Source organism: Heliconius melpomene, chromosome 20 (assembly GCF_056956725.1).
Source record: "Heliconius melpomene rosina isolate 202511_hmr_F chromosome 20, ASM5695672v1, whole genome shotgun sequence".
NCBI classification, from domain to species: Eukaryota; Metazoa; Arthropoda; class Insecta; order Lepidoptera; family Nymphalidae; genus Heliconius; species Heliconius melpomene.
Window position 1 is genome coordinate 11,637,771 of NC_140408.1, and position 278,370 is coordinate 11,916,140.

The 278,370-nt window shown below is 33.1% G+C and overlaps 11 protein-coding genes and 1 long non-coding RNA gene across 22 annotated transcripts; 6 read left to right on the forward strand and 6 right to left on the reverse strand.

Moving 5' to 3' along the window:
• The first annotated feature begins 13,474 nt into the window (after nucleotides 1-13,474).
• On the forward strand, nucleotides 13,475-104,189 carry LOC146528013 (fasciclin-3-like). Of its 6 annotated transcripts, XM_085204903.1 has the most exons (15): nucleotides 13,475-13,654; nucleotides 30,105-30,141; nucleotides 49,132-49,345; nucleotides 89,555-89,651; nucleotides 89,897-89,978; nucleotides 90,337-90,460; nucleotides 91,760-91,882; nucleotides 92,355-92,546; nucleotides 92,719-92,909; nucleotides 93,258-93,399; nucleotides 94,363-94,476; nucleotides 98,877-98,916; nucleotides 99,861-99,911; nucleotides 100,854-100,980; nucleotides 101,360-104,189. In XM_085204903.1, exons 3-15 carry the CDS (start codon nucleotides 49,294-49,296, stop codon nucleotides 101,498-101,500), a joined length of 1,476 nt encoding a protein of 491 aa, XP_085061029.1. In that variant the 5' UTR covers nucleotides 13,475-13,654; nucleotides 30,105-30,141; nucleotides 49,132-49,293; the 3' UTR covers nucleotides 101,501-104,189. The 6 variants fall into 6 exon arrangements, with proteins under 6 accessions (XP_085061029.1, XP_085061028.1, XP_085061030.1 ...); XM_085204902.1 differs by lacking the exon at nucleotides 30,105-30,141; XM_085204904.1 differs by lacking the exon at nucleotides 30,105-30,141 and having other exon boundaries at nucleotides 100,857-100,980.
• Nucleotides 104,190-104,624: 435 nt separating this feature from the next.
• On the reverse strand, nucleotides 104,625-119,405 carry LOC146528014 (uncharacterized). The gene is made up of 8 exons (XM_085204567.1): nucleotides 117,710-119,405; nucleotides 117,186-117,315; nucleotides 116,208-116,283; nucleotides 115,214-116,022; nucleotides 109,028-109,209; nucleotides 108,391-108,520; nucleotides 107,439-107,514; nucleotides 104,625-107,255 (listed from the first exon to the last, which is right to left on the reverse strand). The coding sequence occupies exons 1-8, from the start codon at nucleotides 117,877-117,879 to the stop codon at nucleotides 106,210-106,212; spliced, it is 2,619 nt and encodes an 872-aa protein (XP_085060693.1). The 5' UTR covers nucleotides 117,880-119,405; the 3' UTR covers nucleotides 104,625-106,209.
• On the forward strand, nucleotides 111,175-114,332 carry LOC146528015 (uncharacterized). Its single transcript, XM_085204740.1, has 4 exons — nucleotides 111,175-111,316; nucleotides 111,773-111,865; nucleotides 112,570-112,662; nucleotides 113,277-114,332. Exons 2-4 carry the CDS (start codon nucleotides 111,780-111,782, stop codon nucleotides 113,404-113,406), a joined length of 309 nt encoding a protein of 102 aa, XP_085060866.1. The 5' UTR covers nucleotides 111,175-111,316; nucleotides 111,773-111,779; the 3' UTR covers nucleotides 113,407-114,332.
• A 1,104-nt stretch (nucleotides 119,406-120,509) lies between the features above and the next one.
• On the reverse strand, nucleotides 120,510-135,847 carry dlt (codanin-1 like protein dlt). Of its 3 annotated transcripts, none has more exons than XM_085204760.1 (16): nucleotides 135,675-135,847; nucleotides 135,511-135,599; nucleotides 132,859-134,286; nucleotides 132,057-132,210; nucleotides 131,621-131,718; nucleotides 131,438-131,544; nucleotides 130,876-131,090; nucleotides 129,646-130,143; nucleotides 129,162-129,338; nucleotides 128,759-128,981; nucleotides 127,842-127,984; nucleotides 127,401-127,554; nucleotides 126,598-126,792; nucleotides 125,698-125,963; nucleotides 124,490-124,623; nucleotides 120,510-122,288 (listed from the first exon to the last, which is right to left on the reverse strand). In XM_085204760.1, the coding sequence occupies exons 1-16, from the start codon at nucleotides 135,759-135,761 to the stop codon at nucleotides 122,285-122,287; spliced, it is 3,972 nt and encodes a 1,323-aa protein (XP_085060886.1). In that variant the 5' UTR covers nucleotides 135,762-135,847; the 3' UTR covers nucleotides 120,510-122,284. The 3 variants fall into 3 exon arrangements, with proteins under 3 accessions (XP_085060886.1, XP_085060883.1, XP_085060884.1); XM_085204757.1 differs by having other exon boundaries at nucleotides 120,510-124,028; XM_085204758.1 differs by having other exon boundaries at nucleotides 120,510-124,623.
• A 709-nt stretch (nucleotides 135,848-136,556) lies between these two features.
• Nucleotides 136,557-143,320, forward strand: LOC146528017 (uncharacterized). Its single transcript, XM_085204007.1, has 6 exons — nucleotides 136,557-136,782; nucleotides 137,522-137,657; nucleotides 139,832-139,879; nucleotides 139,947-140,006; nucleotides 140,542-140,631; nucleotides 141,303-143,320. Exons 1-6 carry the CDS (start codon nucleotides 136,642-136,644, stop codon nucleotides 142,514-142,516), a joined length of 1,689 nt encoding a protein of 562 aa, XP_085060133.1. The 5' UTR covers nucleotides 136,557-136,641; the 3' UTR covers nucleotides 142,517-143,320.
• On the reverse strand, nucleotides 143,307-151,089 carry LOC146528018 (uncharacterized). Its single transcript, XM_085204006.1, has 6 exons — nucleotides 150,014-151,089; nucleotides 149,660-149,786; nucleotides 148,860-148,904; nucleotides 147,224-147,265; nucleotides 146,601-146,735; nucleotides 143,307-146,020 (listed from the first exon to the last, which is right to left on the reverse strand). The coding sequence occupies exons 1-6, from the start codon at nucleotides 150,152-150,154 to the stop codon at nucleotides 144,816-144,818; spliced, it is 1,695 nt and encodes a 564-aa protein (XP_085060132.1). The 5' UTR covers nucleotides 150,155-151,089; the 3' UTR covers nucleotides 143,307-144,815.
• Nucleotides 151,090-153,532: 2,443 nt separating this feature from the next.
• Nucleotides 153,533-160,042, reverse strand: LOC146528019 (uncharacterized). Its single transcript, XM_085204005.1, has 6 exons — nucleotides 159,779-160,042; nucleotides 159,425-159,551; nucleotides 158,625-158,669; nucleotides 156,994-157,035; nucleotides 156,371-156,505; nucleotides 153,533-155,790 (listed from the first exon to the last, which is right to left on the reverse strand). The coding sequence occupies exons 1-6, from the start codon at nucleotides 159,917-159,919 to the stop codon at nucleotides 154,577-154,579; spliced, it is 1,704 nt and encodes a 567-aa protein (XP_085060131.1). The 5' UTR covers nucleotides 159,920-160,042; the 3' UTR covers nucleotides 153,533-154,576.
• A 4,823-nt stretch (nucleotides 160,043-164,865) lies between these two features.
• On the forward strand, nucleotides 164,866-226,980 carry emp (epithelial membrane protein). Of its 2 annotated transcripts, XM_085204010.1 has the most exons (12): nucleotides 164,866-164,995; nucleotides 187,559-187,806; nucleotides 201,188-201,279; nucleotides 207,398-207,558; nucleotides 212,490-212,631; nucleotides 220,490-220,696; nucleotides 221,147-221,373; nucleotides 221,748-221,902; nucleotides 223,128-223,249; nucleotides 223,689-223,814; nucleotides 224,288-224,430; nucleotides 224,846-226,980. In XM_085204010.1, exons 2-12 carry the CDS (start codon nucleotides 187,749-187,751, stop codon nucleotides 224,955-224,957), a joined length of 1,545 nt encoding a protein of 514 aa, XP_085060136.1. In that variant the 5' UTR covers nucleotides 164,866-164,995; nucleotides 187,559-187,748; the 3' UTR covers nucleotides 224,958-226,980. The 2 variants fall into 2 exon arrangements, with proteins under 2 accessions (XP_085060136.1, XP_085060138.1); XM_085204012.1 differs by lacking the exons at nucleotides 164,866-164,995; nucleotides 187,559-187,806 and adding an exon at nucleotides 194,788-194,949.
• A 905-nt stretch (nucleotides 226,981-227,885) lies between these two features.
• Nucleotides 227,886-237,868, reverse strand: LOC146528021 (uncharacterized). Of its 2 annotated transcripts, XM_085204009.1 has the most exons (7): nucleotides 237,333-237,851; nucleotides 236,735-237,188; nucleotides 234,954-235,062; nucleotides 231,438-231,613; nucleotides 230,948-231,057; nucleotides 230,541-230,696; nucleotides 227,886-229,997 (listed from the first exon to the last, which is right to left on the reverse strand). In XM_085204009.1, exons 1-7 carry the CDS (start codon nucleotides 237,709-237,711, stop codon nucleotides 229,516-229,518), a joined length of 1,866 nt encoding a protein of 621 aa, XP_085060135.1. In that variant the 5' UTR covers nucleotides 237,712-237,851; the 3' UTR covers nucleotides 227,886-229,515. The 2 variants fall into 2 exon arrangements, with proteins under 2 accessions (XP_085060135.1, XP_085060134.1); XM_085204008.1 differs by having other exon boundaries at nucleotides 236,735-237,868.
• Nucleotides 237,869-239,364: 1,496 nt separating this feature from the next.
• LOC146528022 (uncharacterized) lies at nucleotides 239,365-243,740 on the forward strand. Its single transcript, XR_014879139.1, has 2 exons — nucleotides 239,365-239,681; nucleotides 243,510-243,740. It is a non-coding gene; the product is annotated as an uncharacterized LOC146528022 (long non-coding RNA).
• Nucleotides 243,741-246,637: 2,897 nt separating this feature from the next.
• Nucleotides 246,638-253,101, reverse strand: LOC146528023 (uncharacterized). The gene is made up of 4 exons (XM_085204015.1): nucleotides 252,745-253,101; nucleotides 250,770-250,891; nucleotides 250,357-250,435; nucleotides 246,638-249,443 (listed from the first exon to the last, which is right to left on the reverse strand). Exons 1-4 carry the CDS (start codon nucleotides 253,058-253,060, stop codon nucleotides 249,040-249,042), a joined length of 921 nt encoding a protein of 306 aa, XP_085060141.1. The 5' UTR covers nucleotides 253,061-253,101; the 3' UTR covers nucleotides 246,638-249,039.
• Nucleotides 253,102-253,397: 296 nt separating this feature from the next.
• Nucleotides 253,398-274,573, forward strand: LOC146528024 (uncharacterized). Of its 2 annotated transcripts, none has more exons than XM_085204014.1 (9): nucleotides 253,398-253,850; nucleotides 266,100-266,235; nucleotides 267,025-267,106; nucleotides 268,241-268,871; nucleotides 269,638-269,733; nucleotides 270,333-270,401; nucleotides 270,725-270,811; nucleotides 271,188-271,267; nucleotides 272,231-274,573. In XM_085204014.1, exons 1-9 carry the CDS (start codon nucleotides 253,652-253,654, stop codon nucleotides 272,252-272,254), a joined length of 1,404 nt encoding a protein of 467 aa, XP_085060140.1. In that variant the 5' UTR covers nucleotides 253,398-253,651; the 3' UTR covers nucleotides 272,255-274,573. The 2 variants fall into 2 exon arrangements, with proteins under 2 accessions (XP_085060140.1, XP_085060139.1); XM_085204013.1 differs by having other exon boundaries at nucleotides 253,412-253,862.
• Nucleotides 274,574-278,370: the final 3,797 nt, after the last annotated feature.

The window sequence follows — 278,370 nt, forward strand, 5'->3', positions numbered from 1 at the left end:
GGAACGGAGTGTTTTGACACCAGTTTGTCTATAACTCCTTAGACTCACTTAGGTAGAAAATAAGCTGTGTTTTACTTTCAGTTCTGTTTTACGTTCACTGCAATGCAGTGAACCATTACGTGATTTTAATTTCCAAAATGATTAACTACAGTTTAATTATCTTGTCATTTTAAATCTGGCAGGTAATTTTAACAATATAAAGTTCGTTTTTATCGACTTTTTTTGCTTCACGCTTCGTCCCTAGCGGAGGAACCAGAGAGAACAGAACGCTAAACGCTACGGTCTCTGCATACCTCTTTCGCCTCGTCCATTATCAACCTGCACATACATGCCTTCCAGGGGGTCCCCATGATTTACGTGATCTTCCCACAACATCATCACATTTTATAAAAACTGCTAGTGATACTACGACCGTTTTAGTTTTAATTGTGGTACAAAATAAAATAAATTATTATGAGTTCACACTTAACACTAGGTTACCCCTGCCTACCCTGCTGCGTGCGGGTTACAGCCTGAAGGTGATTTTTTATTATTTAAGACATCACGTTACTTCTGTCGATGTTACTTCATCCAGAGGATGTCCTGACTAATATCTGTCCGATATTTGTTTGTGGGCATACGGGTACGCGACCCCGGATCCTCGAGCCGCCACTCTTACATCCTCATCCAGTCCGTAAGAATGGTGTCCTAACTCCCCCCCTTCCCCTCCTCTTTTCCTTAGCTCCCTCCTTTTACCTATCCTACCCCTTCTATTTTCCTCTCCCCTCGGTTTTTCCCCACAAAGGGGTTTTGGAGGTCAGACGGCAGTCGCTCCATTTAAAAACCGCCAACCGCCACATAAATGGACCGAAAGAGAAAAGAAACACTGGGTACGGCTAGGGCGTCGCCGCGAAACGACGCGCAGGCACATCGCCCTACACCTGCGATAAGTGGGCAAGGGCTACCGTGTCAAGTACGGGCACGGTTAAAGACGCGAGTACCCAGACAGAAACTCCGCTTTGCAACGTGGAATATTGGCTCTCTAACCGGACGATGCAGGGAACTCGCAGATGTACTCATGAGACGTCGGGTCCAGTGTGCTTTCCTCCAGGAAACTCGCTGGAAGGGCAATAAGTCCCGTAACATCGGACAGGGTTACCGGCTTATATACACTGGGTCACCTTCGGGTAGAAACGGTGTAGCGGTAGTGCTTTCTGAAGAGCTTCAGAATGGGCTCCTTGAAGTTGACCGTCGCTCCGACCGCTTGATGCGAGTGAGGGTACTGATTGAGGGCGTCATCACAAACTTAATCAGTGCCTATGCTCCACAGGCGGGATGTAGCGCGGCCGAAAAGGAGACATTCTGGGAGCAGTATGAAGGGGTGCTACTTGCTGTGCCGTCTACCGAATTGGTCTTAGTTGGGGGGGACTTGAACGGGCACGTCGGTAGGGCCGCTGAGCCGTATGAACGTGTTCACGGGGGTTTTGGGCACGGTCTTCGCAATGCAGAGGGAGAAAACATTCTGAGAACCTGTATTGCGTCTGATCTGGCCGTCGTGAATACGTTCTTCCAAAAGAATTCTCAGCACCTTATCACGTATAAGTGCGGGTCCCACTCAACTCAAATAGACTACTTATTGACCAGACGGTGTCATATGGGCAGGGTAACTAACTGTAAGGTCATTCCAGGCGAAAGCCTAACGGCCCAACATCGTCTTCTTGTCATGGACTTTAACGTCACTCCGAAGAAGAAAGTAGCCGAGAAACGTAGGCCTCGGATCAAGTGGTGGTTGCTGAATGGACCGATGCAGACCGACTTCCTGGCAGAGGTGAAAAGTCATAATCTTTCGACTAACACCGAGACTGCTCAGGAGGCTTGGGATCGGGCTCAGTCGGCAATCATTGCGGCAGGCAGGCGAGTTCTTGGCGTTTCTAGGGGAGGACGTGTCATCGACAAGGAGACATGATGGTGGAATGACGAGGTCCAGGAGGTGACTCGTGAAAAGAAGGCTGCCTTTAAGAAGTGGCAGGGATCCAACTCTCCTGAAGACAGACTGGAGTACACAGTAGCTAAACGTGCCAGTAAAAGAGCTGTAGCCAGAGCCCGCAGTGAGAGTTTGTCACCATTGTATGATAAACTTGAAACTGTGGAGGGGCAGAAGCTCATTTACAAACTGGCACGTTCCCGGGATAAAGTGACGCAAGATATCGCAAAATGTCTTTGCGTCAGAGATTCCCAGGGCACGCTGCTCTGTAATCATGACTCTGTGAAGGAGAGGTGGAGAAGCTACTTCCAGGAGTTGCTGAATACTCAGCACCCATGCAGTCTTCATCACGACCCACCGCCTAACCTCGGACTTATTGCCCCAATAACCCTTGACGAAACACGTAATTGCCTTCGACGCATGAAGAACGGAAAAGCGGTGGGACCTGACGACATTCCGATCGAAGCGTGGAAATCGTTGGGCTCTCTTGGTGTGCTCATGCTTACTGACCTTTTTAACCATATCTTGAACACTGGTAAGATGCCGCATCAGTGGCGGCTTAGCTTTATTACCCCTATTTACAAGGGAAGGGGCAGTGTTCAAGATTGTGGCAGTTATAGGGGCATTAAGCTTATGAGTCATACCATGAAGCTCTTCGAGCGCATGATCGACCTCAGGCTCCGCCGAGAGTGTACTGTCTCTGAGTCTCAGTATGGATTTCAGCCAGGATCGGGCACCATGGACGCCATTTTCGCCCTCAGAACTTTGATGGAGGCATACAGGGAAAAAAGGAGAGCTCTGCATGTGGCCTTTTTAGATCTGCAGAAGGCCTTTGACTGTGTGCCTCGTCAGTGTATCTGGTGGGCATTGCGATCCAAAGGGATCCCTGAGGCCTATATTGAGATTATCAGGGGCATGTACCACGATTCCGCTTCTATGGTTAGGACTGCTGTTGGCGACACTAGACCCTTCCCGATTACAGTGGGAGTTCACCAGGACTCGGCTCTTAGTCCGTTCTTATTCAATGTGGTGCTCGATACTGTCTCGGCTCACATCCAGGACCAGCCTCCATGGCTGATGATGTATGCCGACGACATAGCACTCATTGCCGAGAACCGACTGACGCTGGAGCGTAAAGTGAACCTCTGGAAGGGTACGCTTGAGAACGGCGGTCTTAAACTAAATGTGTCGAAGACAGAGTACATGGCCTGCGGGAGCCGGGACTCGAGCACCATCCTTATAGGTCCTGAGCCAGCCGTTAAGTCGGAGAAGTTCAGGTACCTTGGATCCGTTATGCACGAGTCTGGAGGCATCGATCACGATGTCCATGGCCGGATAAGCGCTGCCTGGGCCAAATGGCGGGAGGTCACTGGTGTGGTCTGCGACCGCAGAATACCGCCCAAGCTCAAGGGGCTGATATACAAGAGCATCGTCCGACTGGTTCTTTTATACGGCAGCGAATGTTGGCCAGCACTATCTCGGCACACTCAGGAGCTTCACGTCACGGAAATGAAGATGCTGAGGTGGATGTGCGGCGTCACGCGGTCTGACCGCATACGCAACACATTCATTCGAGGTAGTCTTGGGGTCCGTGACGTAGCGGATAAGCTCCAAGAGCGTCGCTTGAGATGGTTTGGCCACGTTACGCGCCGGCCTAAGAACTATGTCGGACGCAAGTGCCTTGCTATACAAGTTCCTGGGGCGCGACCTCCCGGACGCCCAAGGAAGCGCTGGTTGGATGTCGTGATGCAGGACATGAGAGCCAATGGTCTAACCACCGAGGACGCAAAAGATCGTGCAAAGTGGAGTAGGTTAAGTAGGAAGGCAGACCCCGGTAATAGCCGGGATTAATGCCAGGAAGAAGAAGTTACTTCTGTCGATGGAACTAATGTAATGTGTAATAAAATGTGTCGAGCCGCAGATAAATGTAGGTAGAATGATTAGAATCAGTCAATTCGTTTACAGTCTCTGAAATCACCAATCACCAAGTTAGTGAGGGCGTTGGAATGGGGGTCCAGGTGGATACTCCATGCAAGTTAGCATTCGTAGGTAGTAGACTGACCTGTACAATGTGGTGTAGAGGTTGTATATAATTTTATTATGAATTCGACACACCAGTTGTTTCTCTGTTGCGATGTGTTCTGCATAAATATATACGTTTTGATATAATAATACTGTAAATGCATGTTTTACCTTCATACTGTATTCCGCATATAACAAGGTAGGCAAATAGAAGCATTATGTGAAATCTTTCCATTCCACATGAACGAATCGAACTAATAACCGAGACGCTACCAGCCACACTGTGTGCCGCTGAGCCACCACGACCTCTGATTTGTTTATTATTTTCTAAATACGTAGTAGGTACGTGTTAGTCGTGATTAGAAGCCATGAAATTCGTCTGGCCACGAAACTACAGTTTCGAGGCCTGTTGTGGCAGAGAGGCACAAACACACTGTATAAAAGACAGGTTGTGAGTTCGATTCCCACTCGAAGAAATGGAATATTTAATTTTTTCAGTTCCTCGCAAAGCACAGCAATGAGTTTTAGAATTCGGTGGAAAGTGGGGGAGTGTCTCGACACTAGGTTTCGGTTCCCTCTCTCTGCAGTCACAGTACAGTATGGATACTGTGAAGCCAAAAAAAATGGAAAGTTAATGTATGCTTCTTACGCTGCTATAGCGTAAGAAGTAAAGTACTCGACAAAGAATGCTTCGAAAATTGGGGGGTGAGGCAGACCGGAGTGTCTTATCATTACCGTCCTTCTACGTATCCTGTTATATGTGTAACACGGCGTCACCTATAAAGGTTGGTATAAAGAAATACATATATTACTTTCCTTATATAAATACAAAATTTTGCAACTATCATGTTCTTACTTGAAACCGGCAATGCAATCATAATAACTTTTATAAATATGTACATTCATGTATCGTATATTTTTAGTCAATTATTATTCACTTGTACCAGCTTGTGGTTTCGTTTATATTTTCATTTTAAGCACACAGTGGCGACTGTCTTAAATATAAAAATAACCTCGCGCTGTATCCCGCATATAGCAGGGTAGGCAAAGGGAACCTAATGTTAAGGCACCCATCATCTAAATTTCGAGAAATTTACTTACGTTTTGAGTGAGTTAGTTAGTAACACAACGCTGTAATTTGTCTAAGTAGAAGAGCGGGAATTAAAACCACATCTACAATACAATACAATACAATATCCTTTATTGCACAAAAACAACAAAATTTTACACAATTTATATACAAAAATGAACAAAAACATGTACAATAAGGCGGCCTTATCGCTTGAAGCGATCTCTTCCAGGCAACCTTGGTTGTTGGAATTGTATAAAAAAGAAGGTGGTGGGTGGTGCATTAAATTATAATATAAGGAATTTAATAACAATAATAATATAAATAAATAAATATATATAATTAATATACACTAAATAAATAACACATACATATACGATAAATATACATTACTATACAGTAAAATAAACATAATAAATAAATAATACATATAGTACACATAGTATTTAAAGATTTGTAAAAAAAAAAAAAAAAATGTTGATGCTAAAAATAAAGGCTAAAGTTATATATTTAAATAATATTTCTTTAATGAAGTTTTAAATTTTTGTAAGCTTTTGGCACGTCTGATTTCAATTGGTAAGGAATTCCATAGTTGGGCAGCTTTAATAGTATAGGAGTTAGACAGAAAAGAAGAAGAGTGAAGAGGAATTTCAAGTAATAGATTGTTTTGGGAGCGTAGTGAAAGTGAGTGGACGTCACGTAGAAACTTGAATTGTTTCTTCAGATAAGGAGGAGTAGAAGGGTTAAACAGCACAGAATAGAGAAGATGAAGTATATGAGTATTCCTGCGAAGACGGATAGGGAGCCACTTGAGCTTATCACGAAATTCAGAAATATGATCATATTTATGAATACCAAATATGAACCTAATGCAAAAGTTTTGAAGTCGCTCAAGTTTATTAAGTTGCTCCTCATTAATGTCTTCTTCTTCTTCCTCCTGGCATTAATCCCGGCTATTGCCAGGGTCTGCCTTCCTACACAACCTACTCCACTTTGCACGATCTTTTGCATCCTCGGTGGTTAGACCATTGGCTCTCATGTCCTGCATCACGACATCCAACCAGCGCTTCCTTGGGCGTCCGGGAGGTCGCACCCCAGGGACTGATATAGCAAGGCACTTGCGTCCGACATAGTTCTTAGGCCGGCGCGTAACGTGGCCAAACCATCTCAAGCGACTCTCTTGGAGCTTATCCGCTACGTCACGGACCCCAAGACTACCTCGAATGAATGTGTTGCGTATGCGGTCAGACCGCGTTACGCCGCACATCCACCTCAGCATCTTCATTTCCGTGACGTGAAGCTCCTGAGTGTGCCGAGATAGTGCTGGCCAACATTCGCTGCCGTATAAAAGAACCGGTCGGACGATGCTCTTGTATATCAGCCCCTTGAGCTTGGGCGGTATTCTGCGGTCGCAGACCACACCAGTGACCTCCCGCCATTTGGCCCAGGCAGCGCTTATCCGGCCATGGACATCGTGATCGATGCCTCCAGACTCGTGCATAACGGATCCAAGGTACCTGAACTTCTCCGACTTAACGGCTGGCTCAGGACCTATAAGGATGGTGCTCGAGTCCCGGCTCCCGCAGGCCATGTACTCTGTCTTCGACACATTTAGTTTAAGACCGCCGTTCTCAAGCGTACCCTTCCAGAGGTTCACTTTACGCTCCAGCGTCAGTCGGTTCTCGGCAATGAGTGCTATGTCGTCGGCATACATCATCAGCCATGGAGGCTGGTCCTGGATGTGAGCCGAGACAGTATCGAGCACTACATTGAATAAGAACGGACTAAGAGCCGAGCCCTGGTGAACCCCCACCGTAATCGGGAAGGGTCTAGTGTCGCCAACAGCAGTCCTAACCATAGAAGCGGAATCGTGGTACATGTCTCTGATAATCTCAATATAGGCCTCAGGGATCCCTTTGGATCGCAATGCCCACCAGATACACTGACGAGGTACACAGTCAAAGGCCTTCTGCAGATCTAAAAAGGCCACATGCAGAGCTCTCCTTTTTTCCCTGTATGCCTCCATCAAAGTTCTGAGGGCGAAAATGGCGTCCATGGTGCCCGATCCTGGCTGAAATCCATATTGAGACTCAGAGATAGTACACTCTCGGCGGAGCCTGAGGTCGATCATGCGCTCGAAGAGCTTCATGGTATGACTCATAAGCTTAATGCCCCTATAACTACCACAATCTTGAACACTGCCCCTTCCTTTGTAAATAGGGGTAATGAAGCTAAGCCGCCACTGATGCGGCATCTTACCAGTGTTCAAGATATGGTTAAAAAGGTCAGTAAGCATGAGCACACCAAGAGAGCCCAACGATTTCCACGCTTCGATCGGAATGTCGTCAGGTCCCACCGCTTTTCCGTTCTTCATGCGTCGAAGGCAATTACGTGTTTCGTCAAGGGTTATTGGGGCAATAAGTCCGAGGTTAGGCGGTGGGTCGTGATGAAGACTGCATGGGTGCTGAGTATTCAGCAACTCCTGGAAGTAGCTTCTCCACCTCTCCTTCACAGAGGCATGACTACAGAGCAGCGTGCCCTGGGAATCTTTGACGCAAAGACATTTTGCGATATCTTGCGTCACTTTATCCCGGGAACGTGCCAGTTTGTAAATGAGCTTCTGCCCCTCCACAGTTTCAAGTTTATCATACAATGGTGACAAACTTTCACTGCGGGCTCTGGCTACAGCTCTTTTACAGGCACGTTTAGCTACTGTGTACTCCAGTCTGTCTTCAGGAGAGTTGGATTCCTGCCACTTCTTAAAGGCAGCCTTCTTTTCACGAGTCACCTCCTGCACCTCGTCATTCCACCACCATGTCTCCTTGTCGATGACACGTCCTCCCCTAGAAAGGCCAAGAACTCGCCTGCCCGCCGCAATGATTGCCGACTGAGCCCGATCCCAAGCATCCTGAGCAGTCTCGGTGTTCGTCGAAATATCGTGACTTTTCACCTCTGCCAGGAAGTCGGTCTGCATCGGTCCATTCAGCAACCACCACTTGATCCGAGGCCTACGTTTCTCGGCTACTTTCTTCTTCGGAGTGACGTTAAAGTCCATGACAAGAAGACGATGTTGGGCCGTTAGGCTTTCGCCTGGAATGACCTTACAGTTAGTTACCCTGCCCATATGACACCGTCTGGTCAATAAGTAGTCTATTTGAGTTGAGTGGGACCCGCTCTTATACGTGATAAGGTGCTGAGAATTCTTTTGGAAGAACGTATTCACGACGGCCAGATCAGACGCAATACAGGTTCTCAGAATGTTTTCTCCCTCTGCATTGCGAAGACCGTGCCCAAAACCCCCGTGAACACGTTCATACGGCTCAGCAGCCTTACCGACGTGCCCGTTCAAGTCCCCCCCAACTAAGACCACTTCGGTAGACGGCACAGCAAGTAGCACCCCTTCATACTGCTCCCAGAATGTCTCCTTTTCGGCCGCGCTACATCCCGCCTGGGGAGCATAGGCACTGATTAAGTTTGTGATAACGCCCTCAATCAGTACCCTCACTCGCATCAAGCGGTCGGAGCGACGGTCAACTTCAAGGAGCCCATTCTGAAGCTCTTCAGAAAGCACTACCGCTACACCGTTTCTACCCGAAGGTGACCCAGTGTATATAAGCCGGTAACCCTGTCCGATGTTACGGGACTTATTGCCCTTCCAGCGAGTTTCCTGGAGGAAAGCACACTGGACCCGACGTCTCATGAGTACATCTGCGAGTTCCCTGCATCGTCCGGTTAGAGAGCCAATATTCCACGTTGCAAAGCGGAGTTTTCGTCTGGGTACTTGCGTCTTTAACCGTGCCCGTACTTGACACGGTAGCCCTTGCCCACTTGTCGCAGGTGTAGGGCGATGTGCCTGCGCGTCGTTTTGCGGCGACGCCCTAGCCGTACCCAGTCTTTTCTTATTCCGTTTCATGTACTGGCGGTTTGCGGTTTTCGTGGAGCGACTGCCGTCTGACCTCCAAACCCCTTTGTGGGGAAAACCGAAGGGAGAGGAAAATAGAAGGGTAGGATAGGAAAAGGAAGGGGGGAGCTAAGGAAGGAGGAGAGGGGGGGGGACACCATTCTTACGGACTGGATGAGGATATAAGAGTGGCGGCTCGAGGATCCGGGGTCGCGTACCCGTATGCCCACAAACCAATATCGGACAGATATTAGTCTGGACACCCTCTGGACGTAACTTGCTCCTCATTAATGTCAGGATAACAAATATCAGCATAATCTAGAATTGGTAATAGGAGTGAGTTTGCCAGCGCAATTTTGGTAGGTACTGGTAGGAAATTGCGCAGCCTACGCAAAGATGCAGAAGAAGCATAAATCTTTCTGCTTACTTCTCCTATTTGGGGTCCCCAGGACAAATGCTTATCCATAATTACACCCAAGTTAATAACTGAATCCCTAAATGGAATGGAAGTCCCATCAATAGCTATAGTGGACATTTGTGATAAATCAATTTTTGACAATAATCTAGGACTACCGATTACAATTGCTTGACTTTCCGCGTCTATAGAGAGAAGCTGTCCCATGATTGTTGGTCGATAGCGTTTAAGCTTTCTAATAGACATAAAGACAGTTAAATCTTTAGTTTTACTGTTAAAAATATATAAAACCATATCAAAATGTTACATCGTAAGCACGACGCGACGTGACAGTCGCCCTTATCCACGCATCTTTTATAAATATTTTTTCTTATTTGTATTTCTAATTCTATTTTTTTTTAAGTTATTGTTATCAAAGCTCCTTAGTAACTATAGAGAATATCATTTTTTTTACATGGGCGTATAAATAATTACAGAAATCAAAAAAATAAATAGAATAGATCTTTTATCCTTCTGAAATATATCTCTAGCTACCCTCATGCTTTTTCACAATTTAAGGCCGTGATGGTTGTGAGTTCTATTCCCACACGGACAACCATGACATGTACGGCAGGAAACGGAACGGCAGGAGACGTAGGCGAAATGACGATAATATAATTATAATACAGTTAAGTGCAAAGTAGAAATTTTCTTAAAATGGTGGCGTAGGCTTCCGCTATTCAACATGTAGGTAATACTTAATTCAAGAGTTTGGCGAAAAGTTCGAAATGAAAAGGTCTTTTGGGGATGGAGTGTCTTAACACTAGATTCTTTTGTTCCCTCTGCCAATCCAGCTATGTGCGAGAGATAGCGTGTGTACATAATATACACATAATAAATGTGCATCCACTATCCCTACGAATAGTTTTTTTACAAAAAAAAAACTATTTACAACTTTTGAAATTGTAATAAAAACTATCTGGGTTGTAGTATCAAGAAAGTTTCCGGGAAACTTTATTTCACGCGGACACTTTTTTAAACACGCCTTTAGTTTTAAAAAATATATAAATCCTTGTCCACATTGTAGTCCAAGTAGATAATGGCTTATTAGCGCGAAGATTATGAGTTCAAATCTAGTTTTGTAAATGGATATAGTTAAATTCATGCTAATATTATAAAGATGGAGAGGTTCTTTGGTAAAATTTTTCAATCATTATTTTCTTTACTCTTAATCATCAATTATATTTAATCATTCCCTGGGTGTGTATCAAATGCGCCCGGACGGTCTCAATAATAATCATTGAATTATTAAGAACCTAATATTAAAATTATAATTTTCCCGTTCCTTTACACCATTTCAATACGTGAAAGTGATGGGAGAATGCCGTAGTCCGTACCTATACAGTACTTGCACAGTATTGTGTACAATTAACGGACGATCTACTTTCATCGGTCAGTTCTATAGTAGGCCAGTGGTTCTCAACCACGCGGCAGTGCAGCTGCATTTTTAAAGTCTGCTGTTCGCTTTCGCTTCTTTAGCTATGCTGTATCCCAAACATAACAAAATAGGCAGAGGAAGCCCTGGAACATAGTAGTAAGACACTCCATTCTCATTAAAACACAGAGTTCCTTACTTTTCGCCGCATTTTGAAGGCATTGTACTCAACCTCCGCGTGGGAGCCTACAACTGTCGCCTTTACGCACGAACGTGCTCCTGTGCACTATCATCATTTTCCTTTTTTCTTCATTTTGCCGTGACAGCAAAGTTTCGGAAACACTGGCACAGCTACTTACACCATCGCCCATGATTCATGAAACGATATTGTATGGAGGTTTCGTTTTCTTAACAAAATATAGCTTTCTAATAACCGTAGTTGTAATTACTTGAGTTATTTACTAAATATTTTTTACCTATAAGTTTAGATGTTAGATTTTGCGACGATTTGATATAACTTTTAGGTACTTATTTAAATAAAAGAATTTAAATAAAATAAAATAATAATTTAAATGAAATAAAAGAAAAACCTATCGTTATGACACTTTATTCTTCGATAATAGCTGTAATTCGAGATATTGCTTGTTGAATGATGGACGCAGCATTTCTTGTCAGAATGGGGGGAAAAAATAATAATTTCCTAGTACGGGAATCGTACCCATATCGATTCCAATCTAATGGAGTTTTGTACTAAACGGACCATAAAATCGTGTTCGTTATAGTAGTTATTTTTTAAACTTGATATATACATGTTTCTCCGGCTCATATTGTTGAACAAAGTGCGGTGTTAAGTTACGCCATCCATGATTTGATAATTGTCTATTAGGTGGATATTAGAGATCGGAATTATTTTCTCTATACATAAAATATATTACATTTATCTCAAAACAACATAATAAAAAACTAGTAATTGCAAAATATTTTGTGTATGAATTTCGCAAGTTACGGGATTTGAACCCGTGCCCTTTTGGCTAACGCGTATAAGCTGTACGTTCACATTCCAATCCGTTCATCCTTTCTTATACATACCTAGAATTTGAATATATTATCATTTTATTCTTTTTATTGCAGCTTCACGGAAGTAGAGTAAGTTAAACGTAAAACTTCTTTAATATTTATTTTAGAGTTTTACCCACCACGTCTTGCACTCTCTTTTCCCCAACGTGTATGTGCACGTCGCGCGATTAACTTGTGTAAATAAAGTAGTACTTACCTACTATTTTAATTATGTAAAATCTGCTAAGTTTAAAATTTTAAAGTTTCAATTAAATTAAATACTGATTATAGCGACAAGCTTTAATAATCATATAAATTGTGTATAATGAGGTTATGAGTTAATAGTCAAAATTTAAAAGACAAATATTATTTTCTCCTTTTTAGAGCGTTTAAATAAAAGTTTTTTCTAAAAAAGATTTTTGGCTTTTAATTTATTTATTGTAAGAATCGCTAGTTTATGATAAATCGAACCCGTTATTAAGGTAATGTTCCACTTTATTTTACTTTTGGTTACCACAGAACTCTACAGAGCGTGTCGTTACGAATTACGATAAAGCACGACGCGTTACGACATTAACCGATGGATAGGAAAGTTGTGTTGCTAGTGTTGAACACTTTGAATTATTTTTAGGGGAAATATCTAAATAATTTAAAATTAAATGTTTCTCTTAGCTTCACGCTATATCCGGGCGTGGTAGGCTGAGGAAACCTGGTAACCTAGAATTAAGCCACTCCATTCCCAGTAAGACACTACCATTATTCACTTTCCGCCGAATTCTGGAGGCATTGCATGTTGAATGGCGGAAATCAACGTCGCGCTTTGCCTCATTATCAGAGCAAGAAAATAAATATATTCGATTGAGTTTTAATCGAACTCACAACCGAAGCGTTTACAGTCGCATGCTTGAACTGGCCTAAAGATATTTTTAATATAAATTTATTCAATTAATTCTTATACATAATAACAAAAGTTATTAGTAAATTAATATAAACTATATAGTTATTACCCTAAACTACTCAAATTTATATTATTAGTATTTTATTTGTATTTATATAAACATTAAGGTGGTTGGTCAGTCACATTTAAGCCGGTTAGGCCGTTAGGCTGAGATTAAAAAAAAGTTATAAAAATCATTGTCTTTAGCACTAACGGCGATCAGTTACATTACTATTATAAATATATAGATGTATTTTATTCAAATTAAAAATTAATAGAATTGGCACCATCATGAATTTGAATAATAGTTATACCGTCGGTTAAATACTTATGTTCAAGTTATATTCATTTTCAAATCTAAACCTTAAGACTAAATCTTAAAACCTACGATTCTCTTAGTCAACAAAACAACACCTCAGAAGTAGATAAAAAACCGGTCATGTGCGAGTCAGATTTGCCCTCATCAATTTCAGAATTGTAAGTCCACGGGAAGTACAACTTATAAAAATTTATAAACTTAAGTTTGCTGGTTTTTGCCATTATAAGTTTTAAGATTTTTTTTCATTAATATAAAAGACAAATTACTATCGTCAATATCAAATAATAAAATACTAGCTATAAAAAAATTACCCCACATCAAAAATTACCCCACGCATCCAGGGAAAATCATTCTCACACAACTGTCAACACTGCGCCTTTCTAACCGCGCCAGTCGTCTCTCAACCGTTGGTAGGTGTTGTTGCGTTCGATTCCAATCAAACTTTTACGTCACAAAACCGGTTTTAAAGTAAAAGGTGGTTAAAAAAACTAAAGTATAGATGATTTTTTTATATAAACTGTGCCCTTTTAAGTGCTAGTGGTTTAATTTTTTATCGAGGTATGTTATCTTTTTATTATCTTTTCATATCTATATGCGTTTATTAGTTGTATTTTTTGTTCTTATTTGTTAGTTCAATTTATTTGTCATTTAAATTCTTTTATAAAAATAATGAAAAAAATTATAAAACATTGTAGGTAGGTGTGGGTTCAATTTCACTTATAAATAATTTATATTTAAAAAATAGGCGTTTCCGTTTTTAAAGACGAAGCGTGGCGTCTTAAAGTTGACAGACAAGATACCTACGAAGTTACTTTCAAATACAATGACTCAAGTCTATAATTTCTTTATACATCAGACTTAAAATCAAAAAAGGATTCTTTATAATAAAGCGGCGTAGAGTTACGCCACTAAACGGGTATTTTGGAAATATAATTGGTGCCTTCGAAAATAAGTGTCCTAACGCTAGGTTCGCCCTGCCTAGTGCCTATCCAGCTATATGCGGGATACACCGTGTAGCTATACGAAAAAGTAGTTATTATACAATTTTATATACTCTTACGCATATAGCAAGATAGACAGAGGGAACCTGAATTTAAAACACTCGGTTATTCCTTATTTTGTATGGAAAAATCTAAATAAGATCACAATTTCTATACAATTTATATAAGTTTTCTTTGTTTTAGTACCGTACAGTACTATTATCCGGTTACCGCCGCTGTCAAGTCACTTTCGAACTAACGGGTATTTCTAACGAACTCGCTTATAATAAAGATTTATTATTCTCCTTTTAGCTTTAGAAGGAACCTAGTGTTAAGTCACTCCGCTTGAAGCCTATAGAGTTGCATATTCAACGGAAATTAACGCCGCGCCTTTCCTTATAATATATTTATTGTTCTTTAAGCATTTATTATATAACCTATAAAAAAACGTTTTATTATAACATCTTAACAAGCTTGACTAATGTTACCATATGGTTGATAGCAAATAATAAAACTTATTATGAAATATAATACAATAAGAATACTTCTTTTGGCCATCTTGACGCAATAGGAATGTAAACGCGGTAAATGTGAGTTCTATACCCATTCAAGGTAATTATTGTATATAAAAAATTTTCAATTCTTCATTTTGGTGGACGCGCAGCGCTGAGTTCCACAGCTTTACAAACAGTGTCTTAAAAATTGGTGGAAAGTGCGGAAGGGAGTGCCTCAGGACTAAGTTGCTGCCTGCCCTGGTATATGTGATATATAATAAAGTAGGGAACGGAGTGTTTTAACACTAGGATCCCTCTGCCTATCCTGCTGTGTGCGGGATACAGCGTGAATCTGATTTATTTTATTGTTTTAAGTTCTATTACATTGATAAATGTCAGTATTAATAGATTTTCTCATGTCTACCATGTATGGACATTGGACAACGATCAGTTATAATTTTCTTACGTGTATAATATAGATTTCGATATTAATCACTTATATACATTTATAAATTAAGAAATAAGGCCGTTTCTATGAATTTTTCATTAAAAAAAATCTAAATTAACAGATAAAATCATCGTCGTATCGCCGCCGCTTTTTATCTTTAATTAAATAAAAAAAAAACTAGTTCTTTCGTCTCTAATTATAATAAATCAATAATTTATGCATACTACAGTTTAATAACTTTATAATTTCTTTATATTAAAGTAAAGACTTAGTACGACAGCGTCTGTCTGTAAACGCGAGGGTGTGGTTTCGATTCCCACTAGAGGTTATGAAGTATGTTTAAACACTCGCTCTGCTAATAAGTAAAAATGCAGGGTTCCGCCACTCAACACTCAACAACGTATCGAGAATTAGGAGGTGCGTGGGGAACAGAGTGTCTTAACTCTACGTTCCCTCTGCCCACACTGCAGAAGGCTAGATATAACGTGAAGCTAAAAAATATCTTCATATTGTGTCAATGATACGATAGTAACCGGTTGTGGATGGTGACTCATTACATAGTTATGTCATTCTTAATAAGACACTGTAAGTACGCTTTTCGTCTTTCTTCCTGTCTTAGACTCCCGGTTATAAAGAATTTAGTGACACTACAGTACGTTTTCCTCTTTTTATTTTATTTGAATTTAGTTTTTTTCACTAGCTTTAATCTGCGGCTTCGGCCCGGTCTTAGGAAATAACTAAGAATTGTTTATGACACATTCTAAGTACTCGAAGGAACTATGACCGCAAGGTTACATGGAGCCTTCCTAGATTTATTTAGATTTCTACACATTTTCCAATTTCAACGAGTAGTTCAGGACAACATTATTAGTATAGATTTGATTTAGTGACACGAAATTACGTTCTACTTTTCTTCATTTACATTTTCTATCATTCCGGGCCAATGCGAAATGAGTCATTGCAATAAAGTGAACGGACTAGCTGATTCCTGCGGCTTCGCCCCCGTGGTCAATAACTGGGTGTGTTGACATTGAATAGATTTTGATAATCTTTTAAATATAAGGTTTTTTTTTATTTTCAAACCATTAGCCCCAACGATAAGCGCATTCTACATACATACATTTCATGTTTTTATTTCAATCAATTGTTTACATAATATTTATTACTTATATAAAAATATAAAAACATGTTAAGATAATAATTAAAAAATATAATAACTTATATTAAAAAAAAAACACATTAATCTCAACACAGCTCGACCCAGAAACGAAAAGTGAAACGTAACGGATCGTTAAAACGGCCGTCGCCGTTTTAATTGCAATATTTATGTAGCGGTCACTTTATATGTCGATTAATGATTAATTATTATTTATTTTCACGCTGTATCCCGCATACAGCAGGGTAGGTGGAGGGGAGCTAGTGTCAAGACACTCCTTGCCCATGCACTGCCTAATTTTAAAGTTAATCATGTCGTAGTGGCTATAAACACTGGGGTTATGGGTTCGATTCACCGTTGGGCAAAAATACAGTCTCAAAAATGGTTGGATAAGCGGGATAAAGAGAGCTTTTTCTAAAAAAAAACAACTATTTTCTTATTTGTTTCTTACTGTTTCCTTTTGTTCCGCTGTATTTGTCCCCACCATGTCGCAGGTGACGATCCGAGTTTAAAGTTTTAAACTCGCGGAATAACTCCGGAACTTCTGATGAAACTTTTAACAGGCAATTGTGTACTGAAATTGTATTATTTGGTAAATTTTCAAAAGATGTTTTCATCATATTGCTGTAAGAACTTGTTTTTCTTTATTTCTCCGAATTATTACTCCACATTGGCACAAGTGTTCGACTGTAAAACACGATGGTTGTGGGTTCAATTCCCATTCGGGGGAATGAAATATTCAATATTTTTATTTCTTTGCTCTGGTAACCTCAAAATGAATTCAAGTACTCAAAACACATTGCCTCAAGAATTCAAGAGAGTGGGGAGCGGACTGTCTAAACTAGGTTCCCTCTGCTTACCATGCTATGTGCGGTAGGAAGCGTAAAGCTTATATGTATATATAATTGTCTTTCTATATGTAATCAATTAATCGGCATAGACAAACGCGGCGTTAAGTTCCGCCACCTACTATTTCTACATACCCTCTCAATTATGACAATAAGAAAGAAAAAGCAAGCATATTCAAGTAAACTTAAACTGATTTAGCGTATAAACGTCTGTTACTGTTTTGATAAAAGTATTTATAGCTTTCCCTCACGCGAATTGTACGGTGCTATATTTAGGTATACTTCCATACTAATATTATAAAGCTGAAGAGTTTGTTTGTTATAACGCGCTAATCTCAGGAACTACTGTTTTTGTAGCTTCACGCTGTATCCCTCACATAACAGGGTAGCCAAACAGAAACCTAGTGTTAAAACTCTCCATTCCCATTAAGACAATTCCGTTCCCCACTTTCGTTACCGCGCCTTGCCTCGTTATTACAGCGAGGAAATGAAGATATTAAATATTTTATTACCTCTAGTGAGCATCGAACCCACAACCTGTCGCATTTACAATCGCACGTTTGTACTCCTTGCATCACAACTGACCTGAATTATTGGTTTGAATTGGAAAAATCCATTTATCGAGGAAAGTTTTAGTCCTATATCCTATAGGTATACCTTAACTCCATTTGATCACGAGGGCAAAGCCACAGGTCAAAACTTGTGTGTTATTTTTGTATGTGTGCTTACGTAGTTCACCCACGCATATCCCACGTGTAGCAGGGTTGGCAGGGGGAACCTATAGGAAGTGGGAACCTAGTGTTAGTTAGAAGGAAAGGTGGCGGAAATTTTAATTGTTACGGCCTCAATATGAGAATTAATATAACTTTAAATTAAAACGAGTTAAATTTTCACTGTTCAAGTAAATGGTGATCCTTGAAGTTTATTATACACTGAAATAAGATGCGAAGATATAAATAATTAAATGAAAAGACAATGTGCACGAAACTACTGCCGTACTGAGGTCGTCTAGAGGCGGAACAGGGTCTGAGTGTAATCACGACGGTTGTGAGTTCGATTCCCATTCGGAGCAATGACTTATTTTACTACCTCGCTCCAGTTCGTAGACAAAGCGCGGCGATGAATTCCGCCACACTACACGCAACGTCTCGAAAGTTTGGGAAGGAAAGTGCAAACAGGATTATCTTAACACTAGTTTCCTTTCTTGAGGTTTGTTATCCACTAAAAAACGATATATTTTTATATAGGACGCACCGTCCTATTTTCGATACATTACGTATTGAGTGGCGGAATTAAACGCTGCGCTGTCTTGTTACAAATAATTAATTCCCCCCATTGGGAATTGAACCCATAGCCGTCACGTTTAACGTCAGGCGCTGCGCCACAACGGCCTCAGGTAATATTATACTCGAAGATAAAAATAATAAGATAAGCTATACGAAACTACAGTCAGGACAATAAAATTCTTAAACTGAACACAGATTCAACCTTGACATTTAAAACCATGCGTATTTTGATATTTATTCGAGTTTTATAACCTTGTAGTGTAACGACTTCTATGGAAGAGGCTATAGGTTCGATCTTTTATTTCATTTAGTATAATTATTTATAGTTTGGATCACCATATATAAAACCTTTATTAGAGGGAGTGAAAAATCATTCCGTTTTTTTATGCCTGAGTGTACAAGCGATGATTACGAGTTCGATGCCATATATTTTAAAACCTTAATAATATTTTTGTGGAGGTTCCTCTCTCTGGAGCCCTAGTCATCAATGGCATGGACCCTTGTCCCGCCGTCGGAAGAGTGTTTTATTTTTAAATATTTTTAAATGTATTTTTTATAACAATTTATATTTAAAAATGTAAAATTCTCTTGTATAATAAAAGTATATGTATTCACGTTTTTTTCTGTAGGTTTTAGACAAAACACGTTGTTGAGTTCCACCTCTCATAATACTTCTAAAAATGAGTCGAATGTGGCAAAGAGAAAGATGGCTTGATTTAAAAATAAAGAAAAGTTAAAACTGACTATCAAATTGGACCTATGTCTTTTATAATAGAAAGCAGATCTGAACCATTTCAAATAAAATTACCAACACTTGTAACCTGTGCCTTACAGAACAGGTAGAAATAACATAAATCTGTCAAACACCTGTCAAATACCACCCCTTGTTTGGGTTTTACAGAAAAAAAACCGATCAAGTGCGAGGCGGACCACCACCGAGGGTTCCGTTCAAATTTCATGGGAACGAGTCTTATGTAAGTTGACAAACTTAAGTTTGCGACGTATGCACTCATTTTGCACGGATCCCTAAAAACGAATATTTATAAAAAAATACTGCAAAACGCTCTCCAGACATCGAAAACTACCTCTAAATATGACAGGTAGAAAACAGACGTGATGGAAAAAACTTTGACTTTGAAACATAAGGTTTCCTTCTTTTAGTTCGAGGTGACGATAGATTTTTTAAGAAAATAAACACAATCATCCCTTGATTTTAACAGATGGTTCAAAAATTTTAGCCGTATCCCTTATATAGCCGGGTAGGCAGGGGCACCTAGTGTTGATGGCAGAACTGCCTTCCGAACCGGTGGTAGCTTTTTGTTCATATGTTCATTCGACGATTCAAAAGTGCTTATAATAATTGCCTATTTGAATAAAGAATATTTTGAATTTGAATTTGAATTTGAATTTGAGACACTCCGTTCCCCACGAATCAGAGGAGGAGGGATAGGAAGCGTTGCAATTTCAGCGGCGCAACTCAACGCCGCGCTTTGCCTTACCAGAGCTGATAATAGTTGAAATATAACCATTATTATTCTTTGAGTCCGTGGCGTAGGTGCACATCCGTATTCCTATGGACGCGATGGTTGTAGGATCGATTTCCATTCGAGGGAATGGAGTATTTAATATTTTAAATTCTTCGCTCTAGTAACAAGGCAAAACGCGGCGTTAAGTTTCGTCATTCGTCACTCAATGCCTCATGAATTCAGCGGAAAGTAGGGAACGGGAGTGTCTTAATGGGAACGGAGTGTCTTACCTGCTACTTGTATGTTACAGGAAGCTGAAAAAAAATATTAAGATTAACTTATATGCAAAAAACTAGCTTTCTTTTTACATTTAAAAAAACTTAACAATGACTTAATCTCAATTATATAACCAAGCAATGATTAACAATGGTGCGGAAGATTTTCGTTATAAGGCTGGTGTGTTACAGCGTTTTATAATATAATGGTGATATTTATTATGTCTTTTTTTTTGCTTCACGCTCTATCCCGCATAGCAGGGTAGGCAAAGGGAACCTAGTAGTACGTTCCCAACCAAACCATTTTCTTTAGAGAGATTTTTGAGTGGCGGAACTTAAAGCCGCGCTTTCTCTTCTTACTAGAGCAGGAAAATGTTTTTTTTATTTTTCCCGCTATGTCTCGAATGTCTCTAAAATACGGCGGAAAGTGTTTGTGAACTGTGTTTCTTAACGATAGGTTTAATCTATCTACCCTGCTATTTGCGGGATACAGCATGAAGCTAAAAACAAGATATATACTAACAAAAAAACGATTCAACATAATTATATTTTAGTTTGTAAATCGCAATGTAATTAGCTCTCACGTAACGTAATTAATTAATTGGCATTAACTAGTTTGGCTGAATGCCAAATACGAATGTTCTAGGACCGTTACATACATTAGTGCTTAAATAAGGGACTAGCTTTTACCCACGGCTTCGGTTCCCTGGACAACAGAGTATAACAACTCCTGTATGACGCAGGTACCTACATCAAAACAAGTGAAGTCTTATAACATAGTTTATATTAAATATCAATTCTTGATAAATTTACTATCCAAAACTTTAAATAACTTTCGATTCGAACCGTGTTTTACTGAGAGATAGATTTTTAAGACATTTTGATTATTAGTTCCTGAGACTTGCACGTTCAAACAAACATACTCTTGAGCTTTATAATATTAAACATAGACACAAATACATACTAAACGCCATTATAGTGCAGTGGGACAGTGTCTGTACATAGTTGTGAGTTCTATACCAATTTGGAGTAATGTTACTTTAATAAGCTGCAGCTGCTTTAAAATAGGTTTTTTTTTTGTAGAATGAGACATTTTATGTGTGGAATAAAGAAATTAGCTAAGTATACGAAATGGCAATCTGTTCTTCATTTGTATTTGGTTGGAGGAGTCTAACGTCGAACATTTATTTCTAAATCCTTAGTGCAAATGAACACCTAGTTGTAATTTATTACAGCGAAAAAATCTAAAATAATGTAAACAGTGTCGTAATTCTGATAAAATGTGTCGGTTGTGAGTTTGTCAAACGAAACGTCTCAAAAGTTAGGCGGGAATTATGGAACGGAGTGTCTAACACTTCCCTTTACTTTGCTATGCAGCAAAAAAGGTAAAGCTGGATATATTATTTTGTTTATGCAGCTGGGTGTTTTTTGTTTTGTTTATAATATTAGTTTACAAATAAAATCCCCCAAGTGAAGATCGAACCCACAATCGAAACCGAACCGAAATTTGCCGTCTGCTACTCACTGCTCTTCAAATAATTTTACTAGCTTTTATATAGCTTTGTAGACAAACAATCCTAAGTTTAACACTTTCGAATGATTTTTACGTATGTGAGAAAAATCATTGTTCTTTGTTCTCGTTTTGTTCTAGCGTTAATTCTTCTATAGATAATACATACATAGGTACATGTCTAGTAAAGGGAAATTACTAAATTATAGATTTATTGTAGCTTGGATGTGATAATTAGATACAATGAGAGAGAAAATAAAAAAAAACCTTATTGTTATATGTCTGCGTGACAAAAAGGAGAGCTTCAAGCTGTATTCATTTTTAGCTTCATTCACCCTTCATCCCGTTCACAGCACGGTAGGCAGAGGGTAGCCGGGCATGTCTCATACATTTCTCTCAGTTATTTCGATTTTCGCTCATAGGTAAAGCCGCCAGCAAAAGCCAGTCAAACGTATAAAACTAGTGTCCTAGGAACATAAACTAAGTACTAGATAATTTTAGACTTTAAATAAGCCAAAAGTGGAAGACGAATGGAGTGTAGTTTAAAAGTAATTAGTGGACCCCCTACCATTTCCGTTAGGGTTGTCTTTCTTATAGAATAAAATAGTTTTTTGTTTTTTCTTGTTTTTATTGTTAGTTTTATGGGAATTTTGTCTATATACCTACTATTTGTTTTTCGGAATTTAAAATTTTGACGTGGTTTTTATGTTTAACTAATCATAAGAGCTTATTATTATAGCTACAAAAGGATTTCTAATGTCGGGTTTTAAAAACTGCATTTATAACCAAATTATGCACGTTATATCTAAACTTTTAATTTAATTGATAGTGGGGGTCTCGAGAAAAAATATTTTATTGAGTTATTAGACTTTAGCCCATTAATTACACAGTTAATAGTTCTTCTTGTGACAAATTTCAGAAAGACCGTGTTCTTTTATAATATGCTCTTTAATTCTCTTAATATTCCTTTAATTAATAAAATTTCACGTAGTATATTATAATAATATAAACACATTTTTCTATTACCTGGCATCCCTATCGCGCGCATCGGAGCGTCCATGATTAATGACTCTCAAAGACAGTATCGTTTTAAGCTCAGTAATGCGTGATGGTGTTTCTACACAAAAAAAAAAACAATTATTTTAAATGGAAACGTAAAGTTCTTATACAATTTTAATTCGATTTTTATTAAACCTATGAGATTAAATATTATAAATAAGTCCAAATGCTCTGTCCACTCAGCCATACATTTTTATCAAGCTACGTTGAAATTCGTATACGCTCGTTTACAACTGACTTATTTAAATTGCTAGCAAGTAAGAATTTCATAAGATTCCTAATAACGCTCTTAGACTATTTCCTAATGTCTTAAATTCTGCCACGGATATTTTTATGTTGTTAAAATTAATATAAACCATAACAACAGTACGGCGTTAGTTTCCGCCATTTAAAATGTGTTGTTTCTAAAAAAAACGATGAATACTAGTTTCTTTCTGTCTATCTCGCTGTATATGGGAGACGTCTATTATTATATTTAATTCTTTTAACTTACTTTCTCATAATAATACCCACATATAATGAACTTTTGTTGCAATTAAAACTAAATTACACAAAGAATATTTCATAACAAAACATATTTATATAATTACAGCATACTTGTCAGTAGAAAAGTAAACAGATTTGCATGACAGTATAAAGGCAAAGGGGTAGTAAGATCAATTTTTATTAAATAAAAACAATAGTGCGTTATTATTTTGACGTGGGCAGTATCCGACTGTAAACGTTGCTTCTGCTCTTTTCATAAAGTATTCATAAAGACTGTCACTTAATACATGTTGATTCATATATTTGTATATATCTTTTAAATCATTTTTGTACATCATGTAGTCCGCATATTGCAGGGTAGTCCAATTTACTAACGCAAGAAAATAAAAATAATTCATTTCCTTGAATTGAAATTGAACCCACAACCGTCGCAATTACAGTCAGATGCTATGCCGCTGCGAGGCACAGAACAAATATAGAAAGAAACTACACTTAGTACAGTTTACTAAAGAACTTTCATCACAGTAGGCCCTATTTAGTCGTTACAAATAACTATTAACTTTAACTCAAAAACATAATTTCTATAGAGAATTTTAAAAACCTTTTATATCATAAAGTACTTGGAGTGCTGTTGAGTAACATTTTTGTTTGTTTTTCTTCAATATAACTGTAGCATTGTTAAATAAAACAACTTTATGAAAGAATAATATGGGGTTGGTGCCAATGTTGGTATAATACTAGATCAGTTTTAGCCAACTTGGTATTAACGCGCATACTAAGGCATGTCTCTAAAATTGAGCGGTGAGTGGTAACGGAGTGTCTTAACACTTATTCGTTTAGGCAAGGCGCGGCGTTGAGTTCCGCCATTCAACAAGAATGTGAAATAGTGGAAGTCAAAACCGCACTTTACTATTATAAAGTAAGGCAATAAAAATTAATCATTGTCCCGAGCCGGGATCGATCCACAATATCTTATAATGCTTAGGCTGAATTTTGAGTGCGAAACTCACTCAACTTAACCCTTTGAGTGTTCTATAATACAACATTGTTAAGGTTGTACTGACAATGTCTCGAGTCTGTGTGTATGTCTCTTAACTAGAAAGTGGAGAACGGAGTGTCTTGACGCTTCTTTGCCTCCCTGCTATATAAGCCACAAAGAATGAAGCTAATAAATTATTGTCACTAAAGAAGAGTAGTTGAAACGTGTTTGACATAACACGAAGGATTATTGGTTCAAATCCATATAGTGATTAAAGTCACTTAAAAAGAGAACGCACTAATTCTTCACTACATTTTCACTTTTAACTTCTAAAATGTTGGTATTTCCCACCAACACTGAAGCCGAGGGGTCGGCATTTATATATAGGAGTAACCACACAAAGGTATTCGTGCTAATTAAATTAAGGGTTACCGTCAAAGGGACTGACATACCGATAGTGAATACATAGAATGTATGAAACAATGCTTATATTGTACATTGGAAATGGAGCTTACTTGGGCTTTATCTTCGTGCATTAAGGTTATAGCTTAGAAAGGTATTAAAGCATTCCGTTCTCCACATTTCTACCAATTTTGGGCAATTGAGTGTTTGCTTCTAGAACATCCTTTTTGGAGCAGAGTAGGAAAATGGAAATAATTTACGTATAATACTATTTATCATAAATTTAATTGGCATGCTGAATATATATGAGTAGGCACAGAGAAAAAAAAATCTAAAAATAAAGTATTACAGCATCAAATATCCTTTGTTCGCTAACATACTAAATCCATCATAAGGCAAAAAATATTCATTAAAATAGATTTCCATATTTTGGAAATCCATTAAAAAGCCAATTAATAACTTTATCAATAATTATTATTATTATAATGAAAATGTACTTGCGCAAATGATTTTAATATTTAATTATATGGGATGCGTTCAGCGCCAAAGAGGTCTAACCTACTTAAATATTTTTTGATATAATAAAATGATAACTTAAAGGGTCTTCAATGTTTTACTGTCACAATTTGAGAAAATCGAAAATTAACATATAGGAAAAAGTATTAAAACTTTTCCTATTAAAGTATAAATAGATATTGGTATATGTTAAAAGGGACAAGCAAAGTGAAGCAGAACAGCATCTGGCTGTATGTTCCATTCCCAATATGGGGAAAGAATTATTTTCGTTTTGTGGTCCTTGTAACAAGAGAAAATATGGCATTTATTCCAAAACAATACACTCAATGTCTTGAAAATTGGGCAACAAGTGGAGAATGGAGTGTCTTAACATTAGGTTTAATCTACCTATCCTACTGGAAAATTAAATTATGCATTATGAGTTATGCCACTTTAATCCCGTCCGCCACATACATATGACCAAAAACCATTACATTCGATCATATATTGGGGTTATTTGTTTTAATTAATATTGGCTTTATACGCTTTTATGTAGGTAATAGGTTTGATTTAACTTTCTGTGGTGTATGGAAAAGGCAAATACGTATATTTAACAATATTTTTTTAACAAAAACATTAGGAAACAACACAACAATGTAGTATCATCGACTTGGTCTGCTGATGGTGACGGGACCAGAATAGTGGAGCTTCATAGATTACTAGAAAATCACTCGTCTCCAGTTTAGCGCAGAGCGTACTCTACGCAGGGGAAACGTAATGTTAAGACACTGCGTTCCTCACGCACCACCAAATTTCCCATGTCTCGCATGGCGTGTTGAGTGGCGAAATTCAATGTCTCGATTCTACCAGAGCGAAATCAGTTCCCCCAATAGAAATTGAACTCGTAACCACCGTCAGATGAAGTCTGCGTCGCGACAGTGTTTTTTTCCCAAGGAAACTATTCTATTACAGCATCAACACATCTTAATTTGCTCTCGGGATAAAACTTGGATATACCTGTCGTGAACATTTTACGACGTGGGGTGAGAAACAATGAAATGGATCTTTTGGATTTTTTTTATTGTTTTTTTATCCTGTTTGATGACATTTGCGTTGCGTTCCCCTAAAAATGTTTATATTTATTTACTAAAGCAGAGGGAACCTTATATTAAGATACTTTAGTCTCTAGTTGCTGCCCAATTTTCGAGATATGGCTTGTTGAGTGGTGGTAGTCAAAGTGCGAGGCTGAGTTCTGCTATTCAACACGTAGCGTCTTCAATTGGACCGGAAACCAAGGAACGGAGTGTCTTGACACTTGGTTCCTTCTGCTTTCTCTGCATCTCCTCCTTAATCTATCGAACTCTATACTCTATGTAATTAGGTAGCCACTACTATACCATAGATAAAGAATGATACTTTACAAAACTTCATTGCGGCGAAGGAAAATAGTTCGGGGGAACCGAGCGTAAACTTATGTATTAAACTTTAAACAGAGCAGAAGTTTCTTGTGTTGTTGAACGATTTCTTATTGCACAAAATACTTAAAATCTTAATATAGTAATGCTTATTGCTTTTCTCTCTACTCGAAACTCAACGCCGCACTTTATTCATCAGAGCAGGGAAATAAGAATAATGCAAATATAACCGTTCTCCGACAAGGGATCGTATCTCCAAGCCTTCTCTCTTTCTTCTTTTCTTCTCCAATATAATTATGTTATTATATACATTTTACATTAAAATTAACTACATATTTTTTATTGTTACTTTAAAATAAAATGCGGCAACTTTCCGGGTTTTACTCTAGAGTACAGAACTAAGAATGTTGATTTCCGCTACACATATGTATGTCTTAGCGACTGCAAATAGCTATTTCCGGTACGAAAGTCCGGTACTTCCGGTGTATACCAACAGATATATAGATTAATTAGTAGGTATCTTGATGATATACGTGTGCCTAATTAGGAGCAGTGATAATGGGTTCGTATTCTGCTGTCATAAGTGAAATTCTAAATACATACACGTATAATACATATTATATAGATTACAAAGACTAATCATGACGTAGGGGGTACAAGCGAGCGACTTTAAACACGACAGGTTGTAGGTTCGATTCCCACTCGAGGAAATGAAAATATTGACATATTTACATGAAGTAGTGTCTTAACACTAGACTTCCAGTTTCCCCTCTAAACCTCCAATAGTTAATTAATAGCAACTACTTATGAAGGGTCACATATATATCCACATCTTTCCATTTCATTCTTTTCCATTCCTTAGAACCTAAACGCTATATTTTTTCACAGAATAAAAGAGAACTAAATAGAAATCAAATTTACAACTGTCTTTAATACTAGTATCTACGAGTACATGTATAAACTATTTATGGCATGTAATTTCTATTTATTTCCGTTTCCGGTTTAAAATTGTAATGTGTTTTTAATGTATGTAAAATGTAGGCAACGCCGCGGTATGACAGTTAGGTTATTATAATAACGGTTTTCTATAAATGCGGTCGAAATGACATACATACATGCCGATCTCATCATGTACTTTTTTCACTTTATCCCGCATAGCCAGTGAAAAAAATTACCAGAGAAAACCTAGTGTTAAGACACTTCGTGCCCTAGTTTTCCTTCTATTTTTCGATTTTCTGCCGAGCTTTTGTTATTACTAGAATAATAATGAAAAAAATATTCATTCCCCGAATGGGACGCTATCCTACTACGCCATGACGGCCTTGTCTTACCATGTGAATATGTATAAAAACTTAACATAAATATTTGTCCTTGATTAGAATTGAAGTCACGACCTTCGCCTTAGCAACCCAAATTGAATGATCAATGAAATACCAAATGCCTTCCCCATACGTTCCCATGCCTATTTATTTATATTAAAGAAAAAAGAAACAAAAGAAAAAAACCTCCTTTTAAACTTCAACGGAAGTCGGTTGAATCTAAAATTGTCTTTAAAAAGAAAGGAACTCCCGCGCAGATGACGTCACGCGACAGATGGTTTATAAACGGCGCCATTATACATTCTTACGCGTCGCTTAACGTCGCGAATTTAACTAAAGTAGCTTCACGTTGTGTACGCATATAACAGAGTAGACAGAAGGAACCTAGTGATAAGGCACTGCGTTCTTCACGCGCTGCACAAGTTTTAACATATTGCGGAGTAAACCACTGCGTTTCGTCTACTACAGCGGAGAAATCAAAATAATTATTTATGCTTTCATAAATTTAATGCTTTGAACGAGAGTCGAACCCATAACTATGGTATTTATAGTCAGACGCTGTGCCACTACCTCTACAGCCTCAACTGCCAAATTTAATTACATTTAAATAAAAAAATATATATAATATTAATTGTGTTTTTTTAATAGTAGAAAAAAATATGTAAAGTGACATTATTATTGTCTTTTAAACGGTTTTTATCTGTATGTAGAGTTTTGGATTCTCGCTATGTCTTAATTCACAAACCACCTAGCTCCAACTACGCGAACTTTATAAGAGACGCCGAAAATATTATTTCTCAAATATACAGCTAAAAATATTATCTACCAACGTATTTTTTTTTAAATAAGCGATCTGTGAAAAATATTACGTTTTTATTGTCTCATAAATTTCATTTATGCGAATTAAAATATCGATATAGCAGAGGCCGTCGTGGCACAGGTGCACAAGCTTGAGATTCTAAACGCGACATTTGTGGATTCGATTCCCATATGAAATTTAATATTTTATACTTGCTCGCTCTGATAAGTCCCGCCATTAACACCCAATGCCTCATGAGTTCGTCGGAAAGTAGAGAACAGAAGTGACCTTGTCCGTGAATTCGGTTAATGGGAAAAGAGTGTGTTAACACCAGGTTCCCTACTGTGTGCGTGAAGCTAAAAAAAACAAAGCGGGCGAAGCCGCAGTCTCTAGTGTATTGTATGTATAAAATGTTATTTTTACACAGCGGCATAACAACCAGAGCCGCCTCGAGCCTAACAAATTTCGTATTTACTTTCTTCCGATTCATAAAATATTCATGCCGTTAGAATAATCAAAATGGTTCTTTAAGAACAATTGGGATCTTTCGTTTAATTTTTCTGTTTTTGTTGAAACAATATTTGTAAGATTATTGTTTTCTTTGATTTACAATTTTAATTGAAATTAAATTGGTTAATGTTTAACGTTTTATTTTATTCTTTCAACTTCACTCTATCACTAGTGAAATACCCAAAAAGAACGTAGTGTTTTTTCTTCTCTCTTTTCCCATTCGAGCCATTTTTCCTAGTGAAAATTGAACCCACAACCATATTATATCCAAAATATCAAATGGGCATTAATATCCATCCATGATGCCATCAATTATAAGTAGCTTTACGATCTTATCCGTATAACAGTGTAAGTAATTATAGGAAACCTTGTGATAAGACAGTCCATACTCCACGCATCGCCAAATTCTTGAGGCCTGCTTAGTACGTAAGTAGGTACTAAGATGAACGCGGCGTTTATCTCCGCCATTCAAAACGTAATGGCTTAACAATCAGGCGGTGCGTGAAGAACGGAGTGTCTTAACACTCAGTTCCATCTACCTATCCTGCTATATGTCGCAATTTTACTTTGGCCTTCAGTCTATAAGTATTTCTAACGTCGACAGTTCCTTAACCCTAACGGTATTTTTGTTTCAACGATTCGACGTCATTCATTCGTATAAATACTATTACTATAAAACAGCGAAATGTCTCTGTAGTTTGCTTAAAGGTCGCTGGCGGAAAACTAGGAAATGAGGAAAAAAAGAGGCCGTGCTGGTGCAGGGGCACACGCGTGCACTATAAACGCGACGGTCGCGGAATCGATTCACACTCGGGGGAATGATATTTAATCTTTTTATATCCTCGCTCTGGTAACGACATAAAGCGCGGCGTTGAGTTCCGCCACCCCACACGCAAACTCTCAATAATTCGGCGGAATTGGGGAACGTACGAGGTAGTGTCTCAATACTAGGTTCCTAGGGTCCCTCTGCCTACCCTGCTATATACACTATATAGCAGGGTAGGCAGAGGGTACTCGTATAATACACTGTAAAGCTAAAAAAAAAAAAATGTAACTAATGATTTGTATTTTTTTGTTTCAGGTAAAAACCGGTTCTTTGAAATTAGAAATCTTACAAGGTATTGACATGTTTTTGAGAAAAAATAATTATTTGATATTTTCATATACTGGTAGCAATATAAAGCGCGGCGTTGATTTCCGCCATTCAACATGCAATGTCTCAAAAGTTCGGCAGAAAATGGGCAACCAAGTATGTTACATTAGGTTTGCTCTGCCTACCCTGCTATTTGCGGGATACAGAGTGAAACTAACCTTAGATAATCTCCCACATTATTATTAGAAGGCTTATATCTCTCTAACATGTACTCTAAATTTATAGCTCAATTAATATATAACGTAGGCTCTGGTTTATAGCTAACATCCATGTATCTTAATAAGATTAATACATATCAAAATTCATGCATTTCACTGGAAACAGAGGACGAGAAAGAAAAGAAAGCGTTTAAATCCGCCACTCAACACACAATGTTTGTATAGTATATAATTAGGAACAGCGTGGGGTACGGAGTGTTTTAACACTAAGTTTTCTCCACCTATCCTGCTATATACAGGATACAGCATGTTCACACAGTTCCTCACGTACCGCATAAGTTTCGATACATTGCTTGGTGAGGCGTCAGATTTCAATGCTGTGCTATGACTTATTTTCAGAAGATTTTTTTTTGTTTTCCCAATTCACGAGTGGAAATCGAACCCGATAATGCGACGGTTGACGCTGTAGTTAGCTCTATACAACTGCGCCATGAGGGTTTCACTTAATACTTGTGTTACATTATAGTTACAATTGTATATTTATTCAAATTGACTCTCATAGTAAATTATGTTAGAGCACGACTTGTATACTTTAGATTAGAAATAATATTTGCATGTGAAAATAATAAAAAAACTTGCTTAAAACAACTAAAATACAGCCAAATGTTAAATGGAATGCTATGAATGCATAGTTTTATCAATGACTATTTTTTACACGCGGCTTCGTTCGTGTGGTCAAATAACTAAAACTTTTATATGACACATGTGTCATGGCACATTCTAAGTGGCCGAGATAACTCTGACCACACAGGGGATTACATTGAGACAAAATTAATGTTATCTAATTTAACGTATAGCCATCCTCAATAAATAGAACATCAGCTTCATAATATTAGTATATAACAGAGCTGTCGTGGCATAGCGGCACAGGGTTTTACTGTAAACGCGACAGTAGTAGATTCGATTCCCAATTTGGGCATTTTTTTAATTTCCTCACTTTGGTAACAGCATAGCACGCCTTTGTGTGCAGCTTCCTAACACAAAAATGAGCAAAATTGTGCCTTAACACTAAGTTCCCTCTACTATCCCTGCTATATGCAGTAAGCAAAGTACAATAAAAAAGCGAACCCAAGTGAAAGAGTTATATCAGTTTGCTATTAAAATGCTAAATAATTAAAATAAACAACCTAACCTACTATGTATGTGACCTTCCTTAACTTTTGTTTTCTGTCGCGGTCTGGTGCCTCTATGCTCTAGTACAGTTAACTTGCACAATACAACTAAATGCTAATAGAAATTTCGACACGTTTAAAAATACAATTAAATAGATAATATTTGAGCATTGAGCGTTCAGCAGTAAACGCGACGGTTGTGGGTTCGATTCCCATTCTGAATGCTTATATTAGAAAAAAAGAAAATACTTATATTACAGCGTAAAAGTGAAAAAAGACTTGACATTAATTCTTACTGACTTTAAATTGTTTTTTTATATTTCAATTTCATTATTAGAATTAAAACAGCTGAATTCAATGCGTTAAGGAATGAATTTGCAGTTCAACAATTAAATATATATTATTTTATGGTAATTTTACGTCTACAAAAGTTAGTTTCTAGCTCAACTGCCGTGAAACTGGCTTCAAGTGGGTCGTATTACATCACAATCTAGTTACAGAGGTAGTTAGTCGAATATAACCACTTTTTAGGGTTTCGTATATCAAAGGGGAACCCTTATAGGACCACTTGGTTGTCCACCTGTCCATCTTTCAAGAGCATTTATCGTGGAGGTATCAACCTTAAATATTTAAGTAGGTATTGGTGTTTTGAGCACAGAAAAAATCAAACTTCAAGTCAACGCAATCAAAAGATACGAGCATTTTGCATCGTTTGTGCTGCATTTTGTATTAGGTTCGCCGTGTTATCTTACAGTTATGAAATTTGGCACGAGGTGAGAACTTACAATACAAATAATGGTAAAAAACCGTTAGTGATCATTTATATATTTATTAGATATTAGTGGACCCGAACGCGGCTTCGCCCGCTTGAACTATACGAATATTTATTAAATATATTTATGAAATTATTTTCAGTTTTCAATAGAGAGATGCGTTAAGCAAGCTCATTTTGGGTGACGTTTTCTAACAACAAACTTTGCAAGCCGTTGCTTAGCAACGCGTAGCGTCCATTGTTATTAACATGGCGGAATAAATTGCATGTGAAATTAATAAGTGTGTATATATTGAAAATATTACAAATATGAGAAAAAAAAGTATCCTATGTTCATCCCGGGTCCCTCAAGTATCTCTATATGACTATTGTATCACAATTAAATTAGCGGTTTGGCCCTGATTGCGTAAAAGACAGACAGACAGACAGATAGAGTTACTTTCGAATTTATAATATAGGTATGGATATAACTGTTACAAATTTATAATAGTGGTTAATTTCATACAAATACGGGCGTATGCATGTGCACAAATTTTAATTTGTCGACTTTTGAAAATTTACTTTCTATTGTCATGATGTTGGTACGGAACCCGCGGTGGGCGAAACCGACTTTCACACATACATTCACGCTGTCTCCCGCATATAGTAGGAGAAGGTAGGTAGATGGAACCTAGTGTTAAGACACGGTGGCACCACCACCACGCACCACCCAATTTTCAATACATTTCGTGTTGACTGATGGAACTCAACGGGTCGCTTTTTTTAGCAAAATAAGGTAATGAAAATAATTCATTCGCCGGAGTAGGAATCGAATCGTCGCGCTTACATTAAAGCTTTGCCTCTCTGTCACGACGGCGATTCTCTCTGGCTAAGCTACGCGAACCTATAAATAATATAATAGAAACTAGAATTGAAGTCATAACTTCATATAGAAACAAAAGTACAAATATAAAACCAAAAAGATATTTCAGTAAAGCACCTCCAAAATATAATCCACAGAAATTCTTCTTCAACTGAACTGAATTTATTTTGGTACTTTTACTTTGCAAAGTTTTAAAATTCCTTTTGATATCAAACGCTTAGGAGTTTTGGTAGCGAAAAATTTTTCAAGAAAAAGAAACGAAAAGATAAAAGATATGGACATTTCCTTTAATTAATGTGAAATGAAGACTGTATTTAAGGGTTTGGAAATAAATAATGGTATTAGATTCAAATGTATATTTATTGCTAGCCTTTACCAACGCTCTTACATTTATAAATCAGCTTCACGCAGAAAGGATAAAAGGAATGATCCCTAGGAGTGTTAAGATACTCCATTCACCAGAGAGCAAAGAAATGAAAAACAAATTAAATAAATATAATTTCCTCGAGTGGGGATCGAACCTACAACTAGTGGCACTTTGACATTTCTTCCAGTGAAATTTGAACCATGAACCATCGTGTGCACCACCTCCCAAATATGTCACAACAAATAAGAAACTAAACATCAGTTTATTCACTTCAATATTATTGTATGATGATAATACATAAAGATAGTACCGAATCTATTGATAAGATAACAAGATACAATAATTTTCAGGTGCCATACAAACAGTTTTCATCAAAACATTAATAATCATGTAAAAAGTTTTGACCCAATTACAAAAGAAAAACAAATTATTTGAGAGCCATTGATAATATAATATACAAAGGGAGAACCCATTGTTATGACACTCCGTTCTCCACTTTCGAGCATTAGACGGCGAAATTCAATATCACAAACTTATTTTCTAAATAAAAACGCGCTAATCTCAGGAACTGCTGGTTTGAATTGAGTTTTGTACTGTATGCTCAATGTATCCCCTATGCCTTTACATGATAAAGATGTACATGCACTTATAACCTTTTGTTTTAAAATTCTATAGAAAATATTTAAAAATATTATTTTATTGTTCTATTAAAAAATTAAAATATTTAAGTTGCACTATTGAAGCTCTGGCTCCATCATCAAACCAGCTGGATGACACCATATTATTGTATTGTCATCTAAGCTACATATAACTGTCACGTTTCATTATGATACAATTATAACAAGTGGGTCAAATGCAATTTATTATATTTTATAACATAGTTGTAGCTTTAAAATCCGACCTAAATAAAAGCGTGTGAAAAACTCTATAAATCATTTATTTCTCAGTATTTATTTTTTTAGAGAACTCACGACCACCGAATATAACACGCATATAATAGATTAATTTTTAACAAACATTTAAAGTTAACGCGGCATTAAACTCCGTCAATGCCAATGTTTCTAAGTTCCTCGCTTCCACGCTATACGGGATAAAGCAGGTTTTGTATATATAATGTAATAACATTATATAAATATAATATTATGAACTAGTAATTGATATCAAACTTACGTCTACCTCCTTACTGACCGCAGGTCGTTGACCTAACGTTTCATTGTAACCGGTCGTAGAGTATAGGAGGCTGTAGCTAATTTTGCTATTACTGACGTTTTATTTTTTCCGTCGCAGTGGACTAGAGTGTGGCTGTAAGCGGGGCGATTGTGGATTCGATTCCCCCTCGACGGAATGTATTATTTTTTTTGTTCGCTCTGGTGATAAAACCCTACAAATAATATTATAGTATCCAAAGTGGGGATACCCAACCTTTTATTAACTTTTCGTTGTATCCTGCACATATCAGAGAAGGGACCTGGGAGCCTATTGTTAAGACAGTCCACTTTCCTCTGAATTCTCAATACATTGCGTATTGAGTGGCTTAACTCAACGCCGCTTTATCTCATTACCAGAGCAACGAATTAAAAATATTAAATGCTTATTGCCCCGAGTGGAAATAGAACCCACCACTATTGTGCCCCTGCCTCTCGACCTCCTCATTATAATGAAATCTAATACCACAAACTTATTTTAATGATAAATATTTTTGGATATTAATCCCTTTTGAATCGCGTGTTCGTTCGATATGTATGTTGTGATATTGAATTTCAATTATTTATGTAATACCAAGCGAAAACATTATGTAATCTATAAAATGAATAATATTTATTTATATAAATTAACGAAAAGTATATCATAGTATTTTATATGCGGTGTTATGTTCTATTGACGTATTAACGTGGTTGAGATGATTTGTCTTTGAAGTAGTATTTATATGTATTATAATATAACATTTTCTTTGTTTGTTATGATAAGACGCAGTAATAAGTTTTTTCTTATTTTTGCGTTATAAGTAAAAAGTGAATTTCCAGGGGATTTCTCGTAAATTATAATACAGAGTAAATTATTAAAAGTAATTGAATTCACAACCCCCATAGTATTTTAAACATGACATCAATCAACTTACTTCAACGGTTTCCAATTATATTTATGTAAAAGTTATAAATGTTGTGAGCTTAATTATAACCGTACTTAATAGAGGACAAATATTTCTTATAAAACCACAGTGTGCTATTTATACCGAAGAGAAAGTACTGTTGAATTATAGCTATTAAAAATATGTTTCGCCTTACTATATATTTTAACGCCTTCTTTTTTTTACGTAGGTACAGGGAAAAAGTGACCTAGTGACATCTTATTTGTTTGTTCGTAAAAATCACTAATACAAACTGTTACGTGTTAGTGATTTTTATAATATTCTTTATTGCACTAAAAAAATTACATAAACAATATATAAAGACATTTCGTGTACAAAGGTGGACTTATCTCTATAAGAGATCTCTTCCAGTCAACCAGTGGAAGTGGATGAGTGAGTAGCGAGCACCACAACTTTTTATATAGTAATGAGTTTCTTTTTTTAACAAATCACTCGGCAAGAGCAGAAGTGGAATCGAATTTGAACTCACTATCATGACAGATTCATCTTCTCCAAAATTATTTCTCAATGTTCAGCAATTTCTGTGTGAATAGAATAGTCATATCTTCATAACTAACAAACAAATAAGATTGAACGATGATTCATTAAATTTATATCACGAGGTCGAATCCTATTGAGTAATATTGCATTTTATAATGACTAATTGTGGTTGCATATTTTTTATCTCGAACATTGTGAATCAAATATCGTTGCGTTTATTTAATACGTGAATATTATGCATATGAATGATGTTTCATAGATCTAGACGCCAACGAGGCGCAGCCGCAGTACGGACGTGACTAATTTCTCTTAGTGGTAGTTCGAAATCGTTTCTTAGTCGCTTCACAGCGTTGAGTTAAATTACGCATAATACTTACTACACTAAGTGAAAATATAAATACCTAAAACATTAAAATCATAACTAAAAGAAATAATATGTACGACAAATAAATCAAGCAAGTATTTTTGAAAAAAAAAAAAACAAACCACACATTCCTAGAGTCGAAATAAATAAAAAGAATTTAAAAAAAGAACAACTGTCCCCTTGCCTATTAAATTTGCTTGTAAAGACCATATCTCCGAGATCTGTTCTATGCGTCTGACATCTTTGGGCTTTGTTCGCTATAATTTTAGATTCTTTACTTTGAATAACGTCGTGGCCCAGTTAAGAAAAGGCTTTTTTATATATAAAAGAAATATATATTATGGTCTGTTAACGCAACAGTTGTGAGTTCGATTCTCACTCAAATTATTTATCTACGGCTTCGTCCGCATAGTCAGTGGAAATATCCACCAGTTGTTCTTGACTCTTACTACGTATTTGACTGTAGACGCGACGGTTGCGGGTTTGATTCCCATTCGAGGGAATAAACTATTTTGATTTCCTCAGTTTGTAATGTCTTGACAACTGGGCGGTAATTAAGAAAGGAAATGAGTTAATATAAAATTCCTGATCTTAAAAAAAAGTGTCTACATTTATTTATAATAGTATTAAACTTATCATACCATAGAAACCGGTATCGAAAGTAGCTCAATTAAGCTTGTTTAAGTATACCAAGCTATAATAGAAAGTTAAGCTTAATCTTTACACTACTATCGCATGCACTAGTGTTCCGTTCCACGCATTACTCGCTTCGACAATATTATAAACGAATATTATAAAGCTCTTTCTCAACTCATATACTAATGTAATAAAGCTCTAAGCTTAAAAACGAATAGTTCCAATAGAAAAAATATTTTGTGTCGGACAATCCATTTATTGAGGAATGCTTCATCACCTCAATAGTTTCGAAGTAACCTAGTGTACCTGTGGAAATTGTCATAATTCTTATAGTTTCATTTCCAACCTTTTCTTTTTTCCAACTCGTATCCTGCATATAGCAGGGTTTGACAGACGGAATCTGGAAACCTAGTTTTTAGACACTTCTTTCCCATTAAGAAACTTCCGTTCCCTCTTTGCGCGGTATTCTTGAGGCATTGCATGTATTGAGTATTTCAACGCCGCGCTTTACCGTTACCAGAGCGAGAAAATGACAATATTAAATATTTCCTTTCTCCCAGGGGGAACAGTCACAAAGATTCAATAAGCAAACCCAATTTCCATAAGTAATGTGTAAATGAAAGTACGATTTAAGAAAGTGACTTGTGACATTACTTTCAAACCTCTCTATAAGATAATATAAGTAAGCAACGGTACAATATAGCTTGATGGAAATATTAATAATTGTCATAGTTGTGAATGAGAAAATAAAAATAAATTACACCGAGTGAGAATTGAACCAAAACAGTATTAAATCGTATAATAATTATATAAATCTTAACAAAAAAATAGGAATTTTATATTTCTTTCCAACCGTCTTAAGTGTTCTAGTTGAGGAAAACACTTATAAAAATTAATGTAAATAATATATGAGGTCTTCAGTAAAAGTGGTTTAACCTTAATAAAATGAAGATATTAAAAAGAAAATTATATTAGCCTGGCGGAAAACAGGTTAGAGCAGTGGCGGACTAACCCCGTCGGAGGCCCGGGGCGGTGTCGTTGAATGAGGCCCCTCGACAGACGCCCCCCTCCCCCCCTCCACCGTGTGAAAAAATTTTTATATATCACATGTTTTTTCATGTACAAATTAGTGTGTATGCTTACTTAGTTTACATCTTGTAATTAATGTTTGAGTTAGAGTTGCATACACATAGAAAATTAGAATACTAAATATCAAAAGTACATGTAGTAGAATTTAGCAAAAAAAATCCTCGTGTCCTCGAGATAAAAAGACGAATTGGGATAACAAAAGAAGCTATCATCCGTGTAAATAACGTATGGAAGAAAAGAGAAATTTGTATCAAAATCGAAATAAGAATGTTACGAGCACTGATATTCTCTATTACTACCATTCGATAGATAGGTACAGGTGGAGGCAGATCATCTGCTCTAGATGTAAAACCTGATCACTCTCAAATTCATTGTAAATTTCTACAAGATTATCTAGTACTACAGCCAGAGCGTCATCTGAAGATCCCAGGACCCTAGTAGACCTACGTCATTTTGGTAAAGCTGAAATTTCGAAGATTACTAGTCTAATAAGTAGGTAAGAGTGTATGCGTACTTACTAACTTGAAAGTGAGGCCCTTTCAAAGATAGCACCAATTTAAGGTACACGCTCACCTACGTTAAAGTAAAAACGCTCGTATTTAAATATATTTTTGAGAAAAATGTAAAAAAAAATATCATAACCCTGGTATAACCCTTTACGTAGGCTTTACTCTGGCCAGACGTCCTAAAGATTGTTTAATATTGGGACAAAATACGTATAATTCTACTTCTTCTTGGCATTAATCCCGTGCTGAGGGTTCTTTTGGAAGAACGTATTCGCGACGGCCAGTTCAGACACAATATAGGTTCTCAGAATATTTTCTCCCTCTGTATTATGAAGTCAGTATCTAAAACCCCCGTGAACATGTTCATACGGCTCAGCACTGACTGACTGTTCAAATCTTCCCCAACAACAAACAACCATTTCGGTAGACGGTATAGCAAGTAGAACCTCTTCATTCTGCTTTCAGAATGACTCTTTTTTGGACACGCTACAGCCGGCCTGCGGCGCATATTATATTAGGCGCATAGGCACTAATTTAGTTTATAGTTACGCCTTCAATCAGCACCCTTATACGCATCAAGCTATTGCAGCGACCATCAGCTTCAAGAAGCCAGTTCTGAAGCTCTTCAGAAAGAACTACTGCCACACAGTTTTTACCTGAGGGTGACCCGGTGTATATAAGGCGGTAACCCTGTCCGTTATTGCGAGGCTTATTGCCCTTCCGGCAAGCTTCCTGGAGGAAAGCACACTGGACCCGAAGTCTTATAAGTACATCTGCGAGATTTCTGCGTCGTCCGGTTAGAGAGCCAATATTCCACGTTGCAAAGCGGAGTTTCTGTCTGGGTACTAGCGTTTTAAGCAGTGTTCGTACTTGACACGTTGTTGCGTTCCATATTAGCGGCGGATGGCGGTTTTTAAATGGAGCAACTGCCATTTGACTTCCAAAACCACTTTGAAGAATTACGCTATAATTTTACATATATTATTTATGGACAATTTAAGACCCCTTATAAGCACCTAAACCGATCTGATGGCTCAATCATCCTCCCAGATAGAGATGTAACTTTATTTTGCGCTACTTCTGGAAGGGCCCCACTTTCAGGTTAGTGAGTACGCAAACTTTTATAAAATGACGTCGGTCTGGAGGCCCTAGGAACTTGAAGTAAAAAACTACGAAACTGGAACCACATGCAACCTAAATGGACATTAGAAAGATAAAAGTAATTTTAATTAATATAATGTAAACTACCGGTACAGGCTGCACTAATCCCTGTACTTATTTGTTTATTGGAGGCCCCCTCCAACCTCAACCTTCCTGTTAAGTAGATACTATGCGTTTTTTCAAGGGCTTATTTAGGATTTGATCTAGGGAATTTGCACCATTTGGAGGCCCCCCTGGACCCGAGGCCCGGGGCGGACCGCCCCCGCCGCCCCCCCCTTAGTCCGCCACTGGGTTAGAGGTAGATAGAGGCCGTCGTGGCGCAGTGGCACAAGCGTGCGACTGTAAACACGAGGGCTGTTTGTGGGTTCGATTCCCACTCGGGAGAATGAAATATGTAATATTTTTATTTCTTTGCTGTGGTTCTGCCACTCAACACGCAACACCTCCAGAATGTGACGGAAAATGGGGAACGGAAGTGCCTTAATGGGAACAAAGTGTATTAACAATAAGTTCCCAGGTTCCCTCTGCCTATTCTGCTACAGCGAGAAGCTACTACTACTACAAAGTTTTCTACTCTCATAGATAGGGAAGTTGTCAAATTTTTAACCAAAAGCAACGGTTGCGGATTTTTCGTTGAACTCCCGGTGAAACCTGGGGGTGATGTAAGTTTGACGTGTCTGTATATGTGTCTCTCTTTATACAAACTCTTCATCTTATTAACGTTAGTATAGAGTATAGATTACTCTTTTTAAGAAATTCTAAGACGATAATTTTACTATCGAACCCATTAATAGAAGGCCTACCTAACGTAAGATGGCCTACTTTGTAAAAGTAGGTAATACACATAAAAAAGTCGTTATGAAAGCAATAAAATAACTTCGCAAGAAATGTTTCATTTTTAATTGTTTTTTTAGCTTCATGCTGCATGTAGAAGGGCAGAGTGATGAATGGCACACCTCAAAGCCGTGCTTATCATCGAGGCGAGGAAATGACAATTGTTCATTACCACGAATGGGAATCGAACTCACAGCCATCGTGTTCACAGTCAGACACTTGACACTGTGACGACGACTACTACCTAATGGTCATCAAATTCAAATATTTTCTAATTCCAACATCATCACATAAATACGAGCACATGTCAAACTGATAATTTCTTTTTTTGAAGTCGGTTAAAAACTTTTTCTTCACATATTAAAATGTATGAAAAATGATGTAATACAAACAATGCATTAATTTCACAATTATAATCATAAACAAAACAATGCTATCGTATTTGAAGCCGCGACTAATTTCAATTTTACGTCTACTGACCTAATGTGATAAACTTTTATTACCTTTTCTATTTTATAGGTACATTGTACATACTACTCGTATATTGCTTCCGTAAACACATACAATTTGTTTTATTTTTATATATTAGATTGTATTAAAACCGTAGGGTCACTTTGTATTCCTCATAGAGCAGAGGGAACCTAGTGTAATGACACTATTGTCCAGGCTCCGCTTATTTCCGAACATTCTACTATTTGGTGCCTCGATTTGTTTTGTTATTAAAAAAAGGAAAATATTGTTTCCCTGGGGAATTTAAAAAAAAATTGAATGGGAGTCGATCCCACAACCTCCTCGCGTTCTTTTTAAGTTCACGCTGTATCATGCCCATAGCAGGGGCGAGGGAACGCGGGAACCTAGTGTTAAGGCACTCTGTTCCCATTAAGACATTTTCGTTCCTGAGCCACGACTGCCCTTAATTCGCGGACAAATTTCGAAAAATTGTCTTATATTGCTGCCCTATGCTCCTCAATGCCAAGTTTCAGTATTTTCTACTAAAAATAAACAACATTCTATTCAATTATATACTATTCTATTCTATAATTGATTTACGAATCCCACAATCGATTTACATGATTTAATGTTAATTGCTATGGTTTTGTGGTGTGATGTATGGCGCTAATGGCCGGTACTGAGTTCACCATATTTGAAATTATGAAGGACAAGAAGTTAAAAACTAGTATATCTATTTAATTAGGAAAAAATATATAGGCATTACTGAATATGTAGCGTTGTTTTCTAGTATAGTAGCGTAGTAGTAGTAGTAGTAGTAGTAGTATATAAATTGAGTTAGCTTGGGTTTAATTCCAGTTCTAAATTTAGTGACAGTGTAGCCTGAAAACTTAACTTAACTATTTTACTTTTTCGAGGCTGTCATCTCCATGTGCGAGGAAGATGTATCCTGCATACACAACCAGTTACCAGTGGTGGGAATCGAATATATCAGTAAAATAAATGAAAATAGGATAATTATGCTTTCGATCAACTATACACTGAATAGTTGATCGACGGGAAATGCAATACACACGTATTTAAATTTATATGACATTAGTTTGTTAGTATAAAAAATGTATTACTAGTATAGTGTATTTTATTTGTTTTATTTAAAAACACTGAATTCATTCAATAAATTCTTTCTGTATCATCAAAGGATTAAATTAAAACTTTTCATTGCTACGCTATTGAAATGTTTTTATTGAATGTCTGAATAAAGTAACGAATATAAAATAATACATTTTAAATTAAAAACATACGAAAAACGTTAGAAGCCATCGTGGCGTAGTGGCATAGATTCAGATTAATACGATGGTTGTGCGTTCGATTCTCGTAGATTTTAATTTATATTAATTAATTTCATTGCACCGCTTTGAACAACTTAGCGCGGCGTTGAATTCCGCCACTCAACTCGCAATGTTAGGAAAATCAAACCGGAATGTGGAAACCAAGTGTCTCAACACTAGATTCCAATGCGGTCCCAGCTAAGCGGGAAAAAGAGTGAAACTTTATGTAGGTATATAGGGAAATCCCTAAAACATCCAAGAACCATGGTCGCACCAATTATTTGCAGAATAGTGGTCCTGTCGACGCACAATTCTGAATTATTTTGAAATCGTGCAAAATCCAACATTTGTTTTGTTCAATTTCACTTTATATTTCGTGTATGGAAAAATATCAAAATTACTATTTTTTGTTTAAAATAGATGAAACTCTAAACAAAAATGTATGTATTGGTTTATAGAGTATCTACTATATTTTGTTCCTAACTCTGCTGTTTTACACTTTGAATTTAAATTAGTAATTTTGGCTTTTCGGTATACACTCAAGGAAATACACAGTAAATAAATACTTACCTAACTTTGCACTACCTAAAGTAGATTCTAAAGTTAGAAACTATTTTTTTTAATAATAAAAAAAAACTACTGCCACTTTTTAACCCACTTCTATAAGAAAAGGAGGTTATCAATTCGACTGTATTTTTGTTTTTTTTTTTTTTTATGTTTGTTACCTCATAACTTTTAAGTGGGTGAACCGATATTGATATTTTTTTTTTATTTGAAAGGTATAGCTTCCCGAATGGTCCCATTTTTTTTTGGTCCATGTCTGACAATGGTATCCATGAGAAAATCACATAAGTCTTAAATTTGCATTAGGCATGTGCGTGTCTAATAGCCGAATAACTCAATGTTGGGCCAACCGATTTTGATGATTCTTTTTTTATTTGAAAGGATATACTTCAAGGATAATTTAGTGAAAGTTTGGTTAGGTTTCGATTTTGGAATCCGGAGAAAATTGAGAAAGTTTGTTTTTTTTTTGTAAAAAACTGATTATACTATAATAGTTACAAGCAAAAACTTTTTAAATTGATGTCAGAAGTGAGATCCCTGATGATTGCATTTCTTTTCAACCAACCTCAAAAAAGAGGATAATCTCATTTTCAACCAACTTCAAAGAAGGGAGATTCCCAATTCGCCCGAATACTTTTTATGTATGTTCTTGTTAATATACCAAAATGTAACTTTGCACAACTTTGCTCGTTTAAGAAGCATCATTTTTAGATCTACCCATCACTTAAAATCATAAAATAAATTAATTTTTAACAAAAAGAAAAACCGACTTGTAACAACGAACTAAAAAGTGAAAAATTATTATATAAAGATTTTATAATTTTGAAGTCGGTGCCAAGTAAAACAAACAGGCTTAGTAATTAGATATTGTAGTAAAGGTGTTGTAGCATTAGTTTGACACCGACTTCAAAATTATAAAATCTTTATATAATTATTTTTCACTTTTTAGTTCGTTGTTACAAGTCGGTTTTTCGTTTTGTTAAAAATTAATTATATAATACCAGTACAAGCAATTATAATCTCATTTCGTTATTATATCAGTATTCTGTGAAATTCGACTTTCCCCTAGCTGGCTAGTACAAAATGTTTGTTGGTCTACCCCGTTGCTCAGTAACGATTGATCGGGTCGTTCAACTTGGACGGAAAACACCTTCGATTATTACATTACTTCGATAATACCTGCTGTATTATGAAATACTTATGTTATATAATAAGACTTGAATGTAAGCGCGACGATTGTGGGTTTGATTCTCATTCTTCGATACACAGATGTGAAGAATGTCTTGTAAAATAGGCGGAAAGTGGAGAACAGAGGGTTATGATACTATAATATAGATAGATACCCCGCTATAAATGGTACCTAAATTTGAACATAATAACCTTTTTTTTTAAAGTAGGTAATCGAAGTCTAGAAAAATTTTTCTCTACCATATTTTACTTTTCTTCGCTAAAAGCAATATATTTTCGACACAACACGAAAATCGACTCAAATTGGATCTGTATCGGTATTTTACTGAAATTGTATAATAAGATAAATCGTTTTATCAATAAAAGGTAATTTTAACACGTATTACTTTGATATATAATATATAAAATAAGAAATTCTTTTATATATTTTTATAAAACAGTGCTATTAGAACGTGTCATTTATTTGCCTTCACGCTGTATCCTGTAATCCCGTATGCTAGGTAGAGGGAACCGAGTGTTATGACAGTCCATTCCCCACACGTCCCCAATATTTGAGACATTGGGTATTAAATAGTGAAACTCAACGCCGTCTTTTGTCTTGTTGTAATTAAAAACTTTAGAATATTTTCATTTCTTATTTATAATCAGAGAATTCATAAAAAGAGCAATGGCTATGAAATTTCTTCATAAATATTTATTTGGACAGCGAGTGTTGTTCATCAATGTATTCTCCTCATCTCCTTTGTTTGAGGCCGTAGTGACACAGGGGCCCAGCATCTGACTGTAAGCGCGACGTTTTGTGGGTTGGATTCTATCTCGCGAGAATTAATTTATTTCATTTGATCCCTCCGATAAGAAGATAAAGAACGGTGGTGAGTCCTCCAGTCAAAGCTGAACAAGGTTCCCTCTGCCTACTCCGCTATATGCGGGATACAGGTACAGCTAAAGATGTATAAAATTGTCATTTTCTTTTTAGTTACATCTAAAGTTACTTTAAAACGGATACCTTCGAAACTTGCGACAAACACTTAAGTACACGCTTTATTTTGAGGATAGAGTTATTTTTAACTAACGGATGCGCTCGCGCATCGATTGTAGTGTTGGCATAAAAATATAAAATATAATTTTTATATATTTTTTTTATCGAAATATACATATATATATTTTTAAAATCATAGGATTTTTCGTAGGATTTGAACATATGGCCACTATTAACAATAAGTCTGGAAAACATTGATTAATTAACTTTAACGCATAATTAATCGGGGTTCAAATCCTGCTATATATACACATTTTTAAATAATGGCAAGTCATTACTTAAAGAGAAAGTAAGTAATTAGTTAATGACAACTTTCCTCTTAACACGTCATAACTAGGTGTAACTAAAACAAATTGTGATGGTATTCAATTAATTAAAATACCATAACGCATGGTGTTCCCGCATGGTGTACATTTAATATAATTTATTCATGTAGGTTTGGTGTTGAAGTATTGTGTTAAAATATTAATATTTTATTTATCCACCAACGTTTATGTAATTTCACTTAAATGCGTGCGGTAAACATTTTAAGAGAAACCACTTATATAAATACAAAAATCATATTTTTAGCTTCCGCTGTCACGCATAGCAGGAAAACAAAAGAAAATCTAGAGATTATGTTTTCGCTACTTGCTCGTGTTTGAGACACTGCGTGTTAAGTGGTGGATCTCAAAGCCACCCTGTCTTGGCAGAGTAGAGATGTAGAAACAATTCCTTCTTTATCAGGAAACATTAATGTAATGTAAAATTTAATTAAAAGACTGCGCTGTTCTCTTATTCTTGAAAAAAATATGAAAGTAACTAGTACCCTATTCTCCTTTTTCCGTTCGTATAATGACTTGAGTCAGGTATTAAGTATTTAAAATTTTGCATTTCTTATCACATATTATAAAATACAATTAACATGAACGTAATGAATAGAATTCTTACTAAGATTTGAACCGACGATGTTTCCAAAATGCTTTCTAATAATAAATAATAAAAAAACGTAATATAATATTTTCATGCTAACCCTCCTCGAGTGCGCCGTACAAATAAACATATGGAGTTTTGTTTTAATTAAGAATTGTATCAATCTTAGTAGCAATTGTTATCTTTTGCTTGCGTACGTTACATATATAGGGACTTGAGCGTTTATGTAATTAACTAGCGACACGCCCACGGCTGCGCCCGCTTAATCGTATAGCTCTATTATAATATTACATATATATAAATATTTCCGTAAAATGTACCCTATGAATTATTCTTATGTATAACCTATATTATTGTAAAGTTTAATCTCAATCCGTTAAGTAGTTTATACATGGAATTGGAAGTAACATCTATTCTCATAAACTTTTACATTTTTCTAGAACTAAGATACTGGAGATATAATTATTTTGATTGCTCTGCTGGTAAGACGAAGTGCGGTGTTGAGTTCCACCAATCGACTAGTAATATCTCATTTCTGATTAAGATGACTATAATATCGTTACTAGTAATTTATCTTTTGCTTGCGTATATTTAATGATTGTGTGTTCAATACACATTGAAAGAATTGTATATTTTTCAACTAGCTTTTACTTTTTTTTGTCAAGTGGAAATTGCAAAAAATTCCACGCCCGATAAAACACGGCGTTAAGTTCCGCCATTCAAACCGTCTATATAACAAGCCGAAGTGGATGCGAAATATTGTATCATCCATACTTTTGTAGAAAACTAACAAAAGTTAGATAGGTATGTGGCTAACTTAACAATACGAAATGAAAACAAAAACCACTTTACCGACAGACTATGAAATACTTCAATTTAATAAAGTTATGCCTATTTGCTTTACGCTGTAGTTAGTGAGTTTTTTTATTAGAAAATGCTTTTTTTCGAGGTAACTTTTATATGAAATAGTTGAATGTCTAACGTTGATTCATAAAAAATAAAGTTTTAGTTTCACGAAAAAAATGGAAAATTTATAATGGATACATATATCCCGTATATAGTACAGTAGACAGAGGGAACCTAATGTTAAGACACTTCATTTCACTTCACTCGCGCTTTGTCTTAACGAAAGCCGCCATAACGAAATTAATCCAATTAATACCCCCAAACGGAAATCGAACCCACATTGAACACGTTTACAGCCGGGACCCTGTGCTATCAACAAAATTACTTATTAAATACAATCAAAAGTTTTTAAAGGGCTGTTCAATTATAAAACAGAAACAATATCCTCAAAATTCTTGACGCAAATAATAATTTTGTTTAAAACAATTTTGCTTTGGATTTTGGAACTCTTAGTTATTTCCAAATTCTTTATTGATAACTTTATAATTTGTATCTATTATTTGTATTCCATTATACTCGTACTTCTATATTATATAGGGCTGTAGGATTAAATAAACACTCTGTACTCGTGTACTCGTTCCTGATAGGATTCCGGGGCTCCAACCGGATTCAGGGTAGTGCGTGTGGAACGGAGTTTCTTAACACCAGGTTCCCCCTGCCTGGTCTGTATAACTACTTATATACTTATAAATAAATGTGAACCGACCAGACCAGTAAAAATTGCTTATATCTTTTCGTCAACTAGAAAAGAGCTGATAATCTTCAAACGGCTTAACGTATGTTCTTAAATCATTGCTAAAAACATCTTTCAATAAAAAACTAATTAAATTAAAATAGGTTTATCCGTCTGGAAGAATATAAGAAATAAAATGTATATATATATCTTTGTATAAAATTCAAATACCTGCATAACAATATACGGTACGTTTAAAGCTTTAGGAAATTCCTTAGCAAATGCCAAGAGAAGTGTTGAAGGAAGCAACTTTAATTAAATGGCGTCTTCGCACTGGAAATGCATGGTATTCTATTCTTGACTAGATTTTAATATAATACCTGTACGTTAGTGTAGATTCAATATTGTGGTGAGGCAAATAAATTAAATATTAAATATAAAAGCAGTTCAGTGACTGAAAGAAAGATGCTTCACGCTTTTTCTCCGCATAACAAGATAGGCAGAGGGAACCCAGTGTTGAGACACTGTATTCCCCATGGACTGCACAATTTTCAAAAAATTACATGTAAAGTGACGGAATTGAACGCCACGTTTTGTTTCGAATTTACAGAATAGTACATAGGCTTTATTTTTTTTTTATAATTTGAGTATAATATAACGACAAGTTTAAGTTTGGGTTGCTATTATTACATAAAAACTAAGCTTACAAAAAGCGTTTATTCAACATCATAATAAATTCAATATTTCAAGGCAGAACGTTTTAAATATTAAAAACTTGGTATACAGCCGGCTTACCCTTACGTCGCTATAAAAAATATTCATTTTAACCGTCCGTGACCAGCGTAAAATGAGATAACCTTGATTTACTAATAGATAGATAGCTTCGTGCTGCATCCCACATATAATAGGGTAGGCTGAGGGAACCTAGTTGAGACATTCCGTTTCCGATTAAAATATTACACTTCCCAAATCCGCCGAATTCTTGAGGTTGAGTATTGTGTGTTGAGTGCGTCTGGTAAGAAGATATAACGCAGCGTTGAATTCCGCTATTCGATCCACAACCAACCGATTTTACAGTCACACCTTGTACCTCTTACTTGCCTCTCAGTCCTTGCACCACGACTGGCCTCAAAAGTTCAAAATAGAATTTTTTTATTTAAAATTTTAACTTTAAATTAAAAAAATCTATTTTGAACTTTCCTATAAAAAAACTATGAAACAGGTAGTTGTTTAATTCTTAGGGTTCAACCTAAATTGGTTAAACCGTATTACATAATTCGAAAACACCTTGTCTGAAAAAAAAGAAAAAAAAAACCTGACCCTACAATATTATTTTTTGTTACAGAGTGAAAAGGACAGACCTACATCCACTATTACTGAGAGAGACAGAGACAGAAGAGTCCAGTGTAAACCAGTTAAGGTTAAAAAAAAAAAAAAGTGACCGTTTTCGAGTAATGCCAGTGTGTGTGTGATATACATATTTGTGTATTTGTGTGTGTGTAACAAGATGGCCCTCCTTCCCGCGCTTTTTGGACTTCTCTTGGCGGTTATTGTTACAGGTAAGAAATGTTTTTTTTTTGTTATCTGTTATTTTGTTTTTTATTTTGCTCCATGACTGTGATAGATTATATGGAATTTCATTTTTTTAAATAATTTCTTTAAAAATTTTTGTTAATATAAACGCATTTCCCGTATTTGACTTATTTTAGAAAGATTAATTAACAATTAATTTACTAGTTAAGTTACTATTTTAATGCCTCGCTCTCGCAACAAAACAAAGCGCACAAAACGTAATGTTACGTGGGGAACGGAGTGCCTTAACTATAAGTTCCCTCCGCCTAACGTGCTGTATACGAGAGAGTCACGTCACTAAAACAGAGGGTTGTTATTCTAAGCTATGCGGAGTGAACCTGTTTTCTATGAAACAACTTTTATTTTCCTATATTAAAAAATTGATCGTAATACATTTTACTAAAAAAAACATCATAAAAAAGCCTCGTTGTTAGAAAGTTTAGCTTTAGAGAGCTTTCTATGTAAAAAAATGTCACGAACCACAGTCGACTACATGTCAAAGCATTTTTAAACTTTGAGCAGGATTAAATGTATTAAACTGTTTGAAAAAGAGTTATTTTTTTAACTTCACGCTGCATGTATAGGCGAATGGAACCTAGTGCTACAACACGCCGTTGTACACTTTGCCCGCCAATTTTCGAGATATTGCCTATTGATTGGCGGAATTGAACGCCGCTGTTACTTCGATACTAGAGCGAGGAAATTAAAATATTCGTAAATTAATATAGGAAATTAAAATATTTCGTTGCCCCGAGTGGGAATTGAATCCACAATTACACTTGCAGTCACACGCTTGTGTCTCTACGCCACGACTCAACAAATTAACTTAAAAATTAGATTCTGGAGGAAGGTCATGTAAAAAGTATAAGGATCCCCCGAAAACGAAACAGCAATACTGTGTTGTCCACGCGGGCGAAGTCGCGGTGAACACTTGTACATATTCTATACTATACAAGCAATTAATAAATAACTTAACGCCGCCAAAGTATCTATCGGCACCGTGTGAGATCATTTTACGTGTAAACAACGTCTTCCTGTATACTTCCTGTTACAGGTTTAGGGATCCATATAGAAGTAATTTAATTTAAATGAGGTCGGGATACAGGGGCACAAGCGTGTGTAAACGCGACAAGATGTGGGTCCCACTCGAAGAAATTAATATATTTTCGTTTCTTCACTCTAGAGTTGCGGCGAAGCGCGGCGTTTAGTTCCGCCATATTCTGCACAATGTCTCGAAACTTGAGCAGTGCATGGAGAATAGTGTGTCTTAACGTGATACAGCGTGTAAAAAAAATTGCACGGAATGATACGTCACTAAAACAACTGGATTGTTCTCTTATTTCGGAACTAATTATAATAAGTACGGAACCACCAAAATTTTGAAGTTTAATACAATATTTGTGTTCGACACATCTCTTTCTGTATATTTATACAAACTCAAAAAAAAGTCTAAACAATTTGGAGCATACGCACACCATTTTTTTTATATTTGTATATATACACGTAGACTAAAAAGATTATGTTATAGTTTTTTGAGACCAACGTAATTATAAACGTGACGATCGTAGGTTTTACTCCCACAATGGGGAACGGATTATTTTCATTTACTTGTTCTGGTAACAAGACGAAGTGCGGCGTTCAGTTCTGCAAATCAACACGCAATGTTTCGAAAATTCTGCGGTTAAATGGGGAACAGAGTGTCTTATCACTACATTTCCTCTGCCTATTCTGGTAATATAATATTCGTACCGACAATCACCGCGCTATACACCACTACGAAGCATTAGTAGGCCTATCTCTACCTAACTTGTTATCGTTATCGTCGTAAAACTAGCACATGTCCATTGAGGTAGGTTAGTTAAAAATAAACTTGAACTTTGTTTAAACTGTAGTTAAGGTTAACTGCTTGATAAACGCTTCTGGTTTTTGTTAATGACGTCATAGTGGCGCAATGGAACTAAATCCGACTGTCAACGCGATGGTTGTGGGTTCGATACCCATTCAGTCTAATGTAATAACGATATTAGTATGAAAATAATTTATTTTGTTTTCACAAAAGTGTATAAAACACTAATTACGGCGTTGAGTTCCGCCACCCATTACACAGTGTCTCGAATTCAGGAGAAAAATGGAGAACGGAGTGCTTATTGTCCATTTGAAGAACTATTAGCTTAGTAATAAAATACTATATAAGATTAATATACATACTTATCATACATATATTTCCATAAAAAAATGCATTTGTATCAGAAATGCATCCTACACCTGCTTTATAAATCAATTGACCTTATTTTATATAGCCTACTGAGTCACAAGTAGTTCTTAAAGCAAAAGTGTATAAGAAAAAGATTTTATATTTTTCAAGTTTTTATTGTAATTGTAAAGCTTATTTCGCTTTTTTTAGCTTTACACTTTTAGATCCCTAGCGGAGTACCCAGAGAGAATGGAGCACTAAACGCTACGGTCTTTGCATACCTTTTTCGCTTCGTCCACTGTTACCAAATTTTTTATGTATGGGTCCCGCCCGATGGGTCCTCATGTTTTTCACGTGACCTTCCTCTAGTATCATAGATACTATGTTCTGGGCAGTCGACCAAAATATGTTATCCACTTACTTTTGATTTAATTTTTTTTTGCCATACTTTTGTCCCTATCGACATGCTCAAACCAACAGTCTTCTTCATACTCACTCACTCATAAAGTGGCCACAATGAGTAACAACCCATTGTGGCCACTTTATGCTCTATTTATGTAGTTTTTAATCTAACAGTAAATTAGTTTGTAATGATATGTTTATATTTCATTGCATGCAGAGAAAAAAATTGTGATTAGTCACTTTGTTATTAATTTTTAGATAATTAAAGAAAAACATAAAGCAGCTTCACGCTTTATGAAGAATATAACAGGATAGGCAAAGGGAACCTAGTGTTGAGACACTCCGTTCCCCGTTCACCGATCAGTTTTCGCATTGAGATGCAGAAACATTGCGGGAGATTCGGAACTAGACGATTGATATAGGTATATTATATATATAATATGCTTACGATTAATTATCCTCATAATGAACCCACTATATCCGTCTAACTAAGCAAAGCTACATATGGCCTAAACAATATTCCCACAGTGTATTATTACACATAGATATGAGTCAACATGTTATTTGTTAAGTCGTAAGTAAAACGACACGTGTATGGGAACTTTCATTGCTCAAGCATTTTAATAAAGCTGTATGTGAAATGTACGACGTTTTTGTTTTCTTAAGATGATAATTGGGTATCATCGGCAGGGTGAGACAGGTCTCAGGCCAAAAGACCGATTGGCCTTTATAGGGACCAGGTTCGGCCTCATATGAAATACTGTTATCATCTCTGGGCTGGTGCTCCCCACTATCAGGTTCAACCATTTGATCGCATACAACGTAGATCCGTTCGAATCTTTGGGAATCCAAAAATCTGAAAGCAATAAATAAGTAACTAATATTATGAATGTTAAAGTTTCTTAGGATGGATGTTAGTCTCATTTTCACGCAAAAACTATAAAACTGATTTAGATGAACTTTATAGTAGTATAGCTTGTACATCAGAATAACACAAGGGCCACAATTTATGCATATATTTTGTATGATTTGGTTGTAATATAGCAATAAGTTTAAGCTGGCGAAGCCGTTCTAGGGACAGATAATATAAACTTTCACAAAATGAAACACAGTACAGCCATATAACAAAGTCGGTGAAAGCACTAAAATTATACACTAGCCGGTAGAACAATAGTCGTTCCGGTAGTGCCCACCCTGTATAGTCACGGCGTTGTGACTTCTAAATGGGTCACGGGTTCATTTCGGTTTAAAGTTTTAACTTGTTTGTAGGAATTTTTTTAAGCATAATGCGTATAATAACATCGTGGATGGCAATGGGTGAGTGGATGATTGAACGCGGTGGTTGTGAATTCAATTTCCGCTTCTGACAATTTTTTGTTTACTTCATTCTGTTTGCCTCAATATTAGGGAAAAACTGGTTTCCCAGATTTAATGTCATGATAATAGAGATGAAACCGTCGTGGCGCAGCGGAAGCGTTGACTGTATGAAGAACGTCGGTTCGATTACTCATGTTGGATTTGATCGGAAAGTGGGAAAAGGAATATCTTCACACTACACGTAGGTTCCCTTTGCATACCTTGCTTGTATACGAGGTGAAGCGCGAAGTTAAAAAAACGCCGTTTCTAATGAACAATATCACAATGTATAATCGATTCGATGCTCGCGCCATGCATTCTTATATTAACGGAACAATACATTATTTATATTTTGTTCCACATTAAAATAAACGTATAAGGCTAGGCAAGGCTAAGGCAAGGTAAACAATGGTTGTGGGTTCAATCTTCACTCTGGGGAAATATTATATGTAATATTTTTTCAATTTCCCTCTCTGGTAGAGAAAGTGCGGCGTTGAACGCGTTAATCTCAAAAACTACTGTTTCTCTCCTTTTTTTGGTCATGCGGGCAAAACTGAGAGTAAAAGCTAGTCATAATATAAATTCATACAAAATCAAACCTACTACGACCATTCTCATACAATTCTTGGTGCTAGGTACCTACACTATGAAATCTATATATATAAAAGGACTTGTCCTCACTGACTGAGGTAAGACGCGCGCACAGCCGTAACCGCTGATGCTGGAAACGGGAAATTTGGACAGATGTTTACTTTCGTAATCTGGACATCCACTAAGAAGGGATTTTGAAAAATTTTAACCCTAAAGGGGTGAAATAGGGGTTGAGAGTTAGTATGGAAAAAAAATTAAATCGGCACCGATTCTTATAAAATTTGAAATTCAGACTCTTAAAAATATTTAATTGAACACGTGTTTCATGGTTTTCTAGAATTCTTTCCATAAGGGTGCAAATAAGGGGTTGAAAGTTTGTATGGAAAAATTCTTAAATCGCCACCGATTTTTATAAAATTTGAAATTTAGACTCTTAAAAATATTTAATTGAACATGTGTTTCATGGTTTTCTAGAATTCACCCCCCTAAGGGTGCAAATAAGGGGTTAAAAGTTTTTTTACAAAAATCTTTAAAACGCCACCGATTTTTATAAAATTTGAAACTTAGACTCTTAAAAATATTTCATTGAACATATGTTTCGTGGTTTATTTTAATTATGGGTGCAAATAAGCGAGCGAAGCTGCGCGCGTCCGCTAGTCTCTAATATAACACCAAGTTACTTTCAACATTCAGTACATTCTTGTTGGCTCAAAGCTTCAAATAGTTGCTTATGAATAGGTATTTCAAATAGCTATTTTGTTTTAGTATAATTTAATATATTTTAATAATATCAAGAGGAGAAGTTTGCTTGGTTGAATGCGCTAACCTCAGGAACTGGTAGTTCGAATTGACTTGTTCTATGTTGTATAGTCAATTAATTAAGGAAGAGAGACTACCTCATGGTAATTGTGGGTAGTGGAGGGACGGGGCTACAAATTTTAGTTATTTCTATTTATTGGTGGAGGCAAAGCCGCATGTAAAACCTATCATATCCTACTAATATTATAAATGTGAAAGTTTTAAGGATGGGAGTTTGTTCTACTTTCACGCAAAAATTACTGAACGGATTTAGATGAAATATTACAGAAATATAGCTTATACATCAGAATAACACATAGGCATTTATTTAAATTTTTTGTACAATTCGGCAATAATATAACGAAAAAATTAAACGGGCGAAACCGCGAATTTTGCACTAGTTTCTATTTAACTTACAGCTACAAGACAAGCAACTACTACAACTTAAATAATCATGACTTCGTCTAAATCCTGGGGTGAGTATCCTTTAGTTCTAAAGTCAGTGCCCTAAGTTCAAGACAGCTGATCGCGTCTGGATGAAATGTAAAATTAAATAAACATTTTAGTTTAAAACAACAACAATAAATGGAACTACAACCATTTTGTGAGATAACGTCTGACTTTAAATGCAATGGTCGTAGGTTCAATCTCTGCATTTCCAAATTACTTAACGCTAGGTTCCCTCCGCCTCCGCCTTCCCTGCCATATGCGGGATACAGCGTGAACCTGTGTTGAATCATTAAACAACTTGACACACCATCGTGACATAGTTCAGTTTCTCCTGGTCTCGTGATGTAAATTTGGTTTTGGTTTTGTTTTCACTTCTCTGACACAGATTTGTGTTAGTCTTATCCGCAAATTCCAGGAACATACGTAAAGATAAAAAAAACTATAAAAATCTATAACTATATAGATGAAAAATCTAATAAAAACACGCTTTCCTAACCCAAGCGCTCGAGGATTCCATATATTATTATAACATTTTTAAAATATTATTGTATTGTCACCTCAGCTTAATTTATCAACTGCATTAGATGCATGATGATACAATTATCAAAAGTGGGTTCAAAATTCAGTTACTTACATTTTACTAGATACTTACCAGTAGTTAAAAAAATACATATATTACATATTTACAAGACGACCTAATAAGAGCGTGCTAAAATAATTTATTTATCAATAGGTAAGTATATAAATCATTATTTGAAAATTTAGTAGCGGTACTCAACGCCGCACATTATCTTATCAGAGCTCGAAAATTAAAATACAAAACAATTTATACCCCCGAATGAGAATCGAACCAGCAATCATCACGTTGAGAGTAAAAAAGCTTATTATTTAGAAAAATCGAACCTATTATCTCTTGTATATTAAGTTCTGACGTAACGTCTGGAAGGCCACTGACTTTAGAACTTTAGAACATTCACCTTTGATTTCACTTTAAACCTAGACAAATGCAATTTGCTTGAATTTTTAAAACTACGAAGCCTTCGTATCTCAGTACGCAACGTCTGACGGTAAACACGACAGTGATAGGTTTGATTTCTAGTCGTGACAATGATTATGTTTAATTTGTGTTCTTATTTACAGACTGGTAAAAGAATCACAGCGTTAAGTTACGTCTTGCACTACACAACACGCAATGGCTGTAAATTACCACAGAGAGTAAGGAAGGGGGTATTATAGGTTCCCTCTGCCTATTGAGTTTTTAAACAAATACTTGTGGCATAAATTGTTTTTTTAGTGTAGGCAGTAAGAACTCTCTCCTCTCTGGAAATGAAAATTGTTACGGCGTTTAACTTTGAGTTGTAATTGTGATTTGAAACTTGAAACATGGCTCAGAGTTATTTATTTAAATCGAGTTCAATCTAAGTTCGAGTTCGAGTTCAGCAATATATTCAATGAATACAATATATATGCAATTATTTCAATTTAAAAAGCAAACATTTTTTATAGCACAGGACTAGTTTCCTTTTTCACGCTGTATCCCGCACATAACAGGGAGAATAACTAACTCCAAAAAGAACTAAAATTCCAGCAAGAAGAAACATAAATAACTAAATTAGCATTTAAAATGTGAACCTGCTAAACTAATATACTAACAATTACTGCGTCACAAGGCAGTTTTTACTCAGTAATTTATTATCACTTTGCTTATAGCCATCGACGTTTTTACTAAACCGTTTTCCCATCGGCCGTGATTGAGCCGCCATTTTAAGTGCACTACTTTCACTCAACCGGTTTAAACTTTCTGTGTGCCATTTTTTAAGCTTCTCGCCGTATCCCGCATATAATAGGGTGGGGAAAGAGAACCCAGTGTTAAGACCACCTAATTTTCGAGACATTGTATGATTAGTAACGAAACTTAACATCGCGCTTTGTCTTGTTACCAGAGCAAAGAAATGAAAATAATTCGAACTCAAAATCGACGCGACGACAGCATCGATATTATTCTGTATAAAATGGATAAATAATAGGAGAGATATTGAGGGAACTTCTCCTTTTTTCTCCGGAAATTAAAGAAAGTTGTTGCGGTGTTTAACTACGAGTTTCGTATAGCTTACGAGTAATTTATTCAAATTCAGTTACAAAATATTTACATTATTTGTAATTACGCGCTTCGCCTTGTTCCTTCTTTCCTCCGAGTGGTAATCGAACCCACATCCATGCACTACAATGACAGTTAAACACTTTGCCACTGTGCCACTATGATTAAATAAAGAGCTTATTACTATAAGTGGCGGTTGTAGCTTTTATATAGAAACCGGTCTTTCCAGACAACAAAGTGTGCTAAAATAGTCTCAAGTCAACTTTTCTTGAGTTATTTTTATAAAGAATCTTGGGTTAGGTACGTGTTATATAAATAAAATCTTTTCTTCTATATTAATATTATTATATTAATATAGAAGAAAATATTTTTAAAATTAGCTTTATAAAGCTAGAGTTGTTTATCTAGTTGAACGCGCTAATATCGGGAACTATTGGTTCGATACGATTGAAATAATCTTTTTGTGTAAAATAGTTCATTTATCGAGTAAAAATAATAAAAAAATATTTTTGTTTGCCTGTCTCGTCGCTCTAATTTGGGAACCGACTGAAGTAATTTTTGCCAGTAAATTTAAGATTCGGAGTCGTCATGATGCAGCGGCACTACAGTGAAGGCGACGGCCGTGAGTTCAGTTCCTACTGGAGGAATGAATTAATTTTTTTTCCTCGTCCCGGTAACAAGATAAACGCGACGGTTGTGGATTCAATTCCCACTCGAGGAAATGAAATATTTATTTAAATTTGTATTTCCATTTCTTCGCTTTGGTGTCGAGGCCAAGCGCGGAGTTGAGTTCCGCCACTCAACACGCAAAGCCTCCAAAATTCGGCGGAAAGTGGGAAACAGAGTGTCTTAACACTAGGTTCCCTCAGCCTATCCTGTTGTGTGCGGGATACAGCGTGAAGCTGATTTATATTTGATTTCTGCCAGTTAACATATAATGTCTCGAAAAATAGGACGGTGTATGGGGAATGGAGTGTCTTAACACTAGGTTCCCTCTGCCTACCGTGCTATATGCAAAGGTAGGTTATACAGGAGCCCAAAAGAAATCTACTTCCATACAATAAGTCATACAAACCATTTCATTTGAACACGTTTGTTTGTCATATTAAAAATGAATCGATTCCGCTCTGAACTGAATAGTAAATTTAAATTGATTTTTCATATGTTTTTGTCATAAAAAATATTTTTCTTTTTAGAAGTCGGTTATTGTATTTCGTAAATAGTCGGTTCAAAAGTTCATTTAAATTTTCTGTATTCGTATCTGTATGCTAACAATATAAAGGTGAAGAGTTTGTTTGGTTGAACGAGTTAATCTCCGGGAACTACTGGTTCGAATAAAACAGTTCTTTAGTCTTTTTGTGTTGGATAGTTCACTTAGCGAGGAAGGCTATATTGTTCCGATGTAGCCCACTGTACCTGTGGTCAAAGTTACCTCCTACACATAAAATGTGTCATGTCTTATGTCAGACACAAAGACTACTTATTTCCATTTGACCACGCAGGCGAAGTCGATGGTAAAAGCTAGTATATAATATAGATATAACCCAGTTGGAATTCGTCACCGAAAACCTAATAACGTAACGTTATTATTAATAATTGAATAGCATGTATAATATGTACGCTCGACGCCATATCGGCGTACTTGGAATATATTATATACAGGATTATACCTAGGCCGCCGTCACTCAGCGTCTGACTGTTAACGAGGTGGGTGTAAGTTTGATTCCTACGCGAAGACATTAATTAATTTATATAAAGTGCGAAACGGAGAGTTTTAACTCTATTTTCCTAGCTTCCCTTTGCCTATCTTTATCTTTTATTGAGTGTACAATAAAGAGCTATTATTATATTATCTATATATATAAAATCAAAAGGTCACTCACTCATCACGAAATCTCAGAAACTACATGTGCTAGAAATCTCAAATTTTGCATAGGAGTTACTTATAGGACGTAGGTGCTCGCTAAGACGGGAATTTGCAATATTCGCCTTCTAAGGGGTTGTTTTTGGGGTCGAAAGTTTGTATGAAACTTCGTTACTACAAATGCTAAAAGTCTCAAATTTTGCATAGACGTCACTAGGACGTAGTCATGGAGACAGAAATTAATATTAACATAGCTCACGCGGGTGAAACCGCGAGCGGGCCGCTAGTTATTAATATAACAGAATGACTTGTCAATCGATTCTCTGCCTGCCTCTGATTATATGCATTTAAATATAAAAAAAATATTTAATTTAAAAAGCGTATTCTTTTAAAAGCCATCATGAATTCACATTTACACTACCTCCAGCAAAAAGAGTATAACAAGTAACGACCGTCGCGTACATTTTGATCATTTTAGTGATAATGAAGCTATGTTGTGTTACTTTTATATCGTACGATAGGTATGCGATACGATATCGGTTTGACTTTTTTTTAATAGTTCTATTTAGTGTTTTTTTGCAAACAAATGGATAGAGAGAACGTAAAGTCAAACGTTGACGTTTCATTCTTTCACATCATTTTTAAGAAATTGCGTGATAGAATCAAGTGATCGTTTTCTCCACTTTTTGTTTATTTGGACATATTTTATATTAAATATTGGTATAGAAACGACCCCGCTCTTGAGTACCACTGTGCAGACGCGTACCATTATATAAGTAGACTTTTGTTACCACATATTGTCCTACATAACTATTACGACGTAAAATAGCTAAATTTACTTACAGTACACAACGCAACCATTAAGTATAGAAAGATTTTCCCATTTGCGTCGTATTATTTTTTCTTGAGGCCGTCATGACATAGGGGCACAAGCGTGTAAACGCACAAAGGTTGTAGGTTTGATTCCATTCATTCATTCATATTTCATTCCCAAAGCTCTGAGAATATTTTAACAGTAAGTTCTAGGTGCTCTCTGCTTATCTTGCTATATGTGGGATACAGCGAAATACTAAAAAAAATCTTTCTGTTATTAAATTTAATTTATTCTTTCAAAAACAAAAAAAGGTCTTTTTCCCACATAACAGAGTAGGCGGGGGAACTTAGGGTTAAAACCCTCCGTTCTCTATTAAGTTATTTCTTTTTAAAAATCATATCGTACATTGTAAGTGGCTGTATAACAATTAAAAAGGCTTTTACCGGTGACTCTGAGTAGCCATTAACTACTTACCCCGCCGCATACTGTAGTTACGTGTACTTTACTTATTTTTTTTATTATTTTCTATTAAAAAGTGAAGTTCTGCCACTCAACATATAATGCCTCAAGAATTAGGGGAAATGTCTACCATGCTTTATACGAGATAAAGTGTGAAGCTGAAAAAAAAACCCGGCCAAGTTCGAGTTGGACTCGTGCACGAAGGGTTCCGTATTCCTTACTTCGTTATTAAGAGTCTGACAGACTACGTACAGACGATTCTACTTGACTTAGAAAATAGAAATATTGAAATTTAAAAAACTATATGCAGTTAGGTTGAGAATGTGGGGGGCGCACTAAGACAGGAAATGTGAAAATTCGTGTGTGATGTGTTTGTAATTGATATTGCCCTTTTTGTGTGTGGAAGTGGTGGAATACTCCTTTCGAGAGGACTATTACTTATGTCTTACCAGAACGAGGGATCGAACCCACAATTACCTCTTAACTTAAATCATTATTCCTTTACTATTTTAAGCACGCTGCTATTGTTATATTCGAACTCATTACTATTATAATTGAAAGTCAACGCACTTCCCAATGCGGTACAATGGTGTCTTTGTAGTTTTTTGTACTGAATTTCAATTCTAACGGTATTTACAGTTTATATTTTCCTTGTTTCTAAATGAAATAACTTTTTAACTATAAAACCATGTCTGATTGTAAACGTAATGGTTGGAGATACGATATCCTCTCGAAGAAATAATTATTGCATTATTTGGACTTTAGTCTTTTGAGATAAAACGCGATGTTATACTCTGCCATTTTGACATATCGAAAGACACAAGTTCTTACCTTGTTACGTTCAATTCAGCAAAATTTCAAAATATTGGCTCTAAGTTAATAGACTTGATGAAAAAAAAGAAATATCTTTTGTTACATCCATTACTTATACAGTCGATTGGACGTGTCTTGTATTTCAATAGAATGTGTGACAAATTGTGTTTGATAAGGCACCTTCTAATTTAAATTTTTCCTTGAACTTTTGCATTGTTATTCTTAACGATGTTTTTTTTTTATTTTCTGCATTATAAGAGATAGATACAGAGAGAATATAAAATATTAATGAAATATTTATAAAGTTATATTGCGTGTTGGAAGGCGGAACTCAACTCCTTACTTCGTCAAAAAGCAAAAATAAATTAAATAATCTCAAAACATGGAAATTTGCAGAGAGTGGAGAACAAAGTGTGGAACCTATTACTCTAATTAAAAAAAATGCATTAGATATTACCTTTATTGAAAAAGCTACCTATGTATAGCCTGTATTTTCATGATGACGAACAGTGAAGTAACAATGAAAAATATTGCAATAACTGTAGAAAATGATTTACAGAGTGTATCCCGCACAACTCTCATTTATAATCACTCTAACACGCGAGTGAAATTGCAGATAAAAACTACTTTTTATTTAGAGTAAAACGGGTAAATTGACCTATAGTAACTTTCGAAATAAAAAATTTTTTTTTTGTATATCCATAATATATTTGTAATATCATCAGACATAGATATAACTTGAGAAGATTTCCCCAAAGAAATCATTGGATTCGAATTCCATATCTATAGAAAGAAAGATTTATTCTTTTAACAACACGAAACGTGGCAAAGAATTTTACGACTTGATGTATGAGGAAATAAAAATGTACATATATAAATTTATTGATATTGAAAATAGTAGGGCCTTACAAAGCGCTAACATAAAAAAAGACTACACTCTTTATGTATTTTTCTCCATCCTCCATTGAAATATAGACGTCGTATATTGGTTCAATTTCCATTAGGGGGAATTATAATAATTTTCTTGGAATAAAATTATAATGGAGAACAAAGTGGAACCAGTTGGTTATTTGTGTTCATCTATGTAAACGTATAGAAGAGAGAACAGGAACACTAATTTATTATATATCTCCCTCTTTTTTTAATACGTTGCATATACATATATATATATATATACGAACCACAAAGAAACCTACATTTGGTCTAGACCTCGTTAGAACTAACCGCCAATTGTAATTCCAATAATAGTGAACGTTTTTAGAAACCTGCTTATGCAAAGTTACGTGACTTGAAAATATATACGAGTCAAAGCCAATCCTTTACAACTCAAATATTAGGCATTTGTGCAATATATTCGCTTTATATGATGGAGGTCACACGTTCGATAATAATTTAATATTTTTAATTACTAGTCGTTAAATGTTTTGATGATGTCTTACTATACTTTATATATTTATGAAAAAAGATTTCCTTTACATGCTTAGAAAAGTGCAGAGTTTGATATTCTATTGATGAGATGATATTCTAGATTTCTAAATGAAATAAAATCCCTCACCTGACCTGTAACACGTTTTTTAAATGAATATAAACATTTATACAAGAATTGAAGTCAAAGCTACAGTCAACATGAATGTATGTGCATGTAAACAAATCTCAACAACGGTATCCACAGCGGTATCGGCTAAAAAATTACTTTATTTACTGTTACGAGTACTGTGAGCCAGTCATGGCTCAGGGCCATAAGCGTGCTATTGTAAAGGTGACAGGTTGTGGATTCAATTCCCACTCGAGGAAATGAAATATTGAATGTTTTGGTTTTCTCGCTCTGGTAACGAGGCAAATCGCGACGTTGAGTTTTAACACGCAATGTTATATCTCCAGAATGCGGTTTTAACACGCAATGTGGGGAACGGAATTGTCTTAATAGGAAGTGTCTTAACACTAGGTTCCGGGGTTCCCTGGCCATACCCTGCTAAGTGTGAGATACAGCGTGAAGCAAAAACAATGAAAAATATGGAATTAGTGACAGAGACTTTCCAATTGCGCCAAAATGTTTTTTTTTTGTATTTTTTTAGCTAAATTATCGTATTTTCGACCTTCGCGTGTAGACTGCTGTGCCATGTAACAGACGTACCAGTGCACCGGTAGTGATGTGTGCAATATCGATTGCAGTAAAGCTTATGATTCATAGTTTTAAGTCGCTAACGTGAAAAGTTAAAATCGTAAATTTATATTTATGTATGACGTATTTTTTTATATTTCTCCTTTTTTATACTTCATCAAAATAATGGTGAAGGTGTGTGGTTTTTTATAAAAAAATCATACAGACTATATAGGATACATACAAATTATGTTTTTAAAATCCAACTAAGTTTATTGTTAAAAAATGTTTTAAAAATCAATAATCACAGCAATTACTATTATATTACACATTAATTTTAGCTGCGATGTATCTCGTATATAGCGGGCTCTTACTCTCTGTTCCCCATGCATTGTTCAAATGGACTTGCCCCAAATAGACGTCGAACCAACAAATTTACTCAAAATACTTAGTAATTTTTGGTACAAAACTCTATTTATTTCAGAATAAGGAAACAAAATTAAATGCATAAAGCTCCAGAGGGATTTGAACCAACAACCATTATATAACTAGAAAAGCCCAACAATTGTATGGAAAAAAGAGATTTACGTGCTAAATAAGAATTTGTATCGCGCGTATCTTTTCACTTTTAGAATTTTTACATGAATACATATTTTTTGCTTAGTAAAAAACTGTTATACTCTACGGCTTGGAGAGTTAAAACCACATCTCTTCTTTGTTTTAAGAGTAAAAATAATGTTTTTGTACGTTTTTTTTATTTATTTTTTATATGATAAACTAGTTTTTAAAGCGGTTATAAGGAATAATTTTTATTATAAAAAAAGCAATAACTAAAAAAATGCTAATGATCTGTTAGTCCTCATTGTCCCCTAATTTTAACAACAGTCTTCCTGTACAGGTGTTATAATTATAATGACATAAACATATTCTTTTATTGATTCATATCTTTTAAACAGGAAATGCACGCACTTTGTATAGGGGTAGCGATTGAGGCGTGTGTTATATTACATAGGTAGTAGTTTCAGAGAGTAGATCACCAAATAATTAAGAAAGATATAGATAAACATATACTTTCGTTCTTATTTTTGTTTTTAAAAACACACTATTATAACAATTCTAATCAACAATTTTCGAATTGGTCGCATTAAAAAAAAATAACCGGAAGCCATCTAACGGTCACTTCCTGTCACGGTCCGTCGCACCACTGAACTATTGGGCACATCTGAATAACTGCTTTTTATAATTTGTTTTTTACCTTAAACCTTAAAAAAATCATTTCTCGAAGTATTTTTTTATACAGTTGAGATTGCCGTTGCGGCAAAGTTGTAGGTTCGTTTTCCATTCGGGGGAATTAATTATTTTTCGATCTGGTAACAAGGACAAGCGCGGCGTTGAGTTTCATCACTCAACATGTAATGTCTCCGAAATTTTGCACTGCGTGGGTAATGAAAGTGCCCTCTGTCTACCATACTATGCAGGAAAAGACCGAAACCTTTAAATATCATATTTTGTATGCCGAACCTATATAGACAAGTTAATTAATAGATTCCAATTATACTTAGAAAAGGAATGTGGTGTTTTTATTATCATATTATTTAATATTATTATAAAATGAACTTATTACCATCGTGAGCATATTATAATTGAGCCAAACAGAGATTTCCTCTCAATTTTAACTGTCTATTTAAAATGCATTCGTAATAGTAATACTTCCTCACTTTCACTTCCAAGAATCTCAAATAAAATTTAATTGGTGTATTATTTAATACTACAGATAAAATCTTTTGTTATGGAGATATATGAGGTGTTTAAATGTTTTATCACTAACGAGTGAGAAAATAGTTTTTTCCTTAAATGGAAATCGAACCCGCAGCTATCGTGTTTAGAGTAAGATATGGTCCACGATGGTCTCTAACATATATAATACCGGTGTATAAGGATATGACGTTAGACGTTGATAATATTCATATAAAGTACCAGTTTAACGTCGTTTTATATTTAAATTACACGATTTCAAACGAGTTTCGCCGGTTTTTACCTTAAAAAGATAGTAAGTTTATTCCAATGTGTAGAAAAGACTAGTAGAAATTGTTATTTTTAAATAGTATGAAACAAAGTGCTTCCTTTAAAATGCTCAACAGAATTTAATGCGGTTTTCACTAATAGACATGAGGGATTAGAGAGGAAGGTTTATTTGTATAATACATGCATACTAGTTATCACCTGCAATTTTATTTGCGTTTACTTTAAGACGCTAAATAGAAAATATTTTGAAATTTCGGGAAATTACACAAAATTTGAAATTTCAACTTTTTAAATCCAATCCAGCGTGTGTTCATCTGACATTAACTTAACTTCACCCTTTCAGAGAGAACGGAGCGCCAAACTCTACTACATACCTCTTTCGCCTCGTCTTCCTCGCTTATCAATAAAAAAAGGAATTAAATAGCCGTGTAGCGTGGTGGTTTTGTCCTTGTCTTAATTTAATATAATGAAATGTACTTGATATTTATGTAAAAATATATCGATAAAATATCTTCTGTACAGGAAGTCGTTTTATATAAGTTTCATTGAACAATTTGAATTAATTTCTATTCAAATTTCTTCATTATCTTAATAATATTTATTAGTATTTTACCTGCAATAAAAAGAGGCTTTGCCCGTGTAGATTATACAGAAAAATAAAAGAAACATAAAGAAATAACGAACGTACTTATATTATAAAGTTACTTTTGTAGATTACTTTTATTAAAGAGTACAATAAGATAACTAAAGTAACTAATTATTATTTAAATTTATTTAACTATTCTTCAAATATCTATCCAAATTATAATTTTAGTTGTGTTAGTACAAAGTTGCTTTACCTGTATGTAATTTCCCATATTATTATTCTGTGGGGCGAAGAGAACGGAGGGTCTAAACACTAGATTCCCTCTTCCTACCTTGTAATATGAGGGATACAGCGTTTATTATATTATATGGAATATGTTCGACCTAATTTCCAAACATTTGAGGTAAAAAAAACGTATATAAAAAGTACACAATGGCGCTAATGAACTGTCACGCAGAGTTGACAGATGTCACTCGTCGATAACTCCCTAAGGGCTGCCATACGCGATCAGATAGGAAATGGGATTGGAAAGTAATTTACGTTTCTATAGCAATGTTTTTAAACTATACATAATATAGGAGCTCTTACTGATGATTTTTCTGCAAATATAATATAATTACTCGTTGTATGGCATTCCTTAGAGTTAAACTTACCTCAGAAAGTTATGTCTGAGGAAACTATGGCCGCAGGTATAGTAGGATACATCCAAACGATTAACGTTATGTAATACAGCCTTTACTATTCCTTGTTAAACGGTCTATTACTAAAAAACGTAGCTTCAAATACCAGTAAATTATGTAATTGCCTATATTTCAAAAACTTAAGAACCGGTTTTGTTGGGAATGAAAATTGATTAGAATTATAAAGTACAATTTATAATTTTCCTCATTTAAACTTATACGATTTTTGGTTTCTGAGAAATTAATGGACAAAGATACAAACATACAGACTTAAGTATATTGATCAAATATGACATGTGTGCTTGATAGCTTTAATATAATAGATCATCATATCCAAATATTATCCAATTTCAAAAGCATCATATGCATACATACATGTCAGACTGATAACTTCCTTTTCTTTAAAGTTGGTTAAAAATAAATCTACAAGAGAACAGAGATCTAGCCAACCATAGTGAATGGAATTACATACAATTAACTCAACTATTATTTTTTTAGCTAATATTAGCAAAGGTATAAAGAAATTCTCTCATAAATAGAGAATTTTTAACCGTTTCATTAAAATTTTACCATTCAATCATTCTCATAACAGTTTGTAGTATAAGAGGCGGTTGTAAATATGCTTTTGTATAATGCTTCTAAAACATGACCGTTTGTAAACAGGAAATTAAATACTTAAGCATATTATGCTATATTTTGTATGAATAAGTTTACTGTTTATTGACTGAATATAGTATAAAAGTATATTTTAGAAAGCTTCAAAATTTTAAGGTAACCCGAGACTCGAATGTGCGCTTTTTAAAACGGCCGTAGTAATTTTTTTTTTAATGAATATTTTTTTTCGCGTCTTGGAATCCGTCTAATCTAAAGCTATATCGAAATTTTATACGTCAGATTCTTTTTTATTTATTTTGATACCAACGTTTTATAAAAAAATCTCTTAGTTTGCAATAACATTTCACAAAATGTTCAAAAAAGTGAAAATTTAAATTAATTTTCGGTTCATAGTAACACACAAAAATCTGTATAGCACAATCGTATCTGTCGATCTTTTATAAAAATGATTTTTCTTTTTAAAAAAGTAGATTGATACGAAATTTGTATAAAAGCTTGTAGCTTCACGCTGTATTTCTCATATAGCAGTGAGTAAGACACTCCGATACTCACTTCACATGCATGTTCATTTTAATGCGAGATCAGGTATTTTTAACGTTTGTAAAGTATTATTTCATCAGGCATTTTGTTTTTATATATCTAAACGGAATAATAAAACAATCTAGAATTAAAGATTAACACACCACCTCTCGGCCTATAACGCCACTCCGCATATTACATTCATTCTTAATTAGACGCGCCTTCTCTAGAAGTACGTTAAACTTACATTTGAATACATACTATAGTAGAGGCGACGCGTTACATCTTTAATATTTATGTCACATTATATAGTCGTTCTCCGGGTTCTACCTAATTCTAAGACATTACGTATTTAATGGCGGAACCTAACGCCGCTCTGTGTTTTACCATAGCAAAAGATTTTTTAGCTTTACGCTGTATCCCGGTCATAGAAAACCTTGACTTAACGACGCTTTGTCTTGTTATTGAAATGGACATAATAAATTTCCCACAAGTGGGAATCGAACGAAGAACCGTCACCCTTACAGTTAAAAACTGTAGCGCTGCACTTTAAGATTATTAAAATAATTCAAATACATAAAATCATTCCTCTAAATGGGAATCGAACTCAATCCCATAGTATACGATCGAACACTTTCTAAACGCACCACGTTGATCATATGGGTTTTGTACTTTAGAAAGTAGTATCAGTAATTATACGGTGATGGATATTTCATGGGAAAATATATTTCAAAACCTGTCTTCAGTGTAGCTTTTTAATCGCTAATGTGCTTGTAGCTGTAAATTTAGTGGTCTTTAACACGCAATGTTTCTGCCTTCCCGGCCTTATAGGTAAAATGAGTCTAGACAAAAAACCTTATTTAGCTACCGCATATAGTTGGGAATTGGCATGGCATTATCCCGCATATAGCAGGATAGACAGAGGGAACCTTGTGTTTTTAATTTCTCGAGCAACGCACGTGAGTTGCAGAACTAAAAGCGCTGTTTTATGTTACCAGAACGGACGAAAGATAGATCGTCAAAATCTAAATAATAAAAATGGACGTTGCCTTTACCCATTTTGATTATGTACCTACAATTTATATTTTAATAAAAATAATGTGTACCTACTATTTATATTTTAATTACTATTTATCTTATTTTATTGGGACACAGTCACACCACGGTCGCGGGTTCGATTCCATTCGGGTAATCTATTAATTAATATTTTATTAACACTAGGTTCCCCGCGTGAAGCTAAAAAAATATATATATTAATATACTATAGATTCAAATATAATAAACCGTACTAATATCGAATCCACAACCATCGCGTGTACAGCCAGAAACTGTACCACTGCGATAATAGTTAACTTACAGTTATTACAAAGTTAAAACTAACTGGTTTTCCAATTTAAACTAAACTAGGTCGAATGTTGCGTGATCTTTTACTATTTACGTTAATTTCTTTGAAGTTTATAAAAATATAGATATTATTTATACACAGTGTCACATTGTTAGGTCCTAAAAGTGAAAAAACTTATGGTAGTAGGTCCATAGTATCAAAGTTTCTTGAAATATTAGAAATAACTAAATGCTACGGTTGTGGATTCGATTCCCGCATTGGCGAATGAACTATATTTATTAATTCAAATTGGGAATTAGATATAGCGCGGCGGTTAGTTCCGCCACTCAACAAGCAATATTTCGACAAATGAACAGTGCGTGGGGAACGGAGTATCTTTAACTCCTAACACAAGGTACCTTCCTACTCTGCGACATATATAGGGAATACAACGTAAAGCTATGCAAAAATCTTACATCAAATGGCTATCGAACCTACGACCGTCGCGTCTATAGTGAATCAATGTCCCACTAAATTAAACCAATTTAATCTTCATGTTATATTAGAGCTACCTTATACAAAATGATTACATTGATTGTAGCTTATGTGTTATTCTAATGTATAAGCTATATTACTGTAGAGTTTCATCTAAAATAGTTTAGTATTTTTTGCGTGAAAGTAGCAAATAGTAGGATACATTAGACATATAGCGTGTCCTAAGGGTTGGGCAAGGGTGTGTCACATCACACCCGTAACTTGTATACCGATGGTGTACACAGAAGCTATAAATATATTACTCGACATAATATAAAGCTAAAGTTTGTTTGGTTGAACGCGCTTTACTCAGGAAATACTGGTTCGAATTGCAAAAAATATTTTTGTGTTGAATAGTTATTTATTGAAGAACGCTATAGGCTATATTAAATCTCTATATCCAACTTTTAGTTATTTGTATTTGACCACGTCTTAAATGTTAATCAGGAACCGTCCTTCACTGAGTGACTTAAAACAAAACACAGACGAAACTACTAGAAACGATGACATTTATTATGTAGGTAGATTAGGGAAGCACGAAGAGAGCTCGAAATTACGATTAATATAATACATATTTACAATATTTTTATGCTCATACAAAAAATATAATTTTCGCTTCATACAATTATTTAAAGCTTAGCTTCTATTACAGCTTTGCCCTAAACGGTAACAATATGAAATGAAACAACCTGTCGCGTTAATAGCAGGAAAGTAAATTAAATTGCTAACTTTTATTTTTATAACTACTAAGGAAAATCCATTAGTGTAATTTTTTTTTCTATACTTTCACGCTCTATCCCGCATAAAACTAGATAGTCAGAGGGTAGGTAGGTAAAATATTACATTATTAGTAAAAACTTTAAAAGTCCTAAGTTCTGTTAGCCTAGGCCATTGTTGAGCAGTGTTTGACTGTAAATGTGATGGTTTTGGGTTCAATATGCTTAGGGAGATTATCATATTTAAATTATTTATATTTCCCAGCTTTGATAAGTCGTCGTAAAGTGCGGCGTTAAATTCCGCAACGCTTCTAAAATAGCAAAGTGCAATGTGCGGAAGTTGCGTGAAGACGTTACCTTTTTAGTTTTTATTGATTCCACACCCATTAGTGGTATTAGAAGCAGTTAACCTTGTTATTTATATACAAGGTAGTTTTATATGCTTTCTTTCCTTTAATGTGTAGTGAGGTTAGATTTATATTCTTTTACAGCTATTTGAAGTTTAATTTAAATACAAGCTATTTGTATATTCAACTCATATCATTAAATTCTTAATAATACACTTAAATGTAAACGGCCAGTTGCCGGTTCGATTCCCACTCGAGGAGATGAAATATTCAATATTTTCATTTCCTCGCTTTGGTAACGAGGCAAAGCGCGGCGTTGAATTACGCCAATCAACACGCATTGCCTGTATAATAATATATAATCGTGCAGGATACAGCCTTATAATAAAAAGTTCCTATTATAGATAAATATTTTCTTAGCGTAATTTGAAACCACAACCATCATAATCAAGTTCATATAAGCCATTTTATACAAATTTTCGACTTTTCAGAACATTAATTCGAACTGTATAACGTTCAAAAGCATAATACAGGGTGCGCCTAAATGACCTCATTTCATAGTGAAATATGACGCTCTAATCTAATTAACTCGTGAACTCATTACTTCATTTTAACCCCAAATTTTAAATACATGACACGTTCTATGTTAGTCACCTGTTAAGGGAAAAAATGGTAATTTACTTGCAAAGATGGCTTTTGTATGTAAATTTTCTTAATATATATATTTTTATTATTTATTTATATAGCAAGGTAGGCAGAGGGAACCTAGTTTTAAGAATCTTCGTCCCCTAAACAACCCCTATTTTCGCTTTATCTTATTACTAGACTCTAGAGCGAGGAATTATAATAATTCCTTTTCCAGAGTATAAATTGAACTCACGAACATGGCGTTTACGATTAGACACTGAGCCATTATAGTTTTCCATTTAATTCTAATTTAAAGCGATTCGTCTGTATAGAACTAGAAGTAAATTACTCTTCGAAACTTTGTTAGAAGTAATTTCGGGCTATTTCGTACAAGCGTGATATTCATGAATGGTTTTCTATTAGTAGTCCTGGAAGTTTGGTAATTGTGGTAGTTTTCGGTGGTAGTGCATTCAAATTTGAATATACATTTATATTGGAAGATGATATGAAGATATTAGGCAGCCGTGGGTTCGATTTCTATTCGGGAGGATAAAATTCTGTGGGAATAGAGAACGTCTCCCTCCCAACTTCCCCACCTACCCTCCTACATATACGAGTAAAGCGTGACACTAAAATCTAAACAAAAATAAGACAAAAGCACATCAGCAACTACATTAACGTATTTCACGTACTTTAAAATCTTCGTCCGTATTTGAAGCCACTTCCTTTCATTTTGTATTTAAAAAGGATAAAATGGAATCGCTAAAAGCCTTCACTTGTTAATGGCGAAATAAAATTAAATCCACAAAAGTTTTATGAAGAAAATGTCTCCGTTGCATTCCTCTAGTATTAGTATAGAAGTAAATGTAGATATACATAAAATGTATACAGTATCTGTCTGTAGACGCGATGGCTTTGGGTTCGAACCCATCGTTACACCCTCATTTGGTTTTTGAAATTTTGATTTATTTTCTATTTTTATTTCCATATTCAGGTAAAACGAAGCGTGGCTTTGAGTTTCACGCGTGGATGGCGAAGTGCTTTAACACTAGGTTTTGTTCTCAGCATATTAATATGTTAAATTCTAATAAATATATTTTTTAGCTTCACCTATATAACGCAAATAGTAGGATAGGCAAAGAATGGCGCGACTCAACGTCGTGGTTTATTATCAGATGGTTGTTATCAGGGCGAAGAAATGAAAATAATTAATTCCCCAAGGGGGAACGGAACCCACAGTCGTCGCGTTTACAAAGAAACACTGCGCTACGATGAAACGGCTTTATGTTCATATTTTTAATTTATATTTTTTTCATAAAGTATCGAATAAAGTCAACCATTTTGAATCTAATATTAGATATTAATTATTATTTATTATCTGTTTCAGGTAAATTCAATGATGACATCATTTTTCTAACTGTTAAAGTAACAAGCGAATCATCTACAAAGGTATTTGCTGACCTAGTGGTCTGCCGGACTTATATTGATAAAATGAAATTTATTCAATAAAAAATAAATTGTACCGCTATCTAATTATATTACTAAAATTAAATCTTTTTCAAGAAAAAATAATTTGTACCACTATTTTATTATATTATTATCTAGCTCGAGGCCGTTCTGGCTCAGCGGCACAGCGTGTACTGTAAACGCAGCGGTTGGAGATTCGTTTCTCATTTGGGGAAATTAATTATTTAAAATGTTCATTTCCTCACGTTGATAATAGGCGAAGCGCGGCGTTGAGTTCCGCAACTCAAGACAGAATGCTTCGATATTTCGGCGTGTGGGAACCGGAACGTCTTAACACTAGATTCCCTTTATCTACCTAGCTATATACGGGATACAGCGTGAATGAATTATACTAATTTGAATCGGTTACCCCATCCAAAACTATTCAACAATTCCACAACAAAACTCAGTAAAGAATCGTGAGAAGTCCGAATTGAGGGCACATCGCTATCAATTATGGCAATTAAAATAAATTGTTGTCACAAAATAGTGGGTGTAGACGCGAGACCAATCTAGGAGATTAGACGATCTACTCCTAATGCTCATCTGTACTGCATTTTACATCTTTAGAATAGTCTTGCTTTGACTTTAAGACTTAATATAGAAAATCTCGTTTTTTTCAAGTGTAAATCAAGGATGTAACTATAAAGCGACAGTTGGGGGTTCGATCCCCACTTGAGGGAAATTATTATTTATTAATATTTTCATTTCTTTGCTCTGGCAAATACAAATCCGCCATTTAACATGCGACGCCTCGAAAAATTCAGCGAGTCAAGTGGGGTACGTGAGCGACTTAACTCTTAACACTAGGTTCCCTCTACCTTTCCTGCTGTATGCGGGACTCAGCGTGAAGTTGTATCCGTGTTCCGTGTTCCGTGAAGAAATCCTCTCTCAGTGCTTCCCTACATTCCCTTACCTATTTACATGAAAAAATAATCTAAATCCAGTAATTTCGTCTGTCAGTCACTCAGCAACGGAAATAAGTACCTCACTAAGTCCAACCTTGAAACGCTGTCCACTTTTTTTTACCATCATCATCATCATCAGCCTGCTCTCGTCCACTACTGGACATAGGCCTCTCCAATGGCACGCCACTGAGCTCGATCTTCGGCTCATCTTCTTCTTTACCATACTCAGGAGTAAAAAGAGAGAGAGAGAATTTAAATCTACAACTATCACGCAGTAAAACACGTCCCAAAATTCGCCAAGAAATCATTCAAAACAAATATGTACATACATATATAATAAGAGATAGCGTGAAACACGCTTCTGCATTTAATTTCCTGTCTTTAAGCGATGTCGCTCTAAAGCATCGCACTTGAATACTTATTATACTTATACTAGCGGCACAGTGTGTGACTGTAAACGCGGTAACTGGTTTGATTCCCATTCGGGGGAATTAGTTATTTTCATATTCATACTCTAATAATAAGACGAACTGGAAACTTATTGTTAAAGCACTTCGTTCTCCACGCACCACTTAAACTTCGGGTCGTTGTATGTTAAATGGCGGAACTCAACGCCGCGTTTTATCGTTACCAGAGTGTACAGATGAAAAAATGTCAATCCCCAAATGACAATATAACCTACAACCCTCGCGTTTACAATCATACTACATACTTATAGTAGCTATTAGTTGTGTCATCGCCCGGGTGGCCTAATAGAAATAACTACTCGGTGTGTCATGACACATTCTAAGGCCGAGAGGTAAATCTGACCGCAGGTGCAGTGGTTTTCATGAAAACGATAAGACTTCTCGATAAATGGATTATGCAATATTTAAAGATTTTAATTGGAACCAGTAGTAGTTCCTGAGATTAACGTTTTCAACCAAACTAAGTATTACGTAATAATAAGTGAGATAATTTTAGTATTATACAAAATTGCGGATACGTAGGCTGTCGTGCCGTCGTTGCTGTTAGTGTGCCGTTATTGTTTTACCCTGCTATGTGCGGAATCGTGAAGCCGAAGAATCTTCTTCATTACTTAAAACTGTAATTTTCAATTAAAATAAAAAAAAAAAACACTTATTAAGTAAAAAAAAATCAAACCCGTTATCACTGTCGTACAAAAAGTTAATCATAGAGTAAAAATAACAGCATCACAGCGGTTTTTTCATACAAAAAGAAGCAATCTCATTAGGTGAAAGTCAAAGAAAACAAAATCTTTATAATGTAACCAGTCGTCGCCCGCAATTTTTTTTTTGTTGCGTGGACTTTAAATTGTAAGATGGAATGGAATGGATAGCCTTTTGGCGTTACCATGGCAATTTGAAACTCTCCTTTCTCTCTTAGTGATCCCCTACAATCCCTAACACTCCCTAACATGACCAATGTCAACGTTTCTAAGTATAGTAGTTTCGTCTGTGCGTTATCTCTCTCTCTCTCTCTCTTCACGCTATATCCCGCACAAAGTAGGGTAAGCAGAGGGAACCTGCGCACCTAGTGTTAAGATACTTAGTTCTCATTAAGATATTTATGTCCCCACTTTCGCTGATTATTTTATTTCCTCGCTCCTCTGCTCCTATTTCCTGGAGTTGGAACCGAACCCACAACCTGTGGTGCTTTTAGTTCAACCAACAAAGACAAAGATTGGCCTCAAGAGTTTTATGATATAGGTTTTTTGCTATTCAAAGTTTTTGTACGGTAATACAGTATTATACCTTTTTTTGCACAAAATACTGTGAAAAGGCGACACCATTTTATTCTTTTTGTTTCGACTTTCGTTTAAAGTTAATTTATTCGTTTATTAGATTTATTTCTTTTATTTACTGTTATTTAGTTATATCTCCTATAATACCTAGTTAAATGTAGTAATTTATTTGTTATTTATATAACGTATTGCTTTTATTTTATTTACTTGAATTTACTGTATGAATGTAGCCGTCGTAGTGCAGCAGTACAGTGTATTCTGCCATTGCCATACCTTAATAGCCATTGTTATTGGTTCTATAAGAGACGTTGTGTGTTGAATGGCGGAACCCAACGCCGCATTTTGCCGTGTTGCCAGAGCGGAAAATGAAAATCCTAAATACACCATTCTTCACCTTGAGTGGCAATGGTATCTAAAATAGACGCTGTACACCTGCGAGACCATGGCTTCGTCAACTGTCTAGAATTAAATTAAGAAACAGTATTCGATAATATTTGAATCCACGACCGTTAAGTTATAAGAATTATATTTCATAATACAAATAAGTATACTTAATTTCTACGAATGTATGTACTTACCTCGTATGTCTGTCCGTGTATACATATACGTGTAACAAATCATTTGACACGGTTATTTTACCGTTGACTGAGCTCGGGCCCACCGTACTGGCGCGTCAAGTTAAATCTTTAACCGTGACTTACAATCTAACTGACTGACTTGACTGACTGAGTTTTTATTGTAATTAACTAAATAAAATTTATTTTACATATCAATAACACGAATAAAATTTATGTATTTGTAATTTATGTTATTTCTACATAATAATTAAAATATTTATTATTTTCTAATGAGAAGAAACGCAGCGTTGAGTTCCACCATTCCATACGGAATAAGTCGAAAATTATTCGGAGCATGGAGGAGTGCCTTAACACTAGGTTCCCTCTGCCTCACACGCTATATTGGGGATACAGCGTGAACCTAAAAAAGAAAGAATAATTAAACAGTGTTATGGAAATATAACGGATAAAATGCAACACTTGTTTGTTTGTAACGTACTGTGTCCAAGTTCTTAGAATTGTGGTGTATATACTGATAAAGTTTATTTTTTATTTAACCATTGTGGCCCAGTGGAACGGTGACTGTAGAAGTGATAGTTGTAGGTTCAATCATCCATTTCCTTCCATCCTACCCCATATGGTGTAAGGATGGATGTTTGTTCAACCTTAACGCAAAAACTTCGAAACGGTTTTATATGAAATTTTACAGTGACTACCCTGAAGTTAGGTTTTATGAAATTATAAGCATTGTTCACACGGAGAACAATATTCAAAAGTAAGAAAATCCTAAAATCATATCTGCGCAGTCGTCTACTACTAACTTCAGGGCGGCTACGACTTAGATCAAAATAGTACATAGGCTACATTTTATGTAAACACTAGCGGCCCGCTCGCGGCTTCGCCTGCGTGACGTACGTTATTATTAATTTCTGTCTCTATGAGTACCTACGTCCTATAAGTGACGGCCATGCAGAATTTGAGATCCTAGCATTTCTAGTAACGAAGTTTCATACAAACTGTCAACCCCAAAAACAACCCCTTAGAAATCGAATATTGCAAATTCCCGTCTTAGCGAGCACCTACGTCCTATAAATAACTCCTACGCAAAATCTCAGATTCCTAGCACTTGTAGTTTCTGAGATTTCGTGATGAGTGAGAGACCTTTCGATTTTATATATATAGATTTAGTATAATTTGGCTATAATATAACAATAAATTTAAGTGGGCGAAGCCGGGTGTGGGTCGCTAGTCCTGTATAAAGGAAGCTATTAGTACTCATAGTTCAGTAGTTATTTACGATACGATGCATTCGTTCGTTTCCGGTTCATATCTTGAGGGGAGTGCTCTATTGACTCTACAGTCTATGGTTATTTATGAGGACATTTATGTTTTTTTATTATCCTCTATAAGAGGGCATAGATTTATTTTGATAGGGTATGCGGGTTCGAATCAAGATTGTAGGGTCTAGAAGATGATGATGTAAATAATGGAGATAAGGTTAAGGGGGTAGTATTAATAGATAGTAAAGTGATTTCGATAAATTTAGTATTAAAATACTCTGTTTCCATTAAGACATCTGTTCCTTATTTTCCACCGAATTCTGGTGGCATTGCATCTTTTCACGCGAAATACACCCAGTATTTCGCGTGAAAAGATATAATAAAAAAATTCCAGTTGTACTAATTGTATATCATCACGAAACCTGGCTGTTATACGTCAGATAGGTGACAATACAATAATAAGGTATTGTCGAGCTGGTGTGATGGTGGTTTTGGATAGTGGAACTCTTCAGAGGCGACTAGTAAGCTACTCGGACTTAGGTTCATATAATTCATAGTTCCTAGTACATTCTGTAGCACTTGTAATACTGTGCAAGTTTCATCAAAATCCGTCCAGTAGTTTTGGCCTGAAAGCGAATAGAACGGGATTAATTTAAAATTACTATAATTCTACGCTTTTTCAATATAAACCCACAACTGTCAATGTAAGTTGTATTTAGTATTTATTTACTGCACTTTTCAACCCTTTCTATAGATAATCTTGTTACCTAAATCTCCCCTCACGTACTTAGTATAATCCATTTTTTATTGGCTACTGTATGGGGGTCCTTGAATAAAAAGAATATTTTTTTTTTAACTTCACGCTGTATCCCGCACATAGGAGGTTAGGCAGAGGGAACCCAGTGTTAAGACACTGTTCTCAACTTTTAGCTTCATTATTTGAGACATTGAGTGTTGAGTGATGGGACTCAACGCTAAGTTTTGTCTAGTTACCAAAGCGAGGAAATGAAAATATTTAATTCCCCAAATGGGAATATCGAATCTGCACCCACGCGATTACGGTCAAATGCTGTCCCATGATGATGTTAATAGACAACCGGAAATGAGAACTCATGAAATAGAATTTGAACATATAGCTTCTATTTACATTAGAATAATGTTCAAAATAATAAATTTTCAATGTTCACGCTTCAAAGTCAAGGGTGTTTACTTCCGTTAAGAATCGAGTCATTGATGCAAATATCTGTTTATTTACCATATTCATATTAAAAATAAGATTTTTATCGCTATGGCGCAGCGGCACAAGGTGTGGCTTTAAACATGACATTTATGGGTTTGATTATCTCTCTAGCAATGTCATAAGAGTTTCGCCATTTAAGGTGTTTTGTCTCGTTTGGGCGGCTCATGTTGAACTGAGTGTCTCAGCCCTACATTCTCTTCACCTGCTCTACCCTACGCCTTATATAAGAGGGATACAAAGTGAAACTAAAAAATATTTTTTTAAAGCGGCCTCAGTTTTCTCCTTCAAACGTGATTGGCTTTTATCTGAGAGGAAAGTGGAGAACAGAGAGAAATATATAAGTATATGTGGAAAACAGCGTGAAGTTCAAATAAAAAAAAAACAAAATTTATTTCTATCGTTTCTATCGAACCCCAACTTGTTAGAACTGTCACAATAAGTACTTATGACCAGATGCGGTTAAGTATTGGATTACTATTTTTTTTGGAGATTAAAATCTTTTTGTTCAGGAGTTACACTGTGGGGAACAGATATACTCGTATACGCATGTATTAAAACAACCAATACTTTAAATATACATAGGTATATAAAATGTCAATAAGCACACAAGGTGGTCGTTACTTCGAATCCAAATTGAGAGGGTTTTTATATTTATTTATATGCGGGAAAAGGTTCTATCCCGCATAGTGTTTAGGCACTTTTCTTCACGCAGCGCTAAACTTTCGAAATATTTGTGTGTTGAGTGGTGGAACTCAACGCCACTGTTTGTCTACCAGAGCGCGGAACTAATAATAATATATTCCCTCGAGTGGGAATCGAAATGGCAACTGTCGCGTTTACTTTATACCGACTGCGCCACGACGGTGTCTATTTTTTCTTTATCTAAGAGTAATGTATATACACTAACTAACTTTGACTCGATAACATAGGCATGATTAATATTCGATGTCAGGTAATATAGCCTATAGCCTGTAGTGCATATAGCCTATAGCCTTCTACCTTTCTCGAATGGTATATTTCAACTATTTAATGAAAGAAAAGAATATTTCAACCAAACGAACTATTCTGCTTTATAATATTAGTTAAAATTCTATTAAGTTCACGCTGGTAGGCAGAGTGAACCTGGGACGTCCCGTAACGTAGTGTTGAGACACTTCCGTTTTCCATGCCATTGCCGTCGCATTATCGAGGCATTTGAATTTGCTTCTATCCTTTATTAACAACGACTGGACTACTATAATTTTATCTTGTCCCCACAGAATAAAATAAATAAGTATTATATATGATTATTTGTAAATTTTATCTTTGGGGCGGCTCGTGTCCAATTACTCTTTTGTACTACCCCACTGTCATTTGTTTAGGGGTAGCTTTTTGCGGTTTCCCTTTTATTGAGTGAGAATGATATATACTTTATAGAATAGAATAGAAAAGAATATAGAAGAAGAACTAGTTTTGAATGTTGTATTTGTATTCTAAGTAGGCAGCTTATAAATAGTTTAACATTTTTTTAATGCCACACTGTATCTCGAAAATAGCAGCTAAGGTAAAGGGAATCTACTCATGTGATGAAACGGTTTGTATTAAGTACAGGCACCTTGCGTGTTAAGTTTGGATCTCGATGTCGCGTTGTTTGTTTTTGTTTATAATAATTCATTCCCCCGAGTGGCAATCGAACCCACAACCATAGCGTTTACAGTCAGACGCTGTTCCACTTCCTGGTCTCTTTCTAAAGACATTGCTTTTCATTTACCGCCTGCTCTCGAAACACTATCACAGAAGAAAAAATAATACAATGATTTTTCCGATTCTTCCGAGTGTTTGTTATGGTCAGATATTATCCCATTGCTTCAACGTAGTTAATTTTTTTAGGTTCATGTACCCCGCTCATAGCAGGGTACTTATCTAGGTTACATTAGTCAACGCCGCGGTTTTTGATTACCAGAGCGTGGAAATGAAAATAATTAATTTCCCTACATTGGAATCGAACCTACAACTACAAGTAGCAACAGTCGCGTTAACAAACAGCCAGCCACTACGACACGGCGGTTTCAAATTAGTCAAAGACATATAAATTAATATTAATCATATGCAAATCCGGACATCAATAGCACTTCATTAATAACGGGATCAAAACCGACTTGTCAAATAGTTATCCCCCTGTATAATATAGAGGGTGAATATATTAAACAATATGTAATAATTTATTTATTTGTAGAATATATAAGATTTTTTTAGTATTTGACCAGGTGGTTGATTTTATATATACTCGTATATATATTAGTCTTGTTTGACTGTTCGTCCGTAGCCCAATGTAAAAGGGAACATCTCGTTTTTTTCGATGTCTGTCTCTTAATCTCTCTTGCCAGTGCTATCTATCAGTTTCCTAGTAACGAAAGAGTTTAATATCAATAGATTTTGGATCAATATACGTATATATATATATCTTTAATCTATGCTATGGAAGAAACTCATGGGCGAGTCTGACTTGCACTTAGCCACAGAAGCTAGTGTTAAAACATTTCGTCCCTTGCTCACCACCAGATGTCCAGATCATCGCCCAAAAATCTCAATTATCTCATGGCCGTGCTCCGTCTTGTAAAAATAATAATAAAGGAAAATAATAATTTCCCCCGATTGGAAATCGAACTCACGACCCCTATTATTTATATACCAGATACGTTCCCAAGCCAAAATCGGTTTTCACGAAATCGTATGTAAAAGATATTATTGTCTTTTAAGCCACAAAATAAATAATAGACAGAATGTTTACTTCACATCAAACAGAAGTGACATTGCGTGTGAAATGAATAGACAGACGGACAAAATAATTATTATGTACGTACCTTTAGTTAAGAGGGGAGAAAGGGCGATTATCAAAAAATATTATTAAGTATATTTTAGATCGTTGAAGAGGACAGTATCTGATCATACATGCGATGTTTGTAGGTTCGATTTACGGTTGGTAAATAATGTATTCAAATTATTTTAATTTATTTAGCTTCACAAGGTATCCTGCACAAAACAGGGTAAGCACAGGGAACCTGAAAATCTATTGTTAAGACACTTCGTTAGACATTTACGCTGAATCCTGGAGGCATTGCGTGGTAAGCGGAGCTCAACGCCGCGCTTTGCCTTCTTACCACGCGCTTCGCCTTGTTTGCCTTGTTAAGTAAGGTAACTCTTGAGTACAGGACGGTCAAGCACAAAACTAATTTTTCAATTCGAACCAGTAGTTTCAGGGATTCAAAGAAACTCTTCGGCTTTCTAATATTACCATAGACAACAGCTGAAGTCGCGTGGGAGGCACTAGCTATCCATATAAAAGCCTGCTTAGAGGTTCTATTGAAACAATAGTAGGTACTAAAGACCGAGCACGGTCTGAGTAAACAGATAAGTTTCGGGCGGACGTGACACGAGATAATAACGGCATCCGCGTTTCCAAGGATATACCAGTATAAAGCTGAAGAGTTTGTTTGGTTGAACGCGCTAATCTAGGGAACTATTGTTTTAAATTAAAATTTTCTGTCATTGATTAGAATGTGTTATACTTATGTCATACAAAACTTTCATTTATTTCCGTGAGGTGAATGTATATAAAGTATTCTATTCCTAATTTCTAAGTAATTTTGAAGATATTAATAATAATAATAATAATATAATTTATTCATAAACAAAATTACAAAAAAAAAAACAATTTATAACGATAATAACCGCATTAGTTGTAAACTGTGTGGCAGTTATTAACGCCCGCCTCACAAGCATCCATTCATAAATTAGTATGATCAAAATGAGTTCAATTACAAAAAAAAAAAAAAGAAAAAACTTTAAAATATAACAAATGATAAAACTAATAATTAAAAAAGCATGCAATAATAGTATTAAAAATTAATTAATTAAAAGAAAAAATAAAATAAAAAGGTATACAATAAACAAAACATTATTAGAGTGATCGATGTGCATGATGTTTATATGTGGTGTGTGAGTTTGCGTGTGTGGATGTGTGTATGTGTGTGTGGACGTGTGTGTGCGTACGTATGATGGCTTCATCGGTATCGAGCTATACGATCAAATATTGTGTGTTAAGTGACGGAACTTAACACCGCGCTTTATCTACCAGAGCGTGGAAATTAAACTTTTATTTATATAATAATTTCCCGATTAGGGAACCCACTACCCTCGCGTTTACAATTCATCGATACGCCACTGCGCCACAACTCCATCTTAAAAGTATGATAAATAAAAGCTTTCGACATTCTCTCAGAATCATTTACATTTATTTTAACAAGCGGTGCGTTCATTCGCGTCTAATGTGAATCTTAAATGACCGAAAAGGAAAATGAAGTCGTGTTCAATTTCATAAAAAATACAAAGTCTAAGTATTATTGGTGTATCCAAAAATGTATTAATATAAAACGCGGCGTTGAGTTCTAGCCCTCAACGCCGTGTACTGTCTGGAATTCAGGGGAAGCATTTTATAGGCGTATTAATAGTGTAGCCATTGGTTCAGTTACGAACTAACTAACTATAAAGAATTATTGTGAGTTCAAATCCTTAGAAAAATACTAATTACTTGGCAATTTCGTTAGGAACCTAGTCTTTAGACACTATTTTTCCCAGAGCGCGGAAATGAAAATATTAAATAATCCATTTCCGGAATGGGAATTGCACCTCTTACCGTTCGTTTACACTTTACAGACACCCTGCCTTCCTTATGTATAAAATTTAAATAAAATCGACTAGCTTGTTACATCATAAAAGGCTTAGCCACGCTCCCTACAGTACTCAAGGACAAAGATAATTAAAGTAAAATTGGCGCCGAAGATGGGTAAGCAATGAAATTTATAACGAATGCATAATACATAAGTGTTCATTTGAAATATCTGAGCGTAAAGCAGTTCATCACATATTCATCCCTTGTGGTTCACCCCTAATTGTAAATATCATCACTTAATAAAATCGAGATGTCCACTGTACAGGGTGTTCCCTTTTATTAGAAAGTATCTGCCAAAACAGGAGGATCCATTTACACTCGGGGGGAATTAATTATTTCTTTATTCCGTCATTTAACACGCAATGCCTGTAAAATTAAGCGTAAAGTAGAGAATAGAGGCCCTCTACCGACTCTGCTATATGGTGGATACTAATGGACTTAAAAAGTTGAACTTTTGATTGAACATGCATGCAGGTTCCTATAGGAAGTGCAGTGGAGAAGATATCAAAATTCGTACAAGAACTAGACAAAAAGAGATCTTTATTATTTTGAGCCTTTGAGTTTATGAATAAAAAAAGGAGTTGCCTATCGACGATTAGTACGGTATAAAGTGTAAACTAAAAAAAATACATATGTATTACGATTCTTTTAATATTATATAATGACTTTTACCCGACTGCAAAGAATGGGTTATATATTAAATTTTATCCCAAAATATATAACGTTATATGGACAAACTATCTGGTTAGCAAAATTTCATCTAATTTCGAACCAGTTAGCAACTTTAGCTCAAAAACTTTTGTATCAGAAGCTTTTAGCTTAGTAGTAGTTCGTACCTTCAATGAATAGATAATAGACGTGAAGTGCTCTGTAATTTCGCTTTAATTTAATTAACTAACTTCAAATTTTGTTTGGTTAGAACTTCGAATATATCTCAAAGGATCTTTCACAACTTATACTGTAGACAAAACGTGGACTATAATGTCTCTACTGAGGCCTACTATCTACCAAGTTAATAATAACAAGTTTCGACTTTCTAAGTCCAGTAGTTTTCTCTGTGCGTTGATTGTCTGTCACTCAGTACATTTTTTTAAATATAATTTAAATTATTTTACTTCAATTTCAATTGCATATACTTAGAAGAAAATGAAATAATCTTGTCATTTTTTAAATAACACCATTTTAGAACACCATGTAGGGTAAACCCCGGATAGTTGCCACACTTTTTGAAAAAGCTCTTTTGTTAGAAATGTATATCACTACATTACCTATTCAATGTGTGTTCTTAAACATAGTATATTAATCTTCTAACTTAGCCACTTTTTTCAAATATAAATATTATTAATTTTGAGTACTGCCTGTTTTACGTAGCCTCTAAGAAAGGGGATAGTTGCCTACTATGGCGGATACTAGCCTAACGTTAAAAATGATTCGGGGGATACTTGCCTGTCTATTTTTTTTTCAAATAAAAACGAACTTATATTAATTTAAGTAATCACTTTTTGTTATTGAACACAATCTTTCATTAAGTATTAATCAAAGTCAATATAATTATAAAATTACAACAAAATAGACTCCAAAATGGTAATTAAGTATCCAAAATAATAATTAAATATTACTATTTATTTTAAAGGTAGAACAACAACAAAAATAAGAATTAACTTTGGCTTAGCATCTATTAAATAAGTATTCAGTTCTAATTACTTACTGAGATCCTTTATAATTATTACCTAAACAACACTTAAAATTACTAAGGTTTTAAAATTTTAAATTTGAACATGTAATTTTTTAATTTAAAAAAATAATTAAATATTAGTATTTATCTTAAATATTAAAAATAATTATGGGAATAACTTTGGCATTAGTATTGATTACCAGATTACCAGATTACCAGATTACTATTACCAGAAGCCAAGGTTTTCAACTTGCCACATGCAATGGTTTTTGAATGTTGTACAAGTTTCATGCAACCACATTCGACACATCTCACATTGTATCCAATCTGATTTTGATTTAGTTAAATTATAATTTTCAAAACATTCTACACAATAATTATCAACTTTAACTTCTTTGTTGGTATTTCATTTTTTTGAATTTGCTAATTGATATTGCTATTTTGAATTTCTTAAGGTTCGAGAGGATATGCCATAAATCCGGGATATTTCGTTGATACTTTCTTGTTTTCTATTTAGATCTTCGAACGCAAGTGCTAAGCTATCTTCTGTCCAGCTGATGTGGCGCGGCACCACGCCTGGCTTTCGTTTATACTTGCGAGGCATTTTGCTGTTGAGATTTTATTTAAGATAAACTATAGTAAAGCCCAATAAAAATATCACCAAGAAAAAAAGGTAAAACCAAATGAAAAAAATAACTAAGAAAAAAATCTGTTTGCTCGTTAAAATGTGTAGTTACGGATAGTTGCCCCAGGGCAACAATCCGCAAAAGACAGTAAGGCAACTATCCTTTTTGATACGGATACTTGCCCTTTTTATTTACAAAATAAATAAAACATATTTAACAACAAAACGTTTATTACAGTGCAATTTAAACTCTAATGCAATCAAAGAAATAATTATTTTACTAAAACCGCAATTAGTTATAATTATATTTAACGGAGATTACTTGCCAATATAATTCTGACGCTCGTCAAAGTATCATCGCGGAAGATTTTTACTCACACGGACAAAACTCGTGCACCTACTTCGACAGCTGATGCGGCACCGAGTCCTACGCGGGGGACGCTTCTTATTATGATCAAAAAGAAACACTGTAAACACGTCTAACATAGAGCATTTGAAACTGAGGCAAGTATCCGTCCGAGGCAACTATCCGGGTTTTACCCTATACAAATTGAATCACAATCGACACTTTGTAATAAGCATTCTACCCTCTTTTACAAGGTTCACCCCGCGGCTATGTCCAAATAACACGTGTAGAATATATTGCTACGCATTCGCTACTATATTAAAACCGTTTGTTTGTTCGTCGCACAATAATATTGAAACTTGTCGTTGAGGGGGCAGTCGCACGTTGCGGTTGCGGGTTCGGTTTCTATTTAAGACAATGTTCAAATCTGAAATTTACTTTCTAAGGTGTATTCACCGTTCACATTCTGTTGAGTGTCTCACTAGTATCATTAAAAATGTAGAAGAAAGCAGTAGCGTTGAGACTCTCCGTTATCCAATTTTCGTGACATTGAATGGCGTAACTCAACGCTGGGGCTTCAAATCCTACAAGAGATTGCCATATATCAAGAATTCAATTCAATTCAATCCTACAAGAGCCTTTTTTACATAGAATCATTGCCTCGTGTGTGCACCCTTGCACAATGACGATCACACGAAAAAAGTAGCAACACTACCAATAAATTATTAATATTTTATTGCTATAATCAATATAATATATCCCCGTTTACTCCATTACTATATTAGAAAGCCAAACCTAGTAATTGCAAAATTCCCTGAGGTATCTACATCAAAATGTGTTCAGCAATTGTTATACAAGAGACCAGTCATTTGTTCATATTATAACCCCTCGTTAGGGGACACCTTGTTATTAATCGATTGTAGGAAAGAGGGTAATGTATTCAATATTGTATTGCATATGGATATACTTTTTTTTAATTATTGTAGTACTTTACAAATAACATAGTGGAGAAAAGAGTATCTTAACACTAGGTTTACCATGTTCCTCTGCCTACTCTACTATATGAAGAATACAGGGGGAAGCTTAAAAAAAGATAGTTAAGGTTGTCGTGGCGTAATGGTCAGCGTCTGACTGAAAATGTTACTATGTTAATGGTTTTGAGTTCGATGTGGGCTCCAAATGGAGACTCAGGGAAATCACACTTAATTTACTTTCTATTCTCCGATCAGTTAGACGAAGTGCGGTGTTGAGTTCTGCTACTGAACATGTAATGTCTCGAAAATTCGACAGAAACAAAGAAATTGAGAGTGTCTCAGCACTACGTTTTTCTGTCTACCCTAGAATGCAGTAAAAGCGTGTAGTTAGCGTGTGCGTTGTTTATTCTATTTTAATCGAATAGATACAAAAAAACTAAGTCTAAGTAAGATTCGAATCCACAACTGCCGCCAAGTACGCCGAGTATATGTACATATAATAAGTAAAGTAAACAAAGTAACATTATAACGTGACCTCATTAGATTTGATCATCTCGTCGCCATTCATCCTAATAGCGAGCTATTTTGATGAGATAGGGAAATTAAACGCAGAGATATCTTTAGAGACTTATATGTATAAAATGTAATAAACTATGATTTTTATCGATATTAATATTTTAGTATCCCGCACATAGTAGGGTAAGCAGAGGGAACCTGGTAACTTAGTGTTAAATAAAGAAATAATATGTTTAATAATTCTTTTTATTTTCCCCAGTGGGAATCGAACCTGTTGCGTATGCAGTTGCACGTTTGTGCCCCTGAACTACGACGGGCCTTCTTAGTCGTATCATTTATTTATTTATATTTATACATGTACATGAGTTCAGATTTTGTTTGTAAGCTCGTGGGTTATGGACTCATTTCAACTACTACCTACTAACCGGATACTAGTTACGAACATTAGATTTCCTTTGCCTACCCTGTCTAAAAGATGGCTGATTTATGACTAAACATAGGAATTCCTAAATACACAAAAAAAATACAAATTAATATTCTCTATGCCTTCCTCTGTTCTAAGTCTAGTAGATTGTATGTAATATGAGTGGTGTTTTTTCATCAAATGTCGCGACACTTATTAGAATTCTTCTAGACGTTTATTATGAAGACATATAGATAAAATCTTATATTTATAATAAAATAAAGTTATATTATAGTCGTTTAACTGTAAGGACGGAGGGCTGTGGGTTCGATGCCTACTTAGGGGAAGCAAAATTCTCTGGCAAGGCTATGAATGATTTACACGTACTATTTTGAAATATTTCGGGCGAAAAGCATAGAACGGAGTTGCAACACTTAGTTCACTATGTCGATCTTGCTTTATGCGAGATATAGCGTGAAAGTAGAAAAAAAAGACTACTTAGAGGATACTAATAACCCACGTCTATACTGTTTATGTTTAACCAGACATATCAATTCCCAACTATGAAATTTGAGAATTCCATAAGTCTAGACAGACGAAAGAATCTAGAATATTATTTTTTTCATAAAAAGTCGTATTATATTTAGTAATACTTATTATACTATACGACTGTTATATATTATAACAGTCGTATCCCGAAGTGACTGTGAGCGAGTTATGGGTTCGATTACTACCACATTTTTTTGAATTTTAAGGCTTTACTCACTACATTTTACTATCTAATAGTAAAAGCTAAAACTGAGTCCAATTCAGTTCAAATTCCTAATGGACTAAGAAATTTAAACCACATTCAGATGTAATCGGTTAATACCGAACGAATCCAGTTCGGAGCGGTTTAAACTGGTAAGCTCTTATAACTAGGGTTGGCACTAGTATAGAATAAATAATTTAAAAAATATATTATTTAGTAATATATAAAATCGAAGCCGTTGTGGCGCAGTGGGACGAAGTTTAACTGTAAACGCGACGGTTATGGATTCAGTTGCCACCCGTGGAATAAATTATTTTTCATTTTCTCACTTCAGTAACAAGACAGAACGCGGTGTTCCTTTACATCAATTTACACGCAATGTCTCGAAAATTCCAAAGGTTCCATAAAAATAATTCATTCGTCCCATTAGAGAACCGTATTCTCAACGTTACATATAAAACGAGATGCCTCATCGCTAAGTCACGACGGTTTTATAATATAAAACTAATATCGATTCAATAAAATGCGATAAGCAAGTGCCAATCCTAAATGACGGTCTAAGTGCGGATGAGACGAGTCATACTGATACAGACATGTTTTTAGAGTATTTTCAGTTCAAAAGATACACATATGGGGGAAATATCACGGGAACTACAGTTTGTTTTAGAACAAGAATAAAAAAAAATATATGTTTTTTTAAATTTTTTTAGAGGTATCCAGCAAAATTGCATTCTTTCTCGGTTGTAGTTTAATGTAGGACTGACAATACTAACGTTTGGTAAATCATGTTAATTAACGATTCGAAAGTTTAAACTTGTTTAATAAATGTTTTGAATTTGCCTTTATTCTTTTTAGAATCTAGTGTTAAGACACTCTGTTATAATATGTTCGTATAATATGTATATCCTACCACTATACCTTTACGTCCCTTTTTAAAATGGCGGAACCCAACGCCGCGTTTTCTTTTACCCAAACTATGAAAATAATTTTGAATATATAACACTCCTTCCATATTTTAAACTTATTCGTATTTGTATTCTTTTACAGGTCAAAACGTAGAAATAACTCCTTTGGAGGCTGTGCGGCGAGAGGGAGATGACCTCACCGTGGTCTGCAAAGTGCCGTACCCTATTGACGCGTGTCGGTATGTATTTTTCTTTTTCCGCTATGGGTGGCACTTATCAGTGAGGCGTTAGTTTCCGCAACTCAACACGCAACGTCTTAAATTAGCAAGTGGCAAGTAGTGTCTTGCCTACCCTGCAATAAGCTAGACAAAACGTAAAAGAGAATAAAGAAATCTCTAAATAGCTAGAATAATTTTCTAACTCCAGCAACTAACATAAACTTTAAGAAAATAATGTTTTAAGAATTGTGTTTATTATTTTCCAGTATGACAGTAGGATCTACATCGTATCGGTTGATCCCTGGCAAGCAAGATGAAGAGATTGTTTATGCTGGACAAGGGCTACAGGTTCGATTTCCTTTTATATATTATTTTCGCTGTTATGTTTTTATAATCCCTTCTGCTCTTATTTTTAACTTCGGATTCGTTAGACATAGTACGTACGTTAAGTTCCATTTAAAAGATAAACGCAATGTAAAAAAGGACTATACGACAACAAAAGTAGGTTGGAATTGGAATCAGTAGTTCAAGAAATCAGTGCGTTCAACCAAGCAATTGTTTATGCTCTATAATATAATATTATTATAAAATATAGATTTTTCATACTATTAAGTAAAAATTATTCTATATTATGAAAAAGTTAGTCTTCTGTATTACGTTAATTTCTATCAAGGAAATAACCCTAATTTCCTTTCAAAATTTTCAGGTTGGAGAATGCGGTGCCCATATAAATAGAGTAAGAGAGGAACTGAACGGGAACATCTCCTGCTGGCTCCCCCCTCAGTCTGGAGCTAAAGAAGTATCGGGCACTATGAGATTACTTGTTGCGAGTGAGTATTAAGATTTCAATTAAAAATGTCAGTCCATTGTGACAAAATCTCTAACTGTCAAGATGTTTAGGTTCAATAGGCAAATTATAGGAAAATAAGTAATAAGAAGAGTAGAGGAAAAATATGAAGGATGAAAGTACGAGAGACAGAGATACGCTAGTAAGAATGGGTAGGTAAAAAAGTACTTTATATTTTTAGACAACAGATGTTGCCAGTACAAAATAAAAAAAAGATGAGTTACTCATTTTACCATCTTATTGCAAGAAAAACGTGAAACTAAAATAAAAATTGACAATTTTCCTTAGACATTTTCAGAAAGTACATAATATAAGAAAAACATTAAGCCTCAAAAAATACTAGAAGGAAAATAAGCATTAAAACGTACATTACATTTTGAACGGCACTTGGAGATCGTCCAAGAGAAGCAGGTTGAAATCCCGGCAAATACGGCAAAATTTTTACACCTTTTCTAAAAAAAATGGTTTAACTGTTAAAAAAATGTTTTAAAACAAATTATGAGCTAACTGCAGTAATCCATTAAGTTACATTAGAAGTAATATTAGTTATAATAGTTCTTGTTATCACATAAATCTGTAGAGGTCGTCATGGCGCAGTCGTTTTACTGTAAATGCAATGGTTGTCGGTTCAATCCCCATTCCGGTAGCCAGAACGAGGTTGAGATCTACCAATCAACACGTAATATGTAACTTAGTAACCTGCACAAGCAGTGTCGTAATACTAAGTTCCCGCTGCTCTGCGGGTTACAGCGTGAACTATTCATAAATTTGGAGTACACATTAATAAATTATCACGCTCTGTGCACTTTCGTTTATTATAGCCAATATTTAAACAATCCCATGAGAATGAAACCGCCAAACGCGAGGCCAATTTGTATGGAAATTACAAAAAACCTGGCGACCCGGGTGGGACAGTTACAAAACTGGTAAAATAAACATTGTTAAAATTTGTCTGTTATATATGAAACGTATGTTCAATCATGTATATGTATACATATAATAAAAATGTAACTGATCGCTGCCCGTATATGGAATGGAATATATATGAGAAAATCAATTATTGGCGAAAATTAGAGATTATCAAGAGGCTGTCATGGCCCAGTGTGACTAACGCGACGGTCGTGGGGTTCGATCCCAACTCAAGGGAATGGATAATAAATAATATTTATTAATATTTTCATTTCTTCGCTCTGACACCAAAGCAAAAAAGCCCGTCGTTAAGTTCCGCTACTCAACAGGCAATGCCTCGATAAATGCTATATTTTCCATATTTAACTTTCAGGGGCACCTGAGGATCCCATATTGAATTCTCCGCCTCAAGCGACATTTAAAGAAGGTGACATGTTCATGGCGCAATGTGTAGTGCCCAATGGAAGACCAGCTGCCAAGATTACTTGGTTTTTAGGTAAGTTATCCTTTTTTAATATCAATATTAATTTTATTTTCGTGCTGTATTGGGACAGACAAACATAGACAAAGCGCAGCGTTGAGTTTCGTTACCCTACACGCAATGTCTCTAAAATTATGTGGTGCGTGGTGAACGGAGTCTGATGTCACTAAGTTCCGTATATCTCATGCTATGCGGAAAAGAACGTGAAAATGTAAAACTTTTATTTTCTTATAATACTTTAAAGTTACCAAAACCTTTGAATTTTAACTTCCATTTAATGTTTTTTTTTTAAATTAGGCGATGGTAGTAAGTGTGATTATGTTATTGGCTATTCAATGTTTTTTTTATTTCCGTCAGTAGACAATTTCCCCATGTAAATATATCTCCACCTACAGGCATATATACTTATGTTAAAAACGATTAATAAACAACAATAACCCTTCCAAATTAAAACTACATTTTTTTAATACAAATCTTTTTCCCATAGACGAGGTCCAACTCCTCGCCGGAGTGCACCAGCCCATCATCACATCGGAGCCCGGCAGTGACTTGCAAACCATCAGTCAGAACGTCTCCAGGAGCCTGGCGCCCGAGGACAACGGCAGAAAGCTGGCTTGTCGATCTGAACACGAAGCTCTGAACGGACCTAAGGAGGCTGCGAGGCAGATAACTGTGCATTGTAAGTTATTTTGGAATAAATATATATTTTTAATATATGTGTTGTAACTTGTTATATGCGGTACACAACGTAAAGCTAAAAAAATATATATTATAGCGCTTTGCTATTATTCTATACTTAAGTCTTGTTACTAAACCAACTATAAAACTCAAACCTAAATTTCTTTTCGCAGATCCACCAAAACGTCTGGAATCAGGTCAAATCACCATATTTGGACTGAAGATCGGTTCTGAAGGTCGTTTGAATGTCACTGTGAGGGCAAACCCCGCTCCTACTAGCGAGTGGACGATTGGAGACCTTGTGCTGGTACCGCCCAGGAATAACGAGGATGGATCTATTATGGCCTTGGAGCCTGTGCATTTGGTAAGCAGGAAATTTTATATTTTACTTGGATAAAAAAATCATTAACATTTTTAATTTACAGTTTCACACGTTTTCCCGCAACAGCACGACTCAGTATGTGTATTAAGTTGGCAGAGGAAATTTAGTGTTATCACACTCTTTTCTCTTTTACTTTCTGCTCAATTTTAAACACATTTCGCGTGATGAATAGCGGACCTAAACGAGAAATGATCTAGTGGCGGAACTCGCCATTAAATATTTGATTCCCCGAGTGGGAATCGAACTCACAGCCGTTACGTTCACACCCGACACGACGGCATCAATTCATGTTTATGTATTAAAATTAAAATTTAATAATTAAATTACCAGGGCGGTGGCTACTACAACGTGACGCTGGTCCTAATGAGAGTGGCTAAAGAAGACGTCGATAGAACCTACTACCTTCGTGTTTCAAACGATTTGGGCAGAGAGGAGTTTGCTTTACGACTGAGCACTATGGATGAACCAGCTGGTAAGTTTTACCAAAACAAAATCTATTATTACAGCTTTTTCCCAATTTTTACGAGATAGAATGTAGTGTTGAGACACTATGTTTCTCTTTTATTAAAAGATATCATTATTATTAAAGAGTTTTGATGATGATAAAAAACGTTTTAATATAAATATAGAAAAAGATCAAGTAAAGTTTTATGTACAGTGAGAACTCGATTATCCGGCCCTCAGTTATACGGATTTGCAAATTATAAAATTTTACTACTTAGTCATCCATCACAAATTACAAAGACAGACCCAATTCTAATTGACGACTGTCATCCATCTTCAAACCCAAGCCTTATCATCTACCTCCACAACTTTTAAGTATTGCCAACAAAATAAACAAAAAATATATTTTTTTCTGACATCTATGACATTTCTTTTTCATTTCATCTTAAATATAACATGTTTAATGCACTTTTACCATAAAAATTAAACTAAATAAAATATACTCAACAGCACGCAAAGCAAAATCCTCGTTTCTCACGATCGATGTATATGGTAAGAACTTCAAGACCTAGAAATGAAATTTTTTTTCGGCATTTTGTTAATATAGCTTGAAATATTTATTTTTATATTACTGAGCATGAAGATATTGTCAAGATATTTTATGCTTATTTAAAATTGCTTAAAGAATTTGGTTTTCAATAAAGAAATCGCTAGGTCCATTGATGTTTGGTAGTAATTCTATTGAGAGTAAAGGAACGTTTATAATGTTTTTGTAGATTAGTCGTTTTGTTCATACATATGAAGTAGTAAAAAATATAGTTTTATTTTAGTTATAAACATATCTGATTATTATCGACAGCATGTAAAAACAATAATCAATTTTAATAGAACATTAGTAGATCACTAATGTTTTCTCTCTTTCTCTTTCCTACAGGTAATACACTCCTTTATCACCTTTTCAACTATTTAATAAACTATTTTCACTAAACAGGTGTAGAACTAGAAGCTGGTGCCATCGTGGGCATAGTAATAGCAATCTTGATACTTCTGATCGCTGTATTCCTCATTGTGTTCGCGAAAGCAACTGACAGGTGGTGTTTCGCTGGTAAGAAATGATTTTTTTTTTCAAATATATTATTTACAGTGCGATCGACGAGTCGTGAACGCTCTAAAGTTTTCTAAACATTTGCGAATGTTTTTTATTCTGTAGATAGTAGTGTCTGATAGTAATTAAAAGTAAGAAAAAATGCTAAAATCAATTGCTCTGCAGCAATCTACAGCTAACTTCAGGGTGCCCACGAGCCTTCGAACGTTATGTATTATATTTTTGAAATATTTGTGAATCGTTTGGATGTTTCTATATTTTTTATTGAATGATTAACTTTATAGTTGTTATTTAGTGTTATTTAAAATTTACGGGAAAATGCTCTAAAAATGAGAATCTTTTGTTTTAAAAAACAGTACTTTTATATTTTATAGTGATGACGTGATGATAGAAAAAGCGAAATAAATTAATTTAAATAATGTGGATTTATACGGTGGTATTATAACAGAAGCAGGTTCAAATCCTGCTACGTTAAACATTTTTCTAAATAGATACAAGCATACATATATGAAATTAAAAGTTTTAAAAATATTTTTTATCCAAACGGTTCTAAAACAATGTAGACAATAGTCGTGGATGAGGTACTTTTTTGCGTGACCCTCTCATTCACACTAACTTGATGTTTAAGTAATTTGACAATAATCAATATTTTTACTAAGGATTTTCATTTATGTATTTTATTTTTTAATATTTATATTAATAAATTATTGTAGAAAATATAATTGTGTAAATTAGAATTTTATATAGATTATAAGCTTCTTTGCTAGATGGTTCTCTTCTTTTTGATTAAACAAAATAAAATAAAAATATTTTTAACTTTATTCAAAACTTATAGACTATTGTCATATTGCTTGTCCTTGTTTTTTTTTATTAAAAATATTGACAAATACAAATAATATGCATGTTCATTTCAATTCCATCCATATTATCGCATGTAATTTTTATGTAACTTGTGACGTCATGTGTATTTTTTGGTAATTCCCCTGGAACGTAATTTTTGCGAGCTACCCGCGTTTTCGTGGATTTTCATAACGCTTTCTTCATACGCTTTAAAAAAATATAGGCATGTTTAAAAAGTAATTAAAGTCTTAAATCTTCTACAGTCTCACCGGCGAGTCGATAGGTAAAATTATTTTTTTATATAAAAAAATTTGCTTTTTTTTACAAATTTTTCAAACGTTTTTTACACACGAAATTTTTATTTAAAAAAAGTGTATTTTGCAGTGCTTTTTTGGTCTTGCAAATTGTTATTGTTTTTTTATTGGAAATTTGTCATGTCATGTAGCAATATTGAGTGATCAAGAATTTCGAAAGTTTTAAAGAAATAATTCGCATGTAATTTTTGGCTGTTAACTAATAAATGTGTTATCGAAGCATGTATATGTTTATTCTTCTTAAAAATTTTAATTTAATTCTTTTAAAAGCATGAATTTACTTGCAATTTGTATGCATGATAAAAAAATCTTATTAATTTAAGTTTCTTGCATTATGGTTCATTTAATTTTTATAGATACAGTGCAGTGAAAACTTTTAGTTCTTAATATTTTGAAAATATCTTTGAAATAATAATTATTATTTGTTATTTATTTTTCCTTGGTGTTGGGTTCATGCACTTCAAATAGTGAAATTAGTTGCTATTTAAAGTTGATTCACATTTTTTTGGTGATGGTTGTTTTGATGATAATAACTAAACACGAATACATTTTAAATTATCACTATCACAAAATAATTAACACGTATTTATCATGTCGTATAAAAACATCAATATTGCAATTCACAATAAAGATTTGTATTACTAAAGTATAACAAAGCGATGACTTACTTTTATAAATTAAAACATAATTTTCCAATATAGTTTTTCATGAAAATTAAAAAAATATGTCCAACTTCAACTCGACACAACCTAGAACTAACAAACAACCAAACAAAAGCTTCTCTAACACACAAGTCTTACTAAAACCAAAAAAAAATAACTTACATCAAATTTGAATCGATTACCTTCAAGACAACAGTCCAATTCTTGATCGCTTATTCTTGCTATGTGGCAGGACGGTCGCATCGGACTGATATACCTGATGGCGCGGATTCAGAAGCCCCATTGCCTTCCCATGAAGATATAAAGGGCTCCGAAAACCCATCACACGACCATGGCGAATATATCAGCAATGGTGATACGAAACACCCCGAGAAAAAACCCGATACTGCTGTCTAAATTGTAAGTTATGACTGTCACTCATTTTTAAAGAATAAACAATTTTTCATTTATTATATGATGCACTCTTAGAACAATAATGAGTTAAGTCAGAAAAGAACAATATATATTATGAAATTGAGTGGAATAGACTGGTAGAATAGGGGTTTATGATCAGTTTTTAGTAAAAAACAAAAGTTATAGGAGTAGGAGTTTTGAATTAGGTCATTTTTATTTTAAGGGCGTTGACGCGAGTCCTGTTAAATTATTATGATTTAGGTAAAACTATAATGAAACAATTTGAATTTTTGTATAACATCACATGTATATTTATATCTCTAACCTAAAGTTAATTTGTTATAAGAAATACATTTTATAATTGTAATCAATTCATTATTATTTGAAATAATGAAAATATTGTCAAAAATACTAATTTCATATTTTTAAATGAGTGACAGTGTTACTACTTAAAAAAAATACATATATCTTCGTATAGTGCCAGAAGATGTTAAAAAATTGTTAGAAATTAATAATTTTAATCAACGAAAAAGAACGGGAATTTATTTAATTTTACACTTTAATATTTTAAATAAATCCTATAAAATAGATTCTCTTTACCCTATAATAAAGAAAAATTTAACATTGGCGATGCTTTAGTCGTAATTTTCATATGAAATAATATAAACGTACCCTAAATTTTGGGTAAAAAATATACTTTATGATAAGTTAACATGGTCTCATATATATTTTCTATAACATTATACATACATTGCAAATAACTGTAGGTAGCCTGTTCAATTTAAAAAAATTGTACACAAAAACTGCAATGTATTTTATATATAAATAATAATATCTACTTATTGTTAGATAACTGTTTAAATAAATTTTTTCTCGATTGATGTTTTAGGAATTAAAAATTTTAATATTCATAGTTAATAAGAATCTCGTGTTTCTAAACGGATCCCATCGTAATGTATAGATTAGGCAATTTTTCGAATGTATTTTGCAATAGATATTAATATTGAAAAAATATGTTTTTGCTTTAAAAAAACTGTAAATTAAGACACAAATATTCTTTTACTGCTTTTTGACTTTAAAATTACATAATTTTTATACATTTTATTGTAAAAACTGGCCATTTTGTGTTAAACTTAATTAATTTTAAGTTTCTTTTATGTGTTCGAACCACCATTTATGTTATTATTGTATATAATAGCGTTATTACTTAAAAAATAGTGTTTAAGTTAAGATTTTTACTAAAATGCATCACGATTTTTTACTTTTTATTACTAAAATGCAGATTAAGGAAGATTTTAGTGAAACTTAAAAAAAAACCATTTTGGAAATTAAAAAGACAAAAAATCGTGAATTCTTTCTCTTTTAATGTAAAAACGTAGAAATGACATTTAATTTAAGACTTTTGTGATTTTTTCATAGTATTTTTTTTAATATCAAACACAATTTTTTATATTGTTAGTTTTTATTTTTGTACCGATATATTATTTTAAGGTATATTTTGCATATGTGTCAATTAAAACACTGCCATTTTGCACAAGAATTAAGATGAAATAAAAAAAATAAAATGTCATTTTTTGCAACATTACCGCCATTTTTGTAATTTTTTCTAAAATGTCTCGATGTTATTTAGAAATAGTGAAGAAACTGGAATTAAATGGATACCACGAATTATGAATATAAAGTATTTATTAATAAGATATTAGTTTGTTTTATTTCAGACTTTTAAACCCCTCTAATAACAAAAAATACACATGATTGTTTTACTAATAATTATTAATGTATTGCCAATAAATTGATGGTAACTCGATATAAGAAGATTATTTTTTATATCTCTAAATGTTTTTAAAAGATTTTCACGTACACTGTTTATTTGGTAAGTATAATAGTGCATTATTTTTTATTTTATTAACGACATTGCAACAATTTTCAAAAACGAAAATTTAAACTTAGAAAATATTCATAATTGAAGCAAAAACCAAAAAAATATTATTAAATTTAAAACATTCCACTGTATTTTTCATAAAAATATATATATTTCAAAATGTTATCTGAAATTATTTTTTCATAATTAAAAACATTATGCCATATTCATTAATAACAATATATCTACTTAGAGAAAGGTGGGAAGCTATTTCAGTATTATGGATAAAATATAAATACTAAATATTTTGTATCACACATACTGTTTCAGGTGATAGGAGTCGAGACCACACCAAGAGTTCTGGAGAATCGTAAGTAAAAAACTATTACATATGATTTTATGAAACATATTACTTACTGCTAACAATCTTTTTTTATGTGAATATTATAAATATGTATATAAAGGCTAATTACTGAGAATATTAATTAGATATATGTACATTAAATTAATATGCTAAAATTATTACTCTGTAAAAGAATATTTATAAAAATACCTACCTACTATATTAAGAAATTGTTAGGTGTATAATAATCATTTAAATCATGAAATTTATTGTATTTAGTGGTAAATAACATGGACTTGGGTTTTTTACTAAGCATTAAGATTTTATCTATATATATAAAATCGAAAGGTCACTCACTCATCACGAAATCTCAGATACTACAAGTGCTAGGAATCTCAAATTTTGCATAGGAGTTATTTATAGGACGTAGGTGCTCGCTAGGACGGGAATTTGCAATATTCAACTTCTAAGGGTTTGTTTTTGGGGTTAAAAATTTGTATGAAACTTCGTTACTAATGACATTTGTCTTTGTCATTCGTTACTAAATGCTAGGAGTCTCAAATTTTGCATAGACGTCACTAGGACGTAGTCATGGAGACAGAAATTAATTATAACATAGTTCACGCGGGTGAAACCGCGAGCGGGGCGCTAGTATGTAATATAATTACCGAAGCATTTGAATTTGAACTTTCACTTTTTTGATATGAAGGATATCAATGTTTCGGGTTCAATCATGCTCTCTTCAAATTTTATACTGAATCAGAATAGCAATTTAATTTTCATTATCTAAAAATTTTTGTCAGTGAAAAAAAAATTATCATGCCTATTATTCTTTTAAATATTATTTGTTTTCTATCTTTTTGTAAAATATATGTAAATAAATAATACTAACAATTGTAAATTTTACGCTTCATTTTAAAACATAGACAGCTTTGTAAATTTTTGCAAATTTTTATTGTTTATAATTAAAGGACTCCAGCGGAAAACGTGCTTTTAGAGGGAGGGCTCGTATCTTCTAGAACGTATGTTTATATTTAACAGTCCGCTTCGCTTTGCATATAAACTAACATAATAATAATAAGATTGCTTTTTAATTAAAAATTATAATATTATAACTTTAAAGTTTACTAAGGTATATTTTAAGTATTATGTTTTTTAACACATTGTTTCATCACATGATAAGGTCATGCTTTAAATGAAACTATTTTCAGTGGAAAATTGTATATATTTTGATATGAATGTATTTTATACCCATAATGTTAGAATGTGTGGCTACCTACTACCTTTACACAAAAAGATTAGCTAAGGTCAAGAAAATTTGGCAATATGGCTACTAAATCGCATTTTTTTATTATGAATTTGAGAACCAAATAACTCATTAAAATTTTACCATATTTATCCATATAAAATCTAATTCACTTGAAATGCCAAGAAAATGTAAATTCAGTATAAAAAGTGCATCTAAAAAAACACATTCTACCCGCGACCAATGCAAAGTGGCCGATACGTTGTGTTTCCAAAAATGTGTAATACTAAATTTACGTGATTAATCCGGTAAATGGTTTCATTTAAATAATATTATATTTCCATATCACCTCACGCTCTTATCCATAAATTATCTAACTTTTATAATTACAGAAACACCCTCGAATAACATAACTCTTTTCTTTACTCACTTTACATATATATATGTATGTGATAGTAGTGATGCAGACGGTGCCAAATTTTATAACAAATTTATATAGGTGTTTCTATTATTAAGTCATCTAACACTTCTCTATAACCTCCGAAATCATATTAATTTAGTTTACCAAAATTCACCTTATAATGTCCCGTTAATCTATAATAGAACAACTTATAACTAGTCTGCTTTAACCTGCCATTATTTCGCCGTTAAACCCAGGGGTTGCATTCCTACGTAGCCTACATCACTTCTCTATTCCTAACTTGTTTATATGTGTTAGTAGCGACACAGAGAGTGCGGCGGGACAGAGGTCGCGTCTCAGTCAACTGAGCGCCCGCGTGAGGGCCGTCCTGCCGAGAGGACGGGACAGAGTGCAGGCGACTGAGGCACAGGAGGTAGAAGATAAGGTATGGAAAATTATAGTTTTGGAGAGGTGGTGATTAGATATTTACTTAAAGTATTTAACTATTTTAATTAATCTTAACAAATTATGTTTATGGGGATATTTACAGTTTAAGATAGGACGATTACAATTTTGCAAGACGCGTCGTTGAGGTTCGCTAGGTTTTGAGTGGCGGAACCCAACGCCGCGCTTTTTTTCGACACTTATTGTTATATTAATAATACAAAATCTTCTCATAAATTATATAGCCTATGTGTTATTTGGATATACAAACTCTACAACTGTAAAGTTTCATCGGAATTCGTTCTGTAGTTTCATATTTATCCTCACAAACTTTCACAATTTTATAATACGAGTATTAATTAGATTTTTTTACATTACAGAATATAGCCGAAGAAAAGAAAGGTGTAGTATACGCTGAGCTAGCTCTAGGAGAACAAAACGCGGAGAAACCTCCGCCGCCTTCCACCGAGTACGCGGAGATTGTATACACTGAACAAACCCCTAAGGAGACTAAGGAATAATTTAGTTATACATGACAAAATATATGTATAAAATAATATATTTTAAATGTTTAACTATGTTTCAGTTGTTTTTTAATAAAAGAATCACATTTTACTTAAATAATAAAGATATTGGACTATAGTCAAAAATACTTGGCTGTAGTCAAAAATATTACTTATATTTTTAATTTACAACATCTGCACTACAGATTACGGATTAAACTTTCCATCCACTTTTGTTTTTGTTTTCTTTTTTTTTAATAATCTTTAGAAATACAAAAAATATATAAATTAAAAAAGTAATGCCTAAAAAATATCACACAATTTATACTATTGGATCCACCGATATTTTATCAAATTTTATATTCCAAATGTATATTTAGAAATAGCTACTATGACTCTAGTTTCACTACTTTCTGGCAAGTGACGTGTATTTTACAAACAAAAAATTAAGAAAAAAATGAAATTTTAAAAATTCTTTATAAAGATCAGTCCGTAGATCAGCCGCCGTTTTGTTATATTTCAAGGATTCTAATAATTTAACAAAAACTTATCAGATAGTAGTGAAAGAAATTTTATTTTAATTGAATTACTGTAATGTAATATTTCTTTTTTTCATTAATATCGATCACGGAATTTATTCCCGATTAAGTTAAATATTATATACTTTAAATAATTATGTATACAGTTTTTTAAATATAGTAAGTTTTGTATGTAATAGAGTTAAGATATTTAAATAAAACTCTTAATAATCTCATGTACTCACTATTAAAACTATGATTTATATATACAGATTAGTCATAGATCAAAGTCGAATTAAAAAACAAAACAACACTAATACACAAAAACATACCCAGTGTTTCGAATATAGACGGATAGAGTAGAACGGAGTGTCTTGACATTACGTTTCCTTTATATGCGAGATAAAATATAAAGCTAGACAATTACCATTTTTTTAGTTTTACCATTTAATGTGCAATGTCTCATTTATATAAAATCAGTTTCTATCATATAAAAAAAATAAACACATTTTGATGCGACTTTGTTCTAAGATTAAAAAAAACGTGTGCTTTATATTGATATTCGTAAATTATAGATATGATTATCTTATAAGCCTTTATTTAAGTACTTTTTAAGACTTTATTATTATTATAAGTATAAAACTATCCGTCCGTTAAATTCGGACTAACAATTTATATTATTATTTAGTTAATTTTGAGTTTATATTATAAATATTAATGAAAAGCTCGACTACGACTAATAAAATTGACTGACATTTAAACAGTTAAAAATTGCAAAAAAATACTTTAAACATTAAATAAACAGTTTACTTAAATTAATAGAAGCTAACTTTATATTTTAGATTTAAATTAAAAAAAAAATAGTTGAAATTTCAAGAAATAGTTTCGTCTCATCAAGTCGTTAACGTAGTCGAGTAAAACAGGGTTTTTCTGGAGGCTTTATTATGTAGAAGTCCCTCTATATTCACTTATTCTTGTTTTATATTCTTTAAGGTACAAAATATATTAATGCTAGCTGTATATTGATATTATATGAATAAAAATAATATATAATATTTGTTTGACAAGTGCCTGTTAAGTTATTGGTCTGATAAGTATGAAATCTTAATAAAATCGTAAATATGTATCTGATAAAAGCTTTTTGTATAATATCAATATACAGTAATACTAAAACATTTTTATTAAGCTTCTTTAATTTGAATCCGTCCTTTAGTTGTAATTTTTATTTAAAAACAGATACATGTATCTATATATTATTATTAATTGAGTGACAAAATATACTAAATCGCAAAATTGTACTATAGAATTCTTTTCACAATATTAGTTTTAAATAAAGCCGTAATATTTCATCTTACTTAACTTAAAGATGAAAAAAGACTTTTAAATTATTTATTGTCTAATTTTAAATTTATAAGGGATATTGTTAACAAGTTACTATAATATCATTTAGTATTGTAAAAAATATCATAATTAAATACTTATCCGATTTAAGTTCAAATTGACAAATCAATACAAAAATAAATTAATATGATTATCATGTTTTTTCAAATTTTGTGCGTTAGTACATTTTGCAATTATGCTAAGCAAGACAATCTAATAGTAATGTTACCATATACATATGTATATATAACACTATGATTTGTCTCTTTTATATTATTGATATTATTTTAAACGGGTGCTTTAATCACGCACATAATTTAAAAAATTATATATTTAGATTTAAATTACATATATCCAATAGAATGGTGGCAAATATAATTATTTCTGAGTCATTAGAGTCGTTTGTAAAATCTTGCAACTCTTGTAAGCTTTTGCAAATTAAAAATTTTTGTTCCATGTTATAATAATATTTAACTGTGTTCTTGTAAATTTTATTTATGTATGAATTTATTTTATAAGTTCTTTTTAACTTGCCACCATATATAATATATACAAGCTTTAAAATAAACTGAAACATCATAAAAAACAGAACAATTTATTATATACTATTAATATTTAAAAAAATATATATTTAATATATAAATAAATACGTGTAAAAGGTTTTATCAAGAAACCAATATTAAACTACCCCAGTTTATTTTTTAGCTTGAATCTTTCATTATACAGACCTTTAAATTAAGAAATTACTATATCCGCTTTGTACTTAATGTTTGTGTATTATTTAAGATAATAAATGTTTTGTGTCATAATTTAGTTTTTTATTGTTGTCCAACCAATGTATTTTGAGATTTAAAAGTATTTGAACTTACGCTTTTTTATAGACATGTTTCGTGTTAGGCGAAGCGAGTCAGAGTATATGAATTGTTAGAACCCTACTTCATAGAATAAGAAAAATCTATTTATGAATATCTCATATGCAGTAATGCTTCGGAGTCGTACAGAAGTTATGTTTTCTGAAATTTTGCACATTGTTAACGCGCGCTGAGAAAGAATCAAAAGTAAGAAATAATCCGGTAATCAAATCTAGATTCATTTATCAGTGCGGTCACAACGGCGCACTGGCGGGCCACAAGTGATACAGACAGGCGGCTTCACAATTACATATAATATAATAACAGTTTTACTACAAAATTTATACAATAAAACTTATACCACTACTTCTAACGCATTTTCAAGTACTCTAAAAAAATAAAACAATTATTTTTTACATATCTCCTTTATTTCTAATATAATAATAACTATAATATAATAACAACTCAATTAATTAAAAACAGTGCTCATATAAAATATATAGATATAATTATTTTTTCTTAAAGAAATTGATCTTTTTAAATATATACAAAAGCTTAACTGACGTTTAAAGCAACGTTAAATAACAAAAAATAAATTGAATTATAAAATATAGCTTTTTTAGCTTCACGCTGAGACAGGAGGAACCTAGTGTTAAGACACTCTGTTCTTGACTTTCAAGACAGCATGTTTAGTGGCGGAACTAAACCCCGCACATTGTCTTACCACCTATTTCACTAATACAAACAAAACAAAATATTCATTTCTATACAATATACAAATATTGAATAAAAACAATAATTTCAAAGTTATTAAGTAATATAAAGTTATCAAGAGTTAATTCTATACATTAAATTTCACTAGAAGCTTTCAACATTTACAAATTAAAAACAAAAAAATAAAAGTTATAAAAATTTTATTCATTTTTTTTTCAAATAAAATTGCTAATAATACTATAGAATTGAATATATTATGCTAATAATTTGAAAAATTTCCAATAAATATTAAGGATCAAATACTGTCTGTTTTAGAAATATTGTATTTAGTTGATCAAATGACGCCAATTTAGACAAAGTTCAAATTTATCTTAAATTAGCGTCATGTCTAATTAGAAAAATTGTAATTTTTATCCCCGAGTTGGAATCAAATCCATAACTTTTATATAGTTGCCAGTATTTTATACACTTTTACAATCATTTTATTTATATATGCCATTGCCCATGCCCTTAAAATGATAAAGATTATTTAAGATAATGAGAATTTCTAAAAATAATTATTTGTTAACAACAATAATAATCATTTTTTGGATTTCATCAAACTGTCACTATTTTCTAAATTTAAACGACATTTTAAAAACATCAATTTGATAAAAACTTACGCTACAATTAAGAGGTTTTAAAAACCCTCTATAATTGATTGATTTTTGTTACAAAAATATCTAACAAAAATCAATCAATTATAAAAACAAGATTAAAAAGAAAGTTTGATGCTCATTATTTATCAGCAAATCTGCCTTAATACTCTAAAGAGAAATTATAGTCATTTACGGAGAAGTTAAACCAGTATTATCCGAAATTTCAAGATGATAAAGTCGATATTAATGAAGAAAAATCGATTTTACCTCGCCTTCTCCTTGATAAAGTCAAAGTAATGATAGAATCATGTTAATGATAGAGTAAAGATTATGATAAAGAAAAGTTTGAGTTGAGAGTAGAAATGATAAAGTGAAGAATAATCAAAAAATGGAAATTAGGTGCTCCTTTATTAATTTTCGTCAAATTATCATCGTCTTTAGTGACGAACTTAGATTATAACTAATATTCTGCCTATAGGAAAAGACTTAAGGGTAAATTCAGTAAATTAATAATAAATAGAAGACAATACGATCAGGAAAAATGTATGTTACCTTCAGTAATTGTTATGACTATCAGCACATATGCTTAAAATCTTTAATATCAACCAATTATGGCCAAAAAGTGATCATTTTTGTATTTTCGCCAAGTTTTCATCGTCACTATGATCAGAAATTTCAATTTTAACTTCACAGAAGTCAACTTTTATTTCCAAATCTTGATTTTTTACTCTTTCCCATACATCTTTAGCCACACTTGCGTCTGTATCTTTGCAGTCATAGGTTTCATTTGGATGTTTTCTGTTATAATGTCGAATAATATTCTGTCTATGGGAAAAAGTCTTTGGGCAAACCTCACAAATAAACGGCTTCGCTTTAGTATGAGTCCTCATATGATATTTTAACCGACTTTCTTTAGGGAAGGTTTTGTTACACACATCACAAACTAGATGTTTTTTTTTCGCATGGCATAATGTATGTCGTTGCATATTATGTTTGTGAGCGAATAGTTTATTACAGACTGGGCATTTATAAGGTTTTTCACCAGTGTGCCGCCTCATATGAGGCTTAATGAGGCCGGCATGAGTAAAAGTCTTTCGGCATATCTTACAAGAATACGGCTTTATCCCGTTATGGAGTTGAACATGCCGAATTAGGGTAGACTTATATTTGAAGGCCATTTGACATTTATCACAGATGAACGGCCTTTCCGTTGTGTGTTTCCGCAAATGACTTTTCAACAAAAACTCTTTTTTAAACGTTTTATCACAAATAGTGCATACAATCGGTTCTTCGTTCGGTTTTTTACAATTTCCTCTGCTTTGATGTTTCAGTAAATTAGCTTTTAGATCGAATTTACGTTCACACTGTTCACATTCGAACGGTTTAACGACCCAATGGGTTCTTTTGTGTTGTTTCAAATTGGAGGCGGTTCGAAACAATTTGCCACAATCCTCGCATTTATACCGTTTTTCCGTTGAATGGGTTAACAAATGTCTTTCATAATGGTGGGGATTAACGAATTGACGGAAACACGTTTTGCATTCGTATTTTTCTCGCGTATGTAATAGAATGTGCCGTTGTACGTTAGATTTGCTCGCAAATCTTTTATAACACATTGGACACATGAATTTACCGTCTTTAGTCGAGTTTAGATTTAGTACTTCTTCTGATACTGAAATGAAAGATAAGTTTAAGTTTTGGTTGTTTTAAGATTCGTATAAATTGTGATCGTATTAATTTTAAATTAAAAAAAACTCCAAAAAGACAATCTTTATAAAAAAAATTGCGAGTTTGTCTTTTTTTGGTCAGTAACAAATAAAAAGTTTTATTCTTACAAAATATTTTTACAACTCACCATCACTAATATAAATGTTAGAAGATTTTGATTTAACAGATTGTATTATAGGTTTAACAATTTCTAATTTCTCCTCCTAAAATATAAAAAAAATATATATTTTGAATGCATATATACTGATATCACTATTTAATTTTTTTTTAATATTTTATTATATCCAATATTAATAACGACGTGGCGCACGGGCACAGTATGACTGTAAACGCAATTGGTTGTGGGTTCAATGCCCACTTGAGGAAATTAAATATTTATTTAAATTTATATTTCCATTTCTTCATTCTGGTGTAGAGGCAAAGCAGCGAGTTACGCCACTCAGCACGCAATGCCTCAAAAATTCGGCGGAATTTGCGAACAGCGTGTCTTAACACGATATTCCCTGTGCCTACCCTGCTGTGTGCAGGATACAGCATTAAAAATCAGATTTAATCTGATTTTTAATTCAATTCTTTATATCACATAGTATAGTAAAAGTAAAATGTAGTAGAAAATATTAAGTGCTAAAATATTTTTTTTACAGTAGCAGAAACACACAGCATGCTTTGTCTAGCCAGAATGGAAAAATGGAAACAATTAAAATGATAATCAAAGAAATTGTCCCCCTGAGTATGTATCAAACTCACAACTATGAATGTTTACAATCAGATGCTGCAACACTGCACCTCAAAAACTTTTGAGTAACTTTAAAATAATAGTAAATATTAGTTGACGAGTTAATATTTGTTACATTTGTCATTTGTTATAATAGGCATACATTTCTCAGTGGCTTTTAAATGTGATGTCCAAATATTTTTATACAATTATTATAAGGTTGAAGACTATGTATGGTTTAACATATTAATCTCAAGAAAAATTGGATTGAATTGAAAAAATATTTTTGTGTTGTGTAGTCTACTTATTGAGGAAAGTTATATTGTTTCATTGTAACTTAAAACCTAATCAATAATAAACATACCTCAGCTTCAAAGTCCAAAGGCTCTTGTTTAATTTTAACTTCAACATTCATAGATTGTAATCCTGGTTCAGTTTTTATATTAATATTTGGTTTGATGTCATTATATATATTTGTTTCAGGGGTTTCTGAACTAAAAATTATTATAAATATATATTAGGAATGATCTTATACATTTATAGTTTTCATACATCATTGCTGTCAGTGCAGGTACCTGAGACAGTAAAACTCACTTAAAGCAAAATTAATAATTTAAAAAGGTACTAAATAATACTGTTTTATTAACCCAGTGTATTTAAAAGATAATTTATCATTGCAAAACTAGATAGAGGGACATTTTAAGCAACCATTTTTCAGAAAAAGCAATGTTTACAAAATTTAAATTCTTCACTAACCGAAACTAACTGAAAGCTATACGCAGGAGTAGTTACATCAATAGAAAGTATTGAGTAACTGTACATTAATTTTTATAAATCCAATGAACTTTACATTCAAATTAATTCATATTTATTCTAAGTAACCACTACTATAACGGTAATAAAATAAATTCATATTAAACATCAAGTACCTATGTATTAAAATATTAATATTATTTATATTCATTCAAGCATTTTAAATAAGAATAAAAACTAATACTCACTCGAAATCCGATAAATACGGTTCCTGTTTAACATTTACAAATTCAGGTAACTTTATATTATTACTATTTTCTATTATATTATAGTCTTCATTTTCATATTTTTTTTCGCTTTTAATAATAATATCATTCGATGATGAAGGGACTTCACTTTTAACGCATTCGAAAGACATGTTAAAATTATATTTAATTTATAGAAAATATTCGAAAATAAATAAATTATTATTATTTATTACATTTTTATGCAATTTATTTATTATTGGAAACCGCTATGTGTCTCTTCTTAGAATTTCACTTCTTTTGACATGACATTAGATAATGTTGCTATATTAAAAAATATTTTGTTGATATTAGTACTTAATGTGATATTTTTTTATAACTTTTGTAGTTCATTTGTTTGCATTAAAAAAATATTTGTCACATCACTTATATATAAAAATTTTATTGGCATAATGTAGCAAAAGCAAGATATAGTAACAAAAGGGTAAAGAAAGGAGTGATTTAACACTAGGTTCACTCTATCTACTTTGCATAAAAAAAAGAGATGTTTCAAATAGAGAAAATTTTCTTAAAGTAGTGAATTAATGAAACATCTAGAAATTTTAAATGATCGTACAATGAAATAAAATAAGTCATGTTAGATCTGTGTTCTAATAATGTCTACTATTTAATATTACTTAAAGACCATTTCAAAGTATCCGTATTTAATATCATATATTTTTTATTTTACCAATTAAAAAATCTTTAATTTGAACCCGAAGCCGAAACCATCATCATTAAATAATACATTACAATTTAAGACAAAGCGGGGAGTTAAGTTCCGCTACTCAATATGCGATATTTTAAATTCGAGTGGAAAATTAAGAAAAGAACGTCTTCACAATATGTTTGTATTGTATTGTATTGTATTTCTCTCTGCCGAATATAAGATGTCTATAAAGTATTAAATAAAGTATTAAGTGAAAATATTATTATATTTACAATTAAGAAAGTCAATTTAATTAGCAGTCAATCAACCGTTAAATTAAAATAATACATAATTTGAGCGTTGAGTTGTGTTCATTGAAATGGATAAAAATATATATTTTTTATTAGGTTAGTTGTTTGTTTAGTTTTAGTGTTTTATAACTGTACATTTAAATTTTGTGTTACTCTCGCATATGACAGGGTAGACAGGGAAAAACGAGTGATAAGCCACTACGCTTTCCGCATCAATCTAAAATTTTTATTATAGCTTCACGTTCTGTTCCTCATATAGCACAATAGATAGACATAAACTAGTAGTAAGTAATAGACTCTGATTCCACGCACCATGCATTTTTTAAGACATTGCTTGTTGAATGGAGGAGGTTCACACCTTGTCTTGTTATCAGAACTAGGAAAATAATTCATTTTCTCGAATAGGACTCGAAACTTAACCGTCATGTCTATAGTCATCATCCATACCTATATTATAAATTCTGTCTGCCTTTTACGCAATCAGGGCCAAACCGCTAATTTAATTGTGATAAAATACTCATATAGAAATACTTGAGGGTCTCGGGATGAACACAGGATACTTTTTTTTCTCATATTTGTAATATTTTCGATATATATCAATATATTAAAATATTTATTAGTTTGACATGCAATTTATTCCGCCATGTTAATAACAACCGTCGCTATGCGACCGTTGCTAAGCAACGATTTGCAAAGTTTGTTGTTAGAAAACGTTACCCAAAGTGAGATTGAAAACTGAAAATAATTTCATAAATATATTTAATAAATATTCGTATAGTTCAAGCGGGCGTAGCCGCGTTCGGGTCCACTATCAGTTATATATAAGTATTACATTGTTTTTGACACACATTTGTGTTTTACTTGTTTACAGTATTTTTATCATTCGCTTTAAAATCAATGCAACAGTCTTCAAGACCCGACATGTCAGCCGAGCTGGCTGAGTTTGGAAAGGGAATGAGAGGGTGAATATTTGAACATGTGCATTATCATTTGACGTTAGTTTAGGTACGTTTAGTAATTTGACGTTTTAGTTACCTACTTATGTTATTTTTTGAATTTTAAGCAAATATAAATAAATATGTTGAAATGTTTGTATCTATTAAATAGATATGTAGCATTGTCTCATCTAGTGTACACCAGTAGAGGGGGGGAGTGTTGTCGCGGAGGCGGTGCAGGTCGGACGTGCTCCTGCGCTGCTGCTGGTCTGGTGTAGTAGTGAGCCAGTGATAGTGATCTCAGTGTTCTTTAAGTGTGTGTAGTGTCTGTGGGCCATACACTACACATGTGATTCAAGTATATTCTTCATTTTATTTCTAATCATCAATAACGAAACATAATTATCATTTTTTAAACGCTAACTAAGTAATTACAATATGTTGCGTATTTGACGAAAATTTTCGCTTCACTCGAGCCTATACAGTATTCCAAATAGTGTGCGTTTGATTTCTTTTCGTAGTCTACAATATAAACATCATATTAAACCTATAAATGTTATAAGTAATGTTTCAATGAAACAAATTAATTAATGATTTTTTTAGCTTCAAAGCGCATATCTATAGCAGGGTAGGCAGAGCGAGATTTGATTTACGTGGCAAAGAGTAGGTATTTACCTACCTACATTTAACACACATTGTCTAGAAAACGGAAACTAAAACGGAACTTTTAATTCAGAAAATAAAAAAATTCATATTATTAAAAAAATATATATTAATGATAAGACCATAAAAATATTATTTTTCATTATTACAGATATTTGATGACGCCTCCGAGAGCTAATACAAAGAAGAAAGCAGATAAGTTTTACGAACCGTATTGGAAGAAAGGAGATTGGGTCTTCTATAGGTAAGGATCTCTAAATGGTTAACAACATAATGTCTTAATTAAGGTAAGGTATGGGTTTAGATTACTAGACTTCAAATCAATCATCAACATAAATCCATTCTGTTAATAAAATAATAATTATCAATCCTTCAAATACCTAAGCCAAATTTGTTAACACAATTTCCGATGTTTTATTAAATAATAAATAATGTATTTGTTTGAGGAAAGTCGGAAATAATCATAAAAACCAATTGATGTTTACTTAACCCTTAAATTTCATTAACAAGTTTTAAAACGTATATTAGTATTAACTTCACGATCTATGTCTATAGCTGGGTAAGCAGAGTTCTTAATTCTTAGTACTGTCTCTCTGTTACCTCTGTGTATACTGAATGAAACCAGAGCGAGGAAATTTAATATACTTTATGAAAAACGTATAAAAGTTTTAACGTAGCGCGACGTGAATCTGCGCCCTTTGGTAACCGCCCAGGCGCTCTGACCGCTAAGCCATACGTTCTCATCAAGCTACGTTGAAATTCTTATACGCTCTAGCATCTCGAAATATTTCTGCCACCCAAAGATAATTAATAAGAATTATCATTTGGCAAGAGAGAATGCTATTTAAAAAATATTTTAAAGTGTTGTTCCACACTTGGGAAAGAAAAATACTTTTTAGAAAACGTATAAAAATTTTAACGTAGTTAAATTTTACGTACATTTTTTAGACAATCATCGACAGCTCACCCTAATGCCTTCTATTTAAACAAGGACGTTAGTAACACAGCGTGCGACCAAGTGTGCACATCAATATTTACGGAGTAAGAACTCTTTTTTTTTATTATAATGATAACTAAAATAATAGTCAAAAGAGAAAAACTCTCTTTTTACTATTATTTTAGTTTCCTATGTAGAGACAGTCTCTACCTAGTGTTATTAGATATAGAAATAAATATTAAAATAGAAATTGACCTCGGTTGACCTTCGTGAGCAGTGTCGATCATACTGGAGGAAAATCACGTAAGGCTGGAGGATCTCGACTTGAATGATTGGTGACAGTGGATAAACGAAGTAATTGTGACAAATTCATCAAATATTATTAAACACTAGCGATCCACACGCGGCTTCGCCCGCTTTAGCCTGTTGTTATATTGTAAATTATACAAAATGTGTACATAAATTCTAGCCTGTATTATTCTGATGTATAAGCTTTATTACTATAAAGTTCCATCTATATACGTTCAGTAGTTTTTGCGTTGCAATAAACGAACAATCATTCATTTTAAGTATGACCATCAAGGGACAGTGTGGTCCGATTGCCACAGCGTTGGTAGTGGGTTCAATCCCTACTCGGAGAACGAAACGGAAACACCACACTATTATGAGAAGAAGTAATGTTTATAAAAACTTTTAGCATCCTGTCTTTCTAATTTAGTTACGGATTAGTTTGTGGCATGAGATTGAGATACAACGATTGGAAGTACGAGTTCAAGCCGTTTGACAATCTCTGTTATTTAGAATTAGAAAATTGTCAATCTAAAACTAAAAGTAAGTATAAATTTTAGTTTATTTTCAGTATCGGACGTCATACTTTGATAGCAAAGAAATTAAGTTAAACGTTAAAGTTAAAAGTTCTACTCCCACTCGGGGAAACGAAATATTTAATATTTACATTTCATCGTTTTGGTAACGACGCAAAGCGCGGCGTTGAGTTCCGCCACTCAACATACAATGGGAACGAAGTGTCTTAGCACTAGGTTCGCAGATTCCATCAGCTTATCCTGCTATATAAGAGTTACAATGTGAAGCTCAAAAAATATGGCAGGAGAAAGAAGGCCCTAGTCCAAAGTGTTGTAACCACAGGGCGGGCGTTTGTCAGTTGGAGATTTTTCGTTCTACGAAATAAACAATTTTAATTTCGCATTGTAACTGAATATCTTCAAACTAGCCTTCTATCCATATTGTTATTCCTATCTATTATTATTTATATTTAGTGTTTAAAAAAAAGTAAGAAAACCAATATTTTTTTTTCAGGATATGGTAAGAATGTATTTTTTTTATATTAAGTATTTTAAATAAAATAATCATGTCGTAGTGAGACAAGAATTGACTTTTAAAACGATGGTGGTGGGTTCGATATACACTTTGGGATTAAATGAAACTCTTTACCGGACGAATGGCGACCTCGGGCCACTGCAGTGTTCGAAAGGTCGGGTTCCCAAAAATATATAAAACTAAATAAAAGCGATTAATCCGGTTAAAGCCTAAAGAGTTTCATTTAACATGTGTAATAATCGGGAAAACCACAGATTTTATTAAGAAAAACATAATATATTACTTCCACCATTGGTATTTGACCCCAAAATCGCCTAATATATGAACATTGATTAATACTTTTTTTTTCAAGCGTGGTTCCCAGTGAAGAAAGAAAATTGCACTGACACGATAACTAGTCACGGGACCGACCCCAATGAAATTGTTAGCAGAGTGATGATATGGGAGAAAAATTTCCCATGAAAATAAATAAATAAATATATATATATATATATATATATATATAAAAATTAAATATTAAAAATTAAATAAAAAAATTATATATACTTATCACCTGCATATAGCTGTGTAGGTAGAGAAGAAACAGTGTTAAGACCCTCCGTTCTCTGTTTTCCTTTCGAAATCAAAACATATTATGAATAATGTGTTAAGTGAAGTAATTTAACATCGTATCTTGTATTTTCTAAGCGGAAAAATGAATATAAGTGTTGTTATTGAACCCACAACCACCTCGTTTACAGTCAGACTGTTCAATTATACAAAGACATAATAAATTAATTGTATGTTCTTTTTTTAGCTTCATCCCATCTGCTGTGTACCGCACATAGCAGGGAAGGTAGAGGGAACCTTCGAATCTAGTATTAAAACACTCCGTTCCCATTAAGACACTTACGAATCAACACTTTCCGCCAAATTCTTGAGGCTTTGCGTGATGAGTGGCGGAACTTAATGCCACGCTTTGCCCCGGTATTAGAGCGAGGAAATGAAAACAATCATTCTACGCGGGGAAATTGAAGCCAGACCTGTCGCGATACAGTCGGATTCTCTCTGTATTTACATCCCTAACGTTATCTATAACGGTGTCAAAAAAACATAATTTTGACAAGTATTTTTTATTATAGACAGATTTTATTACAGATCCAAATCAATATATTAAATAGTACTTATAAAATATAGTAATAGTAATTAAAGGAAAACATGTAATATGTTAGTTGTTTTTAGTTGTAAAATTTAAATAAAAATGGAAGCCTTTTAATTACTAAATATAAATAAAAGAAAAATATTAAATAAACCCAGAAAAGTTATCTATAATTCTTAATGTTTCGCTTTAGTATGAGTTCTCATATGATATTTTAACCGACTTTCTATAGGGAACGTTTTGTTGCACACATCACAAACTAGGTTTTTTTTTTTCGCATGGCTTAATGTATGTCGTTGCATATTATGTTTGTGAGCGAATAGTTTATTACAGACTGGGCATTTATAAGGTTTTTCACCAGTGTGCCGCCTCATATGAGGCTTAATGCGGCCGGCATGAGTAAAAGTCTTTCGGCATATCTTACAAGAATACGGCTTAATCCCGTTATGGAGTTGAACATGCCGAATTAGGGTAGACTTATATTTGAAGGCCATTTGACATTTATCACAGATGAACTGCTTTTCTGTTGTGTGCTTCCGTAAATGACTTTTCAACAAAAACTCTTTTTTAAACGTTTTATCACAAATAGTGCATACGATCGGTTCTTTGTTCGGTTTTTTACAATTTCCTCTGCTTTGATGTCTTAGTAAATTAGCCTTTAGATCGAATTTACGTTCACACTGTTCACATTCGAACGGTTTAACAACCGGATGGGTTCTTTTGTGTTGTTTCAAATTGGAGGCGGTTCGAAACAATTTGCCACAATCCTCGCATTTATACCGTTTTTCCGTTGAATGGGTTAACAAATGTCTTTCATAATGGTGGGGATTAACGAATTGACGGAAACACGTTTTGCATTCGTATTTTTCTCGCGTATGTAATAGAATGTGCCGTTGTACGTTAGATTTGCTCGCAAATCTTTTATAACACATTGGACACATGAATTTACCGTCTTTAGTAGAGTTTAGATTTAGTACTTCTTCTGATACTGAAATGAAAGATAAGTTTAAGTTTTGGTTGTTTTAAGATTCGTATAAAATGTGAACGTATTAATTTTAAATTTAAAAAAAACTCCAGAAAAGAAAATCTTTATAAAAAAAATTGACAGTTTGTCTTTTTTTAGTCGGTAACAAATAAAAAGTTTTATTGTTACAAAATATTTTTACAACTCACCATCACTAATATAAATGTCAGAAGATTCTGATTTAACAGATTGTATTATAGGTTTAAAAACTTCTAATTTCTCCTCCTAAAATATAAAAAAAATATTATTTACTTTTAATTGATAGATAAGATGCATACATACTGATATCACTATTTATTTATTTTTAATATTTCATTATATCCTATATAAATAACGTCGTGGCGCACGGGCAGTATGACTGTAAACACAATTGGTTGTGGGTTCAATGCCCACTTGAGGAGATTAAATATGTATTTAAATGTTTTTTCATTTCCATTTCTTCATTCTGGTGTCGAGGCAAAGTAGTGCGTTGAGTTCCGCCACTCAGCACGCAATGCCTCCAAAATTCGGTGGAATGTGCGAACAGTGTCTCAACACTAGGTTCTCTGTGCCTACCCTGCTGTGTGCGGTATACAGCATGAAGCAAATTTAATCTGATTTTTAATTCAATTTTTTATACCACATATAGTAAAAGTAAAAAGTAGTAAAGTAGAAAATATAAAGTGCTAAAATATATTTTTTTACAGTATTAGAAACACACAGCATGCTTTGTCTAGCCAGAATGGAAATTTGGAAACAATTTAAATTATAATCAAAGAAATTGTCCCCCTGAGTATGTGTCAAACTCACAACTATGAATGTTTACAGTCAGATGCTGCAACACTGCACCTCAAAAACTTTTGAGTAACTTTATAATAATTGTAAATATTAGTTGAAGAGTTAACATTTAATAATACTTTACTTTTATCTTGTTATAATAGGCATATATTTCTCAGTGGCTTTTAAATGTGATGTCTAAATATTTTTATACTATTATTATAAGGCTGAAGACTATGTATGGTTTAACATGTTAATCTCAAAAAAAATTGGATTGAATTGAAAAAATATTTTTGTGTTGTGTAGTCTATTTATCGAGGAAAGTTATATTGTTTCATTGTAACTTAAAACCTAGTCAATAATAAACATACCTCAGCTTCAAAGTCCAAAGGGTCTTGTTTAATTTTAACTTCGACATTCATAGATTGTAATCCTGGTTCAGTTTTTATATTAATATTTGGTTTGATGTCATTATATATATTTGTTTCAGGGGTTTCTGAACTAAAAATTATTATAAATATATATTAGGAATGATCTTATACATTTATAGTTTTCATACATCATTGCTGTCAGTGCAGGTACCTGAGACAGTAAAACTCACTTAAAGCAATATTAATAATTTAAAAAGGTACTAAATAATACTGTTTTATTAACCCAGTGTATTAAAAAGATAATTTATCATTGCAAAACTAGATAGAGGGACATTTTGAGCAACTATTTTTCAGAAAAAGCAATGTTTACAAAATTGCAATTCTTCACTAAGTGAAAGCTAGTAACCACTACTATAACGGTAATAAAATAAATTTATATTAAACATGTGTATGTGTACCTGTGTATTAAAATATTAATATTATACATTCAAGCATTTTAAATAAGAATAAAAACTAATACTCACTCGAAATCCGGTAAATACGGTTCCTGTTTAACATTTACAAATTCAGGTAAATTTATATTATTACTATTTTCTTTTATATTATAGTCTTCATTTTCATATTTTTTTTCGCTTTTAATAATAATATCATTCGATGATGAAGGGACTTCACTTTTAACGCATTCGAAAGACATGTTTAAATTATATTTAATATGTTTAGATATTCGAAAATAAATAAATAATTATTACTTATTTATTACATTTTTATGTAATTTATTATTATTGGAAACCGCTATGTGTCTCTTAGAATTTCACTTCTTTTGACTTGACATTAGATAATGTTGCTATATTAAAAATATTTTGTTATTGTTAGGACTTTAATGTGGTATTTTTTAAAAATATATATATTAGTAATTTATAATTTGCTATATAAGGAAATAAGGTAAGGTGAGGTGAGAACTTCATGTTTCTAGGAATTTAAATTTTTTTCGTTAGGGAAATGCTGTTGATAGTTGAAACATTTTTAAAACTTTTGTAGTTCATTTGCATTTAAAAATATTTACCACATCACTTATGTATAAATATTTTGTTGGCATAATGTATATATAAAAATTGTAATAAAAGGGTAAAGAAAGAAGTGATTTAACACAAGGTTCTCTCTATCTACTTTGCATAAAACCAAGAGATGTTTCAAATAGAGAAAATTTTCTTAAAGTAGTGAATTAATGAAACATTTAGAAATTTTAAATGATCGTACAACGAAATAAAATAAGTCATGTTAGATCTGTGTTTTAATAATGTCTTTACTATTTAATATTACTTAAACACTACTTCAAAGTATCCGTATTTAATATCATATATATATTTTTTACCAATTATAAAATCTTTAATTTGAACCCGAAGCCGAAACCATCATCATTAAATAATACATTACAATTTAAGACAAAGCGGAGAGTTGAGTTCCGCTACTCAATATGCGATATTTTAAATTCGGGTGGAAAATTGAGAAAATAATGTCTTCACAATATGTTCTCTCTGCCGAATATAAGATGTGTCTATAAAGTATTAAGTGAAAATATTATTACATTTACAATTAAGAAAGTCAATTTAATTAGCAGTCAATCAAACGTTAAATTAAAATAATACATAATTTCAGCGTTGAGTTGTGTTCATTGAAATGAATAGAAATATATTTTTTTTATTAGGTTATTTTTAATTTCGCTTTAATGTTTTATAACTGCGGTGTTCATTTAAATTTTGTGTTATTCTCGCATATGACAGGGTAGACAGGGAAAACCAAGTGATAAGCCACTACTCTTTCCGCATCAATCTAAAATTTTTATTATAACTTCACGTTCTATTACTCATATAGCACAATAGATAGACATAAACTAGTAGTAAGTAATACACTCTGTTTCCACGCACCATGCATTTTTTAAGACATTGCTTGTTGAATGGAGGAGCTCCACACCGCGTCGCTTGTCTTGTTATCAGAACTAGGAAAATAATTCAATTCCTCGAATAGGACTCGAAACTTAACCGTCATGTCTATAGTCATCATCCATACCTATATTATAAATTCGAAAGTAACTCTGTCATAACACATTGCGTTGTAACTGAATATCTTCAAACTAGCCTTCTATCCATATTGTTATTCCTATCTATTATTATTTATATTTAGTGTTTAAAAAAAGTAATAAAACCAATATATTTTTTTCAGGATATGGTAAGAATGTTGATTTTTTTATAGTAGGTATTTTAAATCAAATAATCATGTCGTAGTGAGACAAGAATTGACTTTTAAGACGATGGTGGTGGGTTCGATATACACTTGGGGATTAAATGAAACTCTTTACCGGACGAATGGCGACCTCGGCCCACTGTACTTAGTGTTCGAAACGTCGGGTTCCCAAAAATATATAAAACCAAATAAAAGCGATTAATCCGGTTAAAGCCTAAAGAGTTTCATTTAACATGTGTAATAATCGGGAAAACCACAGATTTTATTAAGAAAAACATAATAAATTACTTTCACCATTGGTATTTGCCACCAAAATCGCCTAATGTATGAACATTGATGAATACTTTTTTATTCAAGCATGGTTCCCAGTGAAGAAAGAAAATTGCACTGACACGATAACTAGTCACGGGACTGACCCCAATGAAATTGTTAGCAGAGCGATCATATGGGAGAGGAATTTCCCGTGAAATATATATATATATATATATATATATATATATATATATATATAGATAAGTATAATTATTCTTTTATTTTAATATAGCTGCGTAGGTAGAGAAGAAACAGTGTTAATACCCTCCGTTCTCTGTTTTCCTTTCGAAATCAAAACATATTATGAATAATGTGTTAAGTGAAGTAATTTAACATCGTATCTTGTATTTTCTAAGCGGAAAAATGAAAATAAGTGTTGTTATTGAACCGAACCACAACCACCGCGTTTACAATCAGACTGTTCAATTATACAAAGACATAATAAATTAATTGTATATTCTTTTTTTAGCTTCATCCCATCTGCTGTGTACCGCACATAGCAGGGAAGGCAGAGGGAACCTTCGAATCTAGTATTAAAACACTCCGTTCCCATTAAGACACTTACGAATCAACACTTTCCGCCAAATTCTTGAGGCTTTGCGTGATGAGTGGCGGAACTTAATGCCACGCTTTGCCCCGGTATTAGAGCGAGGAAATGAAAACAATCATTCTACGCGGGGAAATTGAAGCCAGACCTGTCGCGATACAGTCGGATTCTCTCTGTATTTACATCCCTAACGTTATGTATAACGGTGTCAAAAAAACAAATAATTTTGACAAGTATTTTTTATTATATACAGATTTTATTACAGATCCAAATCAATATACTAAATAGTAGTTATAAAATATAGTAATTAAAGGAAAACATATTACCTTTTTAGTTGTAAAATTTGAATAAAAATGGAAGCCTTTTAATTACTAAATATAAATAAAAGAAAAATATTAAATAAGCCCAGAAAAGTTATCTATAATTCTAAGTAAAAACACTTTGAAACATAATACAATTAATATTCATATTATAAATAAAATTTTAACAGTTCCACTCAAAAACATCAATTAGCGTTTTAATTATAATTAAATTGATGAACATATTTATATAAATTCTATCAATTTAATGATAATTAAAATTAAATTGGCGGCTCTCATTGCAGCGTCAACTTTTAATAAAAATACTTAAATGTTAATGAGCAAACATTCAATCTAATACATATATATATATTATTTGTCTATTACTAAATATAGATAGATATATTTAAATTACAATTTTATATACATTTTTATATAAACGGAATTGAACCTGTGTCCTCTTTAATATTTTAATATCTAATAAGTATAGTATAATGGCTTTTAAGCTAAATCATTTATCTATAGATATTTTTTTTCTAATATAGCCTCACACTGTGTCCCGCATATAGGAGGGACGGCAGAGGGGAACCCAAAACACTTTGTTCTCATTTCTGCCCGAATAGTGGACATTATTTGTTGAGTGGCGGAACTCATCGCCGTGCTTTGGCCTGTTACCAAAGCGAGGAAATAAAAATAATTAATTTAGTCATACGCTTTCTATACAGATTATAGCAATAAAAATTGTAGATATCAAATCAATTACATAATTATTGCGATATTGCGATAACAGCGTATGGCTCAGTAGTGAAGAGCAGGGACGTGGACGAGACACAGCTTCAAATACGTTTAAGGTATCAATATAACTTTGATAAATTACAACATAATTTTAGAAATTCCAGAAAGTTATTATTCTATAAATATCAATTAATGAAATTATTCAATTTTGTTTTTAATGACTTTGAACCCGCGCCAAGTAACCTTCCAAAGGCTTTGACTACAAAGCCATACGATTGTTTTAATAGGTAGTAAACGCGCCTATTAAGACGTATCTTGATGAGATCGTATGTATTAGTAATTATTGCACTTGGACGGTAAACCACAAGCGCGGGTTCATATCCCGCTATATATAAAATTTTTATACGTATTATTTCCATAAAACATATACCTAAGTATACTCAAAATTGTATTTTATAAACCAAATTATACACGATTATACATAATAATATTGTGTATGTATAAATATTTTACTTCAATCAAAACAAAATACCTCCTTATCACTAGTGATAAAGAATTTGAGCGATCCAACAGGACGGCAGGTTTAAGACACTACGCTTTTCATTACAAATCGAATCTACTACCTAGTAATAATAAAATACAAAAACAAATTAAAATTGAACTGTCCAATTGGCACTCATTCATATTCACCGTATGGTGTGGTCCTATATTAAATAAAATATTAAGTTTAATAGCTTAACGCTGTTTACCGCCTATATTAAACTAGGTAGAAGGAACCAAGTCAGAATGCAATTTTTGAGACATTGCGTGTTGAGTGGCAGAACTCAACGCTGTACTTTGTTTTGTTACCTATACAGATTTGTTACAGAGGGGGTAAATGAAAATAAATAATATCCCGGGTGAGACTCGAACCCACAACCTTCACGTTTACACGCTCTGTGTCACTATGCCACGGGCGCCTCTAATTAACTGAAATATGAAGAAAGCAATACAATTTTTAACTAAATCATATAAATACACACATTATAAAAAGAACATATCGTTCTAATTCTAATATTAAATGAATATTGTCATTTTAGTTTTTAGTTTAGAAGGCCCCTAACCATGAGGTCTACGTTTCTATATAGGGTAAAGTGATATTAGTTGGTAATAAAGTATTATTTAATTTAATACAAATTTATTACTATTTGTAGGTTCCCATCTGTAAGAATATTTTCAGTTATAATTTACATATAGATGTTTGCATGTCTTAGTTACATAAAGCGTAGAATTCCGCCAAGAAAATTCTATGGGCAAAGAGTGAAAATCTTTTTTTATCTGTGGAATTTAAAAACGATAAAAATAAAAAATTAACTTTACAATTTTAATCGTCTACATAAAATGGCAGTATTTATACGTAAGCATGTTGTTTATACGCGACTAATCCGGTTTGAATTTCATTTATATTGTGTAAAATCGTGAAAACCGAAGATCTTATTATAAAAAAAAACAATTCTAAAAGAAAATTCGATATTTTATCTTATTATTATTGTATTACACACTAAAACCTACTTCTAAAATTTAATCATAAGTACCGCATCTACACATATACCTATAAAGGTAAAGATTTTAGTATATTTGATCGATACTACATATTATTTGTGGTACAACTGTACAACTCAACGCCGTGCTTTGCCTCGACACCAGAGCGAAGAAATGGAAATATAAACGTAAATAAATGTTTTACTTCCTCGAATAGGGATCGAACCCACAACCATCCTATTTTATTAATTAATTAAACACTGTTCTACTGCGAAATAACAACCCATATATATTTTTTATATGATATTTCACAATGTTAATAATCTTAAGTATGCGAATACAATGTTTTATAATATTATAAAATAATATACACATGTATATGTTAACTAATTATTAATAAATTGTCTACAAATTTAATTATTTTGTATATATATTATTAATATATGTATATAGATTTTTTTCATATTAAAACATACAATTTGGTGTTTATATTTAGATTATTTGTCAAAATATTATTGTAATATGTAATTAAATATATATATTTTTGTTTACATTAAAGACGATTTCTAAATGCTATAAAATATGTAAAATTTTGTATAGAAGTTTTTTTAAACAAACAGAACAAAATAAAATAGAATAAATAACAGGATTTTAATTTTGTTCATATTTAAAGTATTTTTAAGTCTTAAACAAGAGTTATATTCATTTTATTCCATAAATAGTTTTAAATGATCACGTTAGCATATTACTGTTATAATTAAATAGTGTACGGATATAAATACACCACCTACAGTAAAATTCAATGAAAAACTAAACATAAGAAAAATAAAACAAATAAAAAAGATATATGTACATAATTTATTATCATAAAAATATAATAATACGATAATTGTTTTATACACATATATATATTATATAAAAAAACGAATAATCGTCAGATTTAATTAATTTAGTTTTTTAAAAACTTCTTTATAAGATCATAAAAACATTTGAATTTAAAATTTCAGTTCTTTTCATGTTGTTTCCCGCATGTAGCAGGCAGAGGGAACCTAGTATTATGACACTACGTCTTCCCACACACAGCGCCAATTCAAAAAATTGCATGTTAAGTAGCGAAGCTCAAGTCCCGCTTATCAGTGAAACGAAAATAGCTTTAAATATAACCATTCGCCCGAGTATGTATCGAACCTACAACAATCATCATTCGTCATATTGTGCAGTGAAAGACTTCCGACGTTACAAAGATTTTTTTAAAATTACAAAAGACTAAAACAAATAAATGTAATATTATAATATAAATATATACATTAAATACAATATAACAAAACAAATAATTATCAAATAATTGATTAACTTTATTTTTTTTAATTAAATACAAATTTACAGTTATGTCAGATTAATCAAAAAAAAAATCTATACAAATATAACATAGCTGTATTATCAAGAATTTAAAATTATTTCAAAACAATTAGTTCATTCTAAAATTTCGATTCAAAATTTCCATTGGCAATTATAAGCACCTATGTATAGTCTAAAATGTTGTTCAATAATATCAAATATAGTCCAAAATTTGTTCAAAATTTGTTATTTCTGAAATTAGATTGTTATTTTCGAAATTACAGTTATATATAGTCCAAACAATAACTTACTCAACTAAATCATAGTCCATATCATTGCAATAGTCCGCAAGAAAGTCTAAAAATAAATTAAACTTGCCCGTGGATGAGTTCAGCCATTTTGATGAAACCGATTTCATACAAGTTGATAGGTTTTCTAAAATATTCTGGAATGAAAGAGGTTTTCTTAAATTTATTCAAATTCAAATTCAAAATATTCTTTATTCAAATAGGCAATTATAACAAGCACTTTTGAATCGTCGAATGAACATATGAACAAAAAGCTACCACCGGTTCGGAAGGCAGTTCTGCTCAGAAGAGCCGGCAAGAAACTCAACAGTTGCTCTTTTCAAAATCAATGGTACAATCTATTACATTTGCTGGCAGCTATCCTGCATTACATTCAATAGACATTAATTCGATTCGAATTGAACAGTGTAATAAGCTTTACTTGTTAGAATTTTTTTTACAGATATTTTAAATTTTGGAAGTGGCAAATCTAGAATACACTGCGGAATTTTATTATATACACGTATACTCAGACCCATAAAAGACTTATTAACTTTTTGGAGGCGAAAACTTGTTGTAACAAGCTTGTCTTTATTTCTCGTTCCTATCGTATGACTGTCACTATTTTTGCTATGACAATGTATATTTTGTCGGACAAAGAGAATATTATAATATACAAATTGGGAAGCAACTGTAATAATACCTGCATCTTTGAAAACATCTCGCAGAGAATCTCGAGCTCTTAGATTATAAATATATCTCACGGCTCTTTTTTGGAGAATAAATATTGAATTGATATCTGCAGCACTGCCCCATAGCAGCATTCCATAGGATAAAATACTATGAAAATAGCTATTGTAAACTAGTCGGGCAGTTTCAACGTCCGTAATTTGTCTTACTTTTTTAATTGCAAACGCGGCAGAGCTGAGTTTATCCGCAAGTGCTTCCAGATGAGCATTCCACTGTAGTTTGGAATCTATAGTTATTTATGTTTCATAAATAGTTTTTTTTATATATTTACTATATTCTTACACAAGTGTGATTTTTTTTTATCTTCTCATTGTATAACAAGGTAGTTATACTGGGGCCTCTTAGAATTGAATTGAAATTGGAGTTGTTTAAATGGCAACGGAGTGTCTTAACACTAGTTTCCCTCTGTTCCCTGCTACATGTGGCATAGAGCGTGAAACTAACAAAATATTATAAATTACCATACTTAAAAAAAAACAAACCTGTGACCAGTCCTGTCTGTAAACAGCCAAGCACTGTTCCGTCAGAGAGTCTTCATTCAAATAATGATTTTTTAGTAGAAAAACTATAAAGATAGCCAAAGCTTCCCAAACTTCGACTGGTTTTTCCTTAGATTCGTTTAGAAGTAATATATTTCTTGGACATAATATCCTATCAAAGTATTCTAGCAGTCCGTTTGAATCAGATTTTTCAGGTTTCTCTGGTTTCTCTGGCTTTGGTTCTGGTTTTTGATATTCTATTGTTATTACTGTGGAAGAAATATAGTTTATTAGTTATAACTTAAGTCTTATTTATAACAACACATGAAGGTTATACATTTACATATACTTTAGGTTTTTACTTTTAGGTTTATATTTTTGATAGATTGATCGATAACAAAGTACATGGTTGAACTCGGTCAATTAATAAAATGTTTAAATGTTTTGAGATAGTGAAAAAAGGAATAACTATTCCCAATTTATAGTTGTTAAATGAAAAATCAATATTTTTAAAACACGGCAGGCGAAGAAAACCTAGTATTAAAACTATAACACTTCGTGTCCTACGCACCGCAAAATTTTCGAGACGTTGCGTGTGGCGAAACTCAACGCCTCGCTTTGTCTTGTCACCAGAGTGAGGAAATGAAAATACTTCATTCTTCATTTCCCCGATTGGGAATTGAACCGTGACGACGCGTGGGTTTGATTGCTATTACGGGGAATGAAATATTTAATACTTTCATTCTGGTAACAAAATAAAGCGAGACTTTTAGTTTAGTCAACTCAACACGCAATGTTTCGAAAATTTGGCGATTAACCGAAGTGTCTTAACATAAGGTTCCCATTACGATCGTACTATGCGGGATACAGCCTGAAGCTAAGAAAAAAAATTACAAAACAAACCTTTGCCATCCTCGTCGGAGTCAGGAGTTGGCGCTCTACCGTCATGATCATCATCATGAGGCTGTTCTTGTCTGGTCTCCTCTACTTCTATCTCCAAATCCTGGACTGCTGGCGGATGTCGGTCTGGACAACAGCTGTTCCATATTGTATGGAGGTGGAGTAGCATGTTCGATATTTTTGTCGTTTTTTTGCTTACTGTGGTAAAAAAAAAACGAATGAAATTCTTTTTTTAGCTTCACGCCGTATCCAACATATAACAGCGTAGGCAGATGGAAACTAATGTTTCTATCTGTGTTTTTGTATTCAATTTTCGAGATTAAGCGTGTCGAGTTGCGTAACACAACGCCGCGATATTACGCTAAGCTAAGGTAACTTAAGTATTTATAATTCTTTTACTCATTTTTTTATACCCGACAAAATATCATCTTGTTTAAATATAATCATTCTATTAAGCTGGATTTGAATTCAAAACTATTGTAGCATTAAAAAATATATATTTTAATAATATATGTGAGGCAGTACAGATATACAATGATTGTTGAGGTGTAACTTAACTCCGCACATTCCTTAGATCGAAGTTTCATCGCGGTACAGTCGGAGATTTCCTCGGAGGTCGTTAACCGTCTGACTGTAAACGTGACGGTTTTGGATTCAATTTCCCCTGTCCAAATGGGTTCAATTTCCACTGTCGAGATGGTTATATTTAAATTGCTTTCATTCCGCTCTATCAATCCTGCTATATGCGAGAAAGATGTTTTTTTTTTACAAATTTTAATATAAGCAAAAATATCGCCAAAACTCACTAAAAACTATAGCAAAATCAACGGACAGCTGTAAAACGGCTCTTAACGCCGGCGGCCGCGTGAATACGTTGTTTGGTGAACATATATTGGCACAACTTTTTAATGTTTCTATGGGAGATATATCCTGATCTTCTAGAAGAAGGCATATTTGTTCCTGTGGAGGGAAAAAATATTCAATAAAAAAATGTATGTAAATATTTGGTTTAATAAAGACTATTCAATGCTAGCAACGCACTCGCGGCTTCGTCTGCTTGATCTACACTATAATTAATAATTATGAAATAACATTTTAAGACGTTTAAATTAACCATATTTAATGTTTTAATTCATATAATCTCACATGCTTTTATACTAATTTAGACTTGAAACAATCATGTATAAAAAAAAATTATTCTATAAAAACAGTAAAATTTAGACAAAATAAATCATATTAGTACTAACCTTAAGTGCTATAATCGTATGCGCGGGACTCTCTATGTGATCAAACTCGCTATCAAGGGGCAGTGGCGGCACTTGCGGGGGCGACGCGTCGCCCACTGCTAGTAGCGTGTTCATTTCCTCCTCAATATTTTTACATAGGATTGCTAGTAAGAAGAAAAGATAGTAGTAGTGACTCATGCGCGGCTTCGCCCGCTTAAATTTATTAGTTATGGTTATAGCCGAATTATACCAAATGTTTACAAAAATGGTCGACTATGTGTTACTCTGATGTGTAAGCTATGCTACTTTAGATTTATCTAAATCAGTTAAGTAGTTTTTGAATATGAATGGAACCAAAAACCGTTCTCATAAACTGTTATATTTATATCATCAGCAGGCTTTGTTTCTTTTAATTTATTATCGTAGTACAAATTACATTAAATATTGACATAAATTGTTTTATAGTTATATGTAAGCTATTTTACTGTTATGTTTCATCTAAACTCGTTTAACACTTTTTGTGTGGAAGTTAGTTTATTTAACTTCCACATAAAAAGTAAGTTAGATTTTTGTATAAAATTTGTATTCGCGCCTTTTGATAACATCAAGTTTTATACAATAAGTAAATGTCATTGTCACAGTAACTGAAACAATTATTAAAACCTTTCAATACATGCTACAAGAAAGGTAACTGTAGGTAACAAATAGACAAAATTTTCCGTTCGTATAAAGCAGGGCAGAGGGAACTTAGTGTTGAAACACTCCGCTGTCCATGCACCGCCATATTTTCAGAGAAATAATGTGTTTTGTTATTTCCGAGAAAAGCGCTTTGTCTTATCTTCAGTAATTCATTCCTCCTCAACGGCTTCAACAAATGAAACATAATTAAAAAGAAAACTATAGACAACAAAATAAAAAAGCAATCCAAACCGACTCACCAGTCCCACTCGCGCACCAATGGTCACCCAGCCACTTGTCGAGGCGGCGCGCGACGGCCCGCTCGGCAACCGCGCGCAGCGGGCCCGGCGCGCCCGGCAGCAGCGCGGGCAGCGCCGCCGCCACGCGCGCCCGCCCCCTCGCCGCACCCGTGCGCGCCGCCTCCGCTGCCAAAGCGCTCGCATGCGCCGCGTACAGCGCGTGCAGGGCGGGCAGTAGCCGCGACTGTGGACCATCATATATAAAACCCCCCTGTCCGGTTGACGGCCGCAACCTTCAGTTTCTCTGCACACTCAACATCTCAAAATTTGGGAATGGAGTGTCTTAACATTAAGTTCCCTCTGCCTATCTCACTATATGCGGGATATGCTGTGAAGCTAACACTCAGTAACCAATCTCTCCTACCTTATCCCTATCACCAGCGACCAATTCAGCGGCACAGACCCTCACCCTCCTCCTCGCCGCTGATAAAGTCAGTGCAAATTCTTTAACAATACTAGAGGACACTCTCTCTGTCACCAGCTCTAGAACTTTTCGTGTGGAAGATGGCTGACTTTTGATGAATTCTTCTTCAAGACGTAACTAGAATTTTAATTTGTATAATATAGGTTCAAATACATGAAGATAATATCTAAGCTTAATATAAAGAAATATTGACTTAGGGTAGGCAGGCAGGGTAGGCAGAGGGGACCAAATGTTAAGACACTCAGTTTCTACCTGACCCCCCCTTCTATCTAATTTTTGTTGGTAAAAAAACAAAGTGAGGAGTTAAGTTCTGCAACTCAACACGCAATGTCTCGAAAATTAGGTAGAAAGGGGTGTTAGGTAGAAACTGAGTGTTATAACATCATCACGCATCGCTGCGTGAATAAATACAGACAAAAAATACCTGCAACTCTTTCTCCTTATTTCGTATCCGATCTTCATTATTCAAACTCAGACTAACCGGAGTTATATGTCTAAAACTTAAACTTTCCTTCTCATTAACCCTCGATGTGGTCAATAAAACACTAAAATCCCTCAAAAACGGACACAATTCGAATAAAATCGATTCATCCATCACGAAATCGATTGAACCAATCGATATCACAGCATCGATATTACACTTCTCATAGAATAGCTCTTGTGGAAAGTGGGGCAAATCGAATAACCATCCTATAATCGATTTTAAATATATAATCGTTGTTTTTTTATTATCTGTGTTGTTTATTTTTAATTTTTCATTTATTCGAAATATTATTTTGAGTATATTTTGATAATATGTCAGTCTCAGCGTTGTGTAATCGAGCATAGATAAATAATGTATTATCCATGGTAGCGTTATTAATATTCTGTTATTATCTATGGAAGCTTTTAATAGTCCTTTTATGTCTATGATTGGTTGACTCTGAAAATATATAACGTGAAAATAAAAATATATTTGGACGGTACTCAGTTTTATTAGCTTCAAGCTATATCCCCAATATATGTATAAATAGCACGGTATACAGTCAAAACCTAGTGTTAAAACACTCCGTTCTTCCCAAATTTACCACAATGTATTTTAACCACTGTTTTACATAGCAGAGAAATTATAAGAAATTATAACTATAAATTAGCTTCACGCTGTATCCCGCACACAGCAGGGTAGGCAGAGGGAATCCAGTGTTAAGACACTCTGTTGCCCACTTACTGCTGAATTCTGGAGGCATTGCGTGTTGAGTAGTAGAACTCAACGCCGCAAAGTTTAAATTATAACTATAATCTAAATATAATTGTTACTCCGAGTGGGGATCAAGCACAATCACAATCATCGCGTTTCTTCGGAACGTGGTCCCATTGCACCACAACGACGTAATTTTACAAAGAAAACAATTTTTTTCTAAATAAGCAAATTATAACAATTTCAATATAAAAAACTATATAACGAACCATCCAGACACACCAATGCTAACTTAAATACAGTGGCGTAGCTAGGGTATTTGCTGCCCGGTGCGGCTTAGGGGACTTGATGCCCTTTAAAATGGTCTAAGGTCTAAAAACAAAGTAATCGTCGACTTTGATGCCCCTTTTCCTTTTGATGCCCGGTGCGACCGCACCGCTCGCACCCCCCTAGCTACGCCACTGCTTAAATACTTACATAATCTCTTGTTACTAAATTATTCTCCAGAACTTTCTCTTTAGGCGTTTTAAACAATTCTTCGTGGTTTTTTATATTAGTTATGTTAGATTTAAGTAAAATATCTATTGAGATTTGAGCATAGGGTAAAGAAGTGAGATAACCCAAAAATTTTGATAATATGGCCAACTTTTTTGAAAGTTGTAAAAACTCCTTGTTCATGTCTGTTCCGTTAGCTGTAAAAAAATATAACAAAAAAATTAAAAATGTTATTAGAATTATTTAATTTAAAAAATCTTATATCTTGGTAAAAAATATATTTTACAAAGATATTATTTTTTTAAATAGCGTTGTGTTGATGTTGAGCGTAACCACACAAAAATGGGGGTAAGTACAAAAAAAGAGGAAAGCACATTAAAATCAGAGGCACTAACATTTATGTTAGTTTAATGAGGAAAAGTCACACATAAATGGTGAATTAATACTTAAAATGGAGGTCAATCACATAAAAATAATGGTAAATATACAAATTATGGGTTCAAATACATAAAATAGGTGTATACATAAAATGTATAAAACTTACATGATTCATTCTGAATGGGTGTAGAGTCCAACACTATAATTTCTGAAGCTAGTGCATCTTTTAGATGCACTCTGAAACTTTCATTTTCTGCGTACATTATGAATTCTCTGTAAAAAAAATATAAAATATTATATAGCGATATCTTTTATAGCATCTTTTAATATCTTAAGTTATTGTACATACTTGTAAAACATCTCCTTATCACTAAAATGTGGTAACCTATGAGACTCAGTGGCGGAAGGGCATGTTAACCTCCTTTGTAGTTTACTTAGTTTCGATTCCTAAAAAGGTACAAATTAAAAATATTAAAATTGTCCTATTTCCGAGACATTGCATTTTGAGTGGGCAAAACCTAACGCCACGTTTTGTCTTGTTACTAGAGCGAGGAAATCGAAATAATTCATATTATTCAAGAGGGCATCGAACCCGCAACCGTCGCGTTTACCTTTTCCGTATTGCCCTTGTCTGTATTTAAAACACTGTAAAAAATATATTCCCATATATAGCAAAGAGAACGGAATGTTAAGACACTCCATCCTCCATTTTCAAATAAAAATTTCACTAATAATATTTTCCCCAACCAGTTACAGCAACAAATCTGAATAGTTGAACCCACTACCTGCTCATTATAAGGCAGCGTCTCCATCAACATATGTGTAAAAAGGGTAGAGAGATGAGCAAAATTAGAAGCGCTTGAACCACTCGATAATAATGATTTAATTCTGACCCTTAGAGTCGACCTGGATAATGTCGTGTGAGTGTCTTGATACCATCTGTAATAAAAAAATATTTAGAAACATATCAGGATTTGAACCCGCTCTTCTTGACCACCACACCTAGAAGTTCTCATCAAGCTCCGCCTAAATTCTTATAACCGCGGTAATTATTTATTTCTTCAGTTTCTAAATATAAAACATGTATTTCTTTATTTATAAGTTTTTTTTGGTTTTGGTTTTCGTCGCGAGCTTTGTTATTCCTCAAATTACAATTACATCATAAAATCAAGTAATTCCTGAGTGTGGGAATCGAACCTACGACCGTCGCGATTATAGTCAGAATTTGATCAGACCAGGCTCTGATCACCAATCTATATGTTCTTATGGAACAACGTCGAATTTCGTATATGCACACTTACAATTTAGTTTTAAAATTTCTAAATAGAAACTACTTTTGCCAATTTTCAAGACTTCGTGTGTTGAGTGACGGAACTCATCGCCTCACATTATCATATAAAAATTGTTCATTTTCTGGAGTGGGAATCGAATTAACAACCATTGCAGTTTACAATGTTCCATTGTGACACGATGGCCACCGAAAACTCATCTTTATTATAAATATTAAACATTAACTGGAATGTTATGGAACCTACAACTATTACACACATGTTATTTTTTTGCTCTTATTTATTATAAAAGACATACCTCAATATCTCATAAAACATATCCCGTTGCTTTTTAAAATTCTGAAAGCTCAGTATGGACGGAAAGTTCTCAGCATTATCTGTTTCATGATTGAAGCATACTATTCCATTGGATAGCCTATCAATATGCTTCCGTTCCCCATGAGTTTCAGCTTCACACTTCAAACCATAGGAATTTAGCAAAAACTTAGCTAAATCTGGATAATAACTTCTAATTTTCTTGTTTTCCCCTAATATTTTTAGCGAATTTTTATCCAATATAACTTCTAGAACTGTCCTCTGGTTCCATAATGACTTTACAGCAAAATATGTTGAATTATGTATAATTTTCAATATATTCCCCATTAAATCAGATTTGAACTGGCTCTCCAAGTTAATATAATCATCTTCCCACTGTTTTGATAGCAAAATAGTTATTAAATAATAAATTTCCGTATTTGAACTCAAAATTAGATTATTTTTTAGCAAAATTTCGTAAATGTTGACTAAAACATCGATTTTATCGGTAAAAACAACTTTATTCACGTCTGCTTCTATATAATTTTGTATTTTTTCTTCTCTTTGCAATATTTTAATCTGTGGCGTTGGTTTAGGAGTTATAGCTGTGTTTAAAGTGCTAAATTTCTCCGCAAGCTTCAGCTTATCCTGTTTCAGTATATTTCTTTCTATTTCTATGCTATTTGACGTTTCTGATTGAGGTTTTGGCTTAAAAGCCAAATTTTCTTCCAAAGCTAATGATGGCTGTTGAAATACTTCTGGTGTAAAACTATTAAGTGAATAACTTTTTTTACTTCTATCGATATTAGTAGGTTTTATCCTACGGCATTCAGATTTTAATGAACTGGATTTTCTCGCACTTATTTCTGGAAAACTTTCAGAATTACTCAAATCTAAATCAATTTTTGTTTCGCTATCATTCGATGTGTTCTTAGATCGTTTCTTCCTTGAACTTTTCGGTTGGACATTTACTAAGTAATCTGCTAAGCTCACACTTTTATCTGAAGATCTTGAATGACGATTCAATCTTGGTGTATCACATCTTTCAAATTCTTTAAATGACCTATTTTGAGGAGTAACTGGGCTTGCTGGTAAATTTGGATAATCTTTGAAGCCATTCTTCACAGGTGTACTAGATATAACAATTCGGTCTATACCTAGACTAAGCCTAGACTCATCAGATGAAAGAGATACATTTTCCTTCTTTTCTTCTGGAAAAAGTTTAGTCTTCACTCTCTTTCCTTGTTTCCTTTTATCTCTGTTTGGTGATTCATGAGTTTTTCTTTCAGATTTGACTATAAGACTGTCGTTTGATTTGTCATTGTCACAAGTTGGGTCACTGATTGAACGGTGATGCTTTCTACCAAACTTTTTTTCTGGTGTACTTTGGTGTTGAAGGATAGGTAGGGCACTGCTGTTTGTTTGTAAAATGCTGGAAAGAAATATTTGGAATAGTGTTTAAATATTATTAAAAAACAGATTCACATGTTTTTCTGTATTGCAGGGTACGGAGATGGCCAATTTTTGAGATGTTGTGTGTTGAACACAATGTTGACAATTTAAATATAATCATTCCCCCTTGGGTCTAACTCACATCCATCAGTCATCTATCCCATAGTAAAAAGCATCCCATAGAAAGTAACATTTAAATATTATTTAATTCTCAATATTAATTATTTTAGCACAAATGAGAAATATTTAATAGTACATACAATGGCTATTAAATATTTTCCATTAAATAATGGCTACATTATTAAATTTGTATATTTCAAGTATATTATGTATCAGAGGCGAAAAAATATATCAGGAATTATGGAGTGCCTTGGGCACACCAGGACATATGGCCCAATGGAAAAAATATAAGAAATAAAATATTTCATGTTACTGTTGTTTGCACATAATAAAAAGTATCTACAAATGGGCAGAAAGTGGATAACAAAATGACTTCTCCTAAAATGGTTCACTTAGACAGCTAAATTCATACATAGCATGAAGGTATAATATTATATAGCAATATTTTTCTTCAATTAATATATATTTTTCTTAAATACTCAGAGTAAAAAGTGTTCTTCTTGTTGTTGCTCTTTCTTGTTTTATGGTTTTTAGGCATGCCAGTGGAGCACAGAGTGAAGAGTGCAATCTAAGAATATGGCATTATTTACTTCCCTATTTACTATTTAATTAACCACTATTTTAAGATCCATAAAAAAAAATGCATTTACTTAATCAAACAAATTTAAAACATTAGGTTTTATTTGATTACTTTGATATATGTAGGACATAAAATTAAAGTCTTATTTATCACTTATTGAATATGATCTGTAAATTAGTTTCAATAGTTTCTATATCTAGTTTGTATATTATAAAGAAAAATAGGGATCGTAAGACACCTCTACATTTGATTGATTCCTTAAATACCACAGTAAATAAGCCAGAAATTCTGATCTAATCAAATATTCAATCAGGGAATTTAATATAGCCAATAGAAGCAACTCTCTCAAACAGTAAGTGTAGAAAATTTTTATATACTTAATAGTATCTAATTCGAAAGGCTTAAATTTCTCTCTACCTTGATATATGCAGTAGATTCAGTTTATTCATTTACTTAGTTCATTGTACTTATATTATAAACAATATTAAGAATAATTTATCGTACCTGTCTGTTTGATTCCTTAAATACGATAGAAAATAAGCCACAAATTCCGATCTATCAGTACAAAGCAGTATACAGTCTTCATTTGCGCCCTGAAACAATTTCAAAAATAAAATAATAAACTTTGAAATATTTTAAACTTTATTTTGATTTTCTAGGTTATGCACCTCTATTGACTCGTTGTTTAACCATTTAGATATAAGATCCCATTCTAATTTTCCGGATAAAGCACTTTCTATTATTGTTTCACTCATTTTAACTACATAAAAATAGAAAAATATGCGATCGATTCATAGAGATGCGCGCTAAATCCACTTTTACCGCCATGACAGTGACACGACTGATTATTTTTATAATCTGTATCTCTGTAATGTCAACAAATATTGATTGCTTTTTTTATCTTCTGATGATTCAAACAATATTGTCTACTCCTCTATTAAATAACATAATGCTATACTAGATATATAAGAAAAAATGTTATTGGCCGTTTATATATTTAATAACATAACAGAACCAAAAACAATGTTTTTTATAACCACAATCACAAAAAGCCCTAAGCCTATCTAAGGGTATGACTATAAAACGACGACTGTGGGTTCGATCCCCACTCGAGAGAATGAACATTCATGTTTACAGGCACACCTTGTATCCCTGTGCCACGACTGACATCCTGGCTAGTATTAATATTATCTAAAAATTGGATTATAAAACAAAGAATATATTTTATTAAATTAAACCATTATTTTTGAGAGCCACATCAAATAGATTGACAAAACGTTTCAATTACAATTTATTAAGTGTTATAACAATATAGAAGTTATATAAATATTAAATAAAAAGGAGCGGGGAATCAGCGTGGGCCAACTAGTTATCAAACCGATAAAATTGCGTTAACAATAAGAACATTATAATATTTCTTTATTTAATATGTAATCATCGAATAAACATGCCAAGTGTACTTTTTATTCGTAATTGATTGAAAGACAACTAACTTTCAAAAATCAATATGAAAAATTATACAATCGATTTAATCACACTTATACAAAACGGACATCCCTATTTCTAAACAAGCTGAGCTATTGTCATTTGTCATTTTCGTTATATACGTAAATATTATTGTAAAAATATGAAACAATGTCTGAAATATTCAATTTAAACAATATATGCCGTTGCTGCCATTCCCAGGGGAACTTTAAACATTTAAATGAATCTTATTTATACAATGGTCAGGAGGAAATGTATTCAAATTTATTACAACAAACGTTCAATATAGAAGTAAGATATTTTTGTATTATAGATGATAAATATTTGTCATAAATAACTTTTTTAATTTAAGAACATATTACTTGTTAATCAGAAAGCTTATATCTATGAAATTTTGTGTGTCTTTATATGATTTATGTCATGATTTAACAAATTGTACCTTAATTAATTGTATATTATTATTTATTATTTCTTATATCAGCTTCACGCTGTATCCCGCAAACAGCAGGGCAGGCAGAGGGAACCTAGTGTTAAAGACACTCCGTTCCTCGCTTTCTGCTGAATTCTGGAGGCATTGTATGTTGAGTGGCAGAACTCAATGCCGCACTTTGCCTCGACAGCAGAGCAAAGAAATGGAAATATAAACATAAATAAATATTTCACTTCCTTCCTTCCTTCCTTATTAGTGGGGATTGAACCCACAACGGTCGCATTGCAGTCACACCTTCGTACTGCTGCACCACAACAGCCTCAATTTCTTCTAAATTTCTTATATGATAGCTATATTTGACAAGAAACGGAACCATAATTATAAAACATTGCTTTGCTTGTTACCACAGAAAGCAAATGAAAATAATAAATATTTTACTTCCTTGATTGGGAATCAAACACAGAACCTGTCACATTTACAGTCTCATCTACTTGCCTCTGTGCCACGTGTGGTCTCCTCTCTTGGCCTCTTGTATATTGGAGCTACATAGCTTCATAAAACTTTTATACTTACTTTAACTTTTAATTTGTATATTTTTAGATTAAACCAGCTCCTGACTTATCTTATTCAATATGTGAATCATGTATACAAAGATTACGTGATGCATTTAAGTTCAGTCGACAAGTTTTATCTTGTGAAAGATTGTTTTATGAATATTATAATACACAATTAAAAGGTAAATGAACAACTTATAGAATATTTTAAAGTATTTTTTTATTGTAATTAATATAATTTTATTTTGTCCAAAATATTCCTTTGATAGCTAATAATTTCATGAAGAAATATAATCATCATATGAAAGAAAAATTGGGCAAACTGTATGAAGAAAATGAAACCATTTCCATTATGTAGTTTACCTCATTTTTAAGTAACCTGTATGACGTCTGGCGCAAATAATGGTCTGCGGAAAGAGTCTTGCAATAATAAATTTTATTTTTTACAATATTGTAAAATGTATATTTAAATATGGGCCTTTCTACTCTAATGTGGCATCCTGATTTCATCCGATCTGGGGGCTCTGGCATCTTTATCTAAATTGCATAAAGCCCCGCTGCAATAAATATTTATACAGCTTCACGCTTTTTTCCGCACACAACAGGGTAGGCAGAAGGAACCTTTGTGTTAAGACACTTTGTTCTCCACCTTTTGCAGAATTCTGGAGGTACTGCATGTTCAGTGGCGCAACTCAATGCCGCGACTTTTGCCTCGACTCTAGCGATCGAACACACAACCAGTCGCGTTTACAGTCTCACTTTGTGTCGGCCTTCGTAAAAAAATTTTTACGAAATACTACTTATAATTTTTAATGCATAATATAACAAATTATGATTTATATATATTATTTCACTCAATTTAGTATAAATTCGATAAATAAATGTTCGAATCTTTTATGTTTCGTGATAATTATTTATTTTTATTTATTTTATTTATTTTCATATATATCAAGTAACATGACTCATTTTGTTAGTAACAATGAAATCTTAATATCTAAGTTAGTATTTAAGTTGCTTCTCCATTCCACTCGATATCCATTAGTTTACTTGTTTGTTGCTCGTCACCTCAACCGCAACCGGTGTTTCAGTAGGTTTCTTCGGCTTAAAATGCACAAATTTTCTAAAAATAATTCCATGAGGCCATAGATTTTCATCTAGGTATAATGGCAGCATACTTTGAGATACAAGAAGTTTATATGCATCGTATTGACAATGTCGTTTGATTAAGATTTTTTCTAAGCTGACATCTTCCTTTGTTTTACTTTTTATATAGGTAATTATATCATTTTCCGACGTGTCTTTATGAACGTTTGTTATAAATAATGGTATTTTACGTTCGGCAGCTCTAAACTTCTCTTCCGATTCTACCAATACGCTTCCTATTTTACCTATAAAACGGTTTCTCGATTTCTGAGATTTTTTACGTACAACAGTCCAACTCCCATTAGCATTACCGCTCTTAACCTGTGACGCATAAGTTTGCTTTTCTATTATCTTCGATTGCTGACCGCTCGTCTTGTTTGTCAACGAGGATGAATCATTCTTATCGACAGTTTTTTGTTTCAACCTACGGCCGGTGCTAGCATCGGCTCGTCCGGGCGATTGTTGCAATACGTTGTGGCGTGTCTCTGTCTGACTACCGTCTATTTTTTCTTTATTTAAATCACTATAATTTAAACAATAATTCGTTGGCGATGATATCCCACAATATAACTGATCAATATTCGCTATATTTTCATCTAAATAAGACAACCCAATTGGGCCACTGTCGCTGTAACCACCCCGTTTCATATTAATTTTAGCCGTTGAGAACGGGGATGAAATCCTCTTTCTGTCAAGATATTCTCTCTTTATATCCTCAAGCTGCTCAAGAGTAGCATATGAGGATTTAATCGCTTTTATTTCCGCTTGTATTAGCATTAGATCTTTTAATAGTTTTGAAACATCCAAATGATCAAAAGTAATAGGGGGTAGTTTCTCCAAATCCCGTGCCACAAAAATTGGCAATACATCCGGGTCAGTTATCTTAAATATATTGATAATATCGTATAGCAAACGATTTTCTTTACCTTTTCCCTTACGTACTGTTTTACGCACATCCGTCGGTAACGACTCCAGGAGTAAGTTGTTAGCCGTCTCAATTTGTTCGCATGAGAAGGCAGACGAACAGATTTGCACTAAAGTCATTTCATCCACGATCGAGATCTTGTTCTGAATATAAGCTAAAAGCTCATCAATCACGATATGACAAACATTACACTTGAGCGTCTTCGACATTTTACTTTTTACTTTTCACATTTTACGACCGACTCGGACCAATGCGCGCACGTCACTGCATTATGCATTTTTGTTTTAGATATTGATTTTAATTGCAAAGAAATCAAAGATGAAATCGAAGATTACGGTAAGAAATATTAGAAATTATCAATTATTATTTTGTGTTTGACAAATAACAACGAATTATTTTGCAGACTTCAAAAAAGAAATTATCAATCAAAATCAAGACAACTTTGACCAAAAATATGATGATGGTAAGTTTAAAAAAAAAAATACAGTCGAATTGATAACCTCCTTTTCTTACAGAAGTCGGTTAAAAAGAAACATTTTTACCCGACTGCGGCTAAACCCAAAAGAAGGGGTTATGTTTTTTTCACTTGTATGTGTTTCAGTGTTTATACTAGCCCGTTCCTTTTTTCTCTTATAACTGTTAAACCAGTGAATCGATTTTGATAAATGATACGTCGTTGGATTTGTCTTAACATTAATTTAGCTAACGCGGGTTTTGTTTTCTTTAGAACTTTCTTGTTAAATTTAGTTTTTAATGGTATTTAATAGGTTCGGGCTTCGTCTGTGTGGGTTCAATCACCGGTTTTCAAATCAAGATTTAAAATAATTTTAATTTCCTCGCTCTGGTAGTCAGAGCTCTGCGGTGAGTAACGCCGGTCAACATTCATTTTGGGATTGCAAAACGTAGAGTCATAAGACTAGATTCTCCTTGCCTACCCTACTATATGCGGGGATACAGCATGTTATACACAAAAAAAAATGTTTTTTCTTAAATTACAGGTACATTTAGCGACATAGGAGATGATGACCAGCCATTGTCTACGTTAAAAAGTAATTGCGTTCAAAATGAATGGATTACACCAAGTATAGGTAAAATTAGATTATATTTTATCCGTTTGTAAACACGAATCCTACTCGAAGGTATCAATTGTTTTCATCTCGTAGTCTTGGTAACAGAACGCGGCGTTAAGTTAAGCCACTCAACAAACAATGTCCCTAATATTGTGTGGTGCATGGGATCGGAGTGTTTAACCGTTAAGTTTTTCTTATTATTTAAAAAATGTTAATCAGTAATGTAGAATTAAATTTATCCAAAATCAACATTTTAATTAAGGCTGAATATTTAGAATACAGTAGAAACTCGATTATCCGGCCCTCAGTTATACGGATAAGTGATTATCCGGACTCCCAACCGCATAATTTTTTTTATACAACCTACAACAATGAAACCTAAGAAAATTTATATGTACTTAAATGCGTACGTAATTTACATGAGTATACGTATGTTGGAAAATGTTAATAATTTCTTGTCAAACATTGATTTTCGTTGATATACTTATTACTTGTTGCTATTAATAGATTTATTACAATTTTGTGCTAGATATGCACAAAGCCAGCGTTATAGATCCGATTATCCGGATTTTCGATTATCTGAAGGTCTAACGACAAACGACAATTAGCCCAGTTAATCGAGTTTCTCACTGTACTACAAAATTTGTATAAAATAATAATAATATTTTAAAAATATATTTCTATTTCAGGAAAAGAACCGAAAAAAAGAACAGACACAAAGATAAAAAAATACACATGCGGAATATGCGAAAAAAAATTCTCGTACAACGGCTCCTTAGAAATGCATATGCGTTTACACACGGGCGAAAAACCCCACCCATGCTACATATGCAACACTAAATACAGTCTAAATAAAGAACTTATAAAACACATTACTATAAAACACAGCATAAATAACTCATTTCCTTGTATAAAATGTCCAAAAAATTTTGAAAAAGCACGTTTTTTGAAAAATCATTTAATTACCCATTTTGGGGTTGAAAAGTTTAAGTGTGTTCATTGTGAAAAGGAATTTCAAAGGAAGAAAGGGTTGAAAGAACATTTAAAAGTTCACACTGGAGAACGTAATTTCACTTGTGATATATGCAATAAGTCGTTTGGGCATAACCAGACCCTAAAAAGTCATATTCGTACCCACACTGGTGAACGACCGTATGTATGCGATATATGCGGCCGTAGATTCCCACAAAGGACACATTTGAAGCGCCATATCTTTATTATACATACCGGCGTTAAACCCCACGCATGCAAAGTGTGTAACAAACAATTTTCAAGCAAAAGTTACTTATCCATCCATGAGAGGCAACACACGGGTGAGAAACCCTACAATTGTAGCATATGCAAGAAAGACTTCACTGCATACACTACTCTTAAAGTGCATATGCGTGTACATACAGGCTTAAAACCGTATATATGCTCATTTTGCAACCGTCAATTTGCTCAAATGGCCAGTTTTAAGCTACACGAGCGTACTCACACTGGGGAACGCCCCTTTTCTTGTAAAGTATGCAAAAAAGCGTTTTCTGACAATGGTTACTTGAAAATACACATGCGCGTTCACACGGGGGAGAAACCGTTCACTTGCGACATATGCAAACGTTCGTTCAGGGAAACAGGACAGTTGAAGCGTCACATGCGTGTACATACGGGTGTGAAACCCTACACATGCAAGATATGCAACAAACAGATAGGGAATCTGTCCAAGCATATGCGTGTCCACTCTCAGGACAGGCAGTTTAGTTGTGGCATATGCAATAAGCAGTTTTCCATTAATGGCAATTTGAAGTTGCATATGCGTGTGCACACGGGGGAGAAACCGTTTGCATGTGATGTATGCGACAGCCATTTTAGTCAGAGCAGTGGTTTGAAAAGACATAGATGTACTCATGGGAAAATTGAATAGCATTTACAATATATTTTATTGAGGAAAAGCGCGGCGTTGTTTCATCACACAACACGCAATGTCTCCTGAATTCGGCGGAAAATGGGGAACGGAGTGTCTTAACACTAGGTTCCCTTTGCCTACCCTGCTGTGTGCGAGATTAAGCGTGAAGCTGATAAAATAATATATATTTTATAATCTTTTTTATAATATATCACGGGCATAGCAGCGTAAGCAGAGAAAATTTGAGAACCTACTATTTAGACATTCCTACTACGTAGACAGAGGAAATCTGGGAACCTTATCTAAAGACACTCTGTTCCTCCCTTTCTTTCTCAGGGCGAAGAAATGAAAATATAAAATATTTAATTCCCTCTAGTAGTAGTCAAACCGACAACTGGTCTGTTTAGTGCCGTCGAAGAAACTTTTCGTCATACATCACATAACAAGTGCTGTAATTCCTTTTAAGTATGTCATTCTTGTGAAAAGGACAGAAAATAGGGTAAGAACAATATTTAAGTGTAAATATAGATTTATGACCTGCTTTCGATTCCCACTTGGGGGGATAAAATATTTTCATTTTGTCGTAAGACAACTGAAGCTATGGACTATATACCTTTAAAGAGCGGCGTTAATTTTCGCGCATTCTTTCCAAAAATCAGCATTTAATTATAAATATGACAAATATTTTCTGTTTTATACATGATAAATATATTATTGTAAAAAGGTTTTTAATAAGCAATTCCCTGTACTTAATTGTACATATTTGTTATTTATTAAACTTTATTATTAATAAGAAGAAAACAATAAAGTTAATATATTAATTTTTATTTGTTTTATTAACACTTTTTAAAATAACGTATTAATAAAAATAAAAGTATAATATTAATAATATTGGAAGGAGCAGATTCAATTCCAGCCGTAAGAATAATCTATACTTCGATACTAATAACATAAAACTGAAGAGTTTGTTTGATTGTACACTCACATCTCAGGAACTACTGGTTCGATCTGAAAATTTAATTTGTTTTGGACTGTCCATTTAATAGGAAAGGCTATAGGCTATATTAGATCTTTTTTATCGCTTCATTGTACAACAAGTAGTTACCTCCATTTGACCATGACCAGAGCCGCAAGTATTAGTAAATACTTATAAATAATAAATAAATTTGAAACTATTTAAAGCGTTCGTTTTATACGACGGTTTAAGGCTATTTATTAGAAGTAATTTATTTATTTAAATACTTTCTTTAAGTTTTGATTAAAATGTGCGGACAATGGTAAAAAAAACACGTGAATAGTTACTACATTCTTTTTTCTTAGTTACAGTATGAATAGAGCACTTAAATATCTTACTAATATTATAAAGGTGTTGGAAGATTAATGTTTGTTCCACTTTCACGCAAAACCTACAGAACTGATTTAGATAAAATTTTACAATTGTATAGCTTATACATCAGAATAACACATCAATAGTTTTGTATAATTTGGGTTTAATATAACAATATGTTTAAGCAGGCAAAGCCGCGTGTGGATCATTAGTATATTATCATATCATGATCGTTATTTATAATGTTCGAATATATTTATTGGCTTGCATATTAAAATGAAAGTGATCAACCTCAAAACTTCTAAAAAAGATAATAAATAGCCTGTTCCTACTAACAATTTAGAAATATACGTTTTTTATTTGGACAGTCGTACACATGTTATAAACATTTGTACATAATGTTTTCTTTCTGAAGAAACAAATTTTGGGTTGGGTCTCTTTCATTTCATTACATAATAAAAAAAATGTTCAGGCACTTTGGTCACTTTCCACTTATCTACGTTTGTAACGTTTAAACTACGCAGTCTTTGATTTCAATATGTTTTTCATTAACAGTGATTCAAAGGAAGATTTGATTTCAGTCCAATCTCAAATTCTTGTATGAGAAATATTGTTATACGCGTGATTGGACCGAAACGATAGTACGAATGATATCATTGTTTCTCATATAAGAATATTTTATAACATTGTGACATTGGACCGAGAACGAGTTCCGATAACAAAATTACATCTATAGTTCTATGCATTTTCATAAACATGTTTGGGGAACTACCCTCTAAAATGGAGAAAAACGAGCTTATTTTATAAAACTCGAGTCAATGTCGACAGTCGGTGTCGGTGTCGGTGTCGACTGTACTGTGTTTATTAGTAACATTTAACAGTGTCGACTCTCTGCTATTGCTATATGCTATTTGAGATTATTCTTTCGTCATCCATCCATCATCTTAGAGCGTGGAGTTGATTTTAATTCATGAGCATTATTATCAGAATTTAACTGAATTTAACAGCATGAGCTCTTTTCATATGATTTCTCAAACTACCTTTCTGTACGTAGAATTTTTCACACAATTTACAAGCATATATAATACCAGTATGATTATGTTTTATATGACTATGCAATGTATTCCTCTCAGAATATGATCTAGAACAAAATGAGCATTGAAAACGTTTATCCATATGACTTTTTTTATGTTTCTCTATATTTGTGAACGCCATTTTGCATATTTCGCACGTTATTTTCTTTTTGACTGGTCTGTTAGGATCGTGTATTTTTTCTAAATGACGATTCAATAAACTCTTAGTTGACAGTGATTTATTGCATAGTTTACACAAAAATCTCTTTATACCGTTGTGCGAGTCAATATGGCGGTTCAGCGTGTATTGTGTACAAAATCCGTTCCCGCAAATATCACAAATGAACGGCTTTAAAACACCGTGATTTTTAATGTGCGTCAAATAAACACCTTTGTGATCGAACGAGACCCAGCAAACTTTGCATTTATACGGTTTAGGATCGCTCTCGGTCGGCTCTCCTGGAGCGTGTGTTTTTTTATGTTTATTTAAAACTGTTATCGTTATATAAGCTTTTGGGCATAAGTCGCATTTAAACGGCCTGTCATCGGTGTGTCCTCTTATATGATAAACTAAATTTTTGGATAAGGCAAAGGTTTTTGGACATAAATTACATTTAAACGGCCTAATTTTGTCGTGAACAGCGGATTTATGCTTGTTCAAATTAGTGATATCATTAGAAGCGTGGCCACACAAGTCACACATTATCTTTTTACTCATACCCATGTGCCTCAAAATATGTTTTTTTAACGAAAGCTTGTATAAAAACACTTTACCGCAAATATCACAAAAGAACTGCTTTGTTTTTAAGTGTGTGTTTGTATGGTAATTGAGAGCTGTCGAATTATTATAGGTCTTATCACAGTATTCGCATTTATATAATTTCTTTTCTTTATGTTTTTGATAATGACCGACGTATTTTTTATGTTCATTGAATGTTTTGAAACAAGTTTTACAATTAAACTCGTTTTTGTGATTTCTGTTGATATGCCGGAGCAAATATTTATACATGTCGAAGTTTGCTGAACATTTTTTACAGCTATATTTGAACCCGTTGTCAGTTTTTATTCTGTTACACCATTTGAGATTAACGACGCTCTTTAACGGCTTCTTTTCTGGGGTGCCTGTAATAACAAAAGATATATATTTTTAAATATTATTTATATATTAAGAATTACAAAAGTATACGAGACCATTACGTACAACTGTACGCTGTGTCCTGCGCCACGATTGGTCAACAACTGTAAGGGCGCCAGATTGTGGGTTCGATTGTTCGATGGTAATATAATCTATTTATAAAAAAAGAACATGTTCCGACAGAGTGAGGTAAGACGCACGCACAGCCGCAACCGTTGATGGTAGAAACGTAAAATTTGGACAGATGTTTATTTTCGTAATCTGGTCACTCACTAAGAAGGGATTTTGAAAAATTTAAAGCCTAAAGTGATTAAATAGGGGTTCAAAATTTGTATGATTTTTTTAAAAACTGCACCGATTTTTATAAAATTTGAAATTCAGTTTTGTAAAAATATTTCGTTGAACACGTGTTTTGCTTCAGGGTACAGAACTTATTACATTTCCTATTCTTATTAAAAGAAAATAAGCAGTAGGTACTTATTACTTATGAACTAAACTGACCTAATCAAAAAAAAAATACATTTCCTGTTTTTATAAGAAAATAATTAAACAGTACTTATTACTTACTTTTATTAGATGTTCTTGACTTTTCTTTCTCCATAAAGGTTTTTTCACTCTTTTCTTCTGATTCACAAGAAATTTCTATTGTTTCCGGTTCCTGGTCAACATTATCATTGTCATAGGCGTCGATACTATTATTATCTAAAAAACAAAATATAGGTTAATATTCCTATAGGCAATTGCACCACGACGACTTTATTTTAGCTCCACGCTGCACATATAGCAGGGTAAGCAGAGGAAACCTAGTATTAAGACCACTCCGTTAACCACTTTCCACCGAATTCTGGACGCAGTGCGTGTTGAATGTCAGAACTGAACGCCGCGTTTTGTCTCGTTACCAGAGCTAGGAAAATGTTAAATATATACTCTATACGTACATATGTTAAGTAACGAAAATATAAAATAAAAAGAAAATAAAAAATGCCTCCAGAATTCGGCAGAAAGTGGGCAACGGAGTGTCTTAACACTAGGTTTCCTCTGCCTAGTCTGCTGTGTACGGGATACAGCGTGAAGCTGGTTTGTGCCCTGCGTTACGGCCTCAATGACCCTGGCCCTGAGTTTGATGATATAACAAATGTATTATGTTTTTTAAACATGTATTAATAATTTATAATAATTAATTAAATTACCTTCATTATTAACAATTTCCGGTTTCACAAAAACTTCTTTGTCTGAAAGAGAGAGAACATATAAACATAATTAGCAATTCAATCGTCTGCAAAGTCGGTTTACGGACGGTTAGTTTACGAGATAAAATTATAAGAAAATATCGAGGAAAATAATTATCATTGAATTATCATTACTTTGTGTAATACAAAAAAGGAGTTAATTATATTTTTTTTATGGAAAATGAAAAGGCAAATGAGCGTACGGGTTACCTGATGGTAACGTACCGCCCACGACCCCGTGTAGCACCAGGGGAGCTACAGGTGCGTTGCCTGCCTTTAAGGGGGATTGGGTCCCGGAGCCCAGCATTACTAAATGCGAAACGCATGGACATAAAGCCACTACTTAACGCCGGTTTTAAATGCCGGGGGTGGTAACGATCCGGTCGAGTCTGCCCATGCGTGTTGGCATTGCTGGCGACGATCCTCCCACACGTAGTTTAGTCGCCTCTTGCGACACCACCAGTACCAGGGTGATCCTATTCTAAGCCGGGAACACGCGGCATTTTCTTTTTACCATTAATTAATATTTATTTGCATTAGTTATTTTTTTTTCCTACTTAAATTATACAGATTAATCAGTAAAAATGTGAACGCTTAGTACGATAGTCCCTCTCTATCGCCTCTTCCGCTCTCGTTTGCACACTCAACATAAACAGAACGTGACAATGAGTTTGACTTTTTTGTGCGTGCAGCCGTGTTGTCACGTCAAATAAATTGAATGTTTAACTTTATAAATTAACTAGCGGACGCGCGCAGCTTCGCGTGCTTATTTGCACCCTTAGGGATGAATTTTAATAAAACATGAAACACGTGTTCAATTAAATATTTTTAAGAGTCTGAACTTAGAATTTTATAAAAATCAATGTCGATTTAAAAACATTTGTATACAAACTTTCAACCCCTTATTTGCACCCTTAAGGGGTGAATTCTAAAGAACCATGAAACACGTGTTCAATGAAATATTTTTAAAAGCCTGAATTTAAAATTTGATAAAAATCGGTGCCGATTTAAAAAAAATCCATACAAACTTGCAATCCCTATTTCATCCCTTTAGAGTTAAAATTTTTGTCCAGATTACGAAAGTAAATACCTGTCCAAATTTCACGTTTCTACCATCAGTCTTACCTCAGTCAGTGAGAACAAGTCCTTTTATATATATAGATAAGTAAAAAATAAAGAGAGCAAGCAAATAAACAATGTTTTTATCAGTTTCACGCTATTTTAGAGTAGATTTTTTTTAGGTAAGCAGAGGGAACTTAGTGTCAAGACGAGAGAGATTTTCAATACATTTTGTATTGAAAATCTCTCTGTGTTGTGTTGAATGGTGGAACACGACGGAGCGCTTCCACTTGTCAGAGCAGCTAAATAAAAATAATTAATTCCCCCTAAATACGCGTCAAAACCACGACCACGACATATAGAATCGAATACTGTTCAGTTTTGTGCAAGTTGCTAAAAATTTTTATCATTTCTGCTTTTCTTTCTAAGAGGGATTCGAACCCACAATTGTCGCATTGACAGTCGCACGCTTGTACTCCTGCACCATGATGATCTCAATTTAAAATAATTATGAAATAATTTAAATACACAATAATACCTTCAGCTTTTTCTATTTTAATCTCCACTTGTTGTAATAATTCATCTGTAATCACAAAAGTATATTATTAATTGCAGCTAAAATTGAATAGGTTAGTCCTGCCGCTAGAACATGAGGTTTTCAAAAATATTTTAAAGTACTAACAGTTAATTGTGAGTCGGCCATGTGCACTAAGGCTTCCATACCAATTTCAGCATAGTAGGTCAACTGGGAAAAGGTACTCATTTTGTATACAATGAACTATTGATTTTTTTCTAAGAAATACCAGCAAAATTTTTCTTCTAGCATTTTTTCCTTTATTTGTGCTATAAGACTTTGCTTCTTACCAAATTTCAAGACTTTGAGTTCACGGGAACTACCCTGTAGGTTTTGATTCCCTTGAGTTTAGATAATTTGTGGCATAAACAGCTGTATCTTTTGATTGCATTGGCTTAGAAGTATGATTTTTTCACAACTCAAAGGGACAGTAGACCTGACTATTTAATATAAATTTTAGCTTGATACCTCTGCACGTTCCTAAGAAAATGATCCTAGATGGGTTGCGTTTTTTCCTTTTGAGGTACATATTCCTTAAATCTTTAGGATTCTATACCAATTTTTCCTTATTTATAATATTTTATAGTAATAAAGCTGAAGAGTTTATTTGATTGAATGCACTAAGCTCAGGAACAACTGGGTTACAAAACACACAACTATCACATTTATAGTTATGCCAGTAATCCACTATGTCATTATATTATCAAAATAAAATATAATACATTAACATAATTATAATATGCATCAAGATAATAGACACTTACTATTGCAATATTCTTGAAATTTCCTCTCACATTGTAGCACTTGTTTTTTAAATTTGTAAGCTTCTTTAAGCTTTCCAATACATGTATTACATATTGTGTAACTCACTTCAAATCCTGGCGATTGCAGCTGAAATATAACAAAAAGTATATAAAAGCAGGAGACAGTTTTGGGTTCGATTCCAACATTTAAAATAATGTAAGAAATTGATATAAAATTTATGTATTAACCAAAATATTAGTTGCAGAATTCCAAGCTACCAAAATAAAAACCGAGTTATATATCAGTAAACCCTGGTTGCCTTCCATTCATAAAATAAAAAATATATAAGAAAAATTAAACAATACTCAACTTACGTACAAACCTAAAGTATTTTTTAACATTTCTATATAAATTTCCTCATTATCATCCACTTTATGAGGAGAGTCTAAGGATTTAAATAGTCCGTCTGCATGACAGCATCTGCATAAAGTAGTCAAATTCCAAATACCCGACATACTTTATTATGTAGCACAGAAAACTATACAATAAACAGCTTATATTGCAATATATAAATTACTGAAAAAATATAATAATTATTTCTGTTCTGTTCTGTTCTTTCTATTATGGCGTTCTGAGCGTGCCAGTTGAGCACAAAATCACTTCGCCAGTGTCACGTTGAATGGAGAACTCACGAAAGAGGTTGTAATTGTAATAATAATTGATTGATTTCTCGATATATGGCGTTTCGAGCGTGCCAGTTGAGCACAATTCATTTCGCCAATGTCACGTTGTATGGAAAACACACGAAGGAAATTGACCGGTAATAAAAAAGATATATATACACAATTATAGAATACATATAAATAATAATAATTTCCATTTTCTTTTAATTGTCAACTGTCATTGTCATATACTTATGTTCCTTGGTCATATATAAAATTGTCAAACGTCAATAGTTTATTTTTCAATATTCGTATATTTGCCACAGATTCTTGTTGTTACCAATAAAAACATCTCGGATTTGGATACGGATACAGATTGTTTTGGTTTCAGTTACAGATATTAAATTATTTCGGATATTCATTAGTTTCGGTTAGGGAAAAGGAGTTCCATAACATCCCTGCTTATGATGGCATCGTTGTGCACATGGGTGTAGGAATAGCGAGGACTGAGTGAACCATGCCCACCCCGGAATACTTTTGTGACCATCCCAAAAATTATACCAATAAAAATTTGCCCTAAATAATTAGAAAAACCTTTACATATGTATAAATGTATACAGCTTTAACTAACATATATAATATGTACATATGTACATATAGGGTAAATGTACGGGGATTCGGCAGTTTAACGCTCTTATAACTTTAAACTATTGTAAATACATTATTAAAGGTTATATGAATTTGCAAATTTTAGTAGGACATACATCAAATTACTGCCAAAAGACCCACTTTGAAGTGGGTCTTTTGGCAGTAATTTGATGTATGAATTATGCGGTTTAACTTAACCTTAATTTTTATATTAATTTATTTGTGGACCTCTTGTTTGAACCCTACTTCGTGATAAAATTTAGCTCTGTTTCTAACTTCGTGAGTTTGTGTCCCCTATTTCGGGTCACAAGTTTTTACCCCGCGAGTAAGGTTTTATAATAAAAAAAATTAAACACATTTATAGGTTTTGATTGTAAAGAATTTGTAAATAAAAAAAAATAGGTTAGATCAGTTTAAAAACATTAAAACTTTGATAAAAAAAATCAAATTATATCATCTTCACGCTGTATCCCGCTGACAGCAGGGTAGGTAAAGGGAACCTAGTATTTTTAAGACACTCCGTTCCCCACTTTCTGCGGAATTCCGGAGGCATTGCATGTTAAGTGGCAGAACTCAACGCCGCGCTTGGCTTGAAAGATAAATTTAAATAAACATTTTCTATTTTCTATACTATTTCTATTTTCATCTCCTCGAGTGGGGATCGAACCCACAACCAGTCGGTTTTAGAGTAACACTTTGTACCCCTGCGCCACAACTGGCTTCAACTTTTATAATTTAGAAATATATAAAAGCACAGTTTTAAAAAAAAAATACATTTTTGAACTTTTATATACTTTTTTTATAAAAAAAATATAAAAAAGCTCAAAATTCAAGTTTAATTTTTTGAAGCTAGCTATGTCAGTTTATAGACCTATATATTTGGCTCATGGCTTTTATTTTCGCAACCAGTTTAGTATATTCTTGAAAAAATATAAAGATCTTTATTTAGACTTATAGCAAGACTAAGATAAACAATATTAACAAAGACAGAGAAGTCAATGTGTTGATTTTACGTAGATTTATTTGTCACGAAGTTAGAGAAAATAATGAAATGTGGGGGAGCTTATTTCGTGTTACTGATTTTGGTATCTTCCGCAATTCTGTTTATTCAGTATTTTTTACATTATGTAAAGTAATCATTAACTACCATGTATATTCGAAAACATACACAAAAATAAATTATAAAGGTTGATTAAAAAACAAAGTTACATTATATATAACACATACACATTATATATAAACGGGGCCTGGGTCTGTCAGACCCGACGTCCATGTTTCCCATACATGAATGATTTCAAAACGCCATATATTTTTATAATATTACAAAATATACTTTAATATTTTAATTGTATTATTTGTATTCAAATGTTTTTATTGTTTTATATCATATATTATTTGGCATTGTTTGTTATATATTTTAGTAATATAAATATTATTTACCTAAAAAAGATTCAATTTTTTTTGTTTTTATGATAAAATGGAAAAAAATGATCGACCTAGCACGTCAGGGACAAAATATCGGTACTTTATAATCAACATCAAACAAAAGAATTGGACGACGACATTTTATAAAAAAAATAGCACTTTATCAAATAAAAAGACGCGTTTCGTATACTAAACTACTCTAAGAATTGAGAATGACTTTGACTCGCGTTTCGCGATCTGATCTATCATTTATTGAACATGAAGCTAAAAAAAATAGTTTTGGGTTCTTGAAAAACATGTACACTTTGCCCCCAAAAGATATATAGAAACACAACACATACTTTTGTTGACTGCAATCGTCCTGTTTGCCGACAATGTTGAAAGCCATTGTGTATCGATGTTCAATAATACCTTATCTTGAGGTGTTGTCAAAATTTTTATTTTATAACATAAGATGTAATTTCTTTATTTTTTTTATTTGTAGGCTTTATATTTTGTTAAAAAAATATTTATTTTATTATCTGTCTTTTTTTTATAGTATTATTTTCTTAAGAGTCATCCCATGTGGCCAAAGACTGAAATTGTGACTTTAAGTTACTTAAATCGTTGTGATGCGTAAACTTTAATAAAAAGCGATTTTATTTATATTGATTTTGCTTGATTTGAGGCTATTCATGTAAACTAAAACAAAAAATTGTCTTCTTCCTTTAAAAAACAGCCGGAATATGACCAATAAATACACTGGTCTGACAGACCCGACGTCCATATGTATGTTATAAAAAAATCACGTCCATAGTTAAAGGTTAACACTTTTTAAAATGACGTATTAATAAAAATAAAAGTATAATATTAATAATATTGGAAGGAGCGGATACAATTCCAGCCGTAAGAATAATCTATACTTCGATACTAATAATTTGTTTTGGACTGTCCATTTAATAGGAATTTCATTGTACAACTAGTAGTTACCTCCATTTGACCAATACCAGAGCCGCAAGTATTAGTAAATACTTATAAATAATAAATAAATTTGAAACTATTTAAAACGTTCGTTTTATACGACGGTTTAAGGCTATTTATTAGAAGTAATTTATTTATTTAAATCATTTCTTTAAGTTTTGATTAAAATGTGCGGACAATGGTAAAAAAACACGTGAATAGTTACTACATTCTTTTTTTTTAGTTACAGAATGGGACACTTAAATATCTTACTAATATTATAAAGGTGTTGGAAGATTAATGTTTGTTCCACTTTCACGCAAAACCTACAGAACTGATTTAGATAAAATTTTACAATTGTATAGCTTATACATCAGAATAACACATCAATAGTTTTGTATAATTTGGGTTTAATATAACAATATGTTTAAGCAGGCGAAGCCGCGCGTGGATCATTAGTATATTATAATATCATGATCGTTATTTATAATGTTCGAATATATTTATTGGCTTGCATATTAAAATGAAAGTGATCAACCTCAAAACTTCATGATTTTTAATTTTCTAAAAAAGATAATAAATAGCCTGCTCCTACTAACAATTTCGAAATATTCGTTTTATTTGGACAGTCGTACATATGTTATAAATATTTGTACATAATGTTTTCTTTCTAAAGAAATAATTTTTTTCTAAGTCAATTTAATTAAAAAATGGTAAATATTGAGTTGGGTCTCTTTCATTTCATTACATAGTAAAAAAAATGTTCAGGCACTTTGGTCACTTTCCACTTATCTACGTTTATAACGTTTAAACTACGCAATCTTTGATTTCAATATGTTTTTCATTAACAGTGATTCAAAGGAAGGTTTGATTTCAGTCCAATCTCAAATTCTTGTATGAGAAATATTGTTATACGCGTGATTGGACCGAAACGATAGTACGAATGATATCATTGTTTTTCATATAAGAATATTTTATAACATTGTGACATTGGACCGAGAACGAGTTCCGATAACAAAATTACATCTATAGTTCCATGCATTTTCATAAACATGTTTGGGGAACTACCCTCTAAAATGGGGAAATACGAGCTTATTTTACAAAGCTCGAGTCATTGTCGACAGTCGGTGTCGGTGTCGACTGTACTGTGTTTATTAGTAAACATTTAACAGTGTCGACTCTCTGCTATTGCTATATGCTATTTTAGATTATTCTTTCGATAAGGCCATCATCTTAGAGCGTGGAGTTGATTTTAATTCTAGATTATTCTTCTTTCAATTTAACAGCATGAGCTCTTTTCATATGATTTCTCAAACTACCCTTCTGTACGTAGAATTTTTCACACAAATTACAAGCATATGTAATACCAGTATGATTATGTTTTATATGACTATGCAATGTATTCCTCTCAGAATATGATCTAGAACAAAATGAGCATTGAAAACGTTTATCCGTATGACTTTTTTTATGTTTCTCTATATTTGTGACCGCTATTTTGCATATTTCGCACGTTATTTTCTTTTTGACTGGTCTGTTAGGATCGTGTATTTTTTCTAAATGACGATTCAATTTACTCTTACATGACAGTGACTTATTGCATAGTTTACACAAAAATCTCTTTATACCGTTGTGCGAGTCAATATGGCGGTTCAGCGTGTATTGTGTACAAAATCCTTTCCCGCAAATATCACAAATGAACGGCTTTAAAACATCGTGATTTTTAATGTGCGTCAAATAAACACCTTTGTGATCGAACGAGACCCAGCAAACTTTACATTTATACGGTTTAGGATCGCTCTCGAACGGCTCTCCTGGAGCGTGTGTTTTTTTATGTTTATTTAAAACTGTTATCGTTATAAAAGCTTTTTGGCATAAGTCGCATTTAAACGGCCTGTCATCGGTGTGTCTTCTTATATGATAAACTAAATTTTTGGATAAGGCAAAGGTTTTTGGACATAAATTACATTTAAACGGCCTAATTTTGTCGTGAACAGCGGATTTATGCTTGTTCAAATTAGTGATATCATTAGAAGCGTGGCCACACAAGTCACACATTATCTTTTTACTCATACCCATGTGCCTCAAAATATGTTTTTTTAACGAAAGCTTGTATAAAAACACTTTACCGCAAATATCACAAAAGAACTGCTTTGTTTTTAAGTGTGTGTTTGTATGGTAATTGAGAGATGTCGAATTATTATAGGTCTTATCACAGTATTCGCATTTATATAATTTCTTTTCTTTATGATATTTTTGATAATGACCGATGTATTTTTTATGTTCATTGAATGTTTTGAAACAAGTTTTACAATTAAACTCGTTTTTGTGTTTTCTGGTGATATGCCGGAGCAAATATTTATACATGTCGAAGTTTGCTGAACATTTTTTACAGCTATATTTGAACCCGTTGTCAGTTTTTATTCTGTTACACCATTTGAGATTAACGACGCTCTTTAACGGCTTCTTTTCTGGGGTGCCTGTAATAACAAAAGATATATATTTTTAAATATTATTTATATATTAAGAATTACAAAAGTATACGAGACCATTACGTACAACTGTACGCTGTGTCCTGCGCCACGATTGGTCAACAACTGTAAGGGCGCCAGATTGTGGGTTCGATTGTTCGATGGTAATATAATCTATTTATAAAAAAAGAACATGTTCCCACAGAGTGAGGTAAGACGCACGCACAGCCGCAACCGTTGATGGTAGAAACGTAAAATTTGGACAGATGTTTATTTTCGTAATCTGGTCACTCACTAAGAAGGGATTTTGAAAAATTTAAAGCCTAAAGTGATTAAATAGGGGTTCAAAATTTGTATGATTTTTTTAAAAACTGCACCGATTTTTATAAAATTTGAAATTCAGTTTTGTAAAAATATTTCGTTGAACACGTGTTTTGCTTCAGGGTACAGAACTTATTACATTTCCTATTCTTATTAAAAGAAAATAAGCAGTAGGTACTTATTACTTATGAACTAAACTGACCTAATCAAAAAAAAAATACATTTCCTGTTTTTATAAGAAAATAATTAAACAGTACTTATTACTTACTTTTATTAGATGTTCTTGACTTTTCTTTCTCCATAAAGGTTTTTTCACTCTTTTCTTCTGATTCACAAGAAATTTCTATTGTTTCCGGTTCCTGGTCAACATTATCATTGTCATAGGCGTCGATACTATTATTATCTAAAAAACAAAATATAGGTTAATATTCCTATAGGCAATTGCACCACGACGACTTTATTTTAGCTCCACGCTGCACATATAGCAGGGTAAGCAGAGGAAACCTAGTATTAAGACCACTCCGTTAACCACTTTCCACCGAATTCTGGACGCAGTGCGTGTTGAATGTCAGAACTGAACGCCGCGTTTTGTCTCGTTACCAGAGCTAGGAAAATGTTAAATATATACTCTATACGTACATATGTTAAGTAACGAAAATATAAAATAAAAAGAAAATAAAAAATGCCTCCAGAATTCGGCAGAAAGTGGGCAACGGAGTGTCTTAACACTAGGTTTCCTCTGCCTAGTCTGCTGTGTACGGGATACAGCGTGAAGCTGGTTTGTGCCCTGCGTTACGGCCTCAATGACCCTGGCCCTGAGTTTGATGATATAACAAATGTATTATGTTTTTTAAACATGTATTAATAATTTATAATAATTAATTAAATTACCTTCATTATTAACAATTTCCGGTTTCACAAAAACTTCTTTGTCTGAAAGAGAGAGAACATATAAACATAATAAGCAAATCAATTGTCTGCAAAGTCGGTTTACGGACGGTTAGTTTACGAGATAAAATTATAAGAAAATATCGAGGAAAATAATTATTATCATTGAATTATCATTACTTTGTGTAATACAAAAAAGGAGTTAATTATATTTTTTTTATGGAAAATGAAAAGGCAAATGAGCGTACGGGTTACCTGATGGTAACGTACCGCCCACGACCCCGTGTAGCACCAGGGGAGCTACAGGTGCGTTGCCTGCCTTTAAGGGGGATTGGGTCCCGGAGCCCAGCATTACTAAATGCGAAACGCATGGACATAAAGCCACTACTTAACGCCGGTTTTAAATGCCGGGGGTGGTAACGATCCGGTCGAGTCTGCCCATGCGTGTTGCCATTGCTGGCGACGTGATCCTCCCACACGTACTTTAGTTGCTTCTTGCGACACCACCAGTACCAGGGTGATCCTATTCTAAGCCGGGAACACGCGGCATTTTCTTTTTACCATTAATTAATATTTATTTGCATTAGTTATTTTTTTTTCCTACTTAAATTATACAGATTAATCAGTAAAAATGTGAACGCTTAGTACGATCGTCCCTCTCTATCGCCTCTTCCGCTCTCGTTTGCACACTCAACATAAACAGAACGTGACAATGAGTTTGACTTTTTTGTGCGTGCAGCCGTGTTGTCACGTCAAATAAATTGAATGTTTAACTTTATAAATTAACTAGCGGACGCGCGCAGCTTCGCGTGCTTATTTGCACCCTTAGGGATGAATTTTAATAAAACATGAAACACGTGTTCAATTAAATATTTTTAAGAGTCTGAACTTAGAATTTTATAAAAATCAATGTCGATTTAAAAACATTTCTATACAAACTTTCAACCCCTTATTTGCACCCTTAGGGGGTGAATTCTAAAGAACCATGAAACACATGTTCAATGAAATATTTTTAAGAGCCTGAATTTAAAATTTGATAAAAATCGGTGCCGATTTAAAAAAAACCCATACAAACTTGCAATCCCTATTTCATCCCTTTAGAGTTAAAATTTTTGTCCAGATTCCATCTACCATCAGCGGTTACGGCTGTGCGTGCGTCTTACCTCAGTCAGTGAGAACAAGTCCTTTTATATATATAGATAAGTAAAAAATAAAGAGAGCAAGCAAATAAACAATGTTTTTATCAGTTTCACGCTATTTTAGAGTAGATTTTTTTAGGTAAGTAGAGGGAACTTAGTGTCAAGACGAGAGAGATTTTCAATACATTGTGTATTGAAAATCTCTCTGTGTTGTGTTGAATGGTGGAACACGACGGAGCGCTTCGACTTGTCAGAGCAGCTAAATAAAAATAATTAATTCCCCCTAAATACGCGTCAAAACCACGACCACGACATATAGAATCGAATACTGTTCAATTTTGTGCAAGTTGCTAAAAATTTTTATCATTTCTGCTTTTCTTTCTAAGAGGGATTCGAACCCACAATTGTCGCATTGACAGTCGCACGCTTGTACTCCTGCACCATGATGATCTCAATTTAAAATAATTATGAAATAATTTAAATACACAAAAATACCTTCAGCTTTTTCTATTTTAATCTCCACTTGTTGTAATAATTCATCTGTAATCACAAAAGTATATTATTAATTGCAGCTAAAATTGAATAGGTTAGTCCTGCCGCTAGAACATGAGGTTTTCAAAAATATTTTAAAGTACTAACAGTTAATTGTGAGTCGGCCATGTGCACTAAGGCTTCCATACCAATTTCAGCATAGTAGGTCAACTGGGAAAAGGTACTCATTTTGTATACAATGAACTATTGATTTTTTTCTAAGAAATACCAGCAAAATTTTTCTTCTAGCATTTTTTCCTTTATTTGTGCTATAAGACTTTGCTTCTTACCAAATTTCAAGACTTTGAGTTCACGGGAACTACCCTGTAGGTTTTGATTCCCTTGAGTTTAGATAATTTGTGGCATAAACAGCTGTATCTTTTGATTGCATTGGCTTAGAAGTATGATTTTTTCACAACTCAAAGGGACAGTAGACCTGACTATTTAATATAAATTTTAGCTTGATACCTCTGCACGTTCCTAAGAAAATGATCCTAGATGGGTTGCGTTTTTTCCTTTTGAGGTACATATTCCTTAAATCTTTAGGATTCTATACCAATTTTTCCTTATTTATAATATTTTATAGTAATAAAGCTGAAGAGTTTATTTGATTGAATGCACTAAGCTCAGGAACAACTGGGTTACAAAACACACAACTATCACATTTATAGTTATGCCAGTAATCCACTATGTCATTATATTATCAAAATAAAATATAATACATTAACATAATTATAATATGCATCAAGATAATAGACACTTACTATTGCAATATTCTTGAAATTTCCTCTCACATTGTAGCACTTGTTTTTTAAATTTGTAAGCTTCTTTAAGCTTTCCAATACATGTATTACATATTGTGTAACTCACTTCAAATCCTGGCGATTGCAGCTGAAATATAACAAAAAGTATATAAAAGCAGGAGACAGTTTTGGGTTCGATTCCAACATTTAAAATAATGTAAGAAATTGATATAAAATTTATGTATTAACCAAAATATTAGTTGCAGAATTCCAAGCTACCAAAATAAAAACCGAGTTATATATCAGTAAACCCTGGTTGCCTTCCATTCATAAAATAAAAAATATATAAGAAAAATTAAACAATACTCAACTTACGTACAAACCTAAAGTATTTTTTAACATTTCTATATAAATTTCCTCATTATCATCCACTTTATGAGGAGAGTCTAAGGATTTAAATAGTCCGTCTGCATGACAGCATCTGCATAAAGTAGTCAAATTCCAAATACCCGACATACTTTATTATGTAGCACAGAAAACTATACAATAAACAGCTTATATTGCAATATATAAATTACTGAAAAATTATAATAATAATTTCCATTTTCTTTTAACTGTCAACTGTCATTGTCATATACTTATGTTCCTTGGTCATATATAAAATTGTCAAACGTCAATAGTTTATTTTTCAATATTCGTATATTTGCCACAGATTCTTGTTGTTACCAATAAAAACATCTAGGTTTTGAACTCTAATAATAAAATTAAAGCTACATGGGATGCTATCACTACTGTAACTGGGAGATTTAGAGCTGTCAGTGAACCTATTAAATTAAAAGTTAATAATATAATCTTAAATTCAGATTTAGAAGTGGCAAATACTTTTCTAAATTTTTTTTCTGATATATCTACTGAAGTAACACGTTCACTGCCATCATCTCCTTCGGAAGCAGAATTAATACTAAAAACCCATGTAAATAGTTGTAGACAAAATTTTGTGTTTAAGAATGTGTCACCAGATGAAATTGTCAAAACTTTAAAAAGCCTTAATTTAAAGAAAACTGGTGACTTATGGGGCATGTCTGTTAAAGTTTTTAATTCAATTATACCTAATATTGCTCCTTACCTTGCTTTAATTTTTAACAATTGTGTAGAATCCGGTACTTTTCCTGATTTAATGAAATATAGCAAAATAGTGCCGCTTTACAAAAGTGGAGATAGATCTGAGCCTGGAAATTACAGACCGATTTCTGTTTTGCCATCCTTAAGTAAAATATTTGAAAAAATAATGTTCAACCAGCTCACAATTTTCTTAAATATTAACAATTGTTTCCATAGTGAGCAATATGGTTTCACCAAAGGTAGGTCCACTACGGATGCGGGTGCCGCACTCCTAAAGCACATTTATGACGCATGGGAGAGGTCACAAAATGCAATTGGAGTGTTTTGTGACTTATCCAAAGCCTTTGATTGCGTAGACCATGTAACTCTGTTGTTAAAACTAAAACATTATGGTATACAGGATACTGCCCTTGACCTTATTGCCTCATATCTAAACCAAAGAATCCAGACGGTTAGTATAAATAATGTAAAATCATCTGGATCTCCTCTAAAGATGGGCGTTCCACAAGGATCTATACTTGGTCCTCTTTTATTTCTTCTTTATATTAACGACCTGCCTTTTTATGTGAAGAACCTATGTGATATTGTACTTTTCGCGGATGATACCTCTTTAATATTTAAGGTTGACAGAAATATAATAAACTATGACGAAGTGAATAGTGCATTATCGCATATTCTTCGTTGGTTTGATGTTAATAATCTAATGTTAAATGCTAAAAAAACGAAATGCATCGAGTTTGCCTTACCAAATGTTAAAAAACACAATTTTAATGTAATAATTAAAGGAGAACCTCTTAATGTGTCGGAATCAGCTATTTTCTTAGGTGTTACTATAGATTCCAAACTCCAGTGGAACGCTCATCTGGAAGCACTTGCAGATAAACTCAGCTCTGCCGCGTTCGCAATTAAGAAAGTAAGACAAATGACGGACGTTGAAACTGCCCGACTAGTCTACTTTAGCTATTTCCATAGTATTTTATCTTATGGAATGCTGTTATGGGGCAGTGCTTCAGATATCAATTCAATATTTATTCTCCAAAAAAGAGCCGTAAGATATATTTATAATCTAAGAGCTCGAGATTCTCTGCGAGATGTTTTCAAAGATGCAGGTATTATTACAGTTGCTTCCCAATTTCTATACTATAATATTCTCTTTGTCCGACAAAATATACATTATTATAGAAAAAATAGCGACAGTCATACGATAGAAACGAGAAATAAAGATAAGCTTGTTACACCCAGTTTTCGCCTCCAAAAAGTTAATAAATCCTTTATGGGTCTGAGTATACGTGTATATAATAAAATTCCGCAGTGTATTCTTAATTTGCCACTTCCAAAATTTAAAATATCTGTAAAAAAAATTCTAACAAGTAAAGCTTATTACACTGTTCAAGAATATTTAGAGGATAAGCATGTATGGAATTAATGTCTATTGAATGTCAGGCAGGACAGCTGCCAGCTAATGTAATAGTAAAATACGAGTATACCATTGACTTTAAAAAGAGCAACTGTTGAGTTTCTTGCCGGCTCTTCTCAGCAGAACTGCCTTCCGAACCGGTGGTAGCTTTTTGTTGACATGTACATTCGACGATTCAAAAGTGCTTATAAAGTTTATTTGAATAAAGAATATTTTGAATTTGAATTTGAATTTAGGATTTGGATACGGATACAGATTGTTTTGGTTTCAGTTACAGATATTAAATTATTTTGGATATTCATTAGTATCGGTTAGGGAAAAGGAGTAACATAACATCCCTGCTTATGATGGCATCGTTGTGCACATGGGTGTAGGAATAGCGAGGACTGAGTGAACCATGCCCACCCCGGAATACTCTTGTGACCATCTCAAAAATTATACCAATAAAAATTTGCCCTAAATAATTAGAAAAACTTTTACATATATATAAATGTATACAGCTTTAGCTAACATATATGTCCAATATGTACATATATGTAAGCTAAATTTTAATCCCTCTCCAGACAGTGTCTCTAGATATGCCCAGGGTGGTTGAGAAGCGCTGATTGTAAATGCTGTTTTAGGGACAGTTTTTATTAGCCCACGACATTTGACTGAAAATATATTTTTTTACTTATCTAGTTAGACAACCTAACAATTTAAAATGGTAATAAAGTGTAGTAAGCAGTGATTATAATTTTTTTTAGCAGGGGCACAAGGATACGACTGTAACGCGACGATTGTGGGTTCGATCTCTACTTGGGGGGAATTAATTATTATTTATTAATATCTTCAATTCTTCGTTCTTGCACCAAGGCAAAAGCCCAGCGTTGAGTTTCGCTTCTTAATACGCAATGCCTCGACACCAGAGCGAAGAAAAGAAAATTTTAAATTTCAATAAATATTTCATTTCCGAGTGGGGAACGAACTCACATCTAGACGCGTTTACGTTTTTGCCCCGCGTCAAAACTGGCCATGTATTCTTTCAATCTTATCTGAGACTGACATGTTTTCCCATCAATTAATATAATGACCCGCATGCGTCTTTCGCCTCGTCGACTGTGATCAATCTTTTCATACGTGCCCTTTGGTCTTCAAGCGTTAATGTGACCTTCAAATATAAAAACAGAGGTGAACGAAATCCTTTTTCTCTTATGAGCCCGCCATTCGCGTTCTTGCCATTTTTATGATTCCCTACCTCAAATGGAAATCTCTAGAATCGTGATATTAATCGTGTATTAAACTGAAATTAATATCAAATATTCAGGTCTATGGCATCACAGAAGAAATCAGGGTTCTAAGTCAACGCGATCAAAAGATTAATTCACCGCGCAACCAAAACCTATAGTGTAAATACTTACCGTACCGCTTATGAAAACTACCGGTTATGAAATTTGGCACGAAATGAGAACTTACAATAAAAAATAAAGAAACAATTTCGAAAAGTGAAAATTTACAACTATTTCTTTCAATAAAAAAAAATACAAACTTAAGTACTGTTATTTTTTTTTAAATACTTTGTTTCTTTAGTATAGATGGGAAAAGTGTGGTGTTGTTACCCAATAGGCAATGTTTTGTGGCAAATAGTGGTTCACTAAGTTTATCTCTGTCATCTATATATATAAAAGGACTTGTCCTCACTGACTGAGGTAAGACGCACGCACAGCCGCTGATGGTGGATACGTGAAATTTGGACAGATGTTTACTTTCGTAATCTGGACATCCACTAAGAAGGGATTTTAAAAAATTTTTATCCTAAAGGGGTAAAATAGGAGTTGAAAGTTTGTATGGAAAAAAATTAAATCGGCACCGATTTTTATAAAATTGTAAATTCAGACTCTTATAAATATTTAATTGAACACGTGTTTCACGGTTTTTTAGAATTTACCCTCTAAAGGTGCCAATAAGGGGTTGAAAGTTTGTTTGGAAAAATCTTTAAATCGCCACCGATTTTCATAAAATTCGAAACTTAGACTCTTAAAAATATTTCATTGGACACATGTTTCGTGGTTTATTTTAATTCATCCCCCAGGCGTGCAAATAAGGGGTTGAAAGTTCGTATGGAAAAGTCTCTAAATCGCCACTGATTTTTATAAGATTTGAAATTGAGACTCTTAAAAATATTTTATTGAACACGTGTTTCATGGTTTATTAGAATTTACCTCTAAGGGTATTATTACCCTATTACCCGCAGGCGAAGCTGCGCGCGTCCGCTAGTAATAGATATATACATTTTTTAGATTCATGCTTTATCCCTACCTAGAGTAAGAGTAGCCAGAGAAAACCCCTCATTGCATGCCTCTTATTGCCTCGTTCACTGTCATCCACCTCTTCACACATGCCCTCCGATGTGTCCTCGTGGTTTTTACGTGACTTTCCTGAAGTATCTTCGATCTTTCCTGCATCTTACATGGTTAGTCGAGGTCTCCCTCTCTTACCACTCATTCTTGCTTCATACATTTTTTATCATTCTTTCGTCACATATCAAAAAGTATGTAATTGAATTATTAAAATTCATCTCGTTCTCGAAAAATATTTATTATTTTTTGAGAACTTTATTAAACAAACTAATAAATAAATATTTATAATATTCCTTTCAATTTACTTATCCGTAATTAAGAAACCTTTTTTATTAAATTATGTATTTTTTAAATGTTTTTTTTTTTAATAAATCAAACATCTAACTTTATAAGGACCTACACAAAAAAGAAGCTTAAACTGTAGTTATTTCGAAACGTTCTCAATTTATATATATGATGCTAATATCATTAGCGAGTATACAAGATGACTTCATGGGATTTTGGACTTTACAACTATAGTTTTAGATCATTTAAAGAGTTTTCACATTTAATTGCAGGCGAAGATTCGAAAGCGTACAGCGAACAGTCTGTGGGGCGTCTTACACTCGAGCGCTTGTCGAACAAATTTGACAAATGTCAAAATTATAAATAACAGTTTTCGTGTCAAAATTTGGTTTTGTGTGCAAAAAAATTGTGAAATTATTTATTTTAAAGGTAAGTTGAGCAAATAATTATTTAAATTTTTATTGAAAAATTTTAAAGCTTTTAAGATAACGTTTTTAATTATATATAATAAAATTTATGTTGTTTGACCTCTGCTCTTAAATATATGATGTTGTAAGAAGAAAACTAGATTGGACAAAATTCAAACGTAACGTCTCATATCATATAAGATATGACGAAGGCTAAAAACGAAAGTTCTTTAATCCCATACTCTGTACAAGAATGCGTGTCATCGTATAGTACTTACATGTAAATCTTGTAACAAATTTAAATGTACTTAAGTGAGTAACATCTTGGCGGCGTTAAGTTCCGCAACAGAATTTTATATATGCCATAAAAGAGAAGGAATTTAAAAACTTATTCACAAATTTTCTCTGTCTTCTCCACAAACTGAAAATGTTTTAAAAAAAAGGATAGTGTATTCCATATATTATGTAGGTATATTATTTTAGTTAAGTCTTACCACAAAAACGTTAAGTAATAAATATTATGTTAATATCTTTGAAAACAATATTAAACAAGAAAACATTTAAAAGTATGATTATAATATTTCTTAACTAAAACCTGATTATTCTGTTGCCATACCACTTCCTAGTTTTTTTCTTGGTTAGTAGTTAGTTGGTATGTACTTCAATTATGATTACGGGTTCGATTCTTCATCAGAACATATTTCCACGTTAAGTATTAATTTATAATGAATTTGTTGTCTATTCATATCTCTTTTTGTCTCTACCTTAGCTCATAACATAATATGCAGGATATGTAACCGTATTTTTTACGCATTTCCTCGTAAGCAGGGGAGCCCTGGAAGGTAGTGTTAAAACACTTCACACCCATTTAGACACTTCCGTTCCCTACTTTCCGCCCAATTTTGAAGGCACGAGATTTTGAGACACGTGCGGCGGAACGACGCATCGCTTATGACTCATCACTAGACCGAAAAATTAAAATATTAAATATTTCATTTCCTCTAGTGGGAATCGAATCCTCGAAGTTGCGTTAACAGTCACACGCTCGTGCCCCTGCGCCATGACTGGCATCTGTACCTTAACATTGTAATATTTCCATAGAATCTTCTAAGATTCACGTTGAAATATTGTTAATCATCATCATTTGAAGTCGTCCTGACGCAGCAGACAACGTTTGTGGATTCCGCCCTCATTAGGGGGAATGTTTATTTAATCTACATTATTTTAATTCCCCCGATTTGGCGACTTTAATTTCCGAAACTGGTTGTTGCGTGGGGAACGGAACCCTGCTACTTGCGGGATACAGCGTACATAAATACATATCTACATATAATTACTATACGAGATGCTTGTTAATTGTTATGAGTTCAGATATTCATGCGTAAGTAGTAGTTAAATATTATATAAACTAATTGACGTTATTAAATAGATACAAGTGGGACGTTTCACAACGCGATGGTTGTTGCTTCGATTCCGTTGACAGTTTATGTTATTAGTAAATGAACGTGGACTTTGAGATGGAAATAGGAAAATCTTGTTTTTACCGTTTCTGTAGTAACTGCAATTTCTCCTCTCTCAGCTCACCCTTTCACTCCCTAAACTACATTCATGCAAAGTTTTAACTTTTTAAGTCCAGCAGTTTCATCGTTGCTTGTTTGACAATCCATTCAGTAACGAAAAAGTTTCAGGTAGGTAGGTTATATTTATTTTGCCAGTCAGGAAAATTAAGTAAAAATATTATTTGTTGAAAATGGGGGTCCACTGGCTGACAGAGTGACTAAACACTAAAATCTATGTGCCTACTTTGCCCTATAGTCGTAAGTGGCATGAAAAAAAAATAAGTAGTTAAGTTTTCCGCACATGCGAGAAAAGACATGTAGACATAATAATAAAAAAATCTTATATAATTACTATATTCATCAAAATCTATTAAGCATTTCTTGATTTATTATTAATATTATAATCTTATTACCAAATAGTAGGTAGACCATTAAAATCTTTAGAACATCCAAAGCATTGGATTTGAAACCGCATCTCTTGAGTAACGTGTTCTCTGTACAAGTACTTCACTTGTACGTTTATTGCAAAATTTTAATGTGGTCATAATCATATGACCATAATGACCAGAAGGAAAGGAAAATAACATGAAAATGAATCATTCCCCCGAATGGTACTCGAACCCATAACTGTCGAGTTAACGGCCTCTTACTCTCGATTTTCATGATCTATTTTAAAATAATATTTACTTGCCATTTATCTCGTTTTATTTACGATTAAAATATTTTTTTGCGAAAAGAATACGATATAAAGTTTAAGTAAACAACGCTTATAGTTTTTTCTGCTTCTTTTTCACTTTTTACTAAAAATCAATTATTTACGGTTGTTAAAGGCCGTCGTTGCGCATTGGGAGTGAGACAGCGGGAGTCACACTGTAAACACGAAGGTTATGGGTTCGATACACACTCAGGGCAGTGATTATATTTAATTTAACACACTCATCCCAAATATCGGTGTATGCCTGGGGAACGGAGTGTTTTAACTTAACTAGGTTCCCCCTGCCGTGTAATTTAGATTCTTAGATTTTGATGCATAGTTTGTAACAGTTCGACCTAATAAAAGCATGTTGATACTTTACTTCTAAAAGAAGAATATAAATACTAAGAATCACATTTTAGAATATTTCTGAGATTCTTCATTTCCCATAATCTTGTATTATTTTTAAAGTTATATTTGATAACTTGACTACAACTTAATTCTATTCAGCCAACAAAATTAAAATTAAATATTTTTGTAAAATATAATAAATAGTTATTTTAAAATTAAAATATTATAAATTAATGAATCTGTATAATTTGCACATTTTCTGTACAATGAGGTTTAAATAATCTTCTTCATAAATATATGGCGTAATAATAAAATATTAACTATTCGTTAGCTGTGAAGCTGTACAGTTTTTTTGTTTGGAAAAACCTTTTTATGTTGTCCATTTATTAAGGAAGGCTATTGGCTATGTTAGATTACCTCGGACACTTAGGCCGTCGTGGCGCAGGGGCAAGAAAGTGCTACTTTAAACGCGACGGTTGTGGGTTTGATTCCCATTCGAGGCTATTGAATATTTAACATCTTCATTTCGTGGCTGACGCTTATAATACTCGTTGGCATAGCAACGTGTATGTCACTTTATAAATACACAAGTGTATCTTTAGTAGTGTGTTTAATGTTTTATTTTTTGATTTAATATACTTTATAAGCATTATTTTTGAAAAATATGTTCTGCACTTCCCCTACATATAAATTATAAGTGTGCCAAATTTCATGGCTCTTCGTCCGCGCTATTTTCGTAAAAAGGAGTTCAAAGTGTTTTCTCGTATTAATATATAAATAAATATATATAGTATTAATTTTAATAATGACGTTGGTTGTGATCTATGAAATATTCAGACTTGAATATCAACCTTGAATTCTTATAAATATTAAATAAAAATTAAAAGAAACACGCTAAAGTAATAATACTCCATCACGTGTTCTCAGAATGCATACGTTGAAATATTTTTTAAATCTTACGTTTTAGTCGTTTTAGGTCTTGGCACAACTTTGTACAGCCTTGTTAATAAGTTTTTTAAAAAAGTTTATTTATATTTTTTTGAATATTATCAATGTTTCGTACTTTAGAATGGGTTTCTTGGAATTTTTATTTATGAAATTTGTGTCTTGGTTTCTTTTCTTTTCTACGAAATGTTAAAGTAAATTATGTTTAAATTTATAGTTTCGTACCCTATCTCACATCTAGCAGGGTAGACATATCTCAGAAGGAACCTAATGTTAAGACATTCTTCATTCTTCATTCTTTCTTCATTCTTCATTCTTTCCCACTTTACGCTCATTTTTTGAGATATTGTTGGTGGCGAAACTCAACGCTGTGCTTTATCTAGCAGAGCGTGGGAGTCGAACAGGTTCCGCTTATAGTTAATAATTTGCCGCTACGCCACGGAGGTCCTAAAGTATTTTTTTAATATGTTTTATTTATCTGTTCTGTTCCGATCCTTTAAATTGATGGACGGAATGCAATTAGCCATCGATTATTTAGTTTTGAAGGATCGTAAAAAAAACTACAAGTTTTTTAATTACATATTATAAAGTAAGCAAAAAATCGTTAGTTATAAATACTTTATTTTTATTTTGACAGGTTTTTTAGAAAAAATGTGGTTGTGTTATATAAAATATTTCTAAGCAACTAATTGGATAAAGAATATTTTATTTTAATTGAGTTCTTAGCAAAAAATCATTAAATTTAAAGAAATATAAGTGACGATGATGAAATAATGTTGTATATTGTATATATGTATATATGAATAATGTAGTTTGTTTGGTTGAACGCGATGCCTAAATCTGCTAAATTCGGGATACAGCGGGAAACTAAAAAAAAAATAGGTAGGAGACTCTTAGGTTTACGTGAAATAAGGTACGTAAAAATCGTATTTTTTTTTTATTATAAATCAGCATCACGCTTAACCTTGGCCTAAAAATTTTAAGTGTTTTTTTTTCTAATACAGATAAAAAATAATAATTTTGATCTTTCAATTGTTTTTTTTTCAACACCTTTACAATTTCTATTGGTTGTTATATTTTTTTTATATAATCTTTAAACGTTCGAGAAATTTCACAATGTCTTGTTTCTTTCATTATCCAAAGCAATTTGTAATTATTGATACGCTTTCTATAAACGCGCGTACAATTAAGTAGGTACTATAGTAAAAAATATTCTGATGTTGTTTTAAAAAATAAACGTAACTCTTCTCTAATTAAGTTTTTAACAATGTACAGTAGTTGTAAATTCAATTCCCACGTGGGGCTCCTTTTATTTTTTTTCAGCTTCACTGAATCCCGTATAACAGGGGTAAGCAGAGGGTACCTAATGTGGAGACACTCCGTTCCCAATTTTCCGCCGAATTTTCCAGGCAGTGCGTGTTGAGTAAAGGCGGAACTTAACGCCGCGCTCTTGCCTTGATACCAAAGCGTATACATGAGAATATTAATAATTAATAATTCATTTCAACGAGCGGGAATCGAAACCACAACCGTCGCCTTACAGTCACACGCTCGTGCCCTTGTGCCAGGACGTCCTCTTGTAATGTCTTTTAACAGAAGTAGCTACCTACATATTTAGATACATATATATCAGATTCTAATTGAGTTAATAGATATCTTTCATATATTATATTTTTTTAATAAATTAATGTTACATCTTCATGAAGTGATTCATCACTCTTTAATAAAGCAGTAACTTAGTGTTATGATAGTACGCTCTACGCGCAGCGCCTAATTTTCAAAACATAGAGCCCATTGGTGCTCTTTGTCTACCAGGGCCGGGAAATTAAAACAAGTGAAATATAATCATTCCCCTGATTGGAGAAAGGAACCCACAATCATTGCAAAAAACATCCACATTTCCATTAATTTGGTTTTAGATAGCTATGATCCTTGAAAGAATTAAATTGTAGCTTCAAGATACATTTTAAGCCAAAAAGTTAAATCTGTTACAAACGGTTTCTCGTTAGTGACATAATAATGGACACGTAACGCCGCGTTGCCGTAATCGCAAACACTAAATATACGAGGCTTTTGGAATGCTGGTCAAGTACGAGTATATTTATTATAATAACACCGTCGTGTCTGTCTGTACTGTGTATATGTAATGGTTGCGGGTTCGATACACGGTCAGGGTACGTGTAGGTACCTAGTGTCAAGACACTCCGTTCCCTACGCGCCACTAAATATTCAAATTATAGCGTCTTCAGGGGCTGAGCTTAGCATTGCGCTTTGTATTACCACAGATGGGAAATGAAAAGATTGAATGGGAATCGAACCCCCAACTATCTCACTCCGACACTATGGCCTCTATATGTACTGTACATATATGTAGGTGTTAAAGTATGTTTTAACCAAAACAGGTCATTGTTTTATCGTGGGATATTCAAGACAATAGATTACATATCGTAAATAATACCGAAACCGCATATGGTGAGTATTGCACTTGTATTTTGATATTAAAACCGAGTTTAGAAATATTTTCAAACATAATATATGTACGCCTGACTGTATATGCGATCGTTGTGGATTCGATTCTCACTCGGGGATATTTCATATTTTTATATTCTCGCTCTGGTGACGGAGCAAAGCGCGGCGTATTGTTCCGCCACTCAACACGCAATGCCTTGAGAATTAGGCAGAGGAGGACGGAGTGTCTTAACACTAGATATCCTCTGCCTACCCTGATATGTATGGGTAAGAGTTTAAAAACTTTTTGTTTACTTCCTCTGCACACATCATGGTAGGCAGGAAGAACCTAGTAACACTCTGTTTTCTATTACTGTATCATTGTATACTGTATATAGAAAATAAGGAAAATGTCTGATGTCTCTATATACTATGCTCTAGGTATTACATATATTTAGTATGTACTGGGAACGGAGTCTCTTCATACTTCGTTCGTTCGTTCCCAGGTTTCCTTTGCTACTGCTAATATTGCCCACGGAACCCAAATGGCACACAACACGAAGTAGCGGTGACTTTTTTATTTATAAGAAAATAAATCGTACAGAACCTTCTCCTTCTGATTTGAGCTGGCCCTTGTCTATTTTATTTCATTTAAATATTAAGTTGTTTGTTTTTTTATGTCTCTGTAATAAAAGGTAATGAAATTGGTATTTTTGGGCGATGAACTTAGTTTTATTTCTTTTATTCGCTGAAGTATTTAGTTATTTTTGTTTTTAAGTAAATGAACCTACCTACCTATAGGTAAGTATATCGTTAAAAACGATTCTGTATTCTGTTTTCTTTTATTATCTTCATACTGTATATGTAGGATGCTTTAAATTATCACTCAAAATAAACAATTTGTTATAATTGCCATGAAAGCAATAAAAAGTGAATCACTCCGCTAATTAACCTTGGCTTATAATTTAAGAGAGATTAGGTACTACTTATTTCAATAGTGTTGTACGAGTGTGCTTGTTATGTTTTGTCTATACGATAGCTATATAATGGTAGTAGGTTCAATTCTCATTGTATTAAATGTTTATTTAAAGCAAGTTGGTGCTCGGTCTATTTTAATTAAAAAGACTAGTGATGCGCCAAATGTCCATTTTGGCCATTTTCCGTCGGATTCTACAGATATTGTGTGTCTAGTGGTGGAACTAAACGTCAAAAATCTATGTTTCATAGTCCACCTTATCGAGAAGGACTATATGTAGGCTATATTACACGTTAATCGTTTCCACGTTACAATTCTTAATTATTTTCATATCACCAAGGGGTTGAAGCTGCAGCTGGGGGGGGGGAGCTGTATATTAGCATACAAATTATCTTACATCCTTTACCCTCTAACGGCCATCAAACCCCACACCACCGTGGTACCAAGGAAAACCAATCGCCTAATGAACCAATCATGCAAATCACGACTACCTAAGGCCGTATTACGACAGACACAACGAGCTCGGATATTGCGTGCCTTGTAAGTGTACCTATGCTACGTTTAAAACAGACCTTGCGTTGTGTTGAAATATCCTTGTGTGTATGTCGGTTTATGTGTGGATAGTGTTTGGTCACTACGTTTTGTATAGAATATAATATAAGCTATAGGAGGCCGCTGTAAATCGCCGCTTCTCCCATTTAGGGGAAAGATTTATTGGCAGCGCGGTATTTACTTTCGCCTGTCAACACCCAATGTCTTGAATAAAATCCCGCAAATACTAGTATAGATTATTGATATTAACGGGATAAATTCAGAATGCGGGAAAAAGAAATTATATTTTTTTAGTATATCAACAACGACGACGATGGTTGTGGGTTCAATTCTTACCGCGGGAAATGCAATATTTAATCTTTTTCATTTCCTCACTTTGGTAGCGATAAAAAACGCGGCGTTTAGTTCCGCCGGCTCCGCCTCCGGCTCGTCGTGTGTTTAGTTAAGTTGAGCTCCTCACGCTATGCCTCAAAATTTCCGTGGAAAGTGGGGAATGAAAGCGTCCTAATGGACTACGGAATATCTTAATACTAGGTTCCCAGGTTCCCTCTATTTGCCTGCTTTGTACAGGGTTCAGAGTGAATGTATTTTTTAATATAATATAACAAACTCTGACCTATTTGTGTCACAGCCTTAACCCAATGTATTGTGCAATAACATCGCTTATATAGCTGAAGGTCGTTCAATGGAGGATGTCCTAACTTTAAACTAAATGCTTCACGTTTAGATACAATATTTACTTTTGTCCATATGTCTATATGTATACCTATATGTTTTTCGTTATATTATAATATAGTAAAGGATAGAACTGCGATGATTTTACATATGTTCAATTCGTATTTTGTTTTAAGTTATAGAAATATTACTAAAATAACGTTTTTGTAGCTTCACGCTTTATCCCGCACATAGAAATGTAGGCGGAGATAATTTAATGACTTTAATGACTTGTTAGAACGGATAAATGGAAATAAGTAAGTCCTCCGAGTGCGTATCTGTCACTCGTATCGTACACTGCCAGCTCTTATATGCAGACGTTATACCACTGGGCTATGTGCATATAATAATTTGATTATAATACAAACTTTAGTTGTTAAACACTATAAAATATTATCATTTCTATATAAAAAAGTATTCCCTAAACAGTCTGTTAAAGCGAAGCACGTCGTCGGGTTTCGTCATCGAGCCTGCGCACGCGCAGCCGCCGTAACGTATCGATCAAAAGTATTCTACCATTACTTGTGAGTCGCGGTGAGAGTTGTCCCACTATAATTATATTGTCTTGCTCTACGCACATGGTTCCGTAGAGTGGCTTTGCGTTTATAATAAGTAGGTAGATGAAGCCGGAAGTTGTGGGTTCGATTTTCACTTTTTGTGTTCAGCTTTCAGCTTCACGCTGTATCCCGCACACAACAAGGGAACCCGCACACAACAGAGGGAACCTAGTGTTAAGACACTCTGTTCCCCACTTTCCGCCGAATTCTGGAGGCATTGCGTTTTGAGTGGCGTAACTCAACTTTTTTGTTTTTTTATTCATAAATTTAAAAGTATAAGAAACATAAAAATTGCATCTATTGATCCATCCAATCCACAATCATAATGTCTACATCAGAACAATGTCTTTGTTATGTGACCGTTTTAGCAGTAATTCTATTTTATATTGTTTTTTCTTTATATTGTCTTCTTCTATGTGTTTTTTATTTCAATTACTTAAGTTATTAGCTTTGTAAACTTGTATATATATTGGTATAAACGTTGACACCACCAAATAATAAGTCAATAAATGTTTTATGCAAAATATTTGTAGGGTTAAGCTCCTAATGATAATTTCTATTTTTTTTCAAACGTCTTTTTTATCCTTTAGCTATCTATATATTGAGTCTAATTACATGCCAACCTTTGTTGTTATTTTTTTTAGTTATCTATCTTAATTGAAGCATCTATGTGCTTTTAGCATCCATATAAACAAAATAAGATTATAAACCATATATGGACACGCTTCGAGCTTGGTTTCCATCATCAGCGGAGCGGGCCCATTAAGATCTACGTTGAACACGCAAGAGTAAACTACATACTTGTATTTACACCGATATTGTATAGTCGGGCGGACCTTTCCAAAATATAAAACTCTTTGCAGGTGGAAATGTAAACATATTTTATTTAAAAGAAGCATGTTCCGCCTAAATATTACCTACCTGCTCCGGTGGAAACCGGCTTTATCTTGATCTTCAAATCAAATAAACAGTACACATTTTTAGTTAATTTAATAATATGAGTAGTTTTTGTTGTAAAACTGAGAAAAATAACTTTGGACATCGCTTACTACTAGCCTATAGCTTCACACTGTTCTCTACAAATCCCATGACCAAAATTTTATATTAAATTAGTTTCACGCTGTACCCCTCATATAGCGGGATCAGTGCAGAGTCCCTCCGCATCTTCAACTTTCTAGACATCGCATGTCTGGGGACCTAGTTAACCTATCCTAGGATAGGATAGGTTAACTAGGTCCCCAGACACCTCCTATCCTATCCTATATCTTATAAAACAAAGTCGCTTTTCGTGTCTGTCTGAACTTTCTAACTCTTCTTCTTCTAAACCACCCAACGGATTTTTATGCGGTTTTCACCATTAGGTCGAGTATTTCTTAGGGAAGGTTTATATATAGTTTATTATTTGTTATGATTTATTATGTTTATATAGTTTATTATGTAAATTAACATAAATACGATAAATGTGTATAAAGTCCTACCCGTTGAGACCTTTCGCGCATGCGCTGCTTTAATGTACTTAAGTGTACTGGAATATTGTTCCTCTTAATAAGATCTACAAAAAAGTCCGCGACGGCATATTCGTATCTTTTAAGAATAACGTGTAGTGATCATTTTCTGTCTAAAAATTTCAATATATTTTTTATTGTGAGGGATACTTTTCTATAATGGTATTAATCCTTATCCTTTAAAATACTTTATTAATTTTCTACGTTAAACGAAGATAAAATTTGCTTTTTACACTATTTTGAAATTGCGAATAGTTTTAGAGAAAAACGCATTTAATTGTTGACACATCACGCCGTTTACACATCAGCTGTATCGAGTTATGTTTCACTTATCAATTACTCTCAGCATATAAATAAGTATATTAGTTACGTTGGCCATTTAATGTAGATCAAAACTGTCTTTTACTGTTTTTCATTTTAGAAGTTGTTACAATACCAAAAAATCCTTGCTGCGAAACGGCTTGCCACTCGCCATGCGTCCCTCGGTCTCCCGCGACCTTTTGCTTATACAAGCGCGTTCGCCGCGCCCGCCTACCTTACACCCATCGGTGGTTCAGTGGTAGAATACTCGCCTGCCACGCGGGCGGCCCGGGTTCGATTCCCGGCCGATGCATTCTATTTAATTTTCCTCACAGGCAGCCACGTAGTGCTTGCTTTTCATCAGGGACAGAATACCCTCTTCAGAATTAACCACAAGCTCGAAAAAAAAGTCCCCTGCCTCTATAGCAACGAAGATTTAGATGCCTTTCCACGTATTGGATAATCGGAGTTGAATGTATTATTTCAGCGCTATATATTTGGTTTCATATTTTTTGTAGTAGTTATTAGTAGGTAGGCTTTTGTTTATAATTTCATCCGTTTAAAAATAGTCATTTAACTATCTAAAAATAGTCATTTAAATATATTTTAATAAGTACTTGAAAAGATTAGTAGCTCAGATTTAAAATTACGGTACCTACTAAAAACCCTTGCTGTGTAAAACAATTGGAAAATCCTTATTGAAACTACGAAAATGCGGGTTGTATTAGGGTTTAATTAATTTTCACATTATCTTAAGTATACACACACAGATACATTATATGAATAATCCAGTAGTTAAAGCGGGCGAAGCCGCAAGAAGGTCGCTAGTTATATAATAATTATATATGTTATGGTTAATTCTACATTTTTACAATTACTAAGTTATCGTTCAGTAGCGTTTAAGGTACACTGTGTGTGTCACTACTGAGTCATCATAATGAGTAATTAACAAAGACAATGGCGAATATAAACAAGCGAGATGATTTCAAATATAATGTTTAAATATAATTTCATTACTTATTTTTTTTACAGCGCTTTTCTTGCTTTTTGCAGTAAAAAGATAGTGGTTATCTTGTTTTGAAGATGAGGCCGTCGTACTCGCACAATTTAAAACTATACATATGTTTTATTGTATATTTTCTATTTCATATAATTATAAAGAATACTGTATTATTAAAAAGTAAAGAAGTAAACTTGTAAAGATTTCGTCACAAGCCTTAATTCACAATTGGTGTTTTCTCAAAATTATACATCACTTTACATCTCAACTATCGTTTGGTACTGGTGGAGTGGGGTTAATTATGATATAGTAGAAAAAAAGCGTATAAAAAGCTCTCTCGAAGAAGTTGGTAAGCTTTAGATTTTTTTAAATAGCCAAAAATATTGACTTCAATGATTACCGTAATGAAGCAAGGTCGTATAAAGGTTGAGAACTTAAATTACAGATACATATAAATATATATTTATATATATAAAAAGTCCGACCTCGGCACTTCCGTGATTTTTTAATAATTATATATCGAAAGTGTTTCCGCTGTCGTCGAAATATATGAGATTGCATTGGAATGCCTTTTTAGTGCAGCGGTCAGGTTACTCTTAAGGTCGATAAGGTTTAGGGTTCAAATTCCAAGGAAAAATCTTGAACTACAAGCTTGCAACTGGTATTTAAAAAGACTATTCAGCTTTATAATATTAGAAAATAATCAAGACAACTAGAAACTATTTGATTATTTTTACTATGTATATATTACTACGATTCAAATTTGAGGATAATATTAAATGAATATTTATTTAATTTAAAATTAATATTTATGTTTTTACTTGATATATACAAAACTAGAGTTCCAATATAAAAAATATAATGTCTTAAAATAATCGGAATTTAAAACGTTTTTGATTATGATTATTATTAAGTTTTAAAATATAATTAAAACTTATTAATAATAAGTCGGTCCATTAAGACATGGCGTTATGTTTCGCTACTTTGCACTACGACTACTAAGCGCACGGTTGTGACAAAAGAAGTGTTTTAACACTAGGTTCCCAGTTTCCACTGTCTACTCTGCTATGTGCAGCATATATAGCGAAACAATATAATAATAATAATTTAAACTATTAAAAAGGCTTCATAAGATTTTTCTATACATTTTAGGCAATCAGTTTTCTCAGAACTCTACCGGACGTCAGTAACGAGATGTTGTCACGATACTTCCTGTGCAATAACAATAAGCTTGTACTTGTACATACATATAAATAATCTTGCGAACATAATATATAGAAAGAATTGTTAATTTCCTCTTAAGGAATTCATAGGGTCTGTACGATTTTTAATAAAGTTTCCTTTTGCATTGGTTTCACGCTCTATACCGCATAGAGTAAGTGAAGAAAATTTATTCTGCTATATACGGGATAAAGCGTGAACACAGCAAGTTAATCCAAAATGTGCAAATTCTATTTTTTTTATGGGGTAAAAATAATTGGATCTTACTTCCTCTATCATGGGTATCAGTTTGCTTATCGACCTGCCAGTCATAGTGTATAATGAAATTCCTCTGAGTGGTAATCGAACCTACAACCGTCGCGTTTACTTTTCCACTGCGACACCATAACCTCAAAACATAATAAAATAAAATGTAAATCTGATTTGAACTGGTAACCTTTTTGCCGTTGACTTTCGTCTGCACTACTATGGCATAGTTCGTGTTTTCCGGTTAAATATAAACTTAACTATGTAGTTTGGTCTTGAAAGGACAACCCTGTAAAACTCAAACTTCCTGTATTTTCATAATTGCCATACATTTTGACCTTAAATTATTATTTAACTTTTAAATAAAGTGTTTTTTAGTATTCCTTACCTACCGCAAGTCTCTATACACTCATATATGAAACTACTGTCTCTGGCTGAATCCTAAACGTAGATCGCTAAACACATGTAGATTAGGGTAATGGATTAGATGAGGATTTCTCGAAATTCGGATTTTTGCATTTTTTTTTACAATTTTCAATCGTCAAGTTCACACAGGAAAAGTTGTGGACGACGACTAGTTCTATACAATAATATCTATATATATAAAAGGACTTGTCCTCACTGACTGAGGTAAGACGCACGCACAGCCGTAACCGCTCATGGTAGAAACGAGAAATTTGGACAGATGTTTACTTTCGTAATCTGGACATCCACTAAGAAGGGATTTTGAAAAATTTTAACCCTAAAGGGGTGATATAGGGGTTGAAAGTTTGTATGGAAAAAAATTTAAATCGGCACCGATTCTTATAAAATTTGAAATTTAGATTTTTAAAAGTATTTAATTGAATACGTGTTTCATCGTTTTCAAGAATATTCCCTCTAAGGGTGCAAATCGGGATTTGAAAGTTTGTATGGAAAAAAAATTAATTCGGCACCGATTCTTATAAAATTTGAAATTCAGACTCTTAAAAGTATTTAATTGAACACATGTTTCATGGTTTTCTAGAATTCTTCCCCTAAGGGTGCAAATAAGGAGTTGAATGTAAGTATAGATTTTTTTTTTAAATCGGGACCAATTTTTATAAAATTTGAAATTCAGACTATTAAAAGTATTTAATTGAACACATGTTTCATGGTATATCAGAATTCACCCCTAAATACGCAAGCGAAGCTGCGCGCGCCCGCTAGTATAATTATATAATTATAAAAAACAAAGGTCGACGTATTGTATGTAAATTGTTTATTGATAATAACCACAAGTGCTGGTTAAGGGCATGGGTTCAATGAAGATAAAATTCTTTATAGATTTCATTTTAGATATCTTTTGTTAAAGACATTTCTTGAGGCCGTCGCGACGTAGCGTAGCGGTATAGTCTGACTGTTAACGACGGTTGTGGGTTCGATTTTGTATCGGGAATTATTTATTTTCATATCCGGTAAATTACGGCGTGAAGCAAAAAATAAATAAAGGCCCGAGCAGAGAGTGGAAGAAATTTCGACTATCTTCTTTGTATACCATATTTAAAATTCAAAATTTTCTATCCCTGATATCCCAGAGACGTTAAAATTTTTAAAGAAAATATTGTACGTAACGCATATGTATGAAATAAAACAAATAATGAAAGATTAATATTCTTATCACTGCAGTGAATGAATAATAAACATTAGGTCACAGAACAAAAGACATACAAGATCTGATAAGTCACTTTCATTAGATGAAGGTCTTTTTTGTATACAGTATGTTTTATTTTATATAATAGTTCAATATATAGAGAGTAAAAACTGACATGATTTACGGGGATATGATCGGGGATAATTGTTTTTCATTTTCACGTGATTTCCGCCATTCTCACAAAATTCGGTGAAACGGAACGGAGTATCTTAAAAACTAGGTTCCCTCTACCCACCCTGCTCATTAGCGGGATACTGCGTGAAGCTTTAGTTGGGCAAAGTGCAGCGTTGAATTCCGCTTCTCTCAACGCAATATCTCGAAGCTTGGGAATGGAGAGTTTCAGTCTGGAGCCAGCATTCTCTTTGCCTAACTTACTATCATTTGCCATTTTCTCTCATTTCATCTATAATTGAACACTTTATATCAGCAAAGTTGTTATGTGGGAATCACTAAGAACGCAAAAACAATGCGTTACCCAACTAACGTGGGATTAGACTTGCAACATTTACGTTTTATATTAGTGTTATCTAGATCTTTATATTTATACTGGTTTTTGCCAGCGACTAGGCCTGCGTGGTCGAATGGAAATAACTAAGAGTTGTGTATGACACATGACACATTCTAAGTGTCATAAGTAACTCTAAAAATAGGTACAGGTACAACGGGTTCCCGCCGCCGCGCCGCCAGGGTTATTCAATTAGCACCAGTAGTGTTTATGAATGACTCCTTCAACTAAATAAACTGTATATTATATTAGAACAAAAGTAGAGAGAGATATAAAGGTTTGACGATTTTATACTAAATATAATAAAAGCTTCTTCAGGTTAATAATAGAAACAACCATTCGGTTTCCAACAATTTATTGATTGATACCACTGTGCCGTAAAGTAAGTGTATTTGTCGAGGCTCAGGAAAGGAATGAATCCCGACTACTAATTCCATGCCTTTTATATTATTAGTCAAATCAACAACTAACTTGACAAATACAATTATAACAAAATTGTGTCATTTGACTTCACAAAATATTATTTAAAAATTTAAGCCAAAGAAAATAACAACTTTATTAGAATTATTGTACCTTAATTCTAATAAAGTTTAACAAAAAAATACTAATAAAAATAACTTTACATTATAATAAATTCACAACGCTAACAATAATAAACTGCAAAACGGTTCAATTATACGTTCATTAAATAAAAAATATTTTTTCAATTTTAGCTTTAACTCCTGAGATAAGCGGGCTCCACCAAACAAACTCTTCTATTAGTATGGAAAATTTCTAAAGCATACCTTGGTTAAACTAGTAGTTTTAATTTATTTATAAACTCTTAAACTTTTTATAAAACATACCAATATATCATTTACTTTAAGTAAAGATATTAGATATCTATTTATTAGCCTTTTATTTAGTTTTTTATTGTATAGAAAGAGAAGATGCGCACGCGCCGACACGCTCGAGTCGATCCCAATGCAATGATCTATTCTCAACTTTTGTTTAGATTTTTGTTTCTTACAGTATATTGTGTAGCATTTATTCTTTATAAAATATTTTTTGTCTTTGCACCCTGCTATAATATATTTATGTCTAATACTAGAAATACTATCGGTCTTTTATAGAGACATTGAGAATTGTGTTGCGAAACCCAACGCCGGACACTGTTTAATTACACCAGGGAAACAAATCGCGTGTACAAACATTTCCTTGTTACACTACAATGAAGTTTACTTAAGATTATAATTATATAGCTATAAACATTATATAGATATGTATGCTAGTATTTAAATATGAGATCACATTTGTTGGACTATTAGCGACGTTAAGCACTTTATTCTCTCTTATCCCTCTGAAGAGAAAATGAAAAACGAAAGCCAAGTGCGAGTCGTACTTGGCCTCCTCGGGTTCCGTACCTATTTCATATTTACAAATGCGACAAAAACTAAGCATGAACGCTCGTATCATTTCAGCATCGTAATTTTTGAAGTTTACTTTTTTTTTCTGGAAAGGAATGTAGACCTGAATGTTTGATATAGTTTGATATCAATTACAACTTAATATCGCGTAATCGTGAGGAAAACTAACAACTAACGAACTACAGTTAGCTAACAACTACATACAGACAGATGGTCAAACATTCAAACAAGCAGACAGACGGACAACATAATGATCCTTTAAGAGTTCCAATCTTTTGAGATACGGAACCCTAAAATTAGCATACAATAACACCAGGATTCCTCTGCCTACTCTACATATCCGGGATACAGGGTAAAACAAAAACAATTGCGTATAAACAAGATATATACAATTTTTTTCACCCATGAAGTCAGATAATACTGCTAGTTACAATTATAATTGAAAAATTCTTTAACAACATAAAGATGCGCACGCGCCGTCGCGCTCTACCGCGCGCTCGCCCCAAATACAAGTGTACTGTACCACTTACATCGAGTTATGTATCGTGGTCATATTGTTATTTTTTTTCTGTTAGCTTCACGTTGTATCCCGCATATAGCAGGTTAAGCCCGAGGGAACCTGGTGGGAACCTGTTTAACACCAGACACAGATCAGATACTTCGTCCTACAGGCGTAGCTCAATTTTCAAGACAATGCGTGTTGAGTGGTGGGATTCAATTTCGCGTCTTCTGTTTTTTCCTCAGCGCGGAATAAAAATAATTCGTTCCCCCTAGAGGAAATCGAACTCACACTCGTTGCGTTTAAAGTATGCTTAATATGAATAATATTAATTTTAATTTATATAATGCTTATAATTTAATGAATATATAGTATATAATTTTTCGCTCTGGCGCTCGTCCCAAATACTACTGTACCACTTACATGTTGTTACGTAATGTTTTGTGGTGGTCTTCTATATTAATGTCATAAAGGTGATGAGTTTGTTTGGTTGGACGCGCTAATCTCAGGAACTACTGGTTGGAATTGAAAAAAACTTTTTTGTATTGGATAGTTCATGATTAACGTGATTTAACTGTATCCGCACGGATGGGTCAGCTTTCTACCCAAGCTAGGAAACGAAAATAATTTTATTCCCCCAAGTGGGAATCGTACCCATAACACGCATCGGTCGTATTTAAAGTTGGATCCTGCACTACTGCTCCACGACGGTATCAGGCCTCATAAATAAATAAAGTATACATATTGTTATTCAAGCGGCAAGTTTTGGTTGCATTAACCGACTTATTAAAAGGATGTATAATATAATAGTTTACAGTGTATTTAAGTCAAATATTAGTGTAGCTAAAGCAGGTGTATGTGATGATGGTAGCTGGTTCATTTTTAGTGAAATTTTTGGTTTTAAAGTGTTGAGAGGTTTTTCAAAGTAGTCTAGTATTTTTTGATATTGCGGCATCAGAAATACATCATCTGTGAATGACAAATGTCTAATCATAGTTTATGAGATACAGTCTGGTAACAGACGGACAGATAGATAGACGGACGGAGAGCGAGGCCTTAGTAATAGGGTAAAACGGGAAACGTTTTTATATATAATAGAACGGAACCCTTCATGCGTGAGTCCTACTCGCACTTGCCCGGCGTTTTGCCGTTCCCGTTGGAGCTCTCCTCTCTTAATGCTCCTCTACACTCCCTACTCTTCCTACATACGAGATTTAAACTTTCGAAGTCCTGTACTCTCAATCGATTTTATATCGAAATAAAATACATACTACAGGAACCGCATTTGATTGGCAATAGAGGACATTGCAAAGTGCAGCAACGTGCATCCGATGCATTTAGTTTGTATTTCGCAATGTTTAATAACAATCGATATTTTTTGTGTAATACAAGTGGTTTCCCCTGGTTTCTGATAAGTAAAAATGGTGGTTAAAGCAATGTCTTAAGATCAGGTTATCTCTGTCTATCAAATAATTAACAGAATAAAACGTAAACCTAAATTTATTTAAATTCAAATTATTATTTATTCTTTTACCATTTTTTTTAAATCTTTAAAAGAATATAAATCTACCACCGGTAGAGCTGGCTACAAACTCAATAGTTGGTTTTTTTTTCTACATTTAGTTTACAATTCTATTGTTTAATACAATGGTAGCTATCCTCCACGAAATTCAAATGCTCTTAATTAATAACATTTTTATCCTTCTAATATTCTTGGACAGCATAATAAACTTTTCTAATTAACGTTGTTTTTTCAGTTTTTTTTTATTTTTGCAATGGCAAATTGAAAATACATTGTGGAATACTATTTGTGTAAATATTATTTTTAGTAGGTACAATTCAAATTAAACTAAAGGTTTGGACAAATCAGACACGTCTACTTCAAGTTGAAATTAACATCCCATATTGAAGACGATGCCTCTATGGTCCCTTGAATAAAAGGAGAAAATAAGCTTCTAAGTCATAGTTATCAAAAGAGCTATCATAGTTATCAAGTATTTATGCATCGTTTTTGTGAAATTTTGACAGTCGTGAGATTAATTCCCATTCCAAATTATATTTTTATTATTTTTAACACTAGTTTACGTCCTACCCTGCTTTACGAGAAAATGCGTGAAACTGCTCAACGTCTATGCATATATGCAAGATTAAGGAAATAACATTAGAAATGATACTAATAATATAATTTAGATATATCTCGACGTAAAATCCATTACAGCTAAGCTAAAACAAGTTTCAACCGGAAAAAGGCTTCTTAAAGCATGCGTAGTTATAATAAAATTAAATTGATGTCAATGTATTATATTTCTTGTAAAAATTCCATGTTCTTTTTGTTTTGGAGTTTGTAAAGAACGTTTAAGATTAGCGTGTGCGTAGCGCAATGGTTGTGGGTTCGATTCCCACTCGTAGAAATGACTTATTCTCAATTCTTTTGCTCTGGTAGTAAGTCAAAGTGCGACGCTTAGCGTGCAATTTCTATAATCGCGTTATATGATAATAATTCACCTCAATCAAGAATCGAACCAAAACCACCCGCTACATTGTCAAAGACCACTATTACACCTTGTAATCGTCGTCATCTCGCTAATGTTTCTTGATTAGTTGTTAGGACTTATATAACATATTACCTAATATAATATTAACGCGGGTTTTGCAATTCTCGATGAGTATGGCAAAATATGACATATATTTTATACTGGCTTTTATTTGCGGCTTCGCCCGCGTGACCTAATGGAAGTAATTTAGAGTTATGTATAAGACTTGACACGTTCTCAGTATGGAAGATGACCTGACCTGACCACGGATGCGCGGGTGGCGGCATTCGTTAAATAAACACTAAAAGATTGTTTTCATTTTGACCTAGCAGTTCTTGAGATTAAGGCAGGGATTGTAGGAAAGTACTAAGAGAAGGAGTCTCGAATTTATTTCGGGAAAGGGGAAATATGGGATATTTCCCGAGATTGTATATCTTAACGTCTATGCGAACAAAGTTTTCGGTGACAACCACCTTGTATAAAATTATGAATAAAATATGATTTGGTAGCATTTTAAGTGTTTTATCACAATCATCTTAAGGAAAAATTGTTGATTTAACAGTAGTGACCTTTTAACTTCTGGTGCGTTTGATGTCGTCACGTAAGAAGCGTTCATTTAATCATAATAAGAATCGGTTATTCTTCCTTGTTTAACACTTCCTTAGTTTTTTTTGATAGCTTCACGCTATATCCCGCATTTAGCACGGTATACAGAGGGAACCCAGTGCCCACGCCATGCTCAATTAATTCAAAGCCGTTCTTTGTCTTGTCGCCAAAGCGAGAAATTAAAATAATTCAATTCTCCGAGTGGGATTCGAGTCTAAAACCGTTGCGTTTACTCTGCGCCATTGCACAACGACAGGTTTAGTTTTTTTATTGAACACGAATTAAAATTCCCTATTTCATTAATTGAAATTGATTATTTTACATTCTTAAATGTTTCATAAATTGATTTTTTTTATTGTTTCTATGTAATCTTTAAATTAATCTCCTACTACATGTTATTGCCAAGTAGGCACTATATTAACGTTAAATATTTTCTGTTCATGCAATGTTTGTGGGTACAATTTTAGGTAAGAATTTTGTGAAATATTTGAAAAAGGTTATCTTTACTTACACAACATTATGGCAAAATTTATGAAAGTTAGATTTCTAACCTTTGTCAAAAGTCTTTTCTGACTGCCCATGCTTTTGTAATTTGCACACCCATCAATATCTCGCTAAAGTAAACGTTGCTTAACCCAATCCCTTTCGAGTTATTAGTTGAAGCCCCTAACTTTTCTTTGTCACTTCAGAATACTTGCCAAATGAATCATAACCGGTAACTTTTATTTGAAATACGTGATTGAAATAATAAGCAATTTATATTCACCTACCTCTATGTGCATTGAAGTGCATTAAGATGCTATTCAGACGTACACGTTAGGTTTGGGTTCTTTGGAGAGTTGTGGGTTCGATTTCCACTTGGGGGAATGATTTATTTTCATTTCTTCGCTCTGATAACAAAATAAAGCGCAGAGTTCAGCTCCGCCACTCAACGAAGGAAAGTGGGGAGCAGAGTGCCTCATTACTAGGCTATTTTTTTTATATAAAATTTGAGGCTAGTCGTGGCGCAGGGGCATAAGCGTGCGACTGTAAATGTGACAGGTTGTGGGTTCGATTCCCACTCGAGGAAATTAAATATTTTCATTTCTTCGCTCTGGTAACGACGAAGGGCGCGACCTTGAGTTCTGCCGCTCATCACGCCATGACTCCAGAATTCGGCGGAAATTGGGGAACGGAAGTGTCTTATTGGGAGCAGGATGTATTAACGCTAGGTCCCCAGGTCCCCAGGTTCCCTCTGCCCACCCTTCTATGTGCGGGATACATCGTGAAGTTAATAAAAAATGTATAAAACGTCATTACAGCACACGTTATTTAATTTTTAATGTAACATACTGTCGTGCCACTTGTAACTAAGCCACTTTCACATTTGCGTAATGTATTCCGAGTTGGTTGTCCGGTTCTTTTTTTTAATTATATCTACCATAACTTATGTGGTTGAGGGTTCGATTCCCGAAAGTTTTTGAGGCAACAAGCAAAATAATATTTGTTTTTAAAAAGTAATGCAATACATACAAACTATTATTTATGGCATAATGTTAAAAAGAATGCCTTTTTTTAGATCCATTTCATTGTGCATTGCTATTCTAATATCCTAAAAATATAAATTTTCATCAAGCACATCGATATCGTCTACTTGTAAACGTGACAAAACTACGCGAAAAGCTGTAAAGCTGTAAGCTGTAAAGCTTACAATGCACATATATACTTATTTTTAACAATAGTCTGCTCCCCATTATGCGTCCAATTTTAGAATAATTGCCTGCTGAGTGGCGGAACTCAACGCCGCGTTTTGTTTTGTTACCAGAGCTAGAAAATAAGAGCCATAACCGTTGTGTTTACAAATGAGACCTGAGCCGCTTGAAAAATTGTAATGTAGGATTCAAATTATTATCAATTAAATCTGTAGTCTGTACCATGTTTCATCAATATAGGTCCAGCAATATGACCATTTCACGGTCAACAGAACTACTTTCACATTTATACGTATTCATATCACGTTACTCTTTTTGCTCAACTAGAACTACATACATACATTTTTGCTTAAAACGAAATTGAATCCGCGACCTCCGATCTAGAAGGTCATTTTCAATTGACAATGAATATTTAAACGCGACAAAATTACACTAATGATCTTCCAAAAAACGTTTATCATTAAAATTATGTTTAATTACAGCAATAATAATAATTATCAAAACTATTTTAAAAATGAAGAATTTCAAGCGTAAATATCGCAACCTTTAGAGAAGCCATGATCTTTTTTTTTCGTTAATGTAAAATTTTTCCTTGTGTCCTCAGGTTTGCGCGTGCGCACGCAGGTTAAAAAAAACCGAGCCAGTTGTCAACCGACCGCCGAAGTGGACGGACGTCTCGGCGCGGACGAAATAAATGGAACGGAACTAGTAGTGGTTGTGTTGTGTGTGCCTGTGTGTATTTTTGTTGTGTGTGTACTCTTGAGACGAGAAATAAAAAATAGTGAACTATAAAAATGCAGGGCCGTGATAAGTTGTGTGCTAAACTGACGAGTGCATTCCTAAGGAAGTGGTGTAAGTCATATATTCATATATTTTAAAATTAAATATCCTAACACATCCCCCACATATAGCAGTGTAGATGGAAAACCTATGGCTAAGGCGCTGCGTTCCCCACGCAACGCCCAACTTTTAAAACATTGGCGGAACCTAACGCCTCATTTTGTCTTGCCAGATTGGTCATAACAATGTTTATTATATATTATGTAAATATTCCCCCAAATGGGAATTAAATCTATGTCCATCGCGTGTACAGATAGAGACTGCCCCACTACGATGCTTATTATTGGAATAATTTATTGGAAAGTTTCATATGTTAATTAAGTCGAAATTACGTTTTAATTCCGATTTAATTAAATTTATTAGTTTTTTTTTTCTATTTAAGGAGTTATATTATATATCAACGTGTTGTTTAAAAATTTGATAGAAATATAATTCTTTACTTTTATCAAAAATAGCAAGCCTCATGCTGTATCCCGCATATAGCAATGCAGTCAAAGGGAACTTACTTTTAAGACGTTCTGTTTCCCACTTCCCACCCAATTTTCGAAACATCGTGTGTTAAGTGGCGGAACTTAACTTCGCGCTCTGCCCACCAGAAGCGACGGCAATGAAAATATTGTGAATATACCCCATGAGTGGGTATCGAACCCATCGTATTTGTAGTCAGACGCTGTCTTAATGTCTTATTTTTTACCTTTATATCAAAGAAATTATAGTTTCATTATAACTAAATAATAATTATTATTATAATATATAAAAGAAATAAATGATTTATTAACAATTCTAAACACATTAAAGTGATTGTATGTATTTATTTTTACATATTGCTTATAAATTCTTTGAAGTTATTTGAAATTTCTTTTGCTTTTTATTTATATCGTTTGCGATGGGTAAAGATTTAAATTTAAATAAATATTTGTGTCTTTTAAAATATTAAGTAACAATAACAATAGGAAATAGTAAGTAACAATATAAAAATTTTAACGTAGCGGGAATCGAACCGGCAGCCGCTTCTTAGAGGTGATATTTAGCGCTAAAAATTACAATATTTAAAGTTAATTAATTTAAACATTAAAAAAACACAAATGTTAAACATATTAAAATTAAATTTAGTGTGTTATGTTCAAAATAATTAATAATTGAATTGCTACGCAACATTGAATTTAAATCCATAACAATCGCTACTATAATGTACAATTCTTGTTTTATACTACTATTATATTAAAAGAGTCCCTCGTGACTCAGGCTCAGTAAATGCGACTGTTGTTTATTACAAAGCGCGGCGTTAAGTTCCGCCACTCGACACGCAATCTCTCGAACATTTTGCTCGAAAGTTGGGGAACGGGGTGTATTAATATTAAGTTCCCTGCTCATACAGTGTGAAGCTGGAAAAAAGGAACAAATTATTACACGTTTTAGTTCATTATATTCATCACGGCGACTATGGGCCCCAAGTAATGTATGTTGAAGGCAACCTAAAGTATGTTAAAGACCTAGCAACGCTATGTGTACTAGATAACAAATAGTGCGACTAGTTCTCGTTATCAATAAAAGATTTTTAATGCAAACATTCCACTATAAGAGATATGGTTTATTAATCAATACTTTTATTAAGAAAGCATGTAAAAATATAAACGTAGCGGGATTTGAATCCCCGCCTCTTGGGAACAGTCTGCGCGCTCTAGTCACTGAGCCATACGTTGAGAATGTTCAAGCTACGTCGAAACTTCTCTGTTGGAAGATTTTTTACAAAAGAATTACTGGCTTACCTATTTATAAAACGTTTTTCTAAATAAATATATTTCGTTCGTCAGTGAGGAATAACAATTTAACAATATTTTAAAAACTCAACTTAAGAAGTAGTGGAGTAAAGGGTGGAGTAATTTTACAGTAATATATGTTATACGTGAAAATAACATATATGCTACAATTTATGTAAAGATTTTATATAATTCGGCAATTATATAACAAGTATAAGCAGGCGAAGCCGCGGTTGATTAAAGCCGAAAATATCAAATATTTGTTATGTAATGAGGTAAAAAACATATTTTAGTACGATGATAGTCTACATGAGCCACCGTTGGCACCAAAACAGGAAAAATAATAATAATAATAATTGTGTAGTTGACTCAGGCGGTGCCGCGTACATAACACTAGTCCTTGTCTATTTTGTTAACTTCACGCTGTATGTACCCGTATATAGCATAGCTGTGTACCCATATATAGCATAGTAGGCAGAGGGAACCTAGTATTTAGACACTCCGTTCCCCCTCGCACCGCACAATTTCCAAGGCATTGCATATTGAGTGGCGGAACACAACGCCGTGTCTTGTGTGTTACTACACAGAAAGAGAAAATGAAAATTATTAATTTCTCATGTCATTTTTATCAAGAAAATCTTTCCTCGCATAGGTAAGTTTTAAATAATAAAAATCCGCAAATAAACGACGACCACTTATGTGTACATAGAGTTAAATATAGAAAACGGGTTGCGTTCTTAGTAAAGTTGAGCTTAAACGGTACCAGCGTGTATAACCGGTTCCGTGCCCTGTTGAGGCCATTAGCCCAACCGTGGGCTATGTTTGTATAGATTTTAATATGGGCGTTAGTGTTTTTAGTTGTGTTTTGTTATTATTTAACCAATTTCAAAAAAATACAAAGAATAAATACATGTATTATCAATACATGTAATTTTGAGGAAATTTAATATTTAGTTAAATTTATATTTTCATTTCTTCGCTCTGGTGTCGAGGTAAAAGCAGGTCGTTGAGTCCCGCCACCCAATACGCAATGCCTGCAGAATTCCGCGAAAAATAGGGAACGGAGTGTCTGAACACTAGGTTCCCTCTGCCTATCCTGCTGTGTGCGGGATACAGCGTAAAGCTGATTTACTTTTTTAATATAAATACTTTATTTTGCTAATAATTTTGTAAATTTAAATGATTTATTACTTATTTGTTTTCCTATAACTGCGTTGTTAATAATAATCTCGTACAACTATCATTTATACATAATGTTTCTGGTATATAATGTGACTACCTTACAACGGCCGTGACCCCAAACTAGTTACTGTGTTATGGCGATCAGAGAATTGATAAACATACAAACAATATTTGTATGTATAGTATTAAATAGAGATAAAGCCCTAATGGCGCAGACGCTGCCAACGGTGTGTGGGTTCGATTAACTCGGAGTGGTCTGGGTAATGAGATTTTTTTATTTTACCGTTCTGGTAGAAAGTCAGCTCTCAATGCTCGAAAATTATAGAAAAGTAGAGGAAGGAGTGTCTTAACACTATGTAGCCCATGACTCTCCCACTGTTTTGTGCAGTGTGAAGTTCCAAATGTTTATACGTTTTCCTAAATATTTTAAATATGAAATAAAAGGGAATACTCTCGATTGTGTATCGAACCCACGACCATCGCAACACTGGCGTTTAACTAATTATTAAAATATTCTTCTATTAAATATAATCGAAATCTGATTCACACCGTCTGAACAAACACAAAAACTTATTAATTTAGCTCAGGGTTACAAAAGTAAATAAAAAGAAATCTGACACTTACTGTTTTAATAGCTGTTTAAATAAATGCCTTTAAACGCGACGCGTTGGTTGTGAGTTCGATGCACACTCGGGGGAAATTATTTTATTATATATTAATTCATTTTATTTGAGTACGTCGTGACGCAAAGGCACAAGGGTGTGACTAACGCGAAGGTTGTGGGTTCGATCCCCACTCGTATTATTATTTCTTATCATTTTTATTTTTTCGCTCTGGCACCAAGGTGTGAATCTGGCGTTCAGTACCGCCGCTGAACGCGCAAGGCCCCAAAAAAAGCACTAGATTTTCTCCTGCTTACTTTTTACTTGAATTTTACCGAAAAAAGCCAAGAGAAATAAGACATGTAAGTTAACAAACCATTTCAATGAAATTACTCAGTAATAGCTATAATGTCTTTATTTATTATTTTTTGAGTTTTGAGCGGAAAACGGAGTGTCTTAACACTGAATACCCTCGGCCTTCCCTATAATATGCGGGATACAGCGTGAAGCTGAAATAAAAATGAATCCACAACTACTTGTATAGATGATAGTTTTATACAGAAACATTATTACGCCACCTTAGCGTCAAATTACCTTAGCTTGTATAATAAATTATAAAAACAATAGAATTACTCTCATCAGATTGTAATATGAATAATTTGACTTATTTACCATGTAGCTATACTACACCGAAACTGTGTGTGTTTGTGTGCTATTATAGATGTCGCAGGTTTGATTTTCTTCATTTTAGCTTCACACCGTATCCCGTATATAGCAGGATAGGCAGGGAAACTACCCCGCGCTCTGGAAAATTTTCGAGACATTACGTGTTGAGTGGCGAAACTTGACGCAAATTTGTCTTCTTAATAGAGTGAGGAATTGAAACTGATATGATGTTTTATTTTCCTGGGTGGGAATCGAACCCACAAACGGCTTGTTTACAGTCGGACACTATGCCTCAATTAGTTATTGTTAGTTTTGCTTTAATGACATCTTTTTATTTAAAAGAAAGCTAATAAGTAGAAATATTTGAAACAAAAACAACGTCTATATTGTTTTAAAAACTTGAAGGAAGCTGTAAGGAATGCAATAAATATTATCAAATGTACCAACAAAACGACTCAATTCATACAAAAAAAATAGGCTGTGAAAATACTTTAAGCTTACGTTTGCTTATAATGTAAATTATAAGCAAACAATGCCTGTCTTTTTTAACAGACTTCTGTAAGAAAAGGAGGTTATCAATTCGACTGTATTTTTTTTTTTAGTTATTTTTTTTATGTTTGTTACCTCATAACTTTTGACTGGGTGAACCGATTTTGAAATTTTTTTTTTTGTTTGAAAGGTGAAGCTTCCCGAATGGTCTCATTTTTTTTTGGTCCATGTCTGACAATGGTATCTATGAGAAAATCACATAAGTCTTAAATTTGCATTAGGTATGTACGCGACAAATAGACGAATAACTCAATGTCGCGCAAACCGATTTTGATGATTCTTTTTTTATTTAAAAGGATACACTTCAAGGATAATTTGGTGAAAGTTTGGTTTGGTTCCGATTATGGAATCCGGTAAAAATTGAGAAAGTTTGTGTTTTTTTATCATTAAAATTGGTAAAAAATTTATTATATTGTAATAGTTACAAGCAAAAACTTTTTTTGTTGATTGGATTGATATCAGAAGTGAAATTCCTGATCGTTGCATTTCTTTTCAACCAACCTCAAAAAAGAGGATGTTCTCATGTTCAACCAACTTCAAAAAAGGGAGATTCTCAACTCGCCCGAATACTTTTTATGTATGTTCTTGTCAATATACCAAAATGTAACTTTGCACAAAAGTAATACCTAATTAAATGAAGTTTTACATAGGACAATCACAACCACTCGTTGAGAACCACTACCACCACCATCACCACTCGTTTAAGAACCATCATTTTAAGATCTACCCATCACTTAAAATCGTGAAATAAATTAATTTTTAACAAAAAAAACCGACTTCTAACAACGAACTAAAAAGTGAAAAATAATTATACAAAGATTTTATAATTTTGAAGTCGGTGTCAAGCTAATGCTCACCTTTACTACAATATCTAATTACTAAGCCTGTTTGTTTTACTTGGCACCGACTTCAAAATTATAAAATCTTTGTATAATTATTTTTCACTTTTTAGTTCGTTGTTAGAAGTCGGTTTTTTTTTGTTAAAAATTAATTTATTTATGTGAAACATTTAAATTAATTTCCTAATTTAAGATGCTGTAACACTCCCAAAATTATTGCATTTTGTTGATATAATTATTGTTTTATTATGTTATAGTTTCACTCTGTATCCCGCTCACGAGGGTAGACAGAGGGAACTTGAGAACCAAGTGTTGAGACACTCCTCTCCTCATTAAGACACTTCCGTTCCCCACTGTGACAGCCTGACATTCTGTCCAATATCTGGTATTCTATATACCTCTCTACTGCGGAGTAACATCGCATTTATCTGTAACATTTTTAAAACTATAATTGTAGGTTTCTTTTTAGATTTTTTGTTATTTTTTAAATTTTTTTAATATGCAAAGCCATGTGTAATAATTAGTTAAATATAATTTACGTAAGTAACGTAATTAGAAACCGAATTCAATACCCTTGAGCTGTGTTCCGGACAATTTAATCGTTAAGCTTTGTGTCATTGCGGTGTGATATTGATATTATTACAAATTGTTTCAAGGTTTCTGTAAATAATATTGAAATCGCCATATATATGCCTATAATAGTTATTATACATTCTTTTTCTTCGCAGATTAGAGTAGAGAAAACCTAGTGTTGAGACACTCCGTTCCCAACTTTCAGCCGATTTTTTTGTTGTCTTGTTACCAGAGTGGTGTTATGAAAATATGAATATTATAGACTCCACACACGCTGTACTACTCTGAGCTTTATAGTCATAATCTCAGGTACTAAACGAGATAACATTTCTTAAGAGAGAGTTGGAAAAAAAAGAATTTAATCACTACGTTTTTGTTTTGGTCTCTGGACTTCGAAGTATTTGTTTTGTCAGTGTGCCTGTTATGGATTTTTAATCAATGGTGGATACGAACCCAACTTCGGGAAATTAACTATTTCAGTTTCCTCGCTCTGGTAAAGGTGTTCTCTTGGCGTTGAACACCGCTGCTCAATTCGTAAAGTTTCGAATTTGATTAAAAATAAATTAATTATTCTTTAAAATTATGTCAAAAGGCCAATTAAACTACTCTTAGCTACGAATATCACCTTTCTCAGGAAAAAAAACAAGCAAAGTCGCGTCAAACAACAATGATTGGAGTAAAATCATTTGTCATTTTAAAATATTTAGGTTAAGCAATGAGCTGCACTTGCTCAACGATAAGGATCTTTATTACAATTACATAAAGTCCATAACTTTATTGCACATTTCAGTTACGACAGACCGTTTAAAAAGCCAACCAGTCACTCTTGCGCAGCGCTCGGAATATGCCGCGAATGAAAATCTAACTTGGAAACCTTTAAAATTACTGAAATTGTTAAAATTTTGCTTCTTGTTTAAATTGTTTAAACAAAAATGGTGTTTTCAAACAAATATGTTGATTACGTGAAGGATAATCGAGGGATCAGTGAGTGTTTGTTTTGTTTTTCCCATTGTTTTTGTGTTTCTGATTTTTTGTTTTTGTTTGTGTTATTTTGTTCTAGCTTCTCTTAATCGAGTGAAAGGGTTATTTTTTCAGTTTTTTTGAAAAATGAATATAGGAAAAGTCGTAGAAAGTACAGTAGTTGTTGTACAGGAGTTTGTTTAATTATGAATTAATGATTATAACTTTACGAATACCATATGGTACTACGTCACTATAGAATAAGTAATAAATTAAAATATTGGCAAAATTATTGGCAAATATTGGTTTTGTAATAATGTCATAACTCGAGTGATTGTTTGATGAAACTTATTCTTTGACAGACATTTTTTTTAAATAGGTAAAGAAATAGGTTTACCTATTTAGAAAATTGTAAGAAGTTTAATAGTATACTGGTCTTCCATTTAATGTATATCATCATTGGAATTACCGCCTTAAAGACTAGACCAAAATGGCCAGTCTTTATAAATAACAAGTAAAGCGTGGAAATGAAAATAATTCATTCTCCCTAGTGGAAATGGAACCCATAAACATCGTCCTTACAGTCAGAAGCTGTGCCACTGCGCCATGACGGCCAGTTACATTATTTTATTCAGTTATATAAAATAAATGTACTAGATACTTTCTAAAGATGATTATAAGACGAAATTACTTTAGTCTCGGCCTTCGTGTCGAGGAAACATTTGGGTTGTACGTGTTAATGGAATTGTTTATATTGAAATTATTAAGTCTAGTGGTGGTTACATTTACACGATTTGTCATGATATTGTGTTTCGCACGATCGTCTCTAAATGGTCAAGCGTGAGTGGTATTTTATTCTACACTAACAGTTTTCCTGCGGCTTCGCCCATGGTCAAGTAGAAATAATTAAGTTACTGTATTGACTTCAGGTACAGTGGGTTGTAACAAGCGTTTCCTGATAACTATTAAACAATTTTTTTTATTGAAATTAAACCCGAGCTCTTGAAAATGAGTTGAAATAAAAATAAAAAAAAAATGGTTTTATGATAACATGTTCTATGATAACGATCCCTGATTCCAGTTTGCTAATATTTTTTTTACTAATATATTTTTATAATAAATATGTTTAAATAACAATAAATATATTAGGATTTCTGGAAATCCATGCAGAATTGCGTAAAGACAGGATGCAAACGATTGTATAGACGGGAACTATTAATATAAACTGCTAGATTTTATTATTTTCAATTTCACTTGCCAACTGCTGTTAATTCCAAACCGCTGGCTGACGTCATTTTATATGAAGTATTGCGGTATTGTTCGTTAAAATTGCTAATCAAAGATATTTCCATACGCCATTAGGTTATAATACATAATGATATTAATCTAACCTTTTATTATGTATGTGGAGAGGTTCAGGCACGTAATAGTTGTAGTCTCAAATTACACACGTTGTTTATATTTTATACTAGTAGACCCAAACGCGGCTACGATCGCTTGAACTATACGAATATTTATTAAATATATTTATGAAATTATTTTCAGTTTTCAATAGAGAAATGCGTTAAGCATTCTGGGTGAATCATTTTGGGTGACGTTTTCTAACAACAAACTTTGCAAATCGTTCCTTAGTAATGACAGTTGTTATTAACATGCCGGAATAAATTTAATGTCAAATTAATAAGTATTTTAATATATTGGTATATATCGAAAATATTACAAATATGAGAAAAAAAAGTATCCTATGTTCATCCCGAGACCCATAAGTATCTCTATATGAGTATTTTATCACAATTGAATTAACGGTTTGGCCCTGATTGCGTAAAAGACAGGCAGACAGACAGACAGACAGAGTTACTTTCGAATTTATAATATAGGTATGGATGGTAAATATAATGCAATTATATTTAATTATAAATACGAAGCTTTAAAGTTTCTTTGATAGAGTGTACTGATCTCAGATACTAGTAGTAGATAATTTAAAAAAAAAATTGTGTTGAATACTCCATTTATCGAAGATGGTTATACGCTTTGTTACATCCCTTTAATTGTTTCGATGAAACCCACTGAACCTGCGGTCAGAGTTATCTTTCGCACTTATGTATTTAATGTGTCATGAACAATAAGTTGTTATTTCCATTTGACCATGTAGATATAGAACAAGACAAGACACTGGTAATACTCGTTTTATTCTTGAAATCGGGCGGAAAGCTGAGAACGTAGTGTCTTGACACTGTATTTCCTCTATCTACACTGCTAATACAAAGGAAAAAGGAGAGAAGCTGAAAAGAATTATACCTTACGCCTATTTTTCGTTGCGCCCTTAATACAACAGTTCCCTCAAGATTGATTTTTTTTATTTTAAAATAATCACATTAGTATTCAAAATAAGAAAGAGGGGAACGGAGTGTTTAGACATTAAGTTACCATGCCTACCCTGTTTTGTGCCGGATAAAGCGTGAGAATAATAAAATTTTATGTATTGTGTATAAACTGGTTTTTATAACATCATTGATAATTCCAGCTTTTCACGCGTTGATGTCTTTTACCCTGGAATGTATTTTACCCCATACTCGCTTACAACATACAAGCAATCTTCTTGTATTGGCGTCTTTAATAATAATACGTCGAGATTATTCATTATACTTAAATATATATAAGTCGGCGTAGCACAGACAAATAATATCTCGAAAAAAAAATCAATTATCCCTTTGCGTGATAGAAAAACCAAATTATTCACAAACCATTTTCCTCTTCTTAATATATAATTCAAATTATTTAAAATTAAAATTAATTTCAATTTATCTTGTCCTTATAAGAAACACTAGGGCCATTGTTTTTTCTTTTTAGATGTTTTTAAATAAAGTTGTTTACAATCCATTATTTATATCTTTTTATTAAAGAGAAAAGATTTTTTTAATACAGCGTGTACAGTTAGATACGTAATGAGAAAAATTTAAAAACGAGAATAATTTCAAAATCAAGTTATTAAAAAGGTGTACTTTATATTAAGGACAACGACACTCTATATTAAAATATGAATTAACAAGCATATAAGTATGTTTCTAACCTACAAATAATAATAATAATGATATATCATCATCATCAGCCTGTCCTCGTCCACTGCTGGACATAGGCCTCTCCAATGGCATGCCACTGAGCTCGATCTTCAGCTCTTCTCATAATAATATATGGCCATCACTAAATATGAAGCTACGACTTTCGTCATAGTAAGAGGTGCATACTAAATAACGTTACGCTGTATCGTATAAGCAATTATTCGTGAATTATGCAATCCACTAAATTATTATTCATAATTACTTATTACTTTATTTCATTATTGTAATATATTATTTTAAATTTTAAATCTGCTTCCGCATATATAACGGAGGCGTCAAAGCAAGACGATCGTCCTACTGTGTTAAGATACGTCAAATGTCCCTTCTGTACTAATGATATAAAGTTTGTTTTGTTGATCGCGTTAATCTCAAGAACTATTTTATTTATTGTTTTAATGGAACATGCAAAGTTATCCATTGATTTAGTTCTGGAATTTAGTACTTGAATATTACACTTGTAACGGAACTGTTTATCTTAAAATTATTATATGTGATTTATTTAGAAAAAATGTATTTTCTCTTTTAAATGTGTAATAACACTTTAAAAACGTTGAAAATATATTTCTAATCGAAATTTAAGAATTTGAACCTAGGACTTCCTTAGATGGAATTAAAATAACATTAAAATCAAAGTAAGTAATGATAGTTTAAAGTTGTGCCACTCACAACCAGTTTGTGAGTGTATTTAGGTCACTATAAATACCGAACTACAAGCTTTATTCAGCTTATAGTAAAGTTTATATCTAAATATATCCTCCCTTGCATTGATGTTATTAAGATTATACTTTTTTTGTATGTTTGTTTGTGTAATGAAATCTCTAAAACTAGTGATTTAGGTATTTTGTTTTCTATTTTACCATTTTGCAGGTTTCGTATTTAGAAATTTAAAAAAGTCCTATAACATATCATTGTCCATCTATATATCTGTCTGTCTGTCTGTCACTAACAATGTACTGTACTGTTATGTACGTAAGAAACAGAAACAACTACAAACTTCTATGAAATCAAAACTCTATACAATTCAATTGATATGTTTTTAAACATTGACAGTGTTTGATGTATGGCGTCATTTTTCTTCCACGAATCGTGCTAATTCAAAGAAACGGTGTTTTCCAAGGAATATTGTAAGATAATATGAATTTAACTAAACGTTTTATACAGTAAAGTTTATAATTGAATGTACGTAGGTACTATTTAATTAAATATAAATTGATTAGTAGGTTCATTTTTTTAGCTTTACACTGTATCAAAGCAGAACCTACGAACCTAGTGTTAAGACACTCCGATCCCATTAAGATACTTCCGGTCCTCAATTACTGCCGAATTCTGGAAGCACTGCGTCTTGAGTGGAAAAAAGTGTATTAACACTAGGTTCCCAGGTTCCCTCTGCCTACCTATGTGCGAGATGCAATGTGAAGCTAAAAAAAAAGAGCATCTAGCATTCTAGGTAATCCAAAGAGCACTAAAAACTTACTAAGCGTGGCGGTCTACAGAACATTGCATAAGTCGTTTCCGCTTTACGCAAGCGTACACGTTTATTTGACATAATCACGTACAATTACTTTATTATAAATTAAATTATTATTCATACTGTGTAGGGCTATGAATATTTATATTGGAATAACGCCTAAAATGCTATTTAATCGTTCTGGCAAGACAAAACGCGACGTTGAGTAGAAAATGGTGGAAAATGGTGGAACGGAGTTTCTTAACCCTAGATCTTCTCTACCTACCGGGATACAGCGTAAGGCAAAGACAGTGGGTCTCGCTTTTATTTCGAAGAGTTATTAACTTTATCTTGTTACTAGAGCGAGGAAATAAAAAATAATTCTTTCCCCCGAATGGCGATCGAACTCACACACATGTTAGTAATAACGACAATTCCATACCTAAACAAGTGAATTGTTTTCAAAATATTCAACGTTGAACGCCGGAAATTATTTGATCGTGACATCACTATTTTATAAATAGCCCGCCCAATAGTAAAATTGTTGGTTTCTATTTGTAGGGAGGTTATCTTGGGTTCTTTATATCTATAGTAAAAAAAATAACGGTTTCACACTTTTTTCCCATATAGCAGCGTAAGTAGAGGGAACCTAGTGTTAAGGCACCCCATCTACAATTCTCCCTTGTGGTTAGTTATACTAGTAATCTGAAAATTTGTTGGGTTGAACACGCTAATCTCAGGAACAAGCAAAATACTGTCAAGCTTAGCATTTTTTTTCTATTTTGCCTATACTATGCTTTTGCGTACAGCGTCGCCCGCGTGGTCAAATGGGACTAAGTGAGGATTGTAAATGACACGTGTCACGTGTGACAAACCCTAAGTGGCCAAGCTAAGTCTGACCGCAGGTACAGTACTTACCGGGTCAGGGTTACCTTAAGTTAATAGGCTATATATGGACTATCCCTCACTAAAAGAATTTCTCAATTCAAGGCAGTAGTTCTTGAGATTATCGTTTTCAACCTAACAAACTCTTCTGCTTTATATTACTTAAGTATAGAAGTATGGCTAAAGAAGATAGCTTTTTTAACAAGGATTCCGACGCGTACCAAACTCCGTCGTGATGACGTCACAAATGTTTAAAAATACTTAAAAAAAATTAGCATAAGTTAATGCACTTTAAAGATGCTAAATGAAATATAAAAATCGTTTGACCTTGTGTGACAGAACAATGTGGACGTGTATAATCGTTTGTTTCATCAAAATAGGTATAATTATTTAGCTAACTAATAGATAATTGTGAAATAGAAGAAAATTTATGTATTCTTTTTGTATTTTTATTTTTTTATCTATACATAGTCTGTAGTTTTTAGTTTTTACCTATTTATTTTTCTTTTCTTTTCTTTTCTTTATAAGCCGACATCAAAATAATGAATTTGTAGACAATATTTGATAAAAGTTAAGTATGATGATATATTTAGGTTTGCAAGCACGTGTGCTAATTAATATCATGAGTATGTTACATATATATATATATATATCTGTTTGACAGTGTTTTGAAGAGAATCTGCTGTTAAAACACTCCGTTCTCGAGTTTCTCCTCAATTTGAAATTTATGTATTAGGTGGCGGAACACAACGCCGCGCTTGACCTAAGTAATATAGTTATAATAATATAAAATTCTCTTTTTTATTTCCAGGGTTCGTCCTCGCGTCAGCTGTGGTCCTACTGTTGTTAGGCATCATATGCGCTATATTCTTCGGAACGTGGATTCGAATGTTTATAGATCATGTAAGTGGCTTTCAATTATTATTACGTGCAATATGGTTGTTGCAGTTGGGTTGGGTTGGGTGTGGTGGTAGTTCAGGGCGTTACGGATTCCAAATAATTTCAAATTCAAATTCAAATTCAAAATATTCTTTATTCAAATAAACTTATTGTAAGCACTTTTGAATCGTCGAATGAACATATGAACAAAAAGCTACCACCGGTTCGGAAGGCAGTTCTGCTGAGAAGAGCCGGCAAGAAACTCAACAGTTGCTCTTTTCAAAATCAATGGTACAATCTATTACATTAGCTGGCAGCTATCCTGCATTACATTCAATAGATATTAATTCCATACATGTTTGTCCTCTAACTCTAACTTTACTTTATACTATCTTCTAATAGTAAGCACCACGAGTAATGTATACATGGTGTTTTATATTAGTTAAATGTTTTCATTCATTTTACCTACGAATACTGAATAATGAAAAGAAATTACGTACGCGCATATTGCGTGTAAAACCAATTATGTTAGACATTTACCTACTTACTGAAATGTACTCGGTACAGAATTAATTAGGAACTTGATAAGAGATTTTTTTACATTTAACAGTGACCTTCAACGAAAAATATATATTTTTTTATATTTATAGTTACATTACGTTACTGTATTCCATGGTTTTTGGGGTTGCGTACATAAAAAGAAAACTTGGAATTCTTAGAGGATCACTTTGTTCTCTGTCTATCTGTCCTCTCAACTCCTCGGATGTTGGACAAACCAATTCTCATCAGGTGTATCTCGCTTGCGTCTTTTTTAATTAAAAATAAAAATGACAAGAGTTTCGGATCGATTACATCGTCTAATAATGTCTGACGGTTTCGATTACAAGACAAAATCCCGGCGTTGAGTTCACCACTCACCATGCAATACCTCAAAAATAAAATAAATAAATTTTGTGATGATGATGATTGTTCCACTTTCACGCTAAAACTACTGATCGAATTTAGATGAAACTTTACAAGCTAAGCTAAGCTTACAAATCAGAATAACATATCATATCTAAACATTTTGTAAAAAATGATTAATTTTGTGGCCGAAGCCGCGTTTTCGGTCGTTAATCCTTCATAGTACTGTCTAAACTATTCATTTCATACATTACGCTCATTATACTGACGCGTTGTAACCCGCGACCTGAGTTGTTCTTTTGTAATCACTTGTAGCGATAGCAAAAAAATATTAAATATTTTTTTATATTTAGAAAAGTTAAAAATAATATGCAAGAGTTTTAATATTTTATTATATTTTTAAACATTATAATATGTTTTTTTTTATATTTTAAGAAATATGTGAGTTATCTGAATTGATACAGAAATTTATTTAATTTATATATCTCTTTAAATTTTTATATTATCTTTTTATTTTTTTTAAAACAAAATAGAAACAACAAATAATCATCAGTAGAATGATAGTTTTTTTATCCAACCACAAAAAGTGAGAGGTGGTAGAGAGATTAAAATCGCAAATTTTAACCGACTTCAAAAAAATACTTTTATTTAAATAATAATAATAATTATATTATAATTTGTTACCTAAAAAACAATCTAAGTTCCAGAAAAAATAATTTAGTACTTTGTTAAGCAATCGATACATTTCGGATAATTGTAGAATTATATCGAATTGTGTATTGTAGAATTATAAACAATTTTTTTAATAGTTAAAATAAATATATTATTAATTTTTTCTAACGGTACTTCCGTACTAATTGTTGTAACTTTCATTACAGAGGCGTGTATAAACTATTACATACATACAAAGTCGTATATTGATAATTTAGTAACACCTTTTATTGCATAATTTCACTGTTGGTATAAGCTTCAGCTAACTATCTAGTGTATCGTAGCGTAACTATCTATGAGTATCTAGTGTTAAGACATTCTGTTCCACACACACAGCCCGATTTTCTAGATATTGTATGTTGAGTGGCGGAACTCAACGCCGCGTTTTGTTTACCAAAGCGCGAAAAAAAAATGTATAAAATAAAATTGTAACTGATCGCTGTCTGTACAAGAAGGATACATGAGAAAATCTATTATTGGAGCTTTTGCCAATGTAACAGAACCCAATGTAATATATAAAAGTCTTTTATTACTAAGTGAATTACAGACAACACACAGACGAAACTATTGGACTTAGAAACGTTGACATTCAACATGTAGGTAGATTGGGAAGTGTAGGAGAGTAATAATTTAAGAGAGCTCGGAATCTGTGCTGGCACTGGAAAGAATGATGTTTAACGAATTGGGTTTAACATCTATCCACACATACAAAGTTGCGGGCGACAGGCTAGTGTAGTATAAACTTAGCAGTAAATCATTGGCCTACTTTATAACAACTATATGAATAAATGATAAAGAATTTTTAAATTAAATATTTTCAACGTATAATTACGTTGAGGCCATCGGGCGCAGTGGATTAGCATTTGATTGTAAACGCGACTGTTGTGGGATCGATTCCGACTCGGGGGAATAAATTAGTTTCAATTTACACGTATTGTAAGACAAAGCGCAGCGTTTAGTTACGGTTCCGCCGCTCAACACGGAATGCCTCGCATGTTGGACGGAAATTAGAGGACATTAGGTTCCCTATGCCTAACACTGCTATGTGCGGGATATAGCGTTAAGTTATAATTTAACAAAAATATGTGGCGGAACTTGAATCCGTTACCACTTATGTATAATTAATATAAACCAATAATAATAATAAATGATTTATGCTGAAACCGTTGCGCGTAACGCGTTATAACGGATCTCTAGCCGTTGTGTTGCCACCAAATCAAGAAACTTGTCTTGAATATTTACATAATACATACGAGTATATATGACTCCATGGTAATGCACATACACCCGATGGTCGTGGGTTTGACTCCCGTTGCTGGGAATGTATGATTTTTAAGCGCAACAGACTCTTATGCTTTACTAATAGAGAGAATGATTCTAACGGAAATTTTATATGTAGAGTTTGTATATATAAAAGAATTCCGTTGCTGAGTGACGTAACGCCCAGATGAAACTTAGTAGTTTTTAGTACTAGTCTTAGAAATTTGAAAATTAGCGTGTAGGTAGGTTAGGGAGAATGGAAAAACGCTAAGAGAGGAAGAAGATTTCTCGATACTTCTAACGGAAATTAGCTTTTTTAACCGACTTCTGTAAGAAAAGGAGGTTATCAATTCGACTGTATTTTTTTTTTTTTTTATTTTTTTTTTTATTTTTTTTTTTTTTATGTTTGTTACCTCATAACTTTTAACTGGGTGGACCGATTTTGATAATTTTTTTTTATTTGAAAGGTATAGCTTCCCGAATGGTCCCATTTTTTTTTGGTCCATGTCTGACAATGGTATCCATGAGAAAATCACATAAGTCTTAAATTTGCATTATGCATGTGCGCGACTAATAGCCGAATAACTCAATGTCGCGCCAACCGATTTTGATGATTCTTTTTTTATTTGAAAGGATACACTTCAAGGATAATTTGGTGAAAGTTTGGTTAGGTTTCGATTATGGAATCCGGAGAAAATTGAGAAAGTTTGTTTTTTTTGGTCAAAAATTAATTATACTGTAGTAGTTACAAGCAAAAACTTTTTAAATTGATGTCAGAAGTGAGATTCCTGATCGTTGCATTTCTTTTCAACCAATCTCAAAAAAGAGGATGTTCTCATTTTCAACCAACTTCAAAAAAGGGAGATTCCGAATTCACCCGAATACTTTTTATGTTTGTTCTTGTCAATATACCAAAATGTAACTTTGCACAAAAATAATAGCTAATTAAATGAAGTTTTACATAGAACAATCACAACCACTCGTTGACAACCACTACCACCACCATCACCACTCGTTCAAGAAGCATCATTTTAAGATCTACCCATCACTAAAAATCGTAAAATAAATTAATTTTTAACAAAAACAAAAACCGACTTCTAACAACGAACTAAAAAGTGAAAAATAATTATATAAAGATTTTATAATTTTGAAGTCGGTGTCAAACTAATGCTACAACACCTTTACTACAATATCTAATTACTAAGCCTGTTTGTTTTACTTGGCACCGACTTCAAAATTATAAAATCTTTATATAATTATTTTTCACTTTTTAGTTCGTTGTTAGAAGTCGGTTTTTGTTTTTGTTAAAAATTAATTTATTGTAATTTTTAATTGTACAGAGTTGTTGGCGGCGACTTGTACATAATGCATATGTTCACAAAAAACGTAAAAACAGTTTGTTTTTTTGTGTCAAAATGCAACATAACGAAATCGTGCTATCCACATGGACGAAGCCGCGTAAAGAACACTAGTTTATGATAACTCTCTTGTCCGTTTATTAAAAATATTTTTGTAGGTGGATTACTTGCACTTAAATTTGTTTACATTCGTAAAATGTTGAATTATAATGTTATACAAATATTCCAATAGTGATTCATTATCTACAGTTAATTGACTACTTTAGGCCGTCGTAGCACATCCGCCTGTAAGCTCGGGGGAATCAATTATGTTCATTTCTAGGCTCTGGTAAAAGACAACACGCGGTGTTGAGTTCCGCCACCCATATGAAATGTCCCAGATATTGGGCGACGTGTAAGGAACAAAGTGTCTTAACTAGTGCCAACTAGTGGTAGTGTATGATGGTACATAATATAAATATATCTATATCTCCGTATATGGTTTTTTTTCCCAGGATAGTTGAACCTACGACCATCGTAATAATAAGCTACATTAGCGATAGGTACATACCACTGGAGTATCCATTCAGAGCAGTTTGTAATATTTAGTAAATCTTGAATGAAATCTTTAATTCTGCAATAATCCTTGGCCCAGATCGAGGACTAGATTAGTTTTGGCCAAATTAGGCAATGTTATAAAGAATTTGTAAGTCAAAGTGTAACTCAGAGACGTCGAATAAGTCTCCTTATGTGAAGTGGAGAGATTCTTGAAAGTATATAGCAGGGTAGGCAGAGGGAATCTAGTGTTAAGGCACTCCGTAACCAATTTTATGCGGAAGTAGAAAACGTTCTTACGTTACTGGAGCTTAAGTCGAGATTGAACCCACAGCCGTCATGTTTAAAATCTGAAAGATTGTGTGCTCTACACTGCCTAAATAAAGTTAGTGTTTTGGTTACCGATACTATGTCTGTTATAAAGTCCATTAAAGGCTATCAAAATCGATAGCCATTAAATACAGAAAATAACATTCAAACTATTGCAAAGAAAGTATCCTAACTCAAAATGTTTGTTAAAACAGTCTATAAAAAGTCTATTTTTCCCACCCGGGAAACAGGAAAATTTCAGGAAAATACTCTACAAAACGTATAAAGATTTGAACGCTGCTGAAGCTTATTGTCGACGTTAGCTACGTCAACATTGTTATACGCTCGCTATAATATATCTTAGCAGCGTTGTGTTCCGCCACTATCGTACATAATTTAGTATTAGATATTTTTAATAGTGAATTTGTATGAAATATTTCGTTAGCGTGTGAACATAACACGTTCACCTTCACCCAAAATATTGTATTGTATAATCATTTTTGTACATTTCACCAAATATATTATACGGTTGTTAAGAGATCGAATAAAATATAATATCTTAGTGGCACAGTGGGGCAATACTTGATTGTAGACGTGATGTATGTGGGTACGATTTTTATTTAGTGGGTATTATTAGTTTATTTTGGGGTCACTCTTTATATTTAGCGAGGTAGCCAGAGAGAACAGGACACTACACTCTCTGTATACCGCTCTCTTCTAGTTCAATGTTATCAACCTCTTCATGCTTGCCGTCTGGGGGTCCTTATGCTCGACGGTTGTGGATTCGATCCTCAATCCTGGGAATGAAATATTTAATATTTACATTTCCCCGCTCTGGTAACGAGGCAAAGCACGGCGTTGAGTTCACCATTCAACACGCAATGCCTCTAGAATTCGGCAATTAGTGGGGAACGGAAGTGTCTTAACACTAGATTCCCAGGTTCCCTCTTTTCTCTTCTATATGCGAGACACAATGTGAACCTAAAAATATATATACATATTCTAATCTATTCTACATTTACTTATACGTTATAAAATATTATTAATCTGTTTGTCTCTTTCCACAGGAACTAATTCTCCGCCCAGGCTCGATGACATTCGAGTGGTGGGCGCGACCTCCGGTCCGGCCGTTCGTCCGAGTCTACGTATACAACGTGACGAACGCTGACGAGTTCCTAAATAACGGGTCCAAGCCTATCCTGGACGAGTTGGGGCCTTATGTGTATTCGTAAGTTTGTTTATTTATTTAATTTCACGCTCCTGGCATTCAATTGTGATAATAACGTAGTTCAATATGAAAATAAAAATCAGTTTCATATTGTATCCCGCACACAACGCGGTAGGCAGAGGGAACCTAATGCTCTCCTAGTGCGCTCCTAGAGCACTCCGTTCCTCGTTTTCCGCCAAATTCTAGAGGCTGGTTGAGAGGCGTGTTGAGTGGCAGAACTTAAGACTTTGCCTCAACACCGGAGCAAAGAAATGAAACTAAATAAATATTTCATTTTCTCGAGTGGGGATCGAACCTATAACCAGTCGCGTTTACAGTCACACAGTGCCCCTGCGCCACGACTGGCCTCAATAATAGGTAGTTAAATTTGACTGACTTCTAACAGATATTTTCAATTAATTTCACATTTATATATTAAATGTATCCATTTAATAAATTAACATGAAGTTATCACACACCAGCGATGGTTCTAATTTACCATGTACACATATCTATATATTACCAGCCTTGAGCCTCGACCATATACTCGTATGTTATATTGTACGTGATGTGTGAATGGCGGGCTTTATCTCAAGGAAATTGATGTTATATTTATATGTATATATATATTTTGTTTCTTGACTTTGCTTGGGAAATTAATTTAATTCTTTTTTTGACAAATATATTTTTTTACTTCACGCTGTTTCCCGTATTCACACGCACCGCCCAGTTGGGCGATAACGAGTGATGGAACTTAATGCCGTGATTTAATTCGTTACCAAAGCCAGAAAATTTAATGATTCATTCTGCCAAGTGGTAATCGAACCCACAGCCATCACGTCGACACTGCGCTACGACGGCTTCGTATAATAATATAATATATACTATCAAAATATCCTTGGTAAAGGTCAATAATAACAGAAAACCGGCTGATCGGCCTTCGTATATAATTAGTGTATGGGCAAACAATTCGTCAATATAAGATAATAAAAAAATACATAAATATAATAGACATGTTTTCCAGAAGTTTCTAAGGTTACATTTTTTTTAGCTTTACGCTGTATCTTGCCAAGTTATATACTTGGTAGGCAGAGGGAACCTAGTGTTAAGATTACAAAATTTTTGCCAAATTTATGGATACTTGGATGGGAACACGAAACTCAACGCAGCCTTTGATTTGTTACCAGAGCCAACAATTAATAATTCATTCCCACAATTGGGAATTCAACACAACTAATAAACATTGAAAACACTTTAAGTTCATTGCTTATTAAAAATCTTTCATTATTTTAGATATTTGTTTGCTTTTGTTTTTTTTTCTTAACGTGTTGTAGTTAGCATATCTGTATATAAATACATATTGTTTATTATAATGAGACAATGACCATGAATTGTCAGAAGATGCTGTTTACTCATTAATTTTATAAAAAAATATTTTCACACACTTTATAATTATGAAGTTATAAGTACTGGAGTTATATAAATTTGTTAAACAAATCGGTCAATTGTGAATCGAACTCGCCTACCGATAGTTCCGTATCAATTTCATGATGTAGGTGGAAAGAAGAGTGTCTTATGAAAGTTGACAAACTTAAGTTTGCTGGCGTACGCACTCATTTTGTATGAGATGAAATACAGATTATAAGTTGGTGACTTTTTTTTTTTCTGAAATAAATTTCTATTTGCCCAATTTCAAAACTGAAAGTTCACAAAGCTGTGAATTTCATACCAAATGTGACAAAAACTATGCATAAACGATCATATTTTTTGATTGCGTTGAATTAGGCATTAGTAGGTATTTATAAATCGCTCTCAACTCTGAGATAGATCTTGAGATGTCGTTTTCATTCATAGATTATTAAAATGGTATCTCAAAATTACTCTCAAGATCAACGGCTCCATCTCGGCTTATAAATACGGACCTTATATGGTCTTATTTTTTCTATACTCCAAGTGACAGTAGAACTCGATATTTAATATTCATTTTGGCTTTATACCTATACGCCATCATCCTAAAATTGGTCTTAACAGACTTCCTACAAGAGTTGTCTTTTTTTCTTGAGGAACCCTGAAAATATCATGCACAGTGTGATTTTACGTACACAGTACATTAGAAATAAAAAAATACGTATGCATATCTCTTTTTATATACGTATATCTATTTCACTCTATCAGACTTATGGAGGCCACTTAATTGGTTATCTTAAAACAAGTTTTATATTATACTAATTTTAAGTTAATAGCAAAAGCCGTTTAGATAACAGGTTAAATGTCAATGACGAAGGTTATTGAAATTAACACATTTTAGGAAAATATATTATTTTAGATGTACAAGACTGTGCGACAGTAAGCCGGAAGTGTGGATTCGATTCCCACTCGGAGGAATGGATTATTAATAATTTCATTTCGTCGCTCGCAAAGCAAACATTTCAAAGCGCCAGGTTTAATTCCACCATTCAACACAAACTGGCAATGCTTAGAGAATTCTGCGAAAACTGAGGAACGGAATGTCTTGACACTATATTCACTCTGCCTACCCTACTGCTATAAGCGGGATACAGCGTAAAGCCAAAATAGAAATAAATAAAAATATATTTAATTCCTTGCATTTAGCCGCCATATTGGGCGTGTAGTCTTTTATCTAAATTACTGTCAAGAATAGAAAAAAAAACCTCTTCTTCAAAAAAAATAATTTCCTTCAAAGCTAATCTGATTTTGATTTAGTTTTTTTTAAAGTACCTATAGCATTTTAAATTTTAAATATTTTCTCTAAACCTAAGGCTAAAGGATCCCTCTAGGAGTCTTTTTTCTTTCATACACAACGTCTTTAAACTATTTAGGAGTACCTACTTATGTCCAGCAGTGGACGTTGAAAGGCTGATGGATGGGTTGGTCGACAATGACATATTATTAATTAGTATAAGTCAACATTGTAATAAAGTGCTTGTAGTCCTGAATTCTCTTTTATATATGGACCGTTTATTTTGAAAGTGGTGTAAGTCCATTTTCTTTTGTTTCGAGAAAATCAAAGGTTAGTATGTCGATGATTATGCAATTTCATTTACCGACCGATTTTAAGTTGTTCAAAATATGGGTTTTTTTTGAGAAATTAAACACGGACTAGTTATATATAAAAAAATTACATTAAATTAAGCATGAATTACGTGATAGCTCATTTTTCTCAAAAATGGACTTACACCACTTTCAAAATAAACGGTCCATATAAAACCTTCCTTCTCTTCTCTTTTGACATGTCCTTTTATACGTAGAAGCTGTCGCTATGCATGAAACGGTTAAAATTTGATTATAACCGTTTCCCCCGAATATGTATCGAATTTACAATCTTCGCGTATACACTCAGGCACTCCTCCACTCCTCCACTGCATTCCTCCACTCCACTCCTCCACTCCACTCCTCCACTCCACTCCTCCACTCCACTCCTCCACTCCACTCCTCCACTCCACTCCTCCACTCCACTCCACTCCCACTACGCCACTGTGCCTCTAGTTAAAGTATTACTTATATCCTACACACGGTCACGGAATATCGCGTGTCTAAAGAATATCAGGCGTACATTAAAAGGACATAATTTCTATATATGGACCTTGATATGTTATATAACATTATTTGTGTAGAACGTGCTGAAGGCGTTTGCAGAATTTTTTTATGTGAAAATTATAGGACATTTTAAAAGTAATGACAGTTTTAATATCTATCTTAATATAACAAAAATTGAAGAGTTTGTTTTGTTAAACGCGCTAATCTAAGGAACTACTAGGTCCAATTTATGTTGGATTGTCTGTATATCGACGAAGCTGTATGATATCACGTCCATAATTTAGATGTAACGCACTGTGGCATGGTAAATCACCTCCATCAGTTAGAATGTGTCATGTGTCATACACGATTCTTAGGTCTTACGGGTCTCCTGCCCCCAATAACAGTTTTTCTCGTATATTTTCCATGTCACAATTCCACAGACAGCGATGAGTTGATGTTTTTATTATATGTATAGACTAGCGGACGCGCGCAGCTTCGCTTGCGTATTTAAGGGTGAATTCTAATAACCCATGAAACATGTGTTCAATGAAATATTTTTAAGAGTCTAAATTTCAAATTTTATAAAAATCGGTGGCAATTTAAAGTTTTTCCATACAAACTTTCAACACCTTATTTGCACCCTTAGGGGGTGAATTCTAGAAAACCATGAAACATATGTTCAATTAAATATTTTTAAGAGTCTAAAAATCAAATTTTATAAAAATCGGTGGCGATTTAAGAATTTTCCCATACAAATTTTCAACCCCTTATTTGCACCCTTAGGGGATGAATTCTAGAAAACCATGAAACATATGTTTAATTATATATGTTTAAGAGTCTGGATTTCAAATTTTATAAAAATTGGTGACGATTTAAAAAAAAACCTATACTAACTTTCAACCTCTTATTTGCACCCTTAGGGGGATAATTCTAGAAAACGATGAAACACATATTCAATTAAATAGTTTTAAAAATCTAAATTTCAAATTTTATAAAAACCGGTTCCGATTTTAATTTTTTTCCATATAAACTTTGAACCTCTATTTCACCCCTTTAGGATTAAAATTTTTCATAATCCCTTCTTAGTAGATGTCCAGATTAAGAAAGTAAACTTTTGTCTAAATTTAACGTTTCTACGCACAGCGGTTACGGCTGTGCGTGCGTCTTACCTCAGTCAGTGAGGACAAGTCCTTTTATATATATAGATTAGTAACAAGAACAACCCATACGCAGTCTCTCTTGTTACATTATTGGTAGCCTATTTGCTAATTGTTATTCTGATGAACAAGTTATATTACTGTAAAGTTTCATCAAAATCCGTTCAGCAATTTTTGCGTGAAAATGGAACGAACATCCATATTATTCATATTTACGATATTAGTAACATTTAATATTCTTTTCTTACCTTTCAGCGAAGAATGGGAGAAGGTGAATATAACAGACAACGAAAACGGCACACTCTCGTTCCACTACAAGAGGACGTACACGTTCGTGCCGGAGCTTAGCGCCGGGCCCGACGACGACTCGGTGGTCGTACCTAATATACCTATGCTGGTGAGTATTGGTTTCAGTTTAATATTTGGCATTTCTTTTTCAAAAAGTGTCAAAATTTTAAAAAATCCATATAGGTACAAGTGAGTGAAAAAATAAGCTTACTTAAAAAACTATTATATTTCTATATTGTATCTAGCATATACAGGGTAAGCAATAAGGGAAAACTTAGTGTTTAGACACTGTTCCCCACGGTGGAAGATTCCTCCACTTACCTTCTAAACAGTTGATACAACAAAATTACTGCATTTTAACTCAAAATAATAAGAATATTTAGTTAATTAGGAAGAATAAATTGAAATATTTACACATCCATCACGTGTACAATTAGAGACTATACCACTGCTTTGGTAGCCTTAATACATTGTAAGTAAATTGTATTTATTATTATTATTTATTTATTACGCTAACAAAGTTGTCGGTAGTAAATTTTATTTTAACATACGTATGTTAATTTATTAAATTATATGATGTATTTAGAAGTATATATATATTATACATATACACCAAAGTACACTTTAATATTATAATGCTGTAGTTTGTTTGGTTGAACGCACTAATCTCGGGAACTACGGATTCGAATTGAAAAATTCTTTTTGTGTTTATCGAGGATTGGAAAGTTGTAGACATAGTTTTTTGTTTTTTTTTTTTTGGCTTCTCGGTGTTTCCCGAATTTGGTAGGATAGGCAGTGGGAACTTGGGAACCTAATGTTAAGACTCATTATTTTTCAATTCAAGAAATTTGTTAACAACTAACAACTTTTGCTAACAACTTTTAGTTATTTCCAGTATACTATATGTATACCACTCATTCTCGTCATTGTATATCCTCGGCTATACACGCAATGATTGAGGGTTCGATTATTCAGAAGATTCTGAAATTATAGTCTTTTCCCCGCTATGTCGAGATAAAGCACAGCGTTGAGTTCCGGAACTCGACACACGATGTCTCGAAAAACGAACGGTGCGTGGCGATCGGAGTGTCTTAACACCATGTTCCCTCTGATTAGTGAAAAGCTCTTCCTAGTTTCATCTCTATTACATGATGCTGCAATCTTTCCCAAAGATTATAATTAAAATAAATACACAAATTATCTTATATGTATAGAAAATGATACATAATTAGTTTTAGTTTATCCTCTACCTCTAAAGTTTTTTACAATAATTATTATTTGCAGCGCTTAAAGGCAATTATCTCGTATTATTAACTGATTTCCTAGTATTCTTGTTATATCTAGAAGTCTAGAAGGTTTATAGTAATAATTAATAGTTGTCGCCCGCCTTAGTAGACTCAGATAAATTTCCCTAAGAAATTTCGAGGGCTACTCTCTTAAAAATCAAATTATTCTTTATTCAATAAGGCAATTACAAGCACTTTTAAATCGCCAAATTACATAGAAATGTCAGTATTGTCAGTCCTGCAGGAAGCTACCACTGGCTTGGAAGGCAGTTCTTAATACTCTACTCTTTAGATTGGCTAAATGACAAATTACACCCTTCCAAATCCAATAGTTTTGTCTGTCATTAAACACTCAGTAACAAAAGCGTTTGACTGACAGAAACCATCCGGCATATCCGGAACTATGCGGCGTAGAACGCTGAAATGGTGCATGTAGGTTACTTGGGCACTGTTTAAAGAATCTACATGTCGAATTTTTAGATGAGCGCTGAAAGGGAATTTCTCGGATTCTTAAAAACACGGGATAAACCTGTGATTTTCCATTTTAAATCTTAAAGTCCACGCGAACAAAGTTTACTCGTATTTATATATAAAATTATCACTTCCGCATTAAAAGATCCTTGGTAGTTAACCTCAGTTACAAGTTCATACATTATACTCAAATTGTATATCTATCTATTAAATGTAATGTAATAACGTCATTGTTTTCATTTTAAAAAAATGCATCCGTACTTAAATTCTTTGTTAAATATATTTTTTATCATAAGATTCTTATGTTTTTTTAAGTTTTGTAGTTTCGGAAAAGCCGTTGTACTGTTTCAAGAGACGCACCAGCTTTTCCAGCCAAATGACTTATGGGTTCGATTCTCACTATAGGGAATAAATTATTTTCATTTCCCCGTTCTGGTAACAAGACAGAGCAAGATGTTGAGTTCCGCCCCTCAACACGCAATGTCTCGAAAAAATGGGTAAGTGTTTTAACATAAGGTTCCCCCTGTCTACCCTGCTATATGCGGGACACAGCGTGTATCATTTAATGTAAAAAATTGGTAACATCTATCTATATGAACCTGCTCCTCTTGTATGATGATAGGTCGAACTGCCATACGCTACTAGGCATTGAACCAATTCTAACAGTTAGTAGGTCTCACGTTATAACTCTCGAGGGAACAGGTTCGATTCCAACGCATACTGAATAACAATTATTATATTAACATAGGGAAAATAATGACCTTTTCAAGTGCATGGCCTTCACTTATGACTAGTTTTTGCCTGCGACTTCGTTCGTATCTTCAAATGAAAATCACTACTTGTGTATGACACATGACATGACGAACTCTAAGCGCGTGAGGCTCTGACCGCAGGTACCGTAGGTTACAGCGAAACGATTAACGTCATGTTATAGTCTATGGTCTTCCTTGTTAAATGTACATTGTGATAATTAAAGAATGAACTCTCAATCTCTCCTTTTTATTTCTCCTTTTGAAAATTTCATATGCCTAACATTTGAATACTATTACCACCAGTATGTATAATTTAAAAAAATACTTTCTTCAGTAGATATCAATATATCATTAAAAATAGATTTTGCTTATAATTAATTCTTCACTTTAATTTCTTAATTTTAAGTAAAAACTAGTACGTATGTGTGTCAATAGCTTTCACTGTGCCGACGACACTTTCGTTTTTGAACTTAAATGTACTTATATGAAGATGTAAAAATAAACTTAACGCATGTAGGTAAAGTATTTTGTAAAATAGCATAAGCTTTAGGTGTATCTCGCATATAGCAGCGTACGCATAGGGCACATAGTGTTGAGACATTGAGTGTTGAGTGGCGGAAATAAACGCCGGGCTTTGTCTAACAGAAATGACAATCATCTATCTATATATATAAAATCGAAAGGTCACTCACTCATCACGAAATCTCAGAAACTACATGAGCTAGGAATCTGAAATTTTGCATAGGAGTTACTTATAAGACGTAGGTGCTCGCTAAGACGGGAATTTGTAATATTCGACTTCTAAGGGGTTGTTTTTGGGGTTGAAAGTTTGTATGAAACTTCGTTACTAATGACATTTGTCTTTGTCATTCGTTACTAAATGCTAGGAGTCTCAAATTTTGCATAGACGTCACTAGGACGTAGTCATGGAGACAGGAATTAATAATAACATAGTTCACGCGGGTGAAACCGCGAGCGGGCCGCTAGTTTATATATATATATGTATTTTTAACATTTTCATAGTGTTATTCCCCGATTAATCCGATTAGAGAGTTTCATAAAAATCTCTGCTTTATGTGAATTAAATATATTTATAAACAAGCAAAGTAATAGTTATTGCTAGTTTATTAAAAATTTATACATAATATCGTGTTCCGTTGAACGGAACGAAGACGGAAGAGCGAGATAACTGTATTATACAATTTTTTAGTTATTAGTTATCTAACTGAAGCAAAGGAGGTCAAGATTTGTATTTATTTTCATACTAAGTAAAAATTGTACGGATGCATCGATATATACTATACAAACATTTCATATGTCTTCAGTAGTAGTTTTGATTGTTTTTAATTTGTTTGATAACTTTAATAAATTAATTTTTAACAAAAAGAAAGTAGTGACTTCAAAATTATAAAATCTTTATATAATTATTTTTCACTTTCTAGTTCGTTGTTAGAAGTCGGTTTTCTTTTTGTTAAAAATTGATTTATTTTACGATTTTTAGTGATGGGTAGATCTTAAAATGATGCTTCTTGAACGAGTGGTGATGGTGGTGGTAGTGGTTGTCAACGAGTGGTTGTGATTGTTCTATGTAAAACTTGATTTAATTAGGTATTATTTTTGTGCAAAGTTACTTTTTGGTATATTGACAAGAACATACATAAAAAGTATTCGGGTGAATTCGGAATCTCCCTTTTTTGAAGTTGGTTGAAATGAGAAGATCCATTTAAAAAGTTTTTTCTTGTAACTATTACAGTATAATCAATTTTTTACCAAAAAAAAACAAACTTTTTCAATTTTCACCGGGTTCCATAATCGGAACCTAACCAAACTTTCACCAAATTATCCTTGAAGTGTATCCTTTCAAATAAAAAATGAATCATCAAAATCAGTTTGCGCGACATTGAGTTATTTGTCGCGCACATACCTAATGCAAATTTAAGACTTATGTGATTTTCTCATGGATACCATTGTCAGACATGGACCAAAAAAAAATGGGACCATTCGGGAAGCTTCACCTTTCAAATAAAAAAAAAATTATCAAAATCGGTTCACCCAGTCAAAAGTTATGAGGTAACAAACATAAAAAAAAATAAAAAAACAGTCGAATTGATAACCTCCTTTTCTTACAGAAGTCGGTTAAAAAAAGGACAACTTGGCGCTTGATCCCACTTTGAATTAGGTATATTGCAAGTTAAGGAACAGTCCAAGTTTCATCAAAATTGGTTCTATAGTTTCATTTATAATGTAATTTAAAGTATAAAAAAAATACTTTTTAATATTTACTATGTAAAGACAGTCGTTATGGAGGCGACGTTTGTTTGTTCATTTCCCACTCGGGGGAATGAATAATTTTTATTTCCTCGCTTCCTCATTCAAAATACAATGTCTCAAAAATTAGAGGGTATGTAGAAACGTAGTGTCTTAACACTGGGCTCCTCTAGATAACAGAGTTTAAGCATATTCTAACTGCAGTTAAATCTAACGTATCTCAGTTAAAACCAATTCCGTCTTGCGGAGGTTCTTGTATAGAAAATACACGTACGCGATTGTAATTCAAGCGTGCTATAACTAGTGGTCATATGAGTTTAGTTATATGCGGGATATTATTTAATTAATATAGTTTTTTTAATACATACCGCGGTGTTGTGTTCCGCTCAACATTTTTTCTAATTCGAGCAAAATGCGGACTACGGAGTGTCTTCCCATTAGATTATCTGTGCCTACACAAAATAACAAGATTGTCGATTCAAATTCAAGTCCTTGATCTTATTAAAGATGCAGTAATTTAGTTTTTGTTGTTGTTTTTATCAGTAAGTTACAGTGTAGAGTGAATATTGAAGTTTATTACTGTCTCGAAAACATGTTATACGAGTCGTATTTTATCTATTTACTTATTTATATTTTTGCCAGTTTCGTTGTTTGTAATACTTTATCTGAAATACTATTTTAAGAGAGGTAGGAGGAGACCTTCGAAAACACAGTATCAAAGATACTGGAGGAAGGTCACGTAAAAAGCATGAGCATGAGGAAGAGTTCACGCTGTATTCCACATATAGCAGAGTAGACAGAGGGAACCTAGTGTTAAAATACTCCGTTCTCCAGTATTCCACCGAATTTTTCGACGTATTCCGTGTTAAGTAGCGGAACTCAACGCCGGGATTTTACGTCGGTGCCAGAACGAAGAAATGAAAATAAAATAATTCCTTTAAGTGGGGATCGAACCCGCAACAGTCGCGTTATAGTGACGTCCTTCTGCCCCTGCGCCACTACGGTCTCACATAATAAATATGACTATTTTCTTTTATCCATCGCCATTGTCGCGTCGTCGATTTTAATTGATTTTCAAATAAAATCCATATGGACAGAATTCACGCACGACTTTAGCCACTTGTGCGTGAGCTAAATGTATAAACTATTAATGATTTGTGAGAAGGTTAGAATGTGACCGTCGTCGGGCAGTGCCTGTTTTAGCGCTAGAAGTACTAAGTGCCTATTAATATTTGCAAAATTGCCCTGATTTTCTCATTTTTTATTTGGGATAGTTTTTGTGTGTTCTTAGTAAAATATGGGATGTATGGAACAGAATATTTTTTTTAGGTGCACGCTGTACATAGCAGTGTAGAAAGAGGAAATCTGAGAAGCTAATGTTAAGACAGTCCTTTCTCATTAAGGCACTTAAGCACACACACTATTTTATTATTAAATTTATTGTTACCAAAAAAATATATAATGCGGCAACAGATTATCAAACAAAATTTTACTTTTTTTATAGATTCATGGTGTATCCCGCATATAGTAGGGTAGGCTTGTTCCCCAAACACCGCCAAATTTTCGAAATATTGCGTGTTGAGTGGCGGAACTTAACTGTGTCTTATTATCAAAGTGATATAATGGAAACAATTCTTTCCCCTCAGTGGGAATAGAAGTCACAACCGTCAGGTTTATAGTCACACTGCCCTACGTCTACTTCTTTTTTTTATATAGATTTTTTTTTTTGAGTTACATCAAATTCATTCAAAATTATTGTCACTCTACAAGATTTCTTTACTCATACGTGATGAACCTACATGCTAGTGCATTGAACTCCACACCCACACGAGAATATCAATCTTATCACTGAGCCACAGGGTCCAAAGTACTGTAAAGAATTAATAGTTTATAAATAAACTAGTGTGGTAATACACTATAATGTATCCTATTGTTTTAATTATAAAGTTTAATTTTGGTTTTTCCTTTGTTTTATGGTGAATTAAATGGTTTTTAATCTTTGATTTCGTTGTGGAATAACGTTTTAACTCAAAACAACAACACTCTTTTCAACAAAACTTACTCTTTTTCACAGTGTATCCCGCATATAACATATAACTAGTGTCAAGATGGACCATTTCCCCACGCACCGCCCAATTTTCAATTCATTGCGTCTTATATGGCGGAACCCAATGGCACCATGACGGAATTAAATACGAATTGAACCCACTACTTTCGCTGTTATATATACGTGCTCAAATTTCGCTGATCGAACTCTATAACATCGAAATTTATATATTTTTTAAGCCCCGATGCAAAAAGAGTGGGGTATAAATTTAACTTGTCTGTGTGTATGTGTGCGCTATTATAGCTCCCAAACGAGTGATTTGATTTTGATCTAGTTTTTCCTGTTTTAAAGTTGACCTATTCGAGTATGTTCTTAGCCATGATTCAAGAAAATATGTTTAGCGGTTTGAAGATTAACAGCTCTTATCTGGTTGAAGAGTTTTTTTTTATCGGGGATTTTTAAAATGTAGTAAAACTGTATTAAATGGCCAATGTAAGTTGTTGCTAAATGTTAGCTCATTACAATTAACCCACAAACCTGTGTTATGAAAACGGAAGTCGTACGTAAAATAAACAAGTTCTTTTATTTTAATTAGTAATAAAATTAAAAACAAAGTAATAAACGTTGTATTTAAAAAGAAACTTGTCTTTTAAGTGATGTTTGTAGGTTCTAATTAATGAATATATTGTACAATATAGTATAGAGAGCCTAAGGCGGAACTTAACTCTGCAGTTTACTAGAGCAGGGAAATAATTTATTCCCCCGTGTGGAAATTGTCCTTCTTTTACATAAATTTATTGCAAATTTTGACTAAATACATAAAAAAAGATATTTTTTTGCTTCACTTCAATCACGTTTCCTATCTTCCGCCAAATTTTCGAGACATAATAATCATGTTGAATGGCGGAAATGAACGTCGCGCTTTGTCTTCTTACCAGGGCCGGGCGAGGAAATGAAAACAATTCCTTCCCCAGAGTTAGGATAATCCTACAACCCATACACTCGCAGTATTATGTGATATAAATTTGAGATATTGACATATTGCTGAAAAAAACCGTAGCGTTATGTTACAGCTAACAAAAATCTTAACTAATTTATAATAGTTTTATATGTTTTTATATATAATAAAATATTTACTTTCAGAGTGCCACATCTCAATCCAAACACGCCGCTCGTTTCCTTCGTTTGGCCATGGCATCAATCATGGACATCCTCAAGATAAAGCCTTTCGTTGAAGTCTCTGTGGGTCAGCTTTTGTGGGGCTACGAAGATCCCCTCCTGAAGTTGGCCAAGGATGTGGTGCCTAAAGAACAGAAGCTGCCGTATGAGGAGTTTGGGCTGTTTTATGGGGTAAGTCAATGGAATTATTGGAATTGGTTTTATTATTTTCACTCGTTTTTGTGATCTTAGGATTGTATAGATATGAAATTTTGTTGATGATGATTCGATTCTTTAATCTTTAATACTGTCCACTAAATTCAAGTTACGACACTCCGTTCTCTATTTTCTGCCCAACATAATCGCCAAGTGGCGGCACTCAACGCATAGCATTGTCTAATATACATAAAATGACAATACGTTTAATAATTCCCTAATAAGATATATTTAGGCCAGTCGTGGCAAAGTGGCACAAAGTGACTGTAAACGTATACTTTCATTTCGTCGCTCTGGTGTCGAGGAAAGCGCGGCGTTGAGTTCCGCCCCGCACGCAATGCCTCCAGAATTTGGCGGAAAAGGGGGAATAGAGTGTCTTAACATTAGGTTCCTTTTTTTTTATTTAAACCGTTTTTTAATTTACAGAAAAACGGCACTTCACCAGACATAGTGACAATGTTCAGTGGTTTGTACGACATAACTAAATACGGAATATACGATCGATACAACCACAAGGAGAGGCTGCCCCACTGGACCACGGACGAGTGTAACAGCATCTCAGGATCTGACGGGTCTATCTTCCCACCTCATATCACTAGGAATGACACGATTAGAGTGTATGATAAGGACCTGTGCAGACTGCTGCCTTTGAGGTAAGGTTTTAGGGATTAAAATATAAATTTTAAAGGATATTACTGAAGGGTTATTTTAAATTGGAATGCTAACATCTATTTTCTATTGTTCGTATATCTATGTATAGACCATCTACTCTAAAACGGAAATAGTCAAATCTAAATACATACAGACAGTTAACTGTATTATTCACATTACGTGGGTATAAAAATTGCGCAAACCCTCTCCCTCATTCCCGCTGGTAACCAGAGAAGCGCAGCGTTTAGATCCGCCTCTCAACTTCGCAGTCTCAAAAATGCGGTAGAGAGTGGGTCGTCGTAAAAATTGAATCCGCTTCTACTAAAGTCTGTTAAAAATTGTAATAATTTTATGTTATTTTTTATATTATCCCTAGGTATTTAGAAGACGTGGAATCAGCTGGAGTCCAAGGCTTTAGATTTACTCCACCGGAAGACGTGTTTGCCAATGACGAACATAACAAGTGTTTCTGCCCCGCCGGCCCCCCCTGCGCGCCCAATGGGCTGTTCAATGTGTCACTTTGTCAGTACGGTAAGTTTATTTATTTGGTTTGTTTATACATTTGGAAAAAAAAATAGAAAAAGATTAGTAATCTTTAAAAAAATATATTTTATACCTACTTATTTAGAAAACGCATAAAATTTTTATCGTAGCGCAATTTGAGCGTACTATACTACGTTCAAATTTCGTTTTACGTTTTCTAAAGGACTACAATTTTTGTGAACATTTAGTATAATTTTGATATAATATAAGTTTCCGCTTAAACTTAGCCGAAGCCGCGTATGGGCTCCCTAGAACGATGAACGATGTATCATATTAAAATCTAGAGATATATATATTTTTTGTAAATCACACGGAATTGTACAAGTTTATAAAAAAATAACAAAAAACAAACAATTGAATTATAAACTAATTAACAATATATATTTCAATTGTTTGTTTTTTGTTCATTAAAAAAACTTTTTTTTAACTATAATACTACAATACTGTATGCTACCTTTTTTATATATTATGGCAATATAAAAAATTATGAATTCGCAAGTTTCTTAATATTTTAATTAAACCCAATTTAATCTACACCTATTTTATTACACTGAAGAATAAGTTTGAATAAGCGAGCTAATCTCAAAAAATAATGGTTGGAATCGTTTACCAAGAAAGGTTACATGCTGTTAGATGACGTCAATCGCTTCGATGTAACCCACAGAACCTGCGGTCAGAGCTGCCTCCCGCACTTAGTATGTGTCTCGTCACGTGGCGTAAACAACGAGGACTTGTTTCCATTGCACTTTGCAGACAGTCGTTGGTACTAGCTTTTAAGTACATTACAATGAAGTACATGCATCTCAGAAGATATAGAAAACAGAGAAAAAATAAAATTTGAATTTCATTTCTCATAAAATTTTGTCTAAGCATATAGAACGTATTATTTATAATTAACAAATTATGCTATTAAATATACTTACAATTTTTTTATGTTTTGAATGTGTATGAAGATTAATAATATTAAAATTGTTGACTCTATAAATAAATATTTGAAATAAATTTAAACTATTTGTCTCACTGAAAATGTAATTTTATTTTGCACTTATAGATAACTTATAAATTGGTAAAAAATCAGATATACGCTGTAGCACTCATATAGCAGGGTAGACAGAGGGTACCTACAATTTTCGAGACACTACGTCTAGATTGAAGGAACTCAACACCGCAGTAGCTTCTAAATGTATTAACTAAACATATGCTTTTTTCACAGATTCACCCATAATGCTATCGTTCCCCCACTTCTACTTGGCTGATGAGAAGCTCCGCGCGGCAGTCGAAGGTATCTCTCCTCCAGACCCCGAAGCGCACAGATTGTTTATTGATATACAGCCTGTAAGTATACATACATATATACGCTTAGTTAAATATTCAGAAATATATAAAAAAAATAAGATTTGATTTTAAATGAAACTATTAATAGATTCATTTAAAATAATAATAATATAAATCTCTAACTCATAATCTCATTACTTCAGAACGACTTGTAATATTTAATATTGGTACTAGATATGTGTGCCTTAAGACTAGTTTTCAAGTATTGTCAAAAGAAAAAGAAATACAAAAAGAAACATGTACCCCGTAATAGACAACAATATGGACCAAATGAAAACTAATAAAAGAATCTACGTTGTCTCTTATCTGTTAAAATTATATATTTTGTATAGAAATTATATAATTTTTTTAAATGTGTGAATGAAAGCGTTATAAAAAATATTTAAAAATAGACCATTAAAATAGTTATTAACAGGATTCAATTAATTTCAATTTACAGGATATGGGAACAGCTATAAGGGCCCGAGCGAGAATCCAGATCAACTTGGCGGTGTCTCAAGTGGTGGATATAAAGCAAGTGGCCAATTTCCCGGATATCGTTTTCCCTATACTTTGGTTTGAGGAGGTAAGGGCTTCATAGCTTTTTAGATTTTTTTTCAGCTTTAAATACACACACAATAGCAGAGGGAACCTAGTGTTGAGACACTCCGATCCCCACATTCAATTCAATTTTCAAGACATTGCGTGTTCCGTGACGAAGCTTAGCGCCGCTCTTTGTCTTCTTACCCAGAAAAAGGATAGTAAAGAACGGAGTATCTTAACACTAGGGTCCATATTAATAAACCGCTCTCAACTCTGAGATCGATCTTGAGATACCGGCATCTCAAGTTCACCTAGGTCTGTCCACCTTGATATTTAAAATGTAGTCAAATATAAATAATATTTTGCTGTGCATACACTGTAGCGCTGCGCCATGACGGCAGGCATTTTATACTTGCTATATAACTTATTGCTATGTTTTCTAATACAACTTTTTTATTCCATTTTTAATATTTTTTTCCATTATTTTCCTTAATATTTTTTTCCATTATTTTCCAGGGTATAGACGAGCTCCCCGACTCTATATCGTCAATGCTCCGCCTCGCAAGCAAGGTGCCGCCGATCGCGCGCGCCGCTCTCGGATGGGGGCTGTCCGCGCTGGGCGTGTTGCTGATATTACTTGCTGTTACTTGTTTGATAAGGTTTGTTGATAACGGTTAGATTTGTTTTGGTAAGCTCCACGCTGTATCCCGCATATGCGGGAAGTCCGTCCCCTTAGCCCGCTATAAGTCAAGTTAAAGTAAGTTATTAAGTAAAATACTCCCTACATATCGCACATTTTTTGTGACCGCGTGTTGAGTGACGAAACTCATCGTCACACTTTGTATACTACAATTAGTAAATGAAAATTCTTTAAATATACTTCAGTTAAAATTGCATCTATAAATAAAAACTAATTTAGATCTTGGACGTAATCGCACCTAATCATGCAAAATAATAACCACTTTCACTTTTTATTGTGTTCTTCCTTTTTACCATACAAACACTAGCCTCACTGCCCCACCTCATATTTTTCTTTTCACCTTATATTTAAATATATATAATACTTAATTTTAGATCATCCCATCGCCAAAGCACCCTCAGGCTAGAAGGCCATGCCGTAGCGAAACCACCACCAGCAAAAACACCAAGCAAAGAAAATGGATACGAACTAAATAATAGAAGATAACATGTAAAAAAGCAATTATTATATTATATACATTTCTTTAACTTTTGTAACCGTTTTGTGACAATATAAAAAAAATCTACTAAAAAATATCGTTCTGTACCAAATATTAAATGACAGTTATTCATTAAATTTTCTTTATATATATATTATCTGTATTTTAAAAATGAAATGTCAAAAAATGGTTACAAATATTATTATTTTTAACTTTATTAGTAGTTTTTAAAAGGATTTATATCAAATTATACGTTTTTTTTATCATTATAGCAATAATGTTTTGAATAGACTCATGACTTGTAATTGACATTAATTTTGGCGGGAAAAATGACATTGACGTAAGATTTTTTTAGCATTTTTACTCGTTTAGGGAAACCACCTTTACAGTTTGTACAGTTTTTTTTATTTTGTTAGATCGATAATAATTGTTTATTTTAACAATTTTAAATAATACATCTATTTGAGCATTCAACAGAATATCTAAACAAGTTTTAAGTGGGCAATGGAACTGTATCTCAACGCTAGGGTTCTGTCTTAAAAAAAAAATTAAGTTGACTTACAAAAGATCATCGCAGCGAGACAATGCCTGAGTGTTAACGGCGATGGTTGTGCTTTGGATCCTCATTCAGAGGAATCATTATAATTAAATTGTTTTCATTTTCCCGCTCTGGTAGACAATGCACAACGTTAAGTGTCACTACTTAACCCACAATGTCTCGAAAATTGGCAGTGGTGCAAAACACCCTGTTTTAAGGGAAGGACCTTTACTTACCCTGCTCTCTTCGAGACACAGCGTAAAGGCGATTTAAATTATTATCGATCAGTAAACAAATTAAAATAGAATATAACATTACAATATAATTTGTAGCTCATTTTTTGTACTTTAAGACGATTTCCAACGAATGTGATAACTCAAATTTAAGATTCGAACAATTTTTTTAGTTTTATAAAAATTTACATTCGGATTTAATTACAAATGACTTTTTTTGAGTAATCTGTAAATATTTTTCATCTTTAATCAGGCTTCGGGTTGCCATCTTAAAATTTTTTAGCTTTATTGCAAATTTTTATTGTTTACATTGTGATGGGGATATTACTTTCATAATAACGTAACTTAAAAATAAAATATTACAGATAAAAATTACAATGACATATAACAAATTAAAAAAAATCACTTATCAACTGTCACTTACAAATTAAAAATGATTGTGACATTCAATAACTTGACCCGTTTTGATGTGATTTGTAAAATAATATAAAAAATATTTACCGATAGACTAGTCTGTATCCGTCCTTAGGTTTAGGTACTTAACTTTTTTTACCATCACTATTTTTTTTTAAGTTTTAAATGTATGGAGATATGGTCTTTAGCTTAGTTAGTCTTATTTAATGTTTATTTTTTTCTAATTATTCGTAATATCTGTTACCTGTTTTGCGCATCACAGCGATTTAAATTTTTTTGACATATTTCCTTGTTTGTTTTTCTCTTTGATAGTTATTATAATTTTGACATTTTTGATCAACAATAATTGTTGAATATTGGAATGTATTTTTTTAAGTTTATTTTGACTATGATTATGAGATGAGATTATTTCTAAAACGACAATATAAAAATTGATTTCTTTTTTTAATAATTAACATTCATAGTAGTTTTAAGTCTATAAACATACTCTTATTCTTTTCTTAGATTGTTTTTATGACAAAATATTACATTCAAAAAATTTTAATTTTATTAGAAATATATATATTGATAGATAATTTTATTATTTTAATTTTGGGTGCTTTGACTAATGTGAATTAAGAAAATTGGAAGCAATCGTTCTTGATTTTTGTTTATTCTGGCAACACTCTTTTATGTAATAAATATTGTTTTTCATTACGTTGCTGTTATATGCATATTATTATTTCAATACTGTGTTGCCATCACCTACAATTTGCTCAAAATCGTTAGCTGTTTAAAGCATATTCTTGTGGACTTAATAGGAAATGTAAATAAATGAATAAAGGTGTAAGTTATATTATAAAAAAACTAGTTTTATTTACTTAATATGTTTACTTTAAAAATATGCACATATCTATTGGCATTTCTATAAGTATGTGCTGTGCTGTAATTGAAAGAACATAAACATCATACTACCGTACACTCTCCTTTGTGTTTTCCATTCAACGTGACATTGGCGAAGTGATTAGTGCTGAACTGGCACGCTCGGATCACCATAATTAAAGAACAAAAATAACAATAAACATACATTCAATGTACAAACTTGTAAAACTAAATCCATCTTTTCTATGGGATGGAGGCCAGACATGGCGCAGGGGCACAAAGCTGTGACTGTAACGCGACGGTTATGGGTTCGATCCAAACCCGAGGATTTGATATCTATTTAAATTTATATTTCCATTTCTTCGCTCTGTTGTCGAGGTAAAAGCGCGGCGTTAAGTTCCGCTACTCAAAGCGCAATGCATTAGGTTTCATTGTGTACAATAATATTCGCGGTTGATAGACCGGATAATCACGAATCCGTATAACTGAGGGCCGGATTATCGAATTTCTACTATACGTATTAGTTATAAATATAATTTCATATCTTTCCTCACTCACTCTTACTAATTCCATCACGTTGCAGAGGGACAGTGTCCGTCTGATCGGTTTGATACATACTTGAAGAAATTGGGCACAAGCGACTGTTAACGCGATATTGTGGATTCGATTCGCTCTTGAGAAAATTAGTAATTCAATATTTTCATTTCTTCGATCAGGTAGAGGCAAAACGTGACGTTGATTTCTGCCACTCAACACGCAAATCTTCAGAATTCGACGAAAAGCGAGGAACGGAAGTGTTTTAACATTTGGTTCCCAGATCCCTTCTGCTCTATCGGGGACACAATGTTAAGTTAAAAAAAGATGGGGAAAAATAAGGAAAAAAAATTGTCTTTTAAAATATATAGGAATTTTTATATAAGATATTGTTTATATAGGTCACATCGCATTTTTAGAATTATAACTAAGAAAACATATTATGGTAAACTAAAAAAATAACAATATAGATAATAAGTAAGTATTATATTATGTTAACAAGTCTTTTTTTTTTATTTTATTTTTCTTTTTAAATACAAATAGAAAATTATATTTTATAAAACATATATACCCTAAAATAAATTAACTGACTTCAAAACTAAAGAAAAATAAAATACTTAATTTCTTTATAAGTCATATTATGCTACGTTTGACAATTAGTGTTAATGAAAATTTAAATAATTTTAATACACTATAATATAAAATGTAACTGCAATGGTTATGGGTTCGATGCACACTCGGGGGTATAGATTATTTTCATTTTAGTTGCTCTAGTCAAGAAAAAGCGAGGTATTGAGTTCTGCCACTTGCAATGTCTCGGAAAGTGAGGGACGGTGTGTCGTAACACTAGGTTCCCTTTCTACAATACATTGCAAATACACTGACAGCAGTAAAATATTTTTTCCTAGCTGAACGCTTTATGCTCCATAAAGCAGAATAGGAACAGACAATTTAGTGTCAAAACACAATGTTTTCTACTTTCTGTTCGATCTCGAGACACTGTGTGTTAAAAACTGCAGAATCCAACACGTACATATTCCAAATAAAGCGGAAAACAAAAATAATTAATTCCCCCAAGTTTGGATGAAGCCCATAAGCATTTAACAGTCTTTAATATACACATTCCGCGCGAAGCAGACAAGTAGAAAATGGAAATCGGTCTCCGATTTTGGTTATATTTATATATGTTAGACCTAATATATGAGTCCTGAACACAACTGCACAATAGTTTTATAGTAAAATGTTTAGTTTAGGAGTTAAGGGGGTTCGAAATCGTGAGTGGGTAATGAGGAATCTTTTCCACTATTTTATTGATTATGGTCTGTTAATACTGGATAATGAAATTTGTAAGAGTGCATGTCCACCACTCACGACTTCGAACGTCTATAACTAGTATACTAAGAACTGTACTATAAAAATATTGTGCAGTTGTGTTTAGGACCCATAGAGGTACACCTATATTAAAAAATAGCCAAAATTAAAAGACTTCAACTTATTTTACCTATTCACTTCGGGTGGAGTGCCCCATATACAATATTATAAAATTTTACTATTAAAAAAATTATATAACTAAAAGTGAGGCGGGGGAGCACGTCCCCCGCCCTCGTACGCCTGCAATGCACTAGACCATCTGCCTTCGTGCTAGGGACAAATTAAAAACAAAGTAAAGCAATAAAAATTTGAAAATTGATAAGACATACAAAATACAAGTGTATTTTGTTTCTTTTTAAATTATCGATAAGTGCCAACACTAGCGCATTCAGAGCTGCAATCAGCTCGCGCGCGAACTGTACATATATAGATATAAATCTGAAAATGCGAATATTTATTTATCGTTCGTGTTAACTCCGCTGTCTTTCTTCGGTTTCTGTATGAACCATACAAATTACCCAACATGGGAACGAACCTGTGACCCGATTCCAAACGTCTTAAGATATCTTAAGACTTTTTCGTTGAAATTGTTATATCTCGATATCTTGATATATCTTAAGATTTAGCTTTCTTACTTTTTGTATCTTCAGATATATTATTATTGCATGTTCTTTTTACATTCTGCTTTCGTATTATCGGTATAAGATTCGATTTGTTAATATTCAATTTGATAACTTTGGAACTACCTTCTACAATGTAATTTTGTGGTGGTATAATTTTAACACTTTTTACTACAACTTTATTATTAGTATCACTTATAGAAGGCTTATGAGTAATTTTCTCAACTTTTTCGTCGCCATTTTTATTTTTAATTAAAATATAATCACTAAAATTCTTATTTAGTTTGCCATCAAAATATTTTTGGGAAGTGAATTCATTCGCTATGAGCATTGACAAATCTCTTATATAGAATTCTGTTAGTAGAGTATTTGTGTTGTTGCCGGATAAATTATCTATGGAGGGATCAGCGCCATTTTTCATTAATATTTCAACAGTTTTCATAAAATCTGGAGATACTTTCGTGTGGTCGTTTGAATCTGAAAAATAAATAAATAATGAAATTCATGATTACACTAGAATTTATAAGTCTACGTGGGAATGAGAAGTTTTTAAACGTCGAAAACGCACGAGTGTTATAAGTTTGACATATCTGTGTTTCTGTATGTCTGTCTGTGGGATTGTAACTCCTATACAGATTAACTGATTTTGATTTTTTTTTGTTTGAATGTGTCTTGTTGTTAGCCATGGTTCGAGAAATTATTTTGAACTGTATTAAACAGTTATCAAAAAATTACTTTAAGAATTATGGATGTTATTATTTCATTACTTTAAATATTTTTATATATTGTATAGTATTTTTATATATTATATAGTACTTTAAAAAAAAACGTGCTAAGTGTATAATGTTATATAAGATTTTTTTCAGCTTCACCAAATTCTAGAAACTATAATATGCTGAGTGATGGAACTCCTCAATTCAAATTACAGAAGATCAAGATGGTTCTGGGTTCAATTGTTATTCGAGGGAAATATATATAATATAATTAATATCATAATAATAAAAAATACTACTTGTTTACCTCTACATTGTATACAAGCGGCCGCAGTAGCTAGATACAATGCAGTATCACCACTTGCAGGGTTTTTCATATTAATAGAGGTACGTGCGGCTTCTAGTAATAGTGATACATTTTCATACTTCGCAATTTTACTTGCTATCATTAATGGAGTATATCCTGGAAAAAAAAACAAATTAATATGGAGGAAGTGTACGTTCAAAATTTAGTTTTAGGGGATTTTTTAAAGTAAATTTTACTAATATCATAAATGTTTAAGTGTGTAAAGATACTACTGAACGGATTTAGATGAAACTTTACAGTAATATACCTTATACATCAGAGTAACACATAGGCTACATTTATGAAGATAGTAATCCTATATGCTAAATACAGTGAGAAACTAAAAAAATAAGATATCAATAACTTACCAGAATTATCATAAATACGACATAATTCATTTAATAATATTGATGAAAGTTCTTTATCAGTTTTGTTCTCCATTTGAGGGTTCCAAGTGTCACCATCCCTTAGAATTTCTCTACAATATTAAGAAAAATATATAAAAAAATATTTTTGTACTCCTCATACAGCAGGGTATCCAGAGGGAACCTGGGAACCTACGGGCGTATAGTATACTAGAGAGCGTTAATAAAACGCTAGGATATATAATTTATGAATGAAATCGGCATCTCAACATCGATCTCAGACTTGAGAGCGATTTATAAATAGGGGCCTAGTGTTAAGACACTTCCGTTTTCACTTTCCGTCGATTTTTTGGGTCCTGTGGTGTGGTGGAACTCCACGCCGCGCTGTTCTTCGTTACCAGAAGGAGGAAATGAAGATATTAAATATTTCGTTTATCCACGACGCTACGAGGCACGAGGCTAAATGAAAAAGTAATAATAATTTCTCTCTCACCTTGCATTACTGTTACAATATGAAAGAATTGCCTTCATATTTTCCGAAGACACTTCGGCAGCCAAATGTAGACTATTCTTGGATTCATCATCTAGGATTAAGGGATCTGCGCCATTTTGGAGTAAAATTGCTGTGCATTTTGGTCTATCGTGCTGCAGGGATATTTGGAGTGCTGTCTGGAAAGTATTTTTGATTTATATGAATTTCCTGCTCGATCATTTATTTTAAGATTCTCCCTATGCAATGAAAAGAAACTAAAAACACGCTTGTACATCAAATGCAACAAGTGCCTATAGAATTTGCCGTAGAATTTATTAAATCATGTCCATGAGCCTATCTAGAGATATTTTCTGGGGGGGACGGGTTCCTTATTTATTATTTTATATATACGGACGCCAAATTTAGGTCATCTGATATTGGAGTAGCTTTTAGATCTGTTACTTGATTTAATTAAATTATGTTTTTTTTAACTACAAATATATACGTTTAACGTCACTTAAACTCTAAATGACATCTCTGAGAATGTCTGCACGTATCTATTTTCTTTGTATACTATATATTTATTTTAAAACAATATAATTGTTTTGCTGAAATTGAATGACCGATATGACCGGAATGCCGATATTGATTTATTACTAAGAAAGAGTCAACGGGGAAAAACCTCTAATATCCCTGAGTGAGAATTATTTATGGATACATACTAATAAAATGAATATTAAAATGTATAATATATTATATATTTTTCTGAGGCCGTCGTGGCGCAGCAGAAATTTCGACTTCGACGAGAATTTTCGACGAGAATCCGACTACAAACAGAAATTGAAATATTTTTTTCCTAGCTCTGGTAAGTCAAAAAAGCCCGGCGTTGAGCTCCGCCACTCAACACGCAATATCTCGAAAATTCGGCGGTGAGCGGGATACCGCTCATTTGGTGCAAAAATTATGTAATTGCATTTTATTTTGGAAAACAAAGAAATGGCGTAAAAAACCAAAATCACTTTTAAATTGTGTCGTTTTAAAATGTTTGTTGTACACGAAATTTTCAAAGAATCGTTTGTGTTAAAACGGGGGTAATATAGACAACATTTATAGATTTTTAACATAATTATCTATGTTGTTTCAATGAAAATAATTTCAAATAAACATTCCCTCGACCGCGTATCGAACCTACAAGCGTTGCATTTACATTGAAACGCTGTGCCATTGCAAAACGGGGAACACCCCCGTTTTAACACTAAAACGCAGTATCAACAAAACAACAATCGATTCTATGAATATTTCGTGTATCATAACTTCGTCATCAGTATAGAGCACTTTAAAGTGTTAATAAAAAATATATCTAAAATTACGAAGAATTTGGGCCTGTTCACTGTAAAATGGCGACGGTTGTAAGTTCTATTCCCAGTCGTGGCTATTACTTATATTATTTTCTTAGCTCTAGTAACAACATTCGGCAGAAAGTGGGGAACGGAGTGTCTTAACACTAGGTTGAGGGAACATACCCTGCTGTGTGCGGGATATACCGTAAAGCTGCTTTTTTTAAAAAACAAAAAACATATCGAGATTAGATTCGTCTTATTAATGTGTAAGATATTTTGTCCGCGCAAGCAAAGTTGAGGGCGGGGACTAGTTGTGAATGATAGACTCAAAAGATAATATCGAAAATGGTGGAAAAATCCAAAGCAATTGTTGATAGATAAGCTTCCGCTAAACATTCTTATTATTTGACTTAATGCGACATAAAATACATATGTACATGTAGGTGATGTTAAACTCGCGACGGTCCTTTGTTCAGCTCCCACACGGGGAATTAAATTATTATCAATCCCTCGCTCTGATAAAAAGACATAGCACGGCGTTGAGTTCCACTACTAAACAAGCCATGTTTCAAAAGTCGACGTCACAAAGTTATCTATGCCTAACTTACTACGCAGCAAAAAAATATACAGGATGGAATTGTCAGCACCACTTTAAATGAAACCACAGTTTTAACTACTCTATAGAAGCCTAATATAATTCGGAAAAAAAATAATTCCCAAAAATGAAAAAGTTATTTTTTCAAACAAAATAAATAATAAAATTATCGTTTTAAAATAAAACGCCATTTGTAAAGTATAACATAGGTACGCACACACTTACCTGTCAAATCGGAAACGTCGCACACGTATGTGTGCGTCACACGAAATACAGGTATGGATAAAAATCGCGAAATGAAAAAAAAATCCTACGTCCAAACTGTTGAGGTACCTTGATTAATTTCTTAGGTGTGGGTTTGAAATATATTACCCTATATGCAGTTTCAATAAAAGAAGCGCTGCCTCTTCCACCCTGTATATTTTTTAAATTACTAAAAAAAAGACATCGTGTCGCCAGTTGTACGTCTCTAAAAATCTGCTGAAAATGGAAAAGGAGGGTTCTAAACACTACGTTCTCTCTGCTCACCCAGCCATAAGCGAAAGACGCGTTTATCTAAATTGAACCCATTACTTTCGCGTATAATTACATATATAATTATACTATACGTTTATATATAGACATTAGTTTGTGTAAATTCATGCATCGACACGTGGTATTTGATACTAGTAGGTAAATTCCCTTGCAAATAGTTTATTATCGCAGTAGAATTAATTAGGTACAATGAAAAAGATAAAACGTCACGAGTCACACGGGTTTCGCTGCCTGTACTTAGAGGCACTTAGACATGAACAAATCTTTTTTCAATATAGTGGATCTAAAAACAATGCCTTCAATTTCTTGTCTGTTTGACGTTTAGTCTGTCTGTATGTTCGTTTGTGCACGCTAATCTAAGAAACTGTTTAACCGACTTAAGTGCAGTTTTCACTAATGTATTTTGGTATATTACTTAAATACCTAATTGTGTAGGTCAAGTTAAGGACATAATGCAAAAGATATTCAGTACTATATCGTTATCAAAAGATAACATAGTGAAGAAAACGATGCTTATAATAAGCTCTTTAGTTTATTTTTTAATTAAAAAACACTATTTTCGTATTTTAAGTGGAGTATTTTTTTTTCTCCGTTCATAAATAATTCGGCAACTCTGTAATCCTGATTGTAATGCATACCTAATTATAAGCGAGCTTAGTCAAATGGTTATCACAATTGACAATTAAAGTCACTATTAACAGTTAAATCAGAATATACTTTTATTAAATTAGTGAATAAATTTTACATTTTTAAAAATAAATTATTATAACAAAATACATTTAAAAATATAAAAAACCACTCTTCCGAGGGCGGGACAAGGGTCCAAGCCATCGGTGGATAGGGCTCCAGAGTGAGGAACCTCCGCACAATACGCGCCGTCTCAAGTAACAGTTAACTAATTGTTATGGGATTTCCATACAAACAAATAATAATTTGTTAATATGTGATTGTTAATTGCAATTAAAAATTCCCCAAATTCTGATTCTAAGATTATTTTTTTTAAATTAATATGTTTGTTAAATAAATATACGCATTTAATCTATTAAACCAGTTTAATTTATATTTTACCTTGTTTCCTTCAGCTGGTATGTCCACCGGTACATTTCTGTTTTTCAACATAGCGCAATGCCTTTTTAGTAAATCGACATCGTCGTTCATAGCTGCTTGATGAAAAGGTCTATATATGATTTAAAAAAAACAATATATTAAATAAAGAAGCCTTGAGAATTAAGACGAGTAAACGTGGGGTTATGTATTCGATTCCCATTTGGGGGTAGGAAAAATATGTAAGGAAAAATACGAGTGGCGAAACACGCATTAGTTTGAAAATATGCGTGGCTAAAGGGGTGTATTTAACACAAGGTTCCTTCTGCCTAACGTGCTATAGTTTGTTATATCACATCTAGTTTGTTTGGCTAACTTCATGTACCGCTTGTTGCCAACTCGTAATTGAAATTAAATAATTTTTAATTGAATTTAAATAATATTTGTGTTGGATAGTCCATTTATCGAAGAAGTCTATGATGCACTTATATCATGTTAATCGTTTCGAAGTAACCCACTGTACCTACACTGCAGTCAGAGTTCACCTCCCAAACTTAGAGTGTTTAATGTGTATACAAAATAAGCAATTATTTTCATTTTACCCTGGAAATATTGGTTAAAATTGACAAGCGCGAGTCGGGCTCGTCCACTGAGTGTTCCGTACGAAAATTGGAAGTCTCGAGCTTTTTCTGAAATTCAAGCGTATCTTAGCACCAAATTTTGCCCCATTTTACACTTTGCCTATAACTAGTTGCTAAATTTTATAATTCTAGGAAATACCCTATTAATTTTGATTCTCTTTAGTGATAAAAATACGATTTTTTTTAGAAAATCAAGGAACCATAGTTCTGAGTATAAGATTCGAATTTCAACTTGATATCTCCAAACTTTCCTAAGAAAAAGGCTCTTGACAGAAAGACAGACAGACGGACAACAAAGTAATCTTATAAAAGTACCTTTTTGTCTTAAAAGGTATGGAACCTTAAAAAAAAATTAAAGTAATGAAATGAATAAATAAAAGCTCATGCTCAAGTTAATCAAATTGTAAAATATAAGAATGATGAGAATATAATTAATTTATACATATAAATAATTGTAACTGATTGCTGTCTGTTCATGGGAACGGGATGAGAAAATCTATTAATAGGGGTATTTATTAATGTAGTGTGTGTTAAACCCAAAACAATGAAATATAATAAAAAAACTGTCTGTTTGTCTGTATGTTTGCTCACATTAATCTCAGAAACGACTTAGCTGATTTCAATGCAGGCTTATTTTATGTTAGTTTCATTTAAATCAATTCATAAACAAAAAAGTTATATCAACACAAAGTTTGTTAAACAAAACTGCTACAAAGTATTAGTTTAATTCATTAAAACAAATATGTTATAACAGTTTTGTTAAAGTTTTATTTTCTTATCTAATTTCCAAAAGTAATTCAAGTAAAATTATAGATAAAGCAGATGAAGCTGTGCGGGGGTTGCTGGTACATTATAAGTTTAAAAGGGAGGAAAGGATTTATGTTACATATTTTGTGAAATGTAGATTGAGCATTTATTTATACTGTTCTTATGGTTTAAACCAGTCAAGACTAAGTATTATTTATTTATAAAGTAGATTTATAATGATACCCGAGAACATATACACTAACTGAAAAATATGAAAATATAAATACTAACCACAGCTGTTTCATGAATTAAAATGAAATATTGATAATATAACATAAAATGACTACATTCATTATTATTTTAATAATTGAATTGCGCTTTAACAATACATATAATTATATAAAAGAAAATACTTACAAATTCCCATCAGCATCTCTTTGCAAGCAAAATTTCCAATCAATGTACGCTTGATGACACAAAATTTTTTTTCTATCAGTAAAAGACAATTCTTCTAAAATTTCATTTGACGCTATGTGAAAGATATCTGGATTCCCTTTAATGGTAACTGATGTACCATCCAACATTGTCACTTTTGTATATGTATTCTGTATATCTGAATGTCTATCCACAGTGTCTACGGTAGATTTTGGATCAGTCAGTAAATCTATTATACTGCCTATAGAAAAATTTGAACCTATAGACATATTACCAAAACTTAGGTTCGACAGGTTGCTGTCTTCATCTAAACTAAGTTCAGGCAGGGTTTTCGTTTGAGGCTCCAATTTTATATCTTCTGGTTCTATCAAATTGACAGTGTCAGGATCGATTACAACTTTTTTCGTTTGAAATTCTTCTAACATTTCATCTTTGACTGGATAAAAGGAAAATTTTTTACGTTTTACTCTATTCTTGCTTACCTTAGCTTTGTCTTTTATTATTTCAGCACCATATGATAAGATAGTTTGAGCTTCACTTTCAACAGACATATATTTTTCAGTTAGTAAAGACAGAATACCTTCAATTCTTAACTGTGGGTTTATGATAGAGCACAGCGCTGTAAACAGAGTGTCGTAGTTCTTCTGACCGATTAGTTTTGTTATAGCGTCGGACGTAAGTTCAATATCCCTACCGTATGTATACGTAGCAACAGTACGACTGCTACACTTTAAAACATTTAGTTTATTTATTATAATCAAGTTAGGGTATTTCCCTTGTAAAAAATCGTTTTCGCTTGCCTTGTATATGACATCCTCCTTGTATCCGCTGTGTATAAAAGCTTTTTTGATAGGTATAACAAATTTGAAACCATCAATTTTGCTCTTTTTAATATTGCAAGGCATTTTACCTATTTTAATAACTTTCTTAGGTTGTTGCGTCGTTGCTGTTGCTGACATTTTTGTATAGTATTATTTTTCACACTTTTAACCTTTGTCCAGTGCGTTTTATTCATAAAATTTCAATATTTTGTACATAATTTAAGTAATACAATAATAATCCAATGTACTGAAATTAAAACTTCACTTCCAGGGCTTTCCCCTCACACAACCTAAAGGTACTTTATTGACACAGATTATTTATGATATTGTCCACAGGTTATAAATCGTATTTTTATATTAGTTCCAAAATAATTTGCTTGAAGCGCTCGTGTAGTAGCTTTAAAAATAAGTGAATCAAATTCACATATTTATTTCAATAAAGTAAAAATGTATTCTGTATTTAATTTAAAAGTGTTTTAGTCAAATTATTAATTATTTATTAAGATTTTATGAAGTTAATTGTTGTTGATTAAATATTTTATTAGTATTTATTTTTTTAATCTTACGTCTCAATTGATATATTTATGAAAATGATTGCTTAAAGAATTATAAGGATATAATTTTAAAAATTAAATAAAAATAATAATTAAGTTATATCAATCAATCAATCAATCATTTGATTCATTGTTTAATTTTTATTATTTCCTAATTTATAAAATATTAAACTATAATTATAGTAGAAGTAATAATATTTTAATGATTAAAAGTACGTTAAATTAACAATTACTTGTGTTGTTAGTAAAATTGTATACTTAGGAGACTTCTGTGCTACAAATGTCAACTGTCAAATATAGTACTGCAATGTGTCAATGTCGCTGTCAATGTCATTTTGACATCCCGCTCTTTTCATTTTGTTATTAAGTTACTAATTTAAGCGGGAAGACATATTTGGCCCTCATATACTTGAGGTTACACGTGTTGTAGTCGATGTGATTTGTTACTAGGTTGTTAATAGCTCATTATTAGCAAGTTATAAAGTAATTTAAATGTTTTAATTAATAAATATTGTGAATTGGTTAAAAGAGCTGCTATAATTAACACTGAGTAAATACCTATATGTGTTTTCGAATGTTGTTGGTGTTTTATATAAGTTTCTAGTTATTTAAACTTCAGTTTATAGTTATTTTGATTTTTAATAAATAAGATTGTATTTGTAACAATAGTGTTGTATAGTTTTATTTTCATATTTCACTTCTGAAACCTAATTTCAGAAGTGGGATACCTATCTAAGCCCATCAGGCCAGATCCTTATACCTTATAATTTTGTTATTTTTGTGAAAGCAAATAAAACACCAGTTTCATCATTTCTCTTTTCTTAAATTATTTATTGCCTATATAGAAATACAGTGTTAAATATGGGTGATGCTGGAAGTAAATCACAAAACAAATCACGTCGACCGGACACGACACGTGGTCGCGGTTAGCGAGTTAGGTTAAGTCATTTGAAAGCCATGTTATGGGACTCGAGCGCTCGCGCTGGTGCTTTCATGGTTCTGTTGCAGGACATTCATGCCGACGCCGTGCCGCTATGAGGTGCTTCTGCTCCCACGACAAGTGACGCGTTCCCGCGCGTCCCTGTGTACCTCTGCTGGCGATGTGCAACGCTTACCTGAGCGTCTTGGTGTGCCTCTGCACGACCTCAGCTCGCGATGCGCGACGCTTTCTTGCGCGTCTTGGTGTGCCTCTGCACGCCCTCAGCTCGCGATGCGCGACGCTTACCTGAGCGTCTTGGTGTGCCTCTGCACGATCTCAGCTCGCGATGCGCGACGCTTACCTGGGCGTCTTGGTGTGCCTCTGCACGCCCTCAGCTCGCAATGTGCGACGCATTCCTGCGCATCTTGATGTGCGTCTGCACACCCTCTGCTCGCAATGTGCGATGCGTCTGCGAGACTGCTTGTGATGCGGTCCCCGCGCGTATCTGCGCGCCACTGCTCTCGATGCGGTTCCCGCGCGTGTCTGCGCGCCTCTGATACTGATGAGCGACGCGTCCCCGCACGTGTATGCGCGCTTCTGCTTGCAATGCGCGACGCGTCTCTGTGTGTCTCCAGGTATCTGAGTGCCTCTACTGGTGAGCATTACAATGCATTTCTTTGGAGATTAGACAAACTTGAAAAAGGTACACAAAACAACATTTCTTCTCATAATTCAACCTGTCATGCTAGTTTGATAAAAACAAATTTAAATGATTAACTGTTAGATTTGATACTTTTCCCAAAGGTGCATTATCTGAATGTATGGCCTCTGATACCTCATCACCTTCTCAATGTACTTCAGGGGTTACCAAGTTAGCCCGTAATCTTTCTGATGCAATATCTTCTTTAAATATTTGAATAATACAAAACTATTTTATATCAAACTTTGACTCTGTTATCAATGATATTGAGCTATAGTATGAGGAGGTGGAGAGGGTTAGAAGTGCTAGTAACTGGAATGATTCAGAATGTTTATCACATGACTCTGGGCGCCTTAAGGGTGATGTTCATGGTTGAATGAGTGAGTGAGTGATTACTGGTGATCATAGGTGGTTGATGTTTTATGCAGGCTGATTCTGAAGAGTCCTGGTTGTGCTTAGTGCGCTAGAGGAGAGACGGGTGCCAGTTTGCCTTGAGATGATTCTTGTCAATGTATATAGGGCTTAGTGAATTGAATTGAATTCTTGATATATGGCGTTTCGAGCTTGCCAGTTGAGCACAATTCAGTTGAGCATAATACATAGTGACTAAAAAGAAAAAAAAAGAAAGAAGAGATTCATAGCTTAATAATTGGGCATTCGTTACACAATTCTTTTCGATTAGAACAATTTTATGGTTGGTGAAGGGGGTGTGAGTAACATTGGATAAGGAAACCTAGAAATGGTAGCAGTATGACTTGTAACCTTTGTTTGTTTTGAAATATTAGTTGTGTGAGGGAGAACCAATAAACTGTACCTTAGAGAGTGAGTAATACTGTTACTTTGTTGGAAGGAAATGGTTTTGTTTCCTTGGCTATTGATGAGCTCTCACTTGGAGGGTGAGTAATACTGTTACTTTGTTGGAAGGAAATGGTTTTGTTTCCTTGGCTATTGATGAGCTCTCACTTGGAGGGTGAGTAATACTGTTACTTTGTTGGCAGGAAATGGTTTTGTGCCCTTGGCTATTGATGAGTTCTCACTTGGAACTGACTTGATAGTTGTTCCGAGATCTTGCATGCCTCTTCTAGTTATTTTGGATGCTGATGTTATTGTATGTAGAAAGTGCGTGCTGTTATGTACATTTGGCTTTAAGTTGTTTTAAAAAAAAAAAAAAAGATTTAATCAATTAAAAAGAGATTTGGTAATAATTTAAAACATATTAATTAAAGTCTCAATCATAAAACAAATAGAATTGAGTCACAGTGGAGATAGAAAAATGTGTGGCTGTTAGGAGAGTTTCAGGTAGACTAACTATGTTTTATACTAATGACTTATTATATACGCTACTCTATGCATACATAGTATTGAAGTGATGCAATGCTGCAGATAAGGGTGCAAACCTTGTATATAACTTAGGATTTATTAAATTAAACAAATTAGGATTATTAATATTTTTAATTTATGTGCAATTGCAACAATTGTCTGCTATAAGATTGAAATCAGAATGAGTAGAATTTAATTTAATTGTTGGATTAATTGAACTAATAAATTTTACATAACAAGTGAATATAAAAATTGTAAATTTTATGTTAATAAAACCAAATGTAATATTTTCATGCCTAATGATAGAATGTATATGGAGACTAAATATTAATAATTAATTAATTACATCTGTAACATATGTTGTAGGTAACATTCTGAGTAAATAAATTCAGCTTCAAAGTTAAAATTCCAGTGTCAAATAAAGTTACATTGAAATCATTGTTATTACAATTAACATGCAATTTAGAAGATTTGAATGAATAAAGACCCATCAGTTATTACCTAGTGATTGACAAAAATGTAAATTTCCTAAAATAAAATTTGTTTTACAAATAGTAGGAAGTGAATTAAAAGCCATAACATACATAGACATAATTTCGGTTTCACAAATAGGATTATCGATTACATCAAGTTCATTATGATTACTACATATATAATTTTTGCTAAGACTAAGTTTACAACTATTACTTATATTACTGAGGATACAATAGTTAGACTTACCTCTATTAATAGCTATATAAATAATTAGCGGGAGGGATTATTGTAGCAAAAGATTTCTGTGTACTACTATTATGAGGTTAAGGAGTTTGAATTATTTTAAACAAATTAAAATGGGAAATTGAAACCAGAAGAATGTTTATAGTAAATAATAATTTATCGTTTATGATATAGGAGACAATTTCAGACAACTTAATTAGTGAGGAGTAAACAATGCCTAGGAATGTCTATTGAAGTGTCTGTCCTGGTCTGAAGTGTGAAGTGTGTCTGTATTGAAGTGACTGTCAGCACATTCAGCGTTTGGCTACACATTAATGTACCACTTAAGTTATTAGCTGGATTCTCTTATGTACATAATAAATAAATTTTCACATTATTCGATCGCCAGTGCCATTAAATGTGCAAACAACGGTAAATATGGGAAAATGCTTATCTTCTATATGGGGTGGGGAAAAGCTTAAAGTACATGAAATTGTCAGCTATCTTGAAGAGAGGAGTGTAGTATGTGTGTTGGAGGGTGCAATCCAAAGTGTGTATGACTGGATATGTGTTGATTGTGGGGCACTGAAAGGGTTGAATGTCGGAGGAAGCTATCTTCTCCCTTTGATTGATGATCACACACGGATAATTTGGTGGTGGTGGTGGTTATGAATATTTTATGTAAACATGTGTTGAATGTTTTCATATTTTTGTTTACACATATTGAATGTAGTCATGTTTTAGAATATGTTGATGACGTGTTGATAATGCGTTATGATGGGATTCAGTTACTATTAATACTCAAACAAAAAAAAAACCGATTTTCCCATAAAATTTCGAATATGTTTATTACTTCAACAGAAATTGAACATGTTGGTTGAATTATAAATAGAGGTCAGGTTAGGCCGAGCTTCTATAAGACTGAGGCAATTAATTATTGAGTGGTGGTAGTTAAACCACTCGAGGAGCTCTAACATAGTACAATGGCATGGGGATTAGTAACTGGAAATTTGTACTGCCTTTTTCGTTGTCAAGTTATTTTAACTGTATTGCACTAATTCTTGCTTTGTTGTCTAGCACAATTTCTTTCTAAATCATTACATGCTTACATACATACAGACCGACATTTTATTTTTCTCTTCCTCCATTAATTCTTTTTCTAATTGTTTAATTTTTGTCTGACAACCAAGGTGGGGCTTAGTGTACAATACTGGTGTAATGTGGCAGTTTGTTTATTGAGTTCAATTGGATGTGTGGTCCCTTTGGGCACATACATGGGGTTGGGTTGGGTGTTTTGACTTTGACTTTTGACTTTGACTTGTATCAGACGTTTGGTCTGATGAGGCATATGGCCTGAGAAATTTTGACGGGTGTGTGGCCCTGAAAGATTTTGTGAAGAGCATGTGGCTCTGAAGGACGTTTGGTCCTTGTGGTCAAGGTGGACATTTGGTCCTTGCTGACATTATGGCCTTGTGGACGTTTGGTCCTTGCTGACGTTTGGTCCTTGTGGCCATGTGACGTCTATGTGGACATTTGGTCCTGGCAGACAGAGGGGACGCCTTCTGACTGTTCTGTTCACAGGTTCCGGAGTTTGCTGCACCGGACTGAACATACTTGGATATGAAGATTTTACAGGGTTAAAAATGAGAGCTCTCAAAACTTTTTATTTTTATCTTTTGTCTGTATATTTTGATTGCCTATCCGCTTATGTTGTATTGTTTAGACATTTATAAACTTAAAATTTTAGATGATGAAGACAGCGAATATGGTACTACTGTAGAATTTTCATCAATACAGCCATGAAACGACGCCGATGACTTTGGGGCTAATCGGGATGCACCAGCATGTGATGAGGCAACTGGATCAGCTACGTCGGGGACGACGCAGGGTCAGAATGGCCGACTTAGGAGACTTCTGTGCTACAAATGTCAACTGTCAAATATAGTACTGCAATGTGTCAATGTCGCTGTCAATGTCATTTTGACATCCCGCTCTTTTCATTTTGTTATTAAGTTACTAATTTAAGCGGGAAGACATATTTGGCCCTCATATACTTGAGGTTACACGTGTTGTAGTCGATGTGATTTGTTACTAGGTTGTTAATAGCTCATTATTAGCAAGTTATAAAGTAATTTAAATGTTTTAATTAATAAATATTGTGAATTGGTTAAAAGAGCTGCTATAATTAACACTGAGTAAATACCTATATGTGTTTTCGAATGTTGTTGGTGTTGTATATAAGTTTCTAGTTATTTAAACTTCAGTTTATAGTTATTTTGATTTTTAATAAATAAGATTGTATTTGTAACAATAGTGTTGTATAGTTTTATTTTCATATTTCACTTCTGAAACCTTATTGTATATTAATTTAGCCTTACTTTTGAAATTTGTAGTATATATCAAAATGGTAAACTTTCGTGATTTAATAAATATTAAAATTATATAATATGCTGAATTAATGAAAATGTAGATAAATTCTCAATTCATACACATTCATACGCTCATAAAGTGTATGAGTTTGTTTTGAAACAATTCTGATTTAAAATAATTAAGCTGATGATATGCCGAACAACAAATAGTGAAAATGATCGTACTAAGTATAAACCAAAACTGGGCTTGGTTTTGTTGAATGCAAGTACCAAAAAATAAACAAATCTTCTCAAATCTGAAAATAAAAATGAATAAATTTTATTTTCAAATTTAAAAATATCAAGATATTATTTTTTAGTGCTGCCATGACCGAATCGCTTCGCGGTTATGCCCCTCTGATAAATATTTGCGGAAAAGAGAGAGAGGTACAATGTTTGGCAAACAATTTAATTGATTATTTATTATGTAAATTTAAATGCGTAGAAACCATATTTTGTGACAAGGTTACGCTTAGGCCTCTCATATGACGATAGTGTCGAATATCAATATTATGATAACTAAGTAATTTATTGTATATATGTTATTTTTAATCGACATTCAAAAACAAGAGGTTCTCAAATCGTCGGAATCTTTTTTTATTTTTTTAATATGGAATAATAAATACATTTTTTCCATATTATGGGAAAGATGGAGGAGGATAAATACATTTGTTCTGTACTTTTTATTTATTTATAAATATTTACTAGACAAGAGAAATATGTATAATTTGGTTAAATGTAATTACTTAGTCTGTATGAAATAAACTATGTGACTGTGACCAATTTGGGTGCAGAAGGCGAATTTTGGCCTTGATCTGTGCTTATCACTAGTTTTTTCTTATGAAATACATAGTATGATATATTCAAGAGGGGCATATTCTAGAACTGTTAATTGATCCGCAGAAAATTATTCCACGTTTCAAATAATTCAGGAGGCATTGCGTATTGAATGGCAGAACCCAACGCCGCGATGTGCCTCGGCACTAGAGCGAAGAAATATAAATATAAATAAATATTTCATTTCCTCGAGTGGGAAGTGAACCCGCACCAGCCGCATTTACAGTCACACTTGTGCCCCTGCGCCACGGTTAGCCTCTTGTACACTAGTAGTATGCACAGTTGTACCAGTATTTCATTTTAGGATTTTTCTTACTTTTGTAATATTCTTCCCAAGTGAACAATCTGTTGTATGCATTGTTTAAAAAACCCAACTTTAGGGCTGCCACGATTTTTTCACCGTACTGTATCTCCATAGATAAAAAACTTCGAAAGGGGAGTTCCCCCGACATAGAATTGCTACTGAAATAAATAAAATTTATTAATGACGAACTACTGTATTGTGTAGTTGGCTAGCTATTATAGTTACCTTAACCGAAATAAGATTTTAAATATAACATGGAGCTGTATTTTTTTAATTATTAGTGTACAATTATACAGTATATACAAATATCGAATGTTATTCTGTTTTTCATTTATTTCATTTAACGACATCACGAATTTTCTTCTGTAACATAAGTTGTTCATGACGGGATGTAAAAATTATATTATCAACCTCTTACCTTAATGCTTGGTATACGCACCATAATAATGTTATAGGTGGTAAGAGGGCGAATAGATGTGTATATCACTTTACAATGTATATTAATATTTATAATATAATAAAACAGTAAAAATATTCTGTCTGCACATTTAGTATTTTTGACTGAAATGGATAGAATGTTACTTAAAAACAATAATAGAATGCAAAAATATATTTTTAAAATTTCTTGTCTGTTAGTATATATGATCGTGTTTATCTCCGAAAGTACTGAACCGATTTACTTAAAACTTTCACCAATTGCTTTGTTTTAACTCAACTTAACATCTAGTTTGTTTCATCAAAAACTGTTCATTAAAAAAAGTTGTCGGCATTTGAATGAACTCAAGGCATGAGTTCACCTGCAAATATAGCGAGCAATCCATATGTATACTTATAATAAATCTATGGCGACCACGTCTCGGCAAAAGGAGTACAGGCCGCCCTCCAACCAGGTGGACTGACGACCTGAAGAAGACAGCGGGAACCCGCTGGATTCAAAGGGCGCAGGACCGGACGGAGTGGCGAGCATTGGGGGAGGCCTATGTCCAGCAGTGGACTTTAAAAGGCTGATGGATGGATGAATAAATCTATATTTGTTTGTGATAAATCTGTATTTTTAATCGACTTACAAAACGAGGAGATTCTCAATTAAATATTTTCGATTCGATATTCAATCATTACAGTTATTTTACAAAGAATATTATAAATCCTTACCCAAATCAATAATTTAACATTTAAAGCTGTTTCTGAACGAGTAAATTAAATTATTCATTGACATCAACACATTTGACTGTCAGTCAAATCTGTTTATTAAATGAATAATCATGTAGTTACGCGGGCGAAGCCGCGTGCGGGCCGCTATTTATACATATAAAAAAAACAAAAAAATCAAGTATAAATTTATTACTAAGTTTTAAAATATTACAAAAAGGGAGATCAAAACTTATACATATATTTTGCAAAGAGGTTTAAAATTTTATAATTTCACAGGAATCGTTTTTTTTTTTAAATTACTTAAAATTGACTTTATTAGGGACGGAAGGATCGTTAAAATAGAAATATACATTAAAAATGTAAAAAACAATGCAAATAGATAAAAAAAGTAATCGTTTTTTATAGTAATTATAAACCTACAAAGCAAAATATATATTTGTATATAAATACAAAAATATTGTTATCATTTAACAGTGTGCTCTAGAAATTTATTATTTGAGAAAAAAAGTAGAATAAAAAAGATTAAAAAAATTAGAACAAACCTTGTTTTCGTATAGAAACAATAAAATAAAAAGGGAGAAAAGTTCAGATAAGTTTATTAAATGTAATTTATAAAAAAAACCTTGTTTTCATATAGAATAAGAAAAAATATTAAGGAAATAATTTTACTTAAAAAATATATCTAATTTAAGGAAAATATAAACCTTAGTTTCAGTTCAATCAGACAAGTTGCTATTTTAAAAAAAAACTAAGTTGAAAGTAAATAATAAAAACAATTTACTACTAGGCACAGATAACATATAAACTATTAATACAGATTCTGTATTAATAACATGTTTACAAAATATAGTATTTATTAACTAGAAATAATCTAAGGCACTAAGTTACTACCATAACTAGAAGGTACATTTAATAATGGATGTTCCTATAGCAGGGTAGGCAAAGGAAACCTAGTGTTGAGTAGCAGAACTGAATGCCGCATTTTGACTAAGATCGTGAATTTCAAAATAGTTTTGGATATAATAAAGTAATCATGATTAAGCATAATAATATTTTTATAGCTATTTAGTTTAAATTGTAGTTAGGCATTTCACGGCGTTGAGTTCCGCGAACTAACAAGCGCTAGTTCTTCAAAAAATATGTTCTAGGTTATTTTTGTATAGTGATAAGGTTACAGCAATACACAAAAAGGTCATTATTATTATTTCACTATTTTTTAAAATTAATCAGTCAATATTTAAGACTTCAAGAAACTTAGTAAACTATTCACAGTATATTTAAAAAGATATCTAAACAACATTTCGTAAATTGTTTGAAAGTTGAAAATAATCGAAGATATCTTTAAAAAAAAGATAATAATATTTATATGGTGGGAATTAATAGTCAATACAGTCTTATATTATACCTTTTAGGAAATATTTATATATTAGAACGTAGCATGATTTGAACTAGCGCTTATTCTGTACCGTCCGCGCGTCCTGCCATAATATGTTCTTCTTATATATACGCTTTGCGCCTTATAAGTAAATAGAGTCATATAGAGAGAAGAACGCATCTCTTAGCGCTTCGAAAGTGAAGATTCAAATCTCGCTACATTCAAAATTTTATATATTTTCTAAGAGTACTTTTATTTTTAAAATGTAGAACTGCGCTTTAAAAAATACAAATCTGTGTTCTATTGTTTTTAAAATTAACAAAATACAAAAAAAATATACAAAATACACCAATTTTATATTAAAGAAAAAAAATCGAGTTTCAAGAAGTATATCACAAGTGTTTCAATACTTATGTATTTCACAAATATTTGCCACAAAAATGTAATTATTTAAAAAAAAGATAGAAATAAACAGTAAAAAATATTAATTTCATTTTAAAGCAGAAAGCTTAATCAGTCTTTTTATTAATATTTTTTACCACAAAAAATGGTAAAACTAAAGAAAAAAAATGAAAATCAGTCTGTATAGAAACACCACCAAAATGGTGTTTTTTGTGGAACATTGTGGGAATTTTTACTAATATAATGGTAATACCGTTAGAAAAAATACACATCTTACAAACTAATAACTAATAAAGGTGGGTATTCTTTAATATTTTTTTACACTACAATATACTATTTCATATAATCAGTCATTTTATATTGAAAATATTAAAATAAAAAAGGAAGAGTTTTAAGTTTAACATTAATGAAAAACAAAACTGAATTTAAAATCCTACTTAATTATAATACAAAATAATTAATATTATAAATGTGAAAGTTTCTAAGGATAGATGTTTGTCTCATATTGATGCAACTGCTCAACGGATTTAGAAGAAACTAATTGATATACCTCAAACATCACAATAACATAGGCTCTAATTTATGTAAGCATTTATTATAATTTGATTACAATATATATCAATAAGTTTAAGTAGACAGACCATGAAGTTTTTTGCAAATTACTTTGTAAGCTCTTCCTTTTTTAAGTATCAAAATTATTTTAATATATTTCTGGAAAAAAATAGTAATAAAAATACGACTTACTCATATACTCTATAACTAATTTCGTATCAGCTTCAAAGTCTTGACTATCACCATATTAAAACTCAGCGCTGCCATTTGTCATAAGCATTGACAAATTCCTCAAATAATTCTTCATATTAGCTGTCAGTGCTACCATAATTTGATTTTCTATACTATTAACACTATTAACATCTGATATTTCATTGTTAGATTGTAATAAATTTGCTAATATGGGATTAGCTTTTAACATTTCAGACTTGTCATTCTCTTTTTCTCTTTTTACGTGGGTACGTCTGTGTAGAAGGAAAACGTCTGGATCTTTGAAGCATTTTGAGCACAATGCACATTTATATGTATCAGATTGAGTTCTATATTTTATCTTTGATTGTACATTTTTATTATGACCTAATGTGTGTGTGAAATTGTTTGTAAATGGTGTTTGTGTTTCTAATTCTTCTGTAGGAGATGATGGAGGTTGTTCTGTAAAATGTAAAAAATATATACTTTAACATAAAAATCTACATTCATTACTATAAAGTCTTTAGTAACTTTAATAATAGGAGCTTTTATCTGTAGTTTTGTGTCATCAAATGGAAACAATTATTCCACTGCCTATGACAAAACTAAGTATCTACATTTACATAGGGTAGATCAATGCCATATGTATATCTCAATATGTGGACTACCCAAAAGTACAAGACAATTTTAATCTAGGCCAGTAGTTTCTGAGAGTAGCGCTTTCAACTAAACAAACAATTCAGCTTTACAATAACAGTAAAGAAGTTAAGATAGCAACAAAGTATGGAGACATTGATAGCTATCAGATAGATTAGAATCTTACTCTAGTAATACTGAGGTTAGATACTTAATAAAAAGAAAACAAAACATTTTTAGAATGTCTCTCAGCATTTTTGTTGTTTGGTGAACAATTATTTAATATTTACAAAACCATTGATATCAAAATATATTACCTCTAAGTCTGCCCACAGTTAAAAATCAACAAAGATGGAAAGAAGTATTTTCAATTGTATCTGTATCCGTACGCAGCAGGGTACTCAGCATACGGGATACAGGGAACCTAGTGTTAAGATACTCTGTTCCCCATTTTCCGCCAAATTTTGGAGGCATTGCATGTGAAGTGGCGGATCTCAACGCCGCGCTAATGCCTCGACACCAGAGCGAAGAAATGGAAATCTAGATTTAAATAAATATTTCATCTCCTTGAGTGGGGATGGAACCCACCTGTTGATTTTACAGTCACACTCTGTGAACCTGTGCCACAACTGGCCTCAATCATTATAATATAATAAATTGAATATAATAATTTTTAATTTCTATTTTAAAAATAAATGGTGTAAATAAAATATTTTGCTTATAAAGTAAGATTTCTTACCACAATTCAAAGCACTAACACTCGCTGCCTGCATAGACACCATAGTTTGTACATATATTTGAGCCATTTGTTGATGCCTCTGTAAAATAATCGTTTCCATAGTTTTAAATTGGAAATGGCTTATGTTAAAATAAGCTACTTTCTAAAAAGGTTTTGAAAAAAATCTTTGCACATAAAATCGTAAGCTCCATATTTTTAGAAACATGAAAAAAAATAATGTAGTGGGATTTGAACCCGCATCTCTTGTTTACGTAGCATTTAAAGTCGCAAATACAAACGTTAAAAAAAAGAACACAAGCCCCTGCACCAACCAAATATTCAACATTTAAAACATATTCTAAAATTGGTCTGTTAGGTGTGAAATAACAGTTTTAAATAAAAAAAAAAACATTAAAAACAAAACAAAAACATACTCTTGCATCAGTTACATCATATGGTGGTGTCCCTGATGAGTTCCTTCTTTGGTACGGCAATGGTGAATCGGATGGCAAATTCCTTGAAGGAATCGCATCCTTTTTTAGTGTTCTCCATTGACCTGTAATTTTTTATATTTTAAAGTTAATAGATATATTATTATTATCTTTATTTGTATCTTGCATATAGAGTAGGTAGTAACTGTTCCTAATACTTCACTGAATTTCAAGGCATTGTGTTTTGTGCCGAAATCAACCACTCCACTCCAAATCCACTTTGTATTGTTACCAGAGTGAGTTACAGATAATAATAAAAAATAATTAATTTTGATAAATGAATGTCAAACCAACAACTATCATGTTTATAGTATTGCACCATGCCACAAAGGTTTCTAATTCTAATTCTTACTTTAATGTATTATGTAATAATAATTCTACTAATATTATAAATATAATAGTCAGTAATGGATGTTCATTGCACTTTCATGCAAATAAACATTCATCATATGCAAGTTTACAGTATTATAGCTTACTAGTGGACCCGAACGCGGCTACGCCTGCTTGAACTTTAAGAATATTTATTAATTATTATATAATATATTTATTTTTATAAGGATGAATATCAAAATAAAAAAGTATGAATATCAAAATAATAAAGTTCATTTTGGGTGACATTTTCTTATAACAACAAAGAAACTTTCCAAACCGGTGCTTAGCAACGACGGTTGTTATTAACATGGCAGAATAAATTGCATGTCAAATTAGAAAGTATTTTCATTTATTAGTACATATGTGTAATGTAATATTATATAGCCTATAGCACTTCTGAAGAATGCAGCTTTCATACAAAACAAAAACATAGTAAATCGGACCAGTAGATCCAGAGATCTTAGCATTCAAACAAACAAACAAACAAACAAACTCTTCCGCTTTATTATATTAGTATAGATACATCAAGATATCACATAGACTACAATTTATGTAAAGATTTTGTATAATTTGGCTATGATATAATAATGTTTAATCATGTAAAGCTGTGTTTGGGTTGCTAGTGTATTTATAAACAGTTATATAATAAAGCATATATGGTGTTAGGGTGCCTAAGTATATATTGTCAGCTTAGAGTGTATTCTTCCTAAATCTGTTCTTGTTTGTTATGTAGTCATACATTTTTATACAATTTTTTAGCTGCACTAATGCAACACTTTTTAAACTGGTTTCATTCAGTCAAATTGTAATATACCAAGAAAGTAAAAGTTAAATCTAAGAATCTAAATAACATACACTTCTAATTGTTATATCAGCATGAAACTTGGCAATTATATGTAGACTAGAACACCTGAGCGGCTATGCCCGCTTGAACTATACAAATATGTAATACAAATATATTTATGAAATTATATTCAGTCTAGGGGGTAATTCTAATAAACCACGAAACACGTGTTCAATGAAATATTTTTAAGAATTTCAAATTTTATAAAAATCAGTTGCGATTTTAAAAAATTCCATACAAACTTTCAACACCTATTTCGTCCCTATAGAGTTAAAATTTTTCAAAATCCCTTCTTAGTTGATGCCCAGATTACGAAAGTACACATCTATCCAAATTTCACGTTTCTATCATCAGCAGTTACAGCTGTGCGTGCGTCCTACAGTCAATAGGAACATGTCCTTTATAGATTCGATGATAATACAATATGATGGTACTATGAAGCTGAGGTGAAGATGGAATTTGAAGATAGATAGCTAGCGTCTTTTTTGTAATTTTTTAAACATTTTTTTTTTAGAGGGTAAGTAAGAAAAAAGCAAAGGGGAGTAGGTGACGACTATTTAATTATCACATTTCTAGAATAAAAAAATTGGCTACGTTGTGTTTAACACTTAATACAAGCTGTTATGTAACACAGTTACTTATAAATTAACAATAAAACATATATTCGTTTCCCGCCCCCATAATTAACACGAGTTTATTTACCTTTATTTTGCTGTCCGCTAGTTATTGTATAATCATCGGGCGTAAAATGTAAGCTGCATACTTTAGAATACTTTGTGTAGGGCTTTCCTCTTTTAAGTATTTCATTCCAAAGTTTAGCTAACTCTTCATCTCTAGGAAACTGGTGAAATGATACGTTTTTAGCTTTACCGGCCATCGAAGTGCACCGCGGCACTGTGCAATAATACGGCATTATGTTAAATATCACTATTATAATTCCTTCAATAACATAAATTATAATGGTGTTTCTATTCAATAAATTTGTATTGAAATTACAAAAACAAACAAAACTGTACATATACAACAAGCCGACATGGATGTTGATAATGAAATAAATATTTTACCAAAGACAAAATACAAATTGTTACGAATGAGTGTTGCTAGCTATATTTTTTTTCTGGAAACATGTATAATGTATTTATACGAGAAAATCCAATATTTTAAATAATTTTATTGATATATCAATTATCAACAAATACATTTAAACAAAATAATATTTTTGAAAGCAATGTTATAACGTTGTGGCCGTCATGGCGCAGCGGCACAACTTATTATTTTATGTCAGCTAAGATAACAAGCGAATGACAATTAATAAGAGTTATTATTATCTATAGTCATTGTTTAGACAATTGTCTATGGCCAGAGGCCATTTTTCCTTAAAAAACCGAGAAGTGGGGAAGGGAAAAAAAGGTGAACAAATACGAAACATACATGTCAAATATTTCAAGGCTGCGTTGTGATGATTTCAATTACAATTATTATAAACTTGATAACGTTTGCAACAAATAATATATCCTGAGTGTCAATAAGTTGTACTAGTATTCTGTTTTTAATGGTAGCCGCGGGCGCGAATACTACAATAGAATAGAATATTAGAACTAACAATAAGATGGGTTATTATTGTACTGTGCCACAATGTACCTCGCTTGCCGGCAAAACGAAGAACGTGAAGTTCCACAGGTTCCCCCGCGACGAAATGATGGCAGACAAGTGGAATAACATACTGAAGAGAGGCAAGCCTTACACAAAATACTCGAAAGTTTGCAGCCTGCATTTCACACAGGCGGACTATAACGTCACAACAATGGGTAAGAATAAAGGTATTTTGGGTTTTTCCATGTCTGCTTGATGTTAATATGTGTTTCCTATATTCTCTCCGTGACTCATGTTTGTAATGGTAGAATTTTTTGTGTAATGAGAAAAAAACTGCGCCGGAAGCTTTTAGAGAGCGGAATTATGCATGTAATCGTACAAAAACATCGCCAAACGCCCTTTATCTCGCTTATTCGCGTTTGACATTCACAAGTCCTTTTTTTTACGAATTTTCGTTGAAACAAGCTTGAGTTTTTTTTAATTCAAAACATAAAATGTTATTTATTCATTGTTGGTTAGTTTTGCCTTTGTGAATTCTCTTTTAAGATTTTCCTCCGTGATTCTTACTTTAAATATGGGATTTTTTAATAATTAAAACAGACAATGATGAAAATAAATCTTAACATCTCAATTATAAAGTTTACTCAATTTTTATACATATTTTAGTAATATGCTTTTCCTGTTGCATTTTTTCCATTATTAGTTCTGGTGGTAAAGTTTGACTTTGAATAATTTAGTTTTGTGTTTCAGTTTAACAAAAAAATGAAATTTTCCGAGAACAAGCTATATGCTAAATGTTCTACCAAAATTTATATAGCTTGACATTAAATTGTTGTTTTTACTGTTTTGAACTCAAATTCTTTAGTAAATATTAGTTTTGTTTATCTTTAACTATGTTTTATATAACTTTACAATACTTTTTACGGACTTAAAATTAAGAGAATAAGTTACTTTTCAAATTCAAATATGATGTGATCTTAAATCTCCACCTTTTAGATATCAGGCCATTAAAATACTAATGCAATATAAAAACAGATCTTTTATTATTAAGCTGGATTGTTATTTTTAATAAAAATATATTTATATACTATATTAAGAATTAATTAATGAATTTGTTGACTAATTTCATAAATTGATCTAGAGAACAATTTTTAACTTATATTTTTAAGTTTATTGAATATTTCTTTCTAACATATTAATAGTAGAGTTTGTTGTAGGCAGTGGAACAGTGTCTGAGTGTAAGCACAATAGCTACAAATCCGTTGCTATTTAATGAATTATTTTCATTTGTCCACTCTGGTAAAATGTGGCATAGAGTTCTTCTATTCAACACACTATTTCTCAAAAATTAGATGGTCTCTGGGGAATGTAATGCCTGAACACTAGGTTCTATCAGCTTACTTTTCTATATGCGGAATACACTGTGAGGCTGAAAAACTTATAACTACATAAAAATAATAAAAATGTGTTAGGTGTTCTTACTGTAAAAATGACAGCATAATAAATTAAATATTTTATATTGTTATTTCTCATATAAAGTTATTGTCATAAAGAACAATACATATATTTTGTAGGGCATATTGCTTTGTGTATATATTCAATATGATTCAGTTTTTATATATATTTTAGGCACAAAGTACCTAAATTTCATCTATGCAACAATAAAAAGAAAAATAACTTTTTTTATGGACAACAAAGTGATCTTATAAGGATTCCTTTTTTCCTTATAAGGTATGGAACCCTAAAATTCAACTATATCCTCGGTTGACCAAAAATCAATATAGTGTGATCGGTTAATAAATGTACAAACTGATTCAGTCTATTTATCAATCATTCTGTATATATAAACTTCCGTTATTGAGTGACTGACAGAAAATGCACAGCAGAAATTCTCGAACCTAAAAACATTGAAATTTAATATTGTAGGTCTAGGTAGATGATAGAAGAAGGGAAGTATTTAATACTTACTAGAGAATTTCTCGTATTTCTTATAGTTTTGTGGTTCACACAGACAAAGTTCTGAACTACAACAATTTTTACATAAATCTTATGTTGCTTTACGGGTGTAATATCATAAAAGTCTACATGCAAAATTGATTGAAACGAAAATAAGAAATATGAGTCTAGATCGCTTGAACGGCGTGGTACGTGTGGATTCCCCCGATTGGCCAAATGGAAATATTAAGAATGTTTTCGAAACACTCAGAAAATCCTCCTTGAATCCTTCCTTTTTGTAATATTTGACATTGTTACTCAACTCGTATTGGTCATAGTGTGTTTTGATATTACATTCCTTAATAAATAGGTTATCCGACACAGTATACAAAAAGAAAAAATAAAAATAAAAACCGCCCACAGATAAAAAAAAAAAATACTTTTTCGGCTTTTTACCGTGATTAACAATGCTATGAAAAAAAAAAAACCTCGTTCAAATCGGTTAATTCATTGGAAGAAGCTACGGTGACACACACAGACCCACAGATAGACATGTCCAAATTATAACACACCTCTTTTTTACGACGGGGGTTAAGATTTTTTCTATTCGATGCAAACAAGTTCCCGACATTAGCTCGATCTATGAAACAAACTTTTCAGCTATAGATTGGTTATTGGGTAACAGAATTGAACAAAAGATGTAAAATTTAAAACATTTCCTGTATTAAGTTTATAATGCACCTTTGTTGCTCAGCGTCACGATGTCTGACTTGTGACTTTAAACATGGCAGTTGTGGGTTCGATGGGCACTGAGAGGGGTAAATACTCTCTATATGGGAGGTTCCCTCTGCTTACTTTGCTAGATGCAGGAAGCTAAAAAAAGTTTCCCCCCTTTTTTTGAATGTTAATCGCTAAATAAATCGAATCTGCTACTGCTGTCTCAATAAGAAGTGATGATTTGAGCGCTCAAAGGTCGAAACATAATTGTCATAAAAATATTAACAATAGTTTCAAATGACGACATAATATGAATCACTTAACCACATTTATATTTAAAATAATATGTTTAACTTGTATATTTAAACTGTCATTGGTAGTTAGGGAGGCGAAGCAGCAAACTGTGGAGTCACTCGAGCGTCATGGAGACCTATTGGGTTGCGAAGCTTAGATGATAACAAGAAGAAATGTCATATAAAAAATTTCGTTTCACCGGTGGGTTGAGGGGTTATAGATTTTCAAAAATGTAAAAAAAAACTGTTCCATGGACATACTCGAGCGCGTCAGATATTGATATCATCAATTGCCTACGTCTTCTTAAGCATGAAAATATGTTAATCTGACAGTTTCCGTGGTGGAGGTGGTCGTACGTAAGAGTTAAAAATGGCAAAAAAAAAAATATTATCGAGCGCGTCAGATTTTCTAAGGGGGTCTTAAGTGAACCTAAAAAATGCTCTTATGTAATAATCTGACGATTTGGATCTGACGCAAGCTCGTAATCGTTGTTTGAAAATGCAAAAAAAAATCGTCATCTTGAAATACTCGAGCGCGTCAGATTAAGATATACATGGTTCATCTTCATGCCCTAGACGTGATATCTCAAAATAAGACGATTATCTGAAGGGACTTGCTTAATCTCACAATTATTAATATTTTTTTAAACCAATAGAAGAAACAAGTCAGCTTTACGTTGTATCCCGCACACAGCAGGATATGCAGAGGGAACCTAAGGTTAAGACACTCTGTTCCCCACTTTCTGCCAAATTTTAAAGGCATTGAGTGTTGAGTAGCAGCACTTAACGTCACTGTTTTGCCTCGACACCAGAGCGAAGAAATGGAAATATAAATTTCAATAAATATTTCATCTCCTGGAATGGAGATTGAACCCGAACCAGTCTGTTTTACTGTCACACTTTGTGCCACTGCGCCACGACTGGCCTCAATTTTTTTATTCATTGAACGCAATCAATAGAAAAGCTCAAGAAATAGAATGTAACTAAAAGAATGTATGTTTGAAATAGAATACTTGTATTTATAAAAAAAAAGTACAAAAAAAATTTTTTTTTTTCGAGTATTTTTTTTAATTTATCATCTTTATTGATGAGTTAGGGACCAATAAATAAAAAAAGAGTGCGATAGGAATAGAAATACGGTGAGAGGAATATATGCAATTCTTAGGTATATTAAACTTTATCAATTAATTTCTATTACTTCGGTTTGTGGAATTTGTCAGATTATATGTTTTTCGTAATCCTTGAATGATTCCCTTCAAAATAAAAAAAAAATTAGCCGCGCTCGAGAATGTCCAGATAACGTTTTTTTTTTACAACTTTGGAGCCCTCTCCCTCCTTTGCGTCACTCTCAAATTGTCAGATTAGTGGAATATACACGATTTAGCATGTAACTAACTTACCCTATCTTAATCTGACGCGCTCGAGAATGTCCGATGATCAATTTTTTTTTACTAATCTGATCCTTTATCCTAGACGCGCGGCTATACATAGGAAGCTCATATTTGGTGGAAGTACGTAACCGAGTACAAGGAATCCCCAGTATCTTAATCTGATGCGCTCGAATGACTCCACAAAGTCCCCTCTTCGCCGCCCCTACTATGGGTGACAGTCAGCAATGGAACAATGTTTAACTGTAAACGCGAGGGTTCTGGGTTCGATTCTCCATTCGAGGAGTGGCTTTGGTAAGACGAAACGACCGACTACTTCGTTTTATTACGTGTATATTTTTTGTGCATAAATATTAGTTAAATGTTTTTTAATCTTTTTTAATTATAATTTATATTTTGTAATATAATAAAGCTAAATGATGGATTTGTTTAGTTGAACGCGCTCACCTCAGGACGCTTTCGAAATGAAAAGTACTTTCAGCACCTGGAATTAGGGGTTTTCGTTATATTACATAACTAATATTTTTAAAGAGTATATTCAGCTGTTTATAATTTAAAACAAGTAAGCGGTCTTTTTTAATGCGTTCTTTTTTATGTTGTTTGTTGAACACATGTTCAATGAAATATTTTTAAGAGTCAGAATTTCAAATTATATATAAATCGGTGCCAATTTTCAGATTTTTTCCATACAAATTTTCAACCTTATTTAACCCCTTCAGGGATTATAGGGAGATTACAGAGATTTCATAAATATATTTAATAAATATTCGTATAGTTTAAGTTTATTAAATATATTTATGAAAATATTTTCAGTTTAGGAATAGAATTCTAATAAACCATGAAACACGTATTTCATGGTTTATTAGAATTATTAGAAATAGAGAGCGAGAGAGCAATATTAGAAATAGAGATTTTTCCTTACAAACTTTCAATCCCTATTTTCACCAATTCCCTCCAAATTCAAAATCCCTTAATGGGTGTTCACGTTATGAAAATAAACATCTGCCAAATTTCACGTTTATACCATCAGCGGTTACATTCAGTCAGTGGGAACATTTCCTTTCTTATATATATAGATATCTTAAAAAAATATTTAAAAGTATTTGTTTGCGTGTCAAAACGGGGAATAATGAAATAGGCTGTAGTCATAATCATGTAGTCCACGCGGTCGAAGCCGTAAACAGTACCCTGGTATCATATAAAGGAGAAACACTTTTCAACGATTTTTTTTTAATGAGCGAGAAAAGTATTGATATCATTATATACAAGAACGTGATTGTTTGGGTTTTTTTTTGAAATAATGTTTCAGTTATCCTCCTATTAATTTACCTTATTGCGTCACTTAACATATGTTTAATGTATATTGATTTATAAGTAAATTATACTTTTACTATTATTTAATAAACAGGTAAAATGTTAATGTTTATATACATATATTTTTCTCTTTCTTTATTTGTGATTTATTAAGGCAATATTATTTTTAAATGTTGGGCGTAGGTTCTGGGGTTGATTTCAATTTTTTAGTTGATTTGAAAAATGAAAACATTTCTCTTCTATTGTATTTTGAATTCTAGTTCAATCTAGATTTATATAGTTATCGTTGTTTATAATATTTTTCTTATTATCTAATCTATGCTATAACTTGTTTTAAGTACCTACCTATATGCCAAATCTAATACATTGACAAGATAAAATACGCGGCAAAACAAGATAGCTGCAGGTTCAAATTCCAATGAGGGAAAGTAAAGTGTAGGTTTTTTAATTTTATCTGTCTAGATATGAAAAAATCTGGATAACGTTACACTTGTTTAAAATGGGCGGTACGTAGGTATTTAAACTTTAGTGTTTTGCGGGTAGATAATTTTTTTTATTTCATAATAGATAGTAGAAATTTGATTTGAATTTCACAATAGATACAATAATTTTAGTATGTGACATACATACTAACAATACAAATAATGTGTAAACCCAGGTGAGACCTGGGTATTTAGTATGTATGTCCGAATATTATTACAAATAATGTGTAAACCCAGGTGAGACCTGGGTCAGACGCTACGTCATGTCAGATAACATTTAAGCCTCCATGGTATTTTGATAGATCATTTCATTATCGCTTCCTGTTGATCAGTTTGTTATCATTTCCTTTCTATATTATTTCTTTATCAGCACGCATCTCCCATTTATTGCACTATGGTCTTTAAATTGCTGCTTTTACGGTCGTTGTTTTTTGTATGGCGGGGATTAACGCTGCCGTTTACGTCGTCAAATGGTGTCATTTTAAATTGGTGCTCAGTATTTATTGCGTTGTATATTTTACTACTGATTCACTATAATACTTAAGAAACTTTTATATTTTTTTCTTCAAAGAAATTTTTGATATTCTACAAACATAAAATTATTTATTTGTTATACATTTTTTGGATGGGATTATTTCTTACACTATAATTTTGTTTTTTTAGTTCCCCGTTTTCGACTAATTGCAATGGCATGCCGTTTTATCTTGTTGCTAGAGGGAAATGAAAATAATCCACTCCCCCAATTTGGAATTGAACCATCGCATTTACAGTTAGATGCCATCTGGCTGCGACAAGACGGAATCTATCTTTTTATTTATACAATATTATACAATAATATAATTAATTTGTATAAATTGAAATAAAATATTGTTTATTATTTTTGCAGTTAGCGGAATTTAACAACGCGATCGGTTTCGAATTTCGAACTTACAATCATGGTGGACATTTATATTTTCTTCTTTATGGTGTTGTGATGGCGTCAATAAATTGTTAAATATTTTAATATAAATTAATACTGTATGCCCGTGTACGCATAAGGTAAATAAATTTAAGGTTAATATCGAACGTTGCTACAGATTTTGAAAATACAGGTTTTACCTAAATTAATTGTAGCAAATAAATAATGAAATAAATATAAATGAAATTCTTCCCGTGTTGAAGTGCTATCGCACAACGCACAGACGAAACTATGCAACGTAGCAAGTTGCTACGTTGCGTAGTCTTGTAAAAGAAACGTAAACTTTTCTTTTTAACAAATGAATTTACTTTTGTTTCACTTGTCTTACTTTTTGTAGGGGTGTTATCAGTGTTATAAAAAATGTGATAAAAATAAACGTGGCCTTAGCCTTATTTGCTTGCTGTGTTAGTAGTAAAAAATTGCATAATATTATACCTTTGCATTGCACATTACATATATACATTTACATTGCATAATAGCCATATTTACCTTAAAAATCCTGTAGGACAACGTTCTCTGCACACACTCTCTGCGATGATTGATATTTACAAATCTATTGAAATAATTGCAGCCCATTAAAAAGCTTAGACGAGTGCAGTTTTAAATTGCTTCGTTAAACACGGAAATGAATGGAATCCTTTCCTCAGATTTTTTTGTATAATTTTAATATTGTTATATTAATATTCCGTCACCGCCGCCGCTCATCGCCTTACTATCACGCGACGGTTTGGGTTCGATTCTCATTCGGGGAAATGATTTTTTTTTCCGCGGTCAGACAACAAGACAAAGCGCGACGTTGAATTCCGCCACTCAATAAGCAATACCTCGAAAAGTAGGCGAAAAGTGGGGAATGGAATGTCTTAACACTAGCTTGCTGCACTAGCCTCTGACTGCCTTGCTGTGTGCGGGATACAGAAAGAAGCTAAAAAAATATAAACACATTTTTTTTATATGTATTATATGGACCGTTTATTTTGAAAGTGGTGTAAGTCCATTTTTGAGAAAAAATGAGCTATCACGTAATTCATGCTTAATTTAATGTAATTTTTTTATTTATAACAAGTCCATGTTTAATTTCTCAAAAAAATCCCATGTTTTGTACAACTCAAAATCGGTCGGTTAATGAAATTGCATAATCATTGATTATGAAAGTGGTGTAAGTCCAATTGACAGAGGTATAGCAGATGGATGGCGATCTGTGTTTTGTTATTTTTCATTTATTTTATGTGTCCCGCGGACGATTTGCATTGTTTCCCATCCGTGTTTCCACTACTCGTAAGTTAAAAGATATATATTAAAAAAATAGAGAGATGTATTAGAAAACGTACAGCGCATAACCTGTGAGAAGAAAATAAATACGACAAGGCTGTATGACTCCGTATTTTTGCCCGTATTTTGGCGAATTAAAAAAACAGCAAAAACAACAGTAGAACATCTTTTTGCAGAAAAATCCCCAATCTTATTACGATTTTTGTAATTTTATATTATTTAGGAGTTGAATTTTTAAATAAAATGTAGCCTATGTACTATTCCAATTCATACTCTAGCTGTGTATTAAATTTGAAACCAATCTATTACGTACTTTTGGCGATACCTTTACCCAAATAAAAATACTTACAATGTTTCTGACTGATAATAATTTATAGGATTACGTGTGATATCACGTGAAAAATGCCAAAATGCCAGACCTATTACGTACGAAAAATATAAAGACATGAAGCAGCTCTACCCTACATACCTCCGGTGCATCATGCATATTTTAATTGAGAATATGTAAATTCTTGTAATGACAATGTAATTGCCGTCTAAAATAAAATTTTATGTGTTGTTATGCGTATTTGTAAACAAAATTATATTAAAATGAAGTATATTTTAAGTGATATTTGATTTTTCAAAATTGAAATTAAACGATTTTTACAATTGCCTAATTTTGAAAGTGGTGTAAGTCCATTAGCAGCACATAAATATGTGTTATCGTAGTCTAATTAGCTAAAAACAAATTTATATAAACAAATTAAATGTTGATAAAACAATAGAAACAATGCCAGGCCTCATATGATTTGCCTATATTTTTAAATCAACAAATATACTAACCTTTAATTTTCTCGACACAAAAGAAAATGGACTTACACCACTTTCAAAATAAATGGGCCATATATTAAAATACTTATTAATTTGACATGCAATTTGTTCCGCCATGTTAATAACAACCGTCGATAAGCAACGATTTGCAAAGTTTATTGTTAGAAAACGTCACCTAAAATAAGCTTGCTTAACGCATCTCTCTATTGAAAACTGAAAATAATTTTATAAATGTATTTAATAAATATTCGTATAGTTCAAGCGGGCGTAGCCGCGTTCGGGTCCACTATTATTTAATATAAATTGTAATAAACTGATAGAAAGAAGCGCACATTTGTCGCGCACGTATTATAACTGGGTTTCCCAGATCGATAGATATTGCTATACTTATGTATTAATGTCGATCATGTGTAAAGACAAAAATACGTTTAAATCATTTACTGATTGATAATAATTATAGTGCCTATTTTCCTTATTTAATTCCGGATGTACAGGATTAGGCGATGATTATGGACATATATTTTTCCAATTCGAACCATTATTAGTTTGAGATTAGCGCGTCAACCAAACAAACGCTTAGTTATAATATTGCTATAGGATTATGGATATGTATACTTAGACATCTAAATTATTATGGACAGAAATTTTCTTTTTTTATTTTGGACACCATAAGTTGCATCAGGTATAAATAAACCAATTATATTTTAAATTTAAAATGTTGTATGCAATTTATTTTGAAGTTTTAATTAAAGTTAATTGACTCACCTTGACTTATATCCTTCAAAATGTATCTAAGAGACGCCGAATGAAATCCTAGTATGTTTCATTTTTATATGTTTCCTAACAAGCACCTATATTTTTTTCCTAAGTAACGCAAAAATTGTAAAAATATTATAATAAATAGCGTTCTCTCGTGCTAAATGATAATTCTAAGCAATTATGTTTGGGTAGCGGAAAATCTCCCACTGCGCGGATACGTAGTAGCTTAATGAGAACGTATGGGTTAGTGGTTAGAGCGCTTGGACGGAGTGCAAGAAGCACGGGTTCGTATTTGCAATTTTTGTATCTATGATTGCAGGAGACGCATTTAATTTCTTTTTTTAAGTAAATATCTTTTTTCTACTCTAAATAAACTCTCTTCTACCCTTATAATCTCTCTTCTATCCTACTATATGCGGGATACAGCGTGAAGCTGAGTATACTAAACAATATCTATACATATATTTGTATATGTATATATATATGTGTATTTAGTAATTTACGATGATATTATGAGATGAATCAGAATGGAGAGGAAATGATTTTATTTCATTCAAGTTATTATTTATATAAACAATATCTGAATACTTTTTTGATGTCTTATAACAGATTAAAATTTTACTTGAACATTAAAGTACTTAATCGAACACGCTAAAAGGACGTAGATTCAATTCCTGTTTATATAAAAGAATTATAACTCAAATTAATTGTTATAAAGGAAGTGACAATTTAGCAGATAAATTGTAGGTCAATGAAGATTTATATACAATACCTATTAAAAGATAAAGTTGATGTTATCTATATTATATCTTGCAAACCGTTTAATCGTATTATTAATGTATTATGATAATATTTTCTACCTACGTTACTTTGGGTTGATCTTAAATTATTAAAAAAATCCATTTACTTTAGTTCGGTAAACATTTTTTTTAATAGTTCACTCTGTATTCTAGATATAGTAGGGTAGGCGGGAACCTATTGCTAAGACATTGCGTTGACGAGCGGGGAATGTTAATGTTCTTCATTAGAGAAAGTGAAAGTATTTTTTTTTATGGGAATTGAACTACAAGCGTCGCGTATACAGTAATAATAAAATAAATAAATAAATAAGAATAATAAAATATTTTTTTGTATATAGCTTAGTTTCGCTTGTCATAATAAGAAATAAACTGTTTGAAGGAAAACACTGTCATTTTCTTTATAACAGTAGGTTTTATTTACGACAATGCTTCATCATACAGAATCAAATAAAGAATATCGATTTTACCCTGATATATCTATATATATAAAATCGAAAGGTCACTCACTCATCACGAAATCTCAGAAACTACATGTGCTAGGAATCTGAAATTTTGCATAGGAGCTATTTATAGGACGTAGGTGCTCGCTAAGACGGGAATTTGCAGTATTCGACTTCTAAGGGTTTGTTTTGGGGATTGAAAGATTGTATGAAACTTCGTTACTAATGACATTTGTCTTTGTCATTCGGTACTAAATGCTAGGAGTCTCAAATTTTCCATGAACGTCATTTATAGGACGTAGGTACTCATGAAGACAGAAATTAATAATAACGTAGTTCACGCGGGCGAAGCCGCAGGCGGGCCGCTAGTTAATAATAAAAATGACACACCTAAAGTTTCTTAATATGTATATTTAATGTCCTAAAAATTTTCCTTATTATTTTTTTTTTTTGCGTCGCGCTGTATTTCACATATAATAGGACGGGAGAGGGAGTCTATTATTAAGACACTCGCTCCCCACTTTTCCCGTATCCTGCCTCCAGGATTACGTGTTGAGTGGCGGAACCTGACATCATGCTTGGCTCGCCACTAGAGCTAAATCAAAAGATTAAATATTTCTTTTCCCCGAGTGGGAATTCAACCCACCACCACCGCGTTGTATCCCTGTACCACTACTGGCCTCCTTATTTAATTTCAGTATTTTCATTTCAAGTCGGGCGGGATTTGATATGAATCCACCATATATAGTAGGTTAGACAGAGGGAACCTAAGACCCCCGTTCCCTAATCTCCGACCAATTTTTGAGACATGGAAGTGTCGTGCTTTTCTTGGAGGAAATGGATGTAATTAACTCAACCCACTTTTAATAAACCCACAATCGTCGCATTTACAATCTGTTAAGACATTGTCCACTGATTGCTAATATATAACAAATATTATTACATATACAATATCTACAATTAACTATATTCATATACTAGCGGCCCGCTCGCGGTTTCACCCGCGTGAACTATGTTATTATTAATTTCTGTCTCCATGACTACGTCCTAGTGACGTCTATGTAAAATTTGAGATTCCTAGCATTTGTAGTAACGGAGTTTCATATAAACTTTCGACCCCAAAAACAACCCCTTAGAAATCGAATATTGCAAATTCCCGTCTTAGCGAGCACCTACGTCCTATACGTAACTCCTATGCAAAATTAGAGATTCCTAGCACTTGTAGTTTCTGAGATTTCGTGATGAGTGAGTGACCTTTCGATTTTATATATATAGATTTAATTCTTTTTTTTGTAGGTCAGTGGAAAACATTATCAAAAGACGCACTTCCATCACAAAATTTGCCTAAACTTAACCCCGACGGCACAGTAATGGTCATCAGGAAGAGTCGCACGGTCAAATACAAGGAGTGCAAAAAGGAGGACACATACAGGTATATTTATATTTCTACACTAATATTATAAATCTTGTTAAGAAACATTTATACATTTTTTTTAACTTCACGCTGTATCCCGCACATTGCATGGTAGGCAAAGGGATTATGTCTTTCATTTACAGACACAGATCCATTACGGTTTTATAATAAGTAGGTATAAATATGAATTATATACATTTAATTACCTTTTAATTAATCTTGTCTTATCATCATATTAGGCAAAAGACAATATCATAATAAGCCATTTAAGAGACGGTAATTGAATTAATAAATAAAATCAAAATAAGTTGCTAATAAAATTATCTAAAGACAAAAAAAAACAATTCTTATTTTCCTGCTTTTAGCAGGGCAGGCAGAGCAAAAAATAGTGTTAACTCTCTACGTTTTCCAGGCACCGCAAAATTTTCGAGATATTTTTTGAGAGGTGAAATTCGACGTAGCGCTTTATCTCTTTACTATAGAAGGAATTGAAACTAATTCATTGCTCAGAGTGGGAATCGAGGCCACAACCGTCGCATTTTTGTTCATAGATTATAATTCAGAAATTATAATCTATAAATGAAAACGGCATATCAAGATCGATCTCAGAGTAGAGAGCTGTTTATAAGTATGGATTTAAATTTCTAATACGTGATTCAATGTTCAAGCAAATACGACGACAACAGTCAAGAAGTTAGTTTTAAATAGCGTTGAAAGAGTTCGTTCCCTTGCAAATATACGGAGAATTGATAATATGCGGAGGTATCATATACTCGTATACATTTTTTCATTTTTAATTTTTTTTAGTGACAAAACCGATAAATGGACAAATATGGCGCACACGACTCTGCCTTTAAATTCAGAAAATCAAGAGCAACATGAAAATAGTGTAAGTATATCTTTTAATATCTTTTAATACTTTTGAAATTTTTAGTTACGCATTACTCAGCACACTATATACCTCGAGGATTCGGCGGGATAGTAGGAAATGAAAATGTCTTAATAGAATCATAGTGTCTTAACATTAGGTTACCAGGTTCCCTCTGCGTATGCAGAGGGAACCTACCTAAAATTTACACTAATGGAAAAAAGTCTTATTAGTTTAACGCGCCTCTTAAGATCTTATTAAACTTGTTAAGTTTTTTGTCTGTAAATGTTATAGTATTAGTAGGTACAATATTTAAAAAGTAGAAACAGAACATTTTAAATCATTAACGTGGCATAATAGCAAAGAGCTTTGCTGACAGTTTTATTTGAATAAGAAGAAAAATAAAAATAAAAGGAAAATATATACAGCACGGTTTTGGAGTAGTGAAGTTGTCTGCTGATGGCTGCGCTGTGTCAATATTAGCAATTTTCCTTACGTATACGCGCGATGCGCAAAGTATATAACACCTAACTTCATGGCGGCTACGACACTTCAGCCATGCTGTATGATATATAAGCTATTCTTTTTCCTGTGTTTTTTAGTATGCTCGTAATTTTCATAAAATTAAATAGAAAAAAAAATGTTGACAATAGTAAGAATAAATGTTCGTATAACACAAAAAATTGGAACAATAAAGAATGATAACACGTGACTTGTAAGTTATAAATTAAAGCATTAGTGAGTCATAAAATAAATTATGAAAATTAAATCGATCGGTTTGGTGGGAGAGATATTTTTTATCTTGTATATATGTAATTATTATTGATTGATTAATTAATTTGTTTCAATTGTAATTTCTTCTAAATTTTATAATATGATTTATAATAATTACTATATCTGAAGTAATTAATTGGAATCGTATCAGTTGGACAGCGTTTAACTGTACACGCGATGATTCTGGGTTTGATAACACGGGGGAGTGTAATTTTGCAGCTTCACTATGATAAAATACAGCGTTGAGCTCCACCAGGCGGAAAGGAGTATTTTGACACTAGGTTATCTCTACCTACCCGGCTATATGCGTAAAGCTGAGGCGTTACTTAATTCGATTTTATGTCAATCGATCATTTCCAACTTTTAATTATCTTTCTACAGATGGCGTATCGTTTACAAGCTTTAAATTCACTCGCAAATAACATAAGTCCGGCACAAAATGTACCACAAAGTCAAACGATTAAACCTGAAAAACAAGACGCTATAATGCAAACTGATCCAGTACACTCAGAAGAAGAAGAAACATATCAACACAGCTACACGGAATCCGAAAAATCGATACCAGATATCGATTATCATCAATACAAGGGCAATTATGATGATGAATTAAAGAAATATGAAATACCCAAAGACTTCTCAAAGCCATCAGAAGATTATATTCCGCAAACCAACGAGGAATATAATAAAGAAGCTGAGAAATATGCCTTAGAAAGAAAATCGCATAATATCGATTTTCCTAAACAGCCAATTGAGAATGGTTATCCCAAAATGGCTGATGTGTACAATTTCGATAAGGAATATCAAAATAGGCCGGATTTTTGTTATTCTAATCCAAATTATCAAGATAGTGTCGAAATTTTGAGAAATCAACAGCATAATTTGCAAATTCTTCAAGAGCAACATCGTGTGACGGAAAATCAGAATTTTTTCAACGAGAACCATATAAAGCAAGAAATCGATTTTGGCAACGATGAGGATAAATTTATATATGAAAGGAATAAAGATCAGATAGGTATGTTTTTTTAAAAATTGGAAGCGGGTTTTTTTCTAAAATCGACTTATCTAATATTTTTCTCGAGATATCGATTATTCGATTTTGTTATCTATGTTTTTCTTACTTTATCAATTCAAGTAATGTATATTAAAGTATATAAGGCATATAATATGTTGATGGTATAATATTTATAGCACAGATAATGTATATCTAATTTTTTATTCGATTATTTTAATGAAAATTAAACAATATAATATTTTTTTATCAGCAATATGTTAGGCTTACTTAGATTTGGCCAACGATAACTGAAATAAATTGGATTATTATGATACTAATATATGTGCATGTATAATTTATAGGTTTCTTAATCTTTAGTAAATAACAGAGATTGGATTTAATTTTGGAACTTAACGACGTGGTTTGCATTCCAGAGAGGGGTAAATGAAAAAAAAAAACTGTAAATATTGCGGCTTTGGGTGCGATTCTCTCGTGGAGAAATATCTTATTTATATCTTTGAAGAATTCTGTTTTATTATACACTATTAATTTGGCTATCCTTTTATATGTGTAAGATATATTTTTTTAAGCTTCCATTCACTATCGCGCATATAGCAGGGTAGGCAGATGGTATCTATAGTTGATACACATTCGATACAATGTGTGTTGAATGGCGTAACTCAACGCCGCACTTTGCCTTATTACTAGTGCGAGGAAATGAAAAAAGATCCGTCGAAGTATCAGATGTTTTTGCTTCACGTACCTAACTAATATGTAACTTTTTTAGACCCAAACACAATATATGAAAATCAAAGGAACATAGAGGAGCAAAGGTTATTAGAAATACAACATCACGTGAAACAAGAACCGGATACGTCTAATGGTAAAATTATATTTTTTATTATTATTATTCAGTACAAATATAAATTAATGTATACAATCTGTGGTCACCGACTATGTCTGTGACGTCACACCGTCCTAATCAAGATCGACACAAGGATAATATAATATTTATAGGAGAATTTTTTAGTCTGTAAAAAATTCTCATAAGATGCAACCGATACTTAATATTTATAAGTATTATTTTTTTAGCGTCACGCTGTATCCGCTTTGCGTCGGCACCAGAGCGTAGAAATTAAAATAGTAAATATTAAATTTCCTCGAGTAGGCATTGAACCCACTACCAGTCGCGTTTACAGTCACGCTGAGTGACCCGCACGACGGCTGGCCTCATAAGTGCTATCTTTGGTCCTTTTTGGTTTGTGGTCAAGACGGACAATGTGACACGTCACAGTTATTGTTTTGTGAATAATTACAAACTTTTTCATTTATTGTGGTATTTAAAAGATTTTTTTGATAGTGGTATTTAATTTTAATTATTCTTTTTTTTTGATATACAAAGAAAAATCGGTAAACTTCTTCTTTCTTTAAATTAATACTAATATTATTTCATTATTTCAATTCTTACCTATTCAATTCCAGGCTGTGATAATTCAGTGATGCAGCCGCAGACCAGTCCGTACTACACAAACACTAGTAATAGTGTTACAGGTAGGATACAATTTTTTTATTTCATTATTCTGTTAGATAATAGCTGTATGGTCTGCAGGACAATTGAGTATTTCTCTAATTTATAGAGCAACTAAATAAAACAAACAAAATTTTTTATGGGGAAATTAGTTAACATAATATAGTGAAAATTGCATTTTAAATTTTCTATTATTTGATTTTTGCACAGGGCAATCAGGGCTTCCGCCTTCAAGCAACTGTTCCCGTTCACAATTCCCCTGCTTTTATTGTCGTCTTTTTCACCTAAATCTACTCACTTTTACACGAATATGCTGACAATATATGTTCTTCAATTTTATTTTCAGGTGGTGGGTATTATCAACAAATTACGCGACCCGGACCTGAACTACTGATCGCGAAGCAGAATGCCCTAGCGGCGCATCAACAACTATGTAAATATTAATCTATGTAGAGTATATACAATTAATGATACTAGAGGGAGAAGAGAGATAAATTGAGGCCAGTCGTGGCGTCAATGTCTGACTGTAAATGCGATAGGTTGTGGGAATCTATCCCAAAGAAATAAAATATTTAATATTTTCATTTCCTCCCTCAGATAACGAGGCAACGAGAGGCGTTTAGTTTCGATGCTAGGACAATGATTATATTTAAATTATTTCCATTTCCCAACTCTGATACGAGATACTTCCCGTTCAAGAATTTGGCAGAAAGTGGGGAAAAGAGTGTCTTAAGTCCGTCTACTCTGCTATACACTTGATACAGCGTGAAGCTAAATAAAACATTATTTATATAAATATTAACTTTCAGGGCAAAACACAATGAAGCGGCCATTCTTCTATAGTGAGAGTCAACACTATAACACGCAGCAGCTGATACAGCGGTGTGAGGTCAGTATTCCTGGTAGTGATAGCTCACTCTGTATCTCGCATCCATTGGGTTATTGAGGAAGGGACCGTCCCTTTCCCACATTTCAAAACAAATTTTGAAATATTTTGTGTTGAGTGGCAGAACTTAACGTCAGGTTTTGTCTTGTTATCAGAGTGAGGAAATGAAAATATGTTATATATATATATATTATAGATTAACGTGCACAAACGCACAGACAAATACAAAAAATATATTATTTTGGGTAATAAATGAGCAATTATTGAATTTCAACGCACCAGCGGAAAGAATGATCACTTACAATTTAGAGAAACTGTTTAACCTGATTAATTGCATATATTTAGTATTACACATTTTTGGAAACCCGACGTTTCGATCACTTTGCAGTAGTCCGTGGTTGCGGGTAGATTGAGGTGGCATTTGTCTGTCAGTTGACATAATTATTATATCCAACTACCCACTCATGTCGGTACATGTCCTGGATTCCTGCAGAATGATCTGACTGTATCTTGCCCCCTAGTATGGTGGGTCTGTAGTGGATGGTAAGGTTTCCAACCATCATTTCTATTGAAATTAGGATGTTTTTGTATTTCATATCATTCTAGGAATATATTATAGGTTATATATAGATTTATCAAACCTGATGTAAGGTTGGGTTTATCCACAGTATGTTCACACACACCTAACTTCGATACATGCCCATTCTTGATGTTCAACATTCAACGTTCAACACAAATGTTTCTCTTTGTTTGACCAATATGTGTCTCAAGAATTGGCTCACTTTCAGCATTCGAAACGTCATGTTTCCAAAAATATATAATATTAAATATACGCGATTAATCCGGTTAAATAGTTTAATTTAAAATGTATTTAATCGTGAAAATTAAAGATCTTATTAAATGATCAGTTACAGTCTTATTACGTTCATATTTCTAAATAAATTGTATTATTTTTTCTTTTTTCAGGACTTACCAAGAATTCTTCAGTGATTGAGAGACATTCCAAAGTAAAAGTTAATGTAACTTTTTTTTAAACTAAAAAAAAGTATTCTCTATGCGACGATAATCTCTCGGTGGTTTAACACTTTTTTTATTATTACTATTACTACAGATTATTTAAATTTTTCTTATCTTATATTATTATAATAATATGTCTATTTCCATAGTAGAAACCCGATTATCCGGTCCTTAGTTATACGGATTCGCTATTATTCAGACTATCAATTGCGACCAAGACCAATAAAAATATTGTATTTAAATATGTATTTACATCGTACTTTGAAAAATGTTTCCCTGAATATTTACTTAACAAACGTCGATTTTCGTGGTTGTTGTTTATATAAACACATAACTATTACATTTTACAAATGACGCACGAAACCAGCTATTCTTCATACATTCGCATATCGAAATTTTGATTATCCAAATGCCTAACGACAACAATTAGTCCGGTTAATCGAGTTTCTGATGTGCATTGTAAATAATTTTTTTAGCGTTTTCTTTTTGGCGGCAGTTTTGTCTCTGAATGATGACAGTTCAGCTATATTTTTTTATCTGTATTAATAAAGAAATTTAATTTCTTTACTTTTTTGGATATTTGATTTTTGTTGTCTTTTGTTGTTTTTGGCAGCTTTTTATTTTTCAAAAATTATTGATATCGTGTATTGTGATCATTATAAACATGTATTTTTTAATTTTAAACAGTATAGCTGTGCTGTTATTTTTTTTTCAGTGAAATATTCGATATTAATCTGTGCATTGGTTTAGTTGTCTAAAGAAAAATTATATACTCTGTTACAATGTAATTCTTTTTTCTTGTTGCACAGATAAATAGAAATTGTTGCCATTTCATTCTTTATTTTAAATGTTATATTTGTTTTCAACATATTTATTTTTGAAATCTGATTTTTTTATATAGTTATGTTTTTTTAATTCTAGGTTTATTTTTAAAAATCTATTTATAATCTTACAATATGGTTACCATTAATTGCTTCATCATTTTCGATATAGCATTTTTTTTTAAATATTTTTTTTTTCTAAAAAAAGGAAAAAGGCTGCTTTATCGATTTTGATAGAAATCTTTAGGGAGGTGATACTTTATCGAATTTACGTGGCAATTATAAATAAAAAAAGTAGTAATAAGTTTATTTCTTCGTCACAATTGGTTTTTTTATTATTTTTTGGTTTCAAATATTAGATCTTGCCAAAGTGTTTTTTTTATTTTTGCACAAATTCGTGTCATAGACATGATTTCTATGATATACAACAACATGATTTTTTTGCTTATTGTATATATAATATTAATTAGAACAAAATCTTTAGTTTTTTGTACATACATATACCATTTTTATGTTATTTTAAAATTATTATTGTATTGTCATGAACCATAATTGAAAGAGATTTGTTTCATATACATTTTCTTAAACGTGTCTATGGCAGATCATAAATACAAAGTTTTTTTAATATTACTGTTTATTTTTCTATTTTTGGTGCTCTTAAATATATTTTATTTATTTTATTGTTTTTTTTTTAATTTGAAAATTGTCTGTATTTGATAGAAATAAATGATCGAGTACAATTTTTTTTATTTTGGGTTTAAACGCACATGTTGTAGAGAAATCGCTAGTTTTTTTAAATTTTATTTACATTTTTTGTTAGCGCTTAAAAAATATTATCGTAGCAAGTAAGATTTTTAAATAACGCGGGATGGTAGATTGAACGGAGCGTGCACTTTTTTTATTTGTTTCTTTTTCAAAGTTTTTGGCCATTTCTTTTCAAAATTGTGATTGTATATTCGATGAATATTTATAAAAGATATACATATATATAAGATAAATAAAAGAAAAGATTATATTTTTTATCTGTACGCTCTTTTTAGACCAAAGCTGTGAATTATAAGGATGTTAGGGTCTTAAAAAAATATTGCGAAAATATAGTTTTACTCGTTTTGCTGATAATTGTGATAATCTCTAAACCAAACTTAATTTAGTTAAAAAAAATAATATTTTTTTTATTATTTTTTTTAAACACTGCATAGGAGTAAAACTATTTTGTCGATCACTTTTTTTGGGGATATTTCATGAAAAACTTTGAAAGAATGTATTTTTTTAATGAGAGAGCTTGTTTAGTACTATTACTTAGTACTATAATTTTTATTACTTAGTACTATTTTTTCTTTTTTTTTGGAGTTTCCCCAAAAAAAACAACGTAATGTCTAGTATAAGTGGAAATGTTAAGTGCTACAAACATTTTGTTTATATATTTTTTACAGCAGTGGCCATTAAATAAAAATAAGTGGATTTTTTATAACTTGTCTTTCTTTATTCCTTATTTATAACCCGAGTTTCGTGAGTTTCGTAACCATAGTGTAAAAATAAAAAATATAGCATAAGTGTCTTAACACTAGGTTCCGAGGTTCCTTCTGTTACCTTGCTATGTGCAGGACACCTGTATGCCGACTTAGGCGAAAAAAAACTAATTACGATAAATTCATATATTTTCCGCTAATTATGAATTACTTTTGATGTTCATTATTTGTTCTTTATGTTTTATTGTAACGTTGATACTTTGGAATATTAACAAGATATTTAAAACGAACACAGATTTACAATTATTTTACTTCAAAAAAAAGGTTATTACTTGGAAGATAAAACAATAGTCGACTGGAATTTTAAAAGCCCTGAAAGGTACAAAATAGAGATGCTGTAAAAGCTTGTCATTATGTTGTGTTTTATTGTGACCATGGGGATATTTAGAGATATTTTCCAAGGGGGTTTGGCTCTCAGTGGTCATTTAGAAACAATGATGATTTCATCAAAGTTGAGTTAATGAATAATGTACGAAATGTTTTTAAGAGTAACGATACTGGACCTCACATCTACACTTGTGATCTCATATTCACATATGTGACCTCACATCTACACTTGGAATCACACATCCACACTTGTGATCTCATATCCACATATGTGACCTCACATCCACACTTGTAATCTTATATCCACATATATGACCTCACATCCACACTCGGAATCACACATTCACCCTTTGACCTCACATCCACACTTGTGACCTCATGACCACATATGTACCCTCTCATCCATACATGTGATCGCACATCCACACTTGTATTTTCTTATACACATATGTGATCTCAAGCCCACACATGATTAAACATCCACATACATTAACATATATAGAGAACTTCTTAATACACCAATCAATTGAAATACATTTTTTTTATTAGATGGCAATTATCTAATTATTTAGTAGGCCCCCAAAATAATAATAAACCCAGGGCCAAAGAGGGAAAAACGAAAATAATTTAAAATTAAACATTCCCTGGAGTAGAAATTTAAATCAATTATTTATACTCACATGTTGATTTCTTATTTAAATTTTACTTTATAAATATTAATATGACATTTGACTTATAAAGAACAATCGTTACGTGTTCGATTTATAATGTAAGGAATAAACTAGTTTTGACCTTTTATAGAAATAGTTTTGTGTATACATTATTTTTATATGTATTAGCCTTATATAATACACTAATGGACTGACTGCATACGCCACGGTTGTGGGCTCGATTCCCACTCGGGTTAATTAATTATTTCCATTTTATTTGCTCTGGTGTGGTGGACTAAGTGTGGTATGAGTTCCATTCACTATACTACCAATATCTCGAAAATTTTGCATACGGAGTAGAGCATGAAGCTAAAAACTATTAAAGTAATATAATAAAAAATAAACAGTAGATTATTATCTTAAATACATTTATAAGTGTGTGTGTAGTCATCGAAATCGCGGCGTTGAGTTTCGCCACTCAACTGGCAATGTATCGAATTCAGGGGGAAAGTAGTGAACTTACTTATTTTAATATTAGTAGTATGCGGCGGAACCCAACGCTAAGTAGAGGTAAAAATATATATAAATATTTATTTTGGTGCCATCATAGGGCAGCAGGCAGTGCAGATTTTGTGAACTTAAACGTCACTAGAGGGCGTTGAGTCCCATCACTGAACCTATAATGTCTCGAAAATTTTGAGACCGTAGAGAATGCAGTGTATTCAAACTAGGTTTCGTAACCGTGTGTACTCTATATCTCTGGCTATATGTGGGACACTAGAGCGTGAAAACATTTAATAAAATATTTTTTAAACATTGCCAAATTCTAAACTAATAGATATAGATTTAATCTTCAACTAATCAATTATTAATTAAACATACATAAATCAAAAGTAAATAAAAAAACAAATGTCGTCACAGTTGCGCAGTTTTGATGTATGGAAAGAGATAATTGTGGGTTTAAATGTCTGTATCCACGGCAGAGAAAAATTAGTAAGACACTCCTTTACTCACTTTCCGTCTCTCTCTGACCATAGCGGGGAATAAAAAATAAATAAAAAAGAGAAATAAGTATATAGACTCTATCTCACTGAAACTTAAGCCAGTAAAAATTTTGTATTAAGATACTCCGTTCTCCACTCCGCTTACTTGAAGACAACTAAATATATACGTACTACCACCTTACTAATTTGAGTGGAGAAATTCATTACTTTTTTCAATAAAAATATATACAAAAATATTATAAAATTAAATATTTTAACAATTTGAATAGGAATTAGGTAACGTTAAACAGCCTTGTGATTGAATTAGGCAACTCCATTTCCATATATTTAGTTTTGCACAATATTTATCCATCCATACCTATATTATAAATTCGAAAGTAACTCTGTCTGTCTGTCTGTCTTTTACGCAATCAGGGCCAAACCGCTAATTTAATTGTGATAAAATACTCGTATAGAGATACTTGAGGGTCTCAGGATGAACATAGGATACTTTTTTTCTCATATTTGTAATATTTTCGATATATACCAATATATTAAAATACTTATTAATTTGACATGCCATTTATTCCGCCATATTAATAACAACCGCCGTTGCTAAGCAACGATTTGCAAAGTTTGTTGTTGGAAAACGTCACCCAAAATGAGCTTGCTTAACGCATCTCTCTATTGAAAACTGAAAATAATTTTATAAATATATTTAATAAATATTTATATAGTTCAAGCGGCGTATCCGCTTTCGGGTCCACTAATATGTATACATGTATTAGTAATAGACTGGCCGTGACAGTCAAAGTTTTAGTGAACGAAGGTCTTTTATAAGGTCACTGAGGATTTAGACCATAAAAGTACTAATACTTATATTAGTATGAAAATGACAGTTACAGGCTGTATCCCGCATATTATATCGAAATGGTCCAGCTTCCGCACGAGATAATTTGCGCCTGTTTTAGGGAAAATTAAAGAATTCATGAACAAACACTGCTGCTGCAATGTCACGATACGCTCAAATATTTACTCTTATTCGTCACAACCTTACAAAAAATAATTTTGTGGTAGAAAAGGTCTTCTTACCGATAAGATAGGTCTAACTTGGATATGGTGCATTTATTAAAAATTAAAATAAATTGGAAAAAATTAAACTTCAACAACATTAAGGAACTACCAACCAATTAGGTTATACGTCCACATAAGAGAACTGCTAAATCTAAATCTAATTTAAGTAATTCTAGCCTGTCTTTATAGAACTCATAAACATCTACTCGGGCTATATCTGTAATGGACTAATGGAATAAAAAATATACATTAGTCCATTTTTTATCCGTACGTGTGACGCAGTTACGTTACTAAGTTACTTACTACTACAAAAATACTACGAGACGTTGCCGATCTATCACTGTTCATTCTCAAAAATTACCAGAACAAAAAACGGATATCTCTCGTTCTATTTTACACAATTACCTATTTTCTATAATAAAACTAAACAACGTTTAACTCCACCGCTAGTAAATACGAATCGATTTCGTGAATGAGGCGTGTGCGGCGTTGTCGCTTTGATAGCTTTGTCTTCTGCGTCATTCTTAACAAATTTTACAAAATTAATAATCGGATCTTTTCGGAGAAACTGAAGGTTTTGTCTGTGCAATTATGGACGAAGTTATCAAGACACGGAACTACCAGAGACATATTATGAAAGATGGCACTATCGACATCTGCCGGGCGTGTCATCGACCTGGGGAGTCCCTCAGACATATTGTCTCT

Excerpts from the sequence above, each read along its gene's own strand:
- LOC146528013 (XM_085204903.1), top strand. The coding sequence starts at position 49,294 with ATGGCCCTCCTTCCCGCGCTTTTTGGACTTCTCTTGGCGGTTATTGTT. Across the intron at positions 92,910-93,257 it reads CCTTGGAGCCTGTGCATTTG|GGCGGTGGCTACTACAACGT; the intron begins GTAAGCAGGAAA and ends TTAAATTACCAG. Across the intron at positions 94,477-98,876 it reads TGACAGGTGGTGTTTCGCTG|GTGATAGGAGTCGAGACCAC; the intron begins GTAAGAAATGAT and ends ATACTGTTTCAG.
- LOC146528015 (XM_085204740.1), top strand. The coding sequence starts at position 111,780 with ATGACGCCTCCGAGAGCTAATACAAAGAAGAAAGCAGATAAGTTTTAC. Across the intron at positions 111,866-112,569 it reads GGAGATTGGGTCTTCTATAG|ACAATCATCGACAGCTCACC; the intron begins GTAAGGATCTCT and ends TACATTTTTTAG. Across the intron at positions 112,663-113,276 it reads TGCACATCAATATTTACGGA|TTACGGATTAGTTTGTGGCA; the intron begins GTAAGAACTCTT and ends TTTCTAATTTAG.
- LOC146528014 (XM_085204567.1), bottom strand. The coding sequence starts at position 117,879 with ATGTCTTTCGAATGCGTTAAAAGTGAAGTCCCTTCATCATCGAATGAT. Across the intron at positions 116,284-117,185 it reads CTTTGGACTTTGAAGCTGAG|GAGGAGAAATTAGAAGTTTT; the intron begins GTATGTTTATTA and ends TTTATATTTTAG. Across the intron at positions 109,210-115,213 it reads CTCATACTAAAGCGAAACAT|TATAATTTTAACATGTCTTT; the intron begins TAAGAATTATAG and ends CTATAAATTAAA.
- dlt (XM_085204757.1), bottom strand. The coding sequence starts at position 135,761 with ATGAGTGAAACAATAATAGAAAGTGCTTTATCCGGAAAATTAGAATGG. Across the intron at positions 131,719-132,056 it reads CGCTGCCTTATAATGAGCAG|GAATCGAAACTAAGTAAACT; the intron begins GTAGTGGGTTCA and ends GTACCTTTTTAG. Across the intron at positions 131,091-131,437 it reads ACCCATTCAGAATGAATCAT|CTAACGGAACAGACATGAAC; the intron begins GTAAGTTTTATA and ends ATTTTTTTACAG.
- LOC146528017 (XM_085204007.1), top strand. The coding sequence starts at position 136,642 with ATGTCTGAAATATTCAATTTAAACAATATATGCCGTTGCTGCCATTCC. Across the intron at positions 139,880-139,946 it reads AGATGAAATCGAAGATTACG|ACTTCAAAAAAGAAATTATC; the intron begins GTAAGAAATATT and ends ATTATTTTGCAG. Across the intron at positions 140,632-141,302 it reads ATGGATTACACCAAGTATAG|GAAAAGAACCGAAAAAAAGA; the intron begins GTAAAATTAGAT and ends TTTCTATTTCAG.
- LOC146528018 (XM_085204006.1), bottom strand. The coding sequence starts at position 150,154 with ATGTCGGGTATTTGGAATTTGACTACTTTATGCAGATGCTGTCATGCA. Across the intron at positions 147,266-148,859 it reads TAAAATAGAAAAAGCTGAAG|ACAAAGAAGTTTTTGTGAAA; the intron begins GTATTATTGTGT and ends TCTCTCTTTCAG. Across the intron at positions 146,736-147,223 it reads GGAAATTGTTAATAATGAAG|ATAATAATAGTATCGACGCC; the intron begins GTAATTTAATTA and ends TTTGTTTTTTAG.
- LOC146528019 (XM_085204005.1), bottom strand. The coding sequence starts at position 159,919 with ATGTCGGGTATTTGGAATTTGACTACTTTATGCAGATGCTGTCATGCA. Across the intron at positions 156,506-156,993 it reads GGAAATTGTTAATAATGAAG|ATAATAATAGTATCGACGCC; the intron begins GTAATTTAATTA and ends TTTGTTTTTTAG. Across the intron at positions 155,791-156,370 it reads GTCAAGAACATCTAATAAAA|GCACCCCAGAAAAGAAGCCG; the intron begins GTAAGTAATAAG and ends TTGTTATTACAG.
- emp (XM_085204010.1), top strand. The coding sequence starts at position 187,749 with ATGCAGGGCCGTGATAAGTTGTGTGCTAAACTGACGAGTGCATTCCTA. Across the intron at positions 212,632-220,489 it reads TACCTAATATACCTATGCTG|AGTGCCACATCTCAATCCAA; the intron begins GTGAGTATTGGT and ends ATTTACTTTCAG. Across the intron at positions 224,431-224,845 it reads GCTGTTACTTGTTTGATAAG|ATCATCCCATCGCCAAAGCA; the intron begins GTTTGTTGATAA and ends ACTTAATTTTAG.
- LOC146528021 (XM_085204008.1), bottom strand. The coding sequence starts at position 237,711 with ATGTCAGCAACAGCAACGACGCAACAACCTAAGAAAGTTATTAAAATA. Across the intron at positions 235,063-236,734 it reads AGAGATGCTGATGGGAATTT|ACCTTTTCATCAAGCAGCTA; the intron begins GTAAGTATTTTC and ends AATCATATATAG. Across the intron at positions 231,614-234,953 it reads TACCAGCTGAAGGAAACAAG|ACAGCACTCCAAATATCCCT; the intron begins GTAAAATATAAA and ends AATACTTTCCAG.
- LOC146528023 (XM_085204015.1), bottom strand. The coding sequence starts at position 253,060 with ATGTACAGTTTTGTTTGTTTTTGTAATTTCAATACAAATTTATTGAAT. Across the intron at positions 250,436-250,769 it reads ATGATGTAACTGATGCAAGA|AGGCATCAACAAATGGCTCA; the intron begins GTATGTTTTTGT and ends ATTATTTTACAG. Across the intron at positions 249,444-250,356 it reads TGTTAGTGCTTTGAATTGTG|AACAACCTCCATCATCTCCT; the intron begins GTAAGAAATCTT and ends TACATTTTACAG.
- LOC146528024 (XM_085204013.1), top strand. The coding sequence starts at position 253,652 with ATGGGTTATTATTGTACTGTGCCACAATGTACCTCGCTTGCCGGCAAA. Across the intron at positions 266,236-267,024 it reads AAAAAGGAGGACACATACAG|TGACAAAACCGATAAATGGA; the intron begins GTATATTTATAT and ends AATTTTTTTTAG. Across the intron at positions 270,812-271,187 it reads AGCGGCGCATCAACAACTAT|GGCAAAACACAATGAAGCGG; the intron begins GTAAATATTAAT and ends ATTAACTTTCAG.